General features: G+C 42.6%; 10 protein-coding genes across 17 annotated transcripts; 8 read left to right on the top strand and 2 right to left on the bottom strand.

Moving 5' to 3' along the window:
* Positions 1-33,403: 33,403 nt before the first annotated feature.
* On the top strand, positions 33,404-50,620 carry ZBTB41 (zinc finger and BTB domain containing 41). 3 transcript variants are annotated; one of them, XM_035123910.2, is made up of 11 exons: positions 33,404-33,440; positions 35,664-36,898; positions 38,449-38,656; positions 39,963-40,029; positions 41,007-41,154; positions 41,491-41,620; positions 41,870-41,965; positions 43,758-43,864; positions 44,148-44,253; positions 44,878-44,966; positions 46,063-50,620. In XM_035123910.2, exons 2-11 carry the CDS (start codon positions 35,755-35,757, stop codon positions 46,716-46,718), a joined length of 2,751 nt encoding a protein of 916 aa, XP_034979801.1. In that variant the 5' UTR covers positions 33,404-33,440; positions 35,664-35,754; the 3' UTR covers positions 46,719-50,620. The 3 variants fall into 3 exon arrangements, with proteins under 3 accessions (XP_034979801.1, XP_034979803.1, XP_034979800.1); XM_035123912.2 differs by lacking the exon at positions 33,404-33,440 and adding an exon at positions 33,479-33,678 and having other exon boundaries at positions 35,664-36,778; XM_035123909.2 differs by lacking the exon at positions 33,404-33,440 and adding an exon at positions 33,480-33,678.
* A 3,718-nt stretch (positions 50,621-54,338) lies between these two features.
* ASPM (assembly factor for spindle microtubules) lies at positions 54,339-80,962 on the top strand. The gene is made up of 25 exons (XM_035123558.2): positions 54,339-54,665; positions 55,804-55,947; positions 57,214-58,516; positions 59,894-59,989; positions 60,337-60,483; positions 62,371-62,613; positions 62,852-62,919; positions 63,543-63,684; positions 63,772-63,902; positions 64,724-64,899; positions 64,996-65,141; positions 65,229-65,314; positions 66,854-67,069; positions 68,953-69,157; positions 69,262-69,407; positions 69,517-69,639; positions 69,756-69,887; positions 70,196-73,534; positions 74,746-74,880; positions 75,095-75,265; positions 75,983-76,175; positions 79,151-79,305; positions 79,612-79,788; positions 80,173-80,342; positions 80,435-80,962. The coding sequence occupies exons 1-25, from the start codon at positions 54,351-54,353 to the stop codon at positions 80,538-80,540; spliced, it is 8,265 nt and encodes a 2,754-aa protein (XP_034979449.1). The 5' UTR covers positions 54,339-54,350; the 3' UTR covers positions 80,541-80,962.
* A 483-nt stretch (positions 80,963-81,445) lies between these two features.
* On the top strand, positions 81,446-96,810 carry LOC118088310 (coagulation factor XIII B chain). 2 transcript variants are annotated; one of them, XM_060276679.1, is made up of 11 exons: positions 81,446-81,576; positions 84,606-84,806; positions 86,058-86,243; positions 88,670-88,846; positions 89,000-89,176; positions 90,017-90,199; positions 91,840-92,073; positions 93,751-93,957; positions 94,950-95,132; positions 95,809-96,019; positions 96,521-96,810. In XM_060276679.1, the coding sequence occupies exons 1-11, from the start codon at positions 81,513-81,515 to the stop codon at positions 96,522-96,524; spliced, it is 1,827 nt and encodes a 608-aa protein (XP_060132662.1). In that variant the 5' UTR covers positions 81,446-81,512; the 3' UTR covers positions 96,525-96,810. The 2 variants fall into 2 exon arrangements, with proteins under 2 accessions (XP_060132662.1, XP_034977681.1); XM_035121790.2 differs by lacking the exon at positions 96,521-96,810 and having other exon boundaries at positions 90,017-90,160; positions 95,809-96,514.
* A 2,254-nt stretch (positions 96,811-99,064) lies between these two features.
* LOC118088315 (complement factor H-related protein 2-like) lies at positions 99,065-107,589 on the top strand. Of its 2 annotated transcripts, XM_035121798.2 has the most exons (5): positions 99,065-99,239; positions 102,612-102,671; positions 105,792-105,974; positions 106,318-106,518; positions 106,939-107,589. In XM_035121798.2, the coding sequence occupies exons 1-4, from the start codon at positions 99,068-99,070 to the stop codon at positions 106,512-106,514; spliced, it is 612 nt and encodes a 203-aa protein (XP_034977689.2). In that variant the 5' UTR covers positions 99,065-99,067; the 3' UTR covers positions 106,515-106,518; positions 106,939-107,589. The 2 variants fall into 2 exon arrangements, with proteins under 2 accessions (XP_034977689.2, XP_034977688.2); XM_035121797.2 differs by having other exon boundaries at positions 106,318-107,589.
* A 5,367-nt stretch (positions 107,590-112,956) lies between these two features.
* On the top strand, positions 112,957-114,499 carry LOC118089142 (complement factor H-like; the record flags this gene model as incomplete). Its single annotated transcript, XM_035123560.2, has 2 exons — positions 112,957-113,206; positions 114,104-114,499. Coding segments are annotated over 2 exons (513 nt in total), but the record flags the coding sequence as incomplete, so codon positions are not given.
* A 5,881-nt stretch (positions 114,500-120,380) lies between these two features.
* On the top strand, positions 120,381-128,228 carry LOC118088314 (coagulation factor XIII B chain-like). 2 transcript variants are annotated; one of them, XM_035121794.2, is made up of 5 exons: positions 120,381-120,548; positions 121,732-121,908; positions 123,219-123,407; positions 125,169-125,345; positions 127,992-128,228. In XM_035121794.2, the coding sequence occupies exons 1-5, from the start codon at positions 120,464-120,466 to the stop codon at positions 128,183-128,185; spliced, it is 822 nt and encodes a 273-aa protein (XP_034977685.2). In that variant the 5' UTR covers positions 120,381-120,463; the 3' UTR covers positions 128,186-128,228. The 2 variants fall into 2 exon arrangements, with proteins under 2 accessions (XP_034977685.2, XP_034977686.2); XM_035121795.2 differs by having other exon boundaries at positions 121,706-121,908.
* Positions 128,229-134,552: 6,324 nt separating this feature from the next.
* Positions 134,553-189,644, top strand: LOC132592481 (complement factor H-like). The gene is made up of 31 exons (XM_060277449.1): positions 134,553-134,719; positions 135,916-136,086; positions 137,005-137,193; positions 138,015-138,197; positions 138,886-139,098; positions 139,713-139,886; positions 145,925-146,107; positions 146,227-146,403; positions 148,433-148,609; positions 151,184-151,366; positions 153,423-153,619; positions 161,742-161,955; positions 162,871-163,059; positions 163,996-164,178; positions 165,432-165,644; positions 166,297-166,470; positions 168,737-168,910; positions 170,818-170,985; positions 171,956-172,156; positions 173,613-173,795; positions 174,290-174,466; positions 175,657-175,833; positions 177,522-177,695; positions 178,261-178,449; positions 180,276-180,455; positions 180,840-181,004; positions 181,927-182,097; positions 183,966-184,142; positions 185,557-185,784; positions 187,813-188,013; positions 189,625-189,644. The coding sequence occupies exons 1-31, from the start codon at positions 134,656-134,658 to the stop codon at positions 189,642-189,644; spliced, it is 5,469 nt and encodes a 1,822-aa protein (XP_060133432.1). The 5' UTR covers positions 134,553-134,655.
* Positions 159,321-163,413, top strand: LOC132592426 (complement factor H-related protein 3-like). The gene is made up of 3 exons (XM_060276678.1): positions 159,321-159,466; positions 161,785-161,955; positions 162,871-163,413. The coding sequence occupies exons 2-3, from the start codon at positions 161,820-161,822 to the stop codon at positions 163,194-163,196; spliced, it is 462 nt and encodes a 153-aa protein (XP_060132661.1). The 5' UTR covers positions 159,321-159,466; positions 161,785-161,819; the 3' UTR covers positions 163,197-163,413.
* Positions 189,645-191,381: 1,737 nt separating the features above from the next.
* On the bottom strand, positions 191,382-210,174 carry LOC118088313 (complement factor H-related protein 5-like). Of its 2 annotated transcripts, XM_060276677.1 has the most exons (14): positions 209,770-210,174; positions 209,195-209,240; positions 207,470-207,703; positions 206,566-206,671; positions 203,382-203,458; positions 202,833-203,033; positions 201,422-201,604; positions 199,007-199,177; positions 197,785-197,967; positions 197,089-197,268; positions 195,417-195,590; positions 194,670-194,840; positions 192,893-193,030; positions 191,382-192,799 (listed from the first exon to the last, which is right to left on the bottom strand). In XM_060276677.1, exons 1-14 carry the CDS (start codon positions 209,770-209,772, stop codon positions 192,720-192,722), a joined length of 1,947 nt encoding a protein of 648 aa, XP_060132660.1. In that variant the 5' UTR covers positions 209,773-210,174; the 3' UTR covers positions 191,382-192,719. The 2 variants fall into 2 exon arrangements, with proteins under 2 accessions (XP_060132660.1, XP_060132659.1); XM_060276676.1 differs by lacking the exon at positions 209,195-209,240 and having other exon boundaries at positions 209,770-210,167.
* Positions 210,175-213,241: 3,067 nt separating this feature from the next.
* CFH (complement factor H) lies at positions 213,242-265,544 on the bottom strand. 2 transcript variants are annotated; one of them, XM_060276674.1, is made up of 24 exons: positions 265,264-265,543; positions 255,609-255,800; positions 254,412-254,517; positions 253,895-253,971; positions 252,174-252,368; positions 249,959-250,129; positions 248,443-248,610; positions 247,514-247,714; positions 245,607-245,789; positions 242,686-242,862; positions 241,319-241,495; positions 239,833-240,006; positions 238,693-238,881; positions 237,977-238,078; positions 232,081-232,158; positions 230,534-230,698; positions 229,408-229,578; positions 226,468-226,644; positions 224,801-224,977; positions 222,118-222,294; positions 218,850-219,026; positions 217,081-217,263; positions 214,764-214,960; positions 213,242-213,712 (listed from the first exon to the last, which is right to left on the bottom strand). In XM_060276674.1, exons 1-24 carry the CDS (start codon positions 265,328-265,330, stop codon positions 213,698-213,700), a joined length of 3,696 nt encoding a protein of 1,231 aa, XP_060132657.1. In that variant the 5' UTR covers positions 265,331-265,543; the 3' UTR covers positions 213,242-213,697. The 2 variants fall into 2 exon arrangements, with proteins under 2 accessions (XP_060132657.1, XP_060132658.1); XM_060276675.1 differs by lacking the exon at positions 230,534-230,698 and having other exon boundaries at positions 265,264-265,544.
* Positions 265,545-283,588: the final 18,044 nt, after the last annotated feature.

The raw sequence follows: 283,588 nt of genomic DNA, 5'->3' as shown, positions 1-283,588 counted from the left end.
CTCCTAGATCCTTTTCACATGTACTGCTCTCAAGCCAGGTGTTACCACTGACCAGCCATCACAAATATGGGCCCTCTATCAACAGCACAACCGGGAGCTGTGAAGCTGAACTGAGGTGATAATAAGATTGTGCAAAAGGTTGGGAGGTTTGGGAGGGCAGCTCTAGACATTTTTGCTGCCTGGGAGACAGCAGCACATTGCACTTCCACCTCCCCTCAAGTCATGGTTCTTGGTATTCAACAATGCTCAAGTTATTTTGGCACCTGAGGCAAAAAAAAATCCATACGGGCCTCTTGGGTTTCCAGTAAAACAATAATTAATAAATAACTTTTTCCTGCCATTTCATTATACTAGGATAGTTGGCTGCATGAGGCAGCTGCCTAATTGTAGAGATTGCATGCTGCTAGTGAGATTAAAGGCTTATGATCTGAATTTGTATGTGTGCAATTGTGAGAGAGGTGGAAACACTCCACGGTTGCAGCCAATCATTGGAGCAATATGTGGAAGAATCAGTAGTTTGTTTGTTTTAAAAAAATCCTCCCCCCCCCCCGCTTGTGCCAGTTGGCAGGAAAATTTGCACAACTGCTGCTCTGAATTATTGTACAAGGTGTGAGCGGAAATCGGACAGCGAAAAATATTCGAACATACCACCTTACAGCCTTCAAAGCAGGCCCCCTCTGTTACAATACACCGTTGACAACGTTTGTACAACTGTTGGAAACTTCTGGAGAAGTCCTCTTTTTGTACTGCTTTTAGTTCACTCTTCACAGCAGCTTCGACGTGTGAAATGTTGGGAAATCTGTGCCCTTTCAGGGCAGATTTCGGTTTGGGAATTAGAAAGAAATCCAGTGGGGCCTGATCAGGAGAGTATAGAGGGCAGGACAATGCAGTAACCTCAGTAACGATTTCACGTGGAATATGCAAATCTTCCACCATCATTTGGATGGACAAACGCCAATCAATTACTCCCAATCTCTGTTGAGATTTGCTACCGTTCTGCTCGTCGATGGTCTGCTAGACACAGGGTCATCTTTGATGGTTTGCCGCCCTTCACGGAAATCCTTAAACCACTCATACGCTGTCTTTCGAGTTACAGCTTAATCTCCGTACACAATTGTGAGCATTTTGTGGGTTTATGATGCCGATTTGCCCAAATTTAAACAGAATTTCATATTGACCCTCTGCTCCATTTTCTGTCACAAACCACTGCACTATTAATAGCTACTAAATGCTACCCCATGAACAAATCTATCAACAAATGCCTATTAACAAATGCTGAGACACCTGTGCATATGCTAGCTGAGATATGGACTAGCGCCTCCCACGTGTCTCCACGGATCCGCCAGTTCCCATTATCGCATACAGGGGTGATTCACCCTACTTTCCTGTCACACTTTGATATCTCTGTATGAATGGGAACATAAAAAAGCCCCAGTGTCAATGCCTTTTGAACTGGGGTCCTTGTCCCATCACAAGAGACATTAGAACCGTCTGCCCTGTGAGCAGGAGAGGAAGAAGAACCAAACTGTCAGCATCACAACCCCTTTAAATAGTCTTCAAAGAAAAAAAACCTGCTTCAATGATGAGTTGCTGCTACTACTAACCATTTTAAGCCACTCTGGCTGGCAGCCTTGTCAGCTGAAGAGCAGGGTAAGAATGCTTTAAAAAAAATAATTCTGTTCTGTTCCAGCGGAATGGTATATTAAGCAGCAGGTATTAAGCTTCGAGATTGGATTTTTGATTAAAGCACCCTATTAAGGTAAATTATTATTTTTTTCCAGCTGGTGCAGGAAAAATGAATATGGCCATAACAGAGCCTCTTCCCTGGTGACTGTTCCTTTCCTTGAGCTCAGACAAACCTGCAAAGCTGGTTCACTTTTTAAAAACAGCAACAACAGACTGCTGTGCTACTGTAGATGGCAGATACTACTGGATTTCACTGGCACAAAAATATACACATGCTTATTTATCTGATGGATGGGTTAATTAAAGAGCATTTATATACCACTTAATAGTTTGGAATTCTCCAAGTAGTGTGAAGTTGGAAGCTTCTGAGTTCCATATTACATGCTCTTCTGCTTTCTATCTTTTGAACCAAGCTCCAAATTTCTTGGCGCTCCTTTAATGCCCTTCCATTTCAGCTTGACCGCAGAAAAGATAAGTCATCTGTCATCTTCCACAGATATCTGTGACATGTATAGGGTTTCTCTCTATAGCTTGGCAGTGTTGAGAATTGAAGCAAAAAACTTTTTCAGACTTGGCAGCTAATTGCTGTGGTGGTGATGTTTTAATTTGGTGGCATATTTGGATTTTATTCTGTTTGTTGTTTCTAAGTAGTGACGTTGCAAGGTATGAGGAGGGGAATCTGCAGGCTAGAAAAGGAAGCCCCATGGACCACATTCGGTCCACAAGCTGTCTGTTCCTCACCCCAATATATAGCAGAGGTGGAGATTACTTTCCCATTGTTTGCCGAGGTAAATTTGCAGGCTGTTTCCCTCTGATAGCACTGCTTGGTAAGCAGAGTACCTGATATGTTTTGCAAGAGAGAAGAGGATCTGTTCCAGTTAAAACTGAGCTAAGTGGAGCAGGCAGGAGATGCGTCTTGGGCTAGATCAGACCCAGAAACTGCAACTAAACCAGAATGCGGCAGCTAGACTGGTGACTGGGAGTGGCCGCCAAGACCATATAACACCAGATCTGAAAGACCAACATTGGCTCCCGGTACATTTCTTACAAAAATAGGAGCAGTGGAAATAAATTTTGAATGTTGCACGATATCAGGAGTGCCCAATGCAGCCTCACTCCAGGGCACTGTGGGAAATTTAAATGGCAGCTCACACTAGGACCCTTCCATTTGAATTTCCCATAATGAACACACATATTGGGTGTTCTAGGAATGTTTAAAATTGCAACCTGTAGCCAAACTGTGTGCAGAACAGGCATTATCACTGGTTCACAGATTGAATAATGACCCTTGCTTTGGAAACATGTTGTTAGCCCCAGAAAACACTGGGCCTCAGCAGCTTATTTGGCCAAGCTATTTCTTGGCACCTGTTGAGCCCACCTCCTCTATAGTTTCCTTCTTTCTGTTGAAAAGAGCACTGCGTTCTGAATCATACCAGAAGCAAGGTAGGCAACTGGAGCCTTTGATAAAGCTGTGCTTGACTTTTTCACTGCCCTCTGTTTTAATTAAGTACGATTAGCAAAATGTCATGTGGAAGTCTAGCCAGGGAACTGGAAATAAAATTCATCACCGGGAGTGCAGAGTGAAAAATGGGTTCTGCGAGGCAGCATGGCAATCAAAGCCCTGAGCCTGCCAGCCCCAAACCTTAGCAAGGGGAAACGTTTGCTTTCTAAAAAAAAGAGTTCACCTAAGAAGCAGAACTAATTAGAAAAGATTAGCAGAAACGAAGCATGTAATGGCTGGAATGCAGCAGAAGCGGAGAACCAAAAGGCTGATGAGTGACCCTGACATTTGGGGAAACTTCTTAGAAAACTTGTGTGCTGCTTTCTGTGCAATGAATGACTGAAAGAATGCTCCTGTGCAAATCTGACTGGATATATATAGAGAATCATAGAGTTGGAAGGGACCCAGAGAGTCATTGGGTCCAACCCCCCTGCAATGCAAGAATCTCAACAGGCAGTCCATAGCCATCCACCTGAATCTAAGAGGATAAGGGGCATTTATTTGACCTGCACCAGAACCAGGGGTGACCCCCAAACCAGTGGGGGAGATGGCTTGCTGTGTTTTTTAGCACCTCCGCAGGCAGCGAACATGGCTGTTGTCAATCTAGTCTCAGGTTCAGGGCTGCCTCAGGTCACCCAGTGACTTACTGTAACAACTTCATGGTGAGTTCTGGCACCTATTTTTCTTGAAAAAAAAGCACTGGGAAGAATCTACTCATTTACAGGAGGTTCCCCTCTATGCACTCTGTCCCCCACCTCAGCAGGGCTCACAGTGGCAGAGCTAAGGCTGGTGGGAACCGCCTTACCACTGTGGTTAATTTGTGTGGTCTTCTCACTTTGAAATACAGTAGTACCTCTGGTTGCGAACGGGATCCGTTCTGGAGTCCCGTTCGCAACATGAGCAGCACGCAGCACGCTTCTGCGCACACGCAGGTCGTAATTTGGCACTTCATGCGCATGTGCATGATGTCATTCGATGCTTCTGCGCATGCACGAACTGCCGAACCTGGAAGTAACCCGTTCCGTTACTTCCGGGTTTGGCGTGTTCGTAACCCGTGTTGTACGCAACCCGCAGCATTCGTATCCAGAGGTAGGACTGTAGACTTACTGTATGTGTGTCTGCATTTGTGTTCCTGATTCCTTTGCCGCCGTCTCCTGTCATAGCTAGATGGCAAACTCCTTGGCATATGACTTGCCTTTTGTTTGTGTTACTCTGTACAATACCATTTCCACGGTTGTTAATGCAGCGCTAAAAGCAGTAACATTCAAGGCACCAGGCATCTTTCAGACGTGACCTGAGTAATCTACCGTGTTTCTCATATTATAAGACATGTCTTATATTTATTTTTTCCTCAAAAAAACACACCATGGCTTATTTTCAAGGGATGTCTTATTTTTTTTTCTCCTCCTCCTGCCATGGCCGGCATTGCTGCTGCACCTATCACTATGTCTTATTTTCGGGGTATGGCTTATATTCCTTGAATGCTTAAAAATCCTGCTATGGCTTATTTTATGGGTATGTCTTAAAATATGAGAAACAGGGTATGTATATAAAGATGTAGGCATTGCGTGTGCAGAGGTCACAGCCTTTCTCCGTAACTGTTGAACTGTAATGTAACAAATTTGGCCACAACGTTCCATGCCCATCAATGAGGGATCTGACATATTTTTTTTTCAAAAAAGCAAACCTTTCATACCTAAAATAATGATTAAACACACAAAAAGTGGCGCCCAAATTAGACATCACCAGCAGAAGCTCTGAAGACTCCAGCAGCATCCAATAGAAAGGCAGATCGCCCACTGCTGCCTCAAAAGCCGCGCCACCAAATGACATCACAAAATCCCACAGCAACCAACTGAAAAAAGGCCTTTTGCATCAACAAGGTCCAACATTGCCAAGTGGAGGTAGGGGCCTTCCTGGGGGGTGGGGGGGAATAGGGGGCGGGGATAGGTAATGGGTCAGATCAGGGTGGGGGGAGACACAGGGATGAAACCTGCCCTCTCCACAGTATCTCGCCTCGGCTTGCCTGGGTGGGGGATGGGAGGCGAATAGGCCACAGCATAGAATCAACTGAATATGGGCCTTTTACAGGGCTGTCCCTTTGGGTAGAATAAATGTTATTTCACATAACACAAGTGGGTAGGGGAGTCAGGGTTGGGACAGGGCAAAATTTTTACAGAACACGCGCATTAGGGAAATGATTGTGTGCAAAATGAACGGGTCACAGGGATAACCCGGGGGGGGGGTTGGACAGAGGAGAGGAGGGAAATCACAGGGATAAGCTGGGGTGGGGTGGGGGAAGAGGGGGCATAATAGGTCATGGATCAGGACAGAGTTGGGGAGATTCACAAGGATGGGGGGATGAGGGGGGAATCACAGGGATAAGCCGGGGGTGAGGGGAGGAGTAGAGTGGGAGAATCACAGGGATACGTCATGGATCGGCACAGGGTAGGGGAAATCACACAAATAACCCACAGCAACGCGTGGCAGGGCCAGCTAGTAGCATATAAAACTGTAGCTTAGGGAATCTCCAGTCTTCCCATTTGGAGCCATGGGAGGAAATGCTTTGTGGTATTTTCCCCACGCCACTTGGTGATGCTTGGAATTCATAGCCAGGCATGAGAGGAGCCTGTGCTATGTTCCTTCCCATCTTACCCCAGCTTTAAAAAAACTATGTTTTATTTTTAAAAACACACACACCATAAATAAATAGTAAGGCTAACGGATGAAAACAGCAATCTCATTAAATATCAGCTTGCCAGAGTCTGATTCTTTATCATCATCCACATATTGAGAATGCTGAAATAAACTGTACTGGGAGAATATCAATATTATTTTTTGTAAGCACATGAAAGTGCAATAATTTACTTGAGAATCTGTTCTCTAAATTCACCTTAGCTCTACTCCATTCTGCCCAGGTTTTTCTTAATTACTCAAAGCTTTGTGTATATCTACACATTCTACACTAAGGAAAACTGGTCAAATAAAATGAACCACATATTTGTCTCTTTATTTTCATAGATCCCAGGTTAGTGAGAGAAGCTCTTCTGCTAAACAGGCTGAGACCCAGGATATATGCTGCTGTCACAGTAATGGGTTTGGTTTAAGCAAGAATAAATGTCATTACCTTGTCTGTTTTTTGTCAATTCTCTTAACTGTTCTCTCAGATGATTGTGTGTGTGTGTGTGCGCGCGCGCATGCGCGCTTTTCCAGGTTGGTTTTCCAGAAGCCAGCCTATTGTAAGTGCATAATGTATGCCTGTAGCAACCTCTGAGAATACAATGGAAGAACAGTAGATTACAGAAAGAAAGCAGCCAGTCTCCCAGTGAAGGAACAGGATAAGATTTATCACTTCAAGCTAATTCACCCCCAGAGAAGAAAAGATGTCCGAGGCAGAAAACACAGCAGGCCAATCAGTCTCCTGGATGTCCAAAGGATAAGTGTTTGTCTATGTCTGTGTGCATTTGCATGGGTTTGGGGACCTGGCCGGATCCAGCTGGTCCCTTACATGAGCACTTATCCTGGGAGTGCAATTCAATATGCATAAGAAGTACACACACACACACACACACACACACAATCTGTAAATATACAGTTTAGAGCTGTCCATTGATTAGAGATTTTTTAGTTAATTCAACATTTCCCTTTTAACCAATTAACTGGTTAAGTTATTACGGTATATTTAAATATGCCTGTGACCATCTGTGCCTCTTTGACACACTGAAGTGTGAGAGAGCTTGCAATTTAACATAAGAAACATTATAAGAAGTGACCATCCTTCACATTTTTCTCTCTCCCAACATCAAAGACAGTAACATACCGGAATCAGAAGCGCTACAAAGCATGAAACAAGTGGGGCTGTAATAGCCTCAACATTTAAATTTTATTCCCAGCAATTAAAATTTGCCCCCACAGACTAATTAACCAAGGCTTCATTTGTTTGATCTGCTGATTGAGCCTATTAAAGTTTGCAGCTGCAACAGATCTCTAAATGATGGAACGTGGATTGCAACTACCTGTTACCTGGCTGACATGCTGTCATGCCATGGACAAATAGCTGTATGAAGCAAGGTCCGAGGGCTGCCCCAGCCATTGTTTCACCACTGCCCTCCCAATGGCCAAACATTGGAGAAAGATCTCAACTGGGGTGTCTGTTCAATGCATGCAGGGTGTCCAGGGGATTTAGAACCCAATGTGATCAGGGTTCCTCATCACTGGGAGAACCCACACTCATACAGCAGGCTGGTTATTGGGGATGCAGCAGTGGGGCAGAGCCAGTGGGCCCAGCCATTCTCTCCTGCAGTGTGCGATTATTTGTTGTGTGAGCTGAGTAGGGCTTACGTTTCCTTTCAACCTCCAGTTTAGCCACTTGAAACAAAACACACATGTATGTGCACACACACACACACACACACACACACACACACACACACACACGTCTATCCATCTGCCTGCCTATCTGATCTGCAAAAAGGAAACCTATATTATCAACCCTCCAGCACAAATCAAACTCCTCCAATACTATCCTGTCTCTGTTGCTGCACAGGGCACACTGTCCTACTTCAAATGATGGAGCAAAAGGAAAATGATAAAAGCATTAGAATTTCTCCGAGCACTTGATGAAACTGAATGCATTTGGGAAAGCAGCTTTTAAAATGCAAACTGGGGGTTGGTGCTGGCTCCCTGCTGCTCTTGCACTCTGGAACAGCCCCGTCTTGCCTACATGTTCCATGAAATTGAAGCAGACAAATGAAATGTTAGGAGACGCGCAGCCCTTATTCTATCAAACAGAAATAGTTTTAAGCACACCCACAGAGTTGAAAAACACACAGGATCGTTATCAATGACAACTGCAGAGAATCTGAATTTATTTTTTGGTGGGGGGGGGGGGGATGTTGAGGAGTACCATCCAAACCTGACATCATAAACACAATGGGATAATGGAGTTGTCTTTGTGGAAATAACTGATCTGCGTTGTGTCTTCTTCACACAATTTGTTCTCCTGACATAGCAACATCTGGAATCTGCCCAGCCTCTTATTTGTTTGTGTGTTCAAGGGACGACCAAGAGTCAAAAGCCAACAAGAAGATGATCAGTTGCTCTTAACTCTCTTATCTTTCCAAAATGCTAGGGTTAAAATGTTGCCACATATGGAATACTGTACTCCTGTTCAGAGTTCAGCCATCTAAACCTTTTCCCAGGATACTCAGTTACATGTATTGTGACCCATACCACCCCAAAAACCTCTAGCCTGAGAGTGCAGCATCCAAAATGGCAGCAAAGATCTCGCGTGAAAAAACAGGATGTCTCGTCCGCCCCCCCCCCCCCCCGTCCGTCCGCCCCCGGCACTCAGCAAGTATGTTGATGTTGTGTTAAACTAGCAGTGCCCTCTGTGGATCACCCTTAGCTTCTTGGAGCGGCAGCGAGAGTCCATTGAGTTGGATGGAAATGTTCTTTTATTTGTTCATTTAAGCTGTTTATATACACCACTTGTTTACTGAACACGTGGAGATATGGGCTGCATATGGATACTTTAGAGATCTGGGGAGGACACCGATTTTGAAAACAGGAATTAGTGAAGGACTGCAGTAAGCCGAGTGCCAGTGTGCAAAGGAGAAGGAAGGGTTGTTGCATTAAGTTAACACAGGAATAGCTATCACGGCTACCTACAGGTGTCATTGGACTTCAGCTCCCATCATCCCTGACCATTGGCCATGCTGGCTGGGGCTTATGGGAGATGTAGTCCAACCACTTCGGGAAGGTACCACCATGTTGGCTAACTCTGAAGAAATAGCAAAAGCTGGCGGGCAGCATTTAAACTCCCATTTTAAAACAAGTAGTTTTTAAGTAGTTCATCCCCACCCCACTCCCATAAGTCAGGCATGATGCTTTGGAGCCAAGAAGAGGGGGACAGCAATGGTGACTTTTACCACAACCCACCTCTCCTTTTCAGTGACCCAGAGTATTGCCACAAGTGAATCGCATGCATAAACCCAACGGCTCACAAGGCACCCATTTATTTAGCCTGAGCTCCACTTCTGAGGGATCAAATTGTACGTTAGCAGGATGCTGAAATACCGTACGTTCCTGGCCCAAACAAAAGGATGGAGGTGGGGGAAGTGTCATTTGAATGTGTGACCATGAGGGGAGCTATTAATGGAAGTGGAAGAGAAGAGAAGAGCTGAAATGTCTCAGGTCATTATCTGAGCTTCTTTCCCTGCCGCCCTCACCAGTAAATGTGAAAGGATTGTGGGATCTTTCCCTCCCTGAATTTGAGAGGGTATTCCAGGACACAGTCTTAACATCTTGCACTGAGAGAGAGGGAGAGGGAGGGAGGGAGAGAGAAAGCTCAGCCAGTTTCCCTACAGGAACAGTCCAAGCCTGTTGAATACCCTCCTAGCTGGCTCTTATTCTGTATCCACCTAATGAGGGTCAGCTGAAGCACGAGATTTCTCAAGCACTCATCAGCCACACAATGCTTGCTGCCTGCCGGCCTGCCTTTCCTGCAAAACTGCTGGTACTGTTCATCTTCCCTTGTAGGCGAGGGGGAGTGTTCAGAAACCACAAATCCCTTTGTAAGCGGAGCTTTTATCCCACTACAATAATTAGACATTAATTAGGAATGTGTAAAGCAGCAGAGACTGTCCCCCTCAGAGAAAGAAAAGTCTCTTTTTGTGAGGACGGCAGAGACTACGTCGTGTCCGTTGCTCAAAGAGAAAACCAGGTTCTCAAAAAATGTGTGACTTTTCTGTTGCGTTACATATTATTTGAGCTGCTGTGCACAGGAGAGGGAACCACTCAAAAGATGCTTCAATAACCCCTTGGGACATTTTAGATTTTTAAAATTCTTGTATTTGTGCCCAGGTGTAACAATTTGGCCTACACTACATTCACAGTGCTTCCCCCCCCCCCCCCAGAAAACTAGGTGCTGGCGCTCACCATGAAGATGTTAAATAAGTGCCACACTTTTTGACGACGACGACAACAACAACAACAACATCAACAAGGTGCCGGTTTTGCGTACCCTTGAAAAAAAAGCACTGTTTGTGTGAATACTTCACACTAGCTGCTGAAGGTTTCCACGGCATGGATTATCTTTTTGTGCTTGATGGAAGATTAGGAAAAACTTGGTTACACAGAACTCTTTAGTCAAAAAGAACAGTAGATGAACTAATGTTTTGCTCTAAAATTTGAGAGGAAGATTATTATTGCCTATGGCAGCCCTACATATGTTTTCGGGCCATAACTCCTCTCCATCAAGCATAGCCAATGGTCTGGGATGATGGAAACTATAGTTCATCAACTTCTAGGGTCTCACAATAATTTCTGTGAAACAGTCATAGCTGGTCAAATCAATAGTTTCTCTTATTAGGAAAATAGGAGGCTCTACAGCTGGCAATTGCTGGATATATCTGGTGAAGTAGGCTCTTGGCTGAGAAAGCTTTATCCCATGACAATGCATAAGGCACTACAAGGTTCTGTGTTTTATTTGCTGCCACAAGCCTAGCATGGGTACACTTCTAGAATACATTATTATGGATTCATATTGGGTTTTAATATTTCTTTTGCAGTGTGTGAGCTGCCTTGAGTAACTTTTGTGTCAAAAAGAATGATATCTTGGGAACAATACATAAATGAAATGCATGTGTCTTCCTGCTACTGTTTCTGAAGCTTGTGCTAAGTCTCCCCAGGGCTCAGCTCCTGACTCAGTTTTCTCAATGGAAAGCCAGACAGCCACAAAGGGCACAATTCCGCTGTCTGAAAAGGCTATAGTGCAACCAGAGTGGAACAAAAGCAAACCAGAACATTGAAGGTATAAAAAGTTGCAGAATTTTTCAGCAGAAAGTTACAAGATATGCCCTAACTGGGAATGAAACAGGGTGACCACTCCAAAACTTTTGCAGGCATGAACAGCATCGAAAACGGGATTGCAAGGGGCTGCCCTGCTAGCAAGATGAGCACAAGTAATCATGAATATGCAAAAAAGAGAAAGACATCTGGAGCGGCTCATACAATTCGGTCAAAAATAAGGTTGGATTCTGATGGGAAGCAAGTTGAACTTTTGTGCCGCAGAAAGCAGTGAGGCAAGTGAATGTGAACTTAATCTGGACACAACCCATTGTTCCCTATTCCCTATTCATATATACAGTGCAGTGGTACCTCGGTTTACAAACACAATTGGTTCCGGAAGTCTGTACTTAACCTGAAGTGTACTTAACCTGAAGCGAACTTTCCCATTGAAAGTAATGGAAAGTGGATTAATCCGATCCACACGGGTCCGCGGAGTACTCAACCTGAAGCGTACTTAACCCGAAGTATGAGTGTAATTGGTTCCGGAAGTCCGTACTTAACCTGAAGCGTATTTAACCTGAAGCGAACTTTCCCATTGAAAGTAATGGAAAGTGGATTAATCCATTCCAGATGGGTCCGTGGACTACTTAAACTGAAAACACTCAAACTGAGGCGTACTTAAACCGAGGTATGACTGTAACTCTATTTTTGCTCAAGTTGAGTGGGGCCCATGACAGAACAAAAGTTGCATGCATGAAAAGCATGCAACATCTTCTACTGCTCAAGACTGAAAAGCAGAAGTAGGGCAGTAGGCTCTTCTTCCATTTCCAAGTGACCCCCTGCAGCCCTCCCACAAATTAGGCCACATTTTTTTGTTTATTTGGTCCCATCTTTGTTGGCTTTGCCCATGGGGTAGTGATTTCATAGAACGTGAACTGGATCTAGTTCATGGGTAGATCTTGGGGGAAGAGTGCAGTGGTAGCAACGTTCAAGTGTTTCCCCATGCAACATGATCTGGAGAAAGCTGCCACTGGGGAATCCTCCTCCTTGATCCTTTTGTTGATGGGGTGGTAAAGTTAGTACAGCGCCCCTTGCTATGTTACGTGAATTTCTGCAGTGCAATAATTTAGCCTGTATTACATAAGCGCAAAAGTTTTTTAGTTGGAAGGCGACGTCTGGATCATTGAGCTTTAGAGGGGACATTTTGATTATGGCAATAATCCAATGAAACAGAACCACACATATAGTGGGAACTTTGCTTTCTGTTTCACTACAGAAGTTTCATCCGTCGAGGACACAAGCCATCCAACTCACTATGGCTTGTCCCTTCAGGCTGTGTATGCAGTGCTCTTAGGCAGTCACATGTTCCTTCTCTAGAACCCAATTTAAGATATTGTAATGGGCATGGTACATTATTTGCCTGCTGAAGGGTATGGTGTGTCTGTGTGCCCACAAGTGTGAGAAGAGACAATGTGTGGCATGTCAGACACTATGTGTGAGCATAAGAAAGGCAGTAAGTGAATAAGCATGTACACTTGTCGTTGCTAAGAATTGGGGAAATTCGAAAATATCCAATGCAAAAGACGTGGATAAAGTTATCACAGTTAACAGAACTAAGCAATGTAAGATTAAGACATAATAGAAATCTAGATTTATGGCTTAGTTGCAACCTTTTTATAGGGATTTGGAAGGCTGACATGAACTATTAATAATATTAACTGCTTTGCTATAATTTGCTTCTTTTAAATTAGCATATGCTTTAGTTAAGAGAAACTAGGCATTATTTATGCTACTAAAATTGCGTAATGCATTATCAAATATATGTTGTAATTTGCAATATGAGAGAAAAAAAACCTACAATGCATTAGCCCCCTGGCCAATTTGAGGCTAGCACTGTTCTTCAAAAAGTTACCCATAACCGCATGCCTTTTCTAAAGTTGTGTCTTCTGTCGATCAAATTATCTGCCTCATGTTAATAGCTCCCAATATCGGCACCATAAAACTATGTGGGTAACAACAGTTTGATGCAGGCAGCAACAGAAGGTGACCCAGATTACAAGGCATTGTGTACTAATGCCAAGTCTTCTTGCTTAATGGCAGCTGCTGTAAGCTTGCCTGATTAAGATTCACATTCGGCAGGCAACAAATCACACAGCCCCTTCAGACAAAAACACAGACACAGAAGAAGCGCGCGCACACCGATTGTTGGTTTCAAAACCTGTTCAATAGAGCCTTCCCTTCATAAACACAGATCACCCTCTGCCAGCTGAGCCCACTTTAAATTTCATGTTTTGTGTACTGTCATCGTTCTGACAAAATGATGAAAGAAAACCCATTTCAAAAGCTTTTTTCGCACCACCCTATAAAGTGGGAGTTTGTTGAAAATGTTTAAAAAAAGTCAATAATGGACACTTCCTTTCTCCTCCTAATGGAAGGGTCGTATTTACAGGGGGGGGGGGGATTAAATGCCCCGTGACATTTTGTGGAAGAAAAGCTTTGGTTTCCCTGTCCTCAGACTTTTGTGGCATGGCTTGTAAGCAAACGACAATCCAAGAGAGCGTCATATGTCAAAAACAGATGTGATGAACAGATTAATAAGTTGCAATAGAATGCAGAAAGAAGAAATATATTAACCACCCATTTAACATTTTAAACCTTGAGCCTTAGCATTTGTCTAATAACAACGAAGTTGTTCAACACTGCTGAAGAACACAGGAGTATTTTTTTTGGGGGGGGGTCATCATTTGAATAACCGTTTGTTCAAAAACGCTTTGTCTTGCTGAGCATCTCAAAGTTCTATGGCCCCAAAGCCATCTGTTCTATAAGTTTTGTAAAACTTAGAAAACATACTACTTCTGACATTTAGGTCTCTCTCCCCCTACCCTGCCTGCCTGCCAACATTTATCATCTTTAGATATTTCTGCTAGAAGTGTTTTATCTCTTTACCTAGACACAATGACAGAAGAGAGAGACAAAATAATGCTTACTTTTTAAGTGGACAAGCAGCAAGAAACTGAGGTAGAAGATGAGGAGAGAGTTAGTTTTTGAATGAGTCATATTCATCTTGATGGAGCATCCTTCTTTAAAGTTGCCAGTTATCCAGGGGGCTGGGGCTGGGATATATTGCTTCCTACTTCTGCCCTAACCTCAGGCTGACAGTCAAGGCACAGGGTCCATTGCATGCCATCTCTGACTCTGCCCTTTGCCAAACGCAGCACCACCGCAAACCTACCAACCGAGTTCCACTTAAAAAGCATTTGTGCTTGGGAAGATTTTACTCCAGCCGCACTGGGCAATGTCTCAAACCTGGTGCAGATTTCTCCACAAAGTGGACTGGAGTCTCTTTTGATTCCCCTGGTTTTGTGAAGAATTCTGCCACGGGAGAGAAACGGCGCCCCCAAACTGCATGCTGGAACAGTATTTTTTGAGACTTCCTCTCACACCGCTTCCTCAATGCAAAGCTCCTTTCAATTACTGTCCCCCAGTGCTGTATTAAAGAGACCCCGATAATAACACTTTGCACATGTGAACAATAGATCTTTTAAAAATGGACTGGGCAAATAAAGCAACTGCTGTTTTAACTGTTAGAGATGGAAGAACTAACTCTCTACATAGGATTTTCATAGAGAGAAGAGTCCCTAGTGGGTGTGCAAGATCCAGTCACTTTGTGGGTCTCCTCCCCATAGCATAAATGAGAATAATTTTCAACTTTTACATGCAAGCATTTGAGTTGCATGAGTCGGGGCTCCAAAAACAGGACAAATTTGCGAGGAGATGCTTCGGTTCACCGATCCAGGCTTTCAGCCGTTAAGTCCTCCAGAACCTTCCAGTCCATTCCCAATCCCACTCCCATACAACATTCCACCCTTTACTGTTGGCCAAAATCTCATTCCCAGTGCACACTTTCAGTCTCAATGAGCTCTCTGGGGATCCTCCCCATCTTTTGTCCCCCCCCCCCCCCAATATATATTTGTACTTGTGCAAACCTTGGAGGTCCATTGAGCATACCGATACCTTCCTCCTATGTGTGGGTGATGCTGTTTTAGCTACATAACCAATGGCACTCATGCCAGAAGATGAGAAATAGAGGAAACAAAATAGTCCAGAGGCCCCTAGTTACTGGCAAAAGTCTGTTTTCTAATACCAGTTTCTGGTAAAACACTGTCCCCATTTTGCCTTTTCAGATTTTGGAAGGTGCATTTAAAAACTATGTTATTTGATGCTGTTTTAATTGTTGTTTTGAAGTTTTACTTATGCAAGCTGGTCATGTTTGAAAGGCAGGATTATAAATGATTCAAGTATATTAATAAAAATATTATACACACCCCAGACACTACCCATGAAGCGGGGGGGGGGGGAGCTCAATGCGATATTGTTACACTTTCTATTTTACTAGACATTTTGGGGGAGAGAGAAGACATTCTGCTTTCTTTTTAGCACCAGCTGCTATGTGTGAACAACATCTAGTTACACCCAATATTTATTCACAAATTAAAATATTTCGGTCCCACCTTTCAAGGTCATCTAGGTTTCTAAAGAGACTCACAATACAAAATAATAATTAAAAAACCAGTGACTAAAAGCAATAATAATGAGTTAATTAAACGAACCAAAACACTACAGAAACTTAAAAATACTAGGGAAGCTATTCCCTTCTGCACCAAATATTGAGAATTAGCTGCCAATGGCTTGGGATAAGATACATGTTTTCAACCGGCACATAAACTTTTAATATTTTAGATGCCTGTCAAACATAGGAGGCGATTCAAAACTTGGGAGCTACAACAGAGGAGGCCATTTCTCCACCTCACCTTTGAAAGTGGAAAAGCCCCAGAAAAAGCCCCCATATATTATCTATACAGTTTTTCTGGAAACAAGTAGTCCGACCTCAATCTCACTGTCCAAACCAGCACTTTGCATTGTACTCTGAACCAAACAGGTATCCAGGGCAGATCCTAAAGCATTGGTTTAATATGATCAAAGTTAGGAAGAGGGCCTTCTCAGTAGTGACACCCACCCTGTGGAACAGCTTCCCATCAGATGTCAAGATGAGTAACTATACAATAACCTTTAGAAGACATCTGAAGGCAGTCCTGTATAGGGAAGCTTTTTAATGTGTAATGTTTTATTGTGTTTGTATAGAGGTTGGAAGACACCCGCAGAGGCGGGGACAACCCAGTCAGATGGGCAGGGTACAAATAATGAAATTATTATTACTACTATAATTACTATAAAGGTAAAGGCAAGGGACCCCTGGACGGTTAAGTCCAGTCAAGAGTGATTATGGGTTTGTGGCGCTCATCTCGCTTTCAGGCCGAGAGAGCTGGCGTTTGTCCACAGACAGTTTTCCGGGTCATGTGGCCAGCATGACTAAACCACTACCGGCACAACGGAACACCATGAGGGAAACCAGAGCTCACGAAAATGCCATTTACATTTACCAGTATCTATTTATCTTCTTGCACTGGTATGCTTTCAAACTGCTAGGTTGGCAGGAGCAGGGACAGAGCAGGGATTCTAACCGCCGACCTTCCGATTGGCAAGCCCAATGGCCTCAGTGGTTTAGCAGCTATGGATGCTTTCTAGTAACTGGACAACAGCATTATCCGATTTGTTTCCTCATGCCTGCAACCCGCCCACCCACAAACCACTGTTCAATGAAGCTGCCATCTGTATACATGCAATGAATTTCAACATGGTTTTCAAATCTCAGCTTAAACATGACTTACATTTTCAAATCAGATGGAAGCTGGTTTAAGGGGAAAACATGTAAAACAGCAGTATTTCTCAAGAAGCTACAGGAAATTTATGGATTGTGCCAAACTTCGTGTGCACCCAGCTTCCAATACCAGCTGCAGGCCCACCCTGGAACCAGAGTAAATGATAATGTATACACAGCCTTAATCCAGCCATATAACCAAAGAGTTGGAAGGGACCTCAAAGGTTGCAGGAGACCTGAGACAATGGGGGTGAAGTCAAACTGCAGGAGAATTACAGTGCCTGCTCTTGTTGTGGTTTCTTGCTGAGCAACCAGGAGCAGAGCTCAGTGGTGTGGGAGACTAGTCAACCAGAAGAGTCTCTGGGGTGTACTTGCCTGGAGGCAGACTCAGCATCCAAAGTCAAGTCCTAGGGTCAGGAAAACAGCAATTCCATGTGGTCAGATGGTCCAGGGGTCAGGGAATCCAGTGGTCAAGTCGAGCAGGAAGCAGCAAGGTAGAACTAGGAACTACAAGTGTTGTTTCAAGTGTCTGATTGAGGCTGGAATGTCTGCTGAAGAAAGCTGAAGCCAGCTGGTTCTCATCAGCTCCTTCTCCCCTGAGTCCCTGAATGCTAATATGGTATAGGTGGAGTCACTCTGCCTTCTCCCCTTTCAGGCTGCTGTTCAGCAGGTGACGCTGATTCTGTGGCCGCAGAGACTGGTAACGTGTAACTGCTGCCTCCCACATTGTTTGTTTGTTTGTTTTTATACTTTTCAAGTTTATACATTTCACTAATTTTACAATCATTTTGGCATTTCAAAACTTGACTTTCTGCAGTTCCTTAAATTTATTTTTAATATTTTCTGCATATCCAAATTAACTTAATTTGCTCATTTATTCATCTTCTTTTAATATATACTCTTATGAAACTGCAGGTTATTACAATAATCCTGCCAATGTTTGTATCTGTTTTTATTCAATAAACCATTTCCATTCACACACACACACACACACACACACACACACAGTTATCTTGATTTATTTTTCTTCCAGTAACTTTTGCCATTTCTCCATATTCCATAGGTTCTTATATCCATTCTTCCTTTGCTGGGACTGCCTCCCACATTGTTTTTGTTGCTTTAGCAAGTCTGAGCAGTATGTATGGAGGTCCAGGGCTGCCCAGATGACATGACCCAATTCTTAGCCTCATTGATGTGGCCCAAAGGAAAGCATAGCAATGCATTTGACACAAGCTTTGCTGCAGGTGTTGCCAGAACATGGCTAAAACGCTCCCCTTTCCTGCTGTGAAAGGGGACCCACATGCCAAAATATTCACAGGTCTTCAAATGAAGGAGAATCCACTCTCCACCTTCCAAAGCTGGACTGATCCACTGTTGAAGAGTTTGAAGAGAAGACCTCCCTAGAGTTGAGCTGAAAACCTCTTCCTTTTGAGCCCATCATTTCTGGTCTTCTCCTATGGAGCAGGAGGGGGGGAAACTCACTCCCTTATCAATGTGACAGCCCTTCGAATATCTGAAGGTGTTGCTAGTGTTTCTTCTTCACCATCTATTCTCCAGGCTAAACATCTTTCCATCTTTCTTCACAGGATTTGGTTTCGTCATTTCTGTCTCACCAAGTTACTTTGGCAAAACCTCGCAGTACTTGGCACTGCAATACCCTGTGGCACTATGTAGCAGCTGTTGGTGAAAAGGAGTGGATGCCCAGTAGTGCTTGAGGTGAAGAACACTGGCATTAGTGGGCTCTGCCTCATGTGGCACAATGCTCTGGGCTGGCCTGCAGGCATCCCTCCCCAAAAGTATAGCTCTGTAGATGGAAGTCCCCCATTTACTAAGGTGGGTACACTTCTCTGTCTGCCCACACTGGAAACAGGGAAGCGGCCCTACATTTCCTGCACAATTAGATGATTTCCTTCTCTGTCGGGCTATTTTTACATTAGCAACTTAAACAGAGAGGTCATTTTTTCCCTACTGCAATTCAAGCAATGGCTGGGATGTGGTCTGCTCTTGATGGGGTTACACTGCTTAGCTTAGGGGTACTCCTAGATCCTTTGCTATCCCTTGAGGCTCAGGTGGCCTCGGTGGCACAGAGTGCCTTTCATCAGCTTCGGCCCAGCTGTGCCTCTATCCAGACAGGGATAGTCTAACTTCTGTCATCTATGCTTTTGCAACCTCTAGGTTAGATTACTCCAACACGTTATACGTGGGGCTGCCTCTGAAGACAGTTTGGAAACTTCAACTGGTGCAGAATTTGGCAGCCAGGTTGCTTGCTGTGGTAAGAAGGCTGGAGCATATAATGCCGGTCCTGGCTGCCACTGGCTGCCAATTAGTTTCTGGCCCAATTCAAAGTGTTGATTTTGACCTATAAAGCCTTAAATGGCTCAGGCAGCCCCCCCGCCCCAGTTTACATGGGGTCAAGTTCTGAGGCTGCATGCATCGGTGAAATTGTGTATACAGTGGTGCCTCGACTTACGAATTTAATCCGTTCCGAAGGCACCTTCGTAGGTCGAAAAATCTGTAAGTCGAAAAGCGCCATTGGAAATGCGATTTCCCATAGGAATGCATTGGAAACGGAAAAATTTGCAAGTCGAAGCAACCCCATCTAAAAATTCCTAAGTCAAAAAAAAACAACCGTTGGCAGGGGGTTGGACTGGATGGCCCTTGTGGTCTCTTCCAACTCTATGATTCTATCTAAAACCGCCGCGGTTTCCGTTCGGATTTCGAGAAATTCGTAAGCATGCGGCCATTTGCCCCATTTGTAAGTTGAAAAATTCAGTTGTTGAGTCGTTCATAAGTCGAGGTACCACTGTAATTGAAATCCATTGAAAAAGCCTGCAAACATCCCATCCCACCCCCGTTCCAGTGTGATGCACATATACACGCTTGTGCACATATTGAACGCACATAAACTGGGGGCTGCCTGTACCTCAAGGACTGCTTCTCCCCATATGAGCTGATCCCAATCCGAGGTCTGGAGGGCGGTAACATGAGAATGGGCGTTTTCTGCAATTGCTCCCTGCTTGTGGAATGGTCTCCCCAGGGAGACTTACCTGGCACATTTATTACATATTTTTAGGCACCAGGCAAAAATATTCCTCTTCTTCCAGGCTTTTGGCTAATTAAACAATCTATGGTCTTTTAAACTGTGTGTGTCCAGGGTGTGTGTGTGTGGTATCATTATTGTTTGTTATTATGGCATGTATTTTTGTGCTTTTATATTGTAAACCACCGTGTGATCTTCAGATGAAGGGGGGGTATAGAAATTTAATAAACAATCAAACAAACAATAATATGCAAGCTGAGCCTATGATGGAGGGGCTTACAGTATTAACACCCCAGAAAGTCTTGCTTCTCTCATAGTCCAAGCCTTGGATTCAAGCATAAATCAAGCATGGTTCTCACTCTCTGCCTTCTGCCTTTAGCCTACGTTTAGCCCAGATCTCTTTCGTAGAACTCCTGCTATTATACTTCTCAGGTGAGGGGCCCCCACCCATTCCCCCCCAGAACCCCTGGAATCTCACATCACTTGGAGATTGGGGTGGCAGCGGTGGCAATATTTTGCTCTCTTTCTAGTCTGCCTGGATGCATGCATATTTTTATGCCCGCCTAAGCTGGTCTAATAACATACATCATTGTGTGTTATTGTTTTATATCTATACAATACATAGAGCAATAAACCATGGGTGTGCAAAAAAGTCACCCTGGGATATTTTTGTAATTCCATTTGCATCAGCAGAAGACAGAATCTAAATGTAATTTGGCCCTGATAGACTTCTGAAATCATGCAATTTGCTTGCTGCTCCACTTCTCGTGTGTTCCACTTACTCGGGTCAATGTCTTCACATTGAAAGACGCAGCCTTTCCTTGCCTTGGGGTCTCTTGTTCCTCTGATTGCTCCTCTTGTGGTGATTGCAGTTCCGTATCTGTTTCGTGCTCTGAGGACCCATCTAATTGCTCCTGAATTATTGGGCTTCCCATCAAATATCTAATATATTCTCTCTGATGGAAGTGCTATTTCTTTTTCAACTTTGAAATGACCGACACTGATGGTCTCAACTTCTGCTTTCCTCTAGAGGCGGGCTTGAAGGGCAGTATATAAATTTAAAAATAATAAAATAATTTATTGATATGGCTGCTGCTAAGCAGTACCCTTTCCAAAGTGGAAGAGGATTGGTCCAAACCCTCTTCATTTTCAGTGGGAACTAGACATTAGTCTCATCCAAGAGGGCCTCTTTGTGACTTATGAATGAGTACTTCTACTTTAGACATAAGAATAACTTCATTGGGAGGCCTTCCCCCTAAACTGCTCTAACTAGCTACAGTGGTACCTCGGTTTTCGAACATCACTGTTGACAAACATTTCGGTTTTCAAACACCGTAAACCCGGAAGTAAATGCTTCGGTTTTCAAACACTTTTCGGAAGTCGAACATGCCACACAGCTTCCGTATTGAGTTTTCCGTGTTGTATTGAGTGTTCGGTTTTTGAACGTTTCAGAACTCGAACGGTCTTCTGGAATGGATTACATTCGAAAACCAAGGTACCACTGTATAATTGCTCCCAATATTATTTCCCCCTTCCTTGGAAAGGAGTTGGCAACTGATAATATAGCAGTGCATGTTTTTTATGAAAGATATCTTTCATTTTGGATATTGGCAAGCCTATTGGTTTTTTTCTTCCGCTTGTGTGACCTACATAGCCCCAAAATGTTGACACCAAAATTACAAATATTAAATGGTTAGTTCTGTTTTCCTTTTTATAAAGTAGGAGGCAAAAAGGGTCAAGTTCTTGGGGGCCACATCCACCCACAATTCCCCCAGTTATGCAAAGTATGAAAAAAAAAACATTTCTCAACAAGAAAAGCTATATTAAGCACTAGCTGAAAAAGCCCAATGTTGCCTGGAAATTCTACCAAAAATATACAGTGGTACCTCGGGTTACAAACACTTCAGGTTACAGACTCCGCTAACCCAGAAGTAGTACTTTGGGTTAAGAACTTTGCCCCAGGATGAGAACAGAAGTCATGTGGCAGCAGCGCAATGGCAGCGGGAGCCCCCATTAGCTAAAGTGGTACCTCAGGTTAAGAACAGTTTCAGGTTAAGAACAGACCTCCAGAACAAATTAAGTTCGTAACCAGAGGTACCACTGTATATGATGTTTTTAAATCGATAGTATAGTGCAGACATAAGCAAACTCCGGCCCTCCAGATGTTTGGGACTACAACTCCCATCATCCCTAGCTAACAGGACCAGTGGTCAGGGATGATGGGAATTGTAGTCCCAAACATCTGGAGGGCCGGAGTTTGCCTATGCCTGGTATAGTGTGATTTGCTACTTTTAAGGGCTGTGCAACTCCCTCCCCCACTCAGCCTTAGTCTCAGCTTTGGGAAAGCAGGGGCACATTTTCTTGGGCATTAGCCAGCTATGGTGAAACTTAAAACCTGCAGACTGCTCATTGTGCCATGGCATTTCTATACATGTTCCCATTTGTGGATCTTCCTAGTCTGTCTGCAAGAAAAAGTTATGGGACACAATGCTTGCATCTATTAAATAGGTAACTGAGCTCAATGCCAAGTCTGCACTGGAATACCCAAGAAACAAATGTGCGCACAAAATAGTCTTTTGACTTCATTGTTGCTTTTTGACCCAGAAGGATCTCCAAATTGCCTTACATAACACAATCCAAATCCTAATATATTGGTGCTCCTGTTGCACCCCTCTGGCACAAACTATTGCTCCAGGATTATAAATACCCCACAACACACAATCCAGTTTTCCTTAAACCATTGGCTGGTTTCCACTACCTTTCATTCTGGGGTGCTTCCATACAGCAGCTTAATTTGCACACTAGTCATTGAGATACTGTACCACAAATGGGCTAAATGTAGTTCAAAAATGGAAAACGAGCGAGGTCCCAACTAAAGAAGAATGGCAACTTAAGCTGGCAGAATATACACAGCTTGCAGATTTAACATATAAAATAAGAGAACAAGAAGAACATATATTTAGAGAAGATTGGAAAATGTTCATTTAAATGTAAAACGTAAAGGATCCCTGGACGGTTAAGTCCAGTCGAAGGTGACTATGGGGTTGCAGTGCTCATCTCGCTTTCAGGACGAGGGAACCAGTGTTTGTCCACAGACAACTTTCCGGGTCATGTGGCCAGCAGGACTAAACCACTTCTGGTGCACCAGGACACCTTGACGGAAACCAGAGCGCACGGAAATGCCGTTTACCTTCCCGCTGCAACAGTACCTATTTATCTACTTGCACTGGGCTGCTTTCAAACTACTATGTTGGCAGGAGCTGGGACAGAGCAAAGGGAGCTCACCCCCATCACACGGCTTTGAACTGCCGACCTTCTGATCGGCAAGTCCAAGAGGCTCAGTGGCTTAGACCACAGCGCCACCCATGTCCTGGTTGCTCATTTACCTGGAAGGAACTCCCACTGAGCTTGGTGGGGCTCATACCCGAGTAGGACCGAACTGTTATCCTGTGAAGATTTCCCCCTACTGCCTTCATTGTTGCAGCCTCATCAGACAGCATGTCACGTTAGCAGCACTGACAAGCATCACTGTCACCACTTGTCAGGTTAATTTATGTACGCATTGCAGTATTCATCCTAGGACTTGCACATGGTCAGTTAAAGCAGGTAAGGGAAATGGCTGGATTTCAGATGGGAATTGTGCCTGTTTGTATTTTAACATGTAAAACACCTCCTGGATATCTTTTATGCATTGCAGGCAAAAACAAACAGACTTCACTAAGGTACTGTACAGATCCCCCCGGGAGCGACAGAACTCAATATAGTGTGTGATTTGGTTATCCTTACCTTTGATGGGTTCTTGCACAAAGAACATGTTTTTTTGTTTTTTGTTTTACTTCGTAGCGTGTGGTTAATACCACCGGGAAGTGATTCCGCCGTCAGAGACAGATGCCAGGTCAGCTCTCATCGCTGTAGATGAAAATTCTGCTATTAGTATTCTCCACCTTCCTACTAATGAACTGTCTAATCACATCGTGGCTGTCTGCACTGATAATCCTCCCCTGTTGCCAAGGTTGCAAGAGGTTTTCAAAAAGAAAAGAAACGATATTTTTGCAACAAGAGCCTTCTACACGCTCCACATTAAACAGATTGCAGACTTTTTAAAAAACCTTTTAGACTGAGGTTCAGCAAGTGGCAGCTCTTGGGGAAAACCTGTCATCCTTGAAGGAGCTGCTTGCTAGTAACTTGCCAATTCAAAGGTAAGTGAGAGTGTGGAGTGAACAATCATTGTGGCTCTTTGGCATAAGGACTGGATCTTTGGCCCATCACCCACCTTTTCTTTCCCAGAACAACCTCTTCACCACCTTAGTGAGATAGAACTAGCCTGCATTTCCTGTAATAAATGTACATAGCTTTCTTATTTTTCCTAAACTCAGAGTGTCACTGTGTGCTCTTCCAACAGGGATTCAGTATTGAGATCAATTTCTGTTGTGGGGATGTATAGATATAGATAGATTAGATAGATTAGATAGACAGATGATAGATATTTAAATTTTCTGTTTTACAATTTAGAATATTCATGTATACAACCTTAAAATATCAATGACTTCCCTTCTTCTCTTTCCATGGTTCATTTTATATAGCATAAATCCCTGCATATTTTATGAAAACTAAACCATTCAGCATTCCATCATTACTTCAATCAAAACTTATTCACACTGTTGAATTTATCTCAATGCTGCCAATGTTTTCAAGTGTACACAACCCCACCCCATATATTCAGTAAACATTTTCCAATCTTCTTTAAATGAATGTTCTTCTTGTTCTCTTATCTATACGTTAGATCTGCAAGCTGTGCATATTCCATCAGTTTAAGTTTCCATGCTTCTTTGGTTGGGACTTTGCTTGTTTTCCATTTTTGGGCTAACAAAACATGGGCCGCCATAGTGGCATACATACAATTTCTGCTGAGGGTTTTAATGCCAAACATCAACAGTCCACAGGTTGCCAACCCAGATCTACTCTGACCTGTAACAGCCCGTCAGAGTCTCTGGCAAAAGTCTCTCTCGCCCCTTTTCCAAAAGTGGCACATTCCCAAATAGATTTGGGGGAAAATATACAAATAGATCAATGGGAAAGACTATGGAAACAAACCTGGAAATTCACAGCCTCGGAGGGAATTAGAGAGAACATGATTAAACTATTTTATAGATGGTACTTAACCTCTGTAAAAATTCATAAAATGTATAAGACTAAAGACAATTTATGTTGGAAATGTTGGAGGAAGACGGGAATGTTTATACATGCGTGGTGGCACTGTGGAGGAATAAAGAAATTTTGGAATCAAGTATTTGAAGAAATCAAGAAAATACTTAAATATAACATAAAGAAAAACCCTGAATCTTTTCTATTGGGGATATTGGATAATACAATTAAAAAACAGGGTGAGACATTGTTCTTGTATGCCGTGACAGCTGCAAGAACCCTGATCGCATCCTATTGGAAGAAGAAAGAATTACCCAATATTTTGGAATGGCAGAAGCTATTTAGCTATTTAGACCTGGATAACCTGACCAATTCAATTAGAGGGTATTCTAATAAGAAATTCCATCAGAATTGGGGAAAATTTGGAGAGTACATGAAGGGACAGTGCCCCACGGTAAAATCTTGGGTTTATTTCTAATACCTCGTATTGAGTTGAGATGATTTAATTTATGCTGATAATTAGCCAAGAACTGGAAGACCCAAGAATTACCAACAGTGGACGATTGGCAAATGAAAATGATGGAGTACATGGAACTGGCTGAGATGACCGGGAGAATACGCGACCGGGGAGAAGAAGCGACAGAAGAAGAGTGGAAAGATTTCAAAGTTTATTTTTTAAAAATATGGTAAAATTGTATATTGAGATTAGATTTAGAAGTTTATAGAAACTGTGGGTTTGAGAATTATGTGAAGTAAATTGATGTATGAGAGATTTGAAACTCTAAGGAGTTTTAAACAATGAACTGGAAATTGCTAAAGATAAAGGAGGAGAGCGCAAAATATGGTCTGAAGCTCAACATCAAAAAAACCAAGATCATGGCCACTGGTCCCATCACCTCCTGGCAAATAGAAGGGGAAGAAATGGAGGCAGTGAGAGATTTTACTTTCTTGGGCTCCTTGATCACTGCAGATGGTGACAGCAGTCACGAAATTAAAAGACGCCTGCTTCTTGGGAGAAAAGCAATGACAAACCTAGACAGCATCTTAAAAAGCAGAGACATCACCTTGCCGACAAAGGTCCGTATAGTTAAAGCTATGGTTTTCCCAGTGGTGATGTATGGAAGTGAGAGCTGGACCATAAATAAGGCTGATCGCCGAAGAATTGATGCTTTTGAATTATGGTGCTGGAGGAGACTCTTGAGAGTCCCATGGACTGCAAGAAGATCAAACCTATCCATTCTGAAGGAAATCAGCCCTGAGTGCTCCCTGGAAGGACAGATCGTGAAGCTGAGGCTCCAATACTTTGGCCACCTCATGAGAAGAGAAGAATCCTTGGAAAAGACCCTGATGTTGGGAAAGATTGAGGGCACTAGGAGAAGGGGACGACAGAGGACAAGATGGTTGGACAGTGTTCTCGAAGCTACGAACATGAGTTTGACCAAATTGCGGGAGGCAGAGCAAGACAGGAGTGCCTGGCGTGCTATGGTCCATGGGGTCACGAAGAGTCGGACACGACTAAACGACTAAACAACAACAACAACAAAGATAAAGGAGAAATGAACCGCAGATAGAGGGAACTCGAGGAAGTCCCCTCATACAATGTTAAAGGAAAAGGATTTGGTATTTTGATTTTTGTGTTTGTTATTGTTATTTTTGTAATGTTGTTTTTTCTTGTTATTTTTGTTTTAGTATTATGTGTTTAAAGTATTGGGGTTTTTTTGTAAAATCAATAAAATTATTTTTTTAAAAATTACACTGATAAAGCTGAATGATGGTGAATTCCCTTTCCCCCCACCCTTTTTATGAGTTATGATGTTATTTGAGAATTATGGGATAGAATTATAGGATATATCTATATAGGGTTGAGGGGAAGCAGTACCAGAGCATAGTAATCAAAGAACCTGAGAGGGAGATAAGTGGAAGTCTAACATGGGAGGAGGAGATATAGGGGATGTAGGAGAATAAATAAATAAAGGGTAATGTAAATAGAAAATTAGGAATTTAGCTGATATGTATTTTGATTACTTTGATTTGGGGTATGAATGAACATTTGATTGTCTGTTTTTGTTTGTTTTTGTTTATGTTTCTTTCTTTATGATGATGATGATTATTATTTATATCTGAAGCTGTATGATATTATTTCTTTATGTTATACTAGTGTCATTGAGCCTGTTAAATAAACGGGCGCTAGAACATATGTGAGAGGAGCGACGGGCCGCGGCCTTCCCTCCCTCTCTGCGTTCGGCCGCGGGCCGCACCAGGAACGCAAGTAAACAAACTCGCTCTCTTGTCGTGCCCTGCGGCCGAGCGCAGAGAGGGAGGGAAGGCTGCGGCCCCGCCGCTCCTCTCACGGGCCAGGGAGGGTTGTGAGGAGGTGGAGGAGGCGGCGGTAGCGGCTGCAGCTGCGGGAGCCGGACTGGGCTCCTCCTTGTTGTCATCGGGCAGCGCAGTGGCCGCGGGGGGCGTTGTGGTTGTGTCAGCTGCGGCATCCGCGGCGGCATCCAATTGTCTCTGCATTCCAAGTCCCAACGGCTGTCCGTGGGGCACATGTGCAGTAGCGCAATCCCACGGACACAGGGACACTTGGACTTTATTATATAGGATTATTATCATTATTTATATATGTTTTTGTATGTTATTATTTTTATATTATTGGTTTTTTTAGTGTGTTTGTGAATGTATTTTAATTTGAATTTCAATAAAGTTTATATATATGTGTGTGTGTGTGTGTGTGTGTGTGTGTGTGTGTGTGGCACATTCCTGGAAGTCTTTCTTTTTAAGTAATTCTTAACTTAAACAATGAAGTTTGTGTGGGAATTAGACTCTAGTGCCCATTTGCAGAGCATGCGGAAGACAACCCTGGTCCCTTTAATTAGTTCTCTTTCCCCCTCCTATAAAAACTGTGCAAGACACTCTCTATATAAAGTTCAAAGAGCAAATAACTTCTACTTAGTGTACTTGTACTTGCAGATTAAAAATACAACACAAGTACTTAAATTGCTAAAATGCTAAAATGTCCCTGGGGCTCAAGCCTGGGCAGTGTGTATGGAGGTCCTGGGCTGTCCAGATTACAAGACCCCTGGCCTCGCTGATGGGGTCCAAAGGAAAGCAGAGCAATACGTTTGGCACCAGCTTGGCTGAATGAATTGCTGGAAGGCGGTGTACAAGGCGCCATTCAAACATCTTAGGGACTCCACTCTGAATTTTTGTAGGGTTTACTGCTTAGCTTTTTCTTCTCTGAAATATATCCCACAAGGCAGCGGAGATTTGGGATCAGAGTTTCCTTCTCCTAGATGGGCCATGATCCCAAGTTGACAGGCCTCGTCAGCCCCTCATTTCCCTCTACAGCACATGCAGAAACTGCCTTCTTGAATTCCTTTATTTTAATTGTAAGATTTGGAATTTGGGTTTGTAGATTTTTGTTTTAGTCTCTCTCTCTCTCTCTCTCTCTCTCTCTCTCTCTCTCTCTCTCTCTCTCTCTCTGTGTGTGTGTGTGTGTGTGTGTGTGTGTGTGTGTGTTTTAAAAGATTACAGCTATCTAAAGTTGCTGGACAAAAGACACTAAACATTAGACAGCATTCTATATCCTGGACCAATACAGAATAAGCCTCTAAGGGATGTCATGTCATTGTCAAACATTTGTTCAGACAGCGTTCATCTTAATTTTGATGCATTTCTTACATGCTACAGCTTTGTACTAAACTTACTTCTGGAATATTGTCATGCTAAATTTATGTTCAGAAGTGTGGATGTGCTCAGAACCTTTAACCACTGATTTGAAATTCTCTATACATTGTTTTCTCCAAATCGTGCTCAGTCCAAGCCAGAAAGGTATGCATTATTTAAATTCCCTAATTTCTCACACCTGCAAAGTCAATGAAAATGTTTTCTGCTTTGGAGAGGCAAAACAATGAATTGATTCAGATGGCCACATTATGACTACAATGTAGCCTATGGCTGCAACTTGAAACACAGTTTCCAAGGAGTGAAATCTGTTGGGAGTTTAGTTCTGAGCAAACATGATTACAATTGCAACACATTAGTTTTAAATTCATAGTTGGCTCATCATGGGCATTAACAAATTGCACTTAGAATTTTACATTTGTCAGTTGAAAAACAAACCAGGGCTTTGTGTAGGAATTACTGTGAAACCAAACCTTAAAAGGCCTGCAAAATGTTGTTTGACTCCCCCATAATTTTGAATGTGTTTTTCTGACAGGTGTAAGAGTGCTAATAAGGTCACTGTACCATTTTTTGAGTGTGAACTAATCAGAAGAAAATTTACAGAATCTAACATCTGCATGCTGAAGTGTGGGTCACAGAGAACAAATCTGAACACCAATCTCTTGCAAAGGCAGATGCAAAATTTATGATTGTAAAAGGGGGTATTATAAAAACTAAACACTTCCTACCCATACGGCATAGTCTTTCAGAAAAATCAGAATTTAACATACTAAACCTGTGCACCAAATTACATAAATAATGCAAATATATCATAATCAGGCAGTTGACTAGGAGATGGTTTTCTGAAATGTCCCCATGAAAATGGAAGAGACCTGTAGCACAGGGCACTTATCCAGGTAACTATGACAACATGAGGGGCCTGTAGCTTGTACTATCATCAAGCTGCAACTTGACTTTGGATTTGTGCTCAACCATGTTCATTAGTGGAATATCGTTGCAGACAAGATGGTCTGGAGGCAAACAAGGAGAGAAGTTGTAGTCCCCCTCTTTGTCACATTTCTATAGGCATTTTGCATGGAGGTTGTCGTGTTGGAAAATGACGGCTAGACTAGACTGCTGAGATGAGTGCCTTACTACCTGTGCACTTCCATCTTTCATTTTTCTAATACAAAATAAAAATACCCGTTTTGCACCAAAGAGCAGTTTTTTAAAAGGTGTGTAGCTCCAAGCCACACGAGGATTTAGAGTCACTCACATGAAGGGCTGCCATGCATCCTTCCCTCCCATTTTTCCTTTCCCATCTGTTTCCGCAAGGGCAAATTTAATTTTAATTTTTAACACAGGTGTTTCATGCCCGAAAACTTCTTCACAAAAGAACTGTTCCACTGTGAACACTGGAAAAGTGAAGGCTGCCTCCTTTCCTTGGAGCTGATGGAAAGAAAATGAAAGAAGGGGCACTCTGCGAAATCACACTGCACACGTAAGAAAGCCCATCAGATTGAGAAAATCTGAATTTAGTGGAGGGCAAAGTCTGGACCACCAGCTGGATGAGAACTTTGTTGTGAGGATGCATACAAAAAAAAAATCAAAAACAGAGATGTGGGGTTGTATTCAACTAACTTGTATTCAGAGTAGACCCACTGAAATTAATGGGCCTGCATTGGTCAGGTCTATTAATGTCAATGAGTCTACTCTGAATATAACCTTAGTGCTTCTTATAAGCTGCCTTGAAAGGTTTTATACGCTTAAAGGCAGGATATAAATAATGGGAATAAATAGATATTGCAACGACATTCAAATGCTTTGTAGCTGAAGAAATATGCGGATAAAATAGTATTGTGAATATTAGAGAGCTGTGCTAGTTGCATTGGCCATAAGGTCATCAGATGCAATTGCACAAAGATCAGCAAGATAAGCCTTACTGTATGCTATGATTTTCCAAGGGGGCCTTTTTAAAAGGAAAGACTCATAGCTGAAAGAGACCTTAGCACTTTCAAGAGTTCAAGGATGTTTGGCTTCCAAAGGTTAATTATCGCACCAATTTCAATCATGATAATGGCTCACTTAGCACTCTAAACTCAGTAGGTATTTGTAGTAACAACCTTAAGGGATGTTCAAACCTAAAAACAAAAAAAACAAAACAAAAAAACCAGCTTGGAGAAGAATGTAAATTACAGCCACACTATTAATCAGTCTGACTTTGAAACCAGAAAGCCTACAGAATTTCTTTTGCAGGCAAAAGAAATTTGTTAAGTTTGTTAAGAGATGGTGTATTAATGTGTGTAACAAGCATTGAACTGGAAAAAAAAAAGAAACGTCAGAAATTTGGGGTTATTTCTAAATGGCAGGACTGTCCTCGACCATTTCACATCTGAAGTCAAAATGATACCCCTCGAAAAATAATTGGAAAAATTCAGTGAGAATATAGAGAGAGGGAAACTGGGGAAACAACTTAGAGTGCAACGCTGCATTCTGTATGAAAAATGACAATGAATAAAGCAAAAATTGATACCCCTTGCCAGTGTGTGTGTGTGTGTGTGTGTGTGCACGCGCAGACACACATGCAATGAATGATACAGGAAGAGATTGGAGACAGAAATATGGCAGCCCACCCTTTATTTGCTCTTCAAAGTCCCTGCTTCACTGGGCAAAAGAGTTGTCACCTGTTATACTTGCCCCTACTGCTGTGTCTAACTGCAACTTGATACTTTATATAGGATTGCTAATTTTAAAAACATGGCTGCAAGCACCACACAGTGGGAGGGCTCAAGTAACTAGGGAGAGCTGCTGTGTTTTATTTATTTATTAAATTTACATACATGTATTTCCATCACTGGTGGAGCTGCTTCATGCTCTGGCACGGGGGGGGGCACGGGGGGGGCGGAGAGCAGGCGGGGGGGAAGCTGTGATGGCACCTCATTGGGCTCACGCTGCCGGGGGCAGGGCGCTCCCCCCCCCACTCCTCTTCCTCTGCTAGTGATTTCCCTTCATCTGAGGATCACGGGGTGGTTTACAACATGGAAACAAAAAAAAAACACATACCATAATAATAAACAAAAACAATACCCCCCTCCAAGTTTAAAATCCCATAGATGCTTAATTAGTCAAAGGCCTAGGAGAAGAGGAATGTTTTCACTTGCCGCCTAAAGGTGCATAATGAAGACACCAGGCGAACCTTCCTGGGGAGAGCATGCCACATATGGTGTGTGTGTGTGTGTGTGCGCGCACTGCAGGAAAGGCATGTTCTTGTGTTGACACCCTCCGGACCTCTCCTGGAAGAAACACATGAAGGCATACCTTCCAACATTTCTCCGGTGAAAATAGGGATATCCCATTCCATAATGATAATGTAACTATTTATACCCCACACATCTTACTGGGTTGCTCCAGTCACTCTGGGTGGCTTCCAACATACATATAAACTTAACAAAACATTGAACATTAAAAAAATAAATCCCTATACAGGATTGCCTTCAGACGGCTCTGGGGCCAGATAATTCCATACCTTCCAACTTCTCTCTAGCAAAAATAGGGATGTCCTAAGGAAAAGCAGAACATTCCAGGATCAAATCAGAAAACTGCAGCTGTTGTATAAGGGATGACTATTATGACTGGGATGTAATTGAAAACAATAAGATTTTGGAACGCAGAAACAAAGTAAATCATCAAACGACCAATTCTAGCACTCGGGGGGGGGCACTAAATTTAATTTGGTATTTGAATGATTGGTATTAGCAATTGTATTATAATTTAGCATTGATATAATGAGGTTATTATTGGATTATTGTAATTGAAAACTAATAAAAATTATCATTATCAGAGAAACTGGGACGGCTTTTCTAAATCAGGCACAGCCCTGGAAAATAGGGACGCTTAATGGAGGGTCTAAGATAGGGTTGACATATTTCAAAAAGATGATGATCTCAGGGTCCGGGTAGGTTCATACAGAAAGAGACAGTCCTTGAGGTACTGTGGTCCTGAGCCATTTGAAGCTATCTAGGTCAAAACCACCACTTTGAATTGTGCCTGGAAACTAATTGGTAGCCAGTGCAGTCAGACCAGGATCGGTGTAAGATGCTCAGCAGTCTTGCTCCGGTGAGCAACCTGGCGGCTGAATTCTGCACTACCGGTATCTGAAGTTTCCAAACTGCCTCCAAGGGCAGCCCCACGTATAATGTGTTGCAGTAGTCTAACCTAGAGCTTCCCAGGGTGTGAGGGACAGAAGTTAGGTTATCCCTGACAAGATAGTGGTTGCCACTAGGCCACCAGGCCTTTCCCTCACTAAAAAGAGCAGTAGGACTGGGGATACTGGGCTGCTTGGAGGTTGAGGAAGTTGCGGACGCCTTAATGCCTCTCATAACCCTGGAAGCAGGGGTGGCAACTTAAACAACATATGGGAGTGGGGGGCAGGTAAACCCCATTCCACATAATCGGGGCCCCCCTCAACTATTTTATTGGGGGGGCCGGGCGAATAGTTGGCTCCCACGTCCCACCCAAATGGATACTTTTGCCATCCATGGCGCCTCATGGAGACCGGAAGCGGCGGTTGAGCGGAGCGCCCGCTTTGGCGCGATTCCTTTGGTGAGCGCGTGAGACACAGACAGAGACGCCCGCCAATCTCCGCTCGCGCCGACACTTTTGCCCCGCAAGGCTCGACGGAGAACCCGACGTGTACACGCGCGCGAGCCCCTAGGGCGTCGCCTTTCATTCGCCCGCTCGGCCCGCCTGCCATTGGCTCCTTTCCCTTGCGCCCGCCCCTTCCCTCCCACCACACGCACACGCACGTGCGCTGGGCCCCCGACGGTAAACATGCCGCGACTTCCTCCGTGCGTCTCGACGCACGCCGGAACCCGGAAGTGATGGCGGGGAAAGAGGTGTGTGGAGCGGGTGGGGGAGAGGTGGCTCGAGACTCGCTTGCGCGCGGCGGCGGTCGCCGGGAGGGTGGGGGCTGAGAGGGGTGTGTCCGCGCGCGCTGTCAGACGTCGCCTTGACCGTTATTCGCTCCCCCCCCCGCTCCTCCCCTTCCCTCAGCGGTGCTTCTTCAGGGGGGTTTCCGAGGAGCGCTGCCCTTGATCTTGGGAAAGGGGTTGTAGGGGGGAACAGTAAGGCCAGGTATGTACTTGTGTGCGCGCGCGCGCCCGCGCGTGTGTACGTGCTCGCCTCCAATCTGTTATTGGCCGAGGTTTTTTTTATTTCGCTGCTGCTGCTGGCGCCTCATCCAGATCTCCGTGTCGCAGGGGTGGGAATCTCCTTTTTTTGGGTTCACGTGTGACGAACCAAGCGAAACATGGAGCTGTAGAGTTGGAAGGTACACCAAGTGGTCATCTAGTCTAACCCCCTGTGGTGCAGGAATATGCACGCACGGATCAAACCTGTGACCTTGGTGTTATTGGCACCATGCACTGGTGCAGTGGGTCTGGCTGTCAAGCAGAAAATTGGTGGTTCAAGCTCCCCGCAGGCAGGATTCCTGCATTGTAGGGAGGTTGAACTAGATGACCCTTGGGGGGTCCCTTCAAACTCTGCAATTACTGTATAGGATTCTATGAACCAGTGCCTGTGTGTGTGTGTGTGTGTGTTCATGCTTGCGTGTAGATCCTACTCTCACTTTGTTGGCTGCCACTAAAAGTAATCTTTGAATACAGGAGATGATAAAAGTTAAGCAGTTTCAAGTGTCACAGCCTTCCCTGCTGTGCCCTTTTGTTGCTATCTCTTTTTACCATATGTTTCGCCCAGGTCTTAAGCATGATGCTGGGACAGCAGGGAGAACTTACCTGTGTGACCTTGCCTGAGCTAAGGATTTAAATGATCCCAGGGTTTGACTAGCCATTACTATCATTATAATTATTATTATTACTGTACCACTGTTGCTATTGATATTCTTCACCCTTCACCAGTGGGTGCCATTCACCAGCAGGTGCTAGGGTGCTGTTACAGCAATTAAATTTTAAAACAGTTTAAAGAGATCACAATCACAGGAATGGGGTGGGCCCTGAAAGCACACATCTCGGGTGTCAAGGACGAAGGAAAATAGATGTGAATGTGGAATGAGGCAACTGATACTGGACAGTCATGATACAGCAGGAAACTGTTGCTTATTTAAATATATCATCATCATATTTTTAGTGCCAGGGTGAGGGAAAAGACGCTTGTGGGATGTTGTTCTGCCACTGTTGCCAAAAGAGCCTTGACTTTGGGAGTGGGGAGGTGAGAGCTATTTGCTCCATTTCAGGCAGCAAAATGTCTGAGTGGTCCTGAATGTGGCAAGGTGTCCATGCTACACTGAATAAGCAAATTTTCGTGTTTTCCTGGTGCATTTTTAAATTGAGCTGTTAGGGCAGCATTTTTATAGGTCATTTAAGAACTTGGTATGCAGGACTTAAGCATGTTTAATTTAAAGTAAGGCTGCAATCTGAAGAGCACACAGTTTGGAGGAATGTTAAAGTCTGAGTGGTAGACTCATCTAAGCTTAGTTCCTAGTCAACATGTTTTGTGTTGCTACTTCAAGTGTTATAAATACACACTTGAAGAAAATGAGTTTTTTTATATTAACAAATATTAACAATGTTTATCCACATTTCTCCCCATCACTAATGCATACAGATAAATAGTGCTGTTACTGTGCAATCATAACTATGTTTACTCAGAAGTAAGCTTTATTTGATTCAGTGGTACTTATACCAGAGTGGTGTGAGAATTGCAGCCTGCCTTATGTATGGAATATATATATATATATATATATATATATATATATATATATATATATATAGTATCTCCGTATGTGTGCAAACAACCTTCTCTTATTCTAACATAGTTGTGCAAATATGAAAAATTACCACTTAAAGACCACTTAACCTAGCTTTTGTGTAAAGGTTTATGTAAGTGTACCTCTTGATATGTACTCTTGTAGAATTTTTCAGACTAAAAGTTACATTTTGGTATCTAGAATATTTGTGGGTGGTGACTAGCTTTGAGGGAGCAATAAATATATTTGCCAACCATATTACCTGCTCACAAGTAACTTAATTCCTGCTGAAAAATTATACGTGGATGGGTTTCAGTCAAAAAAATTGTTTAAATTGTGGTTTGTTTTTTTACAGGTCATAATTTCAGATATTACTGAAGCAACGATCTGTTTGAGAGACTTTGGGTTACATATGAAGTTCCTGATTTTAAAGTGGCACAACTGCAATGAAGAAAAGGAGAAAGCTCACTGCAAATTTAGATGACAAAAAACATCTTGATCATCGGAGGGAATCTTCAGATAAGATTCCCATTGCAGATTCTGTGCAGAAAGCTATTGCTGATTCTGCAGGAGTAGCTGCTGCAGACCAGCTTGAGTATTCTAAAGAACTCCCACCATCAATAGCTCAAAGAAAGCTTTTGAGCTCCCTGCAGTACAACAGAAATCTACTCAAATATTTAAATGATGATCGACAGAAACAACCATCTTTCTGTGATCTGCTCATAATTGTTGATGGAAAAGAATTTAGTGCCCACAAAGTAGTAGTTGCTGTTGGGAGTAGTTACTTTCATGCCTACTTGAGCAAAAATCCAAGTACAAATGTCGTTACCTTGGATCACGTAACTCATTCAGTTTTCCGCCATCTACTTGAATTTCTCTATACGTCAGAGTTTTTTGTGTATAAGAATGAAATCCCCTTAGTTTTAGAGGCAGCTAAGTTTTTAGATATTATCGATGCAGTCAAACTGCTGAACACTGAAAATGTTTCCAGTTTGCAATTTGAAGAGACGTCGGAGGATGCATCCCAGGTAGAAACATCCAGTGAGCAAACTCCCCAAGCAGCAAGCAATCACCAATGCACTCTGTGCAATCGCAACTTTTGTTACAAGAAATCCTTAGAAAATCACTTGTCCAGAGCACACAAAGCTTCTGCCCGGGAAAAAGAACATGGGCTAAAAATGGTCGAGAGCTCAGATACTTCTACCAGAAGATCATTGCGAAATCGCAAATGTCCGGCTAAGTTTGATCAAAATGACAACGAAAGTGGAGATGCATCTGATGGCAATTTAAATCAAGTGAGTCCTGGCAAGAAAAATGATGAGTCTAATGACGAGTCTAACAATGAGTCTGAAGACAGTGGAAGTGAATATCATACTGACGAAGACAGGCAAGAGGAGGACACGTCGGGAACTGACACTGAGTCTGAAGAGCAAAGTGAAAAAGAACGTGATGAAGAAAGACATGAGACAGGTGATCCAGCAGGAAATATTTCTGGAGGCAGTCTTTCCACATATATTCCAGTCATTTTTCAGAACGGTAGCAAAAAATACTTGCAGTGTCCTAAGTGTGATAAAATATTTGATCGAGCAGGTAAGTGGGAATCACATGCTCGATGTGCTTTGCCTCTTAGGTTCAAACAGATTTGTGCTCTTTGTGATCATTGCTCACACCTCTAAAAGGGCTTATGCCACTCTGTAAATGCAGGTCCTATATAGAGAATTACAGTTCATATTATTGAGGAAAGTGTGTAGCTGACATCCTTGGGAGTACTGTAGTAAAAAACAACAACCCAGAACCTCACATGTTCTGTATATTGCCATACCCTTTGTGCTAGTATAAAAAATACAACAAGTTATGGTCATGTCATTTAACTACCTAAACAACTATATTTTGAAATGCATGTGAAAATAACATTAGAAAAAGAACTGTTAGATGTGTAATCCAGAGAATACTTCAGTTTTTCTGGACTTGCTGTTATAGTTCTTTTAAGCACAAGTCATCTTTGAAAAAGACATGTGTGTTGTTGTTACGCATTTGAACACATGTATGTGGAATTGAGAGTAGCTAACATGCCCTCTATATGATGTTGGGCTACAACTTTTGCTAGCCCCAGTCAGGCCTTCTGAAGTCATCTAAACTCTGGAGGCTGCATGTTCACTCCCACATGGAGGCACTAGTTCAGGCATGTCAAACCTGCGGCCCTCCAGATGTTTTGGCCTACAACTCCCATGATCCCTAGCTAGCAGGACCAGTGGTTGGGGAAGATGGGAATTGTAGATACAGTGGTACCTCGCAAGATGAATGCCTCACACAACGAAAAACTTGCTAGACGAAAGTGCCTAGCAATTCTTTGTTGCCTCGCAAGACGAAACTTTCTATGGCCGCGTCTCGCAAGATGATTTTTTTTTGCTGCTTCTCCCCCCCTCCCCGTCTGCCGTTTGTTTTCGTAAGACGGCACGACCCTTGGAACGAATTATTTTCGTCTTGCGAGGTACCACTGTACAGTGATCCTTCCTGTGGCCTTACATGCTGTTAATGCTGATCAGCCATCTGAGACAGGCCTTAGTCACCTTTAGTAAAGGTAAAAACAATATACAACAGCAAATTTAAATTGGTGAATTAATCCAGGTTCCGGTTAAGTTAAAGACCTCTGTGCTCAGTTATTACAGCAGGGCATGGTCCAAGGCATGGGATGACTAGTCGGTCAAGAAGACTCTAGCAGAGGAACTGAAACTCATTGGTAGAGTCCCTATGAAGTCTGGGGAAGCACCTTAACAATTTCATTGCAGTGCCAGTTGAGATCGACTGAGGTGAAATTGACACGGTGCGTCCACACACTTTGCATTGTGTTTTAGCTCTTGAGTGAGTTTACTCAGGTTGTGAACTAGTGGTGACAACCACATCCCAAACACTCTGCTAGGTCAGCTAGCAGAAGAAAATAACAATTTCCCAGTTTAGAGAATGTGTCCCTCCCCAAATGGAAATACTTCCCTGAAGGAGGGCTTCATTTATTTATGTAAAGCACTATAACCCTGGAAATGCATCAGAACCTATACTTGATGCGTAGTAGTACTGAATGTTTGCAGGACTAGTTGCTGGTTGGTTATCTAATATTTTAACTGGAGTGGTTTGTTTTGTAGGGAAATTTGAGATCCATTCTCGTGTGCACACTGGTGAGAAGCCGTTTCAGTGCGATATCTGTCATCAGCGCTATTCAACCAAATCCAACTTAACTGTACACAGAAAGAAGCACAATGATGAAATTGTATGTCATAAAAAGGAACACAAATGTCCATACTGTAACAAGCTGCATGCCACAAAAAAGACCCTAGTAAAGCACTTGAAGAGGCAAGTATGAATGACATTTCTTACGCTAGACTTACATGCTGTGATGATGTGATTTATTTCCAGTACAAAATTATAAAAAAAGTATTGATGCAGGAGATTTTATATATAAACTACCTGCTTGAAATGTGTGGCAACATTTTATTTTTAAAGTGCATGGCATTAAAAATGTGTGTGTTGAGGTGCTCTGCACATTTTATAAAGTGACTACATTGTTCCGTTGCATGGCAAGTGCTTGCATTTTGAGACAATTCAAATGCTTGCCTGCTTTTGATGCTCTGCACGTTGAAGGGCTATTTTCACCTCTCTCTCACACACACATACACAAACACAAGTGATATATAATGTGAGGAATCCATACATATAGCAGTATAGGCTGTTTTCAAATAATGGTTGGGCTACAGGGCCGGGCATGGGAATGGCAGCACATGAGAACAATATATTTCAGCTTTGCTAATGCTGTATAGTTAGAATATACAGGGAATATGTTGGGCTGTGCATTGGACATGGGAGAAGTCTGAGCTGAATTGGGGTGATTCAGGGGGAATGAGTTTCAACCCAGATTGTCCTGGCCCAGGTCAGGCCAGGCTGCCCGAAGCAATCCAGGGCTATTAAGGGTTGGGGACAGTGTTAGAAACGGATATGAAAGCTAGGAGCTAAATGGTACCTTAAACCTAGGTTATAGACACTATAACAGAAATTCAAAGCTGAAAATGAATGAACTGTGACTCAAATTATGTTCATTTTTCATATGGCCTAGTTCCTTCCCCTGCCCACCCCCCTAATATTCTTAAGAAGGTCTCTTAAGTCTTCAGAGAGTAGCTGAAGTGGGGAGGCAGAAAAAGGTCCTCCTTTCCTTCCACTCTGCAGTTGTAATCTGAAATCCTAAGCGCAGTACTGCACCCAGAGCTTAGAAACTGCTCACACTAATGAAATTCCCTGTCACAAAATTTGCCTAGAACAATGGGAGTTTTGAACACTGGTTGGAGAAGAAGGCCGATGCTCTTCTCTGCAGCATCTCCTTTCCCATCAGGTCTTTTAAATTCTTCTGTGAACAAGCAGTCACAAGGTAGAGGGGTACACAACATAAAATTACAATATAAAAACACAAAACTCTTAATAAAAAATAATATAATATGCAACACAACTGCCAATGAGAATATATAAGACGTTTTTGCTTTTATGTAGCATGGGGAGTATGTTTGTTGTGGGTACTAATACAGCTTGTTTCTAATATTGCTTTCTGTGTTCAAACATATAATTTCCTTACTCTAGAAATAATTTCTCAATGGATTTTCCCACAATGCAGATTCCATCCTGAAAAAGTACAGGAATTTCTCTCCAAAAAGAAAAAGAGTGAAGGCTGGAAATGTGATGTAAGCATAACTTTTATTGGGAGGAAATTGACACTTTTAGTTTATTATTATTATTATTAATTATTATTATTTATTATATTCATAAACCACCCATCAAAAGACCTTAGGGCAGTTCACAAGATAAAAATACAAGATAAAAGCAGAGATAATAGTTAAAACAGAAACAACAATAATCCCCACAACTCTGTCTCAGATTCAGAGAACTGACTGTACATGCAATCGGGTTGTGTGGATTTTCCCTTTCAGCTGCTGTTCTTTGTATAATGCACTTGTTTGCTTTACTTTCTGGTGCATGTAATAGTGTGGCACAGGGAGCTCATATAAGGAACCCCCCCACAAACTCTAGTGTATGGGCAAAAACTTTTCATAGCTTTTGAGTCTCTCCTCCCCCCCACCTTTTTTTAATGCATAATGCTATTCAAAGTTTTTTGTGTGTACATATGTTGGATTGAGACATTCTTAGAAAATGTGATTGGTACGTGGCAGTGATTGTTGCCCAAGTTCTTAACACCAAATAAAAAAGACCAGTCCTACTTTCTGTTATGCACATTTGTGTGTAATACCTTCCACTGGTATAGCTGGTTTCATGGCTGCAATGAAGATTTAAAAATAACTGACTTCATGTGGTAGTATTTTCATCTGGTAGCGTGATCATGTAAATTCATAGTGAATAGTAGTACCTGCAATTAATCAAGATACACGGGAATTCTCTCTTCATGCTGAAGATGGGTTAAACCTTGAAAGAATCAGACATGGATATAGTAGAATAGCCGCTAGTCCACATAGCATGGGTCACAATGCATTTTCAGAAATAAAATATTCTGATGGATTCCTCAATGTCAAAGTATTAGCACTTCTGTTGATTAAAAACAGAATAATAGATTTCTTTCATGGATGTCCAGCCTCCAAGAAGCTCAAGTGTGTGTACATGGTACATTCTCATGGATGTTAATAGTTTTGGTGTTCTATCACTTCAGATTTGCAATAAATCTTTCACTCGAAGGCCTCATTTGGAAGAACACATGATTCTACACACACAGGATAAGCCCTTTAAGTGTACATATTGTGAAGAGCACTTTAAATCCCGCTTTGCAAGACTGAAGCATCAAGAAAAGTTCCATCTCGGTAGGAAAATCTCATTCTGCTAGTAAATATTAAATTTAAATGCATTTTCTTCAATGTGCATTTGTTGACATAAATCATCATTCACTAAGCAAGTTGTGCAAATCTCTTCCAGGATTGTGTTTCAGTATGTATGTTCAACCTGTTTTTAGTTGCTCAAAATAATCAATATTGCTTCCACTTTTGAAATACGCCTGTATGTATTAAATGGATTATTAGAAGTGTGTATTTTTCCTATCAGTTTCATATTCTTGAATTCCAAAATAATGTGCTTGACTTTGATGTAATCCTTGTTGCTCAAGTGGCAACAATGTAAATTGCATATGTGTTTCTTCACAGGACCTTTTCCATGTGATATTTGTGGCCGTCAGTTTAATGATACTGGCAATCTAAAGCGCCATATTGAATGTACTCATGGAGGAAAGAGAAAATGGACATGCTTTATTTGTGGGAAATCAGTTAGAGAAAGGTAGGTAGTAATATACATGAGTAAAGAAATGTTTTTGTAGCAATTTGTTTCTACACACGAAACTCTTAACTTTTCAGAAATTTTTGTATGATAAATAGGAAAAGGTTGACCTAGTATTTCAGGCTTTTAAGATCTTACTAATGGGAACAGTAGTTCTCCATTTTTCAGAATGTATTGGACTGCAACTATTGATCACAATGAAAAGGCTAGAGTATATATTCTTCAAATATTTCCATTTCTCTCCTCCAGAACAACTCTGAAAGAGCACTTGAGAATCCACAGTGGAGAGAAGCCTCATTTGTGTAGTATTTGTGGGCAGAGTTTTCGTCATGGAAGTTCATACAGGTAACCCATGTCTGTATCATTACTTAGGATTACTGATAGTAGCATAATGTCAAAAATGCTCTGACATTTCGTTTACTCTTGGGCAGAAGTTAGAAAAAGCAGCTGTGGTTGCTTTTAATTTTTGGCAAGGTTACTTGGAGGTAGGCTGGAAAAGGAAGCAGGGAAAGGGGCTTGTTGCCAGCAAGAGACTCTTAGCCACATGAAAAGTTTATATATATATATATATATATATATATATATATATATATATATATATATATATACAGTTTTATACATTTTAACAAAACAATTTCTAACATTAAAGTACAAGGCTCTTTTGAACCTTCGGACCTCCTTCCCTCCCTCCATGGGTTCCATGTTTAATAAATTTGCTGCATCTTTTATCGTTACCAATCTGTTAAATATCCATAGTTATCATAAAAAATTCCACATTACAAGTGTCATTACATCCCTGCCAGTAATTTTAACTGTTTACAGTGGTCTTTTAAATAAATTACAAATTTGCTCGTCTTTAGAAAATACTTTCTAAAGTGAGGAGGAATTAAAGAACCTTTTAATGAGGGTGAAAGAGGAGAGCGCAAAATATGGTCTGAAGCTCAACATCAAAAAAACCAAGATCATGGCCACTGGTCCCATCACCTCCTGGCAAATAGAAGGGGAAGAAATGGAGGCAGTGAGAGATTTTACTTTCTTGGGCTCCTTGATCACTGCAGATGGTGACAGCACTCACGAAATTAAAAGACGCCTGCTTCTTGGGAGAAAAGCAATGACAAACCTAGACAGCATCTTAAAAAGCAGAGACATCACCTTGCCTACAAAGGTCCGTATAGTTAAAGCTATGGTTTTCCCAGTAGTGATGTATGGAAGTGAGACCTGGACCATAAAGAAGGCTGATCGCCGAAGAATTGATGCTTTTGAATTATGGTGCTGGAGGAGACTCTTGAGAGTCCCATGGACTGCAAGAAGATCAAACCTATCCATTCTTAAGGAAATCAGCCCTGAGTGCTCACTGGAAGGACAGATTGTGAAGCTGAGGCTCCAATACTTTGGCCACCTCATGAGAAGAGAAGAATCCTTGGAAAAGACCTTGATGTTGGGAAAGATGGAGGGCACTAGGAGAAGGGGACAACAGAGGACGAGATGGTTGGACAGTGTTCTCGAAGCTACGAACATGAGTTTGACCAAACTGTGGGAGGCAGTGGAAGACAGGAGTGCCTGGCGTGCTATGGTCCATGGGGTCACGAAGAGTCGGACACGACTAAACGACTAAACAACAACAGAAAATACTTGATCTTACTGGTTTCGGATCTTCCCAGTCAGTTTTCCCATGAATACGTACTCCGTCAGTTTTATCTGCTATTCTTCCTTTGTTGGTACTTCTCCTTCCTTCCATGAAGTTTTATTTTCTAACTGCTGTAACCTCACTTTTGTGTAGCCAGGTGGGCATCTGAGGAAGAGCTCCAAAATAAACGAGGATTAAGCTAGGATAGCAGATTCAGATGTAACAAGAGACCACAGTTAATTTAACCACGGATTCATAAGCCAACTTCAAATCATGGTTTCTGATTATGATTTGTTGGTCACAAGCAAGCCATAACTAGATGATTGGGGTAGGTTCAGAGATGTAAACAAACTATGATTTAGAGTTGTGTCTAAATGCTGCAAATATCCCATGCATGCCGAGCTATTGTTTCATCTCAGTTCTAATTATGGGGATTGCTGGCAGGCTGAGTGTTAACAGTGAGCACAAGAGATCCCATGCAAAGATAACCTTGTGCATTTATTAATGCAGACTTCATCTGCGGGTCCACCATGACGACAAGCGGTATGAATGCGAAGAATGTGGAAAGACTTTCATTCGTCATGACCATCTGACAAAACACAAAAGGATACACTCAGGTAGACAAATGACGTTGGCTTTTTCATTCAAAGAAACCCTGGTTAGCTCAAAAAGAAAAGCCTTTGATCTCCTGCTGGCCTGTAGAAGAGGGGAATGCATGAATTCAAGGCACAGCACAGCCTATGCGTGCAGGACTAAACCATGCATTTGACTTGATCCTAAAGGGTATGAAAGTGTACATGTTTATTTGGCAGTGTTCTGACAGACTGGGTTTTCCTTGTTTGGGTGCCTTTTGTCTTTTTTATTAAAGCTCATTCAGATTGTGCTTTTGGTTCTCCGAAGGTGAAAAGGCCCATCAGTGCGAAGAATGTGGGAAGTGTTTTGGCCGAAGAGACCACCTCAGTGTTCATTATAAAAGCGTTCATCTTGGAGAAAAGGTGTGGCAAAAGTAAGTTCATTTGAATTCTGAAACACATTTGTATGTCCCAGTTTCAGTGTAACAAGAAGGATCCTTGTGCCAGCATGCTCCCTTCCTCTGCACACTTGACTTTAGGGAGACGTTGCGGTTTGCCAAACCACAGTTTCCCATCTAGTCCAAACTGGGGAACTCTTGTTTTAAATGCTGCTTGGAGACCAGGATCTTCACCCCTTTTAGATTGGGGAAACCTGTGGTAGCAAAGGCTCAAATATTCCATTGGCTTTCTGGTGACCTTTTCATTTCTAGTTTGTGTTTTAGGCTGCTTTGTGGCTAAAAGGCTTCCAAAGTGGCATATAACAATAAAAAAATACTAAAAGAAGAAATTAAGATGAAGCAGCAGCACAATGTAATCAGGAGTACAAATTAGTTTGGCCCCAAGATGCTGGTAGTAAGTGCACAGGGTAAAGTTGCTTTGACATTTTCTGCTTGTTTTCTAATCTAACACATTTATATATTTCTCCAGGACACAATTTAAAGCAGGGGTAGGGGCAGGAATTAGAATGTTGAGCCTATGATTTTGATGTAGTTCATGTATACACTGAAAATATCCATGGATGTGGAGCTTTTTTCTAATACGTTCCATTTTCCTTGAAGGTACAAGGCAACATTTCATCAGTGTGAAGTCTGTAAGAAAGTGTTCAAGGGGAAATCAAGTTTGGAAATGCATTTTAGGACACATTCAGGTAAGCAGTTGTGGACTTTCTGCTTTGCTGGATCAGCAAGAATAAATGTGATGTTTCGTATTATGGAATTCATGAGAGTAGCATTTTGTGGCACATAGTATGCCTTGGCATTTGAATACTAGCCAGTTTAGTGTACAGTTTAATGCATGTTTGTAGGCTCTCCTATCTCAGAATCTCATCTGAAAAGTTAGCACAAACTAGACTTGGATGCGACTTTCTACATGCCCAAAGTTCCTGGATTGGGGGGGGGGGGCTGTCATAGAATTGTAGAATTGGAAGGGATCCAATCTAGTCCAATCCCCTTCAATGCAGGAATCTCAACTAAAGTGGTATACAGTGGTACCTCTGGTTACGAACGCTTCTGGTTACGAATGCTTCTGGTTACAAGCTCTGCTAACCCAGAAGTAGCTGCTCCTGGTTGCAAACTTTGCCCCAGGATGCGAACGGAAATCACTTGCTAGAGGCGCATGCGCAGTGGGAGGCCCCATTAGCGAAAGTGCGCTGCCTCCGCCTCAGGATAAGAACGGTTTTAGCCTAAGAACGGACCTCCTGAATGAATTAAGTTCGTAACCAGAGGTACCACTGTATTCTAGGAAGAGCTGGACTATGTGATCAGAACTATCAGTTCAGAACTGTTAGCTCTGAGCAGTAGAATAATAAACAAACAAAACAAAATAAAACCCTGCTCATCTGGCTGGGTTTCTATATAAATCGTTATGCAAGAAAACAGGTTGTCATAGACTAGATTTCGCATAGTCTAATTAGTGGACTATCTTGGTTAATTACACAGTCAGTTGGAATCATTCTTTACCTTTTGTTGGTAGGACATCTTACTCTAGATATATACAAAAAGCTTTACAAATGCATTTTCCTAATATTAACTTGTTGGCTATTAAAGCAATGGTTTTTTAAAACAAACAAATGAAAATTAAACTTAAAATCACAATTTAGGTTTCTCCCCCCCAAAAAAAATGTGTGCCAAAATATTTAAATTAATAAAACGCCTCTCCATGCAATGAAAAAACCAATAACGCTATGTCCTATTGATATATTAAGAAATATTTACTCTGTTAATTCTGACTTTTTTCAAACACAGGTGAAAAACCGTACAAATGTCAAATTTGCAACCAGTCTTTCAGGATTAAGAAGACATTAACGAAACATATGGTTATCCATTCGGATGCCCGGCCCTTCAACTGTCAGTATTGCAATGCAACATTTAAACGAAAGGACAAGCTGAAATATCACACTGACCATGTGCACGGAGGAAAGTCTGCCGAAGAACCACTAAGTCCAGTGCCGGCGGAGAAAGTAGTCTCTTTGCCATCCCAGTTTGTACCCGATGACAAGGCTTTCCAAAGTGAGTTTAAACCGTTTGTGGAACCAGCCAAGGTTTATCAAGCAGAAACCAAAACAATGCTACAGAATGTATCGCCAGACGTGTGTGTACCAGTAACACTGATACCCGTGCAGATAGGCGAAACTCAGTCCGATCTTGTAGAGCATACCACCCCTGTTTCATCCTCACCTCACAACCTTCTTTCTTCACAACCTCCTCCAGCAGACTACCAGCAAGCGACGGATTTGGCATTTCTAGAAAAATACACACTCACTCCACAGCCTGCAAACATCGTTCATCCGGTCAGACCTGAGCAAATATTGGATCCTAGAGAACAGTCTTATCTTGGTACATTGCTGGGTCTTGATACAGCTCCCTCAGTGCAGAATATTTCAACTAATGAGCATTCGTGATTATATGTGACAGGCTATTACGAAAATAGTCAACCAAGTAATTCACCTGTGCCAGGATTTCTGCTTGTGCAATTGAACTTTCTCTCCTCAAACCTGCTGGGGGGGGGGTTTGAGGGAACCCCCAGATTTAGGAGACACATGGGAAGGGGAGAGAGAGTGCCGTTGCATAGCCCAAAATCATTGTGCTAGTTGAAATAGCCCTTATATTTCCCTGGTCTTGCTTCTCTGTTTAGCAATCAGAAAGCTCTCAAAGTGGAAAGTTGGCAAGTACAAGGAAAAATAGGTGTTTTTTTAATGCAGTGGTTCATCATTCAAAATATAATCGTGTGGTTTTTAAATATTGTACAGCTATTTTTAAAACAACTTTCATGAGGTAATATTATTTGTCAAGAAACCTTAAATGAAATAATTGTGTCATTTATGAATAGCTCTTCACCTTTGCATTATAATTCAAATCTGCATGCACACAGAGGAGGAGACATAATCTAAGACCCATAGAGCTTTAAAGATCAAACATGGCACTTTTAGTTGGGCAGCGGAGAGAACTGGCAGTCATTGCTGTTGCTTTAAGAATCAGTGAAATAAAAGACAGCTGACCTATGCTTTTCAAAGGAATAATTTGAATAAATTCCTGTATAGAAAAGTATGCTTCTAGATACTGGTTGAGATTTGCAGGTAGGCAGAGAGAGAGAGAGAGAGAGAGCAGTTGCCCCCTGCTTCAGCTTCCTAAGAGCATCTACAGTGGTACCTCTACTTACGAATTTAATGCGTTCTGAACACACATTTGTAAGTCGAAAAAATTCGTAACTCTAATCCCATAGGAATGCATTGGGAGAAAAAATTCGTAAGTCGAAGCAACCCTATCTAAAAATTCATAAGTTGAAAAAATCCTATCTAAACCGCATCCAAGATGGCGGACGGAGCTCCGTTTGTAAGTCGAAACATTTGTAAGTCAAATCATTCATAAGTCGAGGTACCACTGGCCACTGTGAGAATAGGATGCTGGGATGAGATGGACTTCCATCATGATCCAGGAGGCTGCTCTTAAGTCCCTCCTTCCTTCCTTCCTGGTTTAACTTGAGGCAGTCCTAAGCAAACTTAATTGGAAGTAACGGTCTGTTAATCCATGTGACTTAATTGGAGTAAACATCAGATTAGTCAGACGGTGGCCAGCATTTTTAGCATCATCCAATAACACTAAATAAAAATGCTGATAAATCAGTTTCCACTGCTAGTGCTTTTGAGAACTGTTGTGAGACCTATTATTCAGGTCAAGTCACACATGTAACCTCCATTTTGTTTTCTTGAGCTAGTTGTAGAAAAGACCCAAAATGTATATGAGGGTTGATATAGAGGTTCCGTGATCCTCCTACAAATCTAGTACTTGTTACTTCATTACAGTATTTTCCTTTATAAATGAAATGTTCTTACATTTAAACAGTCGTGGAACCATAGGCTACTTGGATGCCAGGTAGTTTGTGTTCTTGCCCATATTTCAGCACTTAAAACAAATGGTTGTTAAAAGCTTCTTTATGGTTAGGAAAACTAAGAAGATTGCTTTGCGAGTTTTTCTATCTTAATTGTTGTCTTCAGAGTACACCAAATGTGTGTGTTAGCTGTTGAATAGTGCTAGAAATATGTAGAGTTGAAGATTTGAACGTTTGGTCCAAAGAGGTACAAAAAAGTCCTGGTTTTATAGCTTTTGCCACATTTGCACATATCCTAAGGAAAGGTGGTATGTGTGGCAAGATCAGGAGCAAATACTCAGAGGTACTGCTGTCATGTAAGTATGGTGGATAAGTGAATTAGATTTGGAGTACATATAATGCTAATTTTTAGGAATGGAGCAAATCACATAATCTTTTTATGTATTTTGGCATCATTTTGATACTCTAGAACAGTGATGGCCCTCAGTATATTGCTAGAGACTACAGCTTCCATCCTTGTCCATTGATCATGCTGGCTAGGGCTTATTGTAGTTAACATTTGTGGGAGCCAAAGGTTCTATGATCAAAAAAGGAAGCTACATAGCTCTGTGTTTCCATGAGCTGGAAGTTGCTTGCTTTTAATTGCTTGTTGTTAGCCATTTTTGTTGTGTTTTAACCGACATTTTTCATGCTAAACTACAACTAATTGGACTTGTGTTTGCTCTGTAGCATATTAATTCAGGAACGGTTTCAAATGTGAAGAACACGAGATGGCCCTTAAAAATCTGTTTATACATATGCTGATGTGAAATTTAAAATGATCATTTTAACTTTGAATCTATAGAATGTTTACCATCACATCTTCACATCAATGTTTCATGCAATGAAAGTTTTTTCCCCTGAGTGTGCAGGCCGTGTGTCACCCATGTGTGTCTCCTGGTCTCCTAAATCCTGTATTACCCATTAAGCAGAGTGGGGCTTTGTTGAATTGACATCTGGGAATGGAGGTACAGTGGCTATTTGAAATGCAAATGCACAGAAAGTGTTCTATGTGATGGAACATGCCACCAGAAACTTCAGAAACAAATGAAGGTGGCATAACTGGTATCTACCTATGTAGTGCAATAATTTATATCCTGCATTTCAGGATGTAAATGCTTCCAAGGCAGTTTACAGGTAACAACACGTTAAACTCATCAGGATCTTTGGCAAAGGACAGCTGAAAGAGGGGGGAAAGATGAAGATTAAGTAGAGCTGGCCTTGAGATTCTCATCTTCTTAAAATTGCTAGGATTATGTAATTCATTTAATATCCCCTATTGAGGGAATGAGATACTGCACAATGGGATGCGTGTGGCGCTGTGGTCTAAACCACTGAGCCCCTTGGGTTTGCCGATCAGAAGGTCAGTGGTTTGAATCCCCGCGATGGGGTGAGCTCCCGTTGCTCTGTCCCAGCTCCTGCCAACCTAGCAGTTCGAAAGCACGCCAGTGCAAGTAGATAAATAGGTACCGCTGCAGCGGGAAGGTAAATGGCGTTTCCGTGCGGCTTCTGTCGTGGTTTCCTGTTGTGCCAGAAGCGGTTTAGTCATGCTGGCCACATGACCCGGACAAACGCTGGCTCCCTTGGCCTGAAAGCGAGATGAGCGCCGCAACCTCATAGTCACCTTTGATTGGACTTAACTGTCCAGGGGACCTTTATTTACCTTTTATCTTTTTACTGCACTACAAATCTGCAACTTACTTATTTAAAGTATTTGTAGGCTGCCCTTCAGTTGAAAAAAATTATAAAACAATATCACAACCAATAATCACATGGGAAACAGAAAATCTTGCCAGGCACTTCATCCCTCCCCAAAAGCCTGGACAAAGATAAGACTTTACCTGTTGTGTGAATGAAAATAACTTGGCAGCACCTGAGCAGGAAGGTACAAAGTCACCGAAGATGACAAATGGAACTGATTCTTGACTTGATTGAGCAGTGTATAAATCAGATTGGGAAATGAAGTGGGAGAAGTTAAGTTTTTCTTACACTACACTAACAGTGCTTGCATTTTCAAATGGCTACCTCCAGTTCATATTGATCAAGCCTGAGACTTTCACATCTGTTAGTCCCTTTCCTTTGTCTATAGTTACTTGCACCCCTCTCCCAAATACCCATTTTTCCTCACCTCAGCTTTATCTGTACCCCAAAGCGCTTGCTGTAGTTCGTCTGCGCTGTCCTTTGCTGTGCCCCCTGTTTCTTGCTCCCTTCTTCTCTAGGATACTTTGTGTGTGACTGTTAGATCTATAGAGAGAGGGGGGAAAAGTTATGCCTTAACTGTTTTTCCTGTAAAAGTGTTTGAACTGATTTTGCATTACAATGAATCGGTCTAATTGCCTGCATCTCTCTCAATTTCCCAATCTATTGAAGCATTTGTACAATTCCTTGTTTCTTATATATTTCTAAGTATTTTATAAACAAATTTGAGACACCAGATTTGTAGCTATTTATGTTGTATGTAGTTTACACCATGGCGATGAACAATTAACTGGTTTTATTTCTGGGTTTCTGTTACAGTTTTTCGTCTTGCAGCCATCCACAAACACAGGCCCCAAGCATACTCAACTCCAACTTTTTCCCAATAAAATAGCTTTGCCTTTGGACCACTAGGTGGCCGCCGCACATGCCTATGTATATTACACTAGTTGATGGCTTTTGCAAAAGTTTAGCCTTTGTAGATCTGAGAGTTCAGATGAAGGACGGTGCTCTTTCAAATTATGGAAATGCATCCGTTGCATGGACACTGTCATCTATGTACAGTCGTACCTTGGTTTTCAAACACCCTAGTTCTCAAACGTTTTGGCTCCTGAACGATCGAAACCCAGAAGTGACTGTTCCAGTTTTCGAACATTCTTTTGGAAGCCGAACGTCCGACAGGGCTTCAGGAGCTTCCTGTAGCCAATCAGAACCACGATTTGGAAGTTGAACAGACTTCTGAACAGATTCTGTTTGACTTCCAAGGTACTACGTCAACACTTTGTGTCCAGGTTACTGAAGTGGACAGGAAGGAAGTAGGTTCCTTTTCATCCAATACGTGCTCATGGTTTGTTTTTTACTCCTTCCCCAAAGTGCAAGACATGGAACTATGCGCCCCCTGACAACCAGCTCACAATGTTGGGTGGGTAGCTGGTTATACAATTAAGTCTAGCCTTAAAGGTGGGGAAGGGAAGGATTCAACCTGTTGGCTGAACCAGTTTGCCCTGTTGTAGACATGCAAAGTGGCCTTCACACCCAAGTCCCTTTGAGACTCCTTCAGGTAGTGATAAAGCGGGATATCAAATCCAAACTCTTCTTCTTATATTACAAGTGTTATCACAGTCCTGCTGATGTTTTCAACTGCTTAGTGGTCTTCAAGGTCTTATTAAAATTCCCATTCCTTATTAAAATTTTTGTCTTCCTGGTTCCTGAGCTTTCTGTTCAGTTTTGCCATTTCGTCATAGTCCATCAATTTGATTCGCCATTCTTCTCTGGTAGAGACTTTATCTTCCTTCCATCTCTGGGCTAACAACATCTGTGCAACATCGTCGCATACATAAGAAGTATATTCTTCTCCCTTGGAATTTCAGCACCTACAATTCCTGATTAAAAAGCCTATGGTTTTTTTTTTTAATAAAAAATGTGGAGTCAGTAAGCTTTCATTCATTGGATCCTGGGCTCCCAAGGCTAAAAAGAAAGTTTCCCAAAAAACAAAAACAATATGCAAAACGTTTTTTGGGGGGTGGGGGAGCTGTTTGTGTCATTCATCAGTGAATTTAGCCAGTGCCTAATTTCGGGCATTTAACATGTTCCTGACCTACTTCAGCAATCGGACATTTTATTTCCCTCCTGGCTACCGGTGACAAATCAGTTGTTTACAACACTGCTGCTACATCACATTTAGTGACACAAAGCATGAGTAATTGCACATTTGTATGCTCTCCCATGTCAAAATCTCATCTGAAAAGTTAGCACTTCTGAACCCCACTAGACTTTTCCTGCATGCCGGAAGTTCTTGATTTTGGGAAAAGGTCCGTCCATGCATCCCTGGGCAAGGCTAGCCACTTACAGCCCCTGCAAAAAAAATAAAAATGCTAACTTCATTTTTCAGAAAAAATGAAAAGCACAAATCTTGAAACTGCTAAATTTATTTTAAATTGCAAGAATAAGCAATGCAACAAACTTCGATCTTTCTCAAATATAAAATAAAATGTTATAGCACACAAACCATTTTGAATAATCCTGTGAAATGTGATGTTAAAATTTAAGTTTCAGGCACAACAAAATCTCACTTAGTGTGCCTTTTTCTTTGCCAATCTTGTCACCAATTCCTTCAGGTCAAGTGCAGAACATTAACATTAAAAATAGGTCTCCTAGGGATTGATCGATAGGACAATCGGATATCTGGAAGGACCTGGAGAACCTTTCAGGCAAACACTACGCAGGCTAGGGTGTTGAAGGCTGGTTTTGTGGGGGGGCTGGGAAACATTGGATTTTCACTGCCAAACATTGCAGGGGGCCTTTGGATGGTGTTTGGCGCTGTTTTGGAGTAAATCAGATGACGTCATAATTTTGGCAAAATTGCTCAGGGGGCCAAAGGCTCATTTTGGGGGTTTCTGCTGCCAAGCATTGCAGGGGCCTTTTGTTGGTGTTGGCAGCCTGTTTGGAGTGATTCATTTTTCAAATATATATTTCAGTGGGGTAAGTGGTTTTATTCAATTCATATAGAAAAGATCTAGGGCTGGCTTCATAAGAAAAAGCACAGAAGTAAAGAGAAATGGTTCTCTCTTTTCTTAAAAATGTATGTCCCTGAAGTCTTCTTGAATCAAGAAGCTGCCTCTCCCCCCCCCCCATCCAGATTTTCTCTGACCTCACTGTTCCTTGTGAACAAAGATGCAACACTCACCACATTGGGCAATGTTGGGTTCTTGCTGAAATCGCAACCCCGTGGATTAGGGCGCCAAAGGCTCATCTTCTGGGGCGCCGTGAAATGTGGGGCTTTCATAGAAATGGACAGAAATGGGATTCAGCAGTCGTAAACAGCCTGGGTGAAAATAACACGAATGCCCGGGGGAATCCAGACGTATGGCAACCCATGTTGGATGTGTAGATTTTGAAATATGGCTACCCTAACTGATCAAAGTTAAAAGGTGGGGAGGCACTGTATCTGCAGGGTAGGATTATTCAGCTGTCTATTAAGAGGATCAAACCTGCAACCTTTGCATTGTGACTGAATTTGAATCATCTTCCTTATTTTGTAGCAGCTTGTTTGTAAGAGTAATTCAGAAAGGTTGTTCAAACAATAAAAAAAATATATATTATAATATCATAATTATAATATATTATTATATGGTATTATTATGATTAATTGTATATACAATAAATGATTATATATTATATTATATTATAATTAATTGTATTTAATTGTTCTTGTTTTTTAGTCGTTTCCGACTTCATGACCCCATGGACCAGAGCACGCCATGCACACTTATCTTCCACTGCCTCCCGCAGTTTGGTCAAACTCATGTTGTTATTAGTTATATATTATTATACTATATGGTATTACAGTTTGGTATTTCCGTGTGCTGCTCTGGTTCGCCAGAAGTGGCTTTGTCATGCTGGCCACATGACCCGGAAGCTATACGCCGGCTCCCTCGGCCAATAACGCGAGATGAGCGCCGCAACCCCAGAGTCGGTCACGACTGGACCTAATGGTCAGAGGTCCCTTTACCTTTACAGTATTATAATTAATTGTATGCAATTAATCGTTATATAGTATTCTAATACATTATTATAATATAATATTAGTACAATCAATTGTATATAGTTATTAATTGTTAACAACAACAACAATTTCCCCCGCTGCCCTAATCGATGCTAGGGATCTCACGGCAGCCTGTCAGTCTGCCCCGCGCAAGCGACAGTTTCAAATGTAAACTCCCTCTCGCCATTGGTTGAAGGGCGCCGCTGAATGCTCTGGCCAAAGAGGGCAGAGGGAAGGCCCCAACCCATTGGCTGGCGTTTTCCGGACGACGCGCGCGGCGATTGGGTGCGGGGGCGGTCCTCACGGCGATTGGCTTCGCGTTTCTCACGGACGCTGCCCTGATTGGTGGCGGCGGCCGGGTTTGAAATTCGGGACTGGTGGTTAGGACTCCTAACTGCCGATGAACATTGTTATTGCCAGGGAGCCATGGCCGTCTCCAGGCAGGACGGGCGAGCGACGGGGCTCCGAGAGGCGAGTCCAGGCGGCCCGCGGCGGCGGCGCTGGGCGGCGGCCGGCGGAGGGGACGACGGCGGCGAAGAGGAGGCCGACGCCGCGCTGACGCTGATCCCCTTCTCGCCGGCGCCCTTGCTCAGCTTCGGCGCTGTCCGCGTGGGTACGTCGCGCCTCCGACGCCTGGCTCTCGAGAACCCGAACGCCGAGCCCGTGCGCGTGGTTGTCGGGAGACCACCGCCCGTCGCCAAGGGCTTCGCTGTGCAGGAGCCGCGCCACTGGTTGTTGCAGGTGAGGAGAGCTGGGGAGGGGCGGCGGAAGCTCTGCCCTTGCTAAGGAAGGGTTAAAGTAGGGACAGACCTCCGCGTGTGAAATATATAGATATGTGTGTGTGTGTGTGTGTGTGTGTGTGTGTGTGTGTGTGTGTGTGTAACTTTGCATATGCGTGTGTGTGTGTGTGTGTTTTCCCTCTGTAACTTTGCATATGCTTCTAAGCCTAAACCTGTCAGCTGTGTATATGAACATGCATGAGTGCTGGCTGTGCACATGTGAGTCCAGGTACACTCTCAGTGCCGGATTTACATATAAGCTAAACAAGCTTAGGGCCCCACTCTCTTGGGCTCCCCCCGCCCAAAAAAAGGAAAAGAAAACTGGATGTGCATTTCCAAAATATAAGATAAAAAATAAAATAAAACCGACATACAGCAACAGCGTTTTGTGTTGTGTAGGCTCCTATTTGTTATGTGCAAATGGCTTTAGATACCTATAGTTGTTGTTGCTGCATGAAATAGGATAATGCATATATCTTTATAGTGCAACTACATATTTGCAGAGCCATAAGGAATGTGCCCAATAGATTTTAGGAGAGTTTGCTAAAGGATTTTATAGCATAACGAGGTAAAGCACTTATTAGGAAAATGGAAGAAAGTCTGTCTACCTTGCCTGATTTGGGATGGGTGGTTTAAGCTTTCAATTCCTAATGTTTGGGGTCCATATAGATAAGTGTTCTGTGAAGGAGAGGCCTGGGGATATGAGATCTCTATTGTGTATATGTACCATTTTTCTTGTGCATTTCTGCATTGACTAAAGAGTTGTGCTGTTGTTTAACTGGTCTTTTTCTAATTCAAGGTGAGGTCCTAAACCTGGTATTGTGAACAGGTTACTGGCTAATATTGTTGTATCAACTTCTTTTCTATTCTATTCTTTTTGTGCCTTTGTATCTCCGCAAGGTGCAGCATTGCACTGCTGCAAAATACTAACCACATTCATATATGGCTCATAAGTTATTTGATGGGGGGATGCAATCTAGCCGAAAATATTTAGGCATCATTTGTGGCATACACAGAAATGGAAAGAGATTGTAAATTGAGACGTCCTGCAGTTGCCTGTCATATACCATCTCTCTATGTTTCATGCTTTTCTTTTGCAGTCTGGAGAGAGAATATTAATTTCAGTAACGTGGACACCACTGGAAGGTGGCAAAGTGCGGGAGCTCATAACCTTTGTTGTAAATGATGTTGTTAAACATCAAGCAGTTTTGCTGGGTTCTGCTGAGCAGCCAACAAAGAAAAAGGTATGGAACACATATATATGCATATAAAAATATTTCCCAGTCTGCTTGGGTTTCCAAAGTGACCATCCAGTTATAAAAGTGCTGTAGTACATTGAAAATGCCTCTTTGTAAACTACTGGTAGGATATCTTGTGCAGTGAATGTTGAAGTTGCAGAAGCTAAACTTTCTGATGTGGTATAGTCAGGGGTTTCCATAGATAATAGATCTGTGAGGTACAAGGTTTTGGAAAGTCTCCATAGGTCTCTTTCACTGTCCCTTGCTTAATTTTTGTTATACCTTCCTTGGTTTGATTTTAACCATCCCTAGCATTGCGAGATGTTCTGAAATCTACACCATTAAAAATGCCCAGTGTGAATAAATAAGCTATGATGCTATCTGTATTAATTCTGAGTTGTTTTTTAAAATGACAATACATGGGACTCTTCATGGCTTCTTACTTCCTTTTACTTTGCAAAGTTGTGTCACTACTGATACTTGCTGGAAAAAATAGTACAGGTGCCCCTCCACTTACATGCGATCGACATGCGTGCAACTACACATGCATGGCGCTGTGAATTAAATAAATACAGTGGCACCTCGGGTTACGTATCCCTCTGGATATGTAATCTTTGGGTTGTGAACGTGGCAACCCCGGAAGTGTATACTTCCGGTTTTCGCCGTGTGCGCAGAAGTCCTCAATTGTGCTGCGTGCGTGTGCAGAAGGGCACCTCCGGTTACAGACTTTTCGGGATACAGCCGGGTCTCCGGAACGGATCCCGCCTGTAAACAGGTACTACTGTAGATGCAAACCAGGAAATGGTGGGAGAGAGCTGGAGAGTCCTGAAAAGGATTACAATGAGGGAGGAAGAAGCCTCAAAGGGACCGGAGGCTCAGTGGCACTTTGCTTCGGCTGCTCAGCTTCCCCAACTAGCAGTTGACATGCGTGATAGTGCATCAGCAGCAGCTGCTTTTCCACACATCCTTCAGCCAGCCCCAGAGCTTCAACTCTAGTTGAAGAGAGAGTTGTATGGACAGACTGCTGGAGAGTAGGAAAGAAATGAGCATTAAGAGGCTTTTAGAGGGTGCTGCTCGCATAATGCAATTTTCCTTATGCGTGCAGGGCCCTGGAACATTGCGTAAGTGGGGGGACGCCTGTATTTCTCAGCATTAAGTAGGCTATGAGTAGCATTATTTATACAGTGAGAAAGAGGAAGGGCCACGTAGCTGATAAGGGTTCTCAATATATGCACATTAATAACTGGATATTTGTGTTGGTGTCATTTTCAGAGGAGTCTTTGGGATACAGTTAAAAAGAGAGCTCCTTCGCGGCAATCACAATATCAGAAGAAACTTCCCATAATCAAAAATATAAATGAAACTTTTCAGATGTCCAAAAAAACTGGAAGAGTTAGAAGCCCTCTCCAAGCCTGTGAGAACTTGGAAGTGAATGGATGCAGCATTTCACCTAGTGAGAACAGTGTAATCCTCTTAGAAAATAGCTTCTTACACTCTCCAACTGATCCCATACTGCAAGAAAAGCAGCATGTCACTAATCCCCCTCTTTCAATGGGGAGATCAATCCCATATTTTGTTATTGGTACAGCAGCATATAGTGAATTACAGCGGGATACGAAAGAGACCTGTACTGTTATGCCAAAGTGTGGCGATCTTGTGGAAACGACATCGGAAAGTGGACATACTAGTTCAGTAAAAGTGGAAATTTCTAGCACAGATTCAGTTTGCACACCAGAAAATCTGAAAAGCTTTCCTTTGAATCACAGGAAAATTTTAAGCCCGGATTCTTTTGTACATGATAGCTATGAACTTTGTGAAGAGCCTGCTATTGCTACAAGACGGCCAGTTCTTTCACCTGATCAATTTTTAAAAGAGAATCAAATAGTTATTCAGCCAACTTCACAAGTACATAAATTGGTGCCCCCTTCTTCAAGTTTGGGATCTTACACAATTTGTTCACAGCAGAAGGAAAGAATGGAAAATTTTACTTTTCCTGTGGAGTCTCATTTTTCAAGCAAGCAACTTAATGATGCACACGGTAAAAAAAATACACCATTTCAGTATGAAAAGTTTGAAAGAAATTTAAGTGGGTGCAAGAAAAATGACCCAGATCAAATTTGCTGCTTCCAGAAAGAACATGGTAAAAAAAGGCCTCTGTTGTGCAATACAGTTACTAAAAGTAAGTCAAGTTGTCCTGAGGGACAAGGAAGGAACTCACTAAAACCTAAATCTAGAAAATGCCTTTCTAATGCACTTCAGCGACCTGTGGATAATGTTCCTGAAACAGCAAAAATGAAAATGTTGCCAGAACTTCCAGTTATAGAACCTCTCTCAGGTGAAGTTATATATCACAAAATTGAAACAGCTTCAGCTTGCTTAGGAAGAACGCCACATAGTCGTAAAAGAAAAACTGGAGAATATTTAGAAGATACTAATAGCGAAAGTGGAAAATATGGGCAGAACTTTGCAAGAAAAAAATTGATGTCCTTTGTGGAAAATGAAGATTGCAGTGCTTTGAAAGCATCGAATACCAAATGTGTGAACGGAGAGAAGCAAAGTCAGAAAAAGAAACCAGGTAATTTAACCTTTCCCCCCGTTTATTTGGATACGGTATGTTAAAATAATCTGCCATGGATTGGTGATAAAGGGCAACTGTGACTATTTATTGCTGCTCTTCAAATAAATTACATTCATTTGATAGGCCTAAAGGATGAGAACAGAAATTGTGCTCTGGCGGTGTGGCGGCAGCAGGAGGCCCCATTAGCTAAAGTGGTGCTTCAGGTTAAGAACAGTTTTAGGTTAAGAACGGACCTCCCGGACAAATTAATTTCTTAACCAGTGGTACCACTGTACATTGTTTCCAACAAATTGATTTTATTGAAGATCAGGATTGGAAAACTGGGCCCAAACTATCTAAATGTGGTGCAAAGTGAAAGATGGAATCCATCTCCTGAATTCCTTTTTAAACAATAAGTTTAATTTTGGGTTTTCAGATTTACAAATAATCACAAAGAGAACAAATAAGACAATATCAATAAATCCCCTTGGACTTCCCTCCTCCCCTTTTGTGAGTCCTTATGTTAACTTTTTCTCCTGCATCTTCTCTCTTAATCCAATTCTATTATATCTTCAATAAAACCATAGACCAACTTTTTAAAAATCATTTTTATTAATTTTCCAATAAAAGCAGCAAATTAACATACTGTACCGGTATCCATAATCATAATCCAATTAAAAACAAACTAAAAAAGCCAAAAACCAAATTACAGTCCTAATTATTAATTCTTCCAGGCTCCCTGTAGTCTGGACCTCTTGAAGTATATCTCCAATATCTTCGTTCCTGCCTTCTTGTTGTTATCATATTTTCCTCATTCCAATCTTAACGCTTTAAAGTTCTCTGACCCTGGCTATGCGATTCTCAGTTATGTCCGAAATCATATATCCTTTCATCCATCGAATACAGCTTTATTTGTAAATATGTATTTTCCCAACTGTCTATTTGCCAGCGCAGCTTTTCCTGACTTCATTCCAATCTTCCAATCTGGGCTGTTGTCGAAGTCTATCGTTTAGAGCAGTGATGGACAACGTTTTGAGCTTGGTGTGTCAAAATATGCCAAAAAATTGAGCATAACTTGGGTGGTGTGTCACTTCGAGAGAAAAAAACCATAATTTCGAGATATTTATAGTTTAAATAACAAAAATGTATAATTGTTTCACCTTAAAAAAAAGGAAAAAGGGGAGGGGAAAATTATTAAAGTTTTTTTACAGCATAAACAGGATGCCCCATAATATAATCCTAAATCCGGCAAGAAAAATCCACCGCTTTCTTTCTTGGTTTCTTGCCCTGCCAGAGGAATCTAGTAAGATATTTCTGCCATTCTCCTTTCCCTCTCTCGTCTCTTTCTGTTGTGTTCTTCACAATATTATAATTTGTTCTTGTTCTAATTTTCAGGTTCCTTAACTAAAAAATGGAGGACTGGTAGGAAAACAAAGAACATTATTCCAGTGGCACAGTCTCAGCTGACGTTTGTGAAACCTTTAAAAACAGGTGAAAATAAATTCTTGGTGCTCTGTTTTCTCCATGAAAAGAAAAGTCTCTTTGTGCAAGTGGCAGTTTCAACACATTTGTTATATTTTAGCTGAAATTAGATTGATCAGTACTACTTCAAAGTATAGGCATATTCCAAGAGTAAAAGCCTGCAAATTTACATGTTTTCATTGCTGGTGAGCTGCGCATGGAAAAGGTGTCTCAGCCCCTGCGCTGCAATCTACCCCATTGAGCAGGGTTCCTCACTGGGAAAGTCACCTCCTACCTACCTTCTTCCATGAACGATCTCTGGACCCAACCTGTTTTCCATAATTGAGATGTAATGTAACTTTTAATCTTTTTCAAAGACATTCCTAGACATCCAATGCCTTTTGCGGCCAAGAACATGTTTTATGATGAGTGCTGGCAAGAGAAACAGCAACGAGGTTTTACTTGGTGGTTGAATTTTGTACTTACTCCTGATGACTTCACTGTGAAAACAGACACTTCACAAGGTAAAAGAGATCTGCAGGGTCTTAATGTTTCACATATATAAGAATTGCTCTAGACTTCAGCAATCCAGTTTGCTTACTTTAAAATATTTTCATTAATTTTCTTGTCAATATAAATATTAGAGTAACAATACTATTTCCACTGGGAATATAAACCATAACAGAATTGCTTAAGACTGATAAATGACCATCACATCAGATAAATTAATGTAATCTGATGTGCTATTTCATTTGAACTGATGTTCTGCATTCATATGCACAGAGCTACTTTAACTTGAAAGCTCACATGTGAATTGCTGCTTCTTCTCTTTGGTGTTGCTTTTTTGGAAAGCTTTAAACTCGTCAATTCCTAAGTCAGGGGTGGCAAACCTGAAGCCTCTTTTGCCCACCAGTCGTCTGACCCAGTTTACAAGTGGTAGCAAAATTGATTGTGGCGCTGAAAAAAGTGCCACTCCCTTTGCGCGCTTCCATTGTTAGCATATTGGAGCATTTCCTGCTTTATTTATTAGAAAATAATATTTATATACCACTGTATCATGAAATATATATCACAGCGGTTTACAACAATGTAAAAACATAAAACTAAACATTTAGCATAAAAAGTTAAAAACAAATTAAAAGCAAACAGAAATTTAAAACAAACATCAATAGATCATTGTGGGTGAGACCCTTTAATTGCCTTCATAGACCTGGCGGAATAGATGTTTTTAGCAAGTGTTTCAGAGTTGGCACAGAAGGTCATTGCTCTCATCTGCTAGCAAAAACTGAAGGAAGTTCATTCTTGCCTTTTCAATAATGGCTAGTTCTGCTTCAAGCCACAATCCCTAGTTTGTGTGAAACCCTTAGCCAAGAATCTTGGTATGTTGGTCCTGTCCTGCTTGTTACTGGGGAGTAGCGAAGTGTGAGTGATCTGCTTTAGCTGTGGTTTACCATGACTTATAAGTGCACTCTTTCTTTTGAGCTTGTATAATCCTAGATCAGGCATCCCCAAACTTCGGCCCTCCAGATGTTTTGGACTACAATTCCTATCTTCCCCGGCCACTGGTCCTGTTAGCTAGGGATCATGGGAGTTGTAGGCCAAAACTTCTGGAGGGCCGCAGTTTGGGTATGCCTGTCCTAGATGCACACTGGGTAAAGTTTGTGTGAACTCTCTTAAAAGATTGCAAATATTCTCATAGCATCACAGGTGGCAGAGGGTCAAGAGGCCAGTAAGTCCAGTTTCCTACAGCAAGGAAGAACAATCCATTAATTCAGCTTTCCCACCCAATCAAAACATTGTGCTTCTATGGGTATTTTGGTCCAGTTGATTCAAGCCAGTGAAATAAACTGCACTTTCTGGAAGGAGGCTATTTTTTATTTCATAAAATTTATACATCACTCACTTGTAAAAAAAAACCAAACCCCAACAACCCTCAAAATGGTTTACAAAAAGATAATAATAGTAATAATAATAATTATTATTATTATTATACCCCACCCATCTGGGTCTGTTTCCTCAGCCACTCTGGGCGACTTACAGCATACAGTCATACCTCAGTTTAAGTACGCCTCGGTTTGAGTATTTTCAGTTTAAGTACTCCATGGACCCGTCTGGAACGGATTAATCCACTTTCCATTACTTTCAATGGAAAAGTTCGCTTCAGGTTAAGTATGCTTCAGGTTAAGTACAGACTTCTGGAACCAATTGTGTACTTAAACCAAGGTACCACTGTATATTAAAACATAATAAAACATTAAAAACGTATCGATACAGGGCTGCCTTCAGATGTCTTCTAAAAGTTGTACAGTTCTTTATCTCCTCAATGAAATCAAGAAGAAAATTACAACCATATTACAACAAAAGTTAAAATACCAAGCAGATTTTAACACTTGCAATTGTTTTCTCTCCAGTCAATGCAGTGTCCCTTACCTTGGGAACAGATTCTCATAAATTAAGTGTTCCTAGAGCACCAACGAAAGAAGAAGTATCCCTAAGAGCTTATACCGCTCGGTGCAAGCTGAACAGACTTCGTCGCTCAGCTTGCCATTTGTTTACATCAAACGAGATGGTTAAAGCAATAAAAAGGCTGGAGATTGAAATTGAAGCAAAACACTTGCTAATTCGGAAGGACAGACATCTCTGGAAGGATATTGGTAAGAATGTAGCTGCGTTCCAGATATTCCTACACATATGTAGAAAAATTGAACTGTGGTGGGAAATTGTATACAAGAATGTATTCTGTATACAAGAATGTGGGCAGGTCTCTCTATGCCCTTCAGTTCTATAATCAACAATCCACAGCTTGATAATAGTAATTTCACAGTATATTCTTAGGTAACATTCTTTCCAGATTTTTATTTTATCCTGCTTTTGTTTCTGTGTCCATTGCAGGTGAAAGACAGAAAATCCTCAACTGGCTTTTATGCTATAACCCACTATGGTTGCGCATAGGTCTGGAAGTAAGTTTGTACTTACAGTGGTATCTCTGGTTACAAACGCTTCAGGTTACAAGCTCCGCTATCCCAGAAATAGTACCTCAGGTTAAGAACTTTGCTTCAGGATGAGAACAGAAATTGTGCTCTGGCGGTGCGGCGGCAGCAGGAGGCCCCATTAGCTAAAGTGGTGCTTCAGGTTAATAAAAGTTTCAGGTTAAGAACGGACCTCCGGAATGAATTAAGTTCTTAACCAGAGGTACCACTGTACTTCATGTTTACAAAGTGTTTTTCGAGCAAGATATTCTCTTGTAGGGAATTGCTACGATTTATACTGGAATCTGTATTAGTTAGCCTTAGGGACATAAAGCTTGGTGATAGTGACTGCCGGGTAATCAGTAGAACTGGTCTTAAGACTTTGATATTATCTTTATTTCATGACTCAAAGGCAAGGTTGGGGAACCATGAGGCCACCCCCTCCACCCTCTAGCACCTGCCTGTCTGTCATTGCCATCACTCGTGGTCAAGGGAAATATAATTAATATTATATTGCTGTATTTCTTTTAATAAATCTGCTCTGAAGATCTGAATTCTATTGCTGCAAGGTTTTTGTTTTGTTTAAAGTGGATTTTCTTTCTCATTAACAAAAGGTAGTCTATGGTGAGCTAATTGCCTTAGAGAGCAACAGCGATGTAACGGGCCTGGCAATGTTTATACTTAATCGCTTGTTGTGGAATCCAGATATTGCAGCTGAATATAGGCACCCAAGTGTGCCTCACCTGTATCGAGATGGTAGGTATTTTTCTTTGCTGTTTTATAATCTGTTTGATACTTTTAAGATATTGCAGCTCTATATACAATCTGATATTGTTCTTACAGGACACGAAGAAGCATTGTCAAAATTTACGCTGAAAAAACTTCTTCTGCTGGTTTGCTTTCTTGATCGCGCCAAGATGTCTAGAATTATTGATCATGATCCTTGCCTCTTTTGTAAAAATGCAGAATTCAAGGTATTCCAATTTAAGCCTCTGTTTTTGTTTTGTGCATAATTAGATTTTTTTTGGGGGGGTAATTTTTAAAAATTGAATTTTCCATTAAAACAAGTACAGTGGTGCCTCAACTTACGAATTTAATCCGTTCTGAAGGCACCTTCGTAAGTCAAAAAATTCGTAAGTCAAAAAATGCCATTGGAAAAGCGATTTCCCATAGGAATGCATTGAAAACGGAAAAATTCGTAAGTGGAAGCAACCCTATCTAAAAATTCGTAAGTCGAAAAATCCCTATCTAAATCCACCACGGGTTTTTTCTGGATGTTGAGACATTCGTAAGCACGCGGCCATTACCCCCATTCGTAAGTCGAAAAATTCGGTTGTTGAGTCGTTCGTAAGTCGAGGTACCACTGTAGTACCACAATGTTACATAAGAAAACAAAAGAGGGCATAATGAATATAGGAAGAAGAAATGTTATTAGTAGATTTGAGTATATATATGTGGAAGCTACAAGATATTAATTTTAAGACTTACATTTGTTTCCCGAGGTGGCAATTTTCTTCTATGGCTGGAACAGGAATTTTAGGTTGCCATTATCAAATGCAGCTTGATTTTGTGTGCTTATTAGCTGAGGAATAGGCATTTAGCAATTTCTTTTTATTGGCTGTGGTAGGTAGTAGTCTTAATAATGTTTGTGACTAATGTCTATGGCTAGGAAGTTAAGAGAATTCCTGTTTGCCTTGCAGCACAATCTTATGGCTATTTACTTGAAAATGAGCCCCATGATGTGTGCACAGAACCGATAATCCTGCATGAATGTTATTTGTTGCCTTTTCTCTAGTCTAGTAAAGAGATACTGCTGGCATTTTCCCGAGATTTTCTAAGTGGAGAAGGTGATCTTTCTCGCCATCTACATTTCATGGGCTTTCCTGTTCATCACGTGCAGACTCCACTTGATGAGTTTGACTTTGCTGTAACAAATCTAGCCACAGATTTGCAATGTGGCATTCGTCTTGTGTAAGTCTTTTCACTGCATTTTGTTGCTGAAGTTATAGAAGGATTTCACTTGAGGAAATGGGCTATATTTTTAACATGGTATCTTTGTATTTTCAGAAGAGCATTGGAACTTCTGTCGTCAAACTGGAATCTTTCCAAAAAATTAAGAGTTCCTGCAATAAGTAGACTTCAAAAGATGCATAATGTCAAGATTGCCTTTGAAGTACTAAAAGATCACAAAATACAGTTGGAAGATGAACGTGGTAAGTGCCAGCAAAGGAGAAAGTAGTCCCCTTATGAAACAAATGTGTAGATGCTGCAAATCAGTAACCTATTTGACTGATTTATAGGTACATCGATTGACGCTAAGGATATTGTGGACCGGCATAGAGAGAAAACACTCGCACTGCTGTGGAAAATAGTATTTGCCTTTCAGGTATTGCATAATGATTTTTTGGCAGTTAATCTCTGCAACATATATTGAAGATGTGTAGTATGCATCTAGGACTTGCAATATTGTATCTTCAAAAAAATGGGGTGCTTTATAAAAAAAATGGTCTGTACAGTCGTACCTCGGGTTACGACCACCTCGGTTTGCGAACAGTTCGGGTTACGAACTGCGCAAACCCGGAAGTGTTTTGTGCGCGTGCGCAGAAGCGGCGATCGCACGATCTGCGCATGCGCAAAATGGCGGCGCCCATCGCGTTCGGTTTACGAACTATTCGGGTTACGAACTGCGATCCGGAACGGATCGCGTTCGTAACCCGAGGTATTACTGTATATAGAAGCTAACACTACTGAAGGGCAGTTCTCAAAAGCCATTCCATGCCTATACCAAATGCACAGAGATGACCTCACCAACTGCATGTAAAGTAGAACATCAGTACAGTTGACTCCCAACTTCCATACATTTAACTTGTACAATCACAGCTTTATGCTGGCGGCCAGCTTGTTGAAATCACAGAAATTGTGATTGTGAAATCACAGAAAGTGTGGAAAGAGCTTTTAAGCTTCTCCACCTTGCTTCCTGGGTTCTGGGAGGTTCTTTTGTGTGAGATCTTGCAGGGTCTCCCAGAGCCTGGTAAGCAAGGTGGAGAGCCTTGCATGGGGGGGGGGGGGCAAGTCACACCAGCTTTGAAAAGGTAGAGATGCTCCTGTTAGGGAGATTCTGGGGTTTTAACTACATGCAGCTTAAGCTTTACACACAATCCCTGGAACGTAACCCCTACCCTATACAAGTTGCAATATGGGGAACACTGAACATGTGGGAGAAAAGGCCTTACGTCTTAACACAGTTAGATGAGCTATGCTTTTATAATTGGTAGTGATGTGAAACGTTACATGAAATGTACAGAACTGGTGCATCAAAAAAGGGAAGATGTCGAGGTCTGATGCCTTTAAAAATACTATCAACAAATTTATGACCATTGCAATTAATTATGGGGAAATGGTCTGGTGAGTTTTATCACATAACAAAAGTGTTATTGTTCATCTTATATTGGTTATACAGGTGGATAAATAGTTTACATTTTCTTTCACAGGTTATTTTTTAGCCACCTCCAAATTTTAAACCAGAGCACGTTTGTGTTTTTTCAGGTTTGACATTGTCCTGCCCACCAAATGTTCTACCTTAGTATGCAGTTGCTACCGTATATTCACCTCAGAGCAGTGATTTGGGCCAGGACATTTTCAGTGCTGTATCTTTCCACTGAAAAATGTTACCACTGTTTCATAAGTTCATTTTCTAATACAAAGTTTTCTGGAAAACCCATCTTGCTGCTTGCAGAGTGAGCTTCGTTAAGTTAAATAAGAGTTGCTTTTGAATAAACATGTTTGGACTTGTTCTGCTAGCATTGTCCTGATAACATAGTTGTCATTTGTTTAGCATGCTTTGAGAAATACAGTGATTTACATATCCCTAAATATTAGAAACCCTCATCTTTAGAAATAATATTTTCAATTTGTTCTTGTTTAGGTGGAGGTCTCCCTTGATAGGGATCAGTTGAAAGAAGAAATTGATTTTTTGAAGAACATGCACGTTACAAAAGTCAAGTCTGCTGCTTTAGAATCTCGTATTGCCAACAAAGTGAGAAAAGACAGCAGTAACTTTTATTCATCCGAAAGCTGCAGTGAAAATGTAAAGATGCTGATGGATTGGGTCAATACTGTCTGTGGGTTTTACAATGTCAAGGTAAAAACTTTCCCAATAATCAACCTCTGTAATGACACATCTCTGTTCTGTTTCCTCCCCAATAAGCAAACAACAGATGAAAGTATTATTTGATAGACCACAACTTTGCTTTACTAATTGATGGAAGCCAGTTTTAATCAGGGACTGAGATTTAAGGAGATGTTTATTTATTTGGCTGTTCAGCATGTTTTGATTATGGCCTCGGTCCAGTATACCTGAAGGAGCGTCTCCACCTCCATCATTCTGCCCGGACACTGAGGTCCAGCACCGAGGGCCTTCTGGCGGTTCCCTCGTTGCGAGAAGCCAAGTTGCAGGGAACTAGGCAGAGGGCCTTCTCGGTAGTGGCGCCTGCCCTGTGGAACGCTCTTCCATCAGATGTCAAAGAGGAAAACAACTACCAGACTTTTAGAAGACATCTGAAGGCAGCCCTGTTCAGGGAGGCTTTTAATGTTTAATAGATTACTGTGTTTTATTTTTCTGTTGGAAGCCGCCCAGAGTGGCTGGGGAAACCCAGCCAGATGGGCAGGATATAAATTATTATTATTATTATTATTATTATTATTATTATTATTATTATGCATTATAAATGACTGAAAAATGGCATAATGGGGTCATGATCCTGCATGGACTGTACTTGCTGCAATCTTGCCTGCCCATTTCTTATTAAACTTCATTGATGCTAGAATTTCATCCTTTTGTGGGAGAGGGTGCCTAATGACCTGACGTTAGGCATTTACATAGGAAACATTTGGATGCACTGTATTTTAAAATCTACAACGATGGCCATATCAAATGGTAAGTTCTTGTTGATGCATCAAAGCTAATCTGACAAACACTAAGAATAAATCTACTTCTTTCATGGTCCAAGTTGCTCTTGGAAAGAATTGGAAAATGGTAGAAAACGACCATGTACTGAGTCAGCCCATTTAACTCAGTTTTGTTTGCACTGAATGGCTGCAGATCTCCAGGGTTTTAGATGGGACATTTCTGTTCCTACCTGGAGAGGCTGGGGATTGAATCTGGGACCTTGGCATGCAAAACAGATGCACTGCCCCTGAGCTGTGGCCCATCCCATGCACATCTATTAGAACTTACTGCAGTGGTCCCTCGACTTATGAATTACTTGACACCCGAAGTTTTCGACTTACGATTGGGACAAATGGCGCACGCTTACAAATTTTTCTACATCTCAACGGAAACCGTTGGCGGTTTTAAATGCGGTTTCCTCGACTTACGAATTTTAAATGTGGTTTTTTCGACTTACGAATTTTTCCGAATAATTATTTTCCTATGGGAAACCGCTTTTTGACTTACGAACTTTGCGACCTACAAATGTGCATTCAGAACGGATTAAGTTCGTAAGTCGAGGGACCACTGTATTCTGAAAGCTGCCGAAGGTAAATCACCAAATAGTGTGTTTTTATAGAACATCTTTCTTTATGGTTTGTTATACCAAACATGACAAGCAGGTCCTAACCTGATTTTCTTTGGTACTCTACAAATTTATACTTTAACTTAGTACTGTTTTTGACGATTTCATGTCACTGTAATTTCTGCAAGTGTTCCAATAATATAACCCTTAGAGAACCCCAAGTAAAACGATGATTACTACAGTTATCTGGCTGTAAAGAGCAATGGTTATTAAAATTATTAATTTTCAGACTTTGAATACTGTTGTGTGGGAAGGGTATTTTCCCCTCTAGATTTGCTTTTCAAAAAGAAAAGCCATCAGAAGAAAGGAATGTATTGTTGAGTAGGCTAGAGTTCAGAAATGAAGGCCTAGAACTCAGCTTTATTAGCACATGGTATGCTGATACAAACCTTCACATAGAGAAGCCACTGGCAGAAAATATTTGCTTAACTGGTTTTGTGTTTTTAACTAGGTTGAAAACTTTACAGTATCATTCTCGGATGGAAGAGTGTTGTGTTATTTGATTCATCATTATCATCCATGTTATGTGCCTTTGGAAGCTATCTGCCAGCGCACAACTCTAACAGTAGAATGCACCAAAAGTGGTACAGTTGTTCTAAATTCTTCCTCTGAGTCTGATTCTTCTCTGACTGTACTCAATGGAGCTTTTGATGAAAGTGAGTTCATTAAATGATTATTGAAGGCAGAGGGAAGATGCTTATTACCACTTTATTTGAATTAATAAATTCAATCTTTTTTGTCTTTTTTTTTTTAAATAAAGCTATAACTTCTTCCGTGCTTTATAAAGAACTCCTTGACAATGAGAAGAGAAACTTCCAGCTGATTAATGCTGCAATTTCTGACCTTGGTGGTGTTCCTGCTATGATTCACCATTCAGACATGTCCAATACAATTCCTGATGAGAAGGTAATCAACCATGTCTTTACAATTCACCATTGCATTGTTCAATCACAACTTACTTTTATCACAACTTGCTAAGTTTCTGTGTGTTCTCTGCTCTCTTGGTTTTCTGTAGGTAGTTATTGCCTATGTGTCATTTCTTTGTTCGCGACTTGTGAATCTTTCTAAAGAGATTCGAGCAGCTCGGCTGATTCAGTCTGTGTGGAGGGAACACAGATTGAAAACAAGATTAGCACAGGTATTTCTTTGAGTTACTTTGCATGTTTCCTAAATTATCAGAAGAACGTGATTCTACAGTATCTATGGATGATATATGGACATATTCAATCAGCAGTGGAATTTTTCTTTTGCTAGATTGAAGAAAAATTAAACCAGGCAGCTGTAATTCAGAAGCATTGGAGAAGATATGTGGCCCAGGTGAAACTGCAGAAATTAAAAAAAGCAAAGCAGGAAGAACTTGAAAGAGTATCTTCTATTGTAATTCAGGTATGATTGACTTTTCATGTGAAATTACTATGTCAAAATTACTGCATTTCCTAGCCGATTGAGATTATCAGGTGCTATTACATTTCTGCCCAGAATAAGATTTCAGAACCAAGTAAAATGTGGTTCACTATTAGAACACTTTATATGCCACACTTTTGTATAAAGAATATTCAGTTTTCTTGTGCGAGTCTACCAGTTTGCTTAAAAAATATATGCATAGAAAGAATTGGCCATTTTTCTTGTATTAAAAGTGTAAATGTGCAGTGAAATCTGATTCTTACAGCTGTGCATCACTTTTTCCTCCCCAGACTTACTGGAGAAGATACAATGCAAGAAGGAAATATTTGCAGCTCCGGCAATATACAATTATTGTGCAAGCAAGGATAAGAATGCTCCTTGCTGTTGCTGCTTATAAAAAAGTTTGCTGGGCTGCTCTCACTATTCAGAGGCACTTCAGGGCTTTGTTGATAGCAGAAGCCCATCGCCAAAAATATCAAAGCATGAAACAGTCAGCGCTTGTGATTCAGTCTGCATTTAGAAGATGGAAAGGCTGCAAAATGAATTCAAAAGTTGAAATAGAGAAGCTGCTGCAAGCAACTGAACTGGCAAAAAAAGTGAAAGCTGCAGTTGTAATTCAGTCATGGTACAGGATGACCAGAGATCGAAACAATTACTTACATATCAGACACAGTGTTATCAAGATACAGGCCCTGTTTAGATGTCTTCAAGCTAAATTCATTTACAAACGGAAAAGACTGTGTGTGGTGGCCATTCAGAAGTGTTACAGAGCTTACAGGATGAGGAAAATTTACAGGGAAACATATTTGCAGAAACGTTCGGCAGCTATATTCCTGCAATCTGCTTATAGAGGAATGAAAGCTCGTTTATTGTGTAGACAAGTCAGAGCTGCCTGTGTCATTCAGGTACACTACCGTGCATACAGAAAGCAAATTTATCTGAGGCAGAAGTTCTTGCAGCTAAAAAAGGCTGCTGTGTGTTTGCAAGCAGCTTACAGGGGCTATAAAGTACGGAAAATGTTTAAGTGTCAGAAAGTGGCTGCTGTTAAGATCCAGTCTGCTTTGAGGGCTTATGCTGCAAGAAGAAAATACCAAGCTTTGATTCAAGCTACCCTTGTGATTCAGAGATGGTACAGGGCTTCCAAAATCAGAACAAGGTTTTTGAAGACAAGAACAGCTGTGATTTCCTTGCAGGCAGCTCTGCGTTCCTGGCAAGTAAAGAAATGCATTCAGAATTGGCATGCTGCCGCAATTAAAATACAATCTGCCTTTAGGAGATACATGGCTCTGAAAAAGTTCAGGATGTTGAGAAATGCTGCTCAAACACTTCAGCAGCATTACAGAGCCAAAGTTTTGGGCAGAAAACAACAGCAGGAATATGTTGTGCTTCGCAACAGCGTTGTACAACTCCAGGCAGCTTGGAGAGGGAGGGTTGTGAGGAAGGCAATCCAAAGACAGCACCACGCTGCAGTAGTCGTACAGTCCTATTTCAGGATGCACATCAGTCAAACAAAGTTTAAAAGTTTCAGAGGGGCTGCTGTTAAGGTTCAAAGGTGGTATCGTGCTGCTGTCCTAGCCAGGAGTGAAAGGCAGGAATACCTCGCTTTAAAGGTTGCAGTGGTTAAGGTGCAAGCAATTTACAGAAGCGTAAGAGCAAGGCGTGAAATTCAACGCATGCACCAAGCAGCAGTTAGTATCCAAGCCATGTTTAAAATGCATCAGAATAAGGTTAGATATCAGGCGATGAAACAGTCAACAATTGTAATTCAGAGGCACTACAGAGCTCATTGCAGAGGAAGAATGGAACGGGAAAAGTACCTCAAATTAAGGAAGGCTTCTCTTTTACTTCAGGCTGCCTACAGGGGGATGAAAGTTAGGCAGGAGCTGAAAGCTTTGCACCAGTCTGCAACTTCTATTCAGTCATTTTATCGAATGTACAAGCAACGAAAATCTTTCCTGAAGCAAACTGAAGCGGCAAAACTGATTGAGCAGTGGTATTGTGGTTCTAAATGTCGCAATGCTCAGATGCACAAATACAGGCAGATGAAGACTTCTGCCATCCAAATACAGGCTGCCTTCCGAGGTATGAAAGCGAGGCTCCATTTGCAAAAGATGCACATGGCTGCCACCACCATTCAAAGGCGATTCAGAACTTTTCTTCAGAGGCAAAGGTTTGCTTCTCTTAAGGCAGCTGCTGTGACGATTCAGAGGAAGTACCGAGCAATGGTACTCTCTAAACAGCAGCGTAAAGAGTATCTCCATCTCTATAAAGCTGCCATCATAATACAGTCTGCCTACAGAGGCCTCCTGGCCAGGAAACGTGTAAGCCAAATGCAGGGGGCTGCTACCGTTATCCAAGCAGCCTTTAGAAGACATACAGCTTATACTCGATACCAGGCCGTGAAGCTTGCCTCTGTTTCCATACAGCAGCATTATAGAGCATACCGAGAGATGAAATACACGAGAGGACTCTACTTAAAATATCGCCACTCTGCTTTAGTTCTTCAGGCTGTTTACAGAGGAAGGAAAATGCGATGTGTCTTGAAGGAACAACATTATGCTGCAACAGTCATACAGAGTAACTATAGAAGGCACAGGCAGCAGTGTTCCTACAAAAAAATACAATGGGCAGCCAAAGTTATACAGGTTCAAGTCAGGGCCAATTATCTGTGCAAAACTGCAGCCCTGCAGTATTCCTCTGCTAAAAGTGCCGCCATTTGCATCCAGAAAGCTTTTCGCAGGATGAAGGCAAGGCACCAAGCTGCCATTGTGCTTCAGCGGAATTTTAAAATGCAGAGAGAACGTAGAAAATACCTTGCTTTGAAAGCAGCTGCTGTAGTCCTTCAGAGACGGTACAGAGCATCGGTTCTGGCAAGGAGGCTGGCTCAGGAATACGTTTCTGTTTGTGCAGCAGTTATTTGTGTCCAGTCTTTCTACAGAGGATTTAAAGTCAGGAAGGAAATTGAGCGCAAACACTTAGCAGCAAAGGTAATTCAAGCAGCGTTTAGAATGCACAGGGCTAGGGTCTCTTACCAAAAGCTGAGAGGTGCTGCTGTCACCATACAAAATTCCTACCCGTCTTACCTAAAGGGAAAACGCCTGCAAAATGCACACCTGGCAATTAAGAACTCTCCTGTAATGATTCAGTCCGCATACAGAGAGTTAAGAACATGGCAAGAAGTGAAAGCTATGCACGTTGCAGCAACTCTCATCCAGTCTCTCTATCGAATGCATGCCCAGAGCAAGCATTACAAGTTGATACGCAGGGCTGTGATAACTATTCAGTCTGCCTATCGTGGAAGGGTAGCACGCCAAAAGGCAAAGGAAATTCGCGCGGCTAGAAAGATTCAGTCCTTCATTCGCATGACGGTGGCTCGTAGAAAGTTCAATTGCCTCAGAACATCAGCTACTGCAGTACAGACTCAGCGCCGTACAAATGAAGCCATAGAACAATACCAGAAATACTGGGAAGCTGCACTTATAATACAGCGGCGTTATCGGTCTTACCTGGCTGTGAAACACCAAAGAGTAGCTTATTTGCAAACTTTGAAGAGCATTATCATTATGCAAGCTACAGTCAGGAGTTTCGAACATCTAAGGCTCTGCAGATTGAAAAGTATACAAAACCAGGTATTTAGGAATACTTCAACATTAATTGTTACTGATTTCTGTAATACATGTTTGTACACAAGAACCACTCTGAGTCAAAAGTGGGGTGGGCAATATGGCTAGATTCTTACTATAATGAATATGCTCTTTCCCTCTTTGAAACCTAAACCTCATTCTGTGTTTTTTCTGTTCTGCTGGTTTTCTATCTTATATTGGGAACAAAACGTGTGTGTTGTAGTATACCAGCAAAATGATATATGTTTTTCTATACAAAACAGCTTGAAGCAAAGGCCCCCAATCTGTCTTTTATCTAAGGTATTTTTAAAAAGTGCTTAAATTTGTCTAGATCTTGTGAAAAATTTTCTACTGATTCAGAAGCAGAAGTGAAAGCCGTAACCAAAAGTGGTAGTGGGGCAGGGGGAAGTTCTAGTCTTTTGTCAGAGCAAGATGATTTGCAAATTTTTTGTTCAAGTTCCTTGGGAGAAGAAATAATAATAATAATAATAATAATAATAATAATAATAATAATAATAATAATAAATTTATTACTTATACCCTGCCCATCTGGCTGGGTCTCCCCAGCCACTCTCAACAGAATTAAAAGCACAATAGAACATCAAACATTAAAAATTTCCCTAAACAGGGCTGCCTTCAGATGTCTTCTAAAAGTCAGATAGTTGTTTATTTCCTTGACATCTGATGAGAAGGCGTTCCACAGGCCCTCTGCCTGGTTCCCTGTAACCTCACGTTTTGCAGTGAGGGAACTGCCAGAAGGCCCTAGGAGCTGGACCTCAGTGTTTGGGCTGAATGATGGGGCGGAGAGATATATTTGAGATATATTTCTACTGCTGGTAGTCAGATTGCCTGGCAATGACCTTACAGTTTTTGGATTAAGGTCCTTACAGAACCATCTATGCCCATATGATCCAGGGATTCAAGATTGGTACAGGGGCCTTGCTTGTATGACTGCCAGGCAGAGAGGTAAGATGGGGTGGGCACAACCTTTTTGTGGTGTTCCCCATGGTTGTGGAGCTCCCTCTCCCAACCTTTTCCATGGTAATGTATTAGGCAGGCTATTAATGAGTGTTCACCAAGAAGTAATTTTTCTTCTAGTATTATACCGACTGTGATACATTGATAAAATATTTTTACGGCTGTTGCGATTGTGGTGCCGTTTTATACATTTTGAATGTTTTTATGTCTCCCCCCCCCCCTTTATGGTTTTGGCACAGAGCCGGCAGAGTTTTCTCCTTCGTTTTGCAGCTGCTGCATATCATCATCTCGCTGCTGTTAGAATTCAGAGGGCTTACAGAGCTTTTCATTCGAAGCAAGCACACTTGCAGCTCTCTTCAGTTCTGTACATTCAGGTTAGCATTTAGAACAAATGTATTGCTCTAGGAGCCTCTTTCTACCAAGTGCCTCTTCTGTTATGGGAATTGCTCAGTCTTTTTTATTCATGTTATTCACACATGTTTTGAAGTTCCGAGTTTCATCATGACCATCTCTTTAATTCCTTTAAAAATGTGTAGGCAATCTTAGCCAGAAAATATTTTTCTCTTTGTCTTGTGTGTGTTTAAGCAGAGGTGGTATCGAGCAAAACTGCAGAGGAGGAGATACCTTCAAGATCGTGAGAATATTATTAAAATACAAAGAAGGGTGAGGAGAAGGAAGAGTTGCAGAACTGTAGCTGCAAATGCGGTTCAGGAAGGCATGAACCAAGAAGCCCTAATCAATGGAGTAACTAAATTTCAGGTAAATCAAGATCCTAGAGAGACTGCTTCTGTTTTATTGAGTCATATGGTTATATTTAAGGCCTTGCTTTATTCTTATGTGAGAGAGTTGTAGCTCATGGGGCATGAAGTGGTAAGGGCCAAAGCTTAGTTAGAGCTTTAAATCCAAAAATCCCACAGTCAGCCCCTGACATCTTCAGGTGGGCTGTATATGACTCCTGTCTGAAACACAGGTATTCTCTCCCTAAGAGCAAGATGTACTAATGGCCTGACTTGATAGAAGGCAGCTTCCTGCATTTGCTAAGGATGATGGGAATATTGCCCCATATGCTTATGGATTCTAAGGGGGTGCATGGCGCCATTCTTAACATCTGCATTTGGACTTTCACTTATTCACTGTGGCAAATGGAATTGGAGTAGTTTTTTTCTCTCCACCTTTTATCTTTTATATGCTGCTTTAATTGTCAAATCCCATCAGTAAACATAAAGCAAACATTCTAGAAACCAGTGAAAAAGATAAAGATAAGAATAAAATCAGCTGAGACATGAACACATCTTTTCTATTCTGCTTCTGATCACTGAATGATGCCTGCAAGCCACTGAATGCAAATATATTAATTGTGTTAGAATTGGTTGGAAAACCATAAAATTATATTCCGTAATGTAACAGGCTTTCTCTTCTCCCTTTCCTTCAATGTGGATCACTTCCCCCCTTGCCCTCCCCCTCATCCATCATAAGTCACTGTGGAGAGGGTATTTATGTAGGAAGAAGACTGACACAGCAAAAACGAGAGCTCTGCGAGATAGCTTGTCAGTTGCCAATAAAGAAAGCAAAGAAGATATGAAGCTATGCAACAGAACAGCACTTGCCATTGAGCGGCTTCTCAAATATAAGCACTTTTCTTACATTCTGGCATCTTTAAAAGACTTGGGTTTGTATTTTTTTAGATTAAAAATAATTCCCAATACACCATAAATACCATTCTTTCTACAAACTTACCAACATAAAAGGTGTAGCAGTAAAGATGGGGTGGTGGTGGAATTACATCATTATTACCTGCCTATTGCAGTGGTACCTCAGTTCTCGAATTTCTCCGTTGATGAATGTTTCAGAACCTGAACGCCGAAAACCTGGAAATAAATGCTTCTGTTTTCAAATGCACCTCGGAATTCGAATGGCTTCCGCTGTGTGCTTTTCCATTTTCTCAATTGAATTTGCAGACAGCCCTTTGTGCCTCGGTATTCGAACATTTTGGAACTCGAATGGTCTTCCTGAAAGGATTACGTTCGAGAACCGAGGTACCACTGTACTTTGATATTGGAAGGACCAGTGTTCCTGGTGGGTGGTGGAAAATGGGATCGTTTGACCAGAGTATAATGACATCCAACCCAATCCATTTTTTTTTAAATAATTTTTTATTAGATTATTATACAAACAAAACAAACAAGACATACAGTATATTTTCTGTCCCTTCAAATACCCCCCACCCACGAGTCCACCTCTGCCACCTGTGGCACCCGCTGGTGTTGAGAATCAAAGGGGTCCATTATAAGACTGGGTTTGGCCTCCCCCCTCCTCCCTCCCCCTCGTCCCCCCCCTGCCACTGAGAGGACAAGGACGGAGGGGTTCTGGGGGCAGGTTTCCCCACAGCTGCTCCTTTAAACACAGTACCCATAAAAAATACAAACGAAAAAAAAAAAAAGAGAAAAACAAACAAACAAAAATTTAAAAAAAATTCCCCATTCTTATATTCATCACATTGTAATTATGACTTCCTCAGATCTCCTCTTCCTGGTTTTCCTGACTACTCTAATTATTTATGGCGTGTTTTCTAATCCAGTTCCAAATCTTATCCTTATAATACTAACTTAATCCTCCTCCTTCTTCATGCTGCCCCCCCCACAAGTCCCCTCCTGCCACAAGAGGAACCTGCGAGGCGCAGCACTTCAAAGGTTCCACTTTTGTGTCTGGGCTTCCCTCCACCCCCCCCTCTCCTCCCCAGAGCACCCCCTGCCACCAGGTGCTTCTGAGCCAAGAGAGGGGGAAGGCGGCCCTCCATCCAAACACTTATCTGAACGCAATCATATTAATACAAATCTAAAAATTGTTTCCTAAGCCATTCTTCTACCTCCCTCCAGAAAACTAAAGTTTAAAATCTATTCGCTCCCCCTTCTCCTCCCGATGTCCTTCCCCCCCTTGAATCAGCAGTCCTTTATCAAGCCAAGATTTCAGAAACCGTTAATCAATCACCAAAATACTTTTTAACTAAAACATTTTTACCCCACACCCATTCTTTCCCATTTCCAGATCCAGGCCTCTGTCCCCCCCTCCCTCTGCCTTTCCTTTCCCTCGGTTACCCATGCCCAATTTTTAGCCCCTCCAAAAGCCCTCTTTTCTTCAGTCTTTAATTCATTTTGTTGTTCTTGACAGCTGTCACTTTCCTTTTCAAGTCCTTGTTGTTCTTCCTCCAGGTCACCTTTTTTATAATCCACCTCAGTTTTTGCAAAGTCCAATTCTTGTTCTTTACTTTCAGGTAGGCTTTTCACCTTGTCCTCTATGTCCTGCTCTTGAATCAAAGTCTCTGAACATATTAAACTGGAGTGTTGCAATGTCCTGTGAATGTCCTTCAAAATCTCTAAATAGTTCAGAACTGACTCTTGGAAGCTTGATGAATACATTGTTTTCATTCCTTCTAACCACAAACTAGCAGGAGATTAGGAGGTAGAGCACACTGGAAATTTCCATTCTCACACGCTTTCCTCCATCTTGGTTATTCCATCCATTGTCTTTAACTTTTCCACAAAAAATCGACTCTTAGGTCCAAATGCTTATCTTTTAATAAAATCTTACAGCCAATAAAACTTTGAACAAATTTTTACAAATTTCCTTGTCTTTTAGCAATTTTGACAGCTTTGACAGCTGTCAAATGAAATCTTCCCTTTGTGCACTTACTGATCCTCGGGAGGTAGCGGCACCGGGATTTGTAAAGGGATACAAAGTCTTTGTTTCTTTCAGGTACTAGAGACAAAGTATCTTTTTCGGCTTTGGCATGTTTAATGCGCCTCTTATTCAGCCATTAGGAAGAGATCGACTCCCGTTTTTAAATCTCTTCCGATATTCCAAAATTATTAAATTTAGAGTCCAACAAGTCCCCACGAAGATTTCACTTACTTTACGGATGTCTTTTAAATTCTTGGGAGAATCTGCCGCTGCCCGGTAGAAGACTCGGGGCTTCGCTCTGTGGAGGTTCCGATGTTGACCAAAATGGCTCCCGCGACTCCAACTCCGCTGACTCTCGGGGACTCTACTGGGTCCCCGGGCAGCAGAGGAATCGCAAAAACGGAGCCCGCCGGTCTCGGAGCCTTCGGGACGCTCGACCCGAAGTTCTTGTGGGGAATCCGCGCGCCCCGCGGAATTCCCCCCCCTCCGCGATGCCAGGGACTGCGGAGCTCGCAGTCCCTGCGTCTTCTTTGTCCGACGCGGCAGACCGGAAGTCCGACATCCAACCCAATCCAATGCCACTTCGTGCACTGAGAAGCACAAAACTTCTCTACCCTGGTGGTTCCCCATTAGCTAAGTACCGCAGACCCCTTGTTTTTCAAACATGTACCCCCTACTTTTGAAAACGTTGATATTTCTGTGGTGGTTTTTGTTATGTGAATGGTGCCACCATACCCTTCAACATGTCCCAGTGCAGAATTTGGGGGTGTGCTTGTGCAAGTCACGTGACCTGCATGGTGCCCGGAAACGTGCTTTTGGGTGCCATGCTGCCCCTGACGGTGGGTGCCATAGCTCTATCTTATTACTGTGTGTCAATGAGAACTGGCCACTATTTCCATGCTGCATTTCGTCCAACTGTTGCCACCCTGAAAATAGGCTGATCAATATTCCTCTATCCCTCTCCAGAGGTTGTTACCCGACTATCACCCGTTTGCTGTGAAAGTATGGTCCAGAATGAAGCAGTATCCACTATTTTTACTTTGATACGGAGTTGCAATCGCAGTGTCCCTAGCATGGATGTCATACGTTATTCTGTCCAGGTCCTGCTTAATTTGTCAAAGGTACTTCTGCATTTTCAAGTTTTCTTAAATGGTCTCAGTCCCCTTTTTATTGCCAGAAGTTGGGGCTTAGAGCTGCTCTTGATCACTGCTCTTGGACTTAAGAGCTCCAATTCAGAATGGGGCAGGAGTGAGGTCACTCCTTCCTGCAAATCCACTAACAGTCGTCACAGTCTTGCTTTGCTATTTTTTTTACACTGTACTATATATCCAGTGTAAGAAGTCTATTAAGACGGCCTCAAATACAATGAGACCATCTTTGCTCAGAGTTGGAGGGAAAGTGCTTAACCGGAACTTTTTCTTTTCTAGTATGAAAAGACAACCGAAGCTGTTTATACAGTGGAGAATTCTGTTGATACCTTATTGGACCTACTTCAGATGTACAGAGAGAGAGCGGGCAACAAAGTTTCAGAGAAGGGTGGAAGCATTTTTACCAAGACGTGCTGCCTGCTTGCTCTTCTTTCAAAGGATTCAAGAAGAGCTTCTGTAAGTTTTGGTTGTTCTTCACTCCATCCCATCATTAACTATTGTGAAATTATTTTCTGGTTTGTGAGGGATGAGCAGGAGAGATTTACCGCAGTGGCTCCTAATATACAAACACAACTGATACTGTTATTTTACACAGCCATTTAGCGCCGATTGCATTTTACCTTTGTTAAGAATGGCAGGGGAGTGTTTAAACTGGAGACCTGATATTTGGGAACAGCAATGGTGCTGCTGCTGGAGGATCTTTGACAGGCAAGCTTTGGAATGGTGTCACTCAAGAATTTGAATGCTTTTCTATGTGTTTCCTAAAAGTTTATTCCTTTCAGGTTTCATTGAACTAAGCATTACACTGTATTTAACTGTAAAATGTGGTTTAATTTTTAGGAGATCCGAGGCAGCTCACGAGTAGTTACTCACCTTCAGAGCCTGTTTAAACTCACAGCACGGAAACATCAAATGGATGCGCGGAGAATGCTTGCCAAACAGAAGTTGACCGCATACAAAAATGGGCATTTTTCTGACCCAGTAACTCCTCTAAGGACAATAGTTTCAAGGTAAGAAAGCTTAATCTTTCAATTTCTGTGCTTAAAAGAAGAAGAAAAAAATCCTGCTTTTTCAGTACAATTTCCTCCCCTTTAACCTACAGGCAGAGACCAGAATGGGTTTTAAGGAAAGATAATATAAGAGAGATTGTTGATCCTCTGCAAGCAATTCAAATGGTAATGGATGTCCTTCAAATTCCATATTTGTAAAGAATTATGTTTTATTAAATGATATTTAAAAAAAGCTAATGTCTAGTTTCATATTTTTTTTAAAAGGCTGAGATTTTTTACAATAAAATGGAAACTATTCTGTTTGCATTGTTGGCTGTAGTTTTTGTTTTGTTTTGATGTTCTTGGAGATTTGGCATCTATAACTATTAAACCTAGCAAAATAGATTTGGTATCTGCATATGCATATATTCCACATTGTGAATCTGAGCAATCTGCTGCGGAAAACAAGCTGGACCATATTAATTGTAAGTGCTACCTTTCTCATTGCCTTTATCAAAAATAGACAAAATACATAGTTTAGGATCCAAGATCATTTTTACCTACAAGTGTAGTATACTTGTATACTTGTTTCCAAAATTTCTGAACTTCAGCACAGCTCTACCACATATGCCAATAAGACCCCTGCTCCCTGCCAGCGCAAAGAGAATCCTGATATTTTACCCATGATCCAGATGTACTGGGGTAAAATACCACTGATAAATGACTCCTGAATAGTTCTCCCAGAAATCAATCTTTATTTGCCCATCAGCAACTTATTTTGCTTCTTTCAATCTCTGCTCCCCTCTCTGAGACAGCATAGCTAAAGCAGTGACAATGAACCTGAGGCACTCCAGATATTCTTGGACTCCCATCAACGCCAGCCAGCATAGCTCAATGGACATAGATTATGGGACTTGTAGTCCACATTGGCCACCTATGGTTTCAGGTTTTAGTTTCTGAGCCAGTTCCACCAGATGCATACTTGCCAATCAGGCAGAAATATTGTTGAGATGCCAAGGGAAGAGATAGGTACACACAGTTCTATTAAAAGAATAAACTTTAACACTGTGAAAACAACTAGGGGGGGGGGCTTTCCTGATAAATGAGTAACTAAATCTCCTGAGTAAATCAGCAGCAGTTGGAGGAACCACTCCAACTTGTCACTCCACAAGCTTGCAGGAACCACTCGAGATGGGATATGAGAACTGGATTTTCCCATTTACATTTGCTATATTGGGAGAATGTTTTGCAGAAGGTAAAAACACTGAATCTTTTTTTTCTATGGATGCTATAAAAAACCTGGCTTGTATATTCTAAAAAGTGCATTTTCACTTCATTTGTAAAGGAAGTTGCAGTTAGTATATTTCAATATAAGGCCCACACCACTAGCAATGGCAAATTCATATTGTCACAATGACCCTCTCGGGTCAAGATGTTAAAATATGTAGTCCTATGAAAGTCCTATGAAAGTCCTATGAACTGCCCCACAGTTAAGGGCATTCTAGGTCCCTATCCTTTGAAAACATTATTATTATTATTATTATTATTATTATTATTATTATTATTGCCGTGCTTAACAATAGCTTTTTCAAGATTCAGTATTTGTTGGCCCAGTTCTCACAGAATGCATTTTGCCTTTAAATAAAGAGAAAAAGTAGGTGAAGGAGAAGCTTACAATGCATAGGGATAGACTAGTTTTAACTAGAGTTCCACTTTCTGTGCTTATTTTTTAAAAAAAATTACTTATGGATCCTTAAAATATTAACAAATTTATAGTAGGATCTGCACAGGCTCCAAGGTTTGCCTTGTTTCTGTGCGTTTGAAATTTTTTTGATAGGGTTCCAAATTGCTCTATAGAATGAAGGTCTGTGTTCCCCTATAATGGGGACTCTGAGAAGGATGGCAACTTTCCCCTCTTGGCCAAAGTAGATGAAATTTACAGGCACAGTGTGGATTAAGTCTGCCAAAATGCAAACAAATAAGGCCACACACTTTTTTTCTGGGGGAAGTAAAGGAACTTTGAATTCTCCATAATTCCATATAGTGGGTAGTGGCTCTTTCTCTTTTGTACCCTAAAAAAGGGTTCAGGTAGGTAGCCGTGTTGGTCTGATGCAGTTGAAATAAATAAAAAAATTGCCCAGTAGCACCGAGACCAACTAAGTTTGTTCTGGGTATAAGCTATCGTGTGCATACACACTTCAAAAGGTATGCAAGTGGTGTGTATCCCTGCTTCTCTAATTTAAACTTGACAGCTTCACATTTCCTTTCCAGTGCTTCTATACTATACATTTTACAAACTAGGCAGAGTTATGAAGATTTTTGGAGATTTTAAAAATATATATAAATAACCAATCCAGAGCTCTTTAGTGCTCTGCAGGCAACTTTCTGTCAGCCTCACTTCTCACAAAGGTCATGGGCTCAGGAAAACAGAGGGGTATAATGTACACAAAAAATAAAGCATTTAAGGCTTTGTGGAGGCCCTGCTTCTACTTGAGGAAGCATTTATTAACTTACATGTACACTTGGGAATAGAGAGGGATCTGTGAATCCCCCAATTTGCCTCACTACTTGGCCTGCACATAGAACTGATGCTCACCCCAATACCTATAAATGCCCACAAACTATCAAAATGCACTGATTCAATATACTTTGAAAAGTATAAAATCTGTTCTCAACAAAGTTGGTGCCTTCCAAATCCTTTATGCTACAACTCCCTTCCAACTAGCCTAGCTGTTGCTATGGAAGTGAAAAGCACCAGACTTTGAAATGTATGTTCTGGGGGAATTGGTGGAGACCATTATTGACTGAAAATTACTATGCATATATATGGCTTGCTGGAGATGTTTTGCATGGCTCCTGCAAAGGTAAGGTTTTTTTTTTAAAAAAAAAAATTAAGCATTCTTTATTACTTTTACAAAACGTAATGTTGAAGAAGCAGACACCAAGTTTGCAAAAATACAAACCTCAAATAAAAAGAAACACCCTGTTCCCTTCAAACAAAGGTAAAGTTCTGACTCAAAAACCTTTTAGCGATGAGTGTCTTAAGCATGCAGCCGAAGGATGATCCTGTATGTGCTTGGATTTTCAAAAAATCCAACTGCCATCTCTTAGAATGACAGTGGTACCCACCTAAGTGGTGCCGGAATTGAGTTCTAGTGAATTCTGACTGAAAAAGGTCCTCGTTCTGTGTGACTGGAAAGTGTTGATGCTTTTAACACCAGAAACTTGCTATTTTTAAAAATCTCATCTGAACTTTTAAAGGGGTGAAAGAGTATTGGGGAAAATGTTTACAAGTACAAGGGATAATTCAGATGGAAATTCCCAGGGGTCAAAAAAGGTTATGTATGCCACTACTGTGGCCCATGTTTTGTTAGCCCCAAAATGGAAAACGAGCAAGGTCTCATCTCAACTAAAGAAGAATGGCAGCTTAAACGGATGGAATATGCACAGACAATGTATAGAATAAGAGAACAAGAAGAACATGCGCTTAAAGAAGATTGGAAAATGTTTATGGAATATATGGGGGTGGATTGTGTACACTTGAAAATGCTGGCAGCATTAAGATAAATTCAACAGTGTAAATAAGTTTTGAGGGGTGTAATAATGGAATACTGAATGGTTTAGTTCAGGGGTGGCCAACTCCCAAGAGACTGTGATCTACTCTGTGTTAAAAACTGGCAATGATCTACCCCCTTTTGGGGGCTCCAGGTCAAAGTTGTTGAGCTTCTTTTAGGGAAGAGGAAGGCCCATTTTTTAGGGGTTCAGGTCTAAATTGTGTAGCTTTTTTTAGGGAGGAGAAAGCCAATGATCTTCCAGTGATCTACCACAGATGTCCAGTGATCTACCAGTAGATCACGATCTACCTGTTGGTTTAGTTGATGTAAAACGCAGGTATTTATGAGCCATGGAAAGAGAAGGAATGCCATTGATATTGTAAGGATGTTTAAATGAGTATTTAACATAAAACAAAATTTAATAAATTTTTTATATGTGTGTATATATATAAAAGCTTACATCTATACAGGACATGTAATCAAAATAAAAATGAGTCAGCCACTGCTACTGAAATAGGCAAATTTCAGCTAGACAGTTATGGGTGTCAAGCGGGCTTCCTTGGAGAGTGACTTCCAAAAAATGGCTCTTTTCCCAGTGGCTGCATGCTGAACTTCAGATCGCTCCCTTTCTTTGAAGTTATGCGGTACCTGAACTGAATTTGACTCCAGGTTTCTTAAAGTGTGTTTGTACGCTGAATAGTTAACACCTCCCACTGAACATTTCTTCTAGGCAGGCTTTGTGACTTACCCAGCATAAAAAATGGAAATATTGCCCCATATTACTATAGTTTTAAAAACTATTACTTTCCAATGAAGCAAGATGAGAAGCTTTCCTATTTCTGTTTGCCTGGCTATACCACAGAAAGTGGAAGTCAAAATGGAAAGATCAACTGCACAATGAGAGGCTGGGCACCCGTCCCTAAATGCTACCGTAAGTCAATGTGATTTGTCTTTCCAAATATTACAGATTATTATTACTTGCATGCAGGCCTATGTAGCGGAGGTGGGGTGCTAAGATTGGCAGAGGGGACCTTCTTAGTTGTCCCACCATCCTTAGAAGCTTGAGAGCTGGTGGTCCAGGAGAGGAGGATACGGGTGGCACTGTGGTCTTAACCAATGAGCCTCTTGGGCTTGCTGATCAGAAGGTCGGCGGTTTGAATCCCTGCAGCGGGGTAAGCTCCCATTGCTCTGTCCCAGGTCCTGCCAACCTATCAGTTCAAAAGCACGCTAGTGCAAGTAGATAAATAGGTACCAATTTTGACCCATAAGGCTGTATTCCCTAAGCCACTCCCACCTGTTAATCTGCTCAGTGTCACTCGAATATATGCACACACTTGTGTGTTCCCTGCGGGGAATGTGCTGACAAAGCAAATCCCTGCAGAAAGCAGGATTGAACACTCATCAGCTGGTGAGAGGGGAGTCCACTCCTGCTGGGTGCTGCTTCACCAATGTGTTATTTGCGGGGAGGATGCTTCATGCGTGCACACCATTTTGTGCATGCAAAGTAGCTGCTTCAATTGAAATCAGCTGGGATGTCGTGTGCAAATCCACAGCTCCACATCTGCAAAGGATTTCTGAAAATAATGATGCAAACGAGAACTTTAAATCATATACTATGGAAGAAATAACGGCTAAGAAGAGAGGTGATCAGAGGTTACATTTTTAAGTAGAGCTACAGTACACTTCATCTTCTGGTCTCCTATACTAGACGATACCCTGCTTGTGGCACCCAAACCACTGAGCCTCTTGGGGTTGCCGATCGGAAAGGTTGGTGGTTCAAATCCCCGCGACGGAGTGAGCTCCTGTTTGAAAGCACACCAGTGCAAGTAGATAAATAGGTACCACTGAGGTGGGAAGGTAAACGGCGTTTCCGTGCACTCTGGTTTCCGTTACAGTGTTCCATTGTGCCAGAAGCGCAATTATTTAGTTCTGCTGGCCACATGACCTGGAAAGCTGTCTGTGGACAAACACCGGCTCCCTTGGCCTGAAAGCAAGATGAGTGCCGCAACCCCATAGTCACCTTTGACTGGACTTAACCATCCAGGGGTCCTTTACCTTTACCTTAAGATGAGTGTCTTCAGGTCGTTTCCATCAATACAAATTTTATGCCACCTAGTTGTGTTAATGAAGGGATCACCTAATGCTTTCTCCATATTTTCATTCACCACACCTGATTGTTTAGAGAAATGTACCAAACCCGCCTTGGATAATGGTGTTTTCTCGAATATGAAAATGTCCTACAAAATCTGGGAGAGACTGCAATACAGTTGTAATTCAGGTTATCAGATTCCTGGAGGTCCCAGGGATAAAACTATACAGTGTCTTGAAGGTGGATGGTCAGCTCAGCCACAGTGTACAGAAACAACAGGTATGGCTTTTGATAATATTTTCCCTCCCACCCAACCTGGAGAATTGTTCCTAAGGTTGAAAGCTATGTTCTCAACTGATGTATTTGGTGATCATCCAGCAGAGATAATTTCATGGGATTTTTTTTTTATACCTTGGATAAGGAATCTTGTTTTTGTATGGCTATTTCAAGTGAATTAGTGGATGGGCACAAAACCTCTAGAACCAAACACTTTGGAAGCAGAATTCACAAGAAAAGCCTTTTAGCTCTTGAATCTTCTTGGAGGAGAGTAGAACAGCTTACAAAGATGAGTCATTTGACAGCCCGGGCTTGCAATAAAAAAATACATCACGCAAAAGGAAAAGAGATTGAAAGGGTGGAAGGGAAAAAAAGCAAACAGGCACTAGTTCTTAGTTACAGAGCTTATAAATGACCAGCTGGAATCAGTCCCGTTCAAGGAGAGAAGGGAAAATAGCTTCTGTTTGCACATCCGAGCTAAGTAACTGCAGACTGGTAGTGGCATTTTCTAGATGACAATTGCTGGAAGGAGGAATCTGAAAGGGTTCGCTTCCCCCTTGTTGCACCTGTTGCCGGTAGAGGGAGCTGCCAGCCTGCTGTTTTCCCTGCATTGTCAGCAAAACCAAGCGCGTGTCTATAGCAATCTCCACTAGAAACATGGCACAGAAAACATAGGCACTTTCACTGCTGTATATCATTGGTAAGGTCTTAAAAGCGAAAGTGCCCTTTTAAATGTGTTCGCTTTGCAAAAAGAGCTGTCCCAAAAGAGCAAGGGATCTCTCTCTCTCTCTCTTTCTCTCTTTGTTTCAAATGGTGATTGCAGCAAGGGTTAGGGGACACAAGATCACAAATTGACAGAAATGTCACAATTTAAGACTGTAGTTCTATGTACACTTTGGCTGGATCTAGTCACATCAAAGAAGCACTTCAGTTTGTTGTTTAGTCGTTTAGTCGTGTCCGACTCTTCGTGACCCCATGGACCATAGCACGCCAGGCACTCCTGTCTTGCACTGCCTCCCGCAGTTTGGTCAAACTCATGTTCGTAGCTTCGAGAACACTGTCCAACCATCTCGTCCTCTGTCGTCCCCTTCTCCTAGTGCCCTCCATCTTTCCCAACATCAAGGTCTTTTCCAAGGATTCTTCTCTTCTCATGAGGTGGCCAAAGTATTGGAGCCTCAGCTTCACGATCTGTCCTTCCAGTGAGCACTCAGGGCTGATTTCCTTAAGAATGGATAGGTTTGATCTTCTTGCAGTCCATGGGACTCTCAAGAGTCTCCTCCAGCACCATAATTCAAAAGCATCAATTCTTCGGCGATCAGCCTTCTTTATGGTCCAGCTCTCACTTCCATACATCACTTGAAGGTTTAAAGCGCTGTAAATTTAAACAGGGAAAACAGGTAGAGAAAAATAGGACTCCATGTTACTGTCTGGTGACACAATGTTACATACCACACATATAAATCACTTTTTCTTTTTTCTATTATTTTTATTGGTTTTCCAAATAAATAAAAATCAGTCAAAATTATTAAAATTTAATACAATCTCTTTAAAAATGTAGGCTTCCCGCTCCTGTTGCAAACGTTTGTCCATTACTTCCTGATGTAGCCACTTCATTCTTCTTTAATCTCATCTTCATCTTTCTCTTGATGTTAATCCATTCTCACAGCTGACCTTTCTAGTTCCCTTACTTAGCACCTCTGTAAGTTTTCAAAAAAATATAAAATCCATTTCACATGTGTAGTCTTCATGAACCTTTCCCCAGACCTGGTGTGTTGAGATAGATAATTTGCTTTTTTTTTTTTACCAGTGTAGCTGAGTCCTTTCTTACTTGGCAGTCTCATTGAACTCAATAGGACTTACTTTAGGGTAAACATGCATCTCTCTGGTCCTCCCAAAGGAGCCAAGAAGGGAATGTGGAACATAATGGGTAAGAGAGGTTGGTTTAAATGATGCATTCTGGTAATTACAAATAAATTTACTTGATTTAGCTGCACAGATTTGGGGAGCTAATGGGAATGTGTTTTTAATACTGCATTTCCACCCAGTTGGGAGTCACTTACTTTGGGCTGATATTTATGTTGTTCACCTATATGAACTAATCATAAGTAGGATCGCACCTTGCCCTCTACAGCCACAAATGGAGGCCTTGAGAATCACTCTGAGATCAGCTGAGACCAAGCTGATCTGATCGTGTTGCCCCTGTTTTGTTTGTCTGCACGCTCACCTTCCAGTTATACTTTGCTCCCAGATCACTCAAAAACAAATAAATAAAAAGAACCCAAAATAAATCCATGAAATGTTTTGCTTTTGTATGCCTGCAATTATTCACTATTCCCCCACCCACCCCTGTTTCCTCTCTTATTCCCAATGTCCCTTTGGCTGCTTTGCCATTTCACGCTGAAGTCATCAATCCACTTCTTGTTTTTAAGAGACGTGCTCAGTGCCAGACCTGGCGCATGGCCGCTACCACACAGCCCAGAGAACATTCAGCCGGAAGGAAAAGCTCAAATATGAATGTGATGACGGATATCGCACGGCGGGAGGCCACACAATGGAAGAAGCACATTGTGAACCTCAAGGCTGGTCCCTGACTCCCAAATGCACCAGTATGTTGAATTTCCAATGCTTCTGTGACTGTCTTGGCCTTGCCTTGTACAACGTTTGCTTGGGCTAAAGCAAAAGTTCAGGCAAAGGACCTGGCATTTTCAAAAATGGAAAATGGAAGCCTTGGTCTTTTTCATTCTTGCATTTCTTCTTAGAATTTGGATGTTCAGCGCTGAGTCCTGTCGAACATGGAGGCGTCGATCCCAGCAAGGGAAGCTACGAAGAAGGAAATGTGGTTCAGTTCTTCTGCTCGGAAGGTTATTCATTAAAGGGGTCAGAATTAATTCAGTGCTATTACTTTGGCTGGTACCCAGAACCTCCAGTTTGTGAAGGTAATTCATCCTGACATTTGAGCTAGGGATTTTCTGTATTCTGCAAAGCAAGCTCCCCCTTTTAATCTCTGTCCCCCCATAATATCAGTACCACAGCCAATGATTTTCTTTTATATACAGTGGTGCCTCGACTTACGAATTTAATCCGTTCCGAAGGCACCTTCGTAGGTAGAAAAATTCGTAAGTCAAAAAGCGCCATTGGAAACGCAATTTCCCATAGGAATGCATTGGAAATGGAAAAATTCATAAGTCAAAGCAACCCCATCTAAAAATTCGTAAGTCGAAAAAACCCTATCTAAAACTTCCGCGGTTTCCGTTCGGATGTCGAGAAATTTGTAAGCGTGCGGCCATTTGCCCCACTTGTAAGTCGAAAAATTCAGTTGTCGAGTCGTTCGTAAGTCAAGGTACTACTGTATGTTGAAAAATGGAAATAAGCTTTACTGAATCATCTGATGAAAAGACTTTGAATGTAGCAGGGTTGTTTGGTTTTTGAACTGCTTGTCCTTCTGAAAACCAATGGATTTAATTTCCTGCTATTTGAAAGCCAGCTTGGCATCCTTTCTAAATTTTTGCTGTTTGAGGAGGAGTGAGAGCTGCCTTTTATTGATTTGCTGATTTTAACACAAGAGGAATGTGTACAAATAAATCCCGATTTTGTAAGCTGTTTTACCCAATCTATGTTTAGAGACATGAGAAATCCCCTGTTCCGCTAGTCATAAGGAGCTATTCTTACTGGGGAGGAGAGTTACTCTTCCAAACACACAACTCTGGCATTTCCAAGGATTGTATGATTTTATCGAACCTAACCTGATTCTTTCCCCTCCGCCCATTTTTAACCAGAAAGAAGAAACAAGTGTCCTCCTCCGCCTCAGCCCCCTCATGCCAATGTGCTAACCAATGTGCTAAGAACGTACCGCCACGGAGACACATTGCGTTTGGAGTGTGAGCATCCCTTTCAAATGGCAGGAGATGGAGAAATCCGATGTGAGAATGGCAGGTGGACTTCGCCTCCCAAATGCGTTGGTCAGTTGTCTTGCAAAACTGGGGATTTAAAAGATCCTTATGTTTCGGAAGGTCGTCAAGTTAGAGCTTTTGAGAACGGATCTAGAATTGGAGCCACTCCCTTAGCACACACTCTTGGCCCCCAATTGTGCAGTGGACCAACAACAGCCCAAGCTAGAGCTAATGACAAGCAGAGCCCACCCGATGACTGGTTGTGAGGGAGAAGGCAGACAAGATGGGCACTGGATGAGGGCAAACAGGACAACTCAGCTGTGCCTCATTTGCCTTGAAGGAGCAGCCTTTACAGTCCTGTTAGGGATTGGCAAACATGCCTGTTTGGGTCCCTTTCACTCTCACAAGTTTTTATCCATAACTCTGAGGGACCCAGGTGGCGCTGTGGGTTGAAGCACAGAGTCTAGGGCTTGCTGATCAGAAGGTCGGCGGTTCGAATCCCTGCAACGGGGTGAGCGCCCGTTGCTCGGTCCCAGCTCCTGTCCACCTACGGTAGCAGTTCGAAAGCACATCAAAGTGCAAGTAGATAAATAGAGACCGCTCTGGCGGGAAAGTAAACGGCGTTTCCATGCGCTGCTCTGGTTCGCCAGAAGCAGCTTTGTCATGCTGGCCACATGACCCGGAAGCTGTCTGCGGACAAACGCTGGCTCCCTCGGCCTATAAAGCGAGATGAGCGCCGCAACCCCAGAGTCGGACACGACTGGACCTGATGGTCAGGGGCCCCTTTACCTGTTCCATTTGTGCTGTAATCTTCCCAACATTTTAATGCATATTTAAATGTGCACTTTCTCTCAAAATACACAGTTCGATGCATTCTTAACTAAAGAAGCTAATAATCACCAGTATCACCTCTGTTTTCAAACCAGCCTAAGGTCCAATTTGTGAATAAGAAAGTGTTTTGTTTTGTTTTCAGATGGTACAAAAAACAACAACCCCAAGCCAGTTAAATAAGCTTATCTTGGATGCCCTTCACATTCATGAACAGCTGAGAGAATGCCTATTTTTTATCAAAAGGCTAAAATAATTCATGAATATCAAATACTAAGGGTCTTTCTGTATGAACTATGGAACTATCGATAAACCAGAATAATAATAATAATAATAATAATGTATTTATGCCCCGCCTTTTTTCCTGACAGGGAGTCAAGGAAGCTTACAGATAAAAATAAGAACAGCTAAAAACATAGGAAAAACAATTAATCATTGATAGAATTTAAATTATATATACATTAAAAATATATTAACAACAACAGCAGCAGCAAAACTGAAGGAGCTACATTCTAATATTCAAAAAAGTACTAAATCTGGTGGATAGCTAAATGCCAATCGGCACCTTAGGCCAAGAGGTGCAGATGAGACAATTCCATGTAGGAATTTACAAATATCAGAATTGCCCTCTTTCCGTGACAAGGAGTTTGACTTGTAGCACCAGCACCCAGGAAGCTCGTTGTGGGTGAATTCTGAGATTTCTCCACTGTCTCTCAGAACCTCACACAACTTAATCTTAATGTGTTCAACATGACAAAGTGGAAACTCTAAAAAGATGCAGAAGGAAATTGAAATCAAGAGTGTCATTTGTATGATTATTTGACGATACACGTGGATGCCAATGAAAAGACTTCTGTTTCCATTTATTTTTTATTTTTCAGATGTTGGCCGGACAGGAAGCACAGAAGGTCATCACAGCTTAGAAACTGAAGAGAGCTGCAGTTCCCTACCCATAGTTGAAAACAGTTTTATTTTTAATAACATCAACCCTTCACTGGCAAGCTACAAAACTGGTTCTGTAGTGGAATACAGATGTAAACCCTTCCATCTGATAGAAGGACCTAACACAATTCGCTGTGTCCAAGGAAACTGGACAACCCCTCCAGTTTGTTTAGGTAAGTATTGGAGGAGAATGTAGGAATGCTCTCTGTGGGGCTACCTTTGAAGGTGACTTGGAAACTACAACTAATCCCGAAAGCCGCTGCCAGACTGGGAGAGGCTGGCGGGATCATATAACACCAGTCTGAAAGGATCTACATTGGCTCCCAGTATGTTTCCAAGCAGAATTCAAAGTGCTTGTGCTAACCTTTTAAAGTCCTAAACAGCTTTGGCCCTGTATACCTGAAGGAGCATCATTCAGCCCAGACACTGAGATCCAGCAATTCTCTCACTGCAAAAAGTGAGGTTACAGGGAACCAAGCAGAGGATCTCCCCCCCCCCCAAAAAATATATTTATTGGTTTTTATAAAACTGGAAAAAACATATAAAACACAACAATACAAAAATCACATAAAACACAAAAATATAAAAAGGAAAAAGGAAAAATAACCATATTTATCATTCATGTGTCCTGACATTGTTGACTTCCTCATGTCCCTCCTTGCTGCGTTTCATTGTATATCATCCTTAGTAATTTCAATATCATACTTCAATCATCTTATTTTTACCTTAACTAACAAATTCCACCTCTTATTAATTCCTTAACAAGATTTCAATTCTTATTTAACACTTATATCTAAATCTTAATATACTACAATACCTCTACAAATCCTCCTCTACAACCTCCCTGTACTTCCAAATCTTATATTAAACATTTCCAATATTGCAATTATTTCTTAAATAAACTTTGAATTTCTTCCAATCTTCTTCCACCGACTCTTCTCTCTGATCATGAAGTCTCCTGGTCAATTCAGCCAATTCCATAGATTTGATCATCTTCATCTGCCATTCATCCACTGTAGGCAGGTCTTCACTCTTCCAATTCTTAGCCAATAAAATCCTCGCTGCTGTTGTGGCATACAGAAAAAACGTAATATCTTTTTTTAGTAATTCCTCTCTGCCTATTCCAAGTAAAAACGCTTCTGGTTTCTTAATAAAGGTGTTTTTCAACCCCTTTTTAATTTCATTATAAATCTTTCCCTAGAAGTTCTTTACTTGGGGGCACGTTTACCACATATGGTAAAAGGTTCTGTCTGCGTTCTTACATTTCCAACATTTGTTATCATGCTTATGATAAATCTTAGCTAGTTTTACCGGTGTAAGGTACCATCTATACATCATTTTCATCATATTTTCTCTTAAGGCCTTACACGCGGTAAACTTTATATTCTTCTTCCACAACCTTTCCCAATCCTCCATCATGATATTATGACCCACATCTTTTGCCCATGTTCTGTTATGATTGATCAGAGGATCTTTTCGGTAGTAGCACCCAACTTGTGGAATGCTCTCCCTTCAGATGTCAAGGAAATAAACAGCTATCTGACTTTTAGAAGACATCTGAAGGCAACCCTGTATAGGGAAGTTTTTAATGTTTGATGTCTTACTGTGCTTTTTATTTATTGTAAGCCGCGCAGAGTGCTCACCATCAGGCTTGATTCTGTCAGTGTCTCTAGCGTGGAATAGTATGAGAAAAGCAGATCATATTGACTAGCAGCTCAGGATATTTCCCTCCCCTCCAGTATCAACATTCTGGGTCAGGTAGGCTTTTATGTGAGGGGATAATTGGATTCCAGTTATTCTGTTCTTTGTTCCTTGTATAAGCCACTTGACTATTGATCTTTACCCTGCAGAACCATGTATGGTCAATGAAGAAAACATCGGAAATCGCAACGTAGAAATGAAATGGAACCTGGAAGAAGAATTATATTTCCTACATGGAGACATTATTGAATTGGTGTGCAAGCCAGGATACGTTTTGCCACCATCGATTGGCGATGCTCAGATGGTGGCGCAGTGCAATCGGGGAGAATTAAAATATCCCACATGTGTTTCAAACGGTAACGCTAGATTGAATCCCACCCATTATGTCTGATCTGCAGTTTTGTGCTCTATCAGTTTGAATGCTGTTTGCACCACACTCTTCTTCAGAGAAGCTCAGAATGACACTACTGGGTTTTACTTTCCTAACAAACCAATGGTAGATTGGTATGATACATAGTGATTTCTCCACGGTGCACCTGTAAACTTTACTGAAAAAGCCATTTCAATCCAGATTTCACCAGTTCAAACCTCAGTGCATTTCCCACTATATGAGGGATGGCTAATCTACAGCACTCAGACTGCTCCACTATACATTTTTTGTGGCTCCTCCAAATCTCCCCCAAAATATCTGTCTATATTTATCTATATGACTGTTCCTATCCCTTCTCTAATGAAATATTCTGATGCCTAAACATTTTCATACCCTCCAAGCCACTCCAAATTTGTCTCTTTTAGTTAGGTGTTTCTAAAATTAATTTTTAAAAAAGAGAGAGAGATACGGATCGCTCTCATACACACCACACACCACTTCCCATTTTTTATTTTCTTTAAAAAATATTTTTTAAAATAAAAAATGTATTTATTTATTTTACTGCCATCTCCTCTGAGATGCAATATGTTTTTGTGCCTCTCCAGCCCCTAGCATGTTTTTTTTTAAAAAAGAAAAATTGGCCACTGCCACTTTGTCATGCGGAGCCCAGAGGGTTGGTTGACAATCGGTCAGTGCAGCCCTTGACTACAAAAGTTTAGCAACATTTGTATGATATGAGTCTGCCTCGTTTCTTATTAAACCTGACCGAGAGAGGAATTTTCTTTGCTGCTTTGCCCGGGAAAACCTGATGTTTGCCCTGAATCAAAACAAACAGCAATCAGACACACACACTCCAAGAGTGTTCCTTCAGAACTGGCTTGTGAAGAGAAGGCTGGTGTCACAGGAATTGGTCCTGCAAACTATTTTCTTAGGGCCACTTTCTCTCTTCTGTTTAAACACATTGCTCTCATTTTGCAGACCCAAATGAAAGCTGTGGCTCTCCACCTTCCATAAAAAATGGAGTCGTCATGGGTTTGTTGACAGCGGACTATGCTCATGGTTCATCAGTAGAGTATAGTTGCCATGAATACCATTTTTTGCAAGGTTCTAGGAAAGTGTCCTGTTCCATGGGTCATTGGACTACCCCACCAATTTGCATAGGTACTGTACAATGTTGCTATTCTCCCCCCCCCCCAGCATAGTGACAACTTGGAAAATGCCTTATTAACTTTATTCATTGCCCACTGCTTCCGTCTGTTGTTGCTCAACTAATAAAGGCTGGGAAAAGCCAGCATTACTTGATGTAAGACTTTACAGAAGGGGGTGGCTCATAGCTCAGGGAAAGTAACTTATTGATTGCTGTTGACTAAAAAGGTCAAAGGTAAAGGACCCCTGGACGGTTAAGTCCAGTCAAAGGCGACTATGGGGTTGTGGCACTCATCTCACTTTCAGGCCGAGAGAGCCGGTGTTTGTTCACAGCTTTCTGGGTCATGTGGCCAGCAGGGCTCAACCACTTCTGGCACCATTTACCTTCCTGTCACAGCGGTACCTGTTTATCTACTTGCACTGCCATGATTTTGAACTGCTAGGCTGGCAGGAGCTGGGACAGAGCAACGGGAGCTCACCCCGTTGCTGGGATTCAAACCACCGACCTTCTGATTGGCAAGCCCAAGAGGCTCAGTGGTTTAGACCACAGTGCCACCCGCATCCCTCTTATTGACTAAAACCATAACTGACCACTCTAATGAATGTTGTAGTACATAGATCAGAAAAAACAGCAAACATTTCTAATTAAAGTCATGCCATGAGAATATTAACACTGCATTCATTTTCCAAGAGCCGTGCACCTTATCAGCAGAAGAGATGGCAAAGAATCACTTGGATCTAAGATGGAGTTTTGACAATCGACCATATTTCCTCCATGGAGAATTTGTTGAGTTTATGTGCAAAGCGTACTACTTCGGCTCACCTTCAAGTTCAGCATCTGATTTTAGAGCACAGTGTCAGAATGGAGAACTGTTGTATCCACAATGTGTACGGATTAGGGGGTAAGCAATTGATGCCGCAATTGTGTAATGCTGCCTTGGGAGTAAGCCCCCACCAAACTCTGTGAAACTTACTTTTGAGTACACCTACTTAGGATTGTACGATAAACTACCTGTGTAGCAAGGAGGAAATTCATTCATGCATATTTCAAACTTATTATACCATGAAGTATTATTTGGAAAAGTATATTTGGAAAGTGTATGTTAGCTTAGAAACCTTGTGCTTGAAGTGCTAGATCTTCATTTGTAGAAAGGATTCAACTTGGGGATTCATTCAAGACATACAATCTTTCAAGTGCCTAACTTGAGTGCTATCTGTGAGGATGGAATTGCTGCTTATAGATTTTCCCTAGCCATTTTTTCTTAAGGGTTAGTGGAGCAAAATGGCTCTCCCTGTTGCATCTTTATGCCTCAAATCGAGTTTCGTTGGTAATAGCTGTTGTTGTTTACCATGTCTCTATTTTGAGTGACTTCAGGGTATTTTGATTTGGGTTTTTTTTTTAGGTAAAAGAGAGCTGAATAAATAATGTTTGGTTGGCTCGTGAACTCTTTTCCATGTTGCAAGCTAATTGCCAATATGAACTTTGTGTATCTGCTGTATATTTGCACAAGACTAATCGAGATAGCTGCTGATCTCAACATAGAACATCATTTGGAGACGTTCATAAGACACCTATAATTTTATCAAGACAAGTTACTTGTTGTTTACTGTTGTAACAATTGTTTTCTCAAAATTTATCTTCTGTAACATGAGAATAAATAAAAACAGTACTAAAAAAATCTAAATGGTTTACATTTCAACAAAAATTAATATAGATTGATGCAAAGATACAAATTCCACATTTGATGCAATCGCTGCTAATCATAATTATTGCACACATTTTAAGTAATATAATTTAGCAATAAATGACCCAGAAATGCCTGGCAATGCAGCATGGTGGCCTTCCTTGATGTTTTTGCCATAGTGCACAGCAAACATGGGATGGACTTTTTTGATTAAACATTGGGAAAGGTCAGGAGGAAAGCGAAATATTTATCTCCCTTCTTCCATGAAAGTTTTAGCAGCTCTTACTCACGAGTAGGACCTTGGCAAAGACACATGCCTGATTACCATGTTCCCTCCCTGCTGGTCGATTGTTCAGGAGTTTCAAAAGCTTTCTCCAGCCCAAACATTGCAGCGACTGATACCAACTGACACCAGCACACTCAGGGATCCACAGAGTGTTTGCAATTGTGTAACAGACCTCAGCAACTCAGCATTTGGCTAATCTACACTGCAACATGGCTCCCTCTCTAGCATCAGACAGCAAAGAGAATGAACAAAGAACAATAGTCCCACTTCAGGAAACACAGTAACACAAACTTCCTGTCTTCGTCACTTCCCACTGTGGAATGAAACATACACCATCATGTGATAAACAACAATCCCATGACAGCAGACACGGGGAATGAATCTTCAACAGAAAGATGCCTCTAAAGCAGGCATCCCCAAACTTCAGCCCTCCAGATGTTTTGGACTACAATTCCCATCTTCCCCGAGCACTGGTCCTGTTAGCTAGGGATCATGGGAGTTGTAGGCCAAAACATCTGGAGGGCCACAGTTTGGGGATGCCTGCTCTAAAGTATTCTTGAATCAGAAGCCAGCCTAAATGAATTTGTGAGGTTCTTACTGGTCTTGCAAAACAAACAAACAACAACAACAACACAACAACAACCCCAAAACAAACAAACACCTCAGCTAAGGATATTTCCTCACCTGAAATTTCAGATGTAATTTTGTCAATTCCCTCATCATCTGGCCTCTGAGAGCTGCTGATTTTGGTTTTCCTTTTGGAGACCAGGGAATGGATTTTGCAGTTCCTACAGCACCTTGCAATAAGGCTGCACATCGTTTTCAGCCTAGGACAGAATAGGGGAAAGTTGAAAAACTGGGCTGTTGTGTCTTCATGTTCTATCACTGCAGTAAGCTTGGGGCACCCCACACCTCCAGACCTAACTTTAATTTGTTGTCAGGAGCAGCAAGGAGTAGGACTCTACAATACCATCTTCCAAATGGAATGGAGCATCCTGGAAAGAAAAGTGATTAAGAAAGGGACTGTCTGGCAGAATCCAGAAGCACTTCACACTCTATTTGCTGCAAGTCTCACTTGTCCTGTCCAATAATGATGGTAGTTGTTGCCTGAACTCTTGGTAAAAATGTGGATTTTTTTCTTTTGCCTTCCTAGCATTATTGCTGATACTTCAACACTGGAAAAGCAGAAAAGGCTGGTAATAGCAGCAAGGGAGAAAAACCCCACTTTTCCTTAGGCTTAGGATGTCCCTATATTCATCGGAGAAATGTTGGAGGGTATGAGAGTTCCCTTCACTTCAGAAAGCAAGAAGTCTACCATTATATTTATTTAGTATAGTCATACCTTGGTTTTTGAACAGCTTACCATAGTTCTCAAACATTTTGGCTCCTGAACGCTGCAAACCAAGAAGTGACTGTTCCGGTTTGTGAACCTCCTTTGGAAGCCGAATGTCCGACGGGGCTTCCACGGCTTCCGATTGGCTTTCTGCAGCCAATCAGAAGCTGCGCTTTGGTTTCCGAACATTTTGGAAGTCGAACAGACTTCCAGAACAGATTCCGTTCGACTTCCAAGGTACAACTGTACTAGAGGCTGCAGACTCTGCTCATGAAACCCACCCACCCCTTTTCTAATTGCTTCCCCCCCCCCGAGTCCCCTCAATCTGGCTCTCAGAACTCTTCCCAGGTGACACTCCTCAACGATCCTCACTTTATACCTCAAAGATTACTGCCTAGCTGGGATTTGTCCTGAAATCCTATGATTGTTTTGATAATCTGGAAGAGGGTAGAGGGGTGTTTGTGCATGCTCCCACACACATGCAAATTAGCCTACTGTAGAAATGTAAAAAAAAAATTTTGTTGCTTCATCTGGTTTTGCCTTTGGGCCAGCCCCGCTCCAGGTTATTTCCTCCAAATGCTACCTTTTACAATCCATTATTTTTGCAGCAGAAGCCTGGTGAACTTTGCCATGTGGCAACAAGTCAATGATTAATTCGATGGAACTAGAGAAGGTGAAAGACCTTTGCAAGGACAGCCACCAGACCTATTTGCTAAAAAGTCCAAACTGGTCAGAAGCTTTGACAACTGCCTGGAACATGAATGGTCTGAGTTACTTTATTCTGCTCCTCCTGTGGAGATGCTGTATTTTCCAGCAGTGTAAGTTATTCAAGTCAAAATAAGAATTCTTTCAGGCAGCAGAGGGATGGGATATTGGTTTTGGAGTAAGCCCCACCCCCCCTTAAAGAGGTAATGTAGAAATTTTGTACATAATTAATACATTAATAGCCACCCTTCCAAGAGAAATATTATAAAACTAAAACATGTCCTGTGAAAATGTTGGGATTTGCTACATCCCTTACCAGTTTAAAGTTTATTTAAGGTTTATGTTGCATCTCGTATCTGCTGGCCAATGAATACTTATTTGTTGCTGAATGATGCTTAATCAACTTCTAATTTCAGTACAATAAAGGCTGCCAATGCACTGGCATATGTTTTTATTCTTCCTTCACTAGGCTTAGACATGTTCAGATTTACCCATTAATTTCTCTCACCCTTTCCTAACTAAAGACTTCTGCTCGGTAGATTACTGTAGTGTTTGTTTGTTTTTTGGTGTTTTGAACCTGTTGGGTGGCATCAGAACCTGGCATAGACAGGGATTTAGTGTGAGGTCATTGGTTTTTTCACCATTCTTTTCAAATCCAAAGTGACTGGTGCAGTGGCAAGCACTGTGGAAGAGCCAGGATGACAAGCAAACTCTTTGAGCAAAGGGGTGTAGGTCAGAAATTGTGCTGACTCAGAAGAAATTGCCTTGTGTAGACATGTACCAGCATCAGCTGAAGGAGCAGGTTCCATCTGTGTTTCTGCTTTGCAGCATTCCTCTATCTATTAAGTAAGGGGGAGGGGGGAGAGAGTTCATTTCATCTATGATAAACCACATCCATTTTTTTAAATCTTCCACTTGAAATCAGTTCTACCCCCCCCCAGAGCGACATGCAGATTTATTTATTTTTTAAAAAAGAGTGACTAAAAACAATAGAATACAAACAGTATAACGGAAACTGCTTATAAAAATAGTAGCAAAAATATATATTAAAAACATCAGTGAGCCACTCTCAGATAATACTTTGATGAGTAAATGAGATGGACAGCTAACTTACTTTCAGAAATGAACCCCAGCATCTGAGTGCTGCTACATAGAAGGCCTGTGTAGAATAAGGTTACCAGACATCCCCATTTCCTGGGGACAGTCCCCAGATTTAGAAATCTGCCCCCTGACAAAATCCATCTATTTAATAGGAAGTTGAAAAGTGTCCCTGGATTCATTGAAAAAAATCTGGTAACTTTAGTGTAACTTCTTCTTGTCTCACTGGGTGGTGTCAGAGAGAATTTGGAGGAGCAAGTGACAGAAGAAGCGGAACAGGGGCTCGGGGATGCTGTGGAGCCCTTCAACTGCTCAGAGACAGAGGAAGCGGAAGAGAGGGTGGAGATTAACCACAAGGAGGAAGGGCTCAGGGATACTGCAGAGCCCTTCAACCACCCAGAGGTCCAGGAAGGGAGCTCAGAAACCAGAAGGGAGGGGCTTTCAAATCAGCACAGACAAGGAGGGATATGAAACATAAGGGTCAAAGACATCTTGCGCGATTCCCCCGCCTACTTTGTTGGCGTGGGAATTGAAGGAAGCCACTCCCCGAATCTGACTCAATCGGTTTGGATGCATAATCCTGAACTGTAGCTGTTTCTTGTACAGATGTAATAAAGACTGTAAATATCAAGCTGACTGTGCTGGGGTGTTAATGTGAAGGGGAGACACCACCTTTACAGGTGGAGAGACATCCAATGAGGTCTACCTTGTTGCTCCCACCACAATCCTGAAATACATTTGAAGAAGGTGTTGTAGGCAAGTGGCCAAAAGACCTTCCTATGGCAAAGCTAGTCTTCTGAAACCCCAGTATGGTGGGCTTATTGGATTTTGGAACATGCAGAAGACCCCAGATCCACTATGCATGCCTGCAGAGGATCACAGCATTCATTTGGGTTGTTGTAATCCAAGCCTGAATGTTGGTGCAGTGTTCATTTCCACCTCTGCCATACATTGGTTAGAGAGGAAACTAATTAATATAATATAATATAATATAATATAATATAATATAATATAATATTCCCAGCCACTCTGGGTGGCTCACAACAGATTATTAAAAATATGATAAAACATCAAACATTAAAAGCTTCCCTAAACAGGGCTGCCTTCAGATGTCTTCTAAAAGTCAGATAGTTGTTTATTTCCTTGACATCTGATGGGAGGGCATTCCATAGGGCGAGCGCCACAACCAAGAAGGCCCTCGGCCTGGTTTCCTGTATCGTCACTTCTCACAGTGAGGTAACTGCAAGTGAATGAAGAAATAAGTTGGAAAATAAAAAAGAGTGAAGCAGAAATATTTTGAGCATGCCAATGAATCAGGAAAATTGTTAGCATGGCAATTGAAAAAAGGTGAACAAAGAAATTTCATTAATAAAATTAATGTAAATGGGGAAATTACAGGTAAGATGAAGGAAATAAAGATGCATTTGTGAAATATTTCTCAGATCTGTATAAAAAAGGAAAGGGAAAAAATCCAAAAAAGAGGAACATATAAAAAATACTAATTTGCCAAAAATAAAAGAGGAACAAATAGTGATTCTAAATACCCAAATAACAGCTCAAGAAGTTTTAGAGGCAATAAATTGGACAAAAAGTGGTAAGTCTCCAGGACCAGATGGAGTAACGGCAAAATATTATAAAAAGTTAAGTGAACAATTAGTGAATCCATTGAAAGATGTGATGAATGAGATTTTAAAGACAGGTGAAATCCCAGGCCCATGAAAGGAAGCTTACATAACAGTAATTCCAAAACAAGATTCGGATCTAATGCAAATAAAAAATTATAGGTCTATTTCATTATTAAATAATGATTATAAATTATTTGCAAACATTTTGGCTAATAGAATGAAAAAAATTCTAAGTGAATATATACATCAGGATCAAGCAGGGTTTCTTCCAGGTAGACAAATGAAGTAGAATATAAGAAATATTCTAAATGTGATAGAATACCTGTAGGTAAAAAATGAAAAAAAAAGCAGCAATGATGTTTATAGATGCTGAAAAAGCTTTTGACAATGTGTCCTGGGATTTCATGAAAACATTCCTTGAAGAAATTGTGGAGATAATTTTTTAAAAGGAATACAAGCAATATATTCAGAACAGAATGCAAAATTAATTGTAAATCAGTTGATAACAAAGGAATGTAAAATACAAAAAAGGAACTAGGAAAGGATGTCCATTATCGCCGCTGTTGTTCACCTTGGTCCTTCCAACTACTTGCAAGAAATATAAGAGCAAAAAAAGAGATGATAGGGATAAAAACTGAACAGAACTGAATACTTTACTACTGGTATTACTGCAGAATTAATCTGAGTTCCTCCATCAACAAAAGGTAGTCAAGTCCACAGCTTGCTACCCTCTTTTTAACGTTTCATTTCTTTCTCTTTCAGTCCCAGTATTTCAGGGACAAGTTCCTTACGAACACCTGGTGGACCCCTTTTCTGATTATGGTAAGCTAGAGAACAGCACCAATGTGAACGTCTGTTAGGGCCCTAATCTTTTCAGTGTAGAATCTGCATTGTTGGCTGTCACCAGGGTTAAGGAAGTGAAGTGATATGTACCCAGAAAATGTCTCCTATGGCCCCAAGCTCAAGACATCACAAGGAGTGCTCTCACCAATTTTTTCATTTACTGTATTTGGCGCTGCCACACTGACGTGCTGTCAGGCGTCAGGGAATCCGATCCCTCCATGGTATAGGTAGACAAGGAAAGCTCTTACCAATGTCTTTTATTCAATATTCACAGAGGGAGGTTTAGAAATGCAGCCTTTTGGAGTAATGGTGTTGCTCCGAGTGAAACCCCACTCCCTCCATCTCTCCCATTATATGTCATCCCTACAGTGGCTGATCTGTGCCTTCTGCCTCTGAACTCTCTGCTCTCCTACTTTCAATGCCTGTCAGGTTCTGGGAGAGGGGGTCTGGCATGCTTTCTAATGACACTGAGTCTGTCAGCTGTCTCTCCCCTGGTGCTGCTTCTTCCTGTTCCTCTCCCATTATTTCCTAGCTTTCCCCCTCTTCAGCCTCTGAGATGTAACCCCCCGCAAACCATTGCTGTAAATCTATGCTGTCTTCCTCTTCTCTGGAAGGTTCAGGAGGAGGGGGAAGAGGTCTTCACCAATCCTCCTCCGATGTCCAGTCCCTGACATGTGCACATCAAATGTTAATATATTTACTTACTTAGAAAAGAGCAGGGCTAAATAAATATGAAGAGCCAGAGTCAAACACCAGTGGTATTCTATGCTCCTCTTTGCAAAAGCAAATCATAATCAAGTATCCTAATTGTGAATTCAGTTCTCCGAATGATGGTCCAAAACACAGAATCATTCAAACACAGGAAGGACATAGCAGGCTGGGGGGAAGTCCTTAGTTTGCAGAAGTATATATATTTTAGAACACTTCGGGAAATAAAATCCAAAAATAGCTTTAACAAGTACTGGGCATGTTCAGCAACCATAGAATACATGCTCAGTAGTGGGGAAAGAGAAATGGAAAACCAGATGGGAGGGGGCATGGACTGAAGTATCCTGAGTAGGAACATCAGGATGAAGGTCCCACTTGTAGTAATACTACGACCTTAATTTGGATGCTTAGGGCAAAAAAGTGGGGCAGGACAATTCTTCCAGACAGTACAGAATATCTCTTTGGAGCTGTTCTAGAAAATTATGTGTTGAAACACACCTCCAATGAAAAAGTTTATCGATGGTAAAAATGGCAATGATAATGTGCCTTTTATAGGTCATGTATCTTCACAGGCACTGAACATTCTTCTTTTTTTAAATAGAAGAAAGTGTACTGTTTTCCCCAAGATAGCTTTTTTAAAAAAGTAAAGGCCCCCTGACAGTTAAGTCCAGTCACAAATGACTATGGTTGTGGCACTCATCTTGCTTTACAGGCCGAGGGAGCCGACATTTGTCCGCAGACAGTTTTTCTGGGTCATGTGGCCAGCATGACTAAGCCGCTTCTGGCAAAACCAGAGCAGCGCGCGGAAACGCCATTTACCTTCCCGTCGGAGCGGTACCTATTTATTATCTATTTGCACTTTGATGTGCTTTCGAACTGCTAGGTTGGCAGAAGCTGGGACCGAGCAACGAGAACTCACCCCGTCGCGGGAATTCGAACCACCGACCTTCTGATCAGCAAGCCCTAGGCTCAGTGGTTTAGACCACAGGGCCACCTGCGTCCCTGAAACATAGCTTTAGGGTGTGACTATTAATAATGTGAACATTAATTTGTCACCTATCATTTAAATGTTTGGTGGTAGGTACTTTTTTAAAAAAGTTTTTATTTTATTTTGACAAAGTAATAACCATAAATAAATAAGAATAAAAAAATGTGCACCCCACCACCAAGACCATTCCATGGTAACTATGCAACCTCCTAAAATTTCAACACCTCTTGCGATGGTTTGTCCCCTTTCTGTTTTAACAGTATAAATTCTACAAACACCCTCCATACCTCCTCAGAATCATTTCTCCTGCATAGCACTGAACATTTGGTATTCATCAGATAATTTATAGAAACAATCTATCGTTATTGTTGCACACCAGCCCAATCTCCAGGGTTTGGTCTCCTTAGAATGAGAGACAGCAGAGACTGTGGTGTCTTTATGATATGTGGTTTATTTATACATATATACAACCCGAGTCTATGATGGAAGCATTCACCCCAAGAGGGTCTTGCTTCTCCCATAGCCTTGGATGCCAATTGAAATCAGGCATGGTTTTGTCTCCCAACTGCCAAGCCTGCAGCCTTCCGGCTTCTAGCTTCTAGCTCAGGCATCCCCAAACTGCGGCCCTCCAGATGTTTTGGCCTACACCTCCCATGATCCCTAGCTAACAGGACCAGTGGTTGGGGAAGATGGGAATTGTAGTCCAAAACATCTGGAGGGCCGAAGTTTGGGGATGCCTGTTCTAGCTCATATAACTCAATCCTGCACTCTGGCATTTATCTTTCTAACTCCTTTCTTTGCTATCTAATACTTTGCTATCCATGCTGGATCCAGGAATTAGAAGGGGGCTCAGCCTACCCCCACCCAAACTATTCTTATCATCTTTCATAGCGCCAATGAGCGTGAGAAAGGGAGCCAAAATTCATCAGGCAAATTGTAAAGAAAGTACAGATCACAGTACCAATCTGAATCCTCCACATAGCTCCAATTATTTTTCATTAAAAAGGAGCAGTAGGAGACCTATTCACAGATCTCCTCTAATGCCTTAGATGCTAAGGACTGAACCTGGGGTCTTTCAACGCATGTGTCCTACCACTGACCAATGGCCTTTCTCCAGAGACATGTGCCAACAAGAAAGAGTACTGTGGCACCTTGTGGATTCATAACAAGATAGATGTTTGGGGGGCGATGCATGACGGCAGGTAAGATGCTAACTGATGATGTATCTACTCTAGAACCCAATCAAAGAGTTTATAGGAAGAAGCCTTACATCATTTTGTTTCATTTTAAATTAAGATTCTGTTTGCTTTGCCTTTCTAGGTGTACAGTGTATTAGGACCTGCAGTCTGGCACTTACCATAGTGTCATCTGCTATAACAACTTTTTCTATACTTTCATTGTAGAGTCCCCAATAAATTGTGGTCCTCCGCCTGATGTTGATAATGCAATGACTCTGGCCTTCTCAAGACGAGAATTTGGACCTGGTTCAGATGTTTATTATCAATGCTACAGAATGTATGAAATGGAAGGCACCCCACGTGCAAGATGTTTACATGGTCGATGGGTTGGCGTGCCCAAATGCCTTCGTAAGTATAAAATCGATCATTGTTCATTCTTGCTCTATTAACAAGCCTAGACTCATTATAATGGGCGTGAAGTCTGGCAGTGTGGCAGAGATACATGGCATCCTCTGGCTAGCCCTCCCAATGTCAGAGGCAGAGGGAAAGAGTGGACCTCTCTTCTGCATGGCGTGGATGTAGCCTAAAAGCTACAATAACTGGCAGATAGTACGTTTTATCTTGGTGCCATTGACCAGCTCGTTCAAGTGAGTTCTGCATTGCACTCAAAGCTATTCCTACCCAGCCCAGCCCAGTTTAAAAAGAATTCATGTATATACATGACAATTTTTCTTTGTGTGTTTTTCTTCAGGAACTTGTCGAGCAGATGATGCTGACATGGAACGTAACAATATCAAACGGAGGTCGATAACTAAATCCACATCCATGAGAGCTTCTGACTACTGGATGCTGTTTGAGTGCAAATCAGGATTTCGAAAGGACCCATCATCACCACCTTTTATGAAACAATGTGTAACTGGGCCATGGGTATATCCAAGGTGTATCTAAATCAGTAAGTCTTTCCATGGCAGCAGAGAAATCATACCACACATATATTTTGATATCACCACAGAGATTAGCAGCAACAGTACTAACCATTAAATTTAAATGATTTGGGTTGATTTTTTTAAAAAAATTGGGAAAATTAATACAAATTAATTAAAAAGAAAAAAAGAAACAAAATTCCAGTTCCCCCAATCCTGTACCGACTCTAAATGAAAGCCTAGGCTGCCATCCCATACGCACTTACCCTGCAATAAAACCCATAAAAGAAGAATATTACTTTTGACTGGAAATGTGTAACATTGTACTGAACCTGCTAGGCTTAAAGAACTATCAACTTCAGCAAACAGTAGAGCAACCATAAAAGACTAAAATGGATGACATTAAACTCCATGTCACTTTGTAACTTTTTGATGACTCTCATTGACAGTCTGATGAGACCTCAGCGTCCTGGAAAACATCATAACATAATAAAGATGACGAAGAAGCAATGGTGTCTTGGCAAATGTGGAATCATAACATTATTGAAAATGGAATGCACTGGAATGTTTTCCAAGTGACCTGAGTAAAGAAGTGCTGGAAAAGCCGGAGTCCTAGTTGTGCTTTTCTCCCCGATAAATATAATATATAGTCTAGGTCTTAATGTGGGTTAAGCAATGTAAGTATTGAAAATATATATATATATGGAAAAGTTACCCTGCTACTCCTACCTTTCAATCAACTGAAGAGTTCCTCATCCTGGCCCACAGCGATGACTGGGTAACTATGATTTTTATTCAAAACTGCTAAGTGTGCTAGGAAATTCAGAAATTAGGATATGCCATCGAGCTTAGAAATTCTGTCTCATGATTTGATGTGCTGGAGAAAGTTAGGAGGCCAAATCTTTGTTTAGCATCAGAAATGACAACCTGTGATTGCTTTGTCAATGCAAGTATAATACTTATGCAATCTTAAAAATATATTTTATTTTATAAAAGTGTGATATTACATTGCTTTGTTGCTTTATTTTCTTCAAATTTCATGACGACAATAATGCTGCTTAAATGAAGCATTGCACACCAATAAATTGCTTCAGTTACAATTGTGAGTCTGTGGTCTTTTATCATTGTGATTATTCATTTTTACTTTGCAAAATTTCTATACTGCTTGACTGTAACGACAAACAAATCTCAAATTGGCTTACAAAAAGAATAAAACAGTAAGCTTATCAGTAAAAATAGTTAAAACAGCTGCGTAAAACATTAAAAATAAATAAAACCAATGATAAGTTAAATACAGATTAAAACAATGTCAACATTCTACACATCTGGGCAGCCTTCTCGAAACAAGGATGTTTATTATTATTATTATTTATTATTATTATTATTATTATATTATATTATATTATTATTAAATTTATTTGATTTTTAAAATTAAAATTTTACAGAGATATATCAAACATAAATCATAAAAACAAAATTCCAAGGAATCTCCTGGACTTCCATCCTCCCCTATGTGGGTTCTATTATTAATCAGTTCCTCCTGCATCTTTTATGATAATCCAAACCCTTTACTTCTTCCATTATGCCCAGAATCAACCTTAAACTACAAGTGCTATTCCAATCCTACTAACAATTTTAACTGTTTACAGTGGTCTTTAAGATAAGTTATAAATGTTTCCCATTCCTTATTAAAATTTTGGTTTTCCTGATTTCTGACTCTTCAAGTTTTTTTAGCCATTTCGGCATTAACTTCATCTGCCATTCTTCTCTGGTAGGAACTTTATCTTCTTTTCATCTCTGGGCCACTAACATCCACACAGCCAAAACAAAGATGTTCTTAGCAGGCACTGAAAAGAGCACAGTGAAGGTGCCCGTCTGAGGCCCATAGGCAGAGAGTTCCAAAGTACGACTGATGCCACACTAAAAGACTGAGCATCACTCCATGTCCTGCTGGATTCCTCATGAGCAAATGTGAACCCTGATCAGGTCCCCGATTGCAGCAGAAAGTGTTTCCCCACTAAGAACTGGGTGCATAGTGGATTCAATGGCTCTTCCTCCTCAGCTGCCTGTTTCTGCCTTGGGTGGCTGGACTTGCAATGTTGTCATCAGGGCCTCTCCTACCAGGTGCGGCCTGACCATGAGGTGAGGTGAGGCAGGCTCCTCAGGCGGTAGACCTGGCCTCTTCTGCCGCCACTCGCCTCCACAGCTGTTGCCTCCTTGCCCTTTGTCACTTGCTCCATGGGTGCCAGCTGCTACCACATTCACCTCCTCTGTGCACAGCCACCCCCTTTACTGCTGCCACTGAAAGTAAAAAAGGTGAAGGACCCCTGGATGGTTAAGTCCAGTCAAAGGTGACTATGGGGTTGTGGCGCTCATCTCGCTTTCAGGCAGAGGGAGCCAGCGTTTGTCCACAGAGAGCTTTCCGGGTCTTGTGGCCAGCATGACTAAACCGCTTCTGCTGCAACACAACACCGTGACAGAAACCTGAGTGCACGGAAACACCGTTTACCTTCCCTATTTATCTACTTGCACTGGCATGCTTTTTAACTGCTAGGTTGGCAGGAGCTGGGACAGAGCAATGGGAGCTCACTCCGTCGCGGGGATTCAAACAGCAGACCTTCTGATCGGCAAACCCAAGAGGCTCAGTGGTTTAGACCTGTCTCCCCTGCTGCCACCTGCCATGGCTTCTGTGGCATCTTCCTCTGTATCTCTGGGTGGTGGTCAGGCAGGGAGGATGACGTAGAGAGGGTGACCGGGCATGGCCTTTTCTGTTTTGCTTGAATGTCAGGGACTGGCATTCAGGCTCCTGCCTTGCAGTGGTGTCACATCCCCTAAATCACTGCTCCCCGCTCCTGCCTCTGCCACACGTTTTTCAGAGCCCAGCCACGAAGGTGGAAAAATCTTCCTCACCAGCCCTGTCTCCTCCCAAGGCTCTCTTGACACAGTCAAGGGCTGTTTTGTCGACTTCGTCTAACACTTTCATCTGGAAATCCTGGTTTTCATCTCCATCTCACTCTGGTACCCAGTGAAATGTCCTCGTTCAGAATCTCCATCAGGGTCCATCCATTGACAGTTAGTCCCTGAAATAGTTGCTTAGCAACTGGATGGAAGGGAGGACAGATTCTTCAGAACAGAGTGAGGAGCGGCCTGCTTCACTGCCTGCTTCTTTAAAGGAACAAAATCTTTGTTGTTGTTGTTGTTGCATCTTAGTTTTGTTTTCCTTAGAAATGAGCAAAATTAGGCATTCAAGTAAAAAAAGAAGACAGAATATATCTATCAGATCTCATATTTTAAGACTTATACACTGGTAACTACAGTGTACTTATACACTGGTAACTACTACACCTCGTCACTACCAGTGTATGATGATTTAAAAAGTCTGAAAATAGAGTCAGAAAATGGCTTATCCAGTCAGTTTTGTCTCCAAGCAATTCTCTGTGATGACACAAAGGACCCAGAGGATGGGACAGTGTGTAGGTCATCCCAATGTTCTGACCTTCTGACATCATAATGAGGTGACCAGAGAGTGCTCGGTCTTCTTTCAGAATCCCATTACTCTTTGCCACCACTTTCTTACACATTTCGCTGAAGGTTTCAACCTCATTCACATTTGGGCATCAGGGAAATCCTTCATTGGTGGGTTGGTTTTGAGTTACTCCGGTTCCGAAGTCAGCATTACTTTGCTTTCTTATTTCATATGCTTTTTTCCAGAGGAGCTGCTTTTACTGTGGAGAAAATAAGGAGATCGTGCACCTGAGCACAAGCATTACCCTGGCGTTGGAAACAATTTACTGATGCTGACACGGCATCCTTGTCTCTTTATGAAATGTTGTATTAAGATCTCATCTGCTCATCCTGCCCCAATTCTCTTATCTCAGACAGGAGGGACCCCCTTTGCTTTGCTGTGATGTATGTGAACAGGGCCATAGAGGTTCTATTTGAAGGCTGGACTTTGTGTTAGTCCTTAATACTAGGATGGCAGTACAAAACAACATCTCTGCAGCTTTGCAAACCATTTCAGTGCCTAATGCTGGTAATGCTTTCTTTCCCTCGATGCTGTGCCAAACAAGGGTAATTCAAAAGACACAGTAAAAGAAGAAACCTAGGCATAGGGTAGAAAGAAAGAACTGAACTGGTGCAAGAAAAGGAGAAGGCGTATATTCACAATGTCAGTCATTTCAAAATGTAGTCACAGAAGGGGAACCCTCTATTCTGCTGAAGCATAATGAAGAACCAGCTGTTCTGTATAATTTCATTTCTTCTATGGACAGACTGCACATTCCAAAATGGTAAGATATTAAGTTGAAAGACAAACATTTCATGCAGTGAAAAGGCAGGCTTTCATGCAGTGAAAAGGCATGGATTTTAACATTGTCTTTTAAATTGCTGCAACCTGTCCTGGGATCTGGTCATAAAGGCAGGTAAGAAATGTAATTATGATTGCCCTGGGTTAGAAATTTAGGTGTAGTGATTATATTACATTTATTGAACAACTTTTTATTATTATTACTATTGAATGTTTCTGCTCTTATTTGCAAAATCTTGTGTTTATATCATCAAAATGCTTTGATATATAGGGCATTTTGTATGCCACTGCTGATAGTAATATTATTAATGATTTTATTATTTATATGTCGCCCATCTGACTGGGTTGCCCCAGCCGCTATGGGCAGCTCCCAACAAAATCTTAAAAACACAATAAAATGTCAAACATTAAAAACTTCCCGATACAGGGTTGCCTTCAGATGTCTTTGAAAAGTCAGATAGTTGTTTATTTCCTTGACATCTGATGGGAGGGCATTCCACAGGGTGGGTGCCACTACTGAGAAGGCCATCTGCCTGGTTCCCTGTAACTTCACTTCTAGCAGTGAGGGAACCACCAGAAGGTCCTCGGAGCTGGACCTCATTGTCTGGGCTGAACGATGCGGGTGTGTCACGGTCTGGGCTGCTTACGAGCGAAGTCCCAGCAAGGGGCGTCGGGACCGGGGGCAAGATGGTAGGCACGAACGTCCAGAGAGCAGAGGTCCAAGGGTCAAGAAGCACAAGGGAAGAAGTCACAGTCCGAAGGTCGAAGCACAAAGTCACAGTCCAAGGGTCTAAGCACAAAGTCACAGTCCAAGGGTCAAGGCACAAAGTCACAGTCCAAGGGTCTAAGCACAAAGTCACAGTCCAAGGGTCAAGGCACAAAGTCACAGTCCAAGGGTCAAGGCACAAAGTCACGGTCAAAAGGTCAGGAGGCACACGGCGAGGCAGAGAGTGTGTTGCTGTGGCAAAGAGCTGAGGGGAAATGCTGGCCTTATATCCCCTGCCGGCTCTTGCCACCAGGTGCAGCTAATACTAAGTGGTCTCACCTGTGCGGACGTGCCCTGCCTCCCTGGAACAAGCCGAAGAGGATCCCAGTCCTGCAAAGCCCTGCTGGTCCCAGGGCCCGGCTCCTGCGCAAACTCCTGACAGGGTGGAGATGCTCCTTTAGTAAACATTTATTGGTGTTGTATTGGCTATATATCAATGCGTTGCTATTGCTATAATTCTGATTTTTGTTGTTGTGGTGGTTGGCGTTGTGATGTATTGTTCCCATTGCTGTTAAAAACAAGACAGGGCATTATTTGAAAACACTGGAATCCAATGGGGTGACAATGATATCATCTGGATGCGCCTTAAAAAGTGAGCGAGCCAAGGATGCTAATGCCTAGTATGTTGAAAGCTGCCCAGATTGGCTGGGGCGCCCCCATCCAACTGGCGGGGTATAAATAATAAATTTATTATTATTATTATTATTATTATTATTATTATTATTATTATTATTACAATTACTACTATTACTACTACTCTTACTCTTATTGAATTGAACATCCCTATTTTTATTGGAGAAATGTTGGAGGGTATGAGCTTATTTGTTTCCATATTAAGCTCATAGTCATGTCCACTATTATGCAGGGGTGGGGAGCTAGCAGCTCACAGGCTAAATCTGACCCCACCTCCAGTTCTTAAATCCACTAGCACACTAAACAAGTTGTCTATACTGAATTGTTCAAACAAAGAACCATGAAGAGAGAGCAATGGTATTGGCCTGGCTCAAGGCCTTACATTCCCAATCCAACAAACTGTGGATACACGCAGTGGAAGCCATTCGACTTCTGAGGTGCCTTCAAAAACGGAAGCATTTACTTCCGGGTTTTCGGAGTTCGAAAACCCAAACGTTCGGCAACAGAGACATCCAAAAACCAAGGTACCACTATCTCTCCACACAATTATGTTGATCCATGTGGAAAACCATTTCCAATTTCAGAGCCACATTACAGGGACCAATATCAGAGCCACATTACAGGTTCCACAAGAATAATAGGAAATATTAACAATTCACAGAGTTTAGGACTGGCGAATCGATGGGGCTATTAGGCTAACAATGGAAACAAACATTGGAAAAACCTGCATAAACAAGAATTGAGTACCGTCAAGCAAAATAACTGAAGGTGTTTTTCTGTTTTAACAGTCTCTGTTTTATCTCTTTCAAAGCAAAGCGCTGTGATTATCCCCATATAAAGAATGGAGCTCTATCTTGGTCCAACACATACTACAGTGATGTCTATTTTCCAAAAAAGGAGGGACAGACAATTAGCTTCAGGTGCAAGCGCGGCTTTCTGCCAGAAAATAAAAAGTCCTGGTATAGAATTAGATGCACCAATTTGGGATGGGATCCAGAACCTAAATGCTTCAGTAAGTGTATGTTTCTCTTATTCTGATTAAGTTAAGAAGGCACCAGCAACATTAATGATGGCTGCTGAAGTGCTTTCAAAGAGTTAGTCTACCTAAAATGGAAGTAGCTAGCATGTAAGTCAAAAGCAGGGCTGACCCCTTCTATTTTGTCACCTGAGTCAAAACAGAAAGCTGCTGTCACTCTGCCAAAGCCTCACTTAGTGGGGTTGCATGGCTGTAGCTTCCAGGATGCAGCAAGATCTTATGAGAGATTGGTGAGTTATTGCCGGAACCCAGAAGCTGGATGCAACTGAAGGCTGCCATAGCTCCCTGGTGCAGGCACCTTCCTTCTATGTTTTGCCTGCCTGACATTTCAAACTCACTTGTAAATATGAGCCCTTTCTTGGCATTTTGAATCCCTTGTGCAACGAGGGAGATTTGGGATGTGCGTGCAAGTCCCCACCCCCACCCCCTCCTTATCACATGGGGGGTTTCAATTGCCTGAATAGGGCTAGAATTTGCAAACACTCATTCCAAACCTGCTTTATGACAATCCCTGTGTGTGTGCGCTATGATTCTGCAGGCATGCATAAAAAGCGCTGAATATCATATCGGGTGTAGCAGAATGTAGCATTCAGAGAATCTTGGTTCTTTAATTTTTTAAAAAAGTAATTTTCATAGGAACTTATACTAGGAAGCTGCCTTATACTACTAAGCAAGAGACTCTTGGTCAGTATTTCACAATGTGATGCCATTCAATATTTGGCAGTGGATTTCCATGATTTCATACAGGGGCCTGTTCCATAGCTGCTCTCTGGACCAGGATGCCCAAAAATATTTTGCGTACTGTTCTCTAATAAAGAGGAAACATAATTTCCTCTCTTTCCACTCATGCATATGTATTCGTTTTGCCTTTAGGACTATGCACCCCTTCTAAACACTTGCCACATGGCGAAGTAATTTATGACTCTAAGAAAAACTTCATCGAGGGTGATACCATTTCATTTCGTTGTGATGCAGGATACCAACCTGAAAATAAAGCAACGGCCACGTGTACAAAAAATGACTGGTCTCCTCCTCCAAGCTGTTCCTCCATGTGTAAGCTTTACTTGATAACTGATCAATATATCACGGATTATGGATTCAGCCTATCTGATTCTGCCTCAAACAAGCCACATTAACTCCATACCCTTACTGCCATTATAGTTCTGTAACAAATTCCTTTAAATACAGAAATGTGCCACTGTAAATAAAGGATTTATAGGATCACACTGAAAGCTAAGGGCTCATCCATATCTCTGTCTGCGCCATTATTTCTAGGTCCAATAGGTTTTTCTTTCGCCCCCGCTGCTTTGCCCAGAAAGACCTGCTGTTTACTGTTGAATCGGAACAAACATCTGTCGAATTTTCTGCAGATCGGTGTTTGTTCTGATTCAGCAGTAAACAGTGGGTTTCCCAAGGGAAAGCAGTGAGACAAAAGAAAATCGTCTTCAACCCCTGCTTTGAAATCACAGGACAAACAGGTGTGTGTGACTTACAGTAAGTCAGCCCAGAGGCATGCAGTTCTATTCCATGTCCCCCCAAAACCTTATTGCACTGCAGCCCATGAAATTAGATCAGGTTTCACAAATGGTTCCATAGCAATCTGCCAAGCAAAGAGGGTTTGGTTCAGATTTATGAGACCAGAGGCTCAGTCCTGTGCTCCAGGCAAGACAGTTGCCACTGACTTGGCTGAATATGAGCAAGTAGTATTCCAAAAGAGGAACTACGGAAACGCTATTTGCAATTTGGCAGTGGCTAATCATTTGCAACCTCCAACCTGTATAGGCAATGGATTTCTTTCTTCTCTCTCCCCCATCTGGATGGGAATTGGGATGTGTGTGTGTTATTTATTGCCTTAAAAAAAGGATCAAAATTCCAATAACAGTTAAATAACAACAGGTGGCTGCTACTGCTGTGCTCCCTTAGTAGATACATTATAGGTCGCTAAACCAGCTGCCTTTCTGGATCTCAAGCAAGGGATATTCACAGCTTGGACACTAGGCTAATGGCTTTGGGTTGACTATAAGAGATAATGAGCAATCAAAACCAAGACTCAGAAATACTGACCATGATGCCCTGCTGATGTTGGATTCCATTTCTCATGAGCCCCGAGCAGCTCAGGGATATTGGGAGGAGCTCCAGGAACACATGAAGAGCATCATTTTAGCTATCCTTACTCTGCCGAAAGGGTGCCAATTTGTATAAAATATGGGTTGGGGGGAGGGAAGTTCCGCTCCCACAACATTTGAATAGCAATGCCTATCAACTTTTGGGATCAGCGCAAAAACTATACCGTGATAAATCCCTGAAACGAGATATTGATAAAGTGAATAATAATAATAAAACTAAACTGATAATTGTTCAACACAAAAACAAAATTAGCTTAAATCTCCCAAAAGAAACCTTGATATAGAAAAAACATTAATTCCTCAAAGAAACCTCTAAATAAAGTAAAGCATAATGAAGGTTTACTTTATTTTGAGGTTTCTTTGAGAAATTTATGTTTATTTCTATATCAAGGTTTCTTTTGGGAGATTTAAGCTAATTTTGTTTTTGTGTTGAACAATTATTAGTTTAGTTTTATTATTATTATTCACTTTATCTTTAAGCAGAGGCTTGACAGCCATCTGTCAGGAATGCTTTGATGGTGTTTCCTGCTTGGCAGGGGGTTGGACTGGATGGCCCTTGTGGTCTCTTCCAAGTCTATGATTCTATGATTCTAATATCTCATTTCAGGGATTTATCACGGTATAGTTTTGTTTTTGTGCTGATTACATATTCCCGTGATTATCTTTTTTGCCATTTTTATCAACTTTTGGGAGGCAGCCCCCTCAAATATTTTAGGGGGGGAAAAGGGACCTCAGCCCCTAGGAGTTGGCTCCAGTGCTCTGCTAACTGTACAGTGAATGTTCTCAATTTGTTCCCGTCAGCAAGCCTCATTTCGCAACACTTTTTAGCGCTGCACACTAGTATGAAGAATCTAACATATGTTGTATTTTCTCCTCCACCACCACCACCCATGACATTACAGCTGCATCCAGATTTGAGAGAAGACTTCAGTAGGTCAACCTCACCAGCGCCTGGAGATTTATGTATATATATATACATGCTATTTATTTTTATATTATTTTAATTCTTTCTTGAATTTTTATCATTATGGATGCTGTTTGTTTGTATTCATGCTGTTAGCTGCCTTGTGTAGAAAGTCACAGTACAAATAAATTATTTTTTTAATATAAAAAAATAGCAAGACTTTATATCTGTAATAACTCCACCCTTTATTATACATATGTCACAATGTTGTGAACTGAAGCATTTATTTAACGGGCTAGGGCTATAGCACTCCTCCAACAGGGACCCCTGGGGGGCACCTCTATTTGATGTAGGTCAAAGGACCCTTTGGTGGTGATTTACCCTGAGATGGGCTCCCAGCAGATGGGCTGGAGAGACATAATTTGGCTTCACCCAATGCCTATGCCAAACGATTCACATCTGTAACCAATAAAGTTGTGGCCTATTTGAATCCATAAAACCAGATGCTGTGTCATGTCTGGTTATTCTTTTTTTAAAAAAATTATTGATTTTACAAAATAAAACATACAACACAAAAGAAAACACACAGGATACACAAAAACACAAAAACAAATTACAAACACTACAATACAAATATCAAAACATTCTATCAAAATATCTTTGACGACTTCCTCCATTCCCTCCCCACTACGTTTCATCATATTACTTCCATATCTTGATTGCAATCTTCTTGATGATTATTTAAACATATTATAACATTTACTAACTTATCAAACTTATAATCTCTTATACTTATCTCATAATACATTCTATTCTAATTAAATCTTAAAACTCAATACAATAACACTTAACTAAATCTTAATATATAATAAAACTCAACTAATGCTCTTCCACAACCTCTTTATACTTCCAAAACTTTTAATAAAAACCACTAATCTTACAATTCTTTTCTAAATACTGTAAACTTTAAAAAATTTTCCAATCTTCTTCCACTGTTTCTTCCCCCTGCTCCCGGAGTCTCGCAGTCAGCTCAGACAGTTCCATAAATTCTATCAGCTTCATCTGCCAATCGTCCACCGTAGGTACATCTTCAGTTTTCCAATTCTTGGCTAATACTATTCTAGCTTCTGTTGTGGCATACAGAAAAAATGTAACATCTTTCTTAGGTAATTCCTCTCTAATTATCCCAAGTAAAAAAGCTTCTGGTTTCTTAACAAACGTGTTTTTCAACACTTTCTTCAATCCATTATAAATCTTATCCCAGAAGCTCTTTACTTGGGGGCAGGCCCACTTCTGCCACCAGCAACACCCGCGGAGGTGGAGAGTCAAAGGGGTCCATTTTAAAGCTAGGTTTGACCTCCCCCCCTCTCCTCCCCCCCCCAGTCCCTCCCCTGCCACTGAAGGGACGGGGACGGAGGAGCACTGAGGTTTGGTTTACTCCCTGCTTCTCCTTCAACACAACCAACAAACAAACAATAAAACTATAACATAATCTAAATCCTACTTTCTTAACATTATATTTGTGACTTCCTCGATTCTCTTCTTCCTGGTTTTCTTAATTTCTATATCAAATTGTGGCGATTTTCGTATTCTAATTCAAAATCTTACCCTTATAATATTCACTCAATCCTCCTCCTTCTTCATGCTGCACCTCCGCCAGTCCTCTCCTGCCACCAGAGGAACCCGCAAGGCGCAGCACTTCAAAGGATATCCATTTTTGCATCTGGGTTTCCTTCCATCCCCCTCCCCTCCCCTCAGGACACCCCCTGCCACCAGGTGTTCCCAAGTGCAGAGAGGAGGAAAATGGCCCTCTGCCCAGATGCCTATCTAAACAGAAAATATTTAATGCAAATCTTAAATTTTTTCCTAGATCATTCTTCTTTCTCCCTCCAGAAAAACTCAATTTTCATATATATTCATTTCCCTAATCAAAATCTTAACTTTATACTTAAAAACACTCTCCTTCCCCTCCCCTGATGTCCTTCCCCCGATTGGATCAACATTTCCTTTTACAGGCCAAGATTTCCGAAACCGTTGTTCAGCTACCCAAAGTCTCTAACTAAAAAGTTTTTACCCCACACCACATCTTTCCCCTTTCCAAATCCAGGCCTCTAACCCCCCCCTTTCCACCAACACACATCTCCAAATTTCAGTCCCTCCAGGTTCCTCCATTTCTTGAATCTTCTTTTCACATTGTTGCTCCTTGCTTTCATCTTCTTTTTTTCCAATTCCTTGTTGTGCAACATCCAGAACTTGTGTTTTACAGTCCCAGTCAGTTTTAGTAAAGTCAGTTTTGCTAAAGTCTTCTATTTCTTGTTCCTTAGTCTCACTTTCAAAGTCATTCTCAAAATCCTGTTCTTGGGCCACAGTTTCTGCCCATGACGAGCTGGAATGTTGCAGTGTCTTATTCATGTCCTTCAATATTTCCAAGTAACCCAACACCGCTTCCTGGAAGGCCGGAGTATACATTGTTTTCATTCCTCTCTTAGCCACAAGCAGTCAGGAGATTTGCAAACAAAGCAGACAAAGGGCACTGGAAATTTCCTTTCAGCTACACGGTGTCTCCATCTTGGCAGATCCTTCCCATTGTTTTAACTAATCCACAAGTCAAATCAAAGTTCGGTCCATCACAGCTTCAAACATCAGATTTCTTCTTTTTGTGAAATATCTTATACCGCAACGATTTAGCAGATTTTCCAAATCATTTTACAGCTTTGACAGCTTTTGACAGCTGTCAATGCACCTTCCCCTTAGAACCTTGCTGATCCTCAAGGGGTGCCGGCTCCAGGGTCTAGGAAAGGTTTACAAAATCTTTCATTCTTTTGGGATCCACAGTCAAATAGTTTCCCTTCGATTTAGGACTGCATAATTAATGCGCCTCCTAAATGTCCATTAGGAAGAGATCGACTTCCGTTTTTTAAATCTCTTCCTTTTTCCCAATTTTTGCCGAGATTAACAGAAAGTCCAATTAGAGATTCCACTTACTTTCCTTCCTTTTGATTCCTTTGGAAGAATCCACAGCTAACTGGTAGAAGACTTGAGGCTTCGCTTCTCGGAGGCAAGATATCGTCCGAAAATGGCTCCCGCAACTCCACTCCGCCGGCTCGCAGGGTCTCTATTGATTCCCTGGGCAGCGGAGGAATCGCGGACCGGAGCCTGCCAGACCTGCGCCCCAGGGACGCTCTTCCCTGGGTTCTTGTGGGGAATCCGCTCGCCCCGCGGCGTTCCCCCCCCCTCCGCGATGCCAGGGACCTCGGAGCTCGAGGTCCCTGCGTCCTCTCCCCAGCGCTGTAGACCGGAAGTCCATAAAGGCTAAGATAAAGGCATAAACTGGTAAAGTTGAAATGAAGTGAAGTCCAAATTTTACAGAAAGGTCTAACAGAAATAATGAAATGTATCCAGCTTTTTATCCAGAGATCTAGGATCATTTGACTCAAAACAATGAAGTTGGAGAAGGTCCTATTATTTACACATCATGCTACTGCATCCTCTCTCTTTTATCACTGGATGCTGGTGGTGAGAATCATGTAGACCACCTTGTGCACATTGGTGGGAAAGCATGAACTAAATAGAATAGTAAATAAATGAATGTTCAATAGTTGAGGTGAAGGTGAGCATTTTGACACCAGCTCATCTCAAAATAAGACATCCCCCCTCCAACAAAGCTGCAACCAGCTAACGAAAGTACATCCCGATCCATGGATCTGATTTTTCCTTGCCAGGGGGAAAGGTTGTGTGTGTGTGTGTGTGTGTGTGTGTGTGTGTACCTTTAGATTGAAGGAGGGGCTGTAGTTCATGCTCTGCCCCCTGAAGGCCCCAAGTTCAATCCCTGGCAGTTCCAATTAAACAGATCAGGTAACAGATGATCTCCCTGCCCGAGAGCTGCAGCCAGTGTCAGGCAATACTGAGCCAGGTGAGCAAAAAGTCTGATCTGGTACAACATGACAGCTTCTCGTGTTCCCGGTTTTGCTTTGCTTCTTTTGCTGCCCAGATTGCAACACAAAACCTACAGAGCCTTTCAACAGCAAATGCTTATTTTAATGATTTCTTCCACCTCCCATTATTTTCCCCAATCACCAAAGAAGGCATATCTCAGTGTTGCGGGAAACCATTAACTACAACAGGGGGAGTTGATCTCAGGCCTTGGACTCTTGTTTAGCCACCTCTGAGCATTTCAGAACTAGACTGCGCACGGCAGATCAAATGAAAATTGCCTGGCATCCTGAGATGAACTGGCTGAGGTGCATAGTTCCGTTGCTTCTGTGGACAGTCTGTACTTCCCAAAATGGTAAGTTGTTCAGATAAAGAGGCAATTTTAACCAGGGGGGAAAGAGGTGGCCGTTCTGCTTGGTATCAAAAGGATTAACTGGTGAAGAATGCAAGAGCGGTGGCCTGCTGATAATCAGGGCTGGTCCAAGACATTTTGTTGCCTGAAGCAATGGGCAGTATGGTGCTTCCTTTCCATTCCATGTACAAAAGCTGAATGGTCACCTGATCAGATAGAAGGAGGGTGCCCAAGCAAGGCCAGGTTGTCACTGGAGGGGAATGGGGATGGAGGAACAAACAGGGGCTGCTGCCGCCCCTGGCGCCAAGAGTGGTAAATATGAAGGGGAGCAGGTGGCCTTCTGGTCTAAGCCTCTGAGCCTCTTGGGCTTGCCGATCAGAAGGTCGGCAGTTCAAATCCCCGCAACGGGGTGAGCTCCCATTGCTCTGTCCCAGCTTCTGCCAACGAAGTAGATAAATAGGTACCACTGTGGTGGGAAGGTAAATGGCATTTCCATGTGTTTTGGTTTCCGTCACAGTGTTCCATTGTGCCGGAAGCGGTTTAGTCATGCTGGCCATGACTAAATATGGATGGTGAATATGGCCATGATAAATATGGGTTTTCCCTTTGTATTGACCTGAATTAAATGGTGGTGTCAGCATAGGAACATCATCCTCAAAAAACCCAGAACATCCATCTCCAGCCTTATATGCTATGTTGCTCAAGAAGCAGTAGCTTAGGGCTGAAAGAAGAAGACACCAGAGCATCATGCCCTCCTGCATTTATTTAAACAACTACCTGACTTTTAGAAGACATCTGAAGGCAGCCCTGTTTAGGGAAGTTTTTAATGTTTGATGTTTTATTCTGTTTTTAATATTTTGTTGGAAGCCGCCCAGAGTGACTAGAGAAACCCAGCCAGATGGGTGGTATAAATAATAAATTATCGTTATTGTTATTGTTCTTAATCTTCAGTGAAGGAGATTCACAGCCTCTTTTACACAACTGGCAAGGAAAAGAACGGCTTTACAAGGAGAGCAATACAAAGGAGACCAGATAACCAGGAATGCCAACCAAATCCGTTGACAAAACCTCTGTAATAACTGCCATGCTTATCAAATGACAATAATCCCGGAAATGGAATGAAATATGATATATAATTTATTGTCAAATCTCTTCTTCAGATTGTTAATGCTAAATATCATTCCAGTGTGTGAAAAACCACCCGAAGTTGACTTTGGGGAGATGGTAAGAGGTGAGAGAACTATATTTCGGGAACTTGAGAATGCAAGAGTACAGTACATGTGTAGCCCGGGATATGTATTGGAGGGGCCCGAGTGGACAACATGCGATGGACAAACGTGGACAACACCACCAAAATGTTTGGGTAAGAGATCATATTCTGTTAGTTTATTAATTAGGATAAATTCTAAGGGCTGATTCACAGAAGTCTGAGGGTGATGCGTAATGAGCGAGAGTTGCCAACTGTTCCCGAAAGTGCTCTATTCATCTGGCACTCTGGTGTAGAGGAAGATGGGAAGCGGCTGGGGGGTCCAGGAAAAAGAGGCAGACTCCCGGCCGCACTTGCTTAAATCAGTGAGCCACGCCCCCTTGGAACGTCCGGATTGGATGCGCCAAGGGAGCACCCATTCGGGAGCTAGCCAATGGTTTGGGGGGGATGGCAACCATCCCCCCAGCACGTGAGGGCCTTGTGGCGCCCACAACCCCCCTCCTTCTATGGCAGAAGGGGCTTTTAAAAATGATAAAAAGGAGCAGGGTTCCAACTTGAACAAAATATTTTGGGGGGGGCAGGTAAGCCCTGCATAATCAATCACAATTCACAGCAAAAAACACCATTTGAATGGCTATGCCCATCAACTTTGTGGGTGGAGACGGTCTAAATATTTAAACCAATCAATCAATATACTTTATTCGACCGATAGTCAGAACAAGGTCTAAATATTTTATTGTGGGAGTAAAAGGATTTCGACCCCTTGGAGTTGGCTCCTATGAAAAGGGGAGAAAAGCAGTTAAAATTAACTATACAGGTAAAATAAAATTTAAAAACTTACCTAAATTGCTCACTGAAATTAAAAAGACTTTGCTAGGTGCCAGCAGTGCAACAGCGAAGGGACATGACTGATGTCAACTGGGAGAAAGTTCCATACGGCAGAGTAATGAGAATCAGGCCCACAAAAAAGCATTCTGGGAATTATAGGAATAGAACTACCTAAATTGCATAGAAAATTATTCATGTACTGCGGCAAGAATGTTACTTGCCCCAAAATGGAAGGAAGAAGAAGTCCCAGCAAAGGAAGAATGGATACAAAAATGTATGGAATATGCAGAAGTGGCTAAACTTACCGGAAGAATAAGAAATCAAGAAAAAAAACACACCTTTTTCTAAAAGAATGGAAATGGTTTATGGAATAGTTACAGATAAATTGTAAACAGATAAAAACACTGGCAGGGTTATTGTGATCACCAGCAGCTATATAAGGGTATAAATGTAAACAAGATACAGTAAATAAAAGAGTAAGTTAAGTTAATTTGGATATGCAGAGACAATGAAGCCTTTAATGTCCTATTCGTTTTCTCCCATTGACATGATGAAAGCTGGACCATCCTTAAATTCCGAGGTTGAGTTTAGGCTACCCTATCTACAGTAAAAACACCTGTTCCTTCTTCTTCTTTTAGCACCCTGTAGTATCACAAAAGAGCAGCTGGATGCCAAACACCTGCTTCTGTTTGGTGGCCGAAGGCGTTCCCATGTGATTCAACACAATGGGACATTGAAATTCCTGTGCAGGGAACGATATATCCTCCGGCCTCCTTCAGTCATGAAGTGTAATGATGGACACATGGATCTCCCATTATGCATCTCAGGTTAATGAGCTTTCAACTCTTGATAATTTCTCTTGGATTATTGAAATACTCAAGGTTATCCCACTTCAGGGCCGTCCTTTCCATTTGGCTTAGTGGTGCGGTGCGCCATGGCGCCTCCCCATCAGGGGGACTGGGCTAGGGCGCCCAGCAGCCCCGCGCACTGCTCATGTTTGAGGCGGCGAGCGAGGCGCTGCTGCTGAAGCAGCCTAACTCTGCCGCTGCCCCTCCTCCGTCGCACTTGCAGGGGGCGGTCGACTGTATCCTCCGCCGTGCGCTGTTCCCGCCATGCCCCCTCGCAACAGCAGGCTTGCTAGCCACCGTTCCAACGGTGCCTAGCAAGCCCGCCCAGGCGAGGGGGGGTGGCGGGAGCAGCGCCCGAAAGGGCTCCTTTCGGTGTGCTGTTCCCGCCACACCCCCTCGCAACAGCAGGCTTGCTAGCTGCCGTTCCAACGGTGCCTAGCAAGCTGGGGGGGGGGGCGCCGGAGGGATTTTGCACCACAGCGCTGGATACCCTTAAGACGGCCCTGTCCCACTTTTACATTTGAAAGCCAGTTTGTCCAATTGCTCCTACGGATTCTGCCCTCCTCCTCCTCCTCCTCCTCCTCCTCCTCCTCCTCCTCCTCCTCCTCCTCCTCCTCCTCCTCCTCCTCTTCTTCTTCTTCTTCTTCTTCTTCTTCTTCTTCTTCTTCTTCTTCTTCTTCTTCTTCTTCTTCTTCTTCTTCTTCTTCTTCTTCTTCTTCTTCTTCTTCTTCTTCTTCAAAATAATCATAAATAAATAAGAATAAACATGTGCACCCCACCACCAAGACCATTCCATTGTACCTATCCAACCTCCCAGAATTTCAACACCTCTTGCGATGGTTTGACCCCTTTTTGTTTTAACAGTACAAATTCTACAAACACCCTCCATATCTCCCCAAAATCATTTCTCCTGCATATTCCCCGTCTTACCTTAACAGCACATGTTAATTTATCGTTAATCACTATATCCCATTTCTTTTTATACCATTCTTCCTTTTTATATTCTTCTTGCCCCTTCCACTTTCTAGCTATAATAATCCGTGCAGCTGTCAATAAATTTGTGAGAAAGTCCTTCATAGCCTGTGAACCTTCCATCCCATTGGAAATAGATAATAATGCTACCTGTGGACTTTTGGTCAGCTTTGATTTCTGTAATCTCCTTAAACACCCTTTGCTAAAAAAATTGTACATATTTACAGCTCTACCACATGTGAACATAATTCCCTTTCCTGGCATCCCCTCCAACATAACACCGAATATTCCTTGTTTATTTGATTTAATCTGACTGGTGTTAAATACTATCACCCAAATAATTTATAATAATTTTCTTTTATTCTTACAGACATTATTTTCAACGTACGTTTCTCCCATAATTCACCCCAGCTGTGACTCTCTATCTGCCCTGTTGTCTCCTTTTCCCACACCTCTTTTAATTTTCTGTCCTTTCTTAAAAGTGGTTCCCGACCCCACAGTATACCTCATATTCTTCGCAAATGCTGCTGTCTGCAAGGTCTTCTGCTGTGGGATGGATATGGGTGATGTGCGGGTAAATAATAGCAATACACAAGGGGAGCAAAACAAAGTAACAAAGAATGTGCACAAAACCTATTGATGAGGCCTCTGTAAAAACAAAACCATAAGCTCTCATGCTTATTGATTTGTAATAAAGACGGAATCCTGGAAATGAAATGAAATTTGTTAATGGTGATGATGAAATCTTGGCACTAAATATAATTCCAGTTTGTGGAGAACCACCTGAAGTGGACTTTGCAGAGACCATAAGAAGTGTGAGAACCCAGTTTCAGGAATTCGAGAGCATAAGGGCACTTTACAAGTGCAACCCCGGTTATGCGATGGAAGGATCCGGGTGGATGAAATGCAATGGACAAAACTGGACAGAACCACCGAAGTGTCTGGGTAAGGGGAATGTTCTGTATGCTGACAGGAAGCTTTAAGACAGAAAGAATGAAATCTAGGATAAATTCTGAGGGCTGTTTCACAAATCTGAGGAGACTCCGAGCAGGAAACCTCGCAGTGCAATACTCAAGTGACTTTGCCTTGGATAAGTTGCTGCAAGGCTCTGTGCAAACACTTTATCAAAATTTTATTTTTACAATTCAAACTGCAAAGCCATTTTTGCCCTGTAAAAAACAACAACAAAACATTTCTTTTGATCCCAAACTGATAGTCACTGGTTCTTGCTAACCTCCCCCAAATAATTAAAAGTACAGGGCTACGATGGTGGATAAAATATCTTAAAAATATCATACCCCTGTATGTACAGCTGCATGTACAACTGATAGTGTGCAATGTGCAGTGAGAGAGATATGCAGGTTTGGCTATGCAACCCAGAGACACTGTCTGCCCAGAATTGCTTAGAATTCCAACAGGAGGAAGATACAGTGGTCCCTCTACTTACGAATGTTTCTACTTACGAATGGAGCTCTGTCTGCCATCTTGGATGCGGTTTAAATAGGATTTTTTCTACTTACGAATTTTTAGATAGGGTTGCTTCGACTTACGAATTTTTTCTCCCAATGCATTCCTATGGGATTCGACTTACAAATTTTTCCAACGTACAAATGTGCGTTCGGAACGCATTAAATTCGTAAGTAGAGGTACCACTGTAATAAAATCTATTTTTGTTAGAGATAAGACTTTGGACACTCTCATATACAAATATATTTTATGTACTTATTTAGTTTTGCACTTGTAGCTTTATTCTGTATTGATATTTTAAGGATGTTTGTTCATTTTTATTTTTGTAATCTTTCATTTTTAACCACCCAGAGAACATTGTTAAGTGGGCAGCGTAAAAAAATTACCAAATAACTAAATACACAAAGAGAGGGGGATTCCCGGTTAGTGGAAGAGCACATGGGATGGTTAAGGAGCATATGGATTTACTCTGCACTTCTGCCACCCTAACCAAGGATTCGGAATAAATTTTACTATCAATACTATCAACATCTATTGTTGTTTAGTCGTCTTAGTCATGTTCGACTCTCCGTGACCCCATGAACCAGAGCATGCTTGGAAACTCTCACGTTCTTCTCAAAACTTCTCCTTTTTTATGTCCATGGAGTTTTCTTGGCAAAATACTGGAGTGGTTTGCCAGTTCCTTCTCCAGGTAGATCACATTTAGTCTAAACTCCCGGCTATGACCTGTCCGTCTTGGGTGGCCCTGCATGGTATAGTTCAGTGTTTCCCAACCTTGTGCCTCCAGATGTTTTGGGACTACAACTCCCATCATCCCTAGCTAGCAAGACCAGTGGTCAGGAATGATGGGAATTGTAGTCCAAAAACAGCTGGAGGCACAAGGTTGGGAAACACTGGTATAGTTCATAGCTTCTTGGAATTATTCAAGCCCCTTTGCCACGACAAGGCAGTGATCCGTGAAGGGGAATCAACATCTAAAAAGTTTGGAGTCGAGTTTGTCTAGGTAAATTGCAGCCTGTTTTTCTCTGGCTATCCTTCTTGTGAAGGACAGTAAATTAATGTCAGGGATACATGACAAATTTGAAAAACCACGAACTGTGTAGGCTGTTTATGCTGGCCAGATTTAATATGTTCCCCTCGATGATGGTGAGAGGAAGATATTTGGGTCTCCCAGAATCAGAGCGTCTCTGCAAATGTAGTAAACAGGAACCTGATACTTTGGAGCATATTTTCTTTTCCTGTGAATTTGGAACTCATGCCAGAAGACAACTATTAGAGGCCTTGCAACTCAATTGGCTGATTTCCAAACTACCAACCGTTCAGGTCCTACTATCGGACAGGGATGATCAAATTACTACAGCCGTAGCTGAATTTTTGAGTGCTGTCCATGCAGAAAGGCTGGGCCATTACAAAGAGAGTTAGTGCTCCTTAATTGGTAGGTGGTGTGGCAGTGTTTGGTGTAGTATTTATATATATCTATACTCTTCCTGGAGTTAAGGAACTGACTGGGATAAGCCTTGCTCAACTGAGTCTGTATTTTATATAATCTGTATATAAATTTTATGTAATAATGTGTGGTTTGATATGCCTAATAAAGGATATTTGAACAGTAATTCAGGAGGAATCACAGATGCTACCATATTGGTCCAAATAGAGGCCACACTCCCCACTCCCCAAACCTGACTTGTATAAAACCTGAAGCTGTGATTTAACAGGTGCACGCTGTCAGTGGGGTCTCGTATTTGGACCAGTGTGGTACTTACCACTCTAACTAAACAAACTATGACGAGGCTCTGCTAATGAAATAGTGATAATGTTTTCTTTGGTTTTACATATTTAAATTTACAATCATACCAGCACACATCCAAAATTACAAGATTCTCCCGAATCTCTGGACTTCCCCTCAATGGATTCTATTATTAAACCTTTCCCACTGCATCTTTTTTTAAACAAACCAATTTTTTTAAATATAACTCCATTGTATCCATAGTTCTTGCTACATTACAAGTGTTATTGCAATCCTGCTAATGTTTTCAGCTGCTTGCAGTGGTTTTTAAGGTACATTGTAAATTTCCCCCACTCCTTATTGAAGTTTTGGTCTTCTTCTTTTTTTACCCCTTGCAGCACCCTGCAGGATCACAAAAAAACTGCTGGATTCCAAACAACTGCTTCTGTCTGGAGGTCGGAGACATTCACATCTGGTTCAACACAATCATACCTTGGAATTTCTGTGCAGGAAAGGGTATATCCTCTCAGCTCCTTCAGTCAGGAAGTGTCTCAATGGGCACATGGATCTTCCATCATGTATCTCAGGATAATGATGAGCTCTTGACTCTCGATGATCCCTCCTGAATTATCTAAAATACTTTAGGGGTTTGCTTGCTGTCTCACTCTGATGTATGAAGACGACTTCTTCCAAATCCTCATCAAGGCTCTACCCTTCTTAAAAGCGATTCTCTGATTCACAGACTAGCTCAGATAGCCGGTTGGGGGGCACTGGCCAAGGGCACATGACCTCACAGGTGCCAGAATCAGACTGATGTTGCCTCCTGCCTGTGCAATGCATGGTGTTAACTGCTCTACCATGCCGCTGACTCCTCATGGGAACTGGATCAGTCCCACTGAATTGGCGCTTCATGTCAGAAACTGCTCCTTTTTGTTGGGGATAATTCAGATTGAAATTCCCAGGTGTCAGAAAAGGTCATTTATGTACACCACTACTGTGGCCCGTGTTATGTTAATCCAGAAATGGAAAACGAGCGTGGTCACAACCAAAGAAGAATGGCAACTTTAGATGGTATTTAACACCAGTAAAATTAGCTAAAATGTATAGAATGAGTAGTAAAGCATGCTGGAAATGTAAAGATAAAGATGGTGAATTTTATCATATGTGGTGGACATGTGATAAAGTAAAAAGATTTTGGGAAATGATATATAATGAATTGGAAAAGATGTTTAGGTATACCTTTCCCAAAAAGCCTGAAGCTTTTCTATTGGGACTAATGGGAGAAGAGATTGCAAAAGGAGATCAGAAATTATTTATGGATGCCACAACCGTGGCAAGGACTTTATTAGCCCAAAAATGGAAATTACAGGAGATATCGACGATTGAGGAGTGGCAGACGAAAATGCTTGACTATGCAGAGTTAGCAAAGTTGACATGTGGGATCCGGAACCAGGGAGAGACAAAGTTCCAAAAGGAATGGAGTAAATTCGTGGACTATATGGAGAGGAACTGTAGAAGTTTAAAGACACTTGCAGGACTGAAATAAATCCTACGAATTGGTTTTAATTAGATGGACTAAAAGGAACTGCGAGAGAAGAGTGGGAAAGAAAACCGAATGATGGGAGGGAGGGAAGTCAAAGCTCGGCAGAGCAATGAACTGAGATAGGTGAATAGGTGATAAAATGCAAAAAATAAATAAAATGTTTTTGTTTGTTTGTCGTTGTTTGTTGTTATTGTTTTTGTTTGGTGTTGTTTATTTGGAAATTTAATAAAAATGATCTTTAAAAACCCCAAAGAAAAATGGCAACTTAAGTTGACAGAATGTGTGCAGCTTGCAGACTTAACATATAAATAAGAGAACAAGAAGTACATACGTTTAGAGAAGATTGGAAAACGTTTATTGAATATATGGCAAATAACTGTACAGCTGAATATGCTAGCAGCATCAAGATAAATTCAACAGTGTAAATAAGTTCTGGTGAATGGAATACTGAACGGTATAGTTTTTTTTGGTAAAATATGCAGGGATTTATGATATGTAAAATGAACCATGGAAAGAGAAAAAGAGAAGTCATCCAGCTCTGCTTGGAAGGAAGCACTTTGATCCTCAGCTGGGAGTGGGAAGCTTTGCACTTTGTTGGAAATTGCATAAGTAGTAAGTGTCAAGCAAGTAAACACATGACACCACAAAGCCTCTTTACACAATAAACCGAGAACTTATAGAAGAGGTTAATTTGAGGGGGGAGAAAGCAAACATGTTGACTAATTATTCCTCCCTTAAGCCACTGTGCTTGCCTGTTACTGTTGATTTTTGCACATTCCTTTTTAAAAAACAACAACACATCATTTTTATTGGTTTTTAAACAAATATGAATACAATAACCACTAAACACTTATCCAGCAGTACATCTGATGATGTTGGTTTCATCCATTGTCTCTTAGACATACACTTACGCATTCAAACATATTACTTAACATAACCTCTCCACTGAGAATATTGAGCAGTCGGTATAAGAAGGTCTTGATTTTGGTCATTAACATAGTGAATGAAAGGGGTCCACATTCCTTGGAAGGTGTCTCTATTTGTAATGCCTTTAATTGCCCTCCTGTGTCTGTTGAGACGCTCAGACATTGCTGTGTCCCAGATATTATTTCTCCATATGTTCAAGGGTATTTCTGTCTTGTTCTTCCATTGCCAAGCTATCGCTAATCGTGCTGCGGTCAGTAAGAAGCCTACTAGTTCGTTGTGGCACAGGGGGGAGCCTAAGTCTACATCCAAAGTTAGTAGGGCAAAGGCAGGATTTGGAGAAAGGGGTTGGCCAGTAACTGGGGATATAATGAAGAATTTCTCTATTCCAAAAGTTTTTAACATGAGGGTCTTCCCATCAAACATGAATTAACGAACCAAGCTTTCCACAGCCCTTCCAACATAAAAAGGAAGGGATTAATTTTTGCCAGCCTGACTGGTGTCCATTGCATTGGATCTTGAACAAGGTCTCCTGTAAGCAAGCCGAGGTGGTTTTGAGTGGCAGAGTGGTCCAGATACCATCCCATTTGTGATCTTCAGTTGGGTGGTCTAAATCTGATTCCCATACAATTGGAAGCCTTTGCCTCTCAAAAGTAAAATAAGCTTGGTAGCAAAGCAATGAGTCCTTTGCTTTGTTTTGTTTTCTTGCTTCTCCCAGTCTGGCTGCAGCTGCTTGTTTCCTTGGGTGATGGGGTAAAGGAACAACAAATATTAGAGGGATGAGGAAATGAAATGGGTATATGGAGGAAGGGAGCTGGGAGGGGGAAACCCCAAAAGAAAAAGAAAAAAGCCCTTTGTCTAGGAGGAGTTGGAGCTGAGAAGGAAGAAAGAGGATGTGTAATTTGCTGACTAAAAGCAGCACTGTCCAAAGCATAATATTTATTCTACCACTCAACGAGTCCTTGCACTGTGAAGGTACACCCTCTTTCCTTTCTGATAGAGTATTTCCGAAGAAAGTCCGCATCAAGAATTTGAATGAAACCAGAATGACACTTATATGATGACATAATATTGATGTAAGGAGGTGTCTGGGTTAAAATAGCTCAAAAAGCAGCAGGCAGTGCTGTGCTGTGGTGGAAGTAAAAAACTAATTGGGGGCAGTGGGGGTGGGCGGGCTCAGAAGTACGAAAAATGCACCAAACTGTGACCCACAGCCTTGCTTGGCATCAGACTTTCTCTCAGTTGGCTCCGCAGAATGGGCAGGTTCCTCACTGACAGGAGGAGGTGGAGCCATAGGCAGCCCTGTGGCAGGGGACATTCAGTGAGGTGGGTCCTCTGCTGTAGAGGCTCCTTTGGCAACCTGCTCAGCCCTTCCCTGATATCCTGATCTTTATCCCCCAGGCTCCTGAACCCCTCAGTGGGAATGGACACTTCTTGGGGTTATGGCAGTGATCCCACCAACCTGCTTGGATCCTCCCGAGGACCCTCTAGCTCCAACTCTCTAAACTCCTGCCATTTCTCCTCAGGATCCTCCATGAAGCTCCTGTGGGACCCATGGCAGATAGAGGAAAACGGGGAAAACTGTGGAAAATGGGGTTCTTATGCCTTTAACGGCAATGTCTCCACAATCGGGACCAGCAGAACATAGATGATTTCCCATAGTAAGGATGGATTTGTCAGGGCAGGGGTGCCACATGCCATTGAAGGTCCTTTAAGGAGTACTCAGGGCACCATCCTGGGTGGTGGCACGCAAACCCTGGAATACATTCCCCTTAGAAATTAGGATGGTGCCAATAATTTGTGCTTTCCAGCTCAAAGTGCGGAAAGAGGTGGGCAGTTGCACACATGGACTTTGGGGATGGGGCATACACCCCTCCTGATAACGATAATATATACCCCACTCATCTGGTTGGGTTTCCCCAGTCACTCTGGGCAGTTCCCAACAGAATATTAAAAACATGATAAAACATCAAACATTAACAATTTCCCTAAACAGGGCAGCCGTCAGATATCTTCTAAAAGTCAGGTTTACCACTCCTATCAGCCAATCACCCATTCCCACCACCCTTTTGAGTAATACCCCTCCCCACCCTATGACTATACATAGGGTCTGGTGACTTCTGTTTCAGTGGGTTTACGAATACAATTGGTTCCAGAAGTCTGTTCATAAACCGAAGTGTTCATAAACCGAAGCGAACTTTCCCATTGAAAGTAATGGGAAGTTGATTAATCCGTTCTAGACGAGGAAAAACACCCCCTAAAGCAGCAGGGCCTTCGCTCCTGCCTTTGCCCTACTAACTTTGGTTACTTGGTCCTGAAAGACCGACATTGGATAGTTCCGGGTTAGGATAGTTCCGGGTTAGGATAGTTCGTAAACCGAAAGTTCATAAACCGAGGTGTTTGTAAACCGAGGTTCCACTGTATCTGAAGAAGTGTGCATGCACACGAAAGCTCATACTATGACAAACTTAGTTGGTCTCTAAGGTGCTACTGGAAGGATTTTTTTTATTTTGTTCTAAAAGTCAGATAGTTGTTAATTTCCTTGACATCTGATGGGAGGGCATTCCACAGGGCAGATGCCACTACCTAGAAGGCCTCTGCCTGGTTCCCTGTAACCTTGCTTCTCGCAGTGAGGGAACGGCCAGAAGATCCTCGGCACTGGACCTCAATGTCTGGGCTGAACGATGGGGGTGGAGGCGCTCCTTCAGGTATACTGGGCTGAGGCCGTTTAGGGCTTTAAAGGTCAGCACCAACACTTTGAATTGTGCTTGGAAACATACTGGGAGCCAATGTCGGTCTTTCAGGACCAGTGTTATGTGGTCTTGACGGCCGCTCCCAGTCACCAGCCTAGCTGCCGCATTCTGGATTAGTTGCAGTTTCTGGGTCACCTTCAATAGTAGCCCGAGGTAGAGCACATTACAGTAATCCAAGCTCATCATCATCATTGTATTATATTTTTGCCCCACCTTTTCCCCTGAAGGGACTCAAGACAGCTTACACACAGAACACAACTGCTAACTTCGGGGGGGGGGGTAATTAAAAAATATGATAGAATTAAAACAATATATCTGTTGGCATTTGTCTGTCTTGGGAGACAATGGAGGAGTGCACTTTTGGGAGTAAAGTCAAATGGTTGGAGAGTTACAGCACCTGCTATGGCTGTAGCATAGCTGCCAAGTTTTCCCTTTTCTCGCGAGGAGGCCTATTCAGCATAAGGGAAAATCCCTGTAAAAAAGGGATAACTTGGCAGCTATGGGCTGTAGAGACCGATGGGGAGAGACATGTTTTGTTGCTTCTGGGGCTGATGATGGCATCCAGTTGTGCTGTGGCAGATACAGCACTGCATTTCTTATTTCTGCGTTCCTCCACCTGGCAGTTATTCCTCCTCTGGTCCCTGCTATGGATGCCCAATCTGACTGTCTTTGTCTCTTAAGCACTGTGGTTGATTACAAGGGATTCCCATACAGTGGGGTTTCTGTTGCTATCTGTCATGCCATCTTTGTAATGCAGAGTTAGTCTGCCAACGGGCCTGGTGCCTTAAGCCAGTTCCCCAAAGATGTGCTCTGTGAGGAGCTGGCTTGAAAACAAAGTATATAGAAACCACACACACTGCACCAGCCCCTTCATTAAAAGCAGTCAGCTCCCCAAAGCCTACTGAAACAAGAAAGTCTTCAACATATCTCTTGACACAGTTTCAGTCATCACATATATTATTTGAAATGATTGGAAGAGGGCTGTCGTGAACTAGCCCCCCCTTGAAATAGGGAAGTGAATAGCTAAAGGAACAATGCAAAATCCATGAAACTGGGATCGTGAAACAATGTAATATTTCCTATTTTGATAAGCATTCAGAATGTGGCATTTCTTAATATTTCACAACCAGTTTTTTTTTTAAAGCAAACAGATGGCAATTTATTACATCCGCATTGTTACTGGGAATTTACTTGGCAGGAACTTGTTTTTTCTACGTGACTATTTGGACTCTGTGCTTTGAGTCCACTCAAATGAGTGGGATAGATTAAGCCTTTCTTCTTTCATGGAATAAAGCTCAACACAACCTTTAATTAACTATATTATAATTCCTTTAGAACAACCTGTTGCCTCCACCGCCTCCACTGTGTGCCCTGCAACATCTGGCACTGGCAGAGAAGTCGTGCCTCCATTGGTGCCAATTTCAAGTGAAAGCGTGCTGATTTCAGGTGAGGTCTCACCTGAATTGGATGCAATCTCACCCAAAATTGGTTTCAGTGCTGGTGCTGCTTCTCTGCCACTGGTGGGGCTGAGCTGACCCTGCCTAGTAGTGTACACTGCTGTTAGAGGACAGCTAAAAGGGATTTCTCAGAAGTTTGCAACTTGGTAAGAAAGTTTGTTGTTGTTCTGCCTAGCTGCCATCACTACACCAAGTGCTGTGCCAATGCAAATCTTTCGCAAACACTTTGTTGGTTTAAAAGGTTCATGTTCCCCATTCCAGTAATCCTTCCTCCTCCCATGGCACAGAGTCATGAACCACCAGTGATTATTTCTGCAAGGACAGTCATTAGAAAAATTAATTGTAGAAAGTGAGTGTTCTGTGGCCCGGAGCAACAAGCAGCGCTATGAAAAGCTGGCTGGTCTCCGTTCTTCCGTTTCTTCTGTGGACATGCTGTACTTCACAAAATGGTGAGTCCACACTTTTTAATGTATGAAAAGCTCAATAGTATACTTAGCAGTAATGATTTTATTAATATACCAACTTGTAAGTGCCCTCCCATCAGATGTCAAAGAGATAAACAACAACCTGACATATAGAAGACATCTGAAGGCAGCCCAGTTTAGGGAAGTTTTTTAAATGTGTGACATTTTAATGTATTTTTATTCTTTGTTGGAAGCTGCCCAGAGTGGCTGGGGAAACCCAGTCAGATGGGTGGGGTACAAATAATATATTATTATTATTATTATTATTATTATTATTATTATTATTATTATTAAAATGGTAGAGCATTTCAGCCTTATAAATGCTTATATTTGAAGATTACCAATATAGACGGTTATTTTGAAAAATATTGGATTTAAGATGCATTTATTTAACACATTCTTAACATGCCTTTCAGAGTTTCAACCTTCAAAATGTGTTTTACCGGTTATAAATAGTTCAAAAAACTATAAGGCTACAACAGAATAACACCTAAATGTTAAAATAACATTAAAATGATAGCAGCAACTTATTTATTTTTATTTTTTTAAAAAAATGGGAAATATTTGACTTGTGTTTGGTTTCAAAGTACAGCTTTAGTTATTTACTGTCAGGCTTCAAGGAAATGGCTTCCTCCCCCGTGGCCGTAGATAAGCAGAACAAAAGAAAAATAATCTTCTTACCAGTTAGAAACTTTAATAATCACATCGAGAGAACAAAAAACCCATCTCCTAGTAATAGCGGTGCTCCCAATTACAGAGCCCGCTCTCTTTGGTCCATATGAACCTATGTCACTTCTACATCTCGTAATCTGAGCTTGTCCCTTCTGTGCTTTCTGTTCTGAGACTTTCTCAGCCCTTCTAGCTTTGGTGGAGGAATGCTGTCTAGAGACTGTGAATCTGTTAACCCTCTCCTTCCAGTGTTTCTTCTCCTAGGTGTTCCCCATCCAGTATTTCCCAGCTTCTGCCTTCTGAACTATGCCCCTCTGCAAACCACTGTTTCCAATCCATACTGTGCTCCTGCTCCTGGGAAGATTCAGGATCAGGAGCGGGGGGTGGGGGACAGGAGGAGGCTCCCCAGTGCAGTCCTCCTCAGTGCAGTCCTCCACAACACCATCCCTGACATTTACTGTGCTTTCAGGAAAATGGGAGAATGTTGATATTGATGGTAAATATAATTGCAGTTTGTGAAGAACCACCTGACATTGATTTCGGGGAAATGATAAGTGATGAGAAGGCCAGGTACCTGGAGGGTGACAGAACACAATACAAGTGCAACCTTGGCTATGTCTTAGAAGGCACTGAATGGATAAAATGTCATGGGCAAAAGTGGACACCTGCACCAAGGTGTTTGGGTAAGGAGGCATCTTGACTTTCAATATTGCAAACTTTAAATCAAAATGTGGGGTGTCCAACATAGCCTCTGGAAACTCAGCTGCATGCAAAGTTGCTTTCTCCATATTTGAGGACTTGAAACACTCTGTCAAGAATTGGGAACTGCTGGACTGTTGTTGGACAGCAACTCCCATCATGATATGAGGTATAATTCAACAATATTTGAGGGATCACAGATCCCTCTTCTCTAGACTGTATGGCTACTTTAATTCTGCTAATATGGATCAATGGATTTGCATAATTGGGCGTTATGGCAAAATGCTGTAATTTGAGGAAACTGGAGAATTCACATTCTGGATCAGAGTTATTTAGTGCAAACATCGATAGCCAGAGTTGCCATATTGTTTGAGAGTTGAACTGGATCTGGATTCACATCCTACGTACCTCCAGCATGGAATCAAGGTGTCACTTTTGGCCAGTTTGAGTCTTTGAGCTCTTGTTCCTTTTCTCAAGACTGTGAGAAAAGAAGGGTCACAATCCAATGACATGCAGGCTGTAATCCTATATAACCCATCCCAATGATTAAGCCCATTGCACTGAATGGGAGTTACTTCTGAAGTGCATCTATAGGGTGGTGCTATAAATTCATCCCCATATATTTCAGTGGGTGGCAAGTTAGAGACCATTTTTATTCAAATGTTTTTGCAATACTTAAATGGAAGTTGACAGAAACCACAACAAATGACCGAGTAGGTGCAGCAAATAAGTTTGTCCTTGTTGTGTTTCCTCATGTGTTTACCTCCTCCTGTTTTGAACACGTAAAGACAGCCACAGATATGAGGGAACCTTGCAGCACAAAGAGGGCAAATGGAATAGGACACATGGAGAAATGAGTCCCAGTGATGATTCCTGCCTCCCTCTCCCTTTCTTTCTTTTAGCACCTTGTGGTATCACAAAACAACAGCTAGATGCAAAAGACCTGCTCCTGCCTGGGAAGCGAAGACGGTCCCAAGTGATTCAGCATAATCATACGCTGCAGTTCCTGTGCAAGGAAGGACATGTCATTACAGCTCCTTCAGTCAGGAAGTGTATCAATGGGCACATGGATTTGCCGTCGTGTATCTCTGGTAAACATGCTGTTCATATTGAAAAATCCCTCTATGGTTATTTAAATGTTCAAATGGTCTATAACTACCTCACTTTCCAGTTCAAAAGCGAATGCTTCCAGCTGTGTCTTTCTCATATGTTCAGAGAGACTATATGAGGTGCTGCATAGCCCCAGTGCTTGTTCTCTGTCCAGTGGACCATGGCTTGATTCTGCTAGAAATCTAGTTTTTATTCATACGGCACTTGCACACAAGAAGCATGTCCATCTGGGACCAGAGGTGGTGTGTCCAGTTTTGCCACCTGAGGTGAAAAGGGAATGTGTAGTCCCTTGACCCCACCCACTGCGCTGCACCCCTAATTTCCGCTGCTGTCAAAATGCCCCCCCTCTTGCAAACGCAACGAGAGCCAGAGGGCTGCACAAGACATCACCACTCATCTTCTCCACCCCCAGGGTGAGGAAGACAAGCAGCAGTGCTGTCTGCAAGAACTCAGCCAGAGTCAGGGCACTGTGCACGGTGTTGCCACTAGTGGAGAAGACGAACGCCAACACCACATCTTGAAATTCTTCCTTCAAAGCTTCGTATTCTGAGGGAATCAGTTTGCAGCCAGGAGCTGAATACCTTGGTTGCATTAGTTAGATGCCATGTTATTGCATCTGAGCTGGAATTGGCTTTTTCTTGTCTTCAAATATCCCGAGAGAGAGAGAGAGAGAGAGAGAGAGAGAGAGAGAGATATTCTAGCTCAACATGCCTGATTTGAACAAAGGGATTTCAAAGTCCTTCATTTTTGATCTTTGGTAACTGTACTAAGTCATTGTTCTTATCGCTTTATTTTTTACTAGAAATGGGAAAAAACTGTAGTCACACACCCACTATTGAGAATGGAGACATTATCACCTTATCACAGAAGCAATATGCATCTGGCTCTTCAGTAGAATTCAAATGCCAAAAATATTATGCCATGGAAGGAGAAAACAGAACTTTTTGTAACAATGGGAACTGGACAAAAGTGCCCATTTGTCTAGGTAAGAACTATTTCTTTCCTGTTTTGATAGAAATTTCAGCTTCTGGCATGCATATAGGGTTGCTTCATTAATTTCTTTTATATGTGATATATTTGGGAAAGGTTCATATAATTGTTTCTCCTTAGTAAAGCACCACCATGAAGCATATGAGCTATGGAGAGGGAGAATCCTAGTTCATATCTTGCTTCAAGGCATTACATTTAGCATGCCAGTATCCTCTCAGCTTCAGTCCCCATTCTGTAAAATATAGGTACTAATACTATGAAAATTAGTTGCTGGAACAAATTTTCCAAGCACAATTCAAAGTGTAGTACCAGTGGTGGGAGGTCTTAGTGCTGTTTCCGGACCAGTAAGACATCTTAGCAATGATACTGTAAAGAGGCACCTTTCCAGAAGCAGAGGAAGAGTTTTACTTGCCCAGGCCTACTTGCAATAGCTAGGCAGACCAGATTCTGCCTGCAGGCCACAGGTTCTCACATGATTTAATGATTATTACTTCTGGAAATGTTGTTTGCTGAGAGAGAGAGAGAGAGAGAGAGAGAGAGAGAGAGAGAGAGAGATTATTTTTTGCTTTTTTCAAATGCACTGGAATGTCCAAAAAAATTGACTTGCATTCCCAAGACTGATGTATATACAATCTTCCTCTGGTTGTCTTCATTGACAGAATCTATTTTCTTTCTCGTTACAGAGCCCTGTGCAATCTCATTGGGTGAAATGGAAAGCAAGAAAGTTGAGTTGGTCGGGCAATCAGATAAGCATCATTTTCAAAACTTTTATGTACAACGTGGTACTTCTGTTGAGCTTGCCTGTAAACCAGGGCATGCTCCTGCAGCAAATTATTCCCCATCTGCTTTTGTAATCCGGTGCAATGGAGAAGCAATTGTGTATCCTGAATGCGAAGGTAATTCTATATGGCATTATTTTTAAAATAACAAGAAGAATCTCAATAATCACTTGTTAAAGAATACACCAAGTTCTCATTGGGCTGTTTTGTGTTATGTTTGCTCCCTTAGTTTGTTCTTTCTAACCCCCCCCCCCCGATTCTGAAAATGTGATGTTCTGTAGCCCTGCAATGGTTATGTGGGCTTCATAACTCAACCCCTGAAATTAATATTAGCATGTATGATGACCAGGAATTGTCTTTCCAACTTCTTCAGAACTCATGTCTTCAGTGAAACCTTTGCATGAACTCCACACCCCTCATCGCTCATTGAAACAATGACCAAATAATAGGTGCATTTTCTTATACCTTTTCCTCTCCAGTGACTTCCTTGTGTCATTGCTTGCCTTTCTTCTTTCTATCCTGTGCCCCTATTGAAATTTAGATTGTAGGATTTGTCTTTTTTGCCCTGATACTACTAGGTAAATAGATTGTCTTAAAATAACAACAACAACAACAACAACAACAACAACCCTTCATATACAGAGAGTGTGCAGAGCCTCTCATATAAGTGGTTTTGCCACTTGTTTTTCTGTTTCCATGTCACATGTTTACTTTGTTGTTTTCTTAAATAGAAATTGCATGTAACCCTCCAAAGGTGGCTAATGGCACTTTTAGACCTCAAAGAAATATCTATCATGGTGAGGATCTAATTCAAATTCAGTGTGACAGTGGATTTCATCTAGCTGATGGACATAATTTTGCAGAATGCACAAGGAATGGATGGTCACCTCTACCACAGTGCAGCGGTAAGTGGAATCTGCATGTCTTAGCACAATTATTGAAGGGTTGATGTACATTATTGTTGCTGTTTTTTTAGTGGTCTGCATCAGTACGCATGTATATACAGACTGGCTTATCCACACCTCCCCTTGTTCTGCTGCTTCTGCCACTCTCCTGGAAAGAAACTGCTCTTTAGTGCTCAGTTGGAGCTAACAGGAATCTGGGTTTCCCCCAGATTGCCATTTGTTCTGATCTATCACTAAAGAGTGGGTTTTCCCTTGGAAAGGAGTGGGGCAATGGGAAAACTCCTTGGACCCATGCTTAGAAAGTGTGAGTCAAGTGGGAAACTGCCAGGACTTGTGCTTTCTAAGCACAGCACATGCAGAAGTGTGGATGAGCCCCCACCCCAACACATATAACTGAGATCAATAATTGCAGTCACCTGTCTATTACAGCTTTGTACAATTTTTATATGCTGTAAGCCACCCAGAGTGGCTGGGGAGGATATAAATAATAAAACGACCACCACCACCACCATTTGTTTTCCATCTCTTTGCCTCTGGGAGGAAGCACTTCCACATTGACTCAGAAACTCAGAAAGAATGTTCTTCCAAAAATTCAAACTGGTCTGGCTTCTTTTCTCAAAATTAAACTTTGCCATACTGAATTAAACTATTTGGGTGCATACATAACTAGAAATGTGAACACCACAGAATTCACATTAAAGTTCAATTATTGAAAAATTTTCCACCATCCTTAGTCAGGACAGATAAGCTTCCATGAAAAAGAGATTGGTCAAAATATTCTCCCTTATCAAACTTTACTGGCTTTGCCCCTGTAATGCAAAGCAGCAAAAGGACATGGTTTGTATTATGGGCTGCACTGTAAATTTATGTGGTGCAGTGGCAAAAATAAACAGGTATAGCCACTGCACTGCTTAATCTGAGAATGTGCCTTAGGTTGTGACTCCAGAATCCTGCATTATGTACTCCATAAAAATAAATTCTATTGAACACAATACTCCATAAAATTTAACCTAGCATATTTAATCTTAAAACATCTTAACAAAATTAAAACATAAATTCTACTTTAACACCAAGAACCTATTTTTTTTACTTCCCTAGGGTTTTTTGTTTTTAATACTTATAACAATACTTTTCACCAATATTTAAAATTTCTACCACTCACCAACCCCTCATCCTGACCGCAGAATCTCCCAGCCAGCTTCAGCAAGCTCCAAAAAAATCACTTCTTAACAAATAATATTCACATCAATTATGACACCCAAAAAGAAAATTCAATCTCAATATCCCACCATTCCATATCCAAATCTGGGTATATCAATTTAGAAAAAAATAAAATAACATTTTTTATTTTCTTTTTTTAAATAAACATTTTTATTAGATTTTCCAATTTAAATATCTAATCCATTTCCCAATTATATAAATTATACAAATATCAATTAAACATTTTAACCAAATCTTCTGCCAAATTATACAAATTTATCGACTCCCTATGCTCCAGACTACAAAGGTCTAATCCTCTTATAACGCTGCAAATCTAATGTCTTATTTATGGCTCCCTCCCCCTTTGACTGCTATTACGGCCGGCTCTGTCTCTTAAAATGGCGGAAGCTGTTTTTTGTAACTGCGTCATATCTCAGAAGTTTCTTGACAGGTTTCCAACCGCTAACAAGCTTGCTTCTCTCTGATGTCCATAAATTTAGGGAGACTTTGACCACATTCCAAACACCCCCCCCCCAATTACAAACTTTGATTATATATATTTTCCAGTTCACACAGTCTGACATTCCAATTTCGCTTGCTTTGTAAATATTAAAAACGGCTGTGTTAAGTAAATAGTAAAGCACAATGATAGAGTTTCAGCCTCCCTCTTTCTGTTCTGTTGCATACCTTCTTAATCTGATGAAGACATTCCTCTGTGTCTTTTGTTTTCTCAGTGGCTGTAGTTTGCAGTATAAATTTCCTTTGTCTGGAGCATGTCCATGACTCATATCTAACTTCTCTCTTAAGTCATGGAGCCCAAATCGCTCGTAGAATCAGCGTCCGGGAGATCCAGGCTTCCATGGGGGCTTTCCATCCAGTGCACCCAGCCTCTTCCGAAGTCGAAGCAGGTGGTGGGAATCCACAGATGAGACTGCATCTTCCCATACTCCCCAGGAAGACTTCGGGAGGCTGTTACTCCCATCACAGCCTCGTAAATTTTCCTGTGGGTGTCGGACAGATGGAATTTTTGGCCATCTTCTATGGCACTCGGGCGCTCAACCCACTTCCAACCTGCAAGCTTCCACAGCCCAAGATTCAATCTTTTCCTCCTGCAGTTCGAAAAAGGAGCCCATTTCTTTGCTTGCATTGTCCCTCAGCTTTTCACTTTGAATCTCAAATACATTACTATGGATCATCTGTCTTCCTTGCTCTATCATTTGCAGTGAAACCGTAGCATTCTCCTGGAGCTCCCTAAAGGGCCCCCTTCCTTTGTTTACAGAGCCTCTCAGTTGTTCTCTTTAAAGCCCAGTCACCTCTGCAATCCTCTGCAATCCTAGCTCATTCATTTGCAAAAAGGCATTAGCATTCATTTCTTCTTGCTAGATTCTTTACAAATCCAAATCTCTCCCTTCTTCATACATTTTCACAGTTGTGCTCTCAATTCTCCTCACTTTGGCATCCCCTTCCCCAATTCTTCTTTTGTAGCTTGCAAATTAACATTGTGATTGTCCATCCATCCTCTGGTTCCTCTAACCTCCTGTCTTATTTCATAAAACAAAGTTAAAACAGTCTCCAGAAAAACAACAGACCATTTCTCCCTTTCTGACTTGAAGGTCACAGCTGAGCTTTTTTTTTGCATAACACGAAGTCCTAAGATTCAACAACTTCACTAAAACAGTCCATTATTTAAACATATGCCATTACTATAATCCATAAACCATGCTTTAAGCAAGTTTAGCCAAATCCAAAAGAAAACTTCTAAGTGACTGTATTATAACTCTATCAGTTCAAATACTTTAAAAACTTTGTATCTCCGGATTCGGGAAACGAAAGTACATTGTTCCGATTCAAATTTTACACAACACTAGAACAAAGGAATTTTGCCTCTCTCTGACTGAGGCTTCACTTTCGGAGAAGGATCAGTTCTTTAAGATCAATTCCAAATCTTTGCAGGGTCTCTAGCTCCAGTATTCCCACCCCTATGTTTGGAGAAAAGAGAAATTCTGATCAGTGGCAGAGAAATCCTCTCTGGCACCTGGGGTGGGGCAGGGCGCGCATGCGCGGCACCCATACAGATGCCACGTGTGCGGTGCCTGTACCCGTCAGGACGTCGCGTGCACACTCTCGGCCACTCTACAACTGGGAGGGGGGAGGCAGCTGGCCATCTTGTAACCCCCCAGGGTGGCACCCGGGGCGTGCCACCCCCACCCCTGCCCCCCTTCATACGCCCCTGTTTCTGATCAATATCTCAGATACATCTAATGCAGCCTTCCTGATGCTATTGGATACTCTTTTATTGTATCTGCATCTGAGCTGTCACCCCAAGCAGCGTGTCCCATCATACTGTACCTCCCTTACCAACCCAGGAAGAAGTGGGTCCATGGCACAAACATAATTTTCCCCAGGGGTTCTCTTTGGAAGCTCGCTCGGAACTCTATCATAAAAACCTTGAAAATTGTAACTTGTTAGATGAAGAATCTTACTGCCAGCATCATTTCTAGATATGGAGGTTCCTTGGCAAGATGGTGGTGTTAACATGGTTGTAAGTGATAGTGGTGGGGAGCAGCTCCTTCTTTGCTCCCCTCTCTGGCCTCAAAAACAGCTGTATATGCGTAATCCCAATAGGTGCTGTGTAATATGTTGTTGTTCTGGTTTAGTCGTTTAGTCGTGTCCGACTCTTCGTGACCCCATGGACCATAGCACACCAGGCACTCCTGTCTTCCACTGCCTCCCGCAGTTTGGTCAAACTCATGTTCGTAGCTTCGAGAACACTGTCCAACCATCTCGTCCTCTGTCGTCCCCTTCTCCTAGTGCCCTCAATCTTTCCCAACATCAGGGTCTTTTCCAAGGATTCTTCTCTTCTCATGAGGTGGCCAAAGTACCGTGTTTCTCACATTATAAGTCATGTCTTATATTAATTTTTTCCTGAAAAAAACACAGCATGGCTTATTTTCAAGGGATGTCTTAATTAAAAAATAAGTACCGGTACCGGTATCTGTGCAGACGACAGACCTGCTCCCACCGGGTCTTCGCGCGCGGCAGGCAGAGGCTGCAGCCGGGTCCTGGGGCTGCGCGCGCGGCAGGCAGAGGCTGCAGCCGGGTCCTGGGGCTGCGCGCGCGGCAGGCAGAGGCTGCAGCCGGGTCCTGGGGCTGCGCGCGCGGCAGGCAGAGGCTGCAGCCGGGTCCTGGGGCTGCGCGCGCGGCAGGCAGAGGCTGCAGCCGGGTCCTGGGGCTGCGCGCGCGGCAGGCAGAGGCTGCAGCCGGGTCCTGGGGCTGCGCGCGCGGCAGGCAGAGGCTGCAGCCGGGTCCTGGGGCTGCGCGCGCGGCAGGCAGAGGCTGCAGCCGGGCCCTGGGGCTGCACGCGCGGCAGGCAGAGGCTGCAGCCGGGTACTGGGGCTGCGCGCGCTGCGCGCTGAGGCTGCAGCCGGGTCCCGGGTGTCCGTGCGCAAAGGCTACAGCCGGGTTCTGGGGCTGCACGCGCTGCGCGCTGAGGCTGCAGCCAGGTCTCGGGGGTTAACGCGGCAGCAGCAACCCTTCTTTGCCACAGACCTTCTTCCACCACCCGGTACGGCTTATTTTCGAGGTATGCCTTATATTTTTCCACCTCAGGAAAATCCTGCCATGCCTTATTTTGTAGGGATGCCTTAAAATATGAGAAACACGGTACTGGAGCCTCAACTTCATGATCTGTCCTTCCAGTGAGCACTCAGGGCTGATTTCCCTAAGAATGGATAGGTTTGATCTTCTTGCAGTCCATGGGACTCTCAAGAGTCTCCTCCAGCACCATAATTCAAAAGCATCAATTCTTCGGCGATCAGCCTTCTTTATGGTCCAGCTCTCACTTCCATACATCACTACTGGGAAAACCATAGCTTTAACTATACGGACCTTTGTCGGCAAGGTGATGTCTCTGCTTTTTAAGATGCTGTCTAGGTTTGTCATTGCTTTTCTCCCAAGAAGCAGGCGTCTTTTAATTTCGTGACTGCTATCACCATCTGCAGTGATCAAGGAGCCTAAGAAAGTAAAATCTCTCACTGCCTCCATTTCTTCCCCTTCTATTTGCCAGGAGGTTATGGGACCAGTGGCCATGATCTTGGTTTTTTTGATGTTGAGCTTCAGACCATATTTTGCGCTCTCCTCTTTCACCCTCATTAAAAGGTTATTTAATTCCTCCTCACTTTCTGCCATCAAGGTTGTGTCATCTGCATATCTGAGGTTGTTGATATTTCTTCCGGCAATCTTAATTCCGTTTTGGGATTAATCTAGTCCAGCCTTTCGCATGATGAATTCTGCATATAAGTTAAATAAGCAGGGAGACAATATACAACCTTGTCGTACTCCTTTCCCAATTTTGAACCAATCAGTTGTTCCATATCCAGTTCTAACTGTAGCTTCTTGTCCCACATAGAGATTTCTCAGGAGACAGATGAGGTGATCAGGCACTCCCATTTCTTTACGAACTTGCCATAGTTTGCTGTGGTCGACACAGTCAAAGGCTTTTGCATAGTCAATGAAACAGAAGTAAACATTTTTCTGGAACTCTCTAGCTTTCTCCATAATCCAGCGCATGTTTGCTATTTGGTCTCTGGTTCCTCTGCCCTTTCGAAATCCAGCTTGCACTTCTGGGAGTTCTCGGTCCACATACTGCCTAAGCCTGCCTTGTAGAATTTTAAGCATAACCTTGCTAGCATGTGAAATGAGCGCAATTGTGCGGTAGTTGGAGCATTCTTTGGCACTGCCCTTTTTTGGAATTGGGATGTAGACTGATCTTCTCCAATCCTCTGGCCATTGCTGAGCTGTGGAATATAGTCTTTTTCTGTTTCAATACATCACCATAGCTGTTAAGAGAAGATGTGGTCCTCCACCTCCTGTTGAAAATGCAGTCTTTCTGGGCACTACGCAGATGGAGTATATGCCAGGGGCAAAAGTACGATATAAATGCCAAGCTCTCTACAATATGCAAGGAAATCAAGATGTACAATGTGTCAACGGGCATTGGACAGATACACCAACATGCAAAGGTACAGGAAATTTCTCTAAATCTTTTTTTTTTTTAAAAAAAGAACGATGGGTCTCCATTATGCAGAAAGCACAATTTGTTGAGGAAAACCTTATTTGTTTATTTCATATCCCCATTTAGATGCAACCTGCGGAGAACCCCCTGCAGTTGCTGGTGCTGAAATTGTGGAGGGGACAGCAGAGGCTTATCTGCCTGACCACAAGGTGCAGTATCAGTGCCATGAAGGTTTTGAAATATCTGGATCGGCTTCTGTAACATGTCAAAATAAAGAGTGGTCAGAACCACTGACATGTGTAGGTAAGACCTGGCATTTCTAATAATAATAATAATAATTTATTTATATCCCGCCTATCTGGCTGGGTTTCCCCAGCTACTCCGGGCGGCTCCCAACAGGTTGAAAACAGAATAAAACATCAAGCATAAAAAACTTCCCTAAACAGGGTTGCCTTCAGATGTCTTCTAAAAGTCAGATAGTTGGTTATTTCTTTGACATCTGGTGGGAGGGCATTCCACAGGGTGGGTGCCACTACCTACAAGGCCCTCTGCCTGGTTCTCTGTAACTTTGCTTCTCGCAGTGAGGGAACCACCAGAAGGCCCTTGGAGCTGGACCTCAGTCTCCGGGCTGAATGATGGGGGTAGAGACACTCCTTCATGTATACTGGGATCATAATCTGTCTTCTGTGTGCCAAACATAAATGTGAAAAAGGAAGTGGAAGAAACTGGAAAGAGATAACAAAATGTCTGATGTCTGATGGTTAAAACTGGAGGCATGCTTTTATTGTTACAGCCAAAGAAGTTTATTTTTAAAGTCCTCACCAAGAGAACTACGGTATCCACCTGTGTGAGTCCCTGTTTTCCGTGTTCGCCGTCTGAAGGCTGGCAATTCTGCCTCTGCCACTGGGAAATACTGCGTGATAGAGTGATCTCCTAGTGTTAAGACATGCCTCTTTCCAGTTAGCCTTGGGTGGGGAAGGGCATCAACACAGCATGGAAACTGCCTCTCAGACTGTGCATTTTGGGCTCAAAGAAGACTTGAATTGTATAAGAGAATTTCAATATTGCAACATACTAGCAGGGATCGAAGACTGGTTTTGTATGCGCAAAGCGCCACGTTCAATCCCTGGCATCTCCAGGTGGAGGCTAGGACAAACCACTGCCTGAACTCCCGGAGAGCATCTACCAGTCCATATGGACCAGGGATGGGGAACCTGTGCCCCCCCAGATGTTGTTGTACTTCCCATCATCTCTGACCATCAACCTTACTGGCTGGGGATAATGGGAGATGTAGTCCAACAACATCTGGAGGGCACAGGATCCCTGACATAGATAAAATTGAGCTAGGTGGGCCAGTGGTCTGACTACATAAGGCAATTTCCTATGTGCCTGTAAAGCATGTGGACTTCAGTGCTTTTTGTGTTCCAGGGAGCAAGGAAGAGGAGTTGCCATATGCACCTTAACTTACCCTTAAATGATCTGATACAGCTGCCATTTTCAGGGACTTTTCTTCCTGGACTCATTTACAAAAGTATAGTGTAGGTGGGTTCCCACGAGGCAAGACACAGTGATAACAGCAAGAACTTTTATTGAACTAACGGAACTTGATAACTTATATTCATTTCTGAAGGCCTGGGCCACTCCCACTCCCAACATGATTGGCTGTCTAAACTTCCAAGCTGCGAATCATGACTCAGAATTTAAGGGCCAATGGCAGAGGCCCAAATCCTGAAATGTTCTGTGACTGGATATCATTTATCAAATCAGAACACAGGGACTCAGAATCCTTTGTCCAGATTCAAGCTCAGGCAAACACAGACAACTGAATATACAACAAAAAGCACATACTTTGACCTCTAACTTTTATAACTAAGAACAGGCATCCCCAAACTGCAGCCCTCCAGAGGTTTTGGGCTACAACTCCCTAGCTAACAGGACCAGTGGTCGGGGAAGATGGGAATTGTAGTCCAAAACATCTGGAGGGCCGAAGTTTGGGGATGCCTGACTAAGAATGACAGTTCTGGGGTTGCAAATAGCAGGCTCATGGCTTGAGGTTGCAACTCCATCAGCATGTGCTCTTTCCTCAGCTTCCTCCTATGCAGGTTTACTCTGAGTCAAACAGGGCTCTTTCCTAAGTCCGTGTTACAGCTGGGTAGATAGGAGCCTATACCCTTGATGGGGATGGGGACCAGAAATTCTCACAGTTAGGACAGTATCCTCTCACACGACAACTTTTGTCCAGTCTCAGAATGTTGGAACAAACTGGTAGGTGCTGTTTTGTGGAAACAAAATGTATTTTCAAGGAATGAAGAAGTTTTCTCTATCATTGCAGATGTAACATGCCCTCCCCCACCTCGGATTTCTAATGGTCAGGTTATGACTGATCTCAAGCAAAGGTACTTGCCTCTTGAGAAAGTCCGCTATCGCTGCCACCAAGGATACAGCCTTTTTGGAGCGTTTACAGTAAAGTGTGTGAACAAAGAATGGACAGAATCACCAAGATGCATAGGTATTTGATGTCCAATTTTTTTAATACAGTGGTAACTCGGGTTACAGACACCTCGGGTTACAGACACTTCAAGTTACAGACTCTGCTAACCCAGAAATATTACCTTGGGTTTTTGAACTTTACCTCAGAATGAGAACAGAAATCATGCGGCAGCGGCGTGGCAGCAGCGGGAGGCCCCATTACCTAAAGTGGTACTTCAGGTTAAGAACAGTTTCAGGTTAAGAATGGACCTCCGGAACGAATTAAGTTCGTAACCAGAGGTACAACTGTATTCTAAAAGAGAGGAATATAACATCCTTCCTTTTAAAAACAGAGTTGTGTGTTAAATTTTGCACTGTGCGGATTCTTGCATAGTCTTGGACTGACATTTAGAATTTACCTTCTTCTAATTTCTGGGCTAAAGAGACGCAGGTGGCGCTGTGGGTTAAACCACAGAGTCTAGGGCTTGCTGATCAGAAGGTCGGCGGTTCGAATCCCTGCAATGGGGTGAGCTCCCGTTGCTCAGTCCCTGCTCCTGTCAACCTAGCAGTTCGAAAGCACATCAAAGTGCAAGTAGATAAATAGGTACCGCTCCAAGTGGGAAGGTAAACGGCGTTTCTGTGTGCTGCTCTGGTTCGCCAGAAACGGCTTTGTCATGCTGGCCACATGACCTGGAAGCTGTACGCCAGCTCCCTCAGCTAATAACATGAGATGAGCGTCGCAACCTGAGAGTCGGTCACAACTGAACCTAATGGTCAGGGGTCCCTTTACCTTTACCTTTAATTTCCGGGCTATGAGGAATATACCAGAGGTAGTCAAGATTGAAGTGTATACTATGGGAAAACCAATAATCTTAATCTAGAATGGGCCTGATGGAGATTCCTATGGGATCACTCAGGAGTTGGGGGTGGTAATTTTCCTTCATTGACGGATCATCACGACTGTGATTGAGAAGAAATCCATGCAGACCAAATTGGTCTTCCACAGCGCAAGGTAGCTTGCAATGCTTATTTAAATCAATTTGAGCTATTTGCAATGTAATCATCTGTTTGTGACACATGTTGATCTAGACTGTCTATGCCAATCTGATTCCAGTCCCCCTCCCAGATGACTCTGATCATAGCAAAGGATAGACTATAAGTATTTTTGTCTTTTCCAGCACTAGTAGCCAGTGTCCCTTGAACACTGAAGTACAAAAGTACAGAAGAACTGAGATATCAATCTTTCTATAATAATTTCAAGTAGAATTTATAGTACTTGATGCATTCTCAAGACATGCCCTTTTGTTCTCTAAGAAATTGTTCAGTCAATTGTTGAGCTGGATTACTCAGCTCTAGATGACTGAGAGCTGACTGTGTATCTTGAAGTCTGCCATTTGAGGTAGTGAGAGTTGTGTTGTGGATCATTTAGACATTTGTTCCACCATTTGGCTAACCCTTATAATCTCATAAGTAAGAATAATATTATAGTTTTTTACACCATCAATGCATAAGGTGCCTTAAAGCATAAGAGTGGGGGTGGAGGGGGGACAATGCAGAAAAATAAGAACAGGTCCATTCCTGAAAGAGCTTACAAACTGAACTTTAGTAGATTGGAGAAGTAGGAACATAAACACACAGTACTGGATGAGACTAAAGGTTCATCTACTGTACTTTGCACAGTACTTAGCAGGATGGCTTTGGGAAACCCACGTGTAGACAAAATCTGGAGGGGGACAAGGCAAGAAAGAGAGAGATGATTAGCTCATATTCAAATATGTCTGCCCAAAATGATGGGGTGCACCCTGCCTCATCCCATCCCACTTCAGACATTGCTAAGCAGGAAGCCAAACACTTCATGGGAAAGGCGGCTTTAGAACCAGTGGAATTGCCCCCATTCAACTACAGCAAACTTAGTGCTTCAAGATGTTGATGGACTGCAACTCCCCTGACCATTGACCATTCTGGGACTGATTGGAGTTGTGGTCCAGCAGCATCTAGATAGCATCACACTGGCTACCCCCAAGTTGAATGTTTGGGGCAGGAGTTCCAAGCATCAGAGGCAGAAAGGAGAAAACTAACACAGGTGTTTATGGATGCACAAGATATTCAGGCACCAGCATTTTATAAACTTCTATGCTTCTGCAACATCAATTTTTACAAATAGACACTTGCAACATATTGACAGAGATTTTCAAAAACAGCAGAATATGATAAATTTTGATAGTGAAGAGCTGAGCAAAATTCAGAGGACTGCCGCCTCCTCCTCCTCCCAATGAGCTCCCTTCCATGTCAAAATAGGTTCTAGTTGTTTTATTGATAGGTCTACTCTTGACCAACTAAGGAGGTGCTGATGGAATGTCAGCCACACTTGAAGAGACCTTAGAAAGACAATTTGTTCACTGATTATTTCGCCAAGCAGATAAGGTTAATAACAGCTCAATGAAACGTATATTAAAACTTTTATTCCTTTTAAAATTAAATCGTTGCATGGTATTTTTCTTTTTTCCTGTTGTAGACGCTGAATAATAGAAATGCTTGTGTGCACAGCCCTATGTGTAATCCTAATAAGTGCCATGTAATAGATTCCTTCTTCTGTTTCAATGCATCACCACAGATGCTGCAGGGAAATGTGGTCCTCCACCTCCTATTGAAAATGGAGACTTTCTGGGCATGGCAACTTCGGAATATATGCCAGGGGCAATTGTACAGTATAAGTGCCAAGCTCTCTACAATATGCAAGGAAATCAAGATGTACGATGTGTGAATGGGCATTGGACAGATACACCAACATGCATAGGTACAGGAAATTTCTCTAAATCTTTGCTTTTTCTGTTCTATTGAAGGATATTCAATAAGTTCAAAAGCCTGTGACTTAGTGGCACCAGTGTGATGTCAGTTGGCATTGTTCCATCCCAGCTCCTCCCAGGAACTACAGATAGCATTCCCATAAGGCAAAGTGAACCACCCACCAAACTTTGGATGTCTTTACCTCACCTAGGCAGCTCACAAGAATGAAGGCCCACTTGCTTTCCCACTCTCAGGACTCCAGCTGCTTGTCACTCTAAAAGCCGTGCCCACCCTGTCCTTGAAAAGGTGCAGGGTTTGTGACACTTGTCGGTTTAGCATCTTAGCATCCCTTCCCAATGTACAGTTCTGTGATTTTTTGGATCCACTGCTCATTGCAACTTGCAACTTGCCTTAAGCACCATTCTAATCTGAAAACAAAAGCCTCTGGCAAGAACTGAGTCATGAGTTCCAATTTATCTAATGATAATGATAATGATAATAATTTATTTGTATGCTGCCCATCTGACTGGGTTTCCCCAACCACTCTGGGCAGCTTCCAACAGAATATTAAAAACATGATAAAATATCAAACATTTAAAACTTCCCTAAACTAGGCTGCCTTCAGATATCTTCTAAAAGTCAGATAGTTGTTTATTTCCTTGACCTCTGATGGGAGGGCATTCCACAGGGTGGGCCCCACTACCGAGAAGGCTGTTTGCCACTCCCAGTCACCAGACTGCATCCCACCAGATGCCAAGGAAATAAACAACTATCTGACTTTTAGAAGACATCTGAAGGCAGTCCTTTTTAGGGAAGTTTTTAATGTTTGATGTTGTGTGGCGATACCCCGATCCTTCCTGGAATAAATAAAGTTGCAGGACACATTGCATAAGGTTAATGGGTGTAAAAAGGCCACAACTTCATTGATTATGGATGTAGAGAGGTATTGGCTTAGGCATTGGATCTAACCGTCTATATCCGACTCCAATTCGCTCTGCTGGCGGTCTGTGAAGTGTTAACCACCGTTGGGTGAGCCCTGCGATGCAGATCAACTAGGAACTCACCCTGGGCATCAGCGGCGGCAAGAAAGAGGCTGCAGAGGGCACCGAGGATGACACCAGAGCACTCTCTTCTCCCTCACTCACGCTCGTGTGTGTATGCGTGAGGGCTGGGAGTCATCTCACTCTTCACCCCCCTGGCTTGCTCGCCTCAGCAGCCCAGGCACGACCAGGGAAGTGGCTAGGGGTCAAAGAAAGAGAGGCAGACTCCCAGCCGCGCTCGCTTAAATCAGAGAGCCACGCCCCCTTGGAACATCTGGATTAGACGCGTCAAGGGAGCACCACGTCCGGGAGTCGGCCAATTGGGCTGGGGGGAAATGGCAACCATTCCCCCAGCATGTGAATGCCTCGGGGTGCCCCCAACCCCCCTCCTTCTACGGCGGAAGCGACTTTTTAATCATGTTTTAATATTCTGCTGGGAGCCACCCAGTGTGGCTGGGGAAACCCAGCCAGATGGGCGGGGTATAAATTGTTGTTGTTGTTGTTTTGTTGCAAGGGGTTGGACTAGAAACAATTTCCAAGTCCCTTCCACCTCTGTATTTCTGCATCCCCAGTTCAGTTTCTGGATCTGTGTACACAGCCAGGCAAATTAGAGTTGCTCTTTTGAGAATGGTCAGTGGCAATGAACATAATATGCATGCAGAAGGGTCTGGTTTCAGTTAAAATAACCTCTGTGTGCATGGCTTGTAAAGACGTTAGCCTGAGAAGTTGAAGAAATAGTTCTTGGCCAAATGAATGAATAATATAAAATTGCTCCATATGTAGCCTGTCAAATTATTAGTCCATTTCATCACCAGCTGTTCATACCCTACAAGCAAAGCATTGTATTCAACTAAGTTTTACTTTGTTTTTCTCAGAGGAGACTGATGGATGGGACTATGTTATGAACCTCAATTGATTTCAATGGGTATGACTTACTTTGGGCACAACCCCAAAGTTTTATTTGTCAAGTGAACTCCTCGTTGTCTAAATAATCTCTATGATGACATGATTTGTGCTTTTCTGCAGGTCCTTGTACAGGAGACGAAGAAGTTATGAATCGGAACAATATAAGGCTGAAGTGGAAATATGAAACAAAATTCTATCTAAAATCTGGAGAGGTGATAGAATTTGACTGCAAAAGGGAGTTTCTTCCAGATCCATCCTCCCCTCCCTTCAGAGCCCTGTGCAGAGAGGGCAAGTTGGACTACCCAAGATGTATACCTGTACGTATATTGTGGTTAAAGCATAATAACAAAAAATTCAGCACTCATAGGTGAGATTTTTGTCAATCTATAGAAAGCATTGTGTATTACAAAAGAAGATCTATACCAGTATTTAATGAATATTTTCAGTCCTGGCGCTGACCGTAAGTTGTATCATGTTTAATATAATAAATTAATAAAACAACATTCTATAGGTATCTACACAAAGGATAATTACAAGAAGTCTATGTATGTAAACTTACCTTTTCTTTGTTTGCTTTCTACTTAACAGAGACAACAGAAATAATTGAAAGAAGCATACAGAAGATATTTTTAACCTGCACATGATCTTCAAAAGTCATTCATTAATTACATTTAATATTAACAAATCAAGGTGTTTCTTTGCAAATAGATGTTCCATGGATTCCGGGGTGACAACTTGAATAAAATATTGGGGGGGGCAAATAAGCCATGCCCCACAGAATCAATCACATGATGGGGAACACCACCCCCCAACTTGAATTGCAATGGCATCCTCATATATTTTATTGACCCCAGGAGGGGGCTCCTATGCATGGATTATATGCAGCTGCTCACAGCTGATCATGAATCTAAATTTGGAAGCCTACTTCATGGAAGCCGCACTTTTAACTTTTATGGATGGATAAAGTTATAGAATTACTACAGACATAATGCAGTCCACTTTAAAAATAAACATTATGTGTAGCGTTATAGAAAGGAAAGAAATGCGCCAGGAGACAAGCATCCAAGACTTTTGTATAAGCATTTCTGACTCTGGACCTTTGAACTGTCAGTGAGGACTAGTAGTTCTAAATACTGTAATACACTGGCTGTGTAAAACTGCAATGATTTTTTTTAAAAGCCTGTAGGGATATTATGTTCAATAAGAATAAAAGCTATTCTCTTCTTTAAAAGATTTCCTTTATTAGTATATGATAAAAATGTATAGCCTACAAATTATTTATAAAATGTACCATTACCAGACCTACATACCTATGTGAGTAAACTCCATTGAACACATTGGACATTACTTCTGGGTTAACATGTAAGTAACACAAAGTAGTCAGGATTGGAAACTTTATTTATAGCGGCTTCGTAACAAAGCAAAGAGATTTTGGTCTCAAATAAGAAACAGAATAGGGAGATTAATATGCTCACAATTAGATCTGGATCCTGCCTTTCTTTTTATTAAGCAATATTAAAAAGCTCCCAGTGCAACAAAGAGGAATAATATGCTATATGCAGTAAGATTGTTTTATGCTAGATGCCAGGAAAAGGCGCAAATCAGAAAGAGCAGAGAGGCTGTACAATTGTGCTGTTGTGGTAAAGCTTGCAGGGTATTTAAGAGTGAAAGAAGGAAGGCAGAACAAGCTGCATGACTCCTTCCTGGACAACGAAGCACCACCCTCAGCACCTCTGTCTTATCAGGATAAAGCTTCCCTTTATTGTAGGGTTGCCATATTTTGAAGAGCAAAAAAAGGAGGACAGATTTAACTATGGATCTCTCTGGAGACTCCCATCATGAAAAAGAGGGTGTCTCCTGGAAAAAGAGGACATATGTCAGCCCTACTATTGGCACCCATCCTGCCCATCAGTCAAACACCTTCCCAACTTCTCTCGATTCTGATGGGATGGAATATGAGAGTTATCTGTATTCTGCATACTGATGAGACAAGGCACCAAAATCCTGGGTGGTACCTCCCTGCAGTCTCATATTGATGTTGACTGTCATAGAATACAGAATGGATTCTTAGAGGACCTCACAGTTTAAAAGCCACAGAACAACGCAACCGTCTCCTAGTACTACATTCTGGTAGCAACCAGGCAGTTAAGAGCGGAACCATGTAATATGAGAGTTATCTGTATTCTGCATACTGATGAGACAAGGCACCAAAATCCTGGATGGTACCTCCCTGCAGGGGATACAGGATGGATTCTTACAGGACCTCACAGTATTTGGGAAAACAATAAAAATAATTTTAAAAAACAAAAACAAAAATGGAAAAAGAGCGTGGTCACAACCGAAGAGGAATGGCAACTTAAGTTGACAGAATGTGTGCGGCTTGCAGACTTAACATATAGAATAAGAGAAAAAAGAAGTACATATGTTTAGAGAAGATTGGAAAACGTTTATTGAATAACTGTGTACAGCTGAATACGCTGGCAGCATCAAGATAAATTCAGCAGTGTAAATAAGTTCTGGTGAATGGAATACTGAACGGTATAGGTTTTTTTTGTAAAATATGCAGGGATTTATGATATGTAAAATGAACCATGGAAAGAGAAAAAGAGAAGTCATCCAGCTTTGCACTTTGTTGGAAATTGCATAAGTAGTAAGTGTCAAGGAAGTAAACACATGACAAAGCAAAGCATACTGACTAATTTTTCCCGCCCTTAAGCCGCTGTGCTTGCTTGTTACTGTTGATTTTTGCACGTTCCATTTTAAAAAACAACACACAATTTTTATTGGTTTTTAAACAAATACGAATATAACAACCACTAAACACTTATCCAGCAGTTCATCTGATGATGTTTGTTTCATCCATTGTCTCTTAGACATACACTTACACATTCAAACATATTACTTGACGTAACCTCTCCACTGAGAATATTGAGCAGTCGGTATAAGAAGGTCTTGATTTTGGTCATTAACATAGTTAATGAAAGGGGTCCACATTCCTTGGAAGGTGTCTCTATTTGTAATGCCTTTAATTGCCCTCCTGTGTCTGTTGAGATGCTCAGACATTGCTGTGTCCCAGATATCATTTCCCCATATGTTCAAGGGTATTTCTGTCTTGTTCTTCCATTGCTGAGCTATCGTTAATCATGCTGCGGTCAGTAAGAAGCCTACTAGTTCGTTGTGGCGCAGGGGGGGGGAGCCTAAGTCTACGTCCAAAGTTAGTAGGGCAAAGGCAGGATTTGGAGAAAAGGGTTGGCCAGTAACTGGGGATATAATGAAGATTTACTCTATTCCAAAAGTTTTAAACATGAGGGTCTTCCCATCAAACATGAATTAATGAACCAAGCTTTCCACAGCCCTTCCAACATAAAAAGGAAGGGATTAATTTTTGCCAGCCTGACTGGTGTCCATTGCATTGGATCTTGAACAAGGTCTCCTGTAAGCAAGCCGAGGTGGTTTTGAGTGGGAGAGTGGTCCAGATACCATCCCATTTGTGATCTTCAGTTGGGTGGTCTAAATCTGATTCCCATACAATTGGAAGCCTTTGCCTCTCAAAAGTAAAATAAGCTTGGTAGCAAAGCAATGAGTCCTTTGCTTTGTTTTGTTTTCTTGCTTCTCCCAGTCTGGCTGCATCTGCTTATTTCTCTGGGCGATGGGGTAAAGGAACAACAAATATTAGAGGGATGAGGAAATGAAATAGGTATATGGAGGAAGGGAGCTAGGAGGGGGAAACCCAAAAGATAAAGAAAAAAGCCCCTTGTCTAGGAGGAGTTGGAGCTGAGAAGGAAGAAAGAGGATGTGTAATTTGCTGACTAAAAGCAGCACTGTCCAAAGCATAATATTTATTCGACCACTCAACGAGTCCTTGCACTGTGAAGGTACACCCTCTTTCCTTTCTGATAGAGTATTTCCAAAGAAAGTCCGCATCAGGAATTTGAATGAAATCAGAATGACACTTATATAATGACATGATATTGTTGTAAGGAGGTGTCTGGGTTAAAATAGCTCAAAAAGCAGCAGGCAGCAGGGAGGAAAACGGGGAAAACTGTGGAAAATGGGGTTCTTATGCCTTTAACAGCTACAGTGGTACCTCTACTTACGAATTTAGTGGGTTCCAAACGCACATTCGAAAGTTGAAAAAATTTGTATGTTGAATCCCATAGGAATGCATTTGGAGAAAAAATTCATAAGTAGAAGCAACCCTATCTAAAAATAGGGACGGAGCTCCATTCATAAGTAGAAACATTCGTAAGTAGAGTTATTCGTAAGAAGAGGTACCACTGTACGTCTCCACAATCGGGACCAGCAGAACATAGATGATTTCCCATAGTAAGGATGGATTTGTCAGGGCAGGGGTGCCACATGCCGTTGAAGGTCCTTTAAGGAGTACTCAGGGCACCATCCTGGGTGGTGACACCCAAACCTTGGAATACATTCCCCTTAGAAATTAGGATGGTGCCAATAATTTGTGCTTTCCAGCTCAAAGTGCGGAAAGAGGTGGGCAGTTGCACACATGGGCTTTGGGGATGGGGCATACACCCCTCATGATAACAATAATATATACCTCGCCCATCTGGTTGGGTTTCCCCAGCCACTCTGGGCAGTTCCCAACAGAATATTAAAAACATGATAAAACATCAAACATTAACAATTTCCCTAAGCAGGGCTGCCTTCGGATGTCTTCGGATGTTGTTTATTTCCTTGACATCTGATGGGAGGGCGTTCCACAGGGCAGGCGCCACTACCCGGTTCCCTGTAACCTTGCCACTCGCAGTGAGGGAACTGCCAGAAAGCCCTCGGAGGGGAGAGACATGTTTTGTTGCTTCTGGGGCTGATGAAGGCATCCGTTTGTGCTGTGGCATTTCTTATTTCTTATTTCTGTGTTCCTCCCCACAGTTATTCCTCCTCTGGTCCCTGCTGTGAATGCCCAATCTGACTGTCTGTCTCTTAAGCACTGTGGTTTACAAGGGATTCCCACACAGTGGGTTTGATGTTGCTACTCGTCATGCCATCTTTGTAATGCAGAGTTGGTCTGCCAATGGGCCTGGTGCCTTAAGCCAGTTCCCCAAAGATGTTCTCTGTGGGGAGCAGGATTCACAATGTCGTATATAGAAATCATATAAAAACAACACAGCACCAGCCCCTTCATTAAAAGCAGTCAGCTCCCCAAAGCCTACTGAAACAAGAAAGTCTTCAACATATCTCTTGACACAGTTTCAGTCATCACATATATTATTTGAAATGATTGGAAGAGGGCTGTCGTGAACTAGCCCCCCCTTGAAATAGGGAAGTGAATAGCTAAAGGAACAATGCAAAATCCATGAAACTGGGATCGTGAAACAATGTAATATTTCCTATTTTGATAAGCATTCAGAATGTGGCATTTCTTAATATTTCACAACCAGTTTTTTTTTAAAGCAAACAGATGGCAATTTATTACATCCGCATTGTTACTGGGAATTTACTTGGCAGGAACTTGTTTTTTCTACGTGACTATTTGGACTCTGTGCTTTGAGTCCACTCAAATGAGTGGGATAGATTAAGCCTCTCTTCTTTCATGGAATAAAGCTCAACACAACCTTTAATTAACTATATTATAATTCCTTTAGAACAACCTGTTGCCTCCACCGCCTCCACTGTGTGCCCTGCAACATCTGGCACTGGCAGAGAAGTCGTGCCTCCATTGGTGCCAATTTCAAGCGAAAGCGTGCTGATTTCAGGCGAGGTCTCTCCGAAAATGGATGCAATCTCACCCAAAATTGGTTTCAGTGCTGGTGCTGCTTCTCTGCCACTGGTGGGGCTGAGCTGACCCTGCCTAGTAGTGTACACTGCTGTTAGAGGACAGCTAAAAGGGATTTCTCAGAAGCTTGCAACTTGGTAAGAAAGGTTTGTTGTTGTTCTGCCTAGCTGCCATCACTACACCTAGTGCTGTGCCAATGCAAATCTTTCGCAAACACTTTGTTGGTTTAAAAGGTTCATGTTACCCATTCCAGTAATCCTTCCTCCTCCCATGGCACAGAGCCATGAACCACCAGTGATTATTTCTGCAAGGACAGTCATTAGAAAAATTAATTGTAGAAAGTGAGTGTTCTGTGGCCCGGAGCAACAAGTAGCGCTATGAAAAGCTACTCCCTTTCTTCTGTGGACATGCTGTGCTTCACAAAATGGTGAGTCCACACTTTTTAATGTATGAAAAGCTCAACAGAATACTTAGTAGCGCTGATTTTATTAATATATCAACTTGTAAGTGCCCTCCCATCAGATGTCAAAGAGATAAACAACTACCTGACATTTAGAAGACATCTGAAGGCAGCCCTGTTTAGGGAAGTTTTTTTAATGTGTGACATTTTAATGTATTTTTAATCTTTTTGGAAGCCGCCCAGAGTGGCTGGGGAAACCCAGCCAGATGGGCGGGGTACAAATAAATTATCTTTTTTTTTAAAAAAAAATTTTTTTTATTAAGTTTTGAAAAACAATAAAAGAAAAAAAACAGCAAAAAACAGAATATACATAACATGATTTTGTTCCACCAACTTCCGTCCTCTCCTCCACAAACCCCCTCCTGCCACAAGCGGGTCTCATGAAGGTGAACAGCCGATGATGGTTCATTTTAGGATTGGGTTTGTCCTCCCCCCTCTCCCCCGTCCCAAAGCCCCCCCTGCCACCGAGGAGCCCCAGAAATACAAGGGAGAAGCAAGGGAGTGTCCGCCCAACCACTTTTTCATAAAGAAAAACCCCAAAAAAGAAGAAAAAGGAGAAACAAGCAAAAAATAAAATAAAAAAAGAAAAAGAAAAAGAAAAAATACATTATCATTTCCATAAACATTGTTATAGGGGCTTCCCCAACCTCCCCTTTCCCGGTTTTCCTTTGCAAATCATTTTTGACAATTTCTTTTTTCCAAATCTTAATCTAAATACAATCTATTTTTCTTCCCTGGCCTGATTTTCCCCCTCAATAGACCTCCTTAGTTTCAAACCTTTTTTTCCATAACCAAATGTAATTTACAATATATTATTCTACAACCCTCCTCTCCCCTAGGTCCGGCATTCCCTCTCTTCCAGCAGAATCCCAAAACAACAGTCCAGTTTTCAGCCTTCTGATCCATCCTAATAATCCCCAATCTATTTCTTTTTTCACCCCACCCCTTTTTTCCCATGTTTTATCACCCCACTCTTACATCCCCCCAGAGTTTTCAGTCTTTGTTGGTTATCTTTTTCCTTTTCCATGTGAAGAATCTGAAGATCTATCAGCTCCTGGCATTCCCTCCAGAAAAGAGGGAATGTCTTCATAACCTTTTGCCTTGAAGAGTCCTTTTCTCCGTCGTGGTGAACGTCATTCTGTTTTGTAATTTCCTCATTTTTTCCATTATTGTCATTGTTGTCATCATCACTGTCCTTGCATTCAATTTCCATATCTTCTTCATCGACATTGTCTTCTAGCAAATCATTTTCACTGTCCACCGCCTGCGATTGCTGCGTTGATTCCTGCAATTGTATCTCTTCTTCGCTTGGTTCAGAGGTTAGGCATCCTAAAAGTTTTAAAACAGCCTGCTGGAACTCATGGGAATATCTTTTTGTTGACATGGTTCAGACCTGTCAAGGTATCATCATCATCATTTAAATGGCAGAGCATTTCAGCCTTATAAATGCTTATACTTGAAGATTGCCAATATAGACAGTTATTTTGAAAAATATTGGATTTAAGATGCATTTATTTAACACATTTTTAATGTGCCTTTCAGAGTTCCAACTTTCAAAATGTGTTTTACCGGTTATAAATAGTTCAAAAACTATAAGGCTACAACAGATAAATATTAAATAACATCCAAACATTAAAATAACATTAAAATGATAGCAGCAGCTTATTTTTTTGAAAAAATAATAATAATGGGAAATATTTGATTTGTGTTTGGTTTCAAAGTGCAGCTTTAGTTATTTATTACCAGGCTTCGGGGAATTGGAGTCTTCTTACCAGTTAGAAACTTTAATAAACACAGCAAGAGAATGAAGAACCCATCTCCTAGTAATAGCGGTGCTCCCAATTAATGAGTCCACTCCCTTTGGTCCCTATGAACCTATGTCACTTCTACATCTCGTAATCTGAGCTTGTCCCCTCTGTGCTTTCTGTTCTTTCTGAGCCCTTCTAGCTTTGGAGAGGGTGGTGGAGGAATCCTGCCAAGAGACTGTGAATCTGTTAACCCTCTCCCTTCCAGTGTTTCTTCTCCTAGGTGTTCACTATCCAGTATATCCCAGCTTCTTCCTTCTGAACTATGCTCCTCTGCAAACCACTGTTCCCAATCTATACTGTCCTCCTCCTCTTGGGAAGATTCAGGATCTGGATCAGGAACGGGGGGTGGGGGCGGGGGGCAGGAGGAGGCTCCCACCATTCCTCCTCAGTGCAGTTCTCCACAACACCATCCCTGACATTTACTGTGCTTTCAGGAAAATGGGAGAATGTTGATATTGATGGTAAATATAATTGCAGTTTGTGAAGAACCACCTGACATTGATTTCGGGGAAATGATAAGTGATGAGAAGGCCAGGTACCTGGAGGGTGACAGAACACAATACAAGTGTGGCCCTGGATATGTCTTGGAAGGCACTGAATGGATAATATGTCGTGGGCAAAAGTGGACACCTGCGCCAAGGTGTATGGGTAAGGAGGCATCTTGACTTTCAATATTGCAAACTTTAAATCAAAATGTGGCATGTCCAACATAGCCTCTGGAAACTCAGCTGCATGCAAAGTTGCTTTCCCCATGTTTGAGGACTTGAAACACTCTGTCCAGAATTGGGAACTGCTGAACAGTTGTTGGACAGCAACTCCCATCATGATATGAGGTATAATTCAACAATATTTGAGGGATCACAGATCCCTCTTCTCTACACTGTATGGCTACTTTAATTCTGCTAATATGGATCAATGGATTTGCATAATTGGGCAGTTCTGGCAAAATGCTGTAATTTGAGGAAACTGGAGAATTCACATTCTGGATCTGAGTTATTTAGTGCAAACATTGATAGCCAGAGTTGCCATATTGTTTGAGAGTTGAACTGGATCTGGATTCACATCCTACCTCCAGCATGGAATCAAGGTGTCACTTTGGGCCAGTTTGCATCTTTGAGCTCTTGTTCCTTTTCTCAAGACTGTGAGAAAAGAAGGGTCACAATCCAATGACATGCAGGCTGTAATCCTATATAACCCATCCCAATGATTAAGCCCATTGCACTGAATGGGAGTTACTTCTGAAGTGCATCTATAGGGTGGTGCTATAAATTCATCCCCATATATTTCAGTGGGTGGCAAGTTAGAGACTATTTTTATTCAAATGTTTTTGCAATACTTAAATGGAAGTTGACAGAAACCACAACAAATGACTGAGTAGGTGCAGCAAATAAGTTTGTCCTTGTTGTGTTTCCTCATGTGTTTACCTCCTCCTGTTTTGAACACGTAAAGACAGCCACAGATATGAGGGAACCTTGCAGCACAAAGAGGGCAAATGGAATAGGACACATGGAGAAATGAGTCCCAGTGATGATTCCTGCCTCCCTCTCCCTTTCTTTCTTTTAGCACCTTGTGGTATCACAAAACAACAGCTAGATGCAAAAGACCTGCTCCTGCCTGGGAAGCGAAGACGGTCCCAAGTGATTCAGCATAATCATACGCTGCAGTTCCTGTGCAAGGAAGGACACGTCATCACAGTTCCTTCAGTCAGGAAGTGTATCGATGGGCACATGGATTTGCCGTCGTGTATCTCTGGTAAACATGCTGTTCATATTGAAAAATCCCTCTATGGATATTTAAATGTTCAAATGGTCTATAACTACCTCACTTTCCAGTTCAAAAGCGAATGCTTCCAGCTGTGTCTTTCTCATATGTTCAGAGAGACTATATGAGGTGCTGCATAGCCCCAGTGCTTGTTCTCTGTCCAGTGGACCATGGCTTGATTCTGCTAGAAATCTAGTTTTTATTCATACGGCACTTGCACACAAGAAGTATGTTCATCTGGGACCAGAGGTGGTGTGTCCAGTTTCACCAGCTGAGGTGAAAAGGGAATGTGTAGTCCCCTGACCCCACCCACTGCGCTGCACCCCTAATTTCCGCTGCTGTCAAAATGCCCCCCTCTTGCAAACGCAACGAGAGCCAGAGGTCAGGGCACTGTGCAAGGTGTTGCCACTAGTGGAGAAGACGAACGCCAACACCACATCTTGAAATTCTTCCTTTAAAGCTTCGTATTCTGAGGGAATCAATTTGCAGCCAGGAGCTGAATACCTTGGTTGCATTAGTTAGATGCCATGTTATTGCATTTGAGTTGGAATTACATCTGAGCTGGAAGCGAAGACGGTCCCAAGTGATTCAGCATAATCATATGCTGCAGTTCCTGTGCAAGAAAGGACATGTCATCACAGCTCCTTCAGTCAGGAAGTGTATCAATGGGCATATGGATTTGCCATCGTGTATATCTGGTAAACATGCTGTTCATATTGAATACCTTGGTTGCATAAGTTAGATGCCATGTTATTGCATCTGAGTTGGAACTGGCTTTTCTTCTGCTTCAAATATCCCAAGAGAGAGAGAGGGGGAAATACTCTAGCTCAACATGCCTGATTTGAACAAAAGGATTTCAAAGTCCTTCATTTTTGACCTTTGGTAACTGTACTAAGTCATTGTTCTTATCGCTTTATTTTTTACTAGAAATGGGGAAAAACTGTAGTCACACACCCACTATTGAGAATGGAGACATTATCACCTTATCACAGAAGCAATATGCATCTGGCTCTTCAGTAGAATTCAAATGCCAAAAATATTATGCCATGGAAGGAGAAAACAGAACTTTTTGTAACAATGGGAACTGGACAAAAGTGCCCATTTGTCTAGGTGAGAACTATTTCTTTCCTGTTTTGATAGAAATTCCAGCTTCTGGCATGCATATAGGGTTGCTTCATTAATTTCTTTTATATGTGATATATTTGGGAAAGGTTCATATAATTGTTTCTCCTTAGTAAAGCACCACCATGAAGCATGTGAGATATGGAGAGGGAGAATCCTAGTTCATATCTTGCTTTCAGGCATTACATTTAGCATGCCAGTATCCTCTCAGCTTCAGTCCCCATTCTGTAAAATATAGGTTTTCAAGCACAATTCAAAGTGTTGGTGTTGACCTTTAAAGCCCTAAACGGCCTCGGCCCAGTATACCTGAAGTGGTGTCTCCACCCCCATCGTTTAGCCCGGACACTGAGGTCCAGCTCTGAGCGCCTTCTGGCAGTTCCCTCACTGCGAGAAGTGAAGTTACAGGGAACCAGGAAGAGGGCCTTCTCAGTAGTGGTGCCTGCCCTTTGGATCACCCACCAGATGTCAAAGAAATAAACAGCTATCTGACTTTTAGGGAACTTTTTAATGTCTGATGTTGGGAACTGCTCATAATGGCTGGGAAAACCCAGCCAGATGGGTGGGGTATGTATGTATGTATGTATGTATGTATGTATGTATGTATGTATGTATAAATAAATATTATCATCATCTATTTGAAGTACTTTGGAAACTTAACAAAGCACAATGTCTGTGATTGGGAGAACCTGTGGCCTTCCAGATGTTGTTTGACTCCAACTCCCATCAGCTCTAGTCAACACGGTCAAGGATGATGGGAGTTGCCACAGCTTCCCCATCCTTGCACTATATGAATGCCAAAAACGAGTTCATCCTTTGGAAAATAATGCCATTACTAAACCACTTAAGTGGTGTTGTAGTACCAGTGATAGGAGGTCTTAGTGCTGTTTCCTGACCAGTAAGACTTCTTAGCAATGATACTGTAAAGAGGCACCTTTCCAGAAGCAGAGGAAGAGTTTTACTTGGCCAGGCCTGGTAGACTACTTGCAATAGCTTGGCAGACCAGATTCTGCCTGCAGGCCACAGGTTCTCACATGACTTTATCGAAATGCTGTTTGCTGAGAGAAAGAGAGAATTTTTTGCTTTTTTCAAATGCACTGGAATGTAAAAAATAAAATAAAAATTGACTTGTGTTCCCAAGACTGATGTATATACAATCTTCCTTTTCATTTAAGCTTTCCAGTATGGCAAATACATACTCTGGTTGCCGTCATGAATATAATCGATTTTCTTTCTCATCACAGAGCCTTGTGCAATCTCATTGGCTGAAATAGAAAGCAAGAAAGTTGAGGTGGTCGGGCAAGCAGATAAGCATCATTTTCAAAACTTTTATGTACAACGTGGAACTTCTGTTGAGCTTGCCTGTAAACCAGGGCATGTTCCTGCAGCAAATTATTCCCCGTCTACTTTTATAATCCGGTGCAATGGAGAAGCAATTGTGTATCCTGAATGCAATGGTAATTTTATATGGCAGTATTTTAAAAATAACAAAATTTATATACTGCTTGATTGTAAACAGAAAAATCTCAATAATCACTGGTTAAAGAATATACTAAGTTCTCATTGGGCTGTTTTGTGTTATGTTTGCTCCCTTAGTTTGTTCTTCTAAATCTTTTTTTTCTTGCTTCTGAAAACATAATGTTCTGTAGCCCTGCAATGGTTATGTGGGCTTCATAACTCAACCCCTGAAATTAATATTAGCACGTATGATGACTAGGAGTTTGTCTTTCCAACTTCTTCAGAACTCATGTCTTCAGTGTAACCTTTGTCTGAACTCCACACCCCTCATCCCTCGCTGAAACAATGACCAAATATTAGGTGCATTTTCTCATATTCCTCTCTAATGACACTTGTCTCTCCCATTACACTTCTTCCTTGTGTCATTGCTATGTTTGCCTTTCTTCTTTCTATCCTGTGCCCCTATTGTAATTTAGATTGTAGGATTTGTCTTTTTTGCCCTGATGCTACTAGGTAAGTAGATTGGCTTAAAACAACAACAGCAACGACCCTTCATATACAGAGAAAATGCAGTGCCTCTAATGTAAGTGGTTTTGCCATTTGTTTTTCTGTTTCCATGTCACATGTTTACTTTGTTATTTTCTTAAATAGAAATTGCATGTAACCCTCCAAAGGTGGCTAATGGCACTTTTAGACCTCGAAGAAATATATATCATGGTGAGGATCTAATTCAAATTCAGTGTGACAGTGGATTTTATCTAGCTGATGGACAAAATGTCGCAGAATGCACAAGGAATGGATGGTCACCTCTACCACAGTGCAGGCGTAAGTGGAATCTGCATGTCTTAGCACAACTATTGAAGGGTTGCTGTACATGACTGTTGCTATTTTTTTAGTGGTCTGCATCAGTACGTATGTATATACAGACTGGCTTATCCACACCTCCCCTTGTTCTGCTGCTTCTGTCACCCTCCTGGAAAGAAACTGCTCTTTAGTGCTCAGTCGGAGCTAACAGGAATCTGGGTTTCCCCCAGATTGCCATTTGTTCTGATCTATCACTAAAGAGTGGGTTTTCCCTTGGAAAGGAGTGGGGCAAAGGGAAAACCCCTTGGACCCATGCTTAGAAAGTGTGAGTCAAGTGGGAAACTGCCAGGACTTGAGCTTCCTAAGTACAGCACATGTGGATGAGCCATATCTATCTATCTATCTATCTATCTATCTATCTATCTATCTATCTATCTATCTATCTATGATTAATAATTGCAGTCACCTGTGTATGATAGCTATGTACAATTTTTTTTATATGCTGTAAGCTGCTCAGAGTGGCTGGGGAAACTCAGCCAGATGGGCAGGGTATAAATTAAAACCACCACCACCATCATAATTATCACCATGAGTTGTTTTCCAGCTCTTTGCCTCTGGGAGGAAGCACTTCCACATTGACTCAGAAACTAAAGAATGCCGCAAATCTGCTCCAGAACTTTGCAGTTCAATCTGGTACATATTCAGTTCACCAAGGCTCATTGGTCAGGCGTGTCTGATAGTCCTTACTGTTCGTTCTATGCAAATTGTGAGCAGTCTCCAGAATACACCCAGTGCTTTCCTACAGCATCACCTTGCAGGGTGAATATAATGGAAGATGCAAAGTCTTGCAGGGTGAATATAATGGAAGATGCAAAGATGCAAGAAGATGCAAAGTCACTGAGGGAAGCAAGCAAGGTTACCCCCCTCTTCCGTTTATTTTGGTCTTAGAGCCTTTAGCTATGAAAATGTGATCCACTCCAGACATTTTTGGGATTCAGTAAACAGTGGAACCTTGGTTCCTGAACTTAATCCATTCCGGGAGTCCATTCGACTCCCGAAACGGTTTGGGAACCAAGGCGTGGCTTCTGATTGGCTGTTTTTGAAAACAGTGTTTTTGGAAAGGCCATTTTTTGTTCTCACCAGGTGCGACAAACCCGGGGACGTTGTCACCAATTAAAATGCGACAATCCCTGCGTTGTCACTAAACTTGTGATGATCCCACCTAATATGTGCGGATCCCACCAATGCGATGTGCCTCCCTTTTTATAACACTAGCAGAGTGTTGAAGGAAACTGGTTATTTCACAAACAACCCACCTATTCTTCTTGCGCCCAAATAAACTGCCTGTTTATGTTTGGGTCTGCTAGTAATCGAAGTGCAGTTCCAGTTCTCCCAATAACGTGGCTCAGTATACCTTCTAACTCCCGGCAAGTGTATCAGGAACCACCTTGTGCTCACAGTCAGGATTCCCTTTTACCTAAGGTTCACCCCAGCAGCCTGTTGCTACTTTGTGGCACCTTCTTCCTGTCACTTGTCTTCCCTGGGCTTGACCTTGAGGTTTTAAACTATTTTCCTGCTCCTCAGGTTTAGTCTAACCTCCTCACTACCGTCACACCCTCTTGAGTTAGGATACTTCACTGGAATAACTAGGCACATCCGTTTTTAAAGTAACATTTAAGAAAGCTTTATTAATCTAGAGGACATGTAAAATGCGTAATGGTTCCATGCGTATATGTTCTTAGTTACAGATAACATTGGCTGAATAATATAGTTCTAATAAACTTCTTCAAAAACACTCTAATATCTCCTACTATTCACACGCTCCCACTCCCAAAACCCCTCTCAACTCTATCAACTCTAACCACTCTATCAACTGAAATAACTGCTCCCCATTCCTTTTAAACTCATGGCAGTCCCGCCCCTCAGGAATGGAATGCGTCACTCAACAAGGAGGTTGGGTTTAACACTTTCCACCCTGGGGTTCTATCGCAAGCCAGCCCTGTCCGTTACACCAGGGCTAATGAATGGCCACAGACTGGAGAATGTTTTATGTCGCTGAACTTGAGTCTAGTTCATTCCTGAATGAGAATTATGACTTCAGTTCTGCATTTATCCTGCTCTCGTGCCTGATTATGTGACTCCTTCTGAGTTCTGGCCCCTTCAAAATGGGAATACAGTGAATTGTTCATTGAAGAAACTTTTTAGAAAGATTGCGTTACATTTCTTTTTGTTACAAGTTAACACCTCGTGTCCTAATACGAAAAAATTTGTTTGTATTTTACAATAGAAATTGGTACTTGCCAAGAAGAAAACATTGACCATGGATATATATTAAACCCAAAGAAACTTTACAAAGAGGGGGACCAAGTGCACTTCTTATGTACTAATGGGTACAAGCATGCTGAGAGATCAGACGCTACATGCACTCAGAATGGGTGGAGTTCAAGACTTGCGTGCATAGGTTTGTATGTTTCCAGTCCCTAGAGCTTTCATCGTTTCAGTGAAATCCTGTGCATGCTTACTTTGAAGTAAGCCCACTCTGCATAGCTGCCAAGTTTTCCCTTTTCTCGCGAGGAAGCCTATTCAGCATAAGGGAATTTCCCTTAAAAAAGGAAGAACTTGGCAGCTATGCCACTCTGTTGCACGGATCTCTCAGGAAATTGTGCACAAGATTGCAATTTTAGTCAAGTGGATTAGATTAGATGGTTTAAAATAGATCAGAACGTTGTTGTCAGGGGACCTCCCTACAGGGAGCCTCCTCCCATCATCCTGACTATCACTTCACCCAGCGAGAGCAGCAGCAGCAGGCCAGGCGGGAGGAATAAGGATGGGAGCGGAATGGAGGAGGGACGACTCAGAGATGTATCATAGCCCCTGCACCACTCAAGCCAACAAGTGGAAGAGGGAGCACAGCTGCTTTCGGCACCCGAATTGAAGCGCATGCCCAAACACAAGGTTAGAGGGCGGCGTTTCGGGGTGCCCAAGCTATTATGCTGGCCCCGGAGCAGAAGGGTGCCATTGCCGGGTTCTGTGAGTGACTAGAAGGTCATGTTTTCCACTATCTCTGCATTGTAAATAATATGCACAATAAAACCATTAAAGACAGAATGGACTTGGGCGTATTTACTTGGTAGTAGCCGCAACTATCCCCTGACAGTTGTCCTTGGGCAATTGGGACAATGATTTTTAGACCTTTAAAACTATGCCATTTTGTATTTTATACCGGTATTTATTTACTCACCACTCACATCTTGCATATAGGAGGGAATGCTCCTTCTACAGTAGTGTCCGGAAAGGCACCTATTACTACTACTACTACTACTACTACTACTACTACTACTACTAATTAGTTGAATTTATATACCTCCCTATATCCGGAGGTTTCAGGTCAGTTCCCAAAAAATATCTATGGCAGCAGAAAGGGAAGAGAGGAGGATCTAGAATGGCCATGGCATGTTGCTGCACTGTGCTTATATTATTTTAAAGGGAAGAATACTTCAATGATCCAAGAACAGAATACGTGTGCTTTTGTTCCTTTTCAACTGGTGGCTATGGTCATAGGAGCAAAGGAAGCTGACTTATTCCCATCTAGCTCAGTCTGGCTCTACATGGTTTCAAGACAGGAGTCTGTCCCAGCCTGCTCTTCAGACACTGCCTGGGACTTTTGCATGAGCTTTGACCCCTCCCTGATTCAGACACTGACTGATTTAAAAATACATATTGTTAATCAAGTAAGTTTTCTTTAGCAAGTTCCACTGATTCTGGTTTTGCAATCTTTTGCTAAGGTGTTTAGATGTGAATTTTAATCTGTTCTTCTTCTACTGTTATTTTATCTTTTTGAAAGTTTAAAATTATTATTATTATTTTTTACTTTCTTTTTTGTAAATGCATTTGGGTTTTTGAAATTAAATTTTACAACAACATATCAACAAGACTCCAATATAGAAACAAGATTCCACAGAATCCCCTGGACTTCCCTCATCCCCTTTGTGGGTCCTATTGTTAGTCCTTTCCTCGTGTATCTTTTATAATAATCCAAATCTTTTGTATCTCCATTATGTCCAAAATTCACCATTAAACTACAAGTGTTATTCCAACCTGACCAACAATTTTAGCTGTTTACAATGGTTTTTAAGATAGATTATAAATTTTCCCTATTCCTTATTAGGATTTTGGTCTTTAAAATTATTGCTTTTCTATCTCATTGAAAAAAAATATTATTATTTTGTAAACTGCTTTGAAGTTTGTTTGTTTGTAACAAATAATAAATAAATTTTCATACCGATGTACTGAATTATATCTAGCCAGGGAAAGAGTTTGTTGCTTGATCTGTTGCTGACCGAGTGTCCTCCTTGTATTCCTCCATAGAGATTGTCTGCTCCCCACCGCATGTAGAAAATGGCAACTTCCAGCCTGAGCAGATTCAGTATGAATTTGAAGACACAATCGAAACACGGTGTGAACCTGGGTATCAGATCCGCCAAGCCACTTCCATGTGTACAGAGACGGGGTGGTCTCCTCCTCCAACATGTATTCGTAAGTAGCTTTCTCTTTGCAGTTTCAAAACATGAACAGCTAACAGTCAATGCATCCGACGTTGTAGTTTATGAATTATATGCCCATCATGATGATAGTTGAGGTGTGTGTGCAGTGATTGCCATGAACCTCTACCTATTGCTGTATTGCTGGAAGTGAGGGGCTGTTCATGGAGGCACATGGGGTCCCTGGGTTATTCACAGTCAGAGTAAGGGCTCAGATTTTTGCCCAATGAAATGTTGCTCCCAACTACAAACTTTTATTGTCATCATTCACATCATTCACAAATATATGGGGGAACATCTATGCAGGCACATCTAACTGAATGTCTGTTTTGTTTGTACAGATGTTTGTCATCTGTGAGGGACAAGGGATACAGGGAAGTCCCTCCCATCTTAAGTTCCAGCCCATCCCCAAGCGCTGGAGAGAGTAGGGAGAGCTCTGCCTCTAGCGGAGAGTCAGGAAGTGGGGTCCGAGGCTCAGGCAAGGTTGCGGAGCCCATGCACCAGGTGGGACAGGAAGTGGGGGGCCCGGGGGGAAGGCCAATCCCCCCAACTCCCGAATTGCGACGCAAACGTAGGGGGAAGAGGTTGGGTCTCCCAAAGCTTGTGTGCTGGAAGAAAACGCGCCAATCGCCATTCGGAGGTTCTGACACCTCACCTTAAGGATGCATATTTACCGCTCTGAACACTGTAAATAATCAGCACTTAATAAAAGCCTAAAAAGACCATGCTGGAGTCGTTACTCTAGAGTAGCCATATCAGGCCCCCTGACATCATCTATTTCTGTTTTCATGCACAGACCAAAGAGGGAAACCCAGATAATATTCAGACACTGATACACTTGAGCCAAATGTGCAACCTCCATTAAACCAGCCAGCCGAAGGAAAATAGCAAGTGGAACAACCTGATTTATTTATGTTTGGCTTAACCTTATGTTTGGCTTAACCTTTTTCTCATCTTCTCCAAAGCAAAGAACTGTGACTATATTCGGATTGAGAATGGACAACTATCTGATTACTATGAACGCTGGCGCGACCACTATTTTCCAAGAAGGGTGGGACAAACAGTTGACTATCGTTGCCATGATGGTTTTCTATCAAGGGATAAAGAAACATGGCATAGAGTTTCATGCACCAAATTCGGCTGGAGTCCAGAACCAAAATGCTTCAGTAAGTTTACATTTTCTTGCATTCTCAACTTTGATCAGAAATGGAAACGACCATGTGCAAAGGCAAAATATGCCTATTCAGAAAGATGTGGAAGGAAAATGTGTAACGTGGTCAAACAGTGAGTAATCAGAGTGGAAAACTTTAAAATATAAAATGAAACTGTCTTCATATGGCAACAAATAATAAGCTGAGTACCAGGTTGACCCATTTGGTAGTGGCAATTGTGTTCCATAAGTGGGGGGCGGGCTGATGGAAAGGCTTTCTCTGTGATCACCACCCCCTGATATCAGTGGAAGACCTTGGCATTTGTGCAGGTGGCTATGGACATAGGGGTGAGTTGAATCATCTTAATCTCTTGTTCTTGTCAACTCCACACAAGTACATTGTAAGTCCCTTCTGTCAAATTCCTGTGTAATATTTTAAGACAAAATCCTAAAAATACACCTAATCCTGAAGTATAAAAAATAAGTAATCATGGTATTTGAAGGGGTTTCATGGTACACTTTTTCCTTTAACAAAAAATCTAACTGCTCAAGTTTGGTGTAATAAGCACCTGGTGGCCATAGTGCTTTATGATGTGACACCTCTTCCTGGGTAATTGTATGGAGAAAAAAATGGCTGCCCTATGGAGACGCCTCTCTTTTTCTCTGTACCAAAAAGTCACACATCACAATGTGTGTGTCCCCCCTTTCTGGGGGCCTCTAGTTAGTTAGTGATGGACAAGTCTGTTAGTTTTAGTTTCTTTGGGTTTCTAATTTTTCCAATGTTAAATTCATTTATCCACATTTCCACATCAGTTTGTTGGTTTATATGTGTTGTGCTTTGTGTGTGTGTATAGTGACAAAGTGTCAGCAAATGTTGGCTAATATGTATGGAAGTTGGCCTAACGTACACATTTTTGCAAAGCCATTTTCCCCTACATAATGCATTTTTGTATGCAATTTTCAAATATGTATGTATTCTAATCCACACAGTACCCTAGCATATACACATCAGGATCAGTTGGCCAGAGAACTGCATTGCAAAATTCAGTGAGAATTTCAAAGGGTGTCTGCGTTTTGGTTTCTGTATTGTTTTGCGAAGGTAAATAACATTCACGTTCAAATACAGATTCACCTTCAGTTATAAATCGGATCAATTCATATTTAAGCAGCTATTAAAGGTTGTTAAAAAGAGAAATATGTGGTGACACACTGTGACTCCTAAAGATTCTTTCAACACATGAAGGGGTACATACAAGGCCTATTTTATGAATCACATTGTGTGTCTATTTTCTACATCCATATGTTGCAAAAGGATATAGGAAAACTTTAAACCAAGTCTCTTGAGTAATGCACCATCTATCTTGAAAATAAGATTTCAATTGCCAAAATATGTGTCAATCAATGATGTAACCTATTTATTATTATTATTATTATTATTATTATTATTATTATTATTATTATTATGCTTTTAGAAAAATGTGATATTCCTAGACTGCTTGAACATGGTACATTCAATGCCCATACTTGGCAGAAGTTCATAGAAGGTGATGAAACTTTGTATTCTTGTGAGGATGGATATGTTCCTGCAAATCAACAAACTAAGACCGTGTGCACAAAAAACGGTTGGTCACCTGCTCCACGTTGTAACATAAGAAGTAAGTGTTATTTCTGGGATCCAATTTGACAATATGGAACCTGAGGACCTGGACCCTGCCCTGTCCTGCTGTGAACAATTAGTATACTCTTTTCTTGGACTTCTCACAGTAATAGGAAAGCTTAAGGATGTGCATGTATGGCAAATCCTTTGTTGATTCAATGAGTAGCAGAGGAAAAGAGGCTTTTGCAGCACCTACCACTTTTGAATGTCTCCTCTTCACTGGGTGAAGCAATCACAAGCACTCTGGGTACTCACCACAGGTGTGGTAGAACTTGTTTAATATTTGTACTCAAAGGGTGGCACTTCTGTAAGGCTGTGGAATGAACCTTAAAGCCTCCCTAATGCCCGAGTTACATAACTTAATCAGACCAGATCTCAGTTGAGAAATTCATGAAACATTGTTGTGGACTTCACAAGAAGCTGATTTTTAGCTAACAAAGCCCACCATAATTTGTGGGTCCATGCATCTAATATCTTCTTTTTCCTCAATAGAAACATGTGGACCCAAGGAACCACCAAACGGCTTTTTCACTGAAAGAAGAAACCGGTATAATTTGAATGACAAAATATCTTATCGCTGTCAGCCTGGCTTCACAACTCCACAAGGACTCGAAACGGGAGATATACAATGCCATGAAGAAGGGTGGAAGCCTGAACCAAAGTGTATCAGTACGCAGTTTAAAGACTCATGTATTTTGGATGAAAAATGGGTTGATTTCGACCACACATTGGAAAAGTCATTAACTTAAGCTTAAAAAGCAGTCTGCTCTGATAACCATGTGCAATTTGTTTAAACTCTACACAATATGGACTTCTTCTGTCTGTTTCCTCCATCCTCTTTCAGTGCTAGTAACTTCAAAAGCAAAATATTGAGGAACGTATTGCAGCAGGAGACTCAAACTAACAACAAGTTGTTTTCTTGCCAGAAAATTGATCAGAAACAAAGTTCTAGGCATCACTGATGAAATGCAAACTGACAAATCCACTCGAGTAGTCAAAGAACTCAAATGTGAAATTACTGTCCATTTAGCTAAAATATGTAACTTGTCCCTCAAATTAGCCTTCATAACTGGGGTCTGGAAAATAGCCAATGTATCACCAGTTTTTAAAACGGGATCCAGGGAGAGCCTGGAAGTTACAGTTGCTTAATTTCTATTCTGCTTGCTTAATGCCTGTTCAGGGGGAATTTGTGGAAAGTATTGTGAAAAATAAAATAACCCACCATATAGAAAAAGAAATCTTGCTGAAGTAGAGACAGCCTGACTGCTGTAAGGGCAAATCCTGTCTCACTCAGCTAGTGGAGTTCTTTGAGTGTGTTAGCAGGCATATATATGAATGGTGGTGATCTGGTTGACCCCGTGTACTTGGACTTTCAAAAAGCTTTTGACAAGGTAGTTCACCAAAGACTCCTAAATGAGCTTAGCAGTCATGAAATAAGAGGTGAAGTCCCTTTACAAACCAGGAATTGGTTAACCAGAAGGAAGCAAGAAATAGACAGTTCTTCGAATGAAGGGATTCAGAAAGTGAAGTCCCCAAGAATCAGTAATGGGACCTGTTCCTTTTACCTAGCTCATAGACGATCTAGAGTTAGAGGTGAGCAGTGAAATGGCCAAGGAAGCTGATGATACTAATTTTTTCATGGCCATTGTAACAAAAAGAGACGGTGAAGAGCTCCAAAAGGGACTCTCCTAACTGAGTGAATGGGTGGTAGAATAGCAAAGGCAATTCAATTTAAACAACTGTAAAGTGATGCATATTGGGGCAAAAATAATATCTTAATTTCACATGTATGTTAAAGGAGCATGTAAACTGATACTATAAAACCAATCATAAATAAAATTCATTCTTTATTTCCTCAGAGACATGCCAAGTACCAACTCAAAATAATGAAATCTTTAACACAAGTCAATCAGTTTTCGTCTTTGAAGAAATACTTCACTACAAATGTAAAGATGGGTTCGAAACCATTCAAAAGGCCACAGGTGACCATGTAGTATGCACAGAGAATGGATGGAGTTCGAAGCCTGAATGTCTACGTAAGTTATAAAATATCATTGTTTAATTATATAACACAACTCTTACCCATCACACAAGGTTTGTTTCATTGATGTTTTCTATGTGGTTATATATATGGCCACTAGCTTATAATCTTTCAGAAGCAAGGCCTCCAATTATCCTAGATATACACTTTAGGATTATCTAGTATGTCATAACCAACAATACTCTGGATTCTCTTCAGATATTGCTATAACCAGCAATATCCTTTGTTTTCTTCAATAATTTTCTCCCAGTGGTTCCTAATGATTTTACATAACTAAACTACCTCAAGTTGGCATGCATCACTGACCTAACACTTCCATTAATAATGATCAGTAAGAATATATATATTCACCTCAGATGTAATAAAGTAAGATATGAAGCTGGAATTTTAGCAATCTGATTCTGTAGATGAAATTGCTACATATAGGAGTTAGGCAACTTGCTCTGTGTTTAACAAAGTGTTTGGCCTGCTCAGAGTTCGTAGAAAACATCTGAGAATAAAATTCCCGACCTGAAGCACCTTTTTGCAGTGGTTCCCCCATCCAGGCAGACTGATAAGAATCCTTCACCTGGAATGTAAAGGAATTCAATGAAGTAGAGAAAACAACAGGAAAGCAAAAAGTTAATGGAATATATCCAAGCCCAGGTTGCTCAAATAATTTACACCTTCTTCCAGATTAAGAGTAGCACCAGCAACTCATCTGAGTGTGCCAGATGATGTTGTGAGAAAATAGAATTTGACTTCTTCTAGAGAGATTTTCAGGCATGGAAATTTTGAAGGTATGAGGAAGATGGACTCACCCAATAGCTGAGAGACATGGCATGCTGTCTTGTTAAAGATTTATTGGTCTCCCCTCCTAGGGCGTCAGAGGTTATGCAAGCCTGCAATAAGTTTGATGAACATTTGCAAACAGCTGGTTAATTTCAGGCATGTTTGTTTTGAAATGCACGTAATTATATTCAATCTCTTTGCTCAACATTTCCTTTAGCAATACATTGTGATGGTTTCCTTCTGGAGAATGGGATAGTTGGCCCTAGAAAAAACCAGTATCAGCACAGAGACGTGGTGAAATTTTCCTGCCGCGGAGGCTACACAAGAGTTGGGCCTGACTCTGCCCAGTGTTATCATTTTGGATGGTCTCCACAACTAGTGGTTACATACACTGGCCACTAGTTTATAATCTTTCAGAAGCAAGGCCTCCAATTATCCTAGATATACACTTTAGGATTATCTAGTATGTCATAACCAACAATACTCTGGATTCTTTTCAGATATTGCTATAACCAGCAATATCCTTTGTTTTCTTCAATAATTTTCTCCCAGTGGTTCCTAATGATTTCACATAACTAAAATACCTCAAGTTGGCATGCATCACTGACACCAGCAACTCATCTGAGTGTGCCAGATGATGTTGTGAGAAAATAGAATTTGACTTCTTAGATTTTCAGGCATGGAAATTTTGAAGGTATGAGGAAGATGGACTCACCCAATAGCTGAGAGACATGGCATGCTGTCTTGTTAAAGATTTATCGGTCTCTACTCCTAGGGGGTCAGAGGTTATGCAAGCCTGCAATAAGTTTGATGAACATTTGCAATCATTTTGATCAGCTGGTTAATTTCAGGCATGTTTGTTTTGAAATGCACGTAATTATATTCAATCTCTTTGCTCAACATTTCCTTTAGCAATACATTGTGACGGTTTCCTTCTGGAGAATGGGCTACTTGACCCTAGAAAAAACCAGTATCAGCACAGAGACGTGGTGAAATTTTCCTGCCGCGGAAGCTACACAAGAGTTGGGCCTGACTCTGCCCAGTGTTATCATTTTGGATGGTCTCCACAGCCCCCAACATGTAAAGGTATGCATTCCCCCCCCCATAGCTTATACAAAAAGAAAATATCAGTGCGCTTGTTAATCTTAAAAATTTCCTGGCATTCTTTATAAAGCCTTACTGGGGAAGATTTCACTGGCTAGTGCATAGATAAATATTTTTTGTTTAGTATTGTGTGGTCAATGGAACATGGAAAGGAGTCAAGCCGATGGCGCTGTCGTCTTTACCACTAAACCTCTTGGGCTTGCCAATTGGAAGGTCAAATTCGCATGATGGGATGAGCAAATTAGTTGCTGGAGTTTGGATTACATATAAAGGCAGTTCCATGTATAGGAATGGAGGAAGAATATGATTTAAACAGATTTATGCAGGGAATTTGCAGTTGTTGGTAATGGGTGAAACTAGGAGCTACATGAGTAGTGCTGATCACCTGAGTCTTTCCCACATAAATGGCACCATCGATTCCACACAACTGGCTGGAACTCAGCGCTTCCAACATCATTTCATAATTATGAAAATTCTATATGGAAGGATGTGTTGTCCAGACTTATTTTGAGTTAACAGATACAAGATTGGAGTGATGCTCTCTTAGTTTCAGCAGAAGTCAATCCTTGTCAGCCACCCCCCGACATTTCAGATGGCACTATTAGCGGTGACCTTCGGGAAGAATATAATCATGGAGAAAAGGTGGAATACAAGTGTAATTTCGGATTTGCAGTGACTGGATCAAAGTTGATTGAGTGTTTGGATGGACAGTGGACATCTTTACCACTCTGCAAAGGTAAATTACAGGTACAACCAAGCCATGTTCACAGGGCGAATGTTATGTGCAGATAAAGCTGTTTTTGTTAACTCAGCAAAGCCCACCATGTGCATATATTCCACGAGGATTTCTTTTCTATTTACATGCTGGAATTTTCTGTCCCAGAAGTTTCCCAAGTTGCAGGAGAAGAAAAGAGTCTCCCTAAGTGAAAGTGGAGCGTAACATTTGATGTCTCCATATGAAGCAGAATCAGACCATCTTAAGTGTCTTCATTCTTTGCTTCATTATTAAAATGCTATGTTTAAACTAAAGCTCCCAAATGTGGTATAAAAGAATCCATTTCTTCAAAGTAAAGTTTCAAATCCAGCAGGGAGAATCCCCCTCTATCTTTCGTATCTATTAATATCCATAGCTGCCAAGTCCGGGTCGTAAAGATCCGGGATCGGCAGCGCGCTCATGACTGGAAGTTGCGTGACGCAACTTCCGGTGGCGCGTCAACCTTCTATGGGCACCAGAAAATGGCGGCGCCAGTGCCGGAAGTCGCTTCCGCGCATGACCGGAAACACGTAAAAGCGACTTCCGGCACCGGCGCCGCCATTATCTGATGCCCATAGAAGGGCAAAGCGCCACCGGAAGTCGTGTCACGCAACTTCCGGTCGTGCGCGGAAGCGACTTCCGGCGCCGGCGCCGCCATTTTCTGGTGCCCATAGAAGGGCAAAGCGGCACCAGAAAAATGGCCGCTGGGCAGAAGCCAATTTAAGGGACAATACCGGGATTTTTCACCAAACGGGAGACCGCCGGGAAACGGTAAGAAAAAAAGGGTTTTCCCGGCGGATACGGGATACTTGGCAGCTATGTAATATCTTAAACTTAATTCTGGGTTCCCCCCCCCCCCTGCCAGATAAACTTGGATAAAACCTTTTGCCATTCTTTAAAGCATTTCATCTTGTCAATGTTCGGAAGAACCTGAAATAAAATATTTTCGGCAGCACATTCATCTTAATAACTGATTTTCTACCCATCAAGGACAATTTCAAATTAGACCATATATCCAAATCTCTCTTAATCTCTTTCCAATTTTTTTTCATAATTATCTTTATACAAATTCAAATTTTTAGCAGTCATATTTGCACCCAGATATTTCACCTTCTTTACAAACATCAAGCCAGTGATCTCCTGTAACTTATTTTCCCCCTCTGGTGTAAGGTTTTTTTTTCTAAAACTTTTGTTTTACTCTTATTCAACTTAAATCCTGCAACTTGCCCAAACTCCTGTATTATATCCAGCACTTTGATAGCGCTGATTTCTGGATCTTGCATGGTCAATACTAGATCATCCGCAAAGGCTTTTAATTTATATTGCTTTGACCCCACCACAATTCCTTTCACCTTTTCTTCTTCCCTAATCATAGTCAGCAAGACTTCCAGAACTGTTATAAATAACATATGTCTTCATTCTTTGCTTTATTATTAAAATGCTATGTTTAAACTAAAGCTCCCAAATGTGGTATAAAAGAATCCATTTCTAAATTCCAGTCTTAAGTTTCCAGTGCTTGGGACTGGAAATAAGATCAAAACTGTAGAGAGAAAAATGACAACAAATCAATGCTCAGTTATTAAGAATGAAATTAAAATCATACAAGCCATAATAATATCAAAGTCTGCCTCTTCATTCTACTTCTGAAATATTTACTGACGAGCTGAAAAATGAAGAGCTGCCCTTGGCATTTCTGTTATCTGGTGTGTAACAGAGGCTGAAGGGAACAAGTGGGGACTGAGATCATACTTTTAAGAAAATAAAGAACTCATATTTTGTTTTCCATCATTTCCTCCTGTTTTCAACAGAGGAACCCAGAACTTGTGAAGCACCTCCAAGTATTAGAAATGGAGGCCCTGTCAGTGTTGACTCAGATAGATATCTGCATGGCAAAACTGTGGCATATGAATGTAACGAAAGTTTTTCCATTGTTGGAACTAAAGAAGCTGTGTGTCTGCATGGACAGTGGGAGTTACCATTATGTGTTGGTAAGCTATAGCATTGCAAATAAATGCAACTCATATTTATATAGACACTTTTAAAATTAAATTGCCATTTATTAACATAAGCAATTATATGCTTGTGATCTGTTGGATAAGAAATTAGACCTACTGCCAGGAGACCTCTGCCATAGACATACTTTGTAGCCTTAATCAAGTCTGTCACTACTTCTTCACCTCAGCTGCTCTATACAAAACAGCAATAATGATGGTTTCTCCTCCAAAACTGCTGCAAGGATTGACTGCAGTAAAGACTGAAAGGCATTTGGTAAATTAAATGTGCATGAAAAATACCCATGAGATTATCTAGTTGATTAATCCGTTTGATTGTGATTTGCTAACAAACAACTTGAACAATATTTGCATTTTTAGATGTTGCAGCAGAATGCACACGTCCACAGAATGCAGAGTTTGTACCATATGCTTCTCTGATGAAAAAGTTTAACCACAACACCATTGTAACCTACACCTGTGGTTCCAATCAGCATAAAACAAAATGTGTTAATGGAAAATGGTCACCTGAGCCAGAATGCACAGGTAGAGTTTTGCATGCTACATACAAATGCATGGTTTCTCAACTTGAATGACAGATGTGGCCAATGGAAGCAAGAGTGGGACAGACCTTCCTGGGTAGGCTAGACTCATCTCCTTTGGAAAGACCACATAAAGCTTCCTTTAAAATTGCATGAATTCTGCATGCCTTATGTACTCTGCTAGTGTGAGAACAGGATATTATCGGTAGTTTATCCACTTTAGGAGCAGAAGCATTGTTGCCACGTGGGAAAGGCAATCATTCGACCCAAGGACAGAACTAACAGCTTGCAAAGCCATCACTGCAGGCTGCTGGTTCTTGCAAACAGAGGCACAGAGTGCATTTCCCCTTCTGCATCCCTGTCTGAGAGCACCATCCCTGAAGGTCAACTCAACTTTGGTGCCCAGGATTCAGAAACACATAAAACTGGAATGGGTGGCCTATCTTGCTACTTTCTCAACAGTGACCTTCACATCTCACATTTAGGTTGCCAGCAAGAACCTTCTTGGTGTGATCTCATACACCACAAGAAGCATGCAAAGCTGGACTGAACCATACGCAGGTTAAAACACTGCAATAGAGGAAGGGTAGCATGTAAATATAGATTTCAGTAGCGGCAGCAACTCTCCCCACTTCTGTAGACAGACACCTCACCTGCACTGAGTTTTGGAGAGCCTGATAAGGCAACATGGGGATCTCACTGGAACTCAACTGAGAAGGTCTGCTGCTCTTGCAGATTCTACCAGGCACCTCTTTGGTTCAAGACCAATGCAACTAACTCATTGCAACACTGAATCCATTCAAGGGATAAGGAGGTTTGACTAGATGCTCCCTTTTAATAGATTATTAAATGCTCTTCTCTTTCATAGTTTCCTTGCATAACTTTATATCATTGAATTCTAATGGATTTGTGTTTGTGTATTAAAGCATTCTGTCCACCACCACCTCAGCTTCCCAATGCCATTGACATAACTGATACGAGAAACTATAAGAGTGGTGAGGAGATAAGCTTCAGGTGTCAGGAGAACTTCCTTCTTCAAGGGCCCCCCAAAATAAAATGTGACAATGGAAAGTGGCAAACCCCACCACGCTGTTTTGGTTAGTATACTCTTCCTTTCATATTTCCCTTTTTTTGTTTTCAAGAAGTCAGAGAATTGAGGGTGGTGGTGTGTGATTTATAAACTAAAGAAGCATAACTTTAAAAAAGAAGAAGAAAAGAAATTAGAAAATATAAAGGACAATGTGGCCTAAGAAAGGCAATTAATTCTCTCTCAAATTATTCTAAGGACACAGTTAAACTTTGGAACCTACTCTTACAGAAGGCAGTGATAGCCACCAAGTTAGATGGCTTGAAAAGAGGATTGCAGAAATTCATGAAGAAGGCCATTGATGCCTATACTTTGCATATACCAGTTGCTGCAAATCACAGGAAGGGAGACTGCTCTTACGCTCAGATCAGGCTTGTAGGTCTCCAACAGACATTTGGCTGCCCACTTGAAGAACAGAACGCTGGGCTAGAGGGGCTATTGGCCTGATCCATCAGGCTCTTCTTTTCTTCTTCTTCTTCTTCTTCTTCTTCTTCTTCTTCTTCTTCTTCTTCTTCTTCTTCTTCTTCTTCTTCTTCTTCTTCTTCTTCTTCTTCTTCTTCTTCTTCTTCTTTAGTGGGGATTTGAACCAGAGATGCGGGTGGTGCTGTGGTCTAAACCACTGAGCCTCTTGGGCTTGCCGCAACAGGGTGAGCTCTGTCCCAGCTCCTGCCAACCTAGCGGTTCGAACACACAGCAGTGCAAGTAGATAAATAGGCACCGTTGTGGCTAGAAGGTAAATGCCATTTCTGTGTGCTCTGGTTTTCGATATGGTGTTCCGTTGCACCAGAAGCGGTTTAGTCATGCTAGCCGCATGGTCCGGAAAGCTATCTGTGGACAAATGCCGGCTGCCTCGGCCTGAAAGCGAGATGAGCGCCACAACCCCATAGTCACCTTTGACCAGACTTAACTGTCCAGGGGTCCCTTACCTTCTCTTATTTAATAGTAATGGACTTGTGAGGTAATAAAGATGCTTATTCAATAGAACAGCTGTTCCCAAACTGTGCTCCATGGAGCAGTCAGTGCTCCACAAAGCATCTCGAAGTGCTCCGCGAAGCGATTGGAAAGCAAAATAAATATGTGCCTTTGGCATAAGGGTGGTGATAGTGCTCCATGATGAATTTCTCTCTTGAAAAGTGCTCTGCGGCTCAAGGTGTTTGGCAGCTGCTGAAATAGAGTGTCAGGAAATAGATGTAGCATGGATGGCAGCTGATGCCGTAAGTAGCAACCGAGTGTCTTCCACTCTTTCCCTCATGTCCCCTACATAGTTGATAAAATATATGTGATCTGATTGATTGATTGATTGATTGTATATCCTGCCCTTCCTCACATATCCAGGCAGTATGGAGACAAACTGTGTGCAGGCATTCAGTGAACATGCATAGAGGAAGGAGAGAGTTGCTACCCTCCTCCTTACACATGCCTTAGTTGAATGCAGAAATTGAATGCCTGAAGGAGACCACTTGGTTGCAAATAACTCCTCCATTCTCCAACTTTCAAGACAATGGCATTGCACCCTGCATTGGCAACCTATAATGGGCAGACAAGGAGAAGATAAAATCCTGCATTTCATGAAAGATACTATGCATAGTACTGAGCCAAGGACTTGCCGCTATGGGTTGAATTAACTAAGGAACGGAAAATGTTGCTGAAATCTTAAGCACCTTTTTAGGAAAATAACCCCCACTGACTCACTTAACGGGAACAAATTTTTGGTAAACCTACTTGTGGTATCTAGATGCACGTATTATTAAAGCGACAGATATCACAGCAACACTATAAGTCTCCAATTTTCTTTCTACCCTGCCTCACTTCTGGAAATGTTTTTATGCCCTTTAATTGTATTCACGAAGACCGCATGCTATATATCTCCCTTTCCAGATACAAGATGTGGAGATCCCCCTGCAATTGCCCATGGTGAGGTAAATAATATTTACCAGAGAAAGTATCTTTCTGGTGAAAGTGTGGAATATCATTGCCATGAAGGTTTTGAACTTGGGGAATCAAGTACTTCAACATGCGAAAATAGGGAGTGGTCCCCACCGCCAACTTGCAGAGGTAAGAAAATAGGCTTCCATTCAAGAGTGGAGGGGTAACTATTACAGTGGTACCTCAGTTTTTGGACGTTTCTGTTGATGAACGTTTTGGTTTTCTAACTCCGTAAACCTGGAAGTAAATTCTTCCATATTCAAATGGCTTCCACTGAGGTACTACTGTATTTTTCTCATTGACCGATCATCACGACTGTGATTGAGAAGAAATCCATGCAGACCAAATTGGTCTTCCACAGCACAAGGTGGCTTGCTATTATTTAAATCAGTTTGAGCTATTTGAGATGTAATAATCTGTGGCACATGTTGATCTAGATCACTGGGAGCTGCCTGTGTACCTTGAAGTCTGCCATTTGAGGTGGTGAGAGTTGTGTTGTGGTGTTATTTAGACATTCGTTCCACCATTTGGCTAACCCTTATAATCTCATAAGTAAGAATAATATTATGGTTTTTTTACACCATCATTGTATAAGGTGCTTTGAAGCATAAGAGTTGGGGGTGGAGGGGATACAACGCAGAAAAATAAGAACAGGTACTTTGCACAGTACCTAGCAGGATGACTTTGGGAAACCCACATGGAGGACAAAATCTGGAGGGGGACAAGGCAAGAAAGAGAGAGATGATTAGCTCATATTCAAATATGTCTGCCCAAAATGATGGGGTGAACTTTGCCTCATCCCATCCCACTTCAGACATTGCTAAGCAGGAAGCCAAACGCTTCATGGGAAAGGCGGCTTTAGAACCAGTGGAATTGCCCCCATTCAACTGCAGCAAACTTCAAGATGTTGATGGACTGTACCTCCCCTGACCATTGACCATTCTGGGACTGATTGGAGTTTTAGTCCAGCAGCATCTAGATAGCATTACACTGGCTATCCCCAAGTTGAATGTTTGGGGCAGGAGTTCCAAACATCAGAGGCAGAAAGGAGAAAACTACCGGTAACACAGGTGGATGCACAAGATATTCAGGCAGCAACATTTTATAAACTTCTATGCTTCTGCAAAATCAATTTTTACAAATAGACACTTGCAAGATACTGACAGAGATTTTCAAAAACAGCGGAATATGATAAATTTTGATAGTGAAGAGCTGAGCAATATTCAGAGGACTGCCGCCTCCTCCTCCCAATGAGCTCCCATCCATGTCAAAATAGGTTCTAGTTGTTTTATTGATAGGTCTACTCTTGACCAACTAAGGAGGTGCTGATGGAATGTCAGCCACACTTGAAGAGACCTTAGAAAGACAATTCATTCACTGATTATTTCGCCAAGCAGATATACATAGCTCAATAAAACGTATATTAAAACTTTTCTTCCTTTTTAAATTAAATTGTTGTATGGTACTTTTCTTTTTTCCCCTGATGTAGAAGCTGAATTATAGAAATGCTTGTGTGCACAGCCATATGTATAATCCTAATAAGTGCCATGTAATAGATTCCTTTTTCTGTTTCAATGCATCACCACAGATGCTGCGGGGAACTGTGCTCCTCCACCTCCTATTGAAAATGGAGACTTTCTGGGCACAGCAACTGCGGAATATAGGCAAGGGGCAATTGTACAGTATAAGTGCCAAGCTCTCTACATTATGCAAGGAAATCAATATGTACAATGTGTCAACGGGCATTGGATAGATCCACCAACATGCATAGGTACAGGAAATTTCTCTAAATCTTTGCTTTTTCTGTTCTATTGAAGGATATTCATTAAATTCAAAAACCTGTGACGTAGTGGCACTAGTGTGATGTCAGTTGGCATTGTTCTATATGTGTTTTTGCTTTACTACACACTTTTAGTTACCTTCCATCCCAACTCCTCCCACAAACTGCAGGTAGTTCTCTCATGAGGCAAAGTGACCCACCCACCAAACTTTGGATGCCTTTACTGATAATAATAGGCAGTCATGTGGGTCTAACAGTCCCCCAGAATGCATGAGATCTTTCCCTTTGCAAAGTTTTCCTCCCAGACACTGACCTTCCACTTTCTTCGCAGCAGTGAATTCAGATTCCCCTCAATGCCTCTCTTTGAACAGCTAGGAACCAACAAACTATTAGATGGGCCTTGAGGTTAATCACAGCTATAATGAGCCTTCAAACTTCACGTTGTAATGTTTGGGCAAAAATAAATAGTTTAAGAAGAACATTAACAATAACCACTTGTGGAGACCATATTGTTCTTTACCCCAGATAAGGAGAAGGGAAAAGAAATATCTTAAAGATGTTGCCTCTTCTGACAAAATTTGGGCTGTCATTATAGGCACCCCTCACATCTTGTTCCTTCATGACTTGATCAAGGATGTTCCTTCATGACTTGATCAAGGATGAGGGGGCTGACCTGGTATCTTCCTCACCAGGAAACCAATCCACCTGGGAGCCAGGGTTGAGTTCTTCCTGCTGTTGGGCCAGAGACACAAAACAGGGATCCTGTTGGTGTACTGTTTGATCTGATGTTCACCAGCCTCTCTGTTTAAGCTAGTGGAGATGATCTGGGGAGTTCTACTGGAATCATCGAATCGTAGAGCTGAAAGGGACCCCAAGGGTCTTCTAGTCCAAGCCTCTGCAATGCAGGAATCTCAGCTAAAGCATCCATGGCAGATGGCTATCCAACCTCTGCTTAATACCCTCGAGGAAGCAGAGTCCACAACCTCCCAAGGGAGGTTGAACAGCTCTTACTGTCAGAAAGTTTTTTTCCTGAATCTCCTTGCTTTGAGCCAGAGCAGGAAAAACAAGCTTGTTCCCTCTCCTGAGTGATCTTGTGATATTTGTGCTTGCAGACTTTCATTTACATGCCGAGGCTGCATAGTCTGGACTGACTCAAGACCTCATAGCTACCATGACAACAGCAGGGGTCTCTCAGTACAATGTGGGCCCAACTTATGTCATACCTTCAATTTGACCTTTGTCGTAAAGCAGACAATGCGAATGTGAATGCAAATGCGAATTGCCCATCGGTGGGAGGGGTTGTCATAGGTGGATTATGTCCTGGTGAAGTTGACTTTGTGGTACCAGGTTTTCCCTGCAGCAGGGAGTAGGGGATCATTGGGATGGAAACCTATAGAACACGAGAGATTAACCTTTGTTCTGGGGGATTTTCCTTTAATGCTGTGAAGCCCCTGGTTTCACTATGGAATGATGGGACAATGGAAGGACTGTCAATAAAATCACTACCAAGTGCCCTTTCTGTCATCCCATGGAAAAGGTCATGTTGGAACAAAAAGTGCTGAGGTCTTCTTGAATAACTTGGTAAACCACATACTGCTATATAATGTATAATAGTATTGGTATTAGACCCCCAATTCAGAAAGCGCCCAATAAAATGTGGACTGCTACTTTCTTCACGTTGGCTGAATCTCAATTCAGAAAATCTAAAGCTTGTGACTCCCAATTGGTTTCCATGGGGGAAAATATTCAAATTGCTATTTATTTTTTTCATTTGACAGAAGTCTATGAACTTTTAGGTACAGTAGACCCCAAGCTTTACTTATTTTTCCTCAGAGGAGACCCACTGATGGGACTACATCATTAATCTCTATTTATTTCAGTGGGTATGACTAACTGAGTATGACTAACTTTGGGCACAATCCAAAGGGGCTTTTTTGTTTTTTTGTTTTTGTTTTGGTCAAGTGAATTCCTCGTTGTCAAATTAATCTCTTAGATTACATGACTTGTGCCTTTCTACAGTTCCTTGTACAGCAACCGAAGAAGATATGAATCAGAACAATATACAGCTGAAGTGGAAATACGATAAAAAAATCTATACCGCATCTGGAGACGTGACAGAATTTGCCTGCAAATGGGGCTTTTGGCCAGATCCATCCTCTCCTCCCTTCAGAGCCCCATGCAGAGAGGGCAAGTTGGACTACCCAAGATGTATACGTGTAGGTACATTGCAGTTAAAGCATAACAACAGAAAATTCAACACACATAGCTGTGATTTTTGTTAAGCTATAGAAAGCACTATGTATTACAAAAGGAGGTCTATACCATTATTTAATGAATATTTTCAGTCCTGGCACTGACCTTAAGTTGTATCATGGAAATTACTTTTCAATGTTTATCCATATGCGGTGTTCCTTTTTCTTATTTCCTCCCTGTGTTTTCCCCTCTCTGTTTTTTACTATCTCTTATTTTCTCCTACTCACTCTCTTTTTCATTTTACTCTTTTCATCTTTCTCTCTTAAAGTCCTAAACAGAATTAAAAAGATAAAAAGTGGTTTTGGTGACACTAGTGAAACCCAGCCATGGCACAGCATACCTAGGGGTTTTAACTCACAAGCAGGAAAAAAAAATATTCCTCACTCAGCTGTTAAAATAAATTCACCAGATCCATTTAAATTTAAATGCTGCTAAGCACCAGTCATCACAACGTGTGTTTTTTTTTTAACCAAAATAACTGAAGTCTTGGATCTTATCCCCTCCATTGACATTTCCATTCTTAGCAATATTAACTGGATTGATTTATAAAAAAAGAAGTAAGTTCAGAACAAGTGCCCAGATCTAAAGTAAATCATGTTCGTTTTTCTCAAAAATATTTTTCTTGGAGATTTTATTGGGTTGCCAAAGTACGTGCATTGTCTCTTTTTCAAGTCAGAGGTTTTTTTTAAAAAATAGATCATTTATATTCCATGTTAGACCTGAGTGTTGTATACAGTATACAGTATAAGGTTGGCAGAGAAGAGGGGGGTGGGGAGAGCGGCTGGATTGGTAAAACTTACATCCTCCCATAGGGGCATCGCGTACCGCCCATAGAGACTCCTGGGGGTGCGCTATCAGTGGCGAGCGTCCCAGGGGGGGCGGCATGGCGATGTCACCCCCCTCAGGGATGACACCCAGGGCGGACCACACCCCTCTTCATCCGCCAGTGTATGTGGGGGGGGGGTTGTATCAGCATCACTTGGATAGGATCTCTTTCTACCCATTTATTATTTTTCCTTGGCAGTGGGGCGGGGGAGCAAGCATGGTTGGTTCCCTTTAGTTGACTGCAGTGCTAGGTTTTACCTATACTGTAAATATCAGAGAAGTTTGTCTAATAGGCAGTGCTATTTTTCTAGAAAAAGAGGTGCTGGAACTCACACAAACACCTTCCTTTTTCTCTTATAATGGCAATGGCGCCCACCTGAGAGGTGCCAGAGTTGAGTTCCTGTGAGCTCCCGCTGAAATCAGCCCTGCTAATAAGACTTACTTCACACACGTACCACCCAGCTATGTTATGTGTAATCATTCACAGAAAAATAATGTACATTTTGTTTGACCTTTTATTCTAACATGGATATTTTAAAAAGTGAAAATGCCAGCAATTGGCAATCAGTTTCTGTTGGGTGACAGCACACAAAAAATATTGAAATAACAACAACATCCTACTGCTTGCATATGCCACCCATTTAATATAATAAATTAATAAAACAACATTCTATAGGTATCTACACAAAGGATAATTACAAGAAGTCTATGTATGTAAACTTACATTTTCTTTGTTTGCTTTCTACTTAACAGGGCCATCAGAAATAACTTGAAAGAAGCATACAGAAGATATTTTTAACCTGCGCATGATCTTCAAAACTCATTCATTAAATACATTTAATATTAACAAATCAAGCTGTTTCTTTGCAGATAGATTTCCCATGGATTCAGGGGTGCCAACTTGAATTAAATATTGGGGGGGGCAAATAAGCCGTGCCCCACAGAATCAATCACATGATGGGGAACACACACCCCATTTGAATTGCAGTGGCCATCAACTGGGGGAGGCACCCCCCTCAATTATTTTATTGGCCCCAGGAGGGGGCTCCTATGCATGGATTATATGCAGCTGCTCACAGCTGCTCATGAATCTAAATTTGGAAGCCTAATTCATGGAAGCCGCACTTTTAAATTTTATGGATGGATAAAGTTATAGGATTACTATAGACATAATGCAGTCCACTTTAAAAATAAACATTATATCTAGCATTATAGAAAGGAAAGAAATGTGCCAGGAGACAAGAATCCAAGACTTTTGTATAAACATTTCTGGCTCTGGACCTTTGAACTGTCAGTGAGGACTAGTAGTTCTAAATAATATACTGGCTGTGTAAAACTGCAATGATTTTTTTTTAAAAAAAGCCTGTAGGAGTATTATGTTCAATAAGAATAAAAGCTATTCTTTTCACACATACACAAAAGATTTTCTTTCTTAGTATCTGATAAAAATGTGTAGCCTACAAATTATTTTTAAAATGTAACATTACCAGACCTACATACCTATGTGAGTAAACTCCACTGAACACATTGGACATTACCTCTGGGTTAACATGTAAGTAGTAACACAAAGTAGTCTGGATTTACAATCAGTCTGTTCTGGTATTCTTCCTCTAGTGCAGTGATGGCGAACCTATGACACGCATGTCAGCACTGACACGTGTAGCCATTTTCGGTGACACGTGGCCGCATGCCGAGAAGGACGCATCTCTGGGGGCCTTGTGGACTTCCGGTGAGGCAAAATGGCGATCGGCATGTTGCCGTGGAGCTCTTGAAAACGGCCAGTGTACCTGCGCTCCCTGACCGGCTCCGGAGCCGCCAGGATTGCCACCGCCCTCGTGCGAACATTAGGGGAGCCCAGAGCAGCTGCCAGGGAGCCACCGAACCCCCCCTCAACGCCCCCCACTGGGCCGAAGCTAAGGGGTCCCAAAGGCCTGAGACCACCTACCTCGAGGCGCGCTGGCGCCACGGAGAGGGAGGAGAAGGAAGGTCCCGACCTCGCCGCTGCAACCGCTGCCAATACCGCTACCGTCAATGCTACTGCATTAAAAAAAGTTAATAAAGTGACACACCTCCCGAGTTATGCTCGGTTTTTTGGTGAATTTTGACACACCAAGCTCAAAAGGTTGCCCATCACTGCTCTAGTGGTTCCAATTGCAAAAGGAAAGAGAGCAGGGTTGCTTCCCTGGGCCAGCCCCACGCTCCTCACCCATCCCTGCAGCCCTCCATTCATAGAATCATAGAATCATAGAGTTGGAAGGTGCCACCCTCCCCAAAGTGATGCTACTGCCACCAGCCTGGCCAGTGTGGGAGTGTGTCTGTGAGGTCATCAGGGCACCCTCACAGTTCTGTTTCTTGCCACCTCCCTGGTCCCATACCAACAGGGATGCTCCTGTTGGAAGAGCAGCTTTGCAACCTTGCTCCATTACCCAGCCACTCTTGCATGTGAGCACATTTGGGAAACTGGCCTTAAGTTTTCATTATGTCAAATGTTAATGATAACTGCTATGAAATGATGACCAGGTGGTATATGGGCCCTGAAAGAATTCAAAAGACAACTGGAAACTTAGCTAATAAATGCTGGAAATGTGGAACGATGCACATTGGAAACTTTATTTATAGCGGCTTCGTAACAAAGCAAAGGGATTTTGGTCTCAAATAAGAAACAGAATAGGGAGATTAATATGCCCACAGTTAGATCTGGATCCTGCCTTTCTTTTTATTAAGCAATATTAAAAAGCTCCCAGTGCAGCGAAGAGGACTAATATGCTATATGCAGTAAGATTGTTTTATGCTAGATGCCAGGAAAAGGCGCAAATCTGAATGAGCAGAGAGGCTGTACAATTGCGCTGTTGTGGTAAAGCTTGCAGGGTATTTAAGAGTGAAAGAAGGAAGGCAGAACAAGCTGCATGACTCCTTCCTGGACAACGAAGCACCACCCTCAGCACCTCTGTCTTATCAGAATAAAGCTTTCCTTTATTTTAGGGTTGCCATATTTTGAAGAGCAAAAAAAGGAGGACACATTTAACTATGGATCTCTCTGGAGATTCCCATCATGAAAAAGAGGGTGTGTCCTAGAAAAAGAGGACATATGGCTACCCTACTATTGGCACCCATCCTGCCCATCAGTCAAACACCTTCCCAACCTCTCTCGATTCTGGTGGGATGGAATATGAGAGTTATCTGGATTCTGCATACTGATGAGACAAGGCACCAAAATCCTAGGTGGTACCTCCCTGCAGTCTCATATTGATGTTGACTGTCATAGAATGGATTCTTACAGGACCTCACAGCTTAAAAGCCACAGAACAACGCAACCGTCTCCTAGTACTACATTCTGGTAGCAACCAGGCAGTTAAGAGCGGAACCATGTAAAAATACGGGCTCAGTCATGCCCTCTCAGCAAGCTTTAGTAAGCCATGAGCAATTGGGTTTGAGCAGACATGTTGCTATCTCCATCTCCATGAGGACCCTGTCTATGTCATTAGGCTGCATCAACTGAAAATGACTCCAGGACGTTGAAGCAGCATCTGGGCACCTCACTGGGGACTGTAGCATGTGGGGATGTGGCACTGGGATTGCTAGAAAGCAGGGCTTTTTCAGTTCGTTTACCTCTCAGGTGGACACCATTGCCATTATAAGAGAACGAGGGAGGTGTTCATGATAGAAAAATAGCCCTGCTAGAAGGGCAAGGGACTTTGCCCTCAAGTGCCTTGCAAACAATTCACAGTGGGTTTCCAAGTAAAAGAAATGGATACAGGTAACAGTGTGCCACATGACCATGATCTAATGTTCTTGTTCATGTTCTCCTTCCATTCTTCACGACTGGCTTCTAGAATGCAGGTGGTTTGCTACTTAGTCTTCATTCTCTCTCCTTTTAGCTCCTGCAGCTCCTGCTCAAGCATAATCAGGCGTCTCTCGAGTGATTTTACTGTATAAAAAAAAATCAAAGGCGTATGAAATCGCAGCCGACCTGATGTGCATTTGTAAACCGCAATCCTGTGCTTTAGGGCTGCTAGCTTACCTGTGGCATGGATAGTGTGTAAGAAATCGAAAAGGTCTCTGCTAGTAATGCCATCAGTTGTTGCAGGCATGGGGTTGCTCTGGCTTCCAGGAGCAAGGGGAGAGTCTGTGCTGTGCTGCATGGCGACAACTGATACATCTACAATGCAAAAACATGAATATTGATGAAAATGCCGGTGCCTGTGCAACTCTTACAAGGGATGCCAAATTTTCGCATCACAGCTTGGAAAGATGGCCAACCTGTGTTGCTTGCTTTATTTGAAACAAAATAAAAAAAATCCTTCCAGTGGCACCTTAGAGACCAACTAAGTTTGTCATTAGTATGAGCTTTCGTGTGCATGCACACTTCCTCAGATCTGAAGAATATCTGAAGAAGTGTGCATGCACAGGAAAGCTCATACCAATGACAAACTTAGTTGGTCTCTAAGGTGCTACTGTAAGGATTTTTTTTTAATTTTGTTTCGACTATGTCAGACCTGTAACTTGCTTTATTTGGAACTCTTAGCATGCCCCAAGACTGTGTCTGTGATTTGACTTTACTGTGAGCAATGAGTGTGCCGTTAAAGCAAACACACAGAGGTGGCTCCTTTGTTGTAAGCTGGTACTTACAACAGGCATTCTGGAACCCAATGCCACATATAAAGCAAATGGCATCTATAAATCAGTCATTAAGCACCATTGGCGAGTGAAATAAAGTCAAGTAGCACAAAGGGAGTCTTTGGTATGTTTTACATGGGTTGAAGCTTCTCACGTCTTCAAGTGGAAGGGGCAGCCACTGCCACAGTTTCATTGTTAGGAGAGAAATAATAATAATAATAATAATAATAATAATAATAATAATAATAATAATAATAATTCATTTATACCCCGCCCATCTGGCCGGGTTCCCCCAGCCACTCTGGGCGGCTTCCAACAATATATTAAAATACAGAAATCCATCAAACATTAAAAGCTTCCCTAAACAGGGCTGCCTTGAGATGCCTTCTAAAGGTCTGGTAATTGTTGTTCTCTTTGACCTCTGGTGGGAGGCCGAGAAGGCCCTCTGCCTGGTTCCCTGTAACTTGGCTTCTCGTGGTGAGGGAACTGCCAGAAGGCCCTCGGCGCTGGACCTCAGTGTCCAGGCAGAACGACGGGGGAGAAGACGCTCTTTCAGGTATACTGGACCAAGGCCGTTTAGGGCTTTAAAGCTCTGCACCAACACTTTGAATTGTGAAAACAGGGGGAAGGTGGCATCATTTGTCTTTTGTTGCAGATATACTTACTCAACATAAGAAAGAAGACACACACCGAGACTGAGTAATGGTAAGGTAAGGTAAAGGACCGCTGGGCGGTTAAGTCCAGTCAAAGGCGACTATGGAGTTGCGGCGCTCATCTCACTTTCAGGCCGAGGGAGCGGGCGTTTGTCCACAGAAAGCTTTCTGGGCTATGTGGCCAACAGGACTAAACCACTTCTGGCGCAACAGAACACCGTGATGGAAGCCAGAGCGCATGGAAATGCCATTTACCTTCCTTCCTGCTGCAGCAGTACCTATTTATCTACTTGCACTGGTGTGCTTTCGAACTGCTAGGTTGGCAGGAGCTGGGACCCAGCAACGGGAGCTCACCCCATTGCGGGGATTCAAACCGCCAACCTTCTGATCGGCAAGCCCAAGAGACTCAGTGGTTTAAATCACAGCGCCACCCTCGTCCCTGCAGTGTTGCTTTGGCAAAACAGAATGCAGCATGCATCTTCATTTAATTTCCCCAAAGGCAAAATATTAAAGTAAGAGCATACTAACCAACACAGCGCGGGGGCAATTGCCACTTGCCATCCTCACAAGATATGTTCTGTGGCCCTTGAAGCACAAAAAGCTTCTCACACAGGAAATGTATCTGTTCACCACTTTCGTAGGTTCTCGGCTCAGCTACATCAATGGCATTAGGAATCTGGGGTGGAGGCGGGCAGAGGTCTACAACAACAGCAACATATCAAACATATGCTATTATTATTTTATTTATTTTATTGCTTTTTTCCTCCAAGGAGCTCCCAGTGGTGGACATGGTTCTTCCCCACCTCATTTAATCACCACAACAACCCTGTGAGGTAGGTTAGGTTGAGAGGCAGTGACTGGCCCAAGGTCACCCAGGGAGCTTCATGTCTGAGTGGGGATTTGAACCGGTGTGAACCGGTTCCAAGCTGTCTGGGCTGGTTCCAACAGGCCTGAACCTGTTTTAACTGGCTTGAGCCAGTTTCAACCGGTCTGAACCGGTTCCAACCTATGCAGGAAGGCATTTGCAAACTGTTATTCTTCAGTATTTCTCCTCATGAGTACATCAGTCAGGAGTAGGGATGGTGGGGAGGTGGAGAAGTGAACAGATGGAAATCTCACTCCCCTCAAAAGGAAACAAAATTCAAAATGGAAATACTTCTTATTTGAGGATGCAACATGCCCCAATGTATATTGTATTTGCATTTTGCCTTCAGTTTTTGACTACCAACTATGTCAGTTACCTAAGTTAAGAAAGCAATGGAAAAAAGAACGTACCTTTGCATTCCGGTTTGGGTAACCATTCTCCCTCAACACATTTAGCTTCACGAAGCTTGGAATCACAGATGTAGCTGAGGACATCATTGTTGTCATACTGACTTTTCAGAGGAACAGCTGATGCAAAAGTTGCATTCTTAGGTATATTTGGACGTGCACATTTTGTTGAAAAATCTAATGATTCAAATATTGTTCAAGTGAGGTGGCTTAATAGCTAAGGCATACACATTTGTATGAATTAATAATCCTGAAAATGTTACTGGATAAGTTCTCAAACTACACACACACAATTTATGGAAATTAATCTTTGCAGCAAGGAGATCTAAATTATTCTCAATTTTACAGACAAGAAACTGAGATGCAATGACTTGCTCAAGGCTACATAGAGTATGCTTGGAGGAGCATCATGTTGTTACTCTTCCATAGTCACAAAAATAAAATAAAATCCCATAATAAGTGGACTCACATATTGGGCCACTTTGTTGTGAAGTGTTGTTTGCTTTACTATATTTAACAAACAAACAAAATTGTATGGGCTTCTTAGATATTGTATGGATTTATCTCTACCAAGACCAAGATCAGATGAATTTTGCGCAGTCAGGCGGAGTCCCCCCAGCCCCCCAGGGCAGCCCCGAGTGGAATAATGACACAGGACCACGTATTTATGGGATTAAAAATTGGCCACAACTTTATTAAAATTCAGATGTAGGAAGACCTTGGCGCAGGCATTGGGCGTATATCCCTCCCAGCCCCCAGCAGGGGGTTGGGTGATCTTCAGGGTTGTCCAGCATGAGTGGGGGTTGAGCTAACTCTGGAGAACATATGTTCAAGCAGATAGCCCGCCCCCCCGATCGCCGCCGCTGGAAGGGGAGGGCAATAACCAGCCAAGTGGCATCGCCAAATGCCCCCCCTTGAGGCCCGTTTACGGGAACCCTGTTATCGCCGCCGCCATAGGGCGGGGGGTCACCGCCCCCACACCCCTCCCCTTTATGTGAATGACTAAAGGATTCCGCCCAAGGCCTGCATCCGCCAAAGTTGTGACGAATTGCTACGGGAAAGGCGAAACCTGCCAATGCAGGGAAAGTCCTTTCCAGCCCTTTAACAGCGACCGGTCGTAGCAGCGCCTGCGTGCGTGTACGCCTGTGGAGAAAAAACCTGAAAAGCGAGAAGCCTGTGGAAGAAAACCTGAAAAGCAAAAGCCTGTGGAAGTAAATATTTTCTATTTTTATTTTTATTTTTTATTTATTTTATTTTTCTATGGACCTGTAAAGCAAGCAAAAGGTTAGGGAGTGGAGGGTGGGAAAGCTCTGAATCCGTCGGCTGCTTCCCAAGAATGGATCCTCTTCTTTGTGTGCAGGTAAGCCTACCTGATCCTACCTGGCCAATCCCCCTGGCACGCCCCCTTCGGCCGGATTGGTCGGCTGATGGAGTGGGCGGTGACTCCAGCCTCCAGCCTCAGGTAGGCAGTGCCAGCCTCCAAACTTCCAGGTCTGCCCTAGGGTTCCCAAGGGGGGCTGCGCGCGACTGCGCAAAATGCGCCTCCCCTTTATGTTGGGGAAGCGGTCATTGTCATTTGGGACATCCCTACATAAGTATGAGTTTCTGAAAATAGTGCAACCCCATAGATACTAGGGTGAGAACCACAGCTTAGGAAACTATGAGCTCTGCTTACCTGCACATCTAGGTAATTCCCAAAGTCCATGAAGACACTTGGCTAAGCTGGTCTGAACGATGACAAAGTTTTCTTCACATTCATATTCCACATCCTCACCTTGAATATATTCTTCTCTGACTGTTCCAGCCGCATGCCCATTTGGAATACTGGGAGGTGGACCACATTTCTTTTCCTCTACTGCAAAAGGCATAAAGGGTCTGTGAAAGAAAATACTCCAGATTGTGTTTAGACCTCGATCGGAAGGCAGCTTTATTAATTGGAAAAGGATCTTACTTAGTGTGGCAAATCCATTGTTCTCAGAAGTCAAGGTCATTTCTCTGTTTCTAACTCATGTCACTAAGCATTCATTGGCAGGGTCAGGTGAAAGGGTCAATATATGAACTTCCAGGGTTCACCTATCAATAGTTTTCATTGGAAATTAATTTGTCACATGCCATTGCAATTGCTTAATGTGGTGCAAGAAGCATCTGGTTGTTTTAAACACGATCAATATGTTTATGTTAGTATTATTGAAGCTGGGGAAAGGAACCTGTACACAACATTTAAGATGCATTCTGTAGCAGAGAAATAAGAAGAGAATATTTAAGATGTTCTCTTCCACTTTCTTGGATACAGAAATAATTGGAAAATGATTACACACAGAGGGTACACTGTGTACACACTTATTTTATATGGATTGCAGCCATGGCTTACCTGTACAAGAAGGTACAGGTGTCCATTTTCCATCAACACACTCTATTATCTTTGATCCAGTCATTACAAATTTGATGTTACACTCATATTCCACTTGGTCACCATGCTGGTATTCTTCTAGAAGATCATCAACAATACTGCCATTCCTAATGTTGGCTGGTGGCTTACAGTGGTTGACTTGTTCTGGAAGTAAGCAAACATAATTCCTCACCTAATAAGGTTTGCACAATACCATTGACAGGTGACACGAGTGGCGCTGTGGTCTAAACTACTGAGCCTCTTGGACTTGCCGATCGGAAAGGTCGGCGGTTTGAATCCCCGCAACGGAGCGAGCCCAGCTCCTGCCAACCTAGCAGTTTGAAAGCATGCCAGTGCAAGTAGATAAATAGGTACTGCTGCGGCGGGACGGTAAACAGCATTTCTGTGTGCTCTGGCTTCCATCACAGTGTTGCACCAGAAGTGGTTTAGTCATGCTGGCCACGTGACCTGGAAAGCTGTATGTGGATAAACGCTGACTCTCTTGGCTTGAAAGCGAGATGAGCTCCGCAAGCCCATAGTCACCTTTGACTGGACTTAACCATCCAGGGGTCCTTTACCTTTACTATAGACAGGTATTTAGACTAACAACAACAACAGATTTATTAGTCACTTGTTACCAAGATCTCCAGGTGGCTTACATTTAAAATTGGATTACAGCCTAATGCCCAGTTTTCACAACCATTCCAGGCACTGCAGCTGCTCAATTCTCTGAGTTTCAGCTAGGAGGGGTGAGACAATTTGGAGGGAAGAACCTGGCACCAACCATGGGTTCTAATTTCATCCTTTTCATGAGCCTACTCATTCATTTGCATCAACTGGAGAATCTCTTCTTCACATACCATAATGAATTATTGTTATTATTTATTTCTTATAATTAATTTATACTTATACGGCTTAATTGGTAAGGTGGCTTCCAAGTGGTTTACAATTATAAAACCAATGATAAAATAGTACAAATTAAAATACACCAGAAAACAAATTTATCAAAACATGGAGATAAAAGGCCAAAATGAAAATGCTGTTGTCATCCCCCCTAGGATGTGCTCCCCTGTGTCTGCACGTTGCCTCCTCTCTGAAACAAAGAACACAGGACAATGGTGCCTGACCAAATAAGGTAAGCACACTTATAAGAACACAAAGCACATTTGTGATGGAATTTCATTTAATATGGAGAAATAGGTACCTTTACAGTGGGGAGGGAGTGGAGACCAGCCAAAGGGATAACACTGGGCAGAAGCAGGACCAACTATTGTGAATCCTTCATGACAGAAAAATTGCAAAACATCGTTGGGTTGATACTGGTCTTTTCTTGGCTGAATATCCCCATGGTCCAACAGGAGACCTTCACATAATGCTGGATGAAATGTCGAGGAAAAGAGATTAATATAACTAAACTCTCTCTCTCTCACTCACTCACACACACACACACACACACACACACACACACACACAAAAGCATCTTAGTTTTACCATGTTAGCTTGAAACTACTGTACTGAAGAAAGACTTGGAGTTGGTTATGCATCTCTGGGCTGCTATTAAAATGTAAAACTGAGGCACAAAGGGTCTTGCAGAGGGGGCCTGCAATTTCAAAGGAGAAAATGGGGGGAAATGCAGCAGAAGCCATTCGACTTCTGAGGTGCGTTTGAAAACAGAAGCATTTACTTCCGGGTTTTCAACATTCCAAAACCGAAACGTTCGGCTTCCGAGATGCTTGAAAACCGAGGTATCACTGTATTTTGTCTTTTGAAATGGAATGAGAGGATGTTATATGAAAGAAAAGAAGGTGTCAACATCAAATTATTGGAATGATTTTGCTAGAGCAAATCCATCACTCTGTCTTGAGGACTGGCCATCCAGTTTTTGCTGAGGACCTTTTCAGTTGGTGCTCAGGCAGTGTTGCCTATCCACTCGGCATATAAAATCACTGTTCGAGAGCATTAGGTACAATTCATCAACAATAATGTCAGCGCATTATTGATTTACATAGTGTGACCAGATGTGCTCATGTTGTCTTTACACACATGCCCAACCTCCCCTTTTTAAACACTGCTGCCCAGGTTGGCTCCTACATTGTAATATAGTGTGGGAAGAGAAGGATTAAATTTAACCCCAACAATATGGGGGTGCAAATCACAGCATTTATATTAAAACCCTTAAGGCTTCTAAGGAAAAAAGCTTTACTGGCCTCCCCGTAAACTACAAATAACAAGGATATGCTGGCTAAGAAGACATGCTGGCAACTATTAATTTAAACTTGGGCCAAGGATAGCTTAACAACTGCCTGATTCATTCTATGTTTGCCCAGTCACAGAGGTCTAATATATATTGATTCACTGGTTGTGGTCCCCCATGGCTCAGATTCTACAACAGGAACAGTGTGTGCAGTTTTGTGGGCACACTTTTATTGAACTCCCAGTTGAGGTCAGAGAGGGTTGACCTAAATGTTGGATGGGGTGGACCTCTACTGAAGACTTCACCTACTCAAGACTTTTACTTCATCAGGCATTTTAACTCAATACTGATTTTATAGTTTTAACTCTCTCTCTCTCTCTCTTTATCCTTTATTCTTTTGAGTTACTTGTGCTCAGGGCCATCTTATGTATATCCGGCGCCGTGGTGCAATGATCCCTCTGGCACCTTCCCCGTTTCCCGGAGTTGCCAACCTTTTTACGGCGCTGCCGGCAGCTTTGCGGGGCTGGAGGAGGCGGACAGCAGCTGGAGGGTGGGTCCTCCGGCAGGGAAGAGGCAGAGGCTCCAGGCGCAGTGCTGCTTCAGCGAGGCGGGCGAGGGCGGCGAGCTGATGCCAGGAGGCACCACGTCCAGCCTCCGCCTCTTCCCTGGCGCCCTCCAGAACTTGGTGCCCTGGCACCCGTGCCACTTGCCTCTATGGGCAAGACGCCCCTGCTTGTGCTGAGAAATTATTATAATTAAGCAGTATATAAACTGTACTCTGGAGCTGGGCCCAAGACAAAGGGCAACCAACCACACTTTTCCATACCTTCCTCCTCTGGGCTAGTGGTAGCAGCAACAAAAATGTCAAGAGGGATAGAGAGAATCTAAAGCAGGCATAGGCAAACTTTTGGGACTACAATTCCCATCATCCCTGACGACTGGTCCTGTTAGCTAGGGATCATGGGAGTTGTAGGCCAAAAACATCTGGAGGGCTGGGTTTACCTATGCCTGTTCTAAAGAGCTGCAAGTTCTCCCAAGTTCAGCTCTATCTACTACATGTGTGGTGCGTACCCAGAGTGCTAGTGGTTGTTCTACCCCAAGCATCCCCAAACTGTGGCTCTCCAGATGTTTTGGCCTACAACTCCCATGATCCCTAGCTAACAGGACCAGTGGTTGGGGAAGATGGGAAGTGTAGTCCAAAACATCTGGAGGGCCAAAGTTTGGGGATGCCTGTTCTACCCTGTGAAGAGGATATAGAAGTGGTGGCTGCTTCAAATGCCTCCTTTCCTCTGCCACGCATGGGATTTGTAAACATGCACAGTTCAAGCTTCAAGAAGTCAAAGAAAACCATATAACCTGCTGTTAACAGCAGAACAGTTCCTCGGGTTTTCTATTCTCAAATAAGACACCATGAACAACACTCACTTTTCGTGTCACAGCGTGGAGCAGGTGACCAGCCATTTTTTGTGCACGTGGCTGTTCCTTCTGGGTTTGGATTATCGTAGCCCTCATCACAAGCAAATGAAACTTCTTCACCCTCTCTGAAGGTCTGCTGATTTAGGAAAATGAATCTACCATGTGCAAAGGGTATAGAAGGGTCGCATTGTTCTAAAGGCAAAAAGAGTAGTTTAGACAGCTTTGTCAGTGATGGGGGCCTGTCTCTGGAATGCTTTCCCCAAGGAGGCTTGTCTGGTACCCGCACAGGTAACTTTTCTAGGCTGCTACAGTGTGGTGCCTTGCTGGGGTTTACACCAAAAGTGGGGAGAGGGATGAAGAAGGATAGTAACAAAAATACAGGATGGGTAGTTTTGCCACTCCATCCCAGCAAAAGTTTAGATTACATTTTAAGGATCACTATTCAACCCCCAAACAATTACAGGGGCAAGGGTTCACAATTCCTACATGATACCTGGTTCTTAGTTCTCCTACCTTCCTAGCATTTACAGTTTTTTCCAATTAGATTTTTTTAATAAAAAACCCCCAGTGGTTTTGGTGTTGTAAGTAGTAACAGAACCCTGACCAATCAGATTTTTCCTGGAGGAAGAATGGTTGCAGTGGCAGAATCCCCTGTAACCCATAATGCATGCACACAAAGCCAGAAATGCTACAAGTCAGCCAGTTGCTGGTTGATAAAGAAAAACTCAGAAAACATATGTTATTGACCAGCTATTTCATTAATCTCATGTCATTTTGTTGTTGTTTAGTCGTGTCCGACTCTTCGTGACCCCATGGACCATAGCACGCCAGGCACTCCTGTCTTGCACTGCCTCCCGCAGTTTGGTCAAACTCATGTTCGTAGCTTCGAGAACACTGTCCAACCATCTCATCCTCTGTCGTCCCCTTCTCCTAGTGCCCTCAATCTTTCCCAACATCAGGGTCTTTTCCAGGGAGTCTTCTCTTCTCATGAGGTAGCCAAAGTATTGGAGCCTCAGCTTCACGATCTCATATCATACCAGCTTTTAAAATACCTGTACCTGGGGCAACCCCATCTCATGTGGAGGTATGCACCAACCATGCCATACTCTCTCCAAAATATACGAGAAAGATTAAGTTTTATCAGGGATAAATTCCTTGGTGTCAAATACTATCTATATATGCAATATTTTCAGTAACAGCTCTCTAGCAATGATGGATGTTGCTTTACATGGTGTCTTTAATCACAGAGCACAATAAAAGATCACTGGAAACACAATTAAAGGTCAAAGTTGTGCCTGTAGCATCCGACTGTGCTTTGTATATTCTTACCAGTCTCACAAGGCCTCCACAGTTAATTTTTCTATTAGACTTATATTTCGATTTCTGATCCAAGAGGAGAATGCAATAAACATCTACTTACTGAGGCATTTCGGTTCTGGGTTCCATCCAAAATTGGTGCATGTAATTCTAGGCCATTCTTCTTTATTTGGGGTCAGGAAACCAGGATGGCAACTGTAGGAAATCACTTGTCCGATGCTGCTTGGAAAATAGTCGTTTTTAGAGTGTTCATACTTGCTAGCTAGGAATCCATTCTCTATTCGGACATAGGCACAGTTCTTTGCTTTGAAAAAGATAAAATAAGAAGTTAAGCCCCCAAAACCAAACCAAAACAGAATGTTCCACTCACTGCAAAGGACAAAGGCTCAGATTCAGTCCCTGTGCGCATGTAGAAAGCACACCCAGACAAACACAAAGGGTTGTTAAGTGTTCAGTTGCAGCATCTTGAAAAGCTGCTCTGTGGTTTCTCTGGCCTTCAGGAGGACCTTTTCAGGGATATGGGGGCAGCAGTTGCTGCGAGAAAAAAAAGAGAGGGATGGGCAGGAAGAAACTGGGAGAAGGCACCTAGCAAAAGCTCAAGCAATTCTGCAGTACTTTGAGTCTCAGTCAAGATCTGTAGAGGTCCACTTACCTTCACAACGAGGGACCTCATTGCTCCATCCATCTGCACGACAATCACGGTAGTCTGTAGGACTGAGCATATGAAACCTGCAAGTTTTTTTTAAAAAATGAAACCGAAACATTTTAAAACCAAATAATTACATGACAGGAGCAGCTTTGGAATAACACTGAAACACATTGAGACTGAAACAAATACTTTGAGTCTAGAATACTAGAATAGCAGGATTATTTTCTAGCTTTTTTCCCCTAGAGATGGCATGAGTGTTCACCACAGGTTAGCTCAGACTCCAACTGAATGGATTCAGGAGAGCTGGTCACTAAAGCAAGGTGAGTATTCAAATCCTCAGTTCCCCCACACTGGCTGAATGTTGAAAACTGAGTATCTGGGAGAGGAAGCCCCAACTCCTTCCAATATACAAACACACTCCTTCCTTTCCACCTTGCTCACCTTGTTCTTAATGCTAGGAGTTTTTGCAGAAACAGGGCAAACAGGTTAAAAGGGATTTTTCTCTCTCCTCATCCCTTCAGTCATTATAACCAGATTAGCACCACAATATGGCTAGACCCTGGGGATTGCAGGAGCCCTTGAACAAATCTTCCTCCTCAGTATCCATCACAGGCAGGATTACCAAGCCTAAAGAGGAAGGAAGGTGGGCATGCCAGAATGTGTCTGAGCATGGGGAACTGGCAGCAGTTTGCTTAGCATTGGTTCGAGGGCAACATAAATGGCAGAGGGGAAATCTTCTGATCCCTCATTACATTTCTGGTTTAACCCCTGATTGGGGGAGTGAAAGCAAATGCAATAGAGTTTTCCCATTGCTTGTTATCTGTTACTGCAAGACAGAAGCTCTGTTGGGTCCTTCTGAGTGTGCACTTGGGTACTTGCATTATATACATTACTAGTTTCATTCAGCCCGTTTAGAAAACGGGCGCTAGAAGATATGTGAGAGGAGCAGCGGGGCCGCTGTCACGGTCCGGTCAGTGGGCGTCAGGACCAGAGGCAAGATGGTGGTGTAGAAGCAGGAACAGGTGCAGGGCTGAGGGTCCAGCCGCAGGCAGTTGCAGGGTCAAGGAGCAAGGCAGAGACGAAGGTCCAAGGAGCAAGGAGCAAGGCGAAGCTCCAAGGAACAGGAAGCAAGGCGAAGGTCCAGGGAACAGGAAGCAAGGCGAAGGTCCAAGGGTCGAGGAGCAAGGCGAAGGCAAAGCAAGAGTCCAAGGAGCAAGGAGCAAGGCGAAGGCTCAAGGAACAAGACACAAGGCGAAGGTCCAAGGGTCGAGGATTCAGGCGTCGGCAAGGCAAGGGCCCAAGGAGCAGGAATCAAGACGTCGGCAAGGCAAGGGTCCACGGAGCAAGGATCAAGACGTCGGCAAGGCAAGGGTCCACGGAGCAAGGATCAAGACGTCGGCAAGGCAAGGGTCCACGGAGCAAGAATCAAGACGTCGGCAAGGCAAGGGTCCACGGAGCAAGGATCAAGACGTCGGCAAGGCAAGGGTCCACGGAGCAAGGATCAAGACGTCGGCAAGGCAAGGGTCCACGGAGCAAGGATCAAGACGTCGGCAAGGCAAGGGTCCAAGGAGCAAGAGGCCACAGGCAACCAGGCAGGGGTAGCGTTGCTGTGGCAAAGAGCTGAAGGGAAATGCTGGGCTTTTATCCCTCCCAGCTCCTGCCACCAGGTGCAGTGAGATCTCAAGTGGCCTCACCTGGGTGACTACTCCTTGCCTCTCCAGCACAAGCTGAGGACTTCACCTGTGTGGCCACGCCTTGCTTCTCCAGCACAAGCTGAGGCAGGCCCCAGTCCTGCAAAGCACTACAGGCCCCAGAGCCTGACTCCTGCCCATACTCCTGACAGCCGCGGCCTTCCCTCTCTCTTTCTCTGCGCTCGGCCGCGGGGCGCGCCAAGAATGCAAGTAAACAAACTCGCTCTCCCGTTGTGCCCCGCAGCTGAGCGCAGAGAGGGAGGGAAGGCCGCGGCCTCACCGCTCCTCTCATGGGCTCCTCCGTCGCTGCTCCGCATCCTCTAGGCGACCATGGAGGCCGGCCCCCTGAGGTGAGGAGCTCAGGACGGGCAGAGGCCAGGGAAGGTGAGGCACGCTCGGGCCGGGCTGCTCCCGCTGCTGCTGTTACTGTCACTGCCTCCTTCCTTCACCAGAACAATGGAGGCTGGTGACGAAGGTGGCTCCGGGGGCGCCCATGGCTGTCGTGGGGCTGAAGCCGGGGTGGCGGCGGGAGGGGGCGGGGATCCTCTAGGCGCCCATGGAGGCCGGCGCTGGGAGCGGCCCGCTAGCACAGCCTCCGGTGCTGCATGAGAGTGTCCTGGGCGCGCAACCGAGATATTGTCTCTGCGTCCAATCCCTGTGTCCATGGGGCACATGCGCAGTAGCGCGGACACAGGGACACAGGGACTGGATGCAGAGACACTTGCATATTATTATATAGGATATGCATTATATATATGCACATATAGGCAAAAGGTAAAAGTAAAGGACCCCTGGATGGTTAAGTTCAGTCAAAGGTGACTATGGGGTTGCGGCGCTCATCTCGCTTTCAGGCCGAGGGAGCTGGCGTTTGTCCACAGACAGCTTTCCGGGTCATGTGGCCAGCATGAATAAACCGCTTCTGGTGCAACGGAACACCGTGATGGAAACCAGAGCACATGGAAACGCCATTTACCTTCCCACCCCACTGGTACCTATTTATCAATTTGCACTGGTGTGCTTTCAAACTGCTAGGTTGGCAGGAGCTGGGACAGAGCAACGGGAGCTCACCCCATCATGGGGATTCGAACCACCGACCTTCTGATCGGCAAGCCCAAGAGGCTCAGTGGTTTAGATCAGTGGTCTTCAACCCCCGGGCCACGGACCGGTACTGGTCTGTGGATCAATTGGTACCGGGTCGCCCAAGAAACATTTAAATACAATTAAATTAAAATTATTAAATCAAAACAATCTAAATAAAATATAAACAATCAATGTCCCCCCCTCAGCGGGCCGCGGTAAAATGATCAAACGTCGACTGGTCCGCGGCGATAAAAAGGTTGGGGAGCACTGGTTTAGATCACAACGCCACCTACATCCCTTTAAATATACATATATATATAACAGCTGTCCTAAAGATACTACCATGCCCAATAATCTGAAGAGAAATGGGGCAGGGGATATTTACCCTTCATTGCACCAATACAGTGGATATTTACCCTTCATTGCACCGATACACGACACGAGCACCAAAGACAAATTCGTCTCCATTAACAAGTTCTAAAGAGCCAAATTTGATATGTCCAGGATGTCCACAAGGCCTTTCTGGAAATAAAGAAAATTAAATGTAAAGCAAGATAACACTTATGGCTATAACAATGTGCTTGGAAACGATGCTATGTTGTGAGAAATGTATGAAGGCTGCTAAGAAGAGCAACCTTGAATCTCCTCTTCCTTGCTTTCCAGTAACGTGAAGTAAAAAAAGATATGTGACATCATCATGCTCAGACTTTCCCCATCCCTTCTCTAATTCACAGGGTGCCTCTTGTAGACTGATTGGGGGGGGGGAGTCTTAACATGATGCTGTCATAGCAAATGCCTTCTTTTATAAAGTTTAACGAGGGAGATGATGTTGTTCGTAGTGATAGCTATAGTGATGGGGAGATGCTTAGAGCATCTCCCAGCCCCTTTCCATCCCTGAAGTGTCTCCTACCTGGTATTTTATGTCCCCAGCTCTCTTTTTAAGCCAAAGCAACCCCAGAAACAAGGGGGGAAATGGGGAGATCCAATTAATGGCTAAGTCACGGGTTCTGACCTGGACAAGTGTGCCTCCAGCTGATCCTCTGCAAGTTTTGCAGAGCTCTCCAGCCCTCTGCTTATCCACAAGACATTCTTGTGGATTCTTGTCCTTCTTGTCCTTACCAACTCTGGTGGTCTTAAACCTCCAATCATATGAAACCCAAAGCTAACAGAAAAAGGGTTAGTAAAATGCAACCTTGTATTGCATTGTTGTTGTTGTTGTTTAAAAAATGGGCCATCCCAAGGAGAAAAAAACACAGTAAACTGCTCAAATATTTTAATAGCTTGTGATTGTGAATTTTATGAAGTTATGTTTCTACTTACTTCTGCATTGCACATGTGGTGTGGATTGTACCCATTTTCCATTGTTACACCGCAATTTTATGCGCCCAAATTTTATATATCCAGGCTGGCAATTGTAAATGACTTCATCCCCGTGTGAATAGGACTTTTTGTCTGAAATGTCTGCAAGTTCTTCATGGTCTCTTATTGGTGGTGGTCGGCAGTCTTCAATTAAAATAGCATCAGTAAAATCAATAAGAGATGGCACCCTCTGGCCTGTAAATTTTAAAGAATTTGAAGGAAGTGAAAAAGAAGTGAGTTGGAATTATGCAATAAAAATGTTGGCCTCATAACTTCATAATCTCCCTTCATTGCACCACAACTCAGGTACTTAAGAAGAAAGTAGGTATATAGCTGTTTTTGGACTACAACTCCCATCATCTCTAGCTACGGTACTAGTCGGGGATGGTGGGAATTGTAGTTCAAAAACAGCTCGAGACCCAACTTTGGGAAACCCTGCCATAATGCAATGGAGGGGGGCGGGATGCAGTTTCAATATGGTTCCTAACAAGAGATGTAAAATTTCTGGAAATTTTGAAGCCATTAGGGGGGGAAACGTCCCCCCCCTGTTTTTTCCTGGAAAAAATGGAAATTTTGGAAAAATCGAAAAAAAGTTCAGTGTGGAGTAGTTTTACAAACTGCGTGAAACACAGTGTAGATAAAAGTTTTATGCTTGCAATAAAACATGTGACCACCCTCTTTCCCTCAAAAGCAACAAAAAAGCAAGAAACCATCAACATAAAAAATAATCAGATTTGCCCCTTAGCACCAACAGCAAATAAAATTAAAGTCCACTTCAATATTTAAGCTCCATAGAAGGTCTACCCTTTGAGTAGTGCTTTAAGAGAGAGAGAGAGAGAGAGAGAGAGAGAGAGAGAGAGAGAGAGAGAGAGAGAGAGAGAGAGAGAGAGAGACTTTTGAAATATGCCTCCTCTTATGTCATCTCATACATCTGACAAGAATTCCCATGGCTCCTTTTATAATTTGAAGATAACACTCTTTTACCCATAAATACTAGATTCACTAAATGCTTATGCTCACCTTTGCCAAGGGAGTTGCCAGGTAGGAGAGTTAAATAAAGACACAACCAAGGAGTATTCAAAGTAAGGCAGCCCAGAATTAAAGACACAACATATACATGCAGTTTATTCTATCTCATTTCCTGAACTACTGCTATAATTTTCCATTTCTTCTTGCTCTTCCTCTTTGTCATTTTTCTCATGGACTTCTAAAAAACAGCTTTGGAAAAAAACATTTTTCTGTCCCCCCTCCCCCAGGCCTTTCCATATCTACTTGAGGATAGCCAGGGCAAAGCATGAGGCAATTTTTTTTTGCAAGCCAGGCCCAGAAGGAACCGACATCCAGTTACTGAATAGTATATTGCACTAAGGCTCAAACCCTGTTTGAAAGGAAAAGGAGTGTGTGTGTGTGTGTGTGTGTGTGTGTTTAAATTGAATTTGTTATTATATATTATAAACCACATGATGGTAAGAGCACTTTCTAAACAGTTTACAAAAATATACAACAGAATATTAAAATGATTGATAAAACACAGTTAGAAGCAGGTATTTAAGAGTATTCAATAGATGAAAGTCAGCAGTGGTTAAAAGGAAGTAAATCGCATGCAGCTTCTACGTGTTCAGATGGGCTGGCCCTAACGAAAATGTTTTGAGCAGTTGCCGGAAAGAGTACAGTGAGAGCACCTACCTGGTGTCAATCGGCAGGGACCTCCAAAGTGAGGGTGCTGGAAGGCCTGAGAAAAAAAATGGAAAAATTGGGGGGAGGGGACAGATTTTTTTCAGTTTTTTTTTCCAAAGCCATTTTTTTCCAGGAAAAATTGGGGGGGGGGAATAATGTGTGGAATATTCAAACTATATCAAACTTTTTTTTTTAATTTTCCTGGAAAAAACGGCCTCGGGGAAAAACGGAAATAACCTGTCCCACCCCCCAATTTTTCCAGTTCCCCCCCCAGTCCTTCCCATCTCTATTCCTACCTGAAGTTCTAGTTCTACCATTCTGGTAAAACTAACTGTTTTTTTAAGTGTTGGTTCCAGACAATCCTATGCACATTTCCCCGGGACTGTAGGTTAGTAGTATTTTCGTTAATGATGACTTAGGTTAGTAAAGGATTTAAGTTGTTAGGGACTTAAGTTAATAACCTCTATCTTTCCACACTGATTTCATTGGGCCCCAAGTATTATTGAGTTAGATCCAACCCATAAGGTATCTGGCAACATCCAACTTCCCTGGTAAAAAAATCGTCAGCTGCCTACACAACTTACCATTTTGGGAAGGACAAGATGTCAGAAGAAGAAATGGAATAATAAAGACCAGCCAGCTCTTCATATTATTTCAGGACGCTTGCAATACTCTGTACCACAAAATCTTCACTTTCAGCTGTCAACATATTCCAATGATCTGCAAATATCTTTTTCCTCTCTTTGGAAACACCAATTATTTTCTTTAGCCCTTTGCCATGTTTTTTTTAATGCTTTTTGTGTTTGATAGACCAATCTGAAAAGAGCAAGAATTAGGGGAATGTGCAAGGTACTTTTTAACCCAACTCAGTTTATTTGCGCAAGACCTGTGAGTTCTCTGATGCAATACTGGCAGCAACAAAATATTTCTCTGTCTCTGGTTTCAACAGTTATGGTATTTTATTTTGCTCTGCTATCATAGTTTATTTCATGCTGCTTTGTTTGTTTGCTTGCTTGTTTGTTTTTGTTTCACACCGCAACCTGTCAAGAGGAAGAATTACAGAAATGCAAGACACAGTTGAATTTTGAAGACAATTAAGATTATTTGCAAAAGGTCTGTGAGTGTTGCAATTCTGGCAGTAAACCGAAGGGTAAAGTCCGATCATTAGTTGTTGACCAGAATGATTCTGCCTGCCTTGTTCTTGCACCTCTAAGAGCAGCTTGCTGTGAAGAAATCAGATTATGATAATGCTTTGGGGGGTATAGGGAATTGACATTAACTATGACCATATGTTTAATAGCAGCATGGCATGCATGCTGCTTTTACAAAATACGGTTTCTATGGCTAGTTGAAAAGGTTGTTAGAAAGCAGATTCTGTTTGAATTGTGAGGCACAATCCAAATGAATGAAGTCTGCTTAACTTAATTGGTCCAATGGATTTAAGTTCACCTCACCAGTGTTGGGTGGTGGATACCATGTGAAACAAAATTTATCAAAGTGGTTGCTGAAAAATAACCACATTTACCATAAAAACCACTTGTTCTTGTGAACTTCTACACCCACACTGATGCTACCTAGTCAAGAGCTGCTGAGGACTTCAAGGCCACCACAGTAACCATGGGGCTGTCTCAATACATCATGGACCCCAAACATGTTGTAGGTCAGGCCTTCAGGTCGGTATCTCTTGCAGAATTGATAGGTCACTTCCTGGTTGGGTTCGGGATTGACAATGGCTTTTATTCCATGGGGTGGGAGACTTCCATGATCTGACCATGGAGACTTATGCAATGTGATGCAGTCTTGCATGCCTTGGAGAATTTTCTAGGGGCATAACTAGAGTGGTGGCACAAATAGGGACATCAATACAATTGCTGCAAAACACACTCCCTAGCACAGGGGACCCTCTTGGGCTCCTTGCTTTTCCAGAGAGCTGTGGGCAATGAAACAGGCTGGAGCATGGCTGGAGTGCAAATGGCAGAAGTCTTATAGCAAGTATGATCAAGCCCAGATACACACACATCATTGCACTTGCATGATCACTGAAGAAAGCTTACCTTTCTGCCACCATTGGATCCTTGGGCAGTGGTTTAAGAGTGCCTACTTAGAATTTGCAGGGTGGGTAGATGCATTTCAGACCTTCCATCTCCCAGAACCCGGCGAGTCTTAAAAGTAGGAGAGCAAAGAGCTCAAAGACAAAGGGCACTTAGCAGCACCCGTAAAAGTGATGAAAGAGGAAGTGGGAGAGACGGGGGTGGGGTGGAGATTCACTCTGGATAATGCTATTATCCAAGAGGCAGGGTTCTATAGCCTCTCTCTGTAATATTGAATTAAAAAAAAGATGGTAAGAAACTTTTCCTTGTCTTTATACTTTCCTGGGCAACTGGCCAGAAGCCACGAACAGCATCCTGACACTGGGTTTGGCAGGGATTTAACCCCTGGTTGAGAACTGACGAGTATGGGGGCAGAGTCAAAGTCCCTTCACTTTGGCTACACGCTCCTCATCTCAGCACCTATCAAATATGGCCCATGAGGCTGATCCAAGAATTAAAAAAAGGTTCCTCACTTTTGTTACTCAGTTTTCCTCTTCTGGTCATCAATAATGTGCTACACTGAAACTCTGTGATGATATCACACTGTTTTCTTTTACCAGTGATGTACTGACAGGAGGTTCAAGTTCACAACAGCCATGCTTCCCCTAGAATCCTTTCAAGTCAGAGAGAATAATATTTAGGCATACCGTTCCCATTTTGGTTGGTACCACAAATCGGGTGGTACCTACCAATCAGGAGTTGTGGCTATCCAGTATACCCACCCACAGCCAGGAGGTCAGTCTCCAGGTCTCACTGCAACACATGCCTTCTTTTAGGGAGGACACGATTTATTGTTTGTATGCCGCTTTGTGACTCGTTTGTGTGAAAAGTGGCACCGAAATGTAATGAATGAAATCAGCTGTAGGCAGTCTCCTGTCTATGGGTGATCCACATTCCTCTGCCAAACTGATAACGGTAGGCACAGGAACACCAAGTTTAGTATTAGGAAAAATGCAAATGAGACTTGAAATACAGTGGCAAATTTTGGACGCAAAATGTGTTGGTTTTTTTAAGCATGAACAGTTTCCCCCCCCTCCTTTTTCAACAAATGTGAAATGGTGTGAGCAAGGACTGACATGCTTTGCCCTTTTAAAATGTGTTTTTTTGGGGGGGTGTTATTGGGTTGTTGTTTTTATTTTGATTATTTATTTTGATTATTGATTTTGTTCTGTGAACCGCCCTTGAGACCTTCGGATGTAGGACGGTATATAAATCCGACAAATAAAATAATAATAATAATAATAATAATAATAATAATAATAATAATAATAAAGGGAGCAAGAGAATGTAAGACTGGGAAACAGAGAAGCAAAAGAAACAAAATCTATGCCGAGTTAGGGAACATGCATAACATAATGTCATTGCATTGTGGGCATTCCAGAGATACAGGTATATGATTACTTACTGTGGAAAACAGGACTAGAGAGGCTGATCCGACAGATACTTCTATGGTTTGCTAATATTGGGATTTAAGGACATAAGACACAGATCTTTACTCCCAAATTCCAGTAGCCACCAATGCAGCCACATATCTCGATCTGTGTGGCTGTTAATAGGCCAAAGGGTCAATACGCTTGTCTGAGCATATTCAAAAGCAATAGTAATAGTAATAGTTCAGGGACATAATTTGGTCTTTCAAATTTCAGCAGTGTCCTATGTGAGGCCCATATGTTCTGTTCAATTCAATTCAATTCACTATGTCATAGTTGCCATGCCCTGTGATGCGCCCCCCAGGCTCAGTGCCCAGTGCGGCAGAACCAATCACACGGCTCTAAATCCGCCTCTGTAATACTACAATCCTATAAACGTTAACCCAGAAGTCAGTTTCAATGTACTCCATGGGGTTTCCTCCCACAGGTATGTAAATTTGCTACTACTGGTAGTACAATAAAAAAACCAATAATTTGTATGCTATGCATTTTTATTATATACTAACAAAGGACATATTTTTTTAAAAAACAAGTGCTTTTATTTTTTAATGAACATAGTAGCCCTACAAGCTTACAAAAATTCACTGCAGTTTTACACAACTAGTGTATTATTTACAGCTGCTAGTCCTCACTGAGAATTCAAAAGTCCAGAGCTGGAAATGTTTATACAAAACTCTTGGGTTCTTTTCTCCTGTTGTATTTCTTTCCTTCCTATAACATTTTCCACGATGCTTTAAAGTATAATTTATTGTAAGTGAACCAGACCTACATCTATACTCATTATATCAATCCTTAAAAGTTACAGGTGTTTCTTCAAGGAAGTAGGCTTCCAATTTTAGGTCCATGATCCATTGTGAGCAGCTGCATATAATCCATGGGAAAATCTATTTGTGTGAAGAAGTAGCTTGATTTGATAATATTGAAAAAAAAATGATTAATGAATCTTGAAGATCAGGCGCTGGTTAAAAATGTCTTCTGAATGCTTCTTCCAATTACTTTTGTTGTCTCTGTTAAATAGAAAGTAAGCAATGAAAATGTAAGGTTACATACATACATAATTATCATTTGTGTAGAAACCTACCAACAGTCTTTGATTAATTTATTATATTAAACTGGTTCCATATGCAAGTAACAGGATGTAATAATTATAAGATGGTTTCAATTTTTTTGTCTAAAGTCACTCAACAGACACTGATAACCCCATTGCACAATCATTGCGGCCATTATTATTTTCCAAATTATTTGTGTTACAATAAAAGGTCAAACATCATTTTCTACAGTGATGGCATTAAAAATCGCATTCCACATGTACAAAATATGCTTTTGATATTGATAGGTAAACCTCAACACCAATTTAGTGGGTTGGAATCAACCTAAATTAGTGAACTTCAAATCCCACTAAAATCAGTGGCATCTAAATGATTGCAGAACTTGAAAAACCAGCCAGAAATCAGGTGCTAATACAGTATTGCAACACAAGAGACTACTATTTATGAGACCAGCTAAGATTTGTGTGTGTGTGTGTGTGAGAGAGAGTTAGTTAGTTATGGAACTGTCCTGGGGAACATTATGAATCCCTTCATTCAGAGTGAAAGAGGAACAAGAGGTGCTTACTCCACAATGTGACAATTCTGATGCTTACACTGACGTTTAATCTTGTTGAATTTATTCTAAAGGCTGAGTAAGGAAGCACTAACACACTTGTGGCTTAATACCCAAAGGTGGATCGTGTAATGGCTTAATTTGGGCTTTACTTGTGGCAGCAGAACTACTTCTTTCTCATTTTAATTCTGTCTAGGACTTTAAGAGAGAAAGGAGAAAAAGGTAAAAGGAATGGAAGGTGAGAGGAGAAAATAAGAGATGATGAAAGGCAAAGAAGAGTAACTCAGGGAGGAGATGAGAAAAATGAGCATGGATAAAAATCGAAAATCTGCTGCAGACCAACATAAAAAGAGAAACATTTATCTTGTAAGACACATTGCTTTCTATAGCTTAACAAAAATCACAGCTATGTGTGTTGAATTTTCTGTTATAATGCTTTAACTGCAATGTACCTACTCGTATACATCTTGGGTAGTCGAACTTGCCCTCTCTACATGGGGCTCTGAGGGGAGGCGAGGATGGATCTTCCAGAAAGCCCACTTTGCAGACAAATTCTACCACATCTCCAGATGTGGAATAGATTTTTTTATCGTATATCCACCTCAGCCGTATGTTGTTCTGATTCATATCTTCTTCGGTTGCTGTACAAGGAACTGTAAAAAGCCACAAATCATGTAATCTAAGAGATTAATTTGACAACGAGGAATTCACTTGACCAAAACAAAAACAAAAAAGCCCCTTTGGATTGTGCCCAAAGTTAGTCATACTCAGTTAGTCATACCCACTGAAATAAATTGAGATTAATAATGTAGTCCCATCAGTGGGTCTCCTCTGAGGAAAAATAAGTAAAGCTTAGGGCCTACTGTACCTAAAAGTTCATTGACTTCTGTCAAATGAAAAAATAAATAGCAATTTGAATTTTTTCCCCCATGAGATCCAATTGGGAGTCACAAGCTTTAGATTTTCTGAATTGAGATCCAGCCAATTCAGTGAAGAAAGCATCAGTAGCAGTCCACATTTTATTGGGTGCTTTCTGAATTGGGGGTCTAATCCCCTATTATACATTATATAGCAGTATGTGGTTTACCAAGTTATTCAAGAAGACCTCAGCACTTTTTATTCCAACATGACCTTTTCTGTGGGATGACAGAAAGGGCACTTGGTAGTGATTTTATTGACAGTCCTTCCATTGCCCCATCATTCCATAGTGAAACTAGGGGCTTTACAGCATTGGTAGGGAAATCCCCCAGAGCAAAGGGAATCTCTCATGTTCTACAGGTTTCCATCCCAATGATCCCCTACTCCCTCCTGAAGGGAAATACTGCTACCACAAAGTCAACTGCACCAGGACATGATCCACCTATGACAGGCACCCCCAAACTTCGGCCCTCCAGATGTTTTGGACTACAATTCCCATCATCCCTGACCACTGATCCTGTTAGCTAGGGATCATGGGAGTTGTACGCCAAAACATCTGGAGGGCCGCAGTTTGGGGATGCCTGACCTATGACAACCCCTCCCACCAATGGGCCATTTGCAATCTGCTTTACGACAAAGATCAAATTGAAGGTATAACATAAGTTGGGCCCACATTGTACTGAGAGACCCCTGCTGTTGTCATGGTAGCTATGAGGTCTTGAGTCAGTCCAGACTATGCTGCCTTGGCATGTAAATGAAGTCTCCAAGTACAAATATTGCAAGGGCTGTCACACGGGAGAGGAAACAAGCTTGTTTTTTCCTGCTCTGGCTCAAACCAATGGCTTCAAGTTACAAGAAAGGAGATTCTGACTAAACAACAGGAAAAACTTTCTGACAGTAAGAGCTGTTCAACCTCCTTCGGGAGGTTGTGGACTCTGCTTCTTTGAGGTTTTTAAGCAGAGATTGGATAGCTATCTGCCATGGATGCTTTAGCTGAAATTCCTGCATTGCAGGGGCTTGGACTAGATGATCCTTCAACAGAGAGGCTGGTGAACATCAGATCGAACAGTACATCAACAGGATCCCTGTTTTGTGTCTCTGGCCCAACAGCAGGAAGAACTCAACCCTGGCTCCCAGGTGGATTGGTTTCCTGGTGAGGAAGATACCAGGTCAGCCCTCTCATCCTTGATCAAGTCATGAAGGAACATTTTATTGTGGCCTATCAGGGCATTCAGTAACAGCAGAACAAGATGTGAGGGGTGCTTGTAATGACAGCCCAAATTTTGTCAGAAGAGGCAACAACCTTCAGATATCTCATGTCCCTTCTGGGGTAAAGAACAATATGGTCTCTGCAAGTGGTTATTGTTAATGTTCTTCTTAAACTATTGATTTTTGCCCAAACATTACAACGTGAAGTTTGAAGGCTCATTATGGCTGTTATTAACCTTAAGGCCCATCTAATAGTTTGTTGATGTCCCAGCTGTTTGCAAGGGGAGGCAATGAGGGGAATTTGAATTCACTGCTGCGAGGAAAGTGGAAGTTCAGTGTCTGAGAGGAAAACTTTGTAAAGGGAAAGAGCTCATGCATTCTGGGGGACTGCCACATGGCTGCCTATTATTATCAGTAAAGGCACCCACAGTTTGGTGGGTGGCTCACTTTGCCTCATGAGAGAACTACCTGTAGTTCGTGGGAGGAGCTGGGATGGAAATAACTATAAGTATGTAGTAAAGCAAAACCTCATATAGAACAATGCCAACTGATATCACACTGGTGCCACTAAGTCACAGGCTTTTGAACTTATTGAATATCCTTCAATAGAACAGAAAAAGCAAAGATTTAGATAAATTTCCTGTACCTATGCATGTTGGTGTATCTGTCCAATGCCCGTTCACACATCGTACATATTGATTTCCTTGCATCTTGTAGAGAGATTGGCACTTATACTGTACATATGCCCCTGGCATATATTCTGAAGTTGCCATGCCCAGAAAGTCTCCATTTTCAATAGGAGGTGGAGGACCACATTTCCCTGCAGCATCTGTGGTGATGCATTGAAACAGAAGAAGGAATCTATTACATGGCACTTATTAGGATTACACATAGGGCTGTGCACGCAAGCATTTCTATTATTCATTGTCTACAACAGGAAAAAAGAAAAATACCATGCAACGATTTAATTTTAAAAGGAATAAAAGTTTTAATATACGTTTCATTGAGCTGTTATTAACCTTATCTGCTTGGCGAAATAATCAGTGAACAAATTGTCTTTCTAAGGTCTCTTCAAGTGTGGCTGACATTCCATCAGCACCTCCTTAGTTGGTCAAGAGTAGACCTATCAATAAAACAACTAGAACCTATTTTGACATGGAAGGGAGCTCATTGGGAGGAGGAGGAGGCGGCAGTCCTCTGAATTTTGCTCAGCTCTTCACTATCAAAATTTATCATATTCTGCTGTTTTTGAAAATCTCTGTCAATATGTTGCAAGTGTCTATTTGTAAAAATTGATTTTGCAGAAGCATAGAAGTTTATAAAATGCTGGTGCCTGAATATCTTGTGCATCCATAAACACCTGTGTTAGTTTTCTCCTTTCTGCCTCTGATGCTTGGAACTCCTGCCCCAAACATTCAACTTGGGGGTAGCCAGTGTGATGCTATCTAGATGCTGCTGGACCACAACTCCAATCAGTCCCAGAATGGTCAATGGTCAGGGGAGTTGCAGTCCATCAACATCTTGAAGCACTAAGTTTGCTGTAGTTGAATGGGGGCAATTCCACTGGTTCTAAAGCCGCCTTTCCCATGAAGCGTTTGGCTTCCTGCTTAGCAATGTCTGAAGTGGGATGGGATGAGGCAGGGTGCACCCCATCATTTTGGGCAGACATATTTGAAGATGAGCTAATCATCTCTATCTTTCTTGCCTTGTCCCCCTCCAGATTTTGTCCTCCATGTGGGTTTCCCAAAGTCATCCTGCTAGGTACTGTGCAAAGTACCCGTTCTTATTTTTCTGCGTTGTATCCCCTCCACCCCCAACTCTTATGTTTTAAAGCACCTTATACATTGATGGTGTAAAAAACCATGATATTATTCTTACTTATGAGATTATAAGAGTTAGCCAAATGGTGGAACGAATGTCTAAATAACACCACAACACAACTCTCAACACCTCAAATGGCAGACTCCAAGGTACACAGACAGCTCCCAGTCATCTAGATGAACATGTGCCACAGATGATTACATCTCAAATAGCTCAAACTGATTTAAATAATAGCAAGCCACCATGTGCTGTGGAAGACCAATTTGGTCTGCATGGATTTCTTCTCAATCACAGTCGTGATGATCGGTCAATGAAGGAAAATTACCACCCCCAACTCCTGAGTGATCCCATAGGAATCTCCATCAGGCCCATTCTAGATGAAGATTGTTGGTTTTCCCTAAGTATACACTTCAGTCTTGACTACATCTGGTATATTCCTCATAGACCAGAGATTAGCAGAAGGTAAAAAATAAATAACAGTCTAAGACTATGCAAGAATCCACATAGTGCAAAATTTAACATACAACTTTATTTTTAAAAGGAAGAATGTTATATTCCTCTCTTTTAGAATATTAAAAAATGGACATCAAATACCTGTGCATCTTGGTGGTTCTGTCCATTTTTTGTTCACACACTTTACTGTAAAAGATCCAAAAAGGCTGTATCCTTCGAAACAGCGATAGCGCACCTTTTCAAGAGGCAAGTACCTTTGCTTGAGATCAGTCGTAACCTGACCATTGGAAATCCGGGGTGGGGGAGGGCATGTTACATCTGAAATGATAGAGAAAACTTCTTCAATCCTTGAAAACGCATTTTGATTCCACCAAACAGCACCTATCAGTTTGTTCCAACATTCTGAGACTGGACAAAAGTTGTCATGTGAGAGGATACTGCCCTAACTGTGAGAATTGCTGGTCCCCAACCCCCATCAAGGGTATAGGCTCCTATCTACCCAGCTGTAACCATAAACACGTGGACTTAGGAAAGAGCCCTGTTTGACTCAGAGTAAACCTGCACAGGAGGAAGCTGAGGAAAGAGCGCATGTTTGTGGGGTTCCAACCTCAAGCCACGAGGCTGCTATTTGCAACCTTAGAGCTCTCATTCTTAGTTATAAAAGTTAGAGGTCAAAAGTGTGTGCTTTTGTCAATGAGTCCAGGAAGAAAAGTCCCTTAAAATGTGAGCTGTTTCGGGTCATTTAAGGGTAAGTCAAGGTGCATATGGCAACTCTCTTCCCTGCTCCCTGGAACACAAAAAGCACTGAAGTCCACATGCTTTACAGGCACATAGGAAACTGCCTTATGTAGAGTCAGACCACTGGTCCACCTAGCTCAATTTTTATCTATGTCAGGGATCCTGTGGCCCTCCAGATGTTGTTGGACTACATCTCCCATTATCCCCAGCCAGCAAGGTTGATGGTCAGAGATGATGGGAAGTGCAACAACATCGGGGGGGGCGCACAGGTTCCCCATCCCTGGTCCATATGGACTGGTAGAGGCTCTCCAGGAGTTCAGGCAGTGGTTTGTCCTAGCCTCCACCTGGAGATGCCAGGGATTGAACGTGGCGCTTTGTGCATGGAAAAGCTGTCTTCGATCCCTGCTGGTATATTGCAATATTGAAATTCTCTTATACTATTCAAGTCTTCTTTGAGCCCAAAATGCACAGTCTGAGAGGCAATTTCCATGCTGTGTTGATGCCCTTCCCCATCTGAGGCTGACTGGAAAGAGGCATGTCTTAACACTGGGAGGTCATTCTATCATGCAGTATTTCCCAGTGCAGAGACATAATTGTCAGCCTTCAGAGGAGGGACTCACACAGGTGGATTGTTCTGCTTGTTAGGACTTTAAAAATAAACTTCTTTGGCTGTAACAGTAAAACATGCCTCCAGTTTTAACTCAGAAATAAAATATCTGCCTTGGCCATCAGACATTTTGTACTGTAATCTCTTTCCAGTTTCTTGCACTTCCTTTTTCACATTTATGTTTGGCATACAGAAGGAAGATCAGGAACCTGGTATACCCGAAGGAGCATCTCCAGCCCCATCGTTCTGCTTGGACACTGAGGTCCAGCTCCGAGGGCCTTCTGGCGATTCCCTCACTGCGAGATGTGAGGTTACAGGGAACCAGGCAGAAGGCCTTCTTGGTAGTGGCGCCTGCCCTGTGGAATGCCCTCCCACCAGATGTCAAGGAAATAACCAACTACCGTGTTTCCCCTTTTTTAAGCCGTAGTCATAAAGTAAGCCATGGCAGGATTTTTAAGATTTTTAAAATATAAGACATACCCCGAAAATAAGACATAGGTCTACCTGCAGGGTCGGCGCCCAGCAGCGAAGGTGGGAACGGGGCCGAGGACGCCTCTGGCCAAAAGTTTAGGGGGTTGTCGAGAAGTTCCATTTGGCGGGGGGGGGGGAGTTGGAGGGAGGGAGGCACTGCTGACTGGGCTTGTTGCTTCTGTTTTCTTTTCACGTTGTTTGTTCCTGTAAAATGGCAACCCCTGGGCGAAAGCAATTGATCCTCGCCTATGTTGCTTTCCGGGGTGGTGGGAGGGGGGAAAGAAAGAGGGAAAAGATGTCGGCGGGGAGAGAAAACGCGTGAGTCCTCTCCCTTTCTTTCCTGCTTAGCCAGCTTGTGGGCAGGCCGAAGCAATCGAGCCAACGTCTCTAATAACAGAAGCTGTTCTGTCATTAGAGACGTCGGCTCGATTGCTTCGGCCTGCCCACAAGCTGGCTAAGCAGGAAAGAAAGGGAGAGGACTCACGCGTTTTCTCTCCCCGCCGACATCTTTTCCCTCTTTCTTTCCCACCACCCTGGGAAGCTTCCAGGCTGCTTACTTGATCCGGTGGCCTGCCGGGTCAGCACTGATCAGCGCTGCACGGAGCACCGGATCGAGGATCCGGTCTGCAGAGTCAGCGCTCAGCAGCGCCGTGCTGGATTGAGGAGGCGATGCTCCGTGCGGCGTTGCTGGGCGCTAACTCTGCAGACCGGGTCCTCGATCCGGTGCTCGGCGCAGCAACAGCCAAGCGCAGCGCGCCGAGCCGGCCAGCACCCTCACCCTCGCCACTGCTGCGGGCACAGGCACGGGCATGTCCCCCACCGGCGCCAGCCTCAGCAGCAACGCCAGCAGCAATGCCTGCATGGTGCAGCTCAGCCCCACGGCAGCCCCAGCGCTCCCGCTCCAGCCACCTGCATGAGCCATGCTCTACGGCCTCGGCCCCCCGCTCAGCACCGCCAGCAGGTCCACCGCAGCGTCGGGGGAGGAGGGGAGGAGGGACTTTTCTGCCTATGCCATCCGTTCTCGGCTTGGTTTGCTTAGCGTCGCCTTTGTCATATGCCACCATTGTCGATTATGTCCTCCGGTTTCACAGAATTGTGGAATTGGAAGGGACCACGAAGGCCCTGCAATGGAGGACTATTGTGCCTCCAACTCCCCCCTGCCAAATGGAACATTCCCGACACGCCCCCCTTAAACTTTTGGTCAGAGGCGTCCTCCTTGCTGTGCGCCCTGAGCTAGCGGGACCCAGCAGCAGCAATGCTGGCCGCGGTAAGGAGGGGTACTTACAGTAATAATATTTTTTTAAAAAAGACACCCCCCGAAAATAAGCCATAGGCGTATTTTCTTGAGTAAAATTAATATAAGACGGTGTCTTAAAATGTGGGAAACACGGTATCTGACTTTTAGAAGACATCTGAAGGTCCATATGGACCCGTTTAGGGAAGTTTTTAATGCTTGGTGTTTTATTCTGTTTTTAATCTGTTGGGAGCCTCCCAGAGTGGCTGGGGAAACCCAGCCAGATGAGTGGGGTATGAATGAATGAATAAATAAATAAATAAATAAATATCATCGTCATCTGAAATGCCAGGTCTTACCTACACATGTCGGTGGTTCTGACCACTCTTTATTTTGACATGTTACATTAGCTGATCCAGATATTTCAAAACCTTCATGGCACTGATACTGCACCTTGTGGTCAGGCAGATAAGCCTCTGCTATCCCCTCCACAATTTCAGCACCGGCAACTGCAGGGGGTTCTCTGCAGGTTGCATCTAAATGGGGAGATGAAACCAACACATAAGTTTTCCCTCAACAAATTGTGCTTTCTGCATAATAGATACCCAGAGTTCTTCTTTTTTTTAAAAAAAAAAGAATACCAGAACCTAATGTGAACAAACACAAAGATAATATTAATGCAAACAAGCCTTGCTTACAGGCAGAGTCGCCAACTTCTCAAAAACATTGTAGGGGCATGATGCAATGCCCTGATGTCACATGTGCAACATCGCACAGAGCCAGGCAGTGGTGCCAAATGCGGCTACAGCATGGCCCAAGCAGTAGGTGGCCCCCATCTTCCCCCTCTGGCTGTCCTGCAGGGGAAAGCAGTCACCCCCAGATATCTTGGCCCCCTAAGAGTTGGTGCCTCTGTTTACAGATCATGGTTAAGGAGGACCAAGCTTAACTGCAATCCTGCTGTCCAATGGCTTACTAAAGCCAAACATTGGTTTACTGCCACACCTGCATGCAAAGACCAACAGTGGGTCCAACAGTTAAGAAGGCAGTTTCTGCAAATGCTGTGAGGGGCAGATGGTGCTCACCAACTAGGTAGCCCATCTAGGAGAAGGAAAGCTCTGATCCTGAACCTTCACTGCCTTGAGGGATATCTTTAGGAGAAGGAAAGTAAACCCTACATAAATCCAGAGCAGAGTCCCTAAAACAGCTGGCTGGCACCTTGTACACCTCATTCCAGCAACTGCTGCTCTGCTTTCCTTTGAACCACAGCAGTGAAGCCAAGAGGGGGGGGGTCTTGCTGTCTGGGCAGCCCAAGAAAAATGAGAAGCCGAAAGAACTGAAATTAACAGATCCATCCATACCCCCGACAGATAATTATTTTAACCCAATGTCATTTAGTTTAAGTATCTCTAAGATACTTGATTTGCTCTGCTATAATGTAGGCCAAGTTAAGCTCTATGTCGCATAGATTTCAGTGGGAAGAATAACTACGTTTCTCAAACTTGGCTGGATGTTGCCACTACCCCTTAATTGAATTGTATTGGGCAATATTATTTCATCAGGGCAGAATTTAAATTTGACAAAGGGACATCTACAATTATGATGGTAACAGAACCTGGGATTCAGCACTAAATTCCTAAATATAACCATCAGAAAACCAATTTACAATGTGTATCACTTAGCAACAGTTTACATCAGGGCTGGGGGAGTTAAACCTGGGGAAAGGATTTAAATGCAGCCAGCCTCTAACGCCCTACAATCAAATGGTGGGGCAAAAATGCCCCACTCCACACAAAAGAATAAATGTTGCCCCCAACCACCCATTCCATCCATCCAAACATACCAAGTTCTAAAAAAGCATCCATTCCATTCATTCACGCATGCAGTGTCATGATCCCCGCTTCCCAAGTCCTTCATAAAACGAATTGGAAATTAATATTGGCTGAGTGGGGATCTACATTCCTCTCTGCAATGCTTTTGAGATTGGAGATGGGAGATGGAGGAGGAGTCAGGAGGTTGCCCTGTGGGGAATGATGGAAGGTTGGAGTAATCGCTGCTCCTTGCCCTATCTGTTGGTGAGGCACAGGAGGGAAGCAAAGAAGGAGCTGTTGCTCCCACCGTCACTTGCAACACTATTAATACCACTAGAGAGGATTTGCCAAGGAACCTCCATATCCGGAACTAGTGCTGGCAGTAAGAGCCTTCATCTAAAAAGTTACTATTTTCAGTGTTTCAATGTCAGATAGATTTCCCAGCAAGACTCCAACCCAAGAAGAGGTTATGTGTGTGTCGAGGGCCCACTTCTTCCTGGGTTGATAGGGGAGGTACAGGACGATGGGACACACTGCTTGTAGGGACTGCTCAGATTCAGATACAAATAAAAGGGTACCCTATGGCAGCAGGAAGGCTGTACTAGAAAGACCTGTGATATTGTTCAGAGGCTCTCTTTTCTCCAAGCGTAGGCGTGGCTGACCGCTTCTCTGATTTGTCAGAACGTTCTGCATATAGTAACATTCACATAAATCAGAAGCTGTTTTATACTGAGACGGGAGGCTCATCCAGACTCCCCTTTGTGCCACATTTCTAGGCACAGGTCCGCACTCTGTGTTCAGGTGCTCCTTCCTTCCTTCCCTGGCTCTTTCCCACAAATAACCACTCATTGCTGAATCGGAGCGAACAGCAATCCACAGAAAAGCACTCAGATATGGAGCTTTAAAGCTTGAAGCTCTGCCTTGAAAGTGCAGGGTGAAAGGTCAGTGTGGGTGAGTCCAGTTTATTGCCTGATCGAGCACACTATTGCCAATGCTGATCAGCAGAAACTCTCCAAGGTACCACCAGAGCTCATTCCAAGCCTTTCTACCCTTGATCATTTTAACTGGAGATGAAAAGGATTTAAGCAGAACCACACTTGTGAACCTAAACATCTACCGAGATGAACTTGCTTGTTCACTATGCCCCTTGCTGTTCAAACCAGTGATTGAATTGCTCTGTTCCCAGAAGTAAACAACCTTTAGAATTGTTACCCAGGGAAAACATGCAACATACCTTCACAGGTTGAAACTTCCGACCACTTTCCTTTTTGGCATGTGATAGTCTGTGGTCCTTCTGTAGCATAACCTGGTGCACAGTTGAAAGGTAGTATGTCCCCAGGCTCATAGCGATTTTTTGTTGATCCTTCATATGCAGCATCAAAGAGATCGGGGGGCGCCTCACATGACTTTTCTGAGAAGATAATACAAATGAAAATATGATTCTCAAAACATGTCACCATATCTGTGTCTGGATTTCCCTACTAAAATACTGAACAAAGCTGCATTTCAAAGGTTGAGGGGAGTTGTGTGTTGTTGGTTGTTTTTCCTCCAAGAGTGAGATATGAAGGCAGGCAGAAAGTGGGCAGAGGGATCAGTAATCATAGAACTTCACAATGGGTTAAATGTTGAAGAAGATGGCTTAGTAATTTAAAATGTCTGCTATGGCCAATCCACAGAATTTAGATACATGTTGCTCTCAAGTTTCAATTTGACACCCAAAGAAATCCTAAATATTGCATGATTCTGGAGACACAACCTAAGGCACATATTCAATTTAAGTAGGGCAGTAGCTATACCATGGGCAGGCAAACTAAGGCCGGGGTGCCAGATCCGGCCCAATCACCTTCTAAATCTGGCCCGTGGACGGTCTGGGAATCAGCGTGTTTTTACATGAGTAGAATGTGTCCTTTTATTTAAAATGCACCTCTGGGTTATTTGTGGGGCCTGCCTGATGTTTTTACATGAGTAGAATGTGTCCTTTTATTTAAAATGCATCTCTGGGTTATTTGTGGGGCATAGGAATTCGTTCAATTCCCCCCCCAAAAAAAAATACTCCGGCCCCCCACAAGGTCTGAGGGATAGTGGACCGGCCCCCTGCTGAAAAAGTTTGCTGACCCCTGGGCTATACCCACTGGGTTTTGCCACTGCCCCACATAAACTTACAGTGCCATTCATAATACACATCATGCCTTTTGCTGCTGTGCATTACAGGGGGAAACCAGTAAATGTGGATCAGGTTCTTTCGATCAAGTTTTCTTTCACAGATGCTTGTCTGTTCTGACAAGGGACGGTAAGCCAGTAAACCAGTTTCTCACTGAGGAGTTCCTGAAAAGTTTCTGAGACATTCAAGTGCTGCCCCAAACCAAAAGCAAGGTCATGGTTGGAATATTAAAGCAAAAAAAAAAAGGGTTACACTGTAATTTGAATTACCCTCAATTCTGCATGAGGGAGAATATTTCAAAACTCTGAATGTTTGCTGGTTGGCAGGACACTTCAAGTGAGGCAGTTTCACAATTTCTATAGGTTTGGCAAAATGTCTTCCATGCATACTCTTGATGGAATAAGACTGAAGTTTCATTGAAAGCTCCACTTTTGAATGGAAGCTGAGGGCCTTCTGGCAGTTCCCTCACTGCAAGAAATGAGGTTACAGGAAACCAGGCAGAGGGCCTTCTCGGTAGTGGTGCCCACCCTGTGGAACGCCCTCCCACCTGATGTCTAGGAAATAAACAACTATCTGACTTTTCTGAAGGCAGCCCTACTTAGGGAAGTTTTTTAATGTTTGATGTTTTATCATGTTTTTAATATTCTGTTGGGAGCCACCCAGAGTGGCTGGGGAAACCCAACCAGATGGGCGGAGTATAAATAATAAATTATTATTATATCATAAGCATATTTTCTTACCTCTGCAAGTTGGCGATGGGGACCACTCCCTATTTTCGCATGTTGAAGTACTTGATTCTCCAAGTTCAAAACCTTCATGACAATGATACTCCACACTTTCACCAGAAAGATACATTCTCTGGGAACTATTATTTACCTCACCATGGGCAATTGCAGGGGGATCTCCACATCTTGTATCTGGAAAGGGAGATACATAGCACGCGGTCTTCGTGGATACAATTAAAGCACATAAAAACATTTCCAGAGTGTTTTATATGCAGAACTGCTCCCTCCTTTTTTTATCTGGTAGAAAGTTTCAGAGGGAGCCAATTCAAAGTCAGTTTACAAAGTGAGGCAGGGAAGAAAGAAATTTGGAGGCTTATAGTATTGCTGTGATAGCTGTTGTTTTAATAATATGTGTACTCCAGATGGGAGAGTATCTAGACACCCAAGTAGTGTTTTTTCCCCCAGTTAAGTGAGTCAGTGGGGGCTATTCTGATAAAAAAGCACTTAAGTTTTCAGCTACACTTTCTATTCCTTAGTTCAGGGGTTGTCAACCTGGTCCCTACCACCCACTAGTGGGTGTTTCAGGATTCTAGGTGGGTGGTAGGGGGTTAGGCTGAATCCTCCTTCCATCGAGCACTGGTGGGCTCAAGAAATTTTACCATCAAGAAAGATGCATTAGTGGGCGGTAGATATAAAAAGGTTGACTACCCCCGCCTTAGTTAATTTCAAACCACAGCGGCAAGTCGTAAGACTACTTAGCTCAGTACTATGCATAGTATCTTTCATGGAATGCAGGATTTTGTCTTCTCCTTTTGTGCCCAATTATAGGTTGCCAATGAAATACGCAGGGTGCAATGCCATTGTCTTGAAAGTTGGAGAATGGAGGAGTTATTTGCAGCCAAGCGGTCTCCTTCAGGCATTCATGTTCTGCATTCAATGAAGGCATGTGTAAGGAGGAAGGTAGCAACTCTCTCCTTCCCCTATACATGTTCACTGAATGCCTGAACAGAGTTTGTCTGCCCTAAACAGCTTCAGTTCTGTATACCTGAAGGAAGGTCTCCACCCCCATCGTTCAGCCCGGACACTGAGGTCCTCCTCCAAGGGCCTTCTGGCGGTTCCCTCACTGCGAGAAGTGAGATTACAGGGAACCAGGCAGAGGGCCTTCTTGGTTGTGGTGTCCGTGCTATGGAAGGCCTTCCCATCAGATGCCAAGGAAATAAACAACTACCTGACTTTTAGAAGACATCTGAAGGCAGCCCTGTTTAGGGAAGTTTTTAATGTTTGATATTTTATCGTGTTTTTAATATTCTGTTGGGAGCTGTCCAGAGTGGTTAGGGAAACCCAGCCAGATGGGCAGGGTAAAAATAATATACTGTATTGATTGATTGATTGTTGTTGTTGTTGTTATACTGCCTGGGTACGCCAGGAAGAGTGGGATATTCATTCATTCATTCATTCATCCATCAATCAAGCAATCAAGCAATCAGATCACATCATATATTTTGCTTCATCAGCTATGTAGGGGCCAACAGGGGAAGAGTGTAAGGCACTTGGTTGCTACTTATGGCATCAACTGCCATTTCTGCTACATCTAATTCCTGACGTTCTATTGTAGCGGCTCCCAAACTTCTTGGAGAGAAATTCATCATGTAGCACTATCTCCACCCTTATGCTAAAGAATCACATTTATTTTCCTTTCCAATCTCTTCACAGAGCATTTGGAGAAGCTTTGTGGAGCATCGAGTGCTCCATGGAGCACAATTTGGGAACCACTGATCTATTGAATAAGCATCTTTATTACCTCACAAGTGTATTACTATTTAATTAAAAAAAGCTAAAGCCCCCCTGGACAGTTAAGTCCAGTCAAAGGCGACTATGGAGTTGCGGTGCTCATCTTGTTTTCAGGCCGAGGGAGCCAGCGTGTGTCCACAGACAGTGTTCCGGGTCATGTGGCCAGCATGACTAAACCGCTTCTGGCACAACGGAACACCGTGATGGAAATCAGAGTGCATGGAAATGCCGTTTACCTTCCTGCCACCACAGTACCTATTTATCTACTTGCACTGGCATGCTTTTGAACTGCTAGGTTGGCAGGAGCTGGGACAGAACAACGGGAGCTTACCTCATTGCGGCAGGCCCAAGAGGCTCAGTGGTTTAGACCACAGCACCACCCATATCCCTGGTTTGAATCCCCATTATTAAATAAGAAGAACATAAGAAGACCCTGATGGATCAGGCCAATAGCCCCTCTAGCCTAGCATTCTGTTCTTCAAGTGGGCAGCCAAATGTCTGTTGGAGACCTACAAGCCTGATCTGAGCGTAAGAGCAGTCTCCCTTCCTGTGATTTGCAGCAACTGGTATATGAAAAGCATAGGCATCAATGGCCTTCTCCATGAATTTCTCCAATCCTCTGTGTGGTGTAATGGTTAAGAGCAGTAGACTCATAATCTGGGGAACCGGGTTTGTGTCTCTGCTCCTCCACATGCAGCTGCTGGGTGACCTTGGGCTAGTCATACTTCTTTGAAGTCTCTCAGCCCCACTCACCTCACAGAGTGTTTGTTTTGGGGGAGGAAGGGAAAGGAGAATGTTAGCCGCTTTGAGACTCCTTTGGGTAGTGATAAAGCGGGATATCAAATCCAAACTACTCCTCCTCCTCCTCCTCCTCCTCCTCCTCCTCCTCCTCCTCCTCCTCCTCCTCTTTTCAAGCCATCTAACTTGGTGGCTATCACTGCCTTCTGTAAGAGTAGGTTCCAAAGTTTAACTGTGTCCTTAGAATAATTTGAGAGAGAATTAATTGCCTTTCTTAGGCCACATTGTCCTTTATATTTTTCTAGTTTCTTTTCTTTCTTTTTTTAAAGTTATGCTTCTTTAGTTTATAAATCACACACCACCACCCTCAATTCTCTGACTTCTTGAAAACAAAAAAGGGAAATATGAAAGGAAGAGCATACTAACCAAAACAGCGTGGTGGGGTTTGCCACTTTCCATTGTCACATTTTATTTTTTTGGGCCCTTGAAGAAGGAAGTTCTCCTGACACCTGAAGCTTATCTCCTCACCACTCTTATAGTTTCTCGTATCAGTTATGTCAATGGCATTGGGAAGCTGAGGTGGTGGTGGACAGAATGCTTTAATAAACAAACAAAAATCCATTAGAATTCAATGATATAAAGTTATGCAAGGAAACTATGAAAGAGAAGAGCATTTAATAATCTATTAAAAGGGAGCATCTAGTCAAACCTCCTTATCCCTTGAATGGATTCAGTGTTGCAATGAGTTAGTTGCATTGGTCTTGAACCAAAGAGCTGCCTGGTAGAATCTGCAAGAGCAGCAGACCTTCTCAGTTGAGTTCCAGTGAGATCCCCATGTTGCCTTATCAGGCTCTCCAAAACTCAGTGCAGGTGAGGTGTCTGTCTGCAGAAGTGGGGAGAGTTGCTGCCGCTACTGAAATCTATATTTGCACGCTACCCTTCCTCTATTGCAGCGTTTTAACCTGCGTATGGTTCAGTTCAGCTTTGCATGCTTCTTGTGGTGCATGAGATCACACCAAGAAGGTTCTTGCTGGCAACCTAAATGTGAGATGTGACCTTGACCCAGATTTTACACCTATTATAAAGCTACCGGAAGGTCACTGTTGAGAAAGTAGCAAGATAGGTCACCCAATCCCGTTTTATGTGTTTCTGAATCCTGAGCACCAAAGTTGAGTTGACCTTTGGGAATGGTGCTCTCAGACAGGGATGCAGAAGGGGAAATGCACTCTGTGCCTCTGTTTGCAAGAACCAGCAGCCTGCAGTGATGGCTTTGCAAGCTGTTAGTTCTGTCCTTGGGTCAAATGATTGCCTTTCCCACGTGGCAACAATGCTTCTGCTCCTGAAGTGGATAAACTAATATCCTGATCTCACACCAGCCAAGTACATAAGGCATGCAGAATTCATGCAATCTTAAAGGAAGCTTTATGTGGTCTTTCCAAAGGAGCTGAGTCTAGCCTACCCAGGAAGGTCTGTCCCACTCTTGCTTCCAGTGGCCACATCTGTCATTCAAGTTGAGAAACCATGCATTTGTATATAGCATGCAAAACTGTACCTGTGCATTCTGGCTCAGGTGACCATTTTCCATTAACACATTTTGTTTTATGCTGATTGGAACCACAGGTGTAGGTTACAACGGCGTTGTGGTTAAACTTTTTCATCAGAGAAGCATTTGGTACAAAATCTGCATTCTGTGGACGTGTACATTTTGCTGCAACATCTAACAATTCAAATATTGTTCAAGTAAAGTTGTTTGTTAGCAAATCACAATCAAATGGAGTTAATCAACTAGATAATCTCACGGGTATTTTTTCATGCACATTTTTTTCCAATACGCCTTTCAGTCTTTATTGCAGTCAATCCTTCTAGCAGTTTTGGAGGAGAAATCATTATTGCTGTTTTGTATACGGCAGCTGAGGTGAAGAAGTAGCGACAGACTTGATTAAGGCTACAAAGTATGTCTGCGGCAGAGGTCTCCTGGCAGTAAGTCTAAATTCCCCATCCAATGGATCACAAGCATATAATTGCTTATGTTAATAAATGGCAATTAAATTTTGTAAGTGTCTATATAAATATGAGTTGTATTTATTTGTAATGGTACAGCTTGACACTCAGCTCTATTTCTCCTTTACATCTGCAGGTGAGGCAATGGAAGTGCTGGACCAGTGTCTTGCCTCGGTAATGGACTGGATGAGAGCAAACAAACTGAAGCGCAATCCACATAAGGCACTGTTAGTGGGTGGTTCCCTAGACCGGATGGGTGGGAGATCGCCTGCTCTTGATGGGGTTACACTTCGTCTGAAGCAGCAGGTTTGTAGCTCCAGGGGTACTCCTGGATTCTTTGCTGTCGGTCAAGGCTCAGGTGGCCCAGAGTGCCTTCCATCAGCTTCGGCTGGTGGCCCAGCTACATCCCTATCTGGACAGGGATAGCCTAACTACTGTTGTCTATGCTCTGGTAGCCTCAAGGTTTGATTACTGCAATGTGTTATATGTAGGGCTGCCTCTGAAGACAGTTTGGAAATATCAGCTGGTGCAGAATTCAGCAGCCAGGTTGCTCATTGGAGCAAGACTTTTTGAGCATATTATACTGATCCTGGTCCGACTGCACTGGCTACCAGTTAGTTTCCGGGCCCAATTCAAAGTGCTGGTTTTGACCTATAAAGCCTTAAACAGCTCAGGACCTCAATACTTCAAGGACTGCCTCTTTCTCTATGAATCTACCCGGACCCTGAGATCATCTTCTGAGGCCCTCCTTCGTGTGCCTCCTCAAAAGGTCCAGAGGATGGTGACATGAGAATGGGCCTTCTCTGCAGTGGCTCCCTGTCTGTGGAATGCTCTCCCCAGGGAAGTTCGCCTGGCACCTTCATTATACACTGTTAAGGCATCAGGCAAAAACGTTGCTTTTTAACCAGGCCTTTGGTTGATCTGATTTGCATCCTATGCCCTTTTAAAAAATTTTTTTGGGAGGGGCACTATTGGGTTGTTGTTTATATTTTTATCATGTATTTTGTGGTTTTATATCTTGATTTTATTCTGTGAACCACCCTGAGACCCCTGGATATAGAGTGGTATATAATACAATAAACAATAATAATAGCTTACCAACACATAATGGTAACTCCCACTGTCCATGCAGACACACAGCTTCTTTAGTTCCAACAATGAAAAAACTTTCATTACTGTCACAGTGGCCGGAGTGGACTACTTCAGAGTAACGACGCTACGCAGCTCTGCATTTTATTCTTTTATTGGTGCTGCGTATTTACAGTGCTCAAGTCATTGCTATTTACACGGAGCGATGTTGTCAGTCTGTTTCAGAACCTCCTAATGGCTTTTGGCGCGTCTTTCTCCAACACAAAAGCTTTGGCAGACCCATCCTCTTGCCCCTCCTCTTCCTGCGTAATTCTGGAGTTGGAGGGATGGGTCTTCCCCCCTTGCTTGCCCCTTCCTGTCCCACCTGGGACCCTGGCTCCTCTACCTTGCCTGAGCCTCGGACACGACTTCCTGCTTCCCCACTGGAATCGGAACTCTCCCTGCTTTCCCCTTTGCTCGGGGACGGGCTTGAACTCAGGAGGGGAGGGACTTCGCGATATCCCCTGTCCCTCACATCCACCCCCCTCCCAAGCTCTCCTTCACCCCTCCCCAGGCCCCCCCCATGTGTCGGTGACGACTGGAAGCCTAAGAACTCAGTGCTCTCCGAGCCCGTTGGTGTGAATACCTCCCCCCAGTCCTGCGAGCCCCCCCCTTCCGCCTGGGCGGACGGGAATCCCAAAAAGTCCGTGGCGTCAGAGCTGGTGGGGGTAAAAACGTTCTGCCAATCTGCTCCTTCCTCTGACTGGGTGGATCTCGGTGACACCCATACCTCATCCTCTGGTTCCTCAAACTCCGCTTCCCAGCGCCATGGTGAGCTGCTCTCCCGTGCCTCCTCCTCCTCCCCCTCCCTTTCCATGTGCCAGGGCTTGGGTCTGTGGGGAAAGAGGGCGTGAAATTCTTCCACCAAGAATTCCTCCTGTATCTGAGTGGCTGGGACCCATTCATTCTGGGACGGTGGAGCATCCTCCCATGCCATGAGGTACTCCAGTCCCCCCACCCCCCACCTTGAATCCAGGATGGCCGTGGCCTCATTGAGTTGCTCCCTGCCTTCCCTCTCCCCCCCTCCCTCGGGGGTTTGTTCGCTGTCTCGGAGCCTGCTGCTTTCCCTGTACGGCGACAGCAGCGATCTATGAAACACTGGATGCACCCTCATGTCCTCTGGCAGTGCCAGCCTGTATGCCACCGGGTTTACCTGTTGCGTGACCGTGAAGGGGCCCAGCCTTTTGGGTGCCAGCTTTTTGCACCTCCCTCTGGTGGGAAGGCCCTCCGAGGACAACCACACCTTGTCCCCCACCCTGATGACCTCCCCTTGTCGCCTGTGGCGATCTGCCCCCTTTTTGTACGCTTCCTTGGCCCTCTCCAAGTGTTCTCTGAGCTGCTGGTGCACCGTCTCCAGTTCCTCTGCCCAATCCTCAGCCTGTGGGCCCTCCTCCTCCTCCTCCTCCCTCTCCCTCTCTGGGAAAGATCTGAGGTCGCGCCCGTAATTGGCCTTAAAGGGCGACACCCCTGTGGAGACGTGCACTGCATTGTTGTAGGCAAATTCTGCTAGTGGCAAGCGATCCACCCAGTCCGTTTGCCGCTGGCTGACGTAGCATCTCAGGTACTGCTGCAGAATGGCGTTGACCCTCTCCGCTTGTCCGTTGGTCTGCGGGTGTCTAGCCGTCGACAAGCTGACCTCCACCTGCAGGAGGTTCATGAGCCGCCGCCAGAACCTGGAAACAAATTGGCGGCCACGATCCGAAATAACCCTTAAAGGTAATCCATGCAGTCTGAAAATGTGATCAACAAACAGTTTGGCTGTCTCTTCTGCCGAGACTGCCCTGGCACACGGTATAAAGTGACACATTTTGGACATAAGGTCCACCACCACCAACACTGCAGTCTTACCCCTGGACGAAGGCAGATCTGTGATGAAGTCCATGGACACCACTTCCCACGGCCTGTGTGGTGTGGCTAAGGGCTCCAGCAACCCTGGTGGCGCTGCTCTGACCACCTTCGCCCGCTGGCAGGTGGTACAGCCCCTTACATAGTCTCGAACATCTTCCCGCACCCCTGGCCACCAGAAGTGTCTCATGACTAGGTGAGCGGTTTTGTCCCTTCCAAAATGCCCCGCTGTAGGGTTGTCGCGCATCTGCTTGAGGACCGTACGTCGAAGCTGGGTGGTGGGTAGGTACAGCGCACCCTTGTAGAAAAGCAGCCCTCTGCGTTCTGCAAAGTCTTTTGCCTGCTCCCTCCCCCCTCTCAGTTCTCTGAAGATGCGGTTGGCAAATTCATCCGCTGCCGTCAGTGCTGTGAGTTCTGCCTCGCTCACCACAGCTGCTCCGCAGGACCATGCCGACGGGGGGAAAATGTGCCTTGGGGCTGGTGGCGCCTCCTCCTCCATGTACTCTGGCTTGCGGGAGAGGGCATCCGCCCTGACATTCTGCTCCCCCGGGATGTAGTGGATGGAGAAGTTGAAGTTCGAGAAGAACTCTGCCCACCGTATCTGCCGCTGGTTGAGCACCCAGGCAGTTCTCCAGAACTCCAGGTTCTTGTGGTCTGTGCACACCTGGATGGGGTGCTTCGCGCCCACCAGGAAGTGTCGCCAGTGCTGGAACGCAGCGTAGATCGCAAGAAGTTCCCTATCAAACACTGTGTAGTTGCGTTCAGGCTGTGTCAGCTTCCTGGAGAAGAAGGCACAGGGTCTCCACTCCCTGTTGGCGTCCAGTTGCAACAAAATTGCGCCCACGGCTTTTTCAGAAGCATCAGTCTCAATGCGTAGGGGCGCGTCCTGCACCACATGGAACAGGTTTTGGTCTGAGGCGAACACTCTCTTGAGGCTTTCGAACGCTGCTTGCGCCTCTGGTGTCCACTTGAACTTCTGCTTGCCTCTCAGGCAGTCCGTGATGGGAGCCGTAACGCGAGAGAAGTTCTTGATGAACTTCCTGTAGAAGTTAGCGAAGCCTAGTAGGCGTTGGGCATCTTTGCGCGTCCTGGGGCTGTGCCAGTCCAGGATGGCCTGCACCTTGTCCTTGTCCATCGCCAGCCCCTTGTCTGACAGCTTGTAGCCCAGGAAGTCCACCTCTTTGGTGTGAAACTTGCACTTCTCCAGCTTCACATACAGGTGGTTCTCCTTCAGGCGTTGCAACACCTCTCTGACATCTTTCACATGCTGCACTGGGTCATTCGAGTAGATAAGGATGTCATCTAGGAAGACCAAGCATTTCCTGAAGAGGAGGGACCCCAGGACGTGGTGCATGAAGGCCTGGAAGCATGCTGAGCCCCCTTGCAAACCGAAGGGCATCACCAGATATTCAAAAGAGCCCAGAGGCGTGAACATCGTGGTTTTCCATTCATCTCCTTCCCGGATCCTGATCAAGTTGTACGCCCCCCTTAGGTCCAGCTTGGTGAAAATCTTGCCCCTGCGTGCCGCTGTCAGGAGATCATCCACTCTGGGCATGGGGAAAGCCACGGGCTCTGTCACCGAATTCAGCCGTCTAAAGTCCACCACAAGACGGCGCTGTTGCGTGTCTTTCTTGTCCACCCAGAAGACCGGGCTGCCCCCTGCTGCCTTGCTTTCCCTTATGAACCCCCGCTTGAGGTTCTTGTCGATGAAAGCGCGCAGATCCTCCAGCTCCTGGTCTGACATGGCGTACAGCTTGGCTGGGGGTATCGTCGCCCCTGGCACCAGGTTGATCTGGCAGTCAAAAGGCCTGTGCGGGGGCAGGTGGTCGGACTCCGCTTCGCTGAAGACCTCCTGCAGGTCCCAGTACTGCTTGGGTATTGCCTCACCCCCTTTGATATGCATGGTGGCCACCGTGGCTATCGGAGGCCCCTCCCCTGGTTGGTGCTGCATGCAATGTTCCAGACAAAAGTCTGACCCAAACGTGATGCACCTCTGGTGCCAACTGATGGAGGGGTCGTGGCGCGCCAGCCAGCTCATGCCCAAGACGATGGGGGGGTCTGAGATGGTGGTGACGTTGAACGCCAGTGTCTCTGAGTGCCTTCCCACCGTCATTCTCATGGGGGGGGTTTGATGTGTGATGGCCCCGCCCAGCAGCTCCCTGCCGTCAATGGTTGCTACGTGCAGAGGAAAATCCAACTGCAAAAGCTGGATTTGGTGCTCTTCTGCAAAGCTTCTCGAGAAGAAGTTGGCGGACGCCCCACTGTCAATTAAGGCGAGGACCGTCAGGGGATAGCCATTTGGGAGCGTTAGCGTCACTTCTAGAACCACTCCTGCTCTGGGAGGGGTGGGCTGGCTCTGCACCTCTCTGTGCGGGTGGGCGGGCTGGGGCTGTTGTCTGCTGACTGTGCCTGGCTGCTGCCCCTTGTCTCCTGCAGCCAGGCTTTCCCGTTTCCCTGCTGTGGTGCTGCGTCAGTGGGGGAGGGCACCACCGTTCCCGCCTTTCCTTGCCACTCCCTGCGATGTGGGCAGTCTCTGACGAGATGCTGGGGTGAGTTGCAGAGAAAGCAATTCCCGCCCCTTCCCTCCTTGCGCCTTGGCGCCGCTGGGGTTTGAAAAGCCCGCGCGCGCGCGCTATCAATCTGCATGGGCTCCTGGTCCTGGCTGGCTCCAGGCGTGGCCTGAAAGGGTTGTTGAGGGAGTGGCTTCTCCTGCGACCGTGGGAACCAAGCCCGCTTTGCGCGCGTCGCTTGCTTGTCGTTCCACCGGGATTCCTGCCTCACCCCCACCGCCAGAGCTGCTTTGCTCAACTGATCCATAGTACTGGGCTTTGGACCTCTCGAGAGTTCATCCTTCACCTCCTCGCTCAAACCCAAGTAAAACGCAGCTTGCATGGGAGGCGAATCCAAAACCCACCCCAGTCTGTGCACCAGCATGGTGAATTTCGCCCAATATGCGCGAACTGTCATATTTCCTTGGCGTAAATTATGCAGTTCCTCCTTAGTCTGGTCCAAATGACTATCGGACGAATACATCGTCCTCAAACCTTCTAGAAATTGTTGGACATTTTTCATGCAAGGATTCTTGGTTGCGATTAATGGTCTTAGCCACTCCCTGGCTGCTCCGGTGAGATGTTCCACAATAAACGCTACTCTGTGCTCATCATCGGGGAACTCATTCTGGTGCAGCTCAAGAGCATACACGATCTCAGTCTCAAAGCCCTGAAACTCCTTCGGGTCTCCATTGAACTTGCTTACAAGGGTCCCTGCTCTCCTTCCTGGCAGCACTTGGACTTGGGGAGCCCCTCCCGCCTTGTTTTTCTCTGCATCCAGCTTGTTTTGGAGGTCTACCGCCACCGCCCTTAAATGCTGCTCTTTTTCCTGGAGCTCTCTCACCTGTTCCGCAAGTTGTAGCCGGTCGTCCTGGACCTTCTTAGTCTCCTCTTTAGCTGCCTTCAATTCTCCCTGCGCCTGCAGCGACAGCTGTTGCAGTTCTAGCTGGGCTTGCTCAGCGATCTGCCGCCACTTCTCCGCCTCGGACACGCTCATCCCGGCAACTCCGAAGTAGCCCAAAAATGATTAGGAGGTTGCTGTCACAGTGGCCGGAGTGGACTACTTCAGAGTAACGACGCTACGCAGCTCTGCATTTTATTCTTTTATTGGTGCTGCGTATTTACAGTGCTCAAGTCATTGCTATTTACACGGAGCGATGTTGTCAGTCTGTTTCAGAACCTCCTAATGGCTTTTGGCGCGTCTTTCTCCAACACAAAAGCTTTGGCAGACCCATCCTCTTGCCCCTCCTCTTCCTGCGTAATTCTGGAGTTGGAGGGATGGGTCTTCCCCCCTTGCTTGCCCCTTCCTGTCCCACCTGGGACCCTGGCTCCTCTACCTTGCCTGAGCCTCGGACACGACTTCCTGCTTCCCCACTGGAATCGGAACTCTCCCTGCTTTCCCCTTTGCTCGGGGACGGGCTTGAACTCAGGAGGGGAGGGACTTCGCGATATCCCCTGTCCCTCACAATTACATTCATATGCCACAGTTTCACCATGCAGATATCTATCTGAGTCAACACTGACAGGGCCTCCATTTCTAATACTTGAAGGTGCTTCGCAAGTTCTGGGTTCCTCTGTTGAAAACAGAAGGAAATGATGTGAAACAAAATGTGAGTTCTTAATTTTCTTAAACCTATAATCTCAGTCCCCAGTTGTTTTGGCTGCTCATTCTCTTCAGCCTCTCCTACACGCCAGATATGTATTGCAGAAGTAGAATGAAGAGGCAGACTTTGATATTATTATGGCTTTGTATGATTTTAACTTCATTCTTAATAACTGAGCATTGATTTGTTGTCATTTTTCTCTGTTCAGTTTTGATCTTATTTCCAGTCCCCAGCACTGGAAACTTACGACTGGAATTTAGAAATGGATTCTTTTATACCACATTTGGGAGCTTCAGTTTAAACATAGCATTTCAATGATAAAGCAAAGAATGAAGACACTTAAGATGGTCTGATTCTGCTTCATATGGAGACATCAAGTGTTACGCTCCACTTTCCCTTAGGTAGACTCTTTTCTTCTCCTGCAACTTGGGACACTTCTGGGACAGAAAATTCCAGCATGTAAATAGAAATGAGATCCTAGTGGAATATATGCACATGGTGGACTTTGCTGAGTTAACAAAGACAGCTTTATCTGCACATAACATTCGCCCTGTGAACATGGCTTGGTTGCACCTGTAATTTACCTTTGCAGAGCGGTAAAGATGTCCACTGTCCATCCAAACACTCAATCGACTTTGATCCAGTCATTGCAAATCCAAAATTACACTTGTATTCCACCTTTTCTCCATGTTCATATTTTTCCTTAAGGTCTCCATTAGTAGTGCCATCTGAAATGCCGGCGGGTGGCTGACAAGGATTGACTTCTGCTGAAACTAAGAGAGCATCACTCCAATCTTGTATCTGTTAACTCAAAATAAGTCTGGACAGCACATAATTCCATATAGAATTTTCATAATTATGAAATGATGTTGGATTTCCAGCATCATTCCATCGCTGAGTTCCAGCCAGTTGTGTGGAATGGATGGTGCCATTTATGTGGGAAAGACTCAGGCAATCAGCTCCTAGTTTCACCCATTACCAACAACTGCATAGAGAAAGCCAGGGGGAAATGGTTGCCATGTTGCTGAATGAGCCCCCCGGCTACAGACAGTTAGGGATGCTCACACATGGCCATTCTGGGGGCTACTCCTGCTTTACATAATTTTGCTTACACATGGTAGAAAGGAAACCCCTGCATATAATGAAATTTACCTGTATCAAATGGGACTATATAATGGGGTATATTGCGTGTATAACATACCATATTTTCCCATATAATTTTGTGTTTCATTTCATTTCAGGCATTTTCTTTTTTTTTCAAAACTCAGCAATGCAGAGACAGCTTGGACGTAACTGGCTGGTCGATGCAATAGGCAGTGCAATGCGAGCAAATCTCAATCAGGTTGAAACCAGCAAATTCCCTGCATAAATCTGTTTAAATCATATTCTCCCTCCATTCCTATGCATGGAGCTGCCTTTATTTATATGTAATCCAAACTCCAGCAATTAATTTGCTCACCCCATCGTGTGGATTCGACCTTCCAATTGGCAAGCCCAAGAGGTTTAGTGGTTGAGACGACAGTGCCATCGGCTTAACTCCTTTCCATATTCCATTGACCACACAATACTAAACAAAAAACATTTATCTATGCACTAGCCAGTGAAATATTCCCCAGTAAGGCTTGGGAGAAACATTATTTAAAAAGGATGCCAGGAAATTTTTTAAGAGTAACAAGCACACTGATATTTACTTTTTGTATAAGCTATGGGGAAAAAATGCATACCTTTACACGTTGGGGGCTGTGGAGACCATCCAAAATGATAACACTGGGCAGAGTCAGGCCCAACTCTTGTGTAGCCTCCGCGGCAGGAAAATTTCACCACGTCTCTGTGCTGATACTGGTTTTTTCTAGGGCCAAGTATCCCATTCTCCAGAAGGAAACCATCACAATGTATTGCTAAAGGAAATGTTGAGCAAAGAGATTGAATATAATTACGTGCATTTCAAAACAAACATGCCTGAAATTAACCAGCTGATCAAAATGTTTGCAAATGTTCATCAAACTTATTGCAGGCTTGCATAACCTCTGACGCACTAGGGGGGAGACCGATAAATCTTTAACAAGACAGCATGCCATGTCTCTCAGCTATTGGGTGAGTCCATCTTCCTCATACCTTCAAAATTTCCATGCCTGAAAATCTCTCTAGAAGAAGTCAAATTCTATTTTCTCACAACATCATCTGGCACACTCAGATGAGTTGCTGGTGCTACTCTTAATCTGGAAGAAGGTGTAAATTCTTTGAGCAACCTGGGCTTGGATATATTCCATTAACTTTTTGCTTTCCTGTTGTTTTCTCTACTTCAGGGGTGGCCAACTCCCAAGAGACTGCGATCTACTCACAGAGTTAAAAACTGTCAGTGATCTACCCCCTTTTTTTGGGGGGGGGGTTCAGGTCAAAGTTGTTGAGCTTTTTTTGGAAGGAGAAATGCCCATGGGGGGTGGGTTGGTCAAAGTTGTTGAGTTTTTTTCAGGGTGGAGGTAAAATGTTGAGCTTTTTTTAGGGGAGCCACAGTCTTTGGGGGGAGCCAATCATCTACCAGTGATCTACCACAGACATCCAGTGATCTACCGGTAGATCATGATCTACCTGTTGGACATGCCTGCTCTACTTCATCGAATTCCTTTACATTCCAGGTGAAGGATTCTTATCAGTCTGCCTGGATGGGGGAACCACTGCAAAAAGGTGCTTCAGGTCAGGAATTTTATTCTCAGATGTTTTCTACGAACTCTGAGCAGGCCAAACACTTTGTTAAACACAGAGCAAGTTGCCTAACTCCTATATGTAGCAATTTCATCTACAGAATCAGATTGCTAAAATTCCAGCTTCATATCTTACTTTATTACATCTGAGGTGAATATATATATTCTTACTGATCATTATTAGTGGAAGTGTTAGGTCAGTGATGCATGCCAACTTGAGGTAGTTTAGTTATGTGAAATCATTAGGAACCACTGGGAGAAAATTATTGAAGAAAACAAAGGATATTGCTGGTTATAGCAATATCTGAAAAGAATCCAGAGTATTGTTGGTTATGACATACTAGATAATCCTAAAGTGTATATCTAGGATCATTGGAGACCTTGCTTCTGAAAGATTATAAACTAGTGGCCAGTGTATGTGACCACATAGAAAACATCAATGAAACAAACCTTGTGTGATGGGTAAGAGTTGTGTTATATAATTAAACAATGATATTTTATAACTTACGTAGACATTCAGGCTTCGAACTCCATCCATTCTCTGTGCATACTACATGGTCACCTGTGGCCTTTTTAATGGTTTCGAACCCATCTTTACATTTGTAGTGAAGTATTTCTTCAAACAAGAAAACTGATTGATTTGTGTTAAAGATTTCATTATTTTGAGTTGGTACTTGGCATGTCTCTGCGGAAATAAAGAATGAATTTTATTTATGATTGGTTTTATAGTATCAGTTTACATGCTCCATTAACATACATGTGAAATTAAGATATAATTTTTGCCCCAATATGCATCACTTTACAGTTGTTTAAATTGAATTGCCTTTGCTATTCTACCACCCATTCACTCAGTTTGGAGAGTCCCTTTTGGAGCTCTTCGCCGTCTCTTTTTGTTACAGTGACCAAGAAAAATTTAGTATCATCAGCTTCCTTGGCCATTTCACTGCTCACCTCTAACTCTAGATTGTCTATGAGCTAGGTAAAAGGAACAGATCCCATTACTGATTCTTGGAGACTTCACTTTCTGAATCCCTTCATTCGGAGAACTGTCTATTTCTTGCTTCCTTCTGGTTAACCAATTCCTGGTTTGTAAAGGGACTTCACCTATTATTTCATGACTGCTAAGCTCATTTAGGAGTCTTTGGTGAACTACCTTGTCAAAAGCTTTTTGAAAGTCCAAGTACACAGGGTCAACCAGATCACCACCATTCATATATATGCCTGCTAACACACTCAAAGAACTCCACTAGCTGAGTGAGACAGGATTTGCCCTTACAGCAGTCAGGCTGTCTCTACTTCAGCAAGATTTCTTTTTCTATATGGTGGGTTATTTTATTTTTCACAATACTTTCCACAAATTCCCCCAGAACAGGCATTAAGCAAGCAGAATAGAAATTAAGCAACTGTAACTTCCAGGCTCTCCCTGGATCCCGTTTTAAAAACTGGTGATACATTGCCTATTTTCCAGACCCCAGTTATGAAGGCTAATTTGAGGGACAAGTTACATATTTTAGCTAAATGGACAGTAATTTCACATTTGAGTTCTTTGACTACTCGAGTGGATTTGCCAGTTTGCATTTCATCAGTGACGCCTAGAACTTTGTCTCTGATCTATTTACTGGCAAGAAAACAACTTGTTGTTAGTTTGAGTCTCCTGCTGTAATACATTCCTCAATATTTTGCTTTTGAAGTTACTAGCACTGAAAGAGGATGGAGGAAACAGACAGAAGAAGTCCATATTGTGTAGAGTTTAGACAAGTTGCACATGGTTATCAAAGCAGACTGCTTTTTAAGCTTAAGTTAATGACTTTTCCAGTGTGTGGTCTAAATCAACACATTTTTCATCCAAAATACATGAGTCTTTAAACTGCTTACTGATACACTTTGGTTCAGGCTTCCACCCTTCTTCATGGCATTGTATATCTCCTATTTCGAGTCCTTGTGGAGTTGTGAATCCGGGCTGACAGCGATAAGATATTTTGTCATTCAAATTATACCGGTTTCTTCTTTCAGTGAAAAATCCGTTTGGTGGTTCCTTGAGTCTACATGTTTCTATTGAGGAAAAAGAAGATATTAGATGCATGGACCCACAAATTATGGTGGGCTTTGTCCAACATGCTACTGAGGAAGAGCGGAGGACAAGTACAAGTAGATTCAGAACTGATGAAGCAGCTGGGCCAAAGCCGAAACGTCGCCCAGTTGCGGATATGCCTGGAAGCGAAAGGAAAGTCCGATGCTGTAAAGAAAAAAATTGCATAGGAACCTGGAATGTAAGAACCATGGATAAAGGTAAGCTGGATGTGGTCAAAAATGAGATGACAAGAATAAATATTGAGATCCTGGGCATCAGTGAACTAAAATGGAAGGGAATGGGCGAATTCAGTTCGGATGACTATCATATCTACGACTGTGGGCAAGAATCCCGTAAAAGAAATGGAGTGGCCCTCATAGTCAACAAAAGAGTGGCAAAAGCTGTAATGGGATGCAATCTCAAAAATGACAGAATGATCTCGATACGAATCCAAGGCAGACCTTTTAACATCACAGTAATCCAAGTTTATGCACCAACTACCGGTGCTGAATAAAGTGAAATTGACCAATTTTATGAAGACTTACAACACCTTCTGGAAATGACACCAAAGAAGGATGTTCTTCTCATTACAGGGGATTGGAATGCTAAAGTAGGGAATCAAGAGATAAAAGGAACAAATGGCAAGTTTGGCCTTGGAGTTCAAAATGAAGCAGGGCAAAGGCTAATAGAGTTCTGTCAAGAGAACAAGCTGGTCATCACAAACACTCTTTTCCAACAACACAAGAGACGACTCTACACATGGATATCACCAAATGGGCAGCATCGAAATCAGATTGATTATATTCTCTGCAGCCAAAGATGGAGAAGCTCTATACAGTCAGCAAAAACAAGACCTGGAGCTGACTGTAACTCAGATCATCAGCTTCTTATAGCAAACTTCCAGCTTAAACTTTAAGAAAGTAGGAAAAACCACTGGGCCAGTAAGATACAATCTAAATCAAATCCCTTATGAATACACAGTGGAAGTGAGGAACAGGTTTAAGGATTTATATTTGGTGGACAGAGTGCCTGAAGAACTGTGGATGGAGGCTCGTAACATTATACAGGAGGCAGCAACGAAAACCATCCCAAGGAAAAGGAAATGCAAGAAAGCAAAATGGCTGTCCAACGAGGCCTTACAAAAAGCGGGGGAGAGGAGGCAAGCAAAATGCAAGGGAGATAGGGAAAGATACAGGAAACTGAATGCAGATTTCCAAAAAATAGCAAGGAGAGACAAGAGGGTCTTCTTAAACGAGCAATGCAAAGAAATAGAGGAAAACAATAGAATGGGGAAAACCAGAGATCTGTTCAAGAAAATTGGAGATATGAAAGGAACATTTCGTATAAAGATTACCATAATCAAGGACAAAAGTGGTAAGGACCTAACAGAAGCAGAAGACATCAAGAAGAGGTGGCAAGAATACACAGAGGAATTATACCAGAAAGATATGGAGGTCTCATACACCCCAGGTATTGTGGTTGCTGACCTTGAGCCAGACATCTTGGAGAGTGAAGTCAAATGGGCCTTAGAAAGCACTGCTAATAACAAGGCCAGTGGAAGTGATGATATTCCAGCTGAACTATTTAAAATTTTAAAAGATGATGCTGTTAAGGTGCTACACCCAATATGCCAGCAAGTTTGGAAAACTCAACAATGGCCAGAGGATTGGAGAAGATCAGTCTACATCCCAATCGCAAAGAAGGGCAGTGCCAAAGAATGCTCCAACTGCCGCACAATTGTGCTCATTTCACACGCAAGCAAGGTTATGCTTAAAATTCTACAAGGCCGGCTTAGGCAGTATGTGGGCCGAGCACTCCCAGAAGTGCAAGCTGGATTTCGAAGGGGCAGAGGAACCAGAGACCAAATAGCAAACATGCGCTGGATTATGGAGAAAGCTAGAGAGTTCAAGAAAAACGTCTACTTCTGCTTCATTGACTATGCAAAAGCCTTTGACTGTGTCGACCACAGCAAACTATGGCAAGTTCTTAAAGAAATGGGAGTGCCTGATCACCTCATCTGTCTCCTGAGAAATCTCTATGTGGGACAAGAAGCTACAGTTAGAACTGGATATGGAACAACTGATTGGTTCAAAATTGGGAAAGGAGTATGACAAGGTTGTATATTGTCTCCCTGCTTATTTAACTTATATGAAGAATTCATCATGCGAAAGGCTGGACTAGATGAATCCCAAGCCGGAATTAAGATTGCCGGAAGAAATATCAACAACCTCAGATATGCAGATGACACAACCTTGATGGCAGAAAGTGAGAAGGAATTAAAGAACCTTTTAATGAGGGTGAAAGAGGAGAGCGCAAAATATGGTCTGAAGCTCAACATCAAAAAAACCAAGATCATGGCCACTGGTCCCATCACCTCCTGGCAAATAGAAGGGGAAGAAATGGAGGCAGTGAGAGATTTTACTTTCTTGGGCTCCTTGATCACTGCAGATGGTGACAGCAGTAATGAAATTAAAAGACGCCTGCTTCTTGGGAGAAAAGTAATGTGCTTCTTGGGAGAAAAGTAGGTGCTGCAAAGGCCTCTTTTCCTCTGCTACTCATTGCAAATCAACAAGGGATTTGCATACATGCGCATCCTTAAGCTTTCCTATAACTGTGAGAAGTCCAAGAAAATAATATAACATACTGATTGTTCACAGCAGGACAGGGCAGGGTCCAGGTCCTCAGGTTCCATATTGTCAAATTGGATTCCATAAATAACACTTACTTCTTACGTTACAACGTGGAGCAGGTGACCAGCCGTTTTTGGTGCACACGGCCTTAGCTTGTTGATTTGCAGGAACATATCCAACCTCACAAGAATATGAAGTTTCATCACCTTCTATGAACTTCTGCCAAGTATGGGCATTGAATGTACCATGTTCAAGCAGTCTAGGAATGTCACATTTTTCTAAAAGCAAATAAATAATCATAATAATAAATAGGTTACATCATTGATTGACATATATTTTGGCAATTGAAATCTTATTTTCAAGATAGATGGTGCATTACTCAAGAGACTTGATTGAAAGTTTTCCTATATCCTTTTGCAACATATAGATGTAGAAAATAGACACACAATGTGATTCATAAAATATGCCTTATATGTACCCCTTCATGTGTTGAAAGAATCTTTAGGAGTCACAGTGTGTCACCACTTTTTTCTCTTTTTAACAACCTTTAATACCGGTAGCTGCTTAAATATGAATTGATCTGATTCATAAATGAAGGTGAATCTGTATTTGAATGTGAATGTTATTTACCTCCGGAAAACAATACAGAAACCAAAACACAGAGATCCTTTGAAATTCTCACTGCTCTGAATTTTGCAATGCAGTTCTTTGGCCAACTGATGTGTATATGCTAGGGTACTGTGTGGATTAAAATACAGACATATTTGGAGAATTGCATACAAAAATGCATTATGTGGGGGGAAATGGCTTTGAAAAATGTGTACGTTAGGTCAACTTCCATACATATTAGCCAACATTTGCTGATAATTTGTCACTACACACACACACACACACACACACACACACACACACACACACACGTCTCCATAGGGCAGCCATTTTTCTCTCCATACAATTACCCAGGAAGAGGTGTCACATCATAAAGCACTATGGCCGCCAGGTGCTTATTACACCAAACTTGAGCAGTTAGATTTTTTTGTTAAATGAAAAAGTGTACCATGAAACCCCTTCAAATACCATTACAGTGGTACCTCGGTTTATGAACACAATTGGTTCCGGAAGTCTGTTCATAAACTGAAGCATTCACAAACTGAAGCAAACTTTCCCATTGAAAGTAATGGAAATTGGATTAATCTGTTTCAGATGGTCCGTGGAGTACTTAAACTGAAGCATTCATAAACTGAAGCGAACTTTCCCATTGAAAGTAATGGAAAGTGAATTAATCCGTTCCAGACGGGTCCGCAGAGTACTCAACCTGAAGCGTACTTAACCCGAAGCATGGGTGTAATTGGTTCCGGAAGTCTGTTCATAAACAGAAGCGTTCATAAACTGAAGTGAACTTTCCCATTGAAAGTAATGGAAAGTGAATTAATCCGTTCCAGATGGGTCCGCGGCGTTCGTAAACCGAAAATTCATAAACCGAGGTGTTCATATACCGAGGTTCCACTGTACCGAGTATAACTTATTTTTTATACTTCAAGATTAGGCGTATTTTTAGGATTTTGTCTTCAAATATTACACATGAATTTGACAGAAGGGACTTACAATGTACTTGTGTGGAGTTGACAAGAACAAGAGATTAAGATGATTCAACTCACCCCTATGTCCATAGCCCCCTGCACAAATGCCAAGGTCTTCCACTGATATCAGGGGGTGGTGATCACAGAGAAAGCCTTTCCATCAGCCCGCCCCCCCACCCCCACTTATGGAACACAATTGCCACTACCAAATGGGCCAACCTGGTACTCATCTTATTATATTTTTGGTGCCATATGAAGACATTTTCATTTTATATTTTAAAGTTTTCCACTCTGATTACTCACTGTTTGACCATGTTACACATTTTCCTTCCACATCTTTCGGAAGAGGCATATTTTGCATTTGCACATGGTCGTTTCCATTTCTGATCAAAGTTGAGAATGCAAGGAAAATGTAAACTTACTGTAGCATTTTGGTTCTGGACTCCAGCCGAATTTGGTGCATGAAGCTCTATGCCATGTTTCTTTATTCCTTGGTAGAAAACCATCATGGCAATGATAGTCAACTGTTTGTCCCACGCTTCTAGGAAAATAGCGGTTGCGCCAGTATTCATAGGAATTAGATAGTTGTCCATTCTCGATCCGAATATAATCACAGTTCTTTGCTTTGGAGAAGATGAGAAACAGGTTAAGCCAAACATAAATAAATCAGGTTGTTCCACTTGCTATTTTCCTTCGGCTGGCTGGTTTAATGGAGGTTGCACATCTGGCTCAAGTGTATCAGTGTCTGAATATTATCTGGCTTTCCCTCTTTGGTCTGTGTATGAAAACAGAAATAGATGACTGTGGCAGAAGATGCAGGTGGTCCCCAGACCCACATTTGCTGCCAGGAACAGTCAGAGCTGGAAAAAGACAGTTTGCTGGGGCTTGAAGACCACCATCTTCTCCAGCCCAAGGATAAGGTTTTGGTCCTTAGAACAAGGACATAGGGTACTCTGATATTTTAGCAAGCATTGAAATCAAATCTTTGCAAAAAGCTCAAGCCTATGCAGACATTCAGTTGGATGTGTCTGCATCTCTATTTTCCTCCCATATATCTGAGAATGACAGCAATAAAACATTGTACTTGGGAACAACATTTCAGTTGGCAAAAATCTGAGCCCTAACTCTGATTGTGAATAACCCAGCCTCCATCCAAGGGACCCCATGTGCCTCCATGCACAGCCCCTCACCTCCAGTAATACAGCAATAGGTAGAGGTTCACGGCTCTCCCTGCACACACACCTCAACTATCAACGTGATGGGCATATACAGGTAATTCATAAATCATGAAGTCGGATGCATTGAATGCTAGTTGTTCATGTTTTGAAACTGCAAAGAGAAAGCTACTTACGAACACATATCGGAGGAGGAGACCACCCCGTCTCTGTACACATGGAAGTGGCTTGGCGGCTCTGATACCCAGCCTCACACTGTGTTTCGATTGTGTCTTGAAAGTCATACTGACTCTGCTTAGGCTGGAAGCCGCCATTTTCTACTTGCGGTGGGGAACATACAATCTCTATGGAGGAATACAAGGAGGACACTCGGTCAGCAACAGATCAAGCAACAAATTCTTTCCCTGGCTAGATATAATTCAGTACATTGGTATGAGAATGTATTTATTATTTGTTATAAACAAACAAACTTCAAACCAGTTTATGAAATATTAATACATTTTTCAATAAGATAGAAAAGCAATATTTTTAAAGACCAAAGTCTTAATAAGGAATGGGGAAAACTTATAATCTATTTTAAAAAAAAACATTAGAAACAACTGGAATCGTTAGTCAGGTTGGAATAACACTTGTAGTTTAATGGTGAATTTTGGACATAATGGAGATACAACAGGTTTGGATTATTATAAAAGATACACGAGGAAAGGACTAACAATAGGACCCACAAAGCAGATGAGGGAAGTCCAGGAGATTCTGTGGAATCTTGTTTCTATATTGTATGTTGATATGTTATTGTAAAATTTAATTTGAAAAACCCAAATGCATTTACAAAAAAGAAAGTAAAAAATAATAACAATAATAATTTTAAACATTCAAAAAGGTAAAATAACAGTAGAATAAGAACAGATTAAAATTCACATCTAAACATCTTAGCAAAAGATTGTAAAACCAGAATCAGTGGAACTTGCTAAAGAAAACTTACTTGATTAACAATATGTATTTTTAAATCAGTCAGTGTCTGAATCAGGGAGGGGTCAAAGCTCATGCAAAAGTCCCAGGCAGCGTCTGAAGAGCAGGCTGGGACAGACTCCTGTCTTGAAACCATGTAGAGCCAGACTGAGCTAGATGGGAATAAGTCAGCTTCCTTTGCTCCTATGACCATAGCCACCAGTTGAAAAGGAACAAAAGCACATGTATTCTGTGTGTATTATTCCCTTTAAAATAATATAAGCACAGTGCTGCAACATGCCATGGCCATTCTAGATCCTCCTCTCTTCCCTTTTTGCTGCCATAGATCTTTTTTGTGAACCGCCCTGAAATCTCTGGATATAGGGCAATATATTATTATTATTATTATTATTATTATTATTAATAATAATAATAATAGGTGCCCTTCCGGACACCACTGCAGATGGAGCATTCCCTCCTATATGCGAGATGTGAGTGATGAGTAAATAAATACTGGTATAAAACACAAAATGGCATCGTTTTAAAGGTGTAAAAGTCATTGTCCCAATTCACCAAGGACAATGTTCTGATCTATTTTAAATCATCTAATCCACTTGACTAAAATTGCAATCTTGTGCACAATTTCCTGAGAGATCTGTGCAACAGAGTGGGCTTACTTCAAAGTAAGCATGCACAGGATTACACCGAAACGATGACAGCTCTAGGGACTGGAAACATACAAACCTATGCATGCAAGTCTTGAACTCCACCCATTCTGAGTGCATGTAGCGTCCGATCTCTCAGCATGCTTGTACCCATTATTACATGAGAAGTGCACTCGGTCCCCCTCTTTGTAGAGTCTCTTTGGGTTTAATATATATCCATGATCAATGTTTTCTTCTTGGCAAGTAATTTCTATTGTAAAATAGAAACAAATTTTCCGTATCAGGACACGAGGTGTTAACTTGTAACAAAAAGAAATGTAACGCAATCTTTCTAAAAAGTTTCTTCAATGAACTGTACAGTATTCCCATTTCTAAGGTGCCAGAACTCAGAAGGAGTCACATAATCATGCACGAGAGCAGGATAAATGCAGAACTGAAGTCATAATTCTCATTCAGGAATGAACTAGATTCATGTTCAGCGACATAAAATATTCTCAACAGCTTCCGTATGTTTCCTAGGTGTCAGTTGTGGGTGTCAGGATGGTGTGGGTGGTTTGGCATTGCGCACCTGGGCTTCCCAATGTCGTACATTGCTGCCAGCTGCGAAGAGTGGGAGGCAAGGTAGTGGGGAGCTGTGACACAGGTGCTGTGGCAGTGTCAGTCCAGCACACCTGTCACAGCACTGTGCTGAACTCCTCATTGCCTTGACCTTCCCCTTTTTTCTAACTGGCAGTGATGCCAAGAGAGCCATGCTCCCCTACCGGCCACTGCAACAAGGGTTACTGCCTCCCTATCATCCTGAGCATTTCCCTTGAGCATCTTGACTCGTTTACTCTAAAAGTGAATGCCTATGTCATAGAAGCACAACAAAGGAAGTGAGCCGTGGCGACCTTGCCTCTCCTCCCCTTCTGGAATTGTGCTTGCCCTCGTTGCCTAAGGATTCTGGATGCGTGAAAATGCCTTGCTCTACACTGGATTGCTTCTCTGCATGGCCACAATCCAGTCTGTGGCCATTCATTAGCCCTGGTGAGAACAAAAATAGCCTTTCCAAAAACACTGTCTCTACAAGCTGGCATCTGAAAAGGCTGGTTGCCCCATACCCAGGTTTGAACATGAAATTCTGGATGGCAGAAGTACTCTATTCAATTTGCACAAAATACTCACCTCTTACTTTTTCACTCAGCACCAATGGCTGAGAACGATGTGCTCAAGCAGAATAATAATAATATTATTATTTATGCCCCACCCATCTGGCTGGGTTTCCCCAGCCATTCTGGAAGGTTTCCAACAAAATGTTAAAATACAGTAGTCCATCAAACATTAAAAGCTTCCCTAAACAGGGCTCCATTCAGATGTCTTCTAAAAGTCTGGTAGTAGTTGTTCTCTTTGACATCTGGTGGGAGGGTGTTCCACAGGGCAGGTGCCGCTACTGAGAAGGCCCTCTGCCTGGTTCCCTGTAACTTGGGTTCTCGCAGTGAGGGAACCGCCAAAAGGCCCTTGGCGCTGGATCTCAGTGTCCGGGCAGAACGATGGGGGGTGGAGACGCTCCTTCAGGTATACTGGACTGAGGCCATTTAGGGCTTTAAAGGTCACCACCAACACTTTGAATTGTGCTTTTAAACGTACTGGGAGCTAATGTAGGTCTTTCAAGACCTGTGTTATGTGAACCATCTTCTGATGCCCAAATATCGGAAGACATGCTTCCATTGATGGCACATGTACACATGAACATAACAAGTGATAAGGGACACATGTTAACAGACCATCAATAAATTCAAAGACTCATTAAATCTTTGATTTAGTTAGGCAAGGCTAAGGGGAACTGCAGACCCTATTTTCCAGGGATGTCCCTGATTTAGAGAACCTCTCCTGGTTTCTGATTTGATCCTGGAATGTCCCACTTTTCTTTAGGATGTCCCTATTTTCATCAGAGAAATGTTGGAGGGTATGGAATTATCTGACCCCTGAGCCATCTTTAGGTCCTGTATAGTTTATAAAATGTTATTATGTTTTTATATATGTTGGAAGCTGCCAGAGTGTCTGGGGCAACCCAATAAGATATGTGGGGTATAAATAGTAAAATTAACATTATGAAACGGAACATCCTTATTTTAATCAGAGAAATGTTGGAGGGTATGGAATTGATGGATCTAATTTTAAATGAACCAGCCCTATTATTTTATACAAACCCTTTGGTGATACTTTTTAGCATGCAAAAGGGGTTTTAAGCACTGAGCTCTAACATATCTTCTGCTGCTTTCGATTGTTCATTTTATCCCCTCCTCCCAACTAACCTACACATCTTGGTACATTGTCACTCCAGTTTCCATGAGCTGTGCAAAAGATTTGTTCGGATCCCTGGATTTTGAAACTTTCGGAGCATTCAAATCGTAACACCTGGCCAAACAGAAATTCCTGGTCTAAGTCTTGTATTCCAGTCATAAGGATTCTTCCATTTTCTGGTGCTTTTACTGGGAAACACTTCATCACTATAAAACAAATAACAATGTCATGCCAAGTTCAGCAAGATATTTTTTGAAGGTGATCAAGAAAAACAGTAGAAAATGAGTAGCATAATTACTACAACCATAATACAGTCGTACCTTGGAAGTCAAAAAGGATCCATTTCAGAAGTCCATTCGACTTCCAAAACATTCAGAAACCAAATCACGGCTTCTGATTGGCTGCAGGAAGCTCCTGCAGCCAATCAGTAGCCCTGGAAGCCCCAGATGTTCAGGTTCCAAAAGAACGTTTGCAAGCTGGAACAAACACTTCCGGGTTTGTGGTGTTCGGGAGAGTTCCAGGGCGTTCGGGATTCAAGATACAACAGTACTCAACAGAAGACATTCAAGTATACTATTTACCAATCGAAGTGGAATGCAGAAAATGCAATTCCCCCATGATTTTCTGATTATCTCCATCTGTCTCTTTCCACTGTGTTGGGAGAGACATCCATCCCTTCAGCAGATCTATCAAAATTAATCCTGGCTGTGTGTGGATTTAATACGCACAAGATTTCCTGTTCAGTTTTTCTTATCTTTGCCATTGGCCATAACATACAATCTATAGCCCAAACATTGGATATATCAGCAGCCAAACGTTCCTTTTAAAACCAGTAAATCTTCCATCTCTGCAGTATGAATTGCTAGCTATGTCAATGTTTCCATTAGGAAAGAAGAAACTATTCCTCCACAAAAATATTCATAGATTCTCACAATTTGGGAATGAGACACAGGGATGACTGCACTGTCTTTATGATATATTGTTTATTTACACATGTATAGAACCTGAGCCTATGATGGAGGGGTTCACAGCATCAATACCCAAATGGGTCTTACGTCTCCCATAGACACAACTTTGGATTCAAACAGGCACCAAATATTGTGCTCTGCCTCATGCTCTTCTTCTTCTCCGTCACATAATACCTAACTCTAACCTTTCTAACCTAAGCTCTGTGGCTTTATCTTTTGAGGGAGAGGCCCCAACCATTTGCCATCTCACAATGAGTTCCTTTGACCTTTGTTGTCTTAATGGCCTATCTCAACACAGGATTGTTAGCTGAATTTAACTAGCTTTTAACACTTGCTGATTTCAAGGGATTAGAAGTGCCTAGCATACAGCCTAATACACATGGGCCTGGCACCCAGTTTTACCATCCCAAGCCTTCATTGAATTCTAACACTTGCTCAGCCTGGAGATTATGGTGGTCTGGCACCCACAAACTTATAACACTGTGGAATCCTGGGAGCTGTGTGGACAAAGGAGAAATTATTCTTGCTCCAAGTAAAACAATTAAAGGACAAAGGCTCAGATTCAGTCCCCTTGCACATATAGAAAGAAATTCCAGATATACACAGAGGGTTGCAGCACCCTGAGAAGCTCCTCTGTTAGTTCCCCAGTCTTCAGAACAAAGGAGAAAGGGAATAAAAAAGAATTGGTGGAAGCCACCTTATAGAACCTTAGACAATTCTGATGTACTCTGAATTTCAGTCAAGATCTCTGAAGGTCCACGTACCTTCACAATGAGGGACATCATTGCTCCATCCATCTGCACGACAATCACGGTAATTTGTATGGCTGAGCATCTTGTACCTGGAAGATTTTTAATAAATAAACTGAAATTTTTTAAAACGATAGAATTACATGAGTGGATCAGCTTCTGTAATAATACTTTGAAACATGATGAGGCTTCCGGAAAAGAAAGAGCATTTTCTAATTGTTTCAAGGGGTGACACGAATATTCAGGAACAGCTGCAGCTTATCACACCAAGCAAAGTTGACAAAAATAACTTGCAGCCACTTGTTTTCTTCTGACTGAAATACCTTACGATGAAATGGGTGCCTTAGCCCAAGAGCAGTCAGGCAACCCAGCACTACCCCAGTACAACCACTCATTTAAGAATATACCGTAATATACACCTGATGTTCTATTTTTTTAAAATGAGTTTTTTTATCAGTAGAATTTTTAATCATATACCAGCTGTCCTAAAAATACTACTGCGATTAAATATCTGAAGGGGGGGGAGACTTACCCATCATCACACCGATACACAACACGAGCGCCAAAGACAAATTCATTTTCATTAACAATATCAAAAGAGCCAGACTGGATATCTCCAGGATGTCCGCATGGCTTTTCTGGAAATGAAAAAAAATGTAATGTAATGATTTATAACACTTTTGGCTAGAAAAACATGGCTTTTGAGAACCATGAAACATAAGGAGGAATATATGAGATTGTGAATAGAAGACGTAATAGAAGACGTATGATATCATTGAGCTCAGACTTCCTCCACTCCTGCTCTGATTCATCAGGTGCCTCTTGTAGAAAGATTGACCTTCTTTTAGAAGGCATAACGAGGGAGATATGGAGTTGTTTGTGGTGGCAAACAGCTTTTCTTCATAACATTGAACTTGGCCTTCAGCTTCCGTGTGTATGTGTGTTTGTGTGTGCAATGATTCTTCAACATCAACTTCCTTGGACTGGTCATGTTGTAATAATGCCTGATTATAGTCTTCCAAAGCAACTACTCTATTCCAAACTTTAAAATGGTAAGTGTAATGCTGGTGGTCAACAAAAGAGGTTCAAAAACTCTCTCAAAGCAAATCTTAAAAAAATGTAGTATAAACACCGACAACTGGGAAACACTGGCCTGTGAGCGCTCCAATTGGAGAACAGCTGTTACCAAAGGTATCATGGACTTTGAAGACGCTTGAACTCAGGACGAAAGAGAGAAACGCACTAAGAGGAAGGCACACTTGGCAAACCCTCACCGTGATCAACTCCCACCCAGAAACCTATGTTTCCACTGTGGAAGGACGTGTGGATCCAGAATTGGCCTCCACAGTCACGTACAGACTCACTTTTAAAACCGTGTTTATGGAAGACAATCTTACTAGGCTATGAGTGATCGCCAAAGGAGGAGGAGGAGGAGGAGGAGGAGGAGGAGGAGGAGGAGGAGGAGGAGTGTAGGCAGTATTCAGCTTTCAGTTAAAAAGGAAAATGGTAATATTTCTCCAGCTCTCTGAGTGGAAACAAATAATGGAATCCAAATGTCAAACAAAAATGGAGATAGTGCCTACAAACTGAAATAGAACCTTGTGGTCTCTGTTAGAATGCTAAAACAATGAGTCATCCCAATGATTATCACAAAGAGAAAAAAATTAACTGCTCAAAATATTTCAATCGCCTGTGATTCTGAATTCTGCAAAGTTATGTTTTTACTTACTTCTGCATTCCACATGTGGTACAGATTGCACCCACTGTCCATCGTTACACTGAAATCTAATGCGCCCAAGTTTTATATATCCAGGCCGGCAGTTGTAGAGTACTTCTTCCCCATGGGAATAGGATGGTTTGCCTGGTAATTTTGCAAGTTCTTCACGGTCTCTTCTTGGAGGTGGTCCACAGTCATTTCCACCTAGGTACGAGCGAGGGGGGGAAAGCATCAATCAAGCATGACTTCCAGGTCCTGTACACTAACATTTAAAGAATCCGAAGAAAAAAGAACAAGAACTGAGGATTCCAATGTATTAAGCAATAAAAATGCTGGCTTTCTAAATGTGATCGCTACATAATCTCCCTTTACTGGACTATAAATCAGGTTTTAGCAGAAAGTAAGTTGCAGTTCATCAGTGGAAAGTGTTCAGAATACCCCCCTTGCTGCCTGTTGCTGGGATTCTCACAAAATACTGGTCTTATCAGGCAACACACTAATTCACAAAGGACACTAATCACTTCAATACCTTATCCGAGAAGGGGACATTCATAATGGGCTAATATTGATCATAATGTTATTTCAGTCCAAGGGCTGCTCCAGGGGTGTTCTTCTGGGAGGCTTAGTGAAGAATTAAGTTTCTTAGACCCCACCCCCCACCCCACCCAGTTAGATGCAACGAGCCATTATAGACAAGGGTCTAGGATGCAAGTGATAGACTGTGCCCCATCAAACACTCTTAGATTACAAAACATAATTTACTGTCTTATTTTCTTCTTCTAGTTTAGGCCTAACCAGCTCGGATTAACATGTGAAGAAGATTTTGGAAAGGCTGTTAGACATCTTTAGTGGTGTTCAGCTGAAGAGCTGCTGTTTATGGCTGTGGAGCCAAGAGATGTGGCTGTTGCTTCATCAGATTTAAGCCATTCAGTTAGATTAGCTTACTTATATTGTTTTATGCAATATTGTTTAATTTAAGTAAACGTTTGCGTTGTTTTACACAATGTTGTACAGACTGATCTTTTTTTCTTATTGATTTTAGTATTGTTTCTAATTGCTTCTATCATCTATTTCTATCTATCCATCCATCCATCTATCTATGTCTATTTTGAATGGCTATTATTCATCTGATATGTTGTAAGCCATTTGGGGTACAATTTTGTGGGAATGTGGCACAGAAAGAAGGCGGAATAGTAATAGCAGAAGAATGATTAAAAGCTTTAAATTCTGGTTAGAGGTATTACTTTTAGAAGAGATAAAGAGTTTAGAGGGGAAGTTTCAAAGTAATCAAGAACTGAGGTAGTAGTGACAAGCACATTTTGTTTGGATTCAAGTTTCAAATTCAATACATTCTCTTTAATGAATTGAGACCAATAGTTAATGAGTAGTGAACTTTATGAAATTAACACATTAGTGAATTAACATTTGGTTAATGACAGGAGGAAGGAGGAGGCCTGTGCTGATGAAGTGATGCTGGTGTTATTTTAAAGGGGGCAGTCCAGGCACAAGCAGACAGTTGTTGGCATCCATCTGTCCCAAGAGACAATGGAGTGTGCTTCTGGGGGTGAACCACTGAAGTGACCTCCCTGGTGTGCAAGCCTGGGCTGCTGAGGCAACAAGCCTTACTGATGTGGTCCAAAGAAAAACAGAGGAATACGTTTGGCACCAACTTGGCTGCAGGAGTTGGCTGGAAGGAGGTGTACAAGGTGCCATTCAACCATCTTAGGGACTCCACTCCGGATTTGTGTAGGGCTTACTGCTTAGTCTTTTCATCTCCTGAAGACTTGCTTCTCCTAGACAAGCTTCATTGCCCCCACTTCCTTCTACAGCACGTGCAGACATCACCTTCCTGACCATTGGACCCACTGTTGGCCTCATCCACTCAATCCACTAGAGTTGGTCTTATTCTAGGAGCCACAGGCAAGAGCTGAGTGCAGGGTGGAGACGAACTATGGTCAAACTACCCTAGAAGAGGCGCAATGTGCCCCCTACCAGAGGCACTTTTCCTCCGCTAACATACCCATACAAAACCAGACTAGTGCAAGGCAATTCAGATTGCTCTGCCAATCAATTAACTTAATGGCATGATCCTACACAAGGCTGTGTGAGCTCAGTGGTTTAGGAATGAAACTGATTCATCTGACTTAATACCACATTTGTAGTCACTGGAGCATTGCCGCAGACTATTATTGAAAAAAAGACTCAGCTCTCTCTTTTTTCAAGTGTGCAGTTGGATTTAACATAGTCCTATTGCTCCCACTAGAGGGTGCAGTCATCCTATCCAAAGGATGCACTGTCTGATTAAAGACGATGAAAGACCCATTCAAACTTGTTTTCTTCTACTTATTTTTCCAGATTTATTTCTTTCCTTTGATATGCGGAGCTGTTAACTTGTTCCACTACTGTATCAACCTTCTCTGTAAAAAATAAAATAAAAAAATCTCCATTTTTTTTTCATGATTTGAGAAATCATGCGAGTAATTGGTTTTTTGAGAATTGTCCTGGCCGATAGCATAATCATCACCATTTCGCTTCGGACCTCACTGTTTACAGGTCCACCTCTCCCCAACAAACCATACCACTGCATGCCACTTCATGAATTTGATGGACTTCAGTCCTCAAAGGTATATGGCATTATAAATGCTATACTTTAAGTTAGAGCCATATAATCGTAGAGATGGAAGGGACTCTTGAGAATCATCTGGTCCAGGCATCCCCAAACTTCGGCCCTCCAGATGCTTTGGACTACAATTCCCATCTTTCCCAACCACTGGTCCTGTTAGCTAGGGATCATGGGAGTTGTAGGCCAAAACATCTGGAGGGCCGCAGTTTGGGGATGCCTGATCTGGTCCAACCCCCTGCGATGCAGCTGTCCCATATGGGCATTGAACTTGCAACCTTGGTTTGACCAGCAACATGCTCTAACCCAGGCTTACTCAACCTTGGCCCTCCAGATGTTTTTGGCCTACTACTCCCATGATCCCTAGCTATCAGGACCAATGGTCAGGGATGATGGGAATTGTAGTCTCAAAATATCTGGAGCAGGCATCCCCAAATTTGGCCCTCCAGCTGTTTGGGGACTACAAGTCCCATCATTCCTAGCTAACAGGACCAGTGATCAGGGATGGTGGGAATTGTAGTCCCAAACAGCTGGAGGGCCGAGTTTGGGGATCCCTGATCTGGAGGGCCAAGGTTGAGTAAGCCTGCCCTAACCAACTGAGCTATCCAGTCACCAGAATGCCCAAATACCATTCAGCAGATTCTTGTGCTGGTAATCAATAGTGTTTAAAGTGCAAGGCAGATGGGAATCTTTTCTATGGGGCTGTTTCCATGAATGGATTGTATCCAACAGCAGCCAGTGATATCCCTTTGAAAGCTCACAAGCAGCATGTGAAGGAATGTGTTGTGTAGGGGAGGAACTTGTGGATTCCCCAAAGACCCACTGTGACCAACTGGCTGCATACTTTGAGGATTAAGTCACTCAACTTTGGAGTGATCTTGACTCTACACTTGCTGCCGCTCTGGTTGAAATATTATATTGGCCCGAATATAAGCCCCCCACCCCCCCAAAAAAACCTGACTTTGAAAAGTTAAAGTGTGGCTTATATTTGGAACTGAGTGCACCCACTTCCTAGCACTACCACCCTGAATGGGGGACAGGGGTTTGTCTGGCCCCAACTTGAGGAGGTAGTGCTGGGAGGTGGGCATGCAGTGCGCTCAAAACAGAGCACTGGCTCCAGCTTGCAGAGTGGGGCACCAAGCACCAACTGCCCCCCATCCCCCATTCAGGGCGGTAGTGCCGGGAGGTGGGCTGCACCTGCCAATAAGCCTTCCATTTTAAAAGTGCGGCTTATTTGTGGCTGCGTCTTATATTCGGGCCAATACGGTATGCAGTGCTGCTACCGAGGATGTTTTGCAGGGTCAGTTTCACCTTATGCAATCATCCGATATAGTCAAGGCAATGGGTCCGACCACGTGCCCCTAGACCCCAGTCCATAGAATTGTAGAGTTTGAAGGGACCCCCAGGGTCATCTAGTCCAACCCCCTGCAATGCAACCTTGGAGTTATCAGCACATCACTCTAATCAGCTGAGCTAAATCTAGCAGAGGGAGGAGGATCGGCCGGGTCCAGAGAGCGGTTAACATTTCACTACACGAGGGGGTGGTCCTTGCTGCATTGAAAGAATCAGTGGTGCAACTACCCTTCAAGAAACTGGGCTGTGGACCCTTTGGATTGGAACAGCTATCAACCAACTGCCATAAGCCCCTTTGGGGGGTAGGTGGTGGAGTGGACTGTGGTGGGGCAGCCGCAAGCATTCTTGGAGAACACAGATTATTTAGATCAGGCATCCCCAAACTGCGGCCCTCCAGATGTTTTGGCCTACAACTCCCATGATCCCTAGATAACAGGACCAGTGGTCAGGGGAGATGGGAATTGTAGTCCAAAACATCTGGAGGGCCGAAGTTTGGGGGTGCCTGATTTAGATCCATTCCAAACTGGGTTCAGATCTGGCCACAGTTTTGGTCAAACTGATGAATGACCTTTTTGCAGAGAGTGGGACAAGGGGATTGTGACCTTGCTCCAACTTCAGAATCAGTCGTCGGTGTTTGAGACCATAGACCACAGCATCCTCTTGAACCAACTCTGGGGAATGGGAATTTGGACCACAGTATTACAGAGTGTAGCAGTAGAAGAGTGGCTTATGGGCCCCTGGTGGCTACTTTATGGGGTGCCGCAGGGGATAATAACAACAACAACAACAACAACAACAACAACAACAACAACAACAACAACAACAACTTACACAGCTCCCAACAGAATTTTAAAAACACGATAACACATCAAACATAAAAATCTTCCCTAAACAGGACTGCCTTCAGATGTTTTCTAAAAGTCAGATAGTTGTTTGTTTCCTTGATATCTGAAGGGAGGGCATTCCACAGCCCACTACTGAGAAGGCCCTCTGCCTGGTTCCCTGTAACCTCACGTCTCACAGTGAGGGAACTGCCAGAAGGCCCTCAGCGCTGGACCTCAGTGTCCGGGCTGAATGATGGGTGTGGAGACGCTCCTTCAGGTATACTGGACCAAGGCCATTTAGGGCTGTAAAGGTCAGCACCAACACTTTGAATTGTGCTCGGAAATGTACTGGGAGCCAATGTAGGTCTTTCAGGACCGGTGTTATATGGAACTATTAAGTTCCAGTGCTATTTACTGTAATATCTACATGAAGCCATTGGGAGCAGTCATTAGGAGTTTTGGTGTTAGACGCCCTCAGTATACAGATGACACCCAGTTCTATTTCTCCATAACATCTGAATCAGGAGAGGCTGCAAAGTCCCTGGACCACTGCTGGGACGCAGTGGTGAAATGGATGCGGAAAAACAAGCTGAGCTTGAATCTTGGCACTGTGGGTGACTAGTTCCTATGTCTGAGAAATTGGTCAGTTGCCTACCTTGGATGGGGTCACACTCCTCATGAAGGGGCTTGCAGTTTTGTGTGTGTGTGTGTGTGTGTGCTTCTGCATTCAGTTCTCCCACTGGAGGCTCAGGTAGCCTCGGGGGCTAGAAATGCCTTTTTACCAACTGCAGCTGGTTCAACAGCTCTCCCCCACTCCCCTCAGGGCAAACACTTCCGTTTCCTACAGCAGCTCTTAAGAGCCAAAGGGACTGGGCTTCGGGGCATGTACACATGAGAAGTGTTCCCATACTTGCACCACAGCCTTAATGATGTGATGGCAGGGGAATAGTGGAGAGAAGGAAGAGGCAATTTTATACAGTGACATACAGAGAGAGAGAGAGAGAGAGAGAGAGAGAGAGAGAGAGAGAGAGAGAGAGAGAGAGAGAGAGAGAGAGAGAGAGAGAGAGACCTAGTTTACTGGGCCTCACATTATAATTCAGAGCCCTGTGCAAATTGTCTCTTGGAATGCTCCACTTCAGTTGTGGCTGAAGAAGAAGGAAGGGCCACTTCAGCAAATTTCTTCACAGGAGAAGACATTTTCCAACAGGAGTCAGCTCTAATAGGAGTGAGACTCGCTGTTAACAGTAGCACAGAGTCTTCCTTCCTTAGGCTTTTCATTGTGGTCACTTTAAACAGGAGGCAAACCCAGCTGCTATTTTTGCCTTCTCCACAGTGCCATACCAGAACTTTGGGTGGGGGGAGGTGTGAAAGTTGCCACAAAAATAGGGTGAAGAATATTCAGAAGAAATTTGGTAGTGGGGGTGCCTTCCTTTTCTGCTAGGAGTTGAGGGTGGGGAAGGGTGGTCCTCAGAAATTTCTCTCAGAAAAAATTGTCCTAAGGAATTTCAGCTTAGTTCCTGCTAAGTGCTCCTGTATAGCATGCAGCAATAACAGCCATGGGGCTTTCAGCTTCTTTTCAGATTTCAAATGTATGAATTTTGCTTTTCAAAAAAAGAAATAAGAAAATAACCCCAGACATGCATGCCTTCCTTTGCATTTATATAATGGAAACATTTCAGAACGTGTTAGCAAACATTCTGGATGAAGAATGGTTTTCAAAACAGTTATAAACAACAACTCTTTGTGATTTGACAGCATGCAAAAGATTGCTGTTCCTGGTTATTTTAATCTAAACAGGAATCCTGATAAACACTGCAGACGAAGAGTTTTTATCTCATAAATACTCACTTATTTCCCCATTACCACCCATAAGAATATCTGATGAGCAATGGATATAAACAGAAGTCTACAATATTATTTGTTCTATTATACCTGGGAGCACAGCATGAAAAATTGGACTTGAGCACTAACAAAAAGGAGCAGAGCCTGACTCTCTTGTAACTAATGATTAACTACATTCTTGCCCAATGCCGACTTCCAAATCGAGGTTTGCAGTTCATGGCAATATAAGGGTATTTACAAGGCAAGATCTGAATATTCTAGCTGGTGTTGTAATTGTGTGTGTGTGTGTGTGAGAGAGAGAGAGAGAGAGAGAGAGAGAGAGGTTGGAGGCAGAGTGCACAAATTAGGACTCGTTCACACATTACAGTTGCCATGGGAATGCTGTCAAAAATGGCTACCCAGTGATGCTCACTCTCTATTTGGCTCATAAGGTTTCAAACACTGACTACACAACAGCCACATAATATTTGCAAAAGTGGCCCTCTATGTCCACAGTAACCACCTTTGTCCAGCACAGTGTGCTGGCTAATATTGGGCACTATTTACAGGTAGGTAGCCGTGTTGGTCTGAGTCGAAGCAAAATAAAAAAAATTCCTTCAGTAGCACCTTAAAGACCAACTAAGTTTATATTTTGGTATGAAGTGTGCATGCACACGAAAGCTCATACCAAAATATAAACTTAGTTGGTCTTTAAGGTGCTACTGAAGGATTTTTTTATTGGGCACTATGAAAAGGTAGCAAATGGTTAGTTATTTAATTTATTTTTGTTCCATTTTTCTTCCCAGAGTAGAGGAGAGTATTTATGGGGGTTATTTTCTATGGAAGATGCTAAAATAACTTTACTGGTCTTAGGTACCAAGCAGGTTACGTACTATGGGGAGATGCCATTTGCTGCTGTCCCTCAGGTGATAACTTGAGTGGGCCCCAACTGTGGGGGCAGTGAAAACCCACAGTGTAGTGTGTGTGGGGGTCACATTGTATGATAAATACTTCCAAACGTTAGCGACCAGCTGGAATTTGCTTGGCAAAACAATATTCTTTTCTAAGGTTATCCCCCATCCTAACCATATCCCCTGCTTTGGGACATGCATTTTCATTGCATAGTGCATAATGGCAGCTATGGCATCTGATCAATATTTTTTTACCCATTAAGATAGTTACCACTAACCCCTAAAATAATTAGTTTGAACATTTCGAGGCGATACAAAGTGCACAGTGACCACATAAATACTTTGAAGATGGGCTATTAAAGAATGCACAGAATAAGCATTCATTGCCAAGAAGGTGGTTCATAATTAATTTTTAGAAATAACAGTGGCAATAGATACTTGCTAAATATTTTTCTGCTTGCATACTTTTTAAAATAATAATAATACTCTAACACAATATGGAATAGTAAGCTGTTGTAGTTCGATCTAGCTCAGTATTGTTGACATCGGCGTTTCTCAAGCTTAAGTACCCTGCTGTTGTTGGACTACAACTCCCATCATCCTTAGCTAGCAGGACCAGCGGTCAGGGATGGTGGGAGTTGTAGTCCAACAACAGCCGGGGACCCAAGTTTGTGAAACACTGGCTACACCAGGCATGTCAAACATGCGACCCTCCAGATGTTTTGGACTACAATTCCCATCTTCCCCAACCACTGGTCCTGCTAGCTAGGGATCATGGGAGTTGTAGGCCAAAACATCTGGAGGGCCGCATGTTTGTCATGCCTGGGCTACACTGACAGTGGCTCCCCAAGTTTCAGGGGGAAATGTTGCCCACCGCTAGTATATAGAACTGCAGCTTTCTTATAACAAATACAATTTACATGTGAAATTGTGTACTACAAATATAAAAGAGACACTGTTCTTGCAATCTAACGGAACAGACATGAGTACTGATTTCAAGCTCGTATTTTGTTTTCCAAAAAAAAAGAGAAACGTACAATTCTTTCACAAATTTAGCATTTTGTCGCTTTATTAATGCCTCTCTTTAATTGGATCCAAAAAAGGGTGAATATACCAGGACATGACCACCATACATACATTAGTTTGCTGATGTTAAGCCACATTTCTGACATGTTGTACCATTTACTTCTCCACCTTTCAGCAAATGCAGTCCCCAACCATAACAAGCTACACCTACAAGAATGTCTTTTTTTTTGATACAATCGTTAAAGGTATAGGAACGCTGCCCTTTGCCATCATACCTATAGACACAAAACCTCAGCAATGAGGTTCTTCTTCTTCTTCTTCTTCTTCTTCTTCTTCTTCTTCTTCTTCTTCTTCTTCTTCTTCTTCTTCTTCTTCTTCTTCTTCTTCTTTTGCAAAGCAAATGAATATGCAAAAACCTCTCCACTTCTATGTTTATGCAAAATTTCTTGGATCCATATACCTGCTTTTAGCCTCCTTGTTTTCTATTCACACTTCAGTTGTGCAGAACAACACACACTCTCAAAGTTCAGTGAGATGGAGAATTGGTTTCTACTGAATATGGAGCATTTTCAGCTGGATGGTTCTAGCATCTCGTTTATACTAACAATGTAGTATTTGCAGTCCACTCAGAAGTTGCAGCTGCAATCCAGAGTGTTCAACGGAACTTACTCCTAACTGGCTTAGAGCTGATGCTCAAGCATCGCCACGTATGCAGACAAAAATGCCTCTTAATATGGTCCAAGTCTTCATTTCTGATTCTCTGGAGGCAGGCTTGGTTACAATGCTGCCCTTTCTAGTAGAACTCCTACCTTGATAAGATGGTAGGAACAATCACATGAGAGAAAAACCCATTGAACTCAGCGGGACATACTTCTGAATGAACGTGTTTAGGGTCACACTGCACAGCTTTCTTCTCAAGCAAACAGTACCTGAAACTACAGCTGAGTCAAACCACTCACATCTTTAATTGCACAATGGAAATCTGAAAGGAATGAATCTGGAATTCGTACAACTCTTAAAGCAAAACCCCAATGAATTAGGAGTACTTAGGATTCGTTCGAACACTGAGATCTATTTTTCCCTCTGCAGCCATTTAAAATTCAAGTACTTACCCTTCTGCGCAGAGCAACATATGCATAGCAGAAGCAAAGCGGTATAGCTCAGCAAATGTGGCCTCATTACCGAGACTTGCAAAGGGTTGACACCCTTTCCGAACAGATTCTGCCTGGTTGCCTCTTAGTCTCTGCTACATCCACTTAGCCTCTCCTGGTTGTGCCAAGGAATGACCTTGCTTAAGCTTTTTCTTCTCACTTCGCCAATCACTTCCCCCTCTAACTCTGTTGCAACATGCACACAATCAGCCTTTTCTTTTGGCAGAGAATTATGCAAACGAAGTAGAAAATACTTCCCCAATTTCTCAACTGCCTCTGTCCTTCCTGCTCTGTTTGCTTTCACTCTTTCACGCTTCACGTATGTGGCTATTTTGATTGGGGAATTTCCCAGAAAACCCAAATAGAGTTGCACTGGGCTAAAAAGCTGCCCAAAGGATTCCTGATTTCAAAGAGGTTCCAGAATTTTACCATATGGGCTGCTAACATTTACACCTATTCCTTGCTCCCCACCAACACTAACCCCAGACATGGTTCATTACAACTTATTCAGTTCTTCTGAAAATATTATTGGGTGAAGAGTACCTGTATCATTTATCTAAGGTCAACAAGGTATTGGGCGTTGCACATTAACGTAAGGTATTTACTTGTTTGAAATATTTCAACTCAAGGCAGCTGGCTGCAAGGATAAAAACCATGTATTTACAATTTACAATGAAGTAACAATCTAAAATAAATCTTCAAGTAGAACACTAAAGCAGTAAAGGAGCAGCAGAAAATTACAGAAAACAGCAGGTAGGAATGGATAAATCTGTCAGACTTTCAGTTTTTCATTTCCCCACAAAAGTTCAGTTCTCCACATTTCTATATCAGTTTGCAAGTTTTCTTTTTAGAAGTCCTCAGAAAGTTCATCAGAATGTTAGTGTGGATTTATCCCCCCCCCCCATGAATTTTTGCCTAACATACTTCTTTTTTTGCAAAGCAGTTTTCCCTAATAAAATATATGCTATTTTAACTAATATATTGAATGTTATGTACATTTCACACCAGTATATGCAGTGTGTGAAATGACTTGAATGGGGAATTAATTGCAAAATTCAGGGAGTGGTCTCAATATGTGGGAGAACAAAATAGAGACCCTTGCACTAGAAAAGGAAGGGTAGCAGCAGCACAGAGGAGCCTGCTTTTATGGACGAAATATAATAGAAGTTGAATGTCTGAAAAAAATGGGTGCAATTCCTCCTCTGGCAGCATTTGGATGCAACATTAAAAAATGGTTTCAGTGCAATGATAAACCATAAGACTATGCAAGCCTCAGTATAACGCACACAGCCATTCAGAATGTCTGTGAGGATGAAATCAGCAGCTTTTGCTTGCATTTTACTGACAGCAGTGCAGAGTTACATTTGAACTCAGACAAACTGTGGTTAGTTAGAACTATGGTTTACTAAAACAAGCCGATTTCAAACCATGGTTTATGAAGCTGGTTTGTTTCCATAAACTTAATATTAACCACAGGTGGGTTTTTTGGGTTCAGATGTAATACTAAATTGGGGATAATTGTGAGCAAAATTGTTGCCTAGGCTCATATCTGTAATTAAAAGCCACTGTTTACATTGTTCCCGAACACCTTTAAAAGTAACTGCTTTAAAGCAATCTAAACCAGGGTCCCCAAACTAAGGCCCGGGGGCCAAATGCGGCCCAATCGCCTTCTCAATTCGGCCCACGGACGGTCCGGGAATCAGCATGTTTTTACATGAGTAGAATGTGTCCTTTTATTTAAAATGCATCTCTGGGTTATAGTGGAGCCTGCCTGGTGTTTTTACATGAGTAGAGTGTGTCCTTATATTTAAAATACATCTCTGGGTTATTTGTGGGGCATAGGAATTCATTCATATATTTTTTTCAAAATATAGTCCGGCCCCCCACAAGGTCTGAGCTACAGTGGACCGGCCCCCTGCTGAAAAAGTTTGCTGACCCCTGAAACAAATCAATAGTGGAGGCTTCGTTGGAAAAATACAATGAAGCATAATCTCAAGGAAGTGTGCACAAGATTTCAGCAACTACCCATTCCTAAGTATGCTTATTCATAAGTGAATTCTACAGAATTCAGTAGGACTTATTTCCTGGTCAACGGGCTTAACATTTAAGTCTTAGAGTCAAATGTTGCCCTTTGTTTCAGGCAGCAAAACGAACATCCTTGTGCTTTCAATTCTGCATGAAGGAGCCCTGTACACACAGGGATGCACAAAAGGCCTAGAGAAGATATCCAGTTACTTCTCTTGCATTTCAGATTTTGATGTACCGACAGCTCTGAATTTGCCAAGGACTTCGACAAGGACTAGAACCCCCAGAAACATTTTTATATGATTTGGCATTCCTTTATGACATATACAGCAGAAGCATCATTTTTAAGGCAAGCCTTCGTCATTCACAAGCCTGGTGAATCTGGAACTATGTCTGATGATCTGATAATGCTGATAATCTTTACCTGGACTTTATTTTAACCCATGGGCAACTACTCACTTTGCGTGCCTATTTTATGGTTTCGTATTTCATCTTCCAATTTTTGTCTGTTATTATTGTTCTGTTTTATATATATTATAAAATGAAATAATTACCTTTAATCCCCTCCCCAATTCTGCCGCCATCTATAGATGTTCTATATTTTCAGAATAGTAGATTTGATGTACAAAAGCAAGGTGCAGGATCACTCTTCTAATGAGAGGATTGAATTATCTTCTTTCCCCAGAATGTTCCTCCCATCTCTGTATGATTCTTTCTTTTGGGGGAAGAGGGATGCAAAGGTATAATACAGGCATCCCCAAACTGCGACCCTCCAGATGTTTTGGCCTACAACTCCCATGATTCCTATCTAACAGGACCAGTGGTCGGGGAAGATGGGAATTGTAGTCCAAAACATCTGGAGGGCCAAAGTTTGGGGATGCCTGGAATAATACATCTCAATGAGAACAAATGAGAAAAGGGTAGTAATTCTGATTTATTTTTATTTTTTTTAAAAGACCTCTTAATGGCAACCCAACCTTGCATAAATTTACCCAAAGGTTGAGACTCATTAAATTAAATGGATTGAAGTCTTAAAAGCTGAAATATCCCATTCCTTTGATGTTTTTGAGTCTTCTGTCCTCTTCCTCTGTTCTTTGCTCTCTTTCTTCCCCATTCACTTCACTTTTCATCAATATCCAGCCCCTCATTCCAGCTGACTTTATGGTTAACTTATTCAGCCTCCTCTAAACTTTGGCCAGCTGAAATTAAGTTTATCGTTAGTTTTGGCCTAAGGATTATCCAAGGGAGTTCCTTCTCGGAACATGAAAACAAACAGTCCTTCTGCAATGTTTGCAAACTAGACATTTCAGCATGGTAGGGAGGCAGAAGATCAGACAGGTATTTGCACTTACCATAGATGACTGGGAAAATTGTTTTCTTAACTTTTTTTTTTACGTCATTCAGTATGTTACTGTTGTTACAATGAAGATTTTCTAAACCCCAATGTATTTCTTTAACAATAGGTAAAGGTTGAAATTTTAAGCCTAGAATTTTCTGTTTAAATGTTTTGAGGAACCTGATGTTTACACAGATCAACAAATAGAATAAAAGAAAAAGTTTAAAAAGGAGAAGAGAAAGAATAGCAGCCCATTTTAAGTTAATAGATATGTAACTATTTACATTTAATTAGGTATGTAGTGTGAACACCATTTAGCTTCACTTGGAAGCTAAACATGTGAAAACATCAGATCATGAGACTGAGGTTGCATATATATGGTATTTTATTGTCAGTCCAAGCACTTGTGGTTCCTCCCCCCCCCCTAAATTGCTCAATTGCAATCTAGATCCATTGCGTATTTTCTGCAACTGAAAAGCGCTTTTTGAGAAATTGGTTCCATTCTGAAAACAAAGACTCATTGCAGATTGACTCTGCATCACCCCACAGTATGTCCATTTAAAAGCAGATGATAGCACAAGTAAGTGGACCTGGCAACGCGGGTTGCATCCGTACATCCCCATTGACGTTTGTGGCCAATGTACCAAGATGTTATTTATTTATTAGGTACATTTCTATATCACCCTTCATCCAAAGATCACACAGTGGTTTACAATATAAAAACACACCAAAAAAATCACATGATAGCAAAATCAAGAAACCCTCCCATCACTAGCACAGGAATAATCATAAGTTCATTTATCATTGTTGACCTCCCCATAGCACTGCAGACAAAGCACAATCTCCCCTTCCTTCTTCATTCACCCGAGGCATGTAATTCTTCGCATATATCATAGTCTCTTTGCCCTTAACCGATGGACTTTAAACCCAGTTCAAAAGAATGTAAGATAATATGGAGACAGCACAACTTGGTTCTGAACAGAGTACACAGACGTCTAGTGGGGCATCTGATGAAGTACTTCCAGCAGTTCAAGGATTTCCTCTTGCACAATGGAATGTCCACTCCCTCTCCTTTACCCACGGGTCCTCTGTGCCCACCCCAAATTTGCCCAGAACGGATTTAGGTTAGCACATGGGGAGAGGAGAGGGAGGGATGCAAAACTTTCTTACACAGCAAAAAAAAGTCGCCACGGTACTAGACATACTTTGTGGGATGCAGCAACAGCCTAGTTTTTGACTGTGATGCATGTTTAGTACTGCTGAAGACATCCACAACAGCAGAGGGAATAAAAATGGGAACACATGATGCGCTGTGTTTCCTGTTGCTCTCTTTGAGCGCCTGGAACATTTAGGGAACTCCCTTGGCATTAAAATAAAGCATATCCTGAAGTTAATGTAACAACCCACAATGTGCCTGCTTGTCGATCATTACATTTGCTTAGCCCTTTTTAAAATTAGATATCCAGTTCGTTGGGTTGCCAACCTGACCACAGCCAAGGTTGAATGATTCAACAGCTCAGCTGTGCCAGTTGTTCAAAACAAGTCCCTGGCTTACTGGTTTATTTACGTTTGAAATCCTGCTGCTAGAAGATGTATGAGGAACACTCTTGCAAAGACCCACAGGGATTTTTTAAAACATTGGTTCTTAAGGCAAAATGCATCTGTGTATTGAGTTTCTGAAGAATGGTTGCAGATAGTTCATTCCTGAATTTGCAAATTTTATCCCATGCCTGAAATTCTCTGCTCCCAGGAGTTGAGTCCACCAAACCATTTGCAGTGCCCAATTATTATCAATCTTCCTCCATCAGCATATATTTCTTACCCTGCCCTAACTAGAACAAGCCAAAACAATCTTTGTGTCACACACTATCTCTTCTCTTCCCTGCCCATGTTAATTTGTTGCTGTCATTTCACGATTTACCTGGACTGAAAGATAAGGCCAGCTTCTACAATGTTCAGTAGTTGGTAGGTTATAGCAAAGGAGGACAGACTTAAATATTTGTTTTAAATAATCTGTTCAGTGAACTTTTGGAACCAACATATTTCTTCTCCCCCTCCCCCCCCCAATAGATATTTTAAATTTATTTTCCTGTCATGATTGTTTATAGTTAACAAAGCAATGCAAATGAATTGCTTTAAATATGTTAATGCATTTATTCAGCTGCCTTCTTCTAAGCATATTTAGGCTACTGAGAAGTCCCAGTGACTATAATGGGACATTTCTCATACGTTTTCATGGGAAAGATAGCAGTCCTTCATTAATCTAATCTATTTTTCACTTGTGTTAGACCACAGACTGCATGCAAGGTTATTCTCTTAAATTACACTGAGGTTTGGAGATGGCTCTTTTCGGGAGCACTACACAATACACACTAGCATATACCCAGATAACAAGTCAACACAAGATAAGACAATAACTTTTAAATGTGACTCAGAGAAACATGAAATGTGGCCTGGCCCATGAACAACAAAGGGGACGGGGAATCCAGAAAGCATAGAAAAGCCTTCATTCATTGTTAGTCAGACAGAAACAGAACAAACACCCATAGTAATGGGTGTGTCAAGCAATAAAGGAATTTGGAAAGTCTGGAAAAACACACACATGGAAACCCACTTTGTGGGTAAGGCAAATGCAGATTCATACAAACACAGGAACATTGGATGCAATAATGAACTTATTAGGTGAATGAGCCCTTGGCATGAAGAATCTCCTCCTCCAATGTTTGAAACTGGCTGCTTCTTATAAGCCCCCTTTGAGTCAGTTTGGCTTGATGCAAATAGTGGTTAGACAAAAACAGTAGTAAAGGTTTCCAGTCTCCTGACAGCCATGTCAGAAGAGGAAAAGAAGGCAAGGAAGAAGCTCATAAGCCTGGGGGTTTGCCCAAGCTAGCACACTGAACAATAAATCATAGTTTATAATCATTTATGAAAGCAACCACTAGATATGTTTGGACTGTGCTCCTGTGCTCCCTTTCTCTTCTTTTTTCCTAAAGTGTTTGATTGAATGTTTTCAGTTTACATGGACACAGAAAACACAAACTAAAGTAAAATAAAATAAGTTGGTAGCAGGAGGAGGGGAGAGGGTAGGAGAGAGGTGTGTGTCAAGGTTTGCTCACCTTAGGCCAAAACACCTGAGTTCAGCATACACCTGACATATACCGGTAGTTTAGTAAACATCTGTGATATGCAGGTAGTTCATGTATGGTGAGCAAGGATAGCTCATTGGCTTGTTGGTGGATTGTTGGGCTGTGTTAACTTTCTCATTTTTGTAAAAGGATAGGAAAAGCAACTAACAGAGCTCAACTAATCCATTTCTACCGCAATGTTGCAAGAATCCATACAACTGAGAGGTATCTTATTAATGTGACTTTATCCATGAATGTTATTTCTGTATCTAAGACCAAGCCAATATGGAAAAAACATCCTCTGTCCAGTATTAAATAGTTCAGTAATGTATCATGTGTGGCCAGCGTGTCACTGGGGATCACACATTCCCAACATATCACTCTGTTTCTAGTCTGGCTGTACCAGAAACCAGTATGAGCCTGGTTTTATGCCCCAGTTTTAAAGTGTAAACTCTTACAGTGGCCTGTAAGAGTTAACTCTTACAGTAGCCTGTAAACTCTTACATGTAGCCTGCCATTAAATTCTGAAACCAGCAAGCAAGTCTGACCCCAAAGCCTTTTTAGGGGTCAATGTGTAATTAAAAAAGGGTAAAGGTAAAGAACCCCTGGATACTTAAGTCCAGTCAAAGGTGACTATGGGGTTGCGGCACTCATCTCGCTTTCAGGTTGAGGGAGCTGGCGTTTGTCCACAGACAGCTTTCTGGGTCATGTGGCCAGAATGACTTAACCACTTCTGGCGCAACGGAACAACATGATGGAAACCAGAGTGCATGGGAATGCTGTTTACTTTCCCATCACCTATTTATTTACTTGCACTGGCATGCTTTCAAATTGCTAGGTTGGCAGAAACTAGGACAGAGCAACGGGAGCTAACTCCATTGTGGGGATTCGAACCACTGACTTTCTGATCAGCAAGCCCAAGAGGCTCAGTGGTTTAGACCACAGCACCACACCTGCCTGGTTCTGTCTTATTGATACAAGGGGGCATTCTTGGATTGTGTGCCTGGCATCTTTGCTGTTTTTTTCCTTTGGCTAACATTTGATACTAACAAACTGGTTGCATCCCTGGCTGGTCACCAGTTCAAGATCTTCCATGAGCTGTAATGCTGACATTGGTGTTACATTGCTCCAGAGAACCTTGCTACCATTTTTAGCTTCACCAGTTGCAAACATCATTATTTGCAGGATCTATTTCCCGTCTCTTCCAGTAAGTGCAGCAAATGGATGAAATGCAGGCAAGGACCGTATCCATTTGTAAAAATGGAGATGCAATATTTTCTTGGAAGTTATTGATGTTTTCCTTAACCAAGTTTGTTTTAGCTGGAACTTAGGAGTTGTTTTGATTATTCCGAAGGCGCTGTGCCAGTAGGCAAATCAGCTTTTATGCACATTGCCATAATAAGCTTGGTTAAAAGAACAAAAATGGAAGCCTTGGTTATGCTTCAGTATATTTAATGAGATAATACTTTCCCCCGCTAGCCACTAAAAGCTATCCATCAACTCTATTTGAACCACTATGTTGTTCCTCTGTTGCTTTTACAAGAAGTTATCACTCCACCCTTCCTTAATGATGCAATCCTTGGATTCCTTTTGCCCACCAACAGTTCGCTACCAATTCATATTTATTGATGCTTTCCAAAGAGCTAAAACAGGCCAGGATGTCAACAATTTGAGTTCTGGGTCCAGCAAATTACTCAGTTACCTCATTTAAGAGATCTTAGTTCTGGCCCTGTAAAGATACTAAAATTATCAATGAGAATCTCATTTCTGGATGGCATATTCCTAGGTTGCCTAGCTCTGCTTGCACCTGAGGCTATTACAACAAGCAATACACAAATCAGGGCAAACATCACTTTGGATAACTTTGCAAAGGCTGTTTAGCAATGTTGAGGATACAAAGCAGCCATGTTTGCTGTTTGAGAGGAACAAAAGCAAGATGCAGCCTCTTCTCTCTGCTTCAGAAGTAAGAGTGTGAGAAAGCAGGGAGGGGAAGCAGGAAGTCAGATCAGCAACCCTGAGAACAGCAGTCTAGCAATTTAGAAGAGGTCGGTGGTTAGGTTAGAAAAACAGTCTAGGAAGGATGAAGGTTCCTCTCTCCGTCTCGTTTCTCCCTGGGCAAACTCTTCAGCTTTAATACAAGTTGACACACCTTGTATCATTTCCCGACACACAGTCCTGACCATTTATCTAACGGACAAAACGTACCATTTGTGTAGTACATAAAAAACTAAGAGCATTACCTCTTTTTAGTGTATTACTACAGAGCGGGTGGCAAGGAAGAGCAAGGAGACATGAAAGGTCATTCAGAATATATGCATCCCATATCCCTGGCCTACTTGGCAGCATGTCAGTATGCCAAGACCCCAGTTCAGGATCAAGCCGTGTGTTCAAAGTCCAAACTAGGGTTGCCAGACTCAAGAGAGGACAGGACTCCTGTGCCTCTAATTTCCCTGCTCTCTTTTGAGTCTGGAAACCTTAAAGAGAAACCAGCAGACCCGTTACTTGGAAATTAAACAAAGGGTCTGCTAGTTTCTCTTTAAGGTTTCCAGACTCAAAAGAGAGCAGGGGAATTAAAGGCACAGGAGTCCTGTCCTCTCTTGAGTCTGGCAACCCTAGTCCAAACCGAAGCGCGGTCCTTCAGAGATCCTGGAGCATCCAAGCTGAGCTTCACCAACATGGGCAGTTGAGCAGACCCAGCACCTCGGCTCAGCTGCCCTTTTCTCCTTTGCCTGCTAATTGCAGGGCTGGATGAGGCAGGTGACCCTCACCTGCTCCAAGCCTACTTCAGCTGAGGTATCACATCCCTACTTCCCAGAGCTAGCAAGCTCCACCTGGCCAGCTAGGGAGCTGGGCTGTGGGCCCTTGCCTGCCTCAGCCTCCTAATGTGCCACTCCTGCTGCTCCCTATGCCTCAGAGTCCACTGTGTTCATAGGGACAGGGGTGTCAGGGTTGAGACAGACGAGGAGGAGGAGTGGTGGCTAGCTCCCCCTGACAAGCCCCCACAGAGGAATCTGAGGAATTCACACCTGGGGAAGACTGGTGGCAGCACTCGGAAGAAGAGCAATCTGACAGGGAGGAGGGAAGATCAGAACTTCAGCAACAAGTCGATCCAGAACCAGGCCCCAGTCAGGCAGGTTATCAGATGGCCCCTTCCCCCCCTCCCTTCTCTGCAAAGGAACGCAGAGCTGAAAAACGGCGGCTGCAATTAGAAACAGCTGCAGCTCATAAAAAGCGGGGGAGGGAACCTGCTACTTAAGAGAGAGGTCGGCTGGCTACTCCTCAGCGTCTGCAACGTCATACTGAAGTGCCTAGTTGCCTCGCTCATCTTGTCCTTGGTTCCTGTAATCTTGGTCTGGCTTTCCTGACCCCCGGCTTTTGGACTTCTGGCTTGAACTGACTTTGGCTACTCTTGACTCCACATAAGACTTCTGGCTTCCCTGACCGCGGCTTTTGGACTTCTGGCTTTAACTGACCTTGGCTTCTCTTGACTCCCACGTGACTGTCTGACTTCAACTGGCTCTGACCGGACTTTTGACCTTGGATTATCCAACCCTGTCTGCTCCTCTTCAGTGTGCCTACTTGCTGGCACCCTAACAAGGGGCTCCTCTGGCTCTGGTGATGTGCACTGACCTCCATCCCCTTGCCACCTTCCATCACCCTGTGAGTACTTCTTACACCAGCCTCTCCCTCCCCAACTTGCCCTGGTGTGTCTCAGTTCCAACTACACCCTTCGCCGGGATCCTCTTCCTCCTCTTCCCCATTGTCCTGCCAGTTCATGATATAGGGAAGTTTTTTAATGTTTGAAGTTTTGTTCTGTTTAACATTCTGTTGGGAGCAGCCCAGAGTGGCTGGGGGAACCCAGCCAAATGGGTGGGGTATAAATAAATCATTATCATTATCATCATCATGCTCATGAATTTGCCCACATTCAAGGCCACCTCCTACCACTGAACTACGCAAAATCTGGTCAAAAACTTGTGTCTGAATTTTATTTTTTATTTACCCTCCAATCCCTCCCCCTTTGTGTTGGGGTTTTTTTTTATGATGATGATGATACATTGTAGCATTTAAAGCAAGTTCTGCTAGTAAACATCTAATGCCCTTTTAAGATGTGTTGTGGAAGGGGGCATAATTGGGTTGTCTTTGTTTTTGTTTTTATTATGTATTTTGAGGATTTTATGTTGTGAACTGTCCTGAAATCTACGGGTCTAGGGTGGTATACAAAATAAAAAATTGAAACCTTGTGGATATGCTAGTACTATGGATGTGGATGGGTCAACGTATGATTTAGGGTTTTTTAAATTTTACCTCTTTTGACCTTTTATGAAAAATATGAAAAAGCAACGTTTTTATTTCTTACAAACAAGTTTGTTTTGGCATCCCAAGGAAGCCAATGACCACCAAGTTAGACCCAGAAAGGTCTAAAATGTGAACCTACATGGTCCCAAGAGGGCCTAGGCAAAGAGAAGGGTGAGGAACACTCAGGGCTATTTTTTATATAGCTGTAAAAAGAGGTGCCGGAACTCACCATGAATGCCTCCCTCATTCTCTTAGAATGGCAATGGTGCCCACCTGAGAAGTGTCAGAACTGAGTTTTGGCTGAAAGAAAGCCCTGGGAACACTTTTTGTTAATGGCCAAGAGCTCCATAGATGACCAATTTGTCTAGGAATCAAGATTCAAGACAGCCTCTTGGTCAGGGAGCCTCTTGGTTAGCATCTTGGTCACACATCTGATTGTCGGGTGGGAAACAAAGACCCAAACTTTCTACGCTTCCTATAATGACTTTCATTAGGCCAGTGATGAAGTAGGGTAGTGATGAATAGCCCGAGACTGGTTCAACTGGCATTCCACCTTACCAAAATCACATGAGATGCGTTGCTATGTTCCCACATTGGCAATAACGGCAACAGATTTTGATTTGAAGTCAATAGTTGTTGAACAGGAACTTGGCTTTCCTTTTGTTAGTTTATCATGGTATTAGAACAGAAGGGAACTCCCCAAATACCTTCACTTATAATCTGTGCTAAGCACATTATTGGTTTTGTATACATTTCAAGATATGCTAAGTCCAGGCCTTTGACCTGTGTTTTTGGCAACATGCTGTTGTCAGCAATTGCTGCTGGGGAAACATGATTATTTGGCAAAATGTATTTATTCTGGCAGGTTTGACTTGTAATAGTAGAATAATTATGATTCAGGAGGTGACCAAAAAATGGGAGGCAGACCTTTATGGTTTTTCATTGTGAAACTAAACCATACTTTTAGGGTTGTGTGAATGAGCCTCAACGGCATGTAGCGTTTCTGGAAAAAAAATGATATATTTGATCTTAAAGAGCCACACTCAAGCACTTTTGTTGGAAAAAAAAATGTATATGCTTTTATACCACACTGAAATTATAAATCTCTGGATGCTCTGCAAACTTATGTATTACTATTTCTTACGTTTAATGAGAAACCCTATTTTAAAAAAGAGTTATTTGTCAACAGTCTCCATTCTTTTGAAGGACTCTTCATTGTTGACTGAAAAGCCAGCTTCTAAATGTCTTTCTTCCCGGCACTAACAGCCCACGAATGGTTAAGTGGTGGCATACTGTTCAGCAGACTCCCAAAGACATCACCTCTAAAGAGGCTGAGTGTTAAATGCCTCACATGGTAATTACTTAGGCACTGAGTGATTATTTAAGCCTCTGGTGTAAACAGAAGCAGCCATTATCCTAATGTAACTCCATCACTTCTAAAGGCCTAGAGACAACAGGAAATCCCCATGGAATATCACGAAAGTGCGTCTCGCAATAACTTTGCAACTTTCCATTAGAAGTTCTGATTTCAAAACCATGCAAAGTAGGCCTGATCAGAAACGCCTTCCTCAGCTTTGTCACCCTTTTCAAATGCTGCCAGATTTTGGAGAGGGGCACTTTGGCAGACTTGAGCACAGCAGCGAAAGGGGTCAAAGCCATCAAGGACACCACCCCAAATCTCAAAGGCTACCACCTTTCCTTCCAGCAGGGCCAGCCCAAGACATTGTGTAGCCTGAGCTTACCTTCCAAGTTCCGGACTGCAGAATCCGGGACCGGCAGCCATTTGACACCGGAAGTTGCGTCGATGTAACTTCCGGTGTCGCTTTGCCCTTCTATAGGCACCCAAAATGGCTGCCGCCGGCTTCGCAAATCACTTGTGCGCATGTCAGGAAGTGCTCCGATGCAACTTCCGGTGACGATCCACCCATCTATGGGCACCAAAATGGCCGCCGCCAACACCGGAAGTGACGTCTATGCACTTCCGGACATGCGTACATGCGGCTTTTGAAGCTGGCGGTGACCATTTTTGGTGCCCATAGAAGGGCAAATCGGATAGAAAAAAAATGACTGCCGGCAGGAGAAAATAACGGAGAAAAACGGGAGACGAAGTGATACGGGGGACCACCGGGAAAAGGTAAGTAAAAAGGGGGTTTTCCCGGGGAAAACGGGAGACTTGGCAGCTATGAGCATGAGGCAAAGGACAAGATGGTACCTTCCCCTTTCCACCTACAGAGAGATAAACCGGTGGCTGAATCTTATTTCAAACACTGGTGACAGAAAGATGTTCACCACCACACTGGGGGGGGGGGGACAACAGGTTAGTTTAGGGGACTGCTGCCCTGCAGTCTTCCCTTTTCAACCAAAACAGCTTTCTGAAGAACTAAAGAAGCATCATTTCCTAAATTTCCTAATCTCTTCTGGTGTACTGGGAATTCCCCTTAAAATCTTTGTTTGTGAGACAGTGCTGGGTTCAATCTAGTTTGGCAATGGATGCTTTGCAGTAGTTCAATAATAATTTTGCATTTGTAAAGTGGAAAAACAGCAACAGTGACTTTCTTTCCAGGACTGCCGCTTTTAAAGTAGGTTGGATCATATTGCAATTTAATGATTAATCATTATAATCATTTTATACTTTATGTCAAGGGGTTATAATTTTAACGCCTGGTGACCCCTTAGCATTGCAGGATTGTGCGATATGTTTTGAGTTTACACAGGTGACTCTGTGCCCAGTGGAACACTTCCCCCCCCCAAAAAAATGCAGGTTAAAATGAAAGCATGTTTAAGGTTGTTTGAAAAGCTAACAGATATAGGATTAAACAGACATACAGTTGTGCCTTGGAAGCCAAATGGAATCCATTTCAGAAGTCCATTCGACTTCCAAGGCACGGCTTCCAATCGGAAGCCACGAAAGCCCTGCCAGATATTTGGCTTCCAAAAGAATGTTCAAAAACCGGAACACTCACTTCTGGTTTTCGATCGTCTGGGAGCCAGAACATTCAACTCCCAAGGTGTTTGGGAGCCAAGGTATGACTGTTCTTCTTTCAGGACAGAGAAAGTTTCAGAGATATTGAAACACCACTGAAAAGGCCCCATCTCTAGTGCCCAGAAGTTTGATGAGTAGTTTCATAGTATCATAGAATTGCAGAGTTGGAAGGGACCCTGAGGATCATCTCGTCCAACACCCTGCAATACAGGAATCTCAACTAAAGCATCCATGACAGATAGTCACCCAAACTTTGACTGACTTCGGCCTTGATGGAAAGCTCTCATCCCTTTGAGCTGGCGCCACATTGACTAAGGATGAGATCCTAATTCTGTGACTTACCTAGGAGCAAGCCCCTCTGAATTCAATAGGACTTACCGGTACCTCTGAGTTGAAATGGTGGGATTACACTGTAAGAGTGTGAATTCTGAGTCTCTGTCTTGAACTTGCAAGCCAATTTGGGGGATATACCTTACAGCCTTTTTGTAACTAGGTTTATAGAGATGATGCATTTGAAAACCTACAGTATGAATACTCTAAAAAGTGATGCATCACTACCATGTCTTCTTTCTGGCTGAGCTCCCAGAACTGGGAATAAATATAGGCAGCATGTCAAGCTGTAGAGGTTTTGAGAAGAAATACAGGGAACAGATCGGTCTGTAAAAATATAGAGGTCAGATTTGGAAGGATGCTGGTAGATTGGTCCATAAGGGCTCAAATGACACTATACAATCGTTTCAAATTGATGTGGCGCTTTCTACACTTGGAAGAAAACTCAAGAGCCAGACCATGATATAAAATATACTGTCTACCCTGCATTAAGCAAGTGAAAGCAAATAAGGAGGATACATAAATCAGGATAAGAAGGATTTTCCAGAATGAAAAGAATTGTGTAGAATATATCAGGAACCCTCTTTCCTGTCTCTTATTACAGAATTCCAGGATGCCTCTTTCTCGTAAACTGATTTGTGTTCCCAGAGACACAAAACCAGGGTAAAAAACTATACCAAACAAGTCAAGGCCTTCTACATCGGAATGAAGGAATCCATGGGCTAGGCACACTTGTCTAAGTATGTTGATAAAAAGGTTCCTGCCATTACATTGTTTTGCAGCCATCCACTTGGTTCCACCCTCTCCACTCAAGGCACGATTTCACGCTGCACTAAATGCATATGTTTGTAACAAAAGTCGGATGTCAAAGGAGGGACAAGCTAGAGCACTGGAGCGATGTGCACAGGCAAATGTGTGTGTGTGTTTAATTGCTTCTCTACCCACCAGTTCTCCACTTCAAGTGCCCCCTTTCTGCTTCAGGGTTGACAGCCTTGTCTGGATAATAAACGCAAGCAGAAAGTAAACAGAGTTAAAGAGCCATCGCCAACACCCCTTATCCACCCGCAGTAGTACAGCTCCACATGTAATGTTTGAGATGTCAACATCCTATGGGGTGTTAAGGGTAGGGGTAGTAGCATTGGTAGGGAGCATGTTGTGCTCCTTCTGGGGAGGTTCCCACCCTGCATTCAGTTTGCACCTGTGGCTCCTGGAAGCTGTTTGCATGTGACAGTGGCTACATCCTGGGAACGGTTCTGGCCAGCTGGCTAAACCAGGTGAGAGCAGTTGATAGGTCTCAAAGCCTTGATCAGACATGGGTGGCGCTGTGGTATAAACCATCGAGCCTCTTGGGCTTGCCAATCAGGAGGTCGGCGGTTTGAATCCCCACAACAGGGTGAGCTCCCGTTGCTCTGTCCCAGCATCTGCCAACCTAGCAGTTCGAAAGGACACCAGGGCAAGTAGATAAATAGGTCCCACTGTGGCGGGAAGATAAACGGTGTTTCCGTGTGCTTTGGTTTCTGTCACAGTGTTCCGTTGTGCCAGAAGTGGTTTAGTCATGCTGGCCACATGACCTGAAAAGCTGTCTGTGGACAAATGGCAGCTCCCTTGGCCTGAAAGCGAGATGAGTGCCCCACCCCATAGTCGTCTTTTATTGGACTTAACCGTCCAGGGGTTCTTTACCTTTTACCTTCACCTAAACCCTTGATGATGGGACACGGGTGGTGCTGTGGTCTAAACCACTGAGCCTAGGGCTTGTCGATTGGAAGGTCAGTGGTTCGAATCCCCGCGATGAGGTGAGCTCCCATTGCTTGCTCCCTGCTCCTGCAAACCTAGCAGTTCGAAATCACGTCAAAGTGCAAGTAGATAAATAGGTACCGCACTGATGGGAAGGTAAACGGCGTTTCTGTGTGCTGCTCTGGTTCGCCAGAAGCGGCTTAGTCATGCTGGCCACATGACCCGGAAGCTGTACTGTCTGTATTGGCTCCCTCAGCCAGTAAAGCGAGATGAGCGCCGCAACCCTAGAGTCGCCCGTGACCGGACCTAATGGTCAGGGGTCCCTTTACCTTTTTAAACCCTTGATGAGTTAAGGAATTCCCCTGCATGTGAAGATGGGCTCCAGTGGATTGAGTGGACGAATCCAAAAGAGGTTCCAATGGTCAAGAAGGCAGTTTCTGCACAGGCTGTAGAGCAGTGTTTCTCAACCAGTGTGCCTCCAGATGTTTTGGGACTACAATTCCCATCATCCCTAGCTAGCAAGACCAGTGGTCAGGAATGATGGGAGTTGTAGTCCCAAAACATCTGGAGGCACACTGGTTGAGAAACACTGCTGTAGAGGGAAGTGTCGGGCAGATGGGGCTTGTCAACTTGGGTAGTCCATCTAGGAGAAGGAAAACTCTGATCCAAAACCTCTGCTGCCTTGCTGGGTGTCTTTGGGAGAAGAAAAGGCTAAGGAGTAAACCCTACACCAGACATCCCCAAACTGCGGCCCTCCAGATGTTTTGGCCTACAACACCCATGATCCCTAGTTAACAGGACCAGTGGTCAGGGATGATGGGAATTGTAGTCCAAAACATCTGGAGGGCTGAAGTTTGGGGTTGCCTGCCCTACACAAATCCAGAGTGGGTGGCACTTTGTATGCCTCCTTCAGTAGACTGAATCAAGCTAAGATGAGAATTAATCTCTGTCATGATTTTATCTCTGCCCTTTTTAATTAAGGCCAGGATTTTCCCTCATTTACACCTGCAGTACCTGCCTACATTGGAAAATCAAAATCAAATGATTTAGATAAGTAATTCAAAGGCTTCCATGAAGTCAGTTTAGAGTCATAAATGAGGTCAGAACTTTTCCTCATACACCTGTGGCACATTCCCAAACTTGAGAGAAAATAACAGATGGCTTGGATAAGGAATTCAGAGGAAGGCTAGTGGATTAGCTAATAAAGGTAGCATGCTTAAGTTTCATAGATAAGAACAGAGTAGAATAGTATTTATTGAATTAGACGGCAGGCAATATCAAAAGAGAACAATATAAAATGCATACAAACTCCACATTTTAAAAAATGCTGCATAAGTATACATAGCACATAATTTTGTATTTGTTTAACACTACTATAATGAAATAAAAAAGTAGAAATACATGTCAAAATGAATTTCTACCCTGAGAACTCGGAATCTCCATCAGAGTTGTCTGAAATCAATTCCAAATATATTTTCCTGAGGCTAGAGACCTTTACCACAAAAGAGGCTACTTTCCAAGCAGATCTTGCTATAGGATTGCCACCTTAGTGTTGCCTTGATACTAGGAGCATGAAACACCCATAGGTGGGGATGATGTGACAGATAGTTATCGGCTTTGTGGACTTGCAGTTTGTGAACCAGACATGGCCAAACCTGGCCCTCCAGCTATTTTGGGACTACAACTCCCATCATCCCTAGCTAACAGGACCAGTGGTCAGGGATGATGGGAATTGTAGTCCCAAAACAGCTGGAGGGGCAAGTTTGGCCATGCTTGCTGTGAACAATTGGATACAGGCTTTGTTTGTGTGTTTCAAATGTCTGCAAAACCTGTTTGACCGGGGGCATAGCTGTCAAGTTCTCCCTTTTTTAAAGGAAATTCCCTTATACTGAATAGGCTTCCTTGCGAGAAAAGGGAAAACTTGGCAGCTATGACTTGCCTTGTATGTCTTGCTTTTACATTCTTAGTGCATTTATTTATGTCCACATTTGTCCTGCATTTGACCTGTACATGTTATTGAGAACAACAGCTTTTAGGAGTCTGGTTAAAGCAGGATAAGACTTATATGAACAGTAAAGAATCTGCTGTAAAGCATTCTTCAATAGTAGCCTCTTGAGGCATGGGCAGAGGCATCCTTGAAATATCTTAGCTTGCAGCACCCTATCAATCTTGTTGAATTCCTAGGAAACAGGTAGGTGTCTCATTAATGCATTCTTCTTCCTTCTGTCTCGCTTGCTGGAACTTATACGTCTCAAAATCAGAGTATTTCTTTGGAGCAAAATGCTTTGTTGGTGCCTCCATCATTTTAATATGATCACCTGCATCTGTGAGGGTGATAAAGTTGTCAAATGCACAGTGCGGAAGGAGAGCACACTTTCTAGCATTGCAGCCTGTTTCGTTACCAGGGAACACAAGTTACAACCTCTGGTGCCATTTAACTCAGCCAGGCCCCAG

The sequence above is a fragment of the Zootoca vivipara genome, chromosome 7, assembly GCF_963506605.1.
Source record: "Zootoca vivipara chromosome 7, rZooViv1.1, whole genome shotgun sequence".
In the NCBI taxonomy this organism is placed as follows: domain Eukaryota; kingdom Metazoa; phylum Chordata; class Lepidosauria; order Squamata; family Lacertidae; genus Zootoca; species Zootoca vivipara.
Note: the sequence above shows the minus strand (reverse complement) of the source record. Positions and strands in the feature narration are given on the sequence as shown.

Coding starts and splice junctions, on each gene's coding strand:
- ZBTB41 (XM_035123910.2), top strand. CDS start 35,755: ATGAAGAAAAGGAGAAAGCTCACTGCAAATTTAGATGACAAAAAACAT. Junction 40,030..41,006: donor GTGAAGGCTGGAAATGTGAT/GTAAGCATAACT, acceptor CTATCACTTCAG/ATTTGCAATAAATCTTTCAC. Junction 44,254..44,877: donor GGAGAAAAGGTGTGGCAAAA/GTAAGTTCATTT, acceptor TTTTCCTTGAAG/GTACAAGGCAACATTTCATC.
- ASPM (XM_035123558.2), top strand. CDS start 54,351: ATGGCCGTCTCCAGGCAGGACGGGCGAGCGACGGGGCTCCGAGAGGCG. Junction 59,990..60,336: donor TGTGAAACCTTTAAAAACAG/GTGAAAATAAAT, acceptor TCTTTTTCAAAG/ACATTCCTAGACATCCAATG. Junction 62,920..63,542: donor GGTTGCGCATAGGTCTGGAA/GTAAGTTTGTAC, acceptor CATTAACAAAAG/GTAGTCTATGGTGAGCTAAT.
- LOC118088310 (XM_060276679.1), top strand. CDS start 81,513: ATGGGATATGAGAACTGGATTTTCCCATTTACATTTGCTATATTGGGA. Junction 86,244..88,669: donor ACAGTGTACAGAAACAACAG/GTATGGCTTTTG, acceptor CTTGTTTTTAAG/AGACGTGCTCAGTGCCAGAC. Junction 92,074..93,750: donor AACCCCTCCAGTTTGTTTAG/GTAAGTATTGGA, acceptor TTTACCCTGCAG/AACCATGTATGGTCAATGAA.
- LOC118088315 (XM_035121798.2), top strand. CDS start 99,068: ATGATTAATTCGATGGAACTAGAGAAGGTGAAAGACCTTTGCAAGGAC. Junction 99,240..102,611: donor ATGCTGTATTTTCCAGCAGT/GTAAGTTATTCA, acceptor TTTCTCTTTCAG/TCCCAGTATTTCAGGGACAA. Junction 102,672..105,791: donor GGACCCCTTTTCTGATTATG/GTAAGCTAGAGA, acceptor CTTTCATTGTAG/AGTCCCCAATAAATTGTGGT.
- LOC118088314 (XM_035121794.2), top strand. CDS start 120,464: ATGAAAATTGCCTGGCATCCTGAGATGAACTGGCTGAGGTGCATAGTT. Junction 120,549..121,731: donor AGTCTGTACTTCCCAAAATG/GTAAGTTGTTCA, acceptor ATATCATTCCAG/TGTGTGAAAAACCACCCGAA. Junction 121,909..123,218: donor AACACCACCAAAATGTTTGG/GTAAGAGATCAT, acceptor TTCTTCTTTTAG/CACCCTGTAGTATCACAAAA.
- LOC132592481 (XM_060277449.1), top strand. CDS start 134,656: ATGAAAAGCTGGCTGGTCTCCGTTCTTCCGTTTCTTCTGTGGACATGC. Junction 148,610..151,183: donor AGAATCACCAAGATGCATAG/GTATTTGATGTC, acceptor GCATCACCACAG/ATGCTGCAGGGAAATGTGGT. Junction 184,143..185,556: donor CCCACCGCCAACTTGCAGAG/GTAAGAAAATAG, acceptor AATCCTAATAAG/TGCCATGTAATAGATTCCTT.
- LOC132592426 (XM_060276678.1), top strand. CDS start 161,820: ATGATAAGTGATGAGAAGGCCAGGTACCTGGAGGGTGACAGAACACAA. Junction 161,956..162,870: donor ACCTGCGCCAAGGTGTATGG/GTAAGGAGGCAT, acceptor TCTTTCTTTTAG/CACCTTGTGGTATCACAAAA.
- LOC118088313 (XM_060276676.1), bottom strand. CDS start 209,833: ATGAAGAGCTGGCTGGTCTTTATTATTCCATTTCTTCTTCTGACATCT. Junction 207,704..209,769: donor ATCTTGTCCTTCCCAAAATG/GTAAGTTGTGTA, acceptor TAAAATTTACAG/GCCAGAGGGTGCCATCTCTT. Junction 203,459..206,565: donor GTGTATCGGTGCAATGAAGG/GTAAATATCCAC, acceptor AAAAACTTGCAG/GTTTCATATGCTCAGTCCTA.
- CFH (XM_060276674.1), bottom strand. CDS start 265,330: ATGAGGCCACATTTGCTGAGCTATACCGCTTTGCTTCTGCTATGCATA. Junction 253,972..254,411: donor GTGTATCGGTGTGATGATGG/GTAAGTCTCCCC, acceptor AAAATCTTCCAG/GTACAAGATGCTCAGCCATA. Junction 247,715..248,442: donor TCCTCCTCCGATATGTGTTC/GTAAGTAGCTTT, acceptor TCTTCTCCAAAG/CAAAGAACTGTGATTATATT.